The sequence below is a fragment of the Ovis canadensis genome, chromosome 15 (genome assembly GCF_042477335.2).
Source record: "Ovis canadensis isolate MfBH-ARS-UI-01 breed Bighorn chromosome 15, ARS-UI_OviCan_v2, whole genome shotgun sequence".
Taxonomy (NCBI): Eukaryota; Metazoa; Chordata; class Mammalia; order Artiodactyla; family Bovidae; genus Ovis; species Ovis canadensis.
Window position 1 is genome coordinate 43,203,803 of NC_091259.1, and position 243,698 is coordinate 43,447,500.

Below are 243,698 nucleotides of genomic sequence, written 5' to 3' on the forward strand. Positions count from 1 at the left end.
CATGTAAAAAAGATACAAAAATGTCAGATAATCTTCCCTGAAAACACAGTGTTCTCTAAAGTCCCCTTCCTTCTTTTAGAAGGCACACTCAGTTCTGGAGCAGAAGCTAGGAAACTAGCCTGAGACAATTGGTTTTCCCTTCCCCTTTTAATCCCTTGAGAGAGAGCTGCCAATTCTAGAAATTCCTCCTTTGATCAGAAGATAAAGCAGAACAATGCTGTAGCACTAAGCGGATTCCTAAGGGACGTTTTTCAAGGGTGTGTAAAGCCTGCCTGAAAGTGTGTATACAAGGAGGGAGAAGGGGAGTTGGTGGAAATGGAGGGGTGGGTAGACTAGAGATGATAGTCATAGAGAGAAGGAATAATCATACAGTTGCTTCTAGACTCCATAGAGGAGCAACTCCAGTCAGTCTTATTTCTTGGGAGGCATAGGCATGTATATTACAATGATTAAAGGGCTTCATCTAATTAACATCCTTCCTCAAAAAAAAAAAAAGAAAGAAAGAAAGAAAAAAATCAGATTTATTTTTCACAGTTTGTTGGAGGTGACTTTTTTGTTCTTGTTTGTACTGTGAATTGCAAACTAGTCTATCACATTAAGATTGTGAATCTCTGGAAGGAGATCTGTTTAAAAGATAAAAATACTATGGATTAGAGCTAGGACTAAGTTTGAATCATACCGCCAGCTTCACCGTCTGTAAAACAGGGGTAATTTTCCTATCTGTTTAACATGGTCACGTAATTTTTTTTTTAAAGTAACACTTGAAGACTAAATATTTTATGAGCATAAGCTCATTCAATTCTCATGAGGAAGGTATTATTATGGAGATTGTATGTAAAGATATTTTGTGATGTAGAAAAGAGCCGTCTGGTTCTGAGTTATCATTGAGCCACCTTCTCACCTGGCTGTTGTGAGGATTAAATGTGATGCGAAAGCACTTTAAACACTCCACGTGATGGGCGGACTACTAATTACACACCCCGCAGCACCTGATCCACTGTGAGGAAACGGTAGACGCTGGTTGGAGTGAACTATTTTATATCTTCCCAGTTCCTTTCAATCCTCCAATCACAAGCTAATCTCCGCAGGCCTGGGGCCAAAATCACGAATCTGGGAGCTGCAGTCTGCATGGAGGCGAGCGCAGAGTCCCAGAAGAGTGCACGGGAACAGCAAAGTAGTTCCGTGGTTGGGGGGCACTTTGGACGCTGGGCTTGAGAGGTCGCCGACTGGGGTCCCCGGAGTCCCTCTCTTCTGGTCCGGGGCTGCACAGAGAGAGGTCCCAAGCCGGCTGGGCACTATACCCCGGGAGCGGGACCCATCCGCAGTCACCCGAGTTAGAGCCTCACGCGACCCACCCAAGCCCCGCCCACTACCTCAGGTAGGCCCTCCGCACCAGCCAATCTGAAAGAAGCCTGGGTGCGGAAGGCGGGGCTTTCCCGACCGGAAGTGACGTCTATGCTTGGCTGGCCGCGGAGTCGGCCGAAGCTCTCGGCAGCGGCTGAGGCGACTGAGTGGAAAATGGCTCGGATTTTTGCGGCTGTGGCGCCTTGGGTTGTGGTGGAGGCAGAGGCTCAGACAGCGTGAGGTGAGGAACAGTAGGTGCGGCGGGGGCCGGAACCGGGGACCCTGCTCTCTAAAGGCGCTGAAGGGCCCCTGGGTCTTGGATGGGAGAGTCTCTTGCCGCGGCCCCAAGTCCCCCGGGTGTCCGCTTCTGACCCTCCATCCCGTACTCTTGGCGCTGCCCCAGTCCGACTCACCTCTCCCTGGGCCTTGCTTCCATCCCGGCCGTTGCCAGCTTCCCCTCCGAAGGTGCCCGCATCCCACCAGGACCCTCTTGTCGGGGGTGGTGGGTTGGGGGCTCCTGGGAGTTAGTATTGTCCGAAAGGGCAAGGGGAAGCCACCCCCTTGTTCTCGGGACCGGGCTGGAGCCGCGGTGGCGGGTCCTATTCTCTGGTCGAATTGTTGAATTGTGCCGAGTGCGTGTGTTGCACTTCTCAGTTGTGAACCGTCCGCCGCCCCCTCCCCGCTTCTTTTCGCCTCCTTGTCCCATCTCCGGCTTTGGGGGCTACAGATCCTTTTTCTTCTCCACCCACCCCACCTCCCCGGTTACTTTTTTTTTTTTTTTTTTTGCCGCGAATCCACTTGCTTCAGGAAGACAGTATTATTTCTTTGTGTATTTAGCGCATCATCTTTCTGGGAGGGCGGTCAGATTAAAAATATTTGCCTCTTCCTGAGTGACGGAGGAACAATAAATAATTGAAGGGAAAAAGCGCATGCTTATTTTCCTCGTTAGATGGTTTGGCTTTAAAAACGAGATTCTACAGCTTTGGAGTTTTTTTGGGGGGCGGGTGGAGCAGGCATTGAGGAGGGAAATGAGAAAGGAGAAAAATAAGTAAGGAGTAAAGTCTGGAGATAAGGAACGTGGAAGAGGGAGCCTGTGCTAGTTCTGTTAGTCTGATGGAAGTTCAGGTTGTAATTATATTTTTATTTTGAACAGTGGGTGTTGAATTGAGTGTAAAGAAGACCTTTGTCTTTAAACAAGATTATTTATTAAAGCAGTACCCCAAAATCTTTGCAGGTGGGTGTCAGGCAGAAAGATGCGGTTGGAAAAATTGTGTAACATTGGAGCAGCAAAGCCACAGATTAGAAGAGATTCAGAAAAAAGAAAGCTATTCTTAGAAGAGTGGTGGAGACTTATTATGAAAAGGAGGAAGGCTGTAGGGAGATCCAGGAACACTGATTCCAGGCTAGACTTTGTACCTTTGCCTCCTTGGCTTGTGGTTAAGTTTCCACATAGGACGCCTCTCAGCAGCTCAGCCAGGGCTAGGGCTGATGCTCTTATTCAGGGGAGCAAATTAGACCGAAGTGCTTTAGTTGAGGTCTGTACTGTTGAAGATAACTGCTTGTTTAATATTATGATAGTCTTTAAGTACTGAAAAGCATTTTGACTGGATTATTTAACTCAAACCTATTTCAAGAGTGATTTTACATAGGTACAAAGCACATATAGAGCTTGCCTAATTTTGCCCAAATTAATAGATTACAAACCAGTTTTTTCTTATGAAAGTCTGTTGTGATTATGTTTGTATGCATGTCACTTGCAGTTTTTCTTGGCAAGCAATATATGTACATTGTTTTCATCCATCGGTTTTACAGTTTTTTTCTGTTTCATGGGATATAAAAGTTGGCATGCTTGCATTTAGGAATTCTAGAAACTATAACTTTATGTAATAATTAGTTGTATATTAAGCATATGATTCATTGTTTCTTCTCCTGTAAATGATTCTAAAATTTTCAATTAATTGAAGATTGCTACATCAGTTCCCATGTCCAGGAATAGTTCTTTAATCTAGCCCAGTGTTTTTGCACTTAGTAAGCACATTCAGTAAATGAACTTATACCTAACCAAGAATGTTGAATTTCCCAAGAGTTCAGAGTTCTTATCAGAGCATCTGACCAAATTTTTCAGAGCAACAGGGCGAAGCAATTTTTTTATGCTGTGTAACTTGTGTTTCTTTGATAGTATAAATTACCCATTTTATTGTATTTGCCATATTCGAAAAATAATTTAAGGCATGTAAATTATAAAGGTGAATGTTTCAGTACAGTTCATTTACTTGATTTGTTGTACCTGACTAAGGCTAAAAGTCCATCCTATGGAAGATCTTGTTGTATCCAGAGGGCCTACAGGGTGCCTGGTACAGCAGTGGTTCCAGAAATAGAAAAATGAATGAGATAGTCAGTGCAGTTCAGTTCAGTTGTCACAAAGCCACTAGGACCTTCAGTTCCCTTTAGTCGCTCAGTCATGGCCTCCTCTTTGTGACACTATGAATCGCAGCACGCCAGGCCTCCCTGTCCATCACCGACTCCCGGAGTTCACTCAAACTCATGTCCGTCGAGTCCGTGATGCCATCCAGCCATCTCATCCTCTGTCATCCCCTTTTCCTCCTGTCCCCAATCCCTCCCAGCATCAGAGTCTTTTCCAAAGAGTCAGCTCTTCGCATGAGGTGGCCAAAGTACTGGAGTTTCAGCTTTAGCATCATTCCTTCCAAAGAACACCCAGGACTGATCTCCTTTAGAATGGACTGGTTGGATCTCCTTGCAGTCCTCAATAAGTTCTCTAGTCCATCTGGGGAGACAAACACAAATTATAACAGGATGGTTATAATGGCATGTAAGGATGGTGGATCCAAAATACTAAGAATGATGTGATCACCTGGCCTGAGAGATGGAGAGAGAATGAGTGCATCTGATGAGGATGGAGGTGCTCAAATTGAGTCTTAAGGGATGAATTCTTTTTATTAATGAGGGAAAGTTAGACTTTATCAGCTTCCAGACCCTGCTGAGATACTACCAAGCTGTTTAATACCTCTGGTATCTTGTTTCTTTCATGTGAGAGTTGGACTACGTCTAAATCACTGCTATTTAGTAGAAATATTAAATGAGAGCCACATATGTAAGATATTTTACATTTTCTTGGTTAATCTTTGAAATCTGGTGTTTATTTTACACTTAGAACACATCTTACTTTGGACTAACTACTTGTCAAGCTCTCACTAGCTGTTGTGTTTATTGTTTAATTGATGAGTCTTGCCCCAGACTCTTTTGGGATCCCATGGACTGTAGCCCGCCAGACTCCTCTGTCCATGGGATTTCCCAGGCAAGAATACTGGAGTGGGTTGCCATTTCCTTTCCCAGGGGATCGTCCCTACTCAGGGATTGAACCTGCGTCTCCTGCATTGGCAGGTGGATTCTTTACCACTGAGCCATCTAGGAAGCCCTGTTTGTGTTTAGCGTATACCATACTGGACAATACAGTTCAAGAGTATGAAAATTCTGCTTTTCTGTCTTGGATTCTTGCTTGAAAAGGAAAAACAACTCCTATAAGAATTGTATAAATGTAGTCTTTATAATTTCTACTCCTTTTGATAGTATTCATACATGCCTTTAGATTGGAATTACACTTGAAAATGATTTGCTGTAGGATATCGTTCTGGTTGTTCATAGAGTTTTTGTTGGGACTGTTTTCCCTGAGTCTGGTGCAGTCACATTTTGAAATATCTTTTTTTTTTGTGCTTTTATGTATACTTTGTATCTCTCTTGGTCTCTGTAGTCTGTTCTTTATAACAAGTGATGCATTCAAAACACAATGAGAGACTGTACCTGGACTTTTTAGGCAGTTACAATGGAGATTTGTACAATTTTAAACAACTTTTTGGATTTCTTAAAAACATTTAAAAAATGTTTTTATTTGTTTATATTTGGCTGTACTGGGTCTTTGTTGCTGTACCGGCTTTTCTCTATTTGCGGCAAGTGGGAGCTACTCTGTAGTGTCGATGCAGGGGCTCCTCATCGCGGTGGCCTCTTGTTGCTAAGCATGGGCTCTCGGGTACATAGGCTTCCGTAGTTGCAGCACATGGGCTCAGTAGTTGCAGCCCTGGGGTCTAGAGCATAGGCTCAATAGCGGCGCACGGGCATAGTTGCCGCGGCATGTGGAGTCTAACTGGACCAGGGATTGAACCTGTGTCTCCTACATTGGCAGGCAGATTCTTTACCACTAAGCAGCCACCAGGGAAGCCCAGAATTTCTTAAATTTTAAAATTCAGCTATTTAGGTACAAAAGTGAATGGGGTATTTAAACACTCTTGATTTTAATAGATTTGAAGGCAATTAATTGTCTAGCAGAGTATTTATCTTTTCCCCTTGAGAATGAATTAATATACTATAAAATTGACAACCCTATTGTTAAACACATAGCTTTCATTAGTCTTATAATTCAAAAGTTAGATTATTGATGAATAAATGATGTACAACGCTGATTCATTTAATTTGTTGTGCATTGAGTTTGGTTTTAAAAAAAACGTAGGCTTATTTTAGTCATGATAACTATGACTAACAATGATAAAGTAAATAACGTCCTTACATTTGTGTTGATTGATGATTATAGAGCCTGTAATTCTCCCCCTCCACCAGCCTTATTCTCTGTGAAGTAAATAGGGCAGTTTTTTTTTTTTTTTCATTTTCTTGAAGAGGAAAATGAGACCCAGTGAAGCTGTGACTTGTCTTGGATGATACATTACAGATACTGCTTGAACATAGCAGTCTTACAATGGTAAGCCTAGAGTTCTCTTCACTGCATCTCTTCTATGGTGCTCGAGTGTTTAGATACATAGCCCTTAACAGATTTCGGAGTGTATTGATGGGTAATTCCTGCCTTGAAGCAGAAAGTAGTTTAGTTATTAAAAAATTATTGATGGGAAAGAAGAATGTAAGGGATGGTATTGTTGTTTAGTCGCTAAGTCGTACCCAACTCTTTTGCAGCCCTATGGACTGCAGTCTCCCAGACTCCTTTGTCCATGGGATTTCCCAGGCAAGAATACTGGAGTGGGTTACCACTATGGTTTAGTTACACTTAAAATTGGGCTTCCCTTGCAGAGTCTGACTGCAATGCAGGAGAACTGGGTTTGATCCTGGGTTGGGAAGATTCCCCTGGAGAAGGAAATGGCAACCCACTCCAATATTCTTGCCTGGAGAATCCCATGAACAGAGGAGCCTGGCTGGCTTCAGTCTGTGGCATCACAAGTCGGATGTGACTGAGCAACTAAGCACACACACACTCTTTAAATAGATGAGAGTTAACTAGGCAAGAGTTTTTATTTTGAGCAAAGAATTTAGATTTTAAACTATTATTGTAGGAAGAAAGTGATGAAGTGTCAAGGACAGAGCTATTTCAGTGTTCAGGGAACAACTTGGGGAAAACTTGGATAAGAGAAGAAATTTAGCTTTAAGGAAGGATTTGCATGGCTCATTTAAAAAGATAAAAACAATACAGGTGAAGTAGGAGATGAGAATAAATAGACATCTGCAATAAATATGTAGAGGCCAGTGGTCAGAATTTTTATATTATTTGGAAGATTCAGGAAATCTTAGCACGTGCTCTAAACTTGTTGTGGCTTGAGTAGTGTGGAAGACATGGCTAAGAGTATGGAAAGTGAGGTTGTTGACTAATGAGCAGCAGAGTAATTTGACTTCCTATTGTGAAATCAATCAGTAGGGATTTGATAAGAATTTTACTATGAGAAAAGAATAGGCAGTGTTCATAAAGGAGAATTGGTTTAAAAATTTGCAGTATGAGAAATTCTAATTTCTAACAGGTAATTTTTAGAAGTATTTTCCTATAAAAAAAACTGAAATTGACAATTTACTTTCAGAAAATGCTCAGAGAAACAGGAAGATGTTAAGTATTGTTCAAGTTCTATTGTGGAGTGAGAGGAAAAAGCAGACAGTCTTTCTAGATAAAAGGGTGGGGAAAATGAGAAGAGACAATAGAAGGAAGTCAAAGATAAGGGATACTTACCTTCTGGTGAGGTGGGGAAAGAACTTGGATGTTGATGGGAGAGGTACATCCCATGGGGCTTCCCTTGTATCTCAGTTGATATGGAGTCTGAATGCAGTGCAGAAGACTTGAGTTCCATCCCTGGGTTGCGAAGATTCCCTGGAGAGGGAAATGGCAACCCACTCTGGTATTCTTGCCTGGAGAATCCCATGGACAGAGGAGCCTGGCAGGCTACAGTCTACGGGATCGCAGGAGTCGGACATGACTGCGCGACTAAGCACAAAGCATGAATACCTGTCTAATTAGGGAATGGGAGAATACTTTTCCAAATGTTTTATGTGCAGTTTTGGAATGCAAAGCAGGTATACACCCCACCCCAGCCCCCATAAACTCTGAAGGAGTTACCTGTGATCAAAACCATAGGGCTGTGAGAAGCCATAACCAGATTGATTTATTAAATCACTTTATATGTGTTCATAATGTAATTTATAACTGTTCTGACTTTTCTTTTTTGTTTAGTGTGTACATGGATTGAGCAAAGCACACTTTGGCTTGAGAATGTAGCCTGTTTTCATCTGACTAGATTTATCAGACTAGAATTTTGCCTATATTAAAATACATGACATGAGATTGTAGCTGTTCAGGTTTTTTTTTTTAAAGATATGTTACTAATTTATAATTTACTTATAGTAAAATGCATCTGTTTTGGGTGTACAACGCTATAAATTATAGGAAATAGTGACAGTATGTAACTGCCTCTACCACAATTAAAATGTGAAATAATTGCATCACTTTAGAAAATGTCCTTATGCCCTTTGTAAATTGGTCCCTCCCACTCACCCTCCAGTCTCTGGCAGCAACTGATTTTTCTTTTTCATTTCTATAGTTTTGCATTCCAAGAATGGCATATAAAATTGACATCATCCTAAACCTATAGCCTTCTGAATCTGGCTTCTTTCACTTAGCATGTTTTGAGATTCAGTATACCCTTTCAACAAAAAGCCAAATTTTTATAACAGTTTTATACTACAGAAAAATTGTTAAGATAGTACAGAGAATCCCAACAAACTCTGGACCTGGTTTCCCCTATTACTTTTTATGTATGTAAACTATATTTGCTAACTGTCAAGAACAAGATTCTAGAATTAAGTTTTTTGTGTGGAAGATGTGTGAAGGTTTCTGTCAAGGTAACTAACAACTTTTTATTGTAAAGTATATATACCAATATTTGTCAATTAACCATTTTTAAGTGTATATTTCAGTGACATATTTACGATGTTAATGCAGCCATCACCACTTTCTATTTCCAAAGTTTATCATCACCCCAAACAGATACTCTGTACCGTTAAGCAGTAACTACCCGGTCCCTTTCTTCCTGCTGCTGCTGCCGCTAAGTCACTTCATTCGTGTCTGACGCTGTGCGACCCCATAGATGGCAGCCCACCAGGCTCCCCTGTCCCTGGGATTCTCCAGGCAAGAACACTGGAGTGGGTTGCCATTTCCTTCTCCAGTGCATGAAAGTGAAAAGTGAAAGTGAAGTCGCTCAGTCGTGTCCGACCCTCAGCGACCCCATGGACTGCAGCCTTCCAGGCTCCTCCGTCCATGGGATTTGCCAGGCAAGAGTACTGGAGTGGGTTGCTGTTGCCTTCTCCACCCCTTCTTCCTAGCTCCTGGTAATTGCTAATCTACTTTTCTGTCTCTTTGACTTTACTTCATTGCCAGGATATGGAGGCAACCTCAACTGCCAGTCAACAGATGAATGGATAAAGATCCTCTGTGTGTGTGTATGTGTGTGTGTACACACACCATGGAATACTACTTGGACTTAAGGAAATTTTGCCATTTGTAACACCATGGATAGACTTGGCAGATATTATGTTAAGTGAAATAAATCAGATAGAGAAAGACACATATCACTTAAATGTAGAATCTAAAAATACAACAAACTATTGAATACAACAAAAAAAGAAACAGACTCAGGTACAGACAACAAATAAGTGGTGAAGGGTAACATGAGGGTAGAGGATTGAGTGGTACAGACTATTATGTATAAACTAAGCTATGAGGATGTATTGCATGATACAGGGAATATAGCCAATATTCTGTAATAACTATAAGTAGAGTATAACCTTTAAAAACTGTGGTGGTCCAGTGGTTTGGACTTTGTATTGTCACTGCTGAGGGCTCGGGTTCAGTCCCTGGTCAGGGAACTAAGATCCTACAGACCACACGGATTTTGGGGCCAAAAAAGTTAGGAAAAAAACAAATTGTGAATCACTGTATTATATACCTGTAACTTATGTAATATCATACATCAACTATACTTCAATTTTTTAAAAAAGTGTTAAAATGTGGCTGCAACATTTTATGTTCCTTTTGGCAAAGTGTGAGGGATTCAGTTTCTCTATATCCTTGTCAATGCTTCTTTTCCTTTATTTCTTTATTCATATTGAACGATAGTTGATTTACAATCTTGTGTTAACTTCAGGTGTATGTGGTTATCTTCCCTGGTGGCTCAGCGGTAAAGAGTCCGCCTGCCAACACAGGAGATGTGGATTTGATCCCTGGTTGGGGAACATCCCCTGGAGAAGGAAATGGCTACCCACTCCAGTATTCTTGCCTGGGAAAATCTCATAAACAGAGAATCCTGGTGGGCTGCAGTCCATGGGGTTGCAAAGAGTCAAACATGACTTAGCGACTAAGTAACAATGTACAGTTATACACACACACACACATGTATATTCTTCAGGTTCTCTTCCCTTATAGGTTATTAAAAAATATTGAGTGTAGTTCTCTGTGCTATATAAGTAGGTCTTGGTTGATTATCTATCCTTTTTAAAAATTATAGTCATTCTAGTAGGTGTGAAATGGTATCTCATTGTGGTTTTGATTTGCATTTGGGTAAACTCCAGGAGTTGGTGATGGACAGAGAGGCCTGGCGTGCTGCGATTCATGGGGTCGCAAAGAGTCAGACACGACTGAGCAACTGAACTGAATGAGTAGTGATGTTGAGCATCTTTTCATGTGCTTATTGGCAATAAGCAGCCTTTTTTTTTTTTTTGAATCTTAACCACTGGACCACCAGGGAAGTTCCCAAGCTACCTTTGAGGTAGCTGAACTAAGCTAAGCTACCTTCGTTCTAATATTTGAACAGATGTAATGTATTTTTTAAATGCCTGTTATATACATTATATATGTATATAATATTATTGTATGTATATTATTTTATTTGATCCTGACAACACTGTATCTGTGTTTTACATGTGAGAAAATGAAGAAAAGGGCAGATTAAGTAAATTATGTAGGAATACACAGTTAATAAGAAGGAGGTATGATATTTGAGCTTGGGTCTACTAAAAAAAAATGCTAATTCATTTTTTCTTCTTCGTTATCACTTTTGTTTTATGAAACTAGTAATTTTCATGCATTTGATGTCATGTGAAAACAAGTTTTTGTTAGCCATAGAAATTGACAGTTTGGGAGAAAAATTTCAGAAGTATTCATGTCATTTTCATTATTATTATTCCTTATTTGGGGGTTCTCAGTTGTATTTTTTCCTGCCTTAAACCATGTTGGAAATGGAAGCATATACCATAACAACACAAAAAGCTATACCATAACAACACAAAAAGCTTACTGTTATTTGCCATGTTGGAATTGGGGTAATGTCAGAGTATATTTAATGACTCATGTTAAATGAATGAACAGTAAAGTAGTCCAGAGTTCACTAATTATCTTCACAAAGCAGTACTGCTGTTGGGATTCTGGGTTAGATTGAAAACTGCTTTGTCAATAAAATGTCTTTGTACAGGACCTCTTGCTATTAACGGTATTTCCCTCTCTGTCCCCCTCCCAAACACATACAGTGACACACATATGCAGATACAGAAAGTTGCTCTGGGTGAATGCTCTGATTGTGAATCTCTTATGTGTAGAATGCTGCTAAGGGCTGAAGGTGATATAATGACTGCTAGTGCTTATTAGACTCCAGTGTAGCTGTTGCTTTTTGTCAAAATGGAAGAATTAAGCCCTTTATTAGTTGCTTATAATCTTAGGGCAAAGCATAATTGTAAGTGTGGTATAGAGGTTAAAGAATACAAGATCCAGGCTAAGCTGTACATCTTTAAACTTGTGGAGAACCTTGGGAAGACTGTTGGCTTTTCCCCATGACTTCACTGTTTTCTTATGTCCAGGTTATGGCTCCAGTTCCATCTTTTCCCTCATTCCACTACTAAAAATATTATCCCCTATCTAAAGCACTCTCTATCACACTACTTTTTCCCCCCACTTTATTTACTATCTAAACTTATTTTCATTTGTTTAAAAGAAGCCACTTATTTCCAGTGCCGGTTCAGTTGTTTGTTAATTGGTTTCCGTTTTTATTTTTCTTACATCTGTTTTTTGCAGAGCAAATAGAGATCTTTGAACAGTGCAAATCAGATCACATGAATGTCTCTGCATAAAACACACCTTCAGTTTCTTAATGTAATAATTGAGTATACTGGTTTTCCCCTCCTTGGAGGTATATTAAGTTTAACTATAAAAGTTCATATTGGCAGATGGAAATGTTAGGTTTTTTTTGTTTGTTTTAGAGAAGATTTTTAGGTGGAGAGGAATTGAGTTTGATGGTTTAACTTATTCTTAATTTTTATCAAAAAACATTTCACTAAAAATCTACAGAGTAAAATTAAGTTAGGTTGAAATGAAGAAGTTCGATTGTTGCATACCCTAAACCTAGAAGTATAACTCTACACATTTAACATATCTAAATTTGGAGAAAAATGATTAAACTGTACAGGGGAAATTATTATTGAAACCTCCCTGGTTTCTTTAGGAACAGGCTCTGTAGGTAACTATATTGAGTTGACCTAAACACCACCAATGTTAATAAAAACTGAAGCCATTTCTTTCAAGTAGTTTAATCTACATTACTCTGCAACCCCATTAGGTTAATTCTCTGGTATGTTTTTATCCTATTTGGGCGCCATTCAACTTAAATTTGACTGATGACCTGCTTCACTTATAGAAAGTTCTTGGTCATTTTCTCTTCAAATATTTGTTCTGTTCAGTCTCTCCTTGCCTGAGACTCCAATTACATGTGAAGTGAAAGTTGCTCAGTTATGTCCAACTCTTTGCGACTCCATGGACTGTAGTCTGCCAGGCTCACCTGTCCATGGAATTATCCAGGCAAGAATACTGGAGAAGAGAACTGGGTAGCCATTCCCTTCTCCAGGGGATCTTCCCAACCCAAGGATCGACCCCAGGTCTCCTGCATAGCAGGGGGATTCTTTACCGTCTGAGCTACCAGGAAAACCTAAGAATACTGGAGTGGATAGCCGTTCCTGTCTCCAGGGGATCTTCCCAACCCAAGGATTGAACCCAGGTCTCCTGCATTGCAGGGGGATTCTTTACTGTCTGAGCTACCAGGAAAACCTAAGAATACTGGAGTGGTTAGCCGTTCCTGTCTCCAGGGGATCTTCCCAACCCAGGGATTGAACCCAGGTCTCCTGCATTGCAGGCAGATTCTTTACTAGCTGAGGTACTAGGGAAGCCCCCAATTACATGTATGTTAGGGCTTCCCTGGTGGTTCAGAGGTTAAAGCATCCGCCTGGACTGCAGGAGACCCGGGTTCGATCCTTGGGTCGGGAAGATCCCCTGGAGAAGGAAATGGCAACCCACTCCGGTACTCTTCCCTGGAGAATCCCATGGAGGGAGGAGCCTGGTAGGCTACAGTCCATGGGGTCGCAAAGAGTCGGTATGTTAGACCATTTGAAATTGTACGGTAGAATTCAGGCATGCTATTTTACTTCTCCTCTTTTTTTCTCTTTTAGTTGGAATATTTTCTATTGATTTGTCTTTGAGTTTACCAGTCTTCTGTGTTGTTGCTGCTGCTGCTGCTGCTAAGTCGCTTCAGTTGTGTCTGACTCTGTGCGACCCTATAGATGGCCTCCTACCAGGCTCCCCCGTCCCTGGGATTCTCCAGGCAAGAACGCTGGAGTGGGTTGCCATTTCCTTCTCCAATGCATAAGAGTGAAAAGTGAAAGTGAAGTCGCTCAGTCGTGTCCGACTCTTAGCAACCTCATGGAGTGCAGCCTACCAGGCTCCTCCATCTTTGTTGTTAAGTCCATGTAATTCTTCATTTCTGATACATTTTTCTTTCCTAATATATTTTTTGGGTTCTTCCTTTTTTTTTTTAGAAAAAATGATTTGTATTATTCCACTGAAATTCTCCCCTGCTTTGTGTGTATCATCTACCTTTTCTGCTAAATTTAGCATTTTCATCCAGATTACTTTAAAAGTTCCCATTTGACAATTTCAACATTTGGGCCTATCTGTGTCTGCTTATTTTTGTGTGTGTGTGTGTGTGTCTGCTTATTTTGACTGCCTCTTCCATGGGCTACATTTTCTTGTTTGTCTTGTAATCTTTGATTATATGCCAGACAGCTTATCTAAATTTGGATCCTGAAATTTATTACTTACTTAATATTTACCTTCAAAATACTCTTTATTCTGTCAGGCCACTAAATTGATAGTCTGATTTAAAAGTCAGAGGGGTCTGTGCTTTGTTGCAGCTTTTAATTTGATTTGGTTCACCACTGCATTGAAATAGTTTGGGGCAGAATCATAACTTTGTCTTGAGTAGCATTTGAGATCTGAGCATTGACTTGATTTCAGAGATTGGTTTTGTAGCCTTGCTGCCAGCTAATTAGGTTGCTGGGAGTCTCTGTTTTCTAGTCCTGCTTTCTGTGTTTCATTGGATCTCTGCTTTGTTTCCATTATCCCAGCTTCTGGAGGGTAGCTGTCTTAGAGTATGTCAAAGTCTGGGATGCCTTGGAGGGCTTTTTCTTAGCTCTCTGCCATGTCCAGAGCCATCGGTAGCTGGAAACTTGGAGAGCTCTGATGGGTTTCTCCCTGCTCACCTACCTAGTCCTTTTTGGCAAGTGGCTGCCTTGTACCTCAAGGAGGCCCACACACCTCACCAGGGGATCTCTTTTACCTTTTCTGTCCTGCTCCCAGCTTTCAGTGCGCTACCTATGCATTTAGTAAAGCCCCATGGGAAAGAGTTGATGAGTGGGTATAGGCTTGTTCCATGTCTGGGGTTTCTTGTAATTCTTTATCTAGTACTATAGACCACTCTGCCTCTCCTCTATCACGCCTCTGAATTCTAACCTGTCATGCCAGCCTCCATGTGATTGTTACAAGTCTGGCTTATTTCACTTCAATCCTGTCTACAGGTAATTCCTTCTCTTCCTGCTGTGTTAGGGTTGAGAGTAGCTGATGGGCCTGATTTGAAGGGTTTATCACTTTCTGGAATTTAATTCATTTGGTTGTTTAATGTTCTCTACTCTGATGTCTTAAAGCTATTTTTTTTAAAGCATTTTTGGCTTGTTTTTCATTGTTGGGGTGAGAGTGACAGTCTCTTGCCACTTTGTGTATTCTATTAGAGAAAATTGATATTACATATTTATGATATTCATTCTAAAATAGTAAAGCTTGAAATATCTAAAACCCTACCAAGGTTTAGATGAAAGTGAAAGTGTTAGTCGCTCATCACGTCTGACTCTTTATGACCCCATGAACTGTGTAGCCACCAGGCTCCTCTGTCCATGGGATTCTCCAGGCAAGAATACTGGGTTGGGTTGCCGCAGGCAGGTTCTCTACCATCTGAGTCCACTTTCTATCACTGGCTCTTCCCAGTCCTCCATTTTTAGGTATTCACTTAGTAATTCCTTACCTCTGTCACCTCAGTCTGCTAAGGTAACTCTTCCTTTGCGAGTCAGACCCATGCATCTGTCTTCTGATTCTCTTATTCATCTGCACCCAGTGTCTGAGCTAGTATTAATATTTATCTTCTATCTCTTGTGCCTTTCAGTCTTTGTGCCCTGAATCCTCTTCAACCTACCAGATGTTGAAATCGCTTCCCAGTTTCAACAGCCATTCCTGACACGTCCTCCTATCTACCTAGTTCCCTTTACTGTCAAAGAATATGCCCTTTTTACGTGTAATTCCTTACTTTTTCAGTTTTCATACCTGTGTAAATCACTGATGAGAGTCTGAGAGTGGGAAATGAGTGACTGCTAATGGGTAAGAGTTACACTTGGGGGTGATGAGAATGTTCTGAAGTCTGATAGTGGTGATGGTCACACAACTCTGAATATATCAGAAATAACTGTATGCTTTAAGTGGATGAATTTTATAAGTCAGTTACATATCAGTAAAGTTATTAAGATAATCCCACATGAGGTCTTAAATCTAGAGTTTTTCCAGTCCTCATCCTGTATTGGTCTCTGTAGCTTCTCCATTTTAGGACATCCTGTTCCTTTATTTTTCTGTTACCAGTCTTTACACCTATCTGTTATTTTCTTTTTTTTTTTTTTATGTTAATTTTTATTTTTTATTTTTATTTTTTTTCTTTCAATTTTAGTTTTTTATTTTTTAAATTTTAAAATGTTTAATTCTTACATGCCTATCTGTTATTTTCTTTGGACCTTTTGTTTTCTGTTTAAGTATTTGTGGCCCTCATGATTTCTCTTTTTCTCTTTTCACCCTGTACATTATCTCTGTGCAGTCTCAATTACTTTCATGACTTCAGGCCTTTAGTTTTACATAGATAACAACTAAAGGTCATCTCTGAAGCTCTGTTGAGCCCAAGGCCAGTATTTTAAGGCGGCAAGCAGACATGAACGGTATATCCCACATGTACTTAAAATAATAATGTGTTTCAGTCTGTCTAAAAAGCATGTGGCTCTGAAGAACAGTTCTGAAAATGTGTACACATGATTTTCTTCCCTCAGAGAAAGAAATTCATGGTTGTTATTTGGCACATTTGAGATGATTTCTAAGTACTTTAAATGAAAACAAATGCAACAAGAGTGTATATAAAATGTTTGTTTTGAGTATATTTTTGTGTACTCTTGAGTATGTTAACAGAATACTGAAGACACTTCCCAGTGAAGAACTGCTTCCTGCTTGTTCCAAGACTGTTCTAGGTGCCTAGGGATACTAATGTGAATCCAGCAGTTAAATTCCAGCTTCATGAAATTTGGAGTCTAGTGGGGAAACATAGATAATAAAATAAGTAAAATATGCAGTATATTGGATGGTACTATGTGCTAAGAAAAAAATAAGTAAACTGCATAGGCAGTTGAGTTAGAGAACATTGTGATTATAACTAGGTTATCAAGGAAGACTTTAATCATATGTTACCTTCTCGATGGAAGACTTGAAGGAGGTGAAGAAGGAGCCATTCAGCTCTCCAGGGGAAAACAGTCCAGTCAGAGGAAGCAAAAGAGCAAACGCTCTGAGTAAGAGGCTTATGTATTTGAGGAACGAGGGGACCAGTGTGACAGTAGCAGAGAGGTGAGTTTTAGGAGAGAAGAAACAGGGTAACTAAATTTTAGAGTGCCTAGTGGACTTTTACAAAGATTTTACCTTTTCTCTGAGTGAGATAGGAACAACTGCAAGTTCTCAGCATAGGGGTGAGATGACCTTTTTCAGTATCATTCTGGGTGCTGTGTTGAGAATAGTGTGAAGGGGTAGGATCGAAGGGTGATGGAGACAGATTGGGAGGCTGTTTCTCTAATGCAGGCAAGAGATGATGGTTGGTCTAGGATGGTAGCAAGAATACAATGAAGAAATGCCTAAATTCAGAAATACTTGAAAGTAGAGCCTCTAAGATTTTATACACATATCCATAACTATTTCATAGAGCCACCACCAAACATTGCTGCCTTCCTGACATGCTATAATTGAATTAAGATTTTGTAGTTTAATTCAAATAAGAAGCAAAATAAATATACTGGACGTGCATACAATGGTGAGGGTATACAGTCATCCCTCTCACTGATAGGAATATCTTACTGTGTGTTTTTAAATGCAGTTAATATTTTTTAAATGAATTGATCACATTATGTGTGCAGTGCCTATGAAGTGATTCACAGGTGGTGAAAATTTGAGAAACCATATTTTACAGTTTGTTGTTTTCTTTTATGCCTTAACACTTTCCCCATATCCCTTAATGACTTAGAGCAGTATCATTAATTTAGCCTAATAGATTGGCAAATGAAAAAGGATAGTATAGCTGTTACTTGTATTTTTTGTTTTTATGGCATCACTAAAAAGGTGAACTTCTTGTGTTCACATAATTTGCTGTGTGGGGGTAAGGAAAAAACTCACATGCAATTCATAATGCAGATGTTCTTTATTTTTCACATACCATGTATAATATAGAAAAGAAAGTTCAGTATTTTAAATATGTGGGAAGTGGATTCCTTTTTATTGTGAAATAATGGAAAAAAATTCACAAATCGTCTATGATTGTTTAACAAATAGTAATTGTAAAACAAACTTGTGTAACCAGTTGTGACTTTACAGACTAAACTACTGCTGGTATTCTGGAAGTCCCCAGTGTTCTCCCTTATAAATCTCTCCGTCCCTCCATGAGTAGCCACTATTCTAACTTTTGATAATATCTTCCTTTTCTTTGAGGTTACGCTGTTAGGTAAGCATTCTTAAACACTAGACAGTATAGTTTTTCATGTTTTTGAACTTTATATGGATGAAATTTTTGTGTTTTTGTCTCTCCCTTTGCCTCCTTGGTGGCTCAGATGGTAAACAATCAGGCCTGCAGTGCAGGAGACCTGGGTTCAATCCCTGGGTTGGGAAGATCGCCTTTAGAGGGGAATGGCAATGCACTCACTCCAGCATTCTTGCCTGGGATATCCCATGAACAGAGGAGCCTGGTGGGCTCAAAGAGTTAAGAGATGACTGAGCGATTAACACTTTCACTTTCACTTTGTTTAACATTATGTTTCTAAGTTTTATCTTTTTTTTTTTAAGAGTTTGTTCTGAGGTCAGCTATACTGTCACTCTCACAGAACTCCTTCCCTCACACTTTTTATAGACTCTTGTGACATTGGCTACACTTGCCTTGGGTTTAATTCTATTGCTTCTTGAAGATAGGGACTGTATTTCTCATGTGCCTCTTCATATTATATCCGTTGCACCTTGTACAATGCCTAGCAATGGTGGTGGTGAAGTCGCTAATCCTGTCTGACTCTTGCAATCCCATGAATTGTAGCCCACCAGGCTCTTCTCTTACTGGGATGTTCCAGGCTAGAGTACTGGAGTGGATTGCCATTTCCTTTTCAAGGGAATCTTCCCTACCCAGGGATCGAACCCAGATCTCCTACATTGCAGGTAACGTCCTGCTTTACAGGCAGATTTTTACCAACTGATTCTGAGCCACCACAGAAGCCCTTACCCATTTTTTTACCGTTCTAATTCATTCTTTGGCACTGATGTACAGAATGCCGTTGAATGAGTTACAATATAAAGAAAAGTAAATATTTGGTCTTTGTCCCTAGTTCCTGTCATGCAACTCCTAAAACTCTTGGAATCTCCAGATGATTTTCTTTTGTATACTAAAAGATGACTATTGTCTGGGATCCCTGGATAGTTTCTGAATGAGGGCTAGTTGCCAGGAAGACCAAGGTGTGACTGCTGGGTTGGAACTTCCAGCTTCACCCCCTGACCTCTGGGGAAAGGACTCTCCACAGCTGGAAACTGAACTAATCAATGGCCAGTGATTTAATCAACCATGCCTATGTAATAAAATCTCTGTAAAAGCTCTATACAGTCAGCAAAAACAAGACCAGAAGCTGACTGTGGCTCAGATCATGAACTCTTTATTGCAAAATTCAGACTTAAATTGAAGAAAGTAGGGGGAAACACTAGACCATTCAGGTATGACCTAAATCAAATCCCTTACAGTTATACAGTGGAAGTGACAAATAGATTCAAGGGATTAGATCTGATCGAGTGCCTGAAGAACTATGGATGGAAATTCATGACATTGTACAGGAGGCAGTGATCAAGACTATCCCCAAGAAAAATAAATGCACAAAGGCAAAATGGTTGACTAAAGAGGCCTTACAAATAGCTGAGAAAAGAAGAGAAGCTAAAGGAAAAGGAGAAAAAGAAAGAAATACCCATCTGAATGCAGAGTTCCAAAGAATAGCAAGGAGAGATAAGAAAGCCTTCCTAAATGATCAGTACAAAGAATTAGAGGAAAACCATAGACTAGGAAAGATTAGAGATCTCTTCAGGAAAATTAGAGATACCAAGGGAACACTTCATGCAAAGATGGGCACAATAAAGGACAGAAATGGTATGGACCTAACAGAAGCAGAAGGTATTAAGAAGAGGTGGCAAGAATACACAGAACTATACAAAAAAGATCTTTATGACCTAGATAACCATGATGGTGTGATCACTTACCCAGAGCCAGGCACCTGGAGTTCAAAGTCAAGTGGGCCTTAGGAGGCATCACTATTACTAAAGCTAGTGGAGGTGATAGAATTCCAGCTGAGCTGTTTCAAATCTTAAAAGGTAGTGCTATGAAAGTGCTGCACTCAACATGCTAGCAACTTTGGAAAATTCAGCAGTGGCCACAGGACTGGAAAAGGTCAGTTTTCATTCCAATCCCAAAGAAAGGCAATGCCAAAGAATGTACCACACAATTGCACTCATCTCACATACTAGCAAAGTAATGCTCAAAATTCTCCAAGCCAGGCTTCAACAGTATGTGAACCATGAACTTCCAGATATTCAAGCTGGTTTTAGAAAAGGCAGAGGAATCAGAGATCAAATTGCCAACATCCTTTGAATCATTGAAAAAGCAAGAGAGTTCCAGAGAAACATCTTCTTCTGCTTTATTGACTATGTCAAAGCCTTTGACTGTGTGGATCACAACAAACTGTGGAAAATTCTTAAAGAGATGGGAATACCAGACCACCTTACCTGCCTCCTGAGAAATCTGTATCCAAGTCAAGAAGCAACAGTTAGAACCAGACATGGAACAGCAGACAGGTTCCAAATTGGGAAAGGAGTACATCAAGGCTGTATATTTAACTTATATGCAGAGTTCATCATGCAAAATGCTGGGCTGGATGAAGCACAAGCTGAAATCAAGATTGCTGGGAGAAATATCAATAACCTCAGATATGCAGATGACACCACCCTTATGGCAGAAAGTGAAGAGGAACTAAAGAGCCTCTTGATGAAAGTGAGAAGAGGAGAGTGAAAAAGCTGGCTTAAAACTCAACATTCAAAAAACTAAGATCACGGCATCCAGTCCCATCACTTCATGGCAAATAGATGGGGAAACAATGGAAACAGTGAGAGACTGTTTTCTTGGGCTCCAAAATAACTGCAGATGGTGACTGCAGCCATGAAATTAACAGATGCTTGCTCCTTTGAGGAAAAGCTATGACAAACCTAGACAGCATATTAAAAAGCAGAGACATTACTTTGCTGACAAAGGTCCGTCTAGTCAAAGCTCTGGTTTTTCCAATAGTCATGTATGGATGTGAGCGTTGGACTGTGAAGAAAGCTGAGAGCAGAAGAATTGATGCTTTTGAATGGTGGTGTTGGAGAAGACTCCTGAGAGTCCCTTGGACTCTTGGGCTGCAAGGAGATCCAACCAGTCCATTCTAAAGGAAATCAGTCCTGAATATTCATTGAAAGGACTGATGCTGAAGCTGAAACGCTAATACTTTGGCCACCTCATGCAAAGAACTGACTCATTGGAAAAGACCCTGATGCTGGGAAAGATTGAATACAGGAGGAAAAGGGGATGACAGAGAATCAGATGTTGGATGGCATCACCGACTCGATGGCCATGAATTTGAGCAAGCTCTGGGATTTGGTGACGGACAGGGAAGCCTGGTGTGTTGCAGTCCATGGGGTCGAGGGGAGTTAGACACGACTGAGTGACTTGCACTGAACTAAGAAGCTCTTAAAATGATGGGGTTCAGGGAACTTCCAGGTTAATGAGCACACTGAGGTGCTCAGGGCATGGTACCTCCAGAGAAGCCATGGAACCTTCAAGCACTTCCCTACCCCCAACTTTGTCGTATACGTTTCTTCCATTGGCTGTTCCTGAATAGTTTACTCTGTAATAAACTGGTAATGGTAATAAGTAAGCTGTTTTCCTGTGTTCTGTGAACCTTACTAGCAATTTATCAAACCTGAGGTGGGATCCTGGGAACCCCTGATTTGAACCTAGGCTGAACAATAATGTGGGTAACCTCGGAATCCAGTACTTGAAACTGACTTCTGCAGTGAGATCAATCATTGTGGAACTACTGTGCCTGTAAACCTGTGGATTCTGACATTAACTCTGGTAGGTGGTGTCTGAACTGAATTGTAGAACAGCTGGTTGGTGTTTGGAGAGTTGGAGAACTCTTCAGAGTGGGGAAAAAACCCCCACATATTTGGTGTTCAGAGTGATGTGAGTAGAAACAGACCATGAACGTATTCTCTTTCATCCATGTTTGGATTGGTGAAAATTAGGGTGGTTATTTTCCTGTTTGGGGCTATTATGGACCGTGTTCTTTTAAAGTTCTTATGCATATATTTTGTGCACATATGTGTGAGTTACTCTAAAATATATACACTGGAATGTAATTGCTGGGCCTTAGAGTAAGAGTATCTTCAACTTTTCTATATGATCCATGTTTTGTTAAACAACTGTACCAATTTACATTCATCCTAGCAAAGTGTCTGATTTCCCGTTGTTTCACATTCTTGTTATCACTTTAGTATTATAAGATTTAAACTTTTCCCCCAGGCTTATGTATGAGTCATGGTATCTTACTGAGGTTTTAATATGCATTTCCCTTTTTACTCCTGAGATCTAACCTTTTTTTCATGTATTTATTGGTTATTGGATTTCTTTTTCATGAAGTTTTTGTCTTTGCCTGTTTCTCTTTTAGATCATCTGTTTTTCTTTTTAATTTGTCAGTTATTTAATCCAGGATTTGAGTCCTTGGGTGCTCAGTCACTCAGTCATTGTGCTATTGTCTGCCACCCCATGGACTATATTTGGCCAGGCTCCTCTGTCCCTGGAATTTTCCAGGCAAGAATATTGGAGTGGGTTGCCATTTCCTATTCCATTGAATCCTTTGGTTGCATGTTAAAAATATTTTCCTTTCTGTGGCTTGTTTTTATCATTCTCTCTCTTTTTTTTTTGAAATACAGCTGATTTATAATGTTGTGTTAGTTTCAGGTGTACAGATCTCCTTGGTGTCTTGATGGATGAAAGTCCTGGATTTTACTATAGTCAAATTTATTACTTTTTTCCTTGTGGTTTGTTCTTTCTATATCTTACTTAAGAAATTTTTCCTTTCTCTGATTTTAAAAACTTTATAGTTTTTCCTTTCAAAGTTTGGTATTTGGCTTCCCTTGAGTTGATTTTTTGCTTAAGGAGTTCAGGAGGAGTCCATATCATTTTTCCTGCATTTCTTCTAGCACCATTTATTGAAAAGACATTTCTTTCTAGTGCTCTGAAATGCCATTTTTTTTTTTTTTAAATCAGGCATCTGTGTATGTGTGTCTGTTTCTGGGCTCTTAACATGATATTTAGATTTATCTCTTCCTGCATAAATACCATACTATCTTTAGTAAAATGAGCTTTGTAGTAAGTCTTTAATGGATAGCACAAGTCCTTTCACTTTGTTTTTTTTTTCAAGAAAGTCTTGGCTGTTTTTCACCCTTTTGGTTACTGTATAAATTTCAGAATCATCTTGTCAAATTTTATATTAACAGACTGCATTTTGATTGGGACTGCATTGAACCTGTAAATCTGTTTCAGAAGTGGCATCTTTATAAAATTGTCTTCAAATCTGTAAAGATGAGAAAATATCCGTTACATTGAAATAGTCAATATTTGTCAGTAAACTTTTATAATTTTCCCTACAACTTGTGAATTACATATATTATCAGTGGGTTTCCTGTGTGTGAACTTATTAGTATAAATACTGCTTTTTTCAAAATTGCCTTTTCTAGCCATTCCTTGTGGGTATATGGAAATATAATTAATTTCAATATCATTTCCAGCAACCTTGCTAAGCTCCGACATGTAATTCTGTTAGTTACCTGCATATTCTTTAGATTTGTTGATTTATCAGAAAACAGTATTTTGTTTCTTCCTCTTTGATCCTGTCGTGTTTCTTTTTCTTGCCTTTCTGTGCTGTCTCAGTTCAGTTCAGTTGTACATTAAGTTTTCACCTTTCTACTTTTCTAGCATCATTTAAAACAATAATTTTTGCTTTATCTGCTGTTATATGTATCTAACAAGTTTTGGTATGATGAATTGTTTTCCCCTCCCTGTGTTTGTTATCAGTTTGATACAAAATTAGGTTTAGTATAAAATTGCTATTACCTCAACATGAATAAGGGTAGGTGTCTTTTTTGTGACCAGCCTATTCAGACTTTTTGTCCATTTTCCTATAAGGTTGTTTTTCTTTATGGGCTTTATGTTATGAAAATAGTTCTTTCTATGCGATATAAGTAGCAAATATTTTCCCCCAGTTTGTTCTTTCATTGACATTCTTAATGGTTACGTTATTTTTATGTAACTGTTCAGCACCTAGAACAGTGCCTGGTGCATAACATACACCTAGTGAGTATTTATTGAAAAGATGAATAAATTCAGTGGTGCTTGAATGACAAATAAAAGTTATTTTTTAAATACGTATTTGAATATTCTCTCATGACTTCTAGGTTTTTGAATCATATTACTAACAGCACCCTGTCTTATGTTGATGTTATGTAGGAATTCGGTGTTGCTTCAGTCTTATGATTCTACATTTTAAGTTGTTTTTTTTTTTTTAAGATTTATTTATTTTTATTTATTTATTTTTTTGGCTGTTGTGGGTCTTTTTGCACCATGCAGGCTTTCTCTAGTTGTGGCAAGTGGAGGGCTGCTCTTCCTTGCTGTGTGTGAGCTTCTCATTGCAGTGGCTTCTCTTGCTGCAGAGCCTAGGTTCTAGGCACTCGTGCTTCAGCTGCTGAAGCATGTGGGCTCAGTAGTGGTGGCACACGGGCTTACTTGCTCCATGGTATGTGGGATCTTCCCGAATCAGGGATCAAACCAGTGTCCCTTGTGTTGCAAGGTTGATTCTTAACCACTGGACTACCAGGGGAGCCCCCTATGATTCTGTCTTTTTTTTAAACAGTTAAATATTTAATCTTTTTGTAATTTATCCTGTATGATCAGTTGTGAACATATTTCTCTATGAAGTGTTAAGTTTTCTAATTTTAAAAGGCTAATTGGAAATTATATACTTTAAAAATAGAAAAGTTGCAAAGGATGATAAGATAGTCCTTAGTAAAATATCCCATTTGTATTTTTCATATTGATTATCTATTGAAATAATAATATTCTGCATATAATGGATTCAAGTTTATTAAAATTAATTTCATCTTTCTTTTAATTAATGTGGCAATAAAAATTTTAAATTCCATATGTGACTTGCATTCTATTTCTGTGGTACTCCAACCAACCATATCCCTGAACACTGTGTTGTGGTTTTTTTTTTTTTTTTTGGTCTTTGATAGATTTGTATAGTGCCTAGTACCAAAGTACTTGATTTTTTTTTAATTATGAGACTTCTTTCCCCCTCCATGAATCAATTAGATAGGAGAGTATTCTTTTTTTTCATACTATATATGTTATTGAAGTTCAGTTCACTTGCAGTGTTTCAGCAAGGTGATTTGGTTATACATATGCATATGTTTTTGAAATTATTTTTCATTATAGATGATTACAAGATAGTGACTATAGTTCCCTGTGCTATGCAGTAAATCACTGTTGCTTGTTGCATATGTATTTTTTTTTTTTAAGTTAGAAATCTAGAATTCTATTTATACGAAGTGAAGAGTCAAAATGTCAAATTTTTTAGTTAGGCAAAAATTTGCAAGTTTTCTGAGGTATATGTTATACATATTGTTTATATGTATGTATATAAAAGCTTTACTACACTTGATAAAGGCTTGAGAAAGAACATTTTAAAAAAGAGATGGAAAAATTGGAAAACATAAACTAAATGAAATGGGAGCACTGAACATGAAAAAGAAAAAGTGAAACTAGATAAAAGTAAAAGATCATCATATAGCCCAATTCTTTTTAAACATGGCTATTCATTAGAAAGATATCTGGAGTTTTGGAGAAAAAAAAAAGCGGTATCTGGGCATTTGTATTTTTCAAAAAATGCCAAGGTAATTCTGATACATCTGGATTTTAAAAAGTGATTACAGTTTTTTTCCATTAAATGGTAGTTTTGGTGATACAGAATTCTGTTATTTTTCTGTTGACCAACCATTATACAATGGTATTAAGTGAGTAATAGTTGCATACTCACAATAGTAAAAGATGTTTATCAGTTTTCACAATCAGAAGCCAGACAAAAAATAAAAAGGTAATTAAAATTGCAAGCCATAATGGGGGCTTGATTAACCTAACAATATAGAATAATTACATGCAATTTGGGGGGGGGGATCAAGCAGAGTGATGTGGTAAGTGGAGGTGCATGCATGCACATATTTTCATCCACCCAGCCAGTCTGTGTCCTTCGATTGGTGCATTTAATCCATTTACATTTAAGGTAATTATCAGTATGTATGCTCTTGTTAGGTGGTCTGGTATTCCCATCTCTTTCAGAATTTTCCACAGTTTATTGTGATCCACCCAGTCAAAGGCTTTGGCATAGTCAATAAAGCAGAAATAGATGTTTTTCTGGAACTCTCTTGCTTTTTCCATGATTCAAAGGATGTTGGCAATTTGATCTCTGGTTCCTCTGCCTTTTCTAAAACCAGCTTGAACATCAGGAAGTTCATGGTTCACGTACTGCTGAAGCCTGGCTTGGAGAATTTTGAGCATTACTTTACTAGCATGTGAGATGAGTGCAGTTGTGCGGTAGTTTGAGCATTCTTTGGCATTGCCTTTCTTTGGGATTGGAATGAAAACTGACCTTTTCCAGTCCTGTGGCCACTGCTGAGTTTTCCAAATTTGCTGGCATATTGAGTGCAGCACTTTCATAGCATCATCTTTCAGGATTTGAAATAGCTCTACTGGAATTCCATCACCTCCACTAGCTTTGTTTGTAGTGATGCTTCCTAAGGCCCACTTGACTTCACATTCCAGGATGTCTGGCTCTAGATGAGTGATCACACCATCGTGATTATCCGGGTCATGAAGATCCTTTTTGTACAGTTCTGTGGAAAATTCTGAAAGAGATGGGAATACCAGACCACCTAACCTGCCTCTTGAGAAATCTGTATGTGGGCCAGGAAGCAACAGTTAGAACTGGACATGGAACAACAGACTGGTTCCAAATAGGAAAAGGAGTACGTCAAGGCTGTATATTGTCACTCTGCTTATATGCAGAGTACATCATGAGAAATGCTGGACTGGAAGAAACACAAGCTGGAATCAAGATTGCCGGGAGAAATATCAATAACCTCAGAGATGCAGATAACACCACCCTTATGGCAGAAAGTGAGGAGGAACTAAAAAGCCTCTTGATGAAAGTAAAAGTGGAGAGTGAAAAAGTTGGCTTAAAGCTCAACATTCAGAAAACGAAGATCATGGCATCTGATCCCATCACTTCATGGGAAATAGATGGGGAAACAGTGGAAACAGTGTCAGACTTTATTTTTTTGGGCTCCAAAATCACTGCAGATGGTGATTGCACCCATGAAATTAAAAGACACTTACTCCTTGGAAGGAAAGTTATGACCAACCTAGATAGCATATTCAAAAGCAGACACATTACTTTGCCGACTAAGGTCCGCCTAGTCAGGTCAGTTCAGTTCAGTCGCTCAGTTGTGTCTGACTCTTTGCAACCCCATGAATCACAGCACGCCAGGCCTCCCTGTCCATCACCATCTCCCAGAGTTCACTCAGACTCACGTCCATTGAGTCCGTGATGCCATCCAGCCATCTCATCCTTGGTCGTCCCCTTCTCCTCCTGCCCCCAATCCTTCCCAGCATCAGAGTCTTTTCCAATGGTTTTTCCAGTAGTCATGTATGGATGTGAGAGTTGGACTGTGAAGAAGGCTGATTGCTGAAGAATTGATGCTTTTGAACCGTGGTGTTGGAGAAGACTCTTGAGAGTCCCTTGGACTGCAAGGAGATCCAAACCAGTCCATTCTAAAGGAGATCAACCCTGGGATTTCTCTGGAAGGAATGATGCTAAAGCTGAAACTCCAGTACTTTGGCCACCTCATGTGGAGTGTTGACTCATTGGAGAAGACTCTGATGCTGGGAGGGATTGGGGGCAGGAGGAGAAGGGGATGACCGAGGATATGAGATGGCTGGATGGCATCACTGACTCGATGGACGCCACTCAGTGAACTCCAGGAGTTGGTGATGGACAGGGAGGCCTGGCGTGCTGCGATTCATGGGGTCGCAAAGAGTCGGACACGACTGAGTGACTGAACTGAACTGATGCTCTTGTTACCATTTTTTCAACTGTTTGGGGTTTATTTTCTGTAGGTCTTTTCCTTGTCTTGTGTTTCCTACCTTGAGAAGTTCCTTTAGCATTGTAAAGCTGGTTTGGTAGTGCTGAATTCTCTTAACTTTTGCTTGTCTGGAAGGCTTTAATCAAATCTGAATGAGAGTCTTAACTGGGTAGAGTATTCTTGGTTGTAGGTTCTTCCTTTTCATTACTTTAAGTACATCATGCCATTCCCTTCTGGCTTGCAGTTTCTGATGAGAAATCACCTGAACGTTATGGGACTTCCCTTTTATGTTATTTGTCATTTTTCCCTTGTTGCCTTTAATGTTTTATCTTTGTCTTTAATTTTTGTCAGTTTGATTACTGTGTCTTGATGTGTTCCTCCTTGGGTTTACCCTGCCTGGGACTCTCTGTGCTTCCTGAACTTGGTTGACTTTCCTTTCTCATGTTAAGAAAATTTTCAGCTATTATCTCTTCAAATACTTTTTCAGGTCCTTTTTCTCTCTCTTCTCCTCTGGGACCCTTATAATGCAAATGTTGGTGTGTTTAATGTTGTCCCAGAGGTATCTTAGGCTGTCTTCATTTTTTTAAACTCTGTGTTTTCTATATTCTGTTCTGTGGCAGTGATTTCCACCATTCTGTCCTCCAGGTCATTTATATGTTCTTCCCCCGCTGTTATTCTGCTGTTGATTCCTTCTCGTGTATTATTCATCTCTGTTTGTTTGTTCTTTAGTTCTCGTAAGTCTTAGGTAAACATTTCTTGTGTCTTCTCCATTGTTTTCCCTAGACCCTGGGTCATCTTCACTGTCATTATTCTGAATTTTTTCTGAAAGTTTGCCTGTCTCCACTTCATTTAGTTGTTTTTCTGGGGTTTTATCTTGTCCCTTCATCTGGGAAATAACTTTTTATTTTTTTCATCCTGATTAACTTTCTGTAATGTTGTTTTTGTTCTAGCTGTAAGATAGTGGTTCTTGCTTCCTCTGTCTGCCCTCGATAGAGGAAACTAAGAGGCTGTGTAAGCTTCCTGATGGGAGGGACTGGCAGTGGGAAAAACTGAGTCTTGATCTGGTGGGCAAGGCCTTGCTCAGTATAGCTTTAATCAAATTATCTGCTGATGGGTGGGATTGCACTCCCTCCCTGTAAATTGTTTGGCCTAAGGTGACCCAACCCTGAGGTCTACTGGCCTCTGTGGTAGGGTTAATGGGGACCTCAAAGAGGGCTTCCCTGGTGACTCAGACAATAAAGAATCCGTCTGCAATGTGGGAGACCTAGATTCTGTCTGTAAGTTGGGAAGATCCCCTGGAGGACGGCGTGACAACCCACTCCAGTGTTTTTGCCTAGAGAATCCCCATGGACAGAGAAGTCTGGCGGGTTATAGTCCATGAAGTTGCAGAGAGTCAGACATGACTGAGCAATAATCATGGTGCATAAGACGGCTTGGGCCAGTGGGGCCTTCTAGGACTCCTGCTTTCAGTCCCTCATCCCTGTGGTGAGCCCCTGCCTCCCATGTCTCCACAGGAGACCCTTCAACACTAGCAGGTGGTTTTGGTTCAGTCTCCTGTGAGGTCATTGCTCCTTTCCTCTGGATCTTGGTACATGTCAGATTTTGTTTGGGCCTTCCAAGGCTGGAGGCTTTGTTTCCCCCTGTCCTGTGGAAGTCCTACAGTCAAATCTTGCTGGCCTTCAAGGTCAGATTCCCTGGGGATTCCCAGGTTAGGAAGCCTGATTTGGGGTCAGAACCTTCACAACAGTGGGAGAACTTGTTGGTATTATTGTTCTTCAGTTTGTGGGTCACCTCCCAGCGGGCATGGGATATGATTTTGCTGTGATTGTGTCCCTCCTGCTGTCTTGCTGTGGCTTCTTCTTTGTCTTTGGCCATGGGTTTTCTTTTTTTGGTGAGTTCTAGTGTCCTCCTGTCGATGGTTGTTCAACAGCTGGTTGTGAGTTTGGGGCTCTCACAGGAGGAGATGAGCACACGTTCTTCTACTCCGCCATCTTGAGCCAAAAGGAGGAGAGTATTCTTTTCTAATGCAGTTTGTTTTAAAGCACAGATGGAGTTCCTTTCTCCTATGTTTACTTTTCTATTGCCCTCTCTTTCCCTCCTAGTTTTCAAGATAATTTTTCTCCTACCATTTTTTTATTCTGAGCTCAACCGTGTGATTTTTCCATTTCAGCTGAATTATTAATAAATTAGTTCTTTTAGTCTGTTTTATTTGTTTGTTTCAGAGTTTAGTTTTTCTGATAAAAGATATGGTGTCTTAGGTTCTCTACTCGTTGATGCATTATGCATTCATTCAGCAACTGTAGCTTAAGTTTGAGAGTAGAGGGTAAATAAGATAGGAATTCAATGAATTATAACTTTGCTAGTCATCTGGTTATAATAAATTAGCTGATAAATTGATGCATCAGTTCAGTTCAGTTACTCAGTCGTGTTCTGTTCTTTGGAACCCCGTGGACTGTATAGCATGCCAGGCTTCTCTGTCCATCACCAGTTCCCAGAGCTTGCTCAAATTCATGTCCACTGAATCCGTGATATATGTTACAGCTAAAAAGCGATACTAACTACTTCATGATAGAATTAAAAGAAACAAAATTTATTAATGCAGACAGAAATATCCCTAGGATTGAGAAAGAAAATTGATATTTTTAAAGGATAAGATATGTCTGGACACTTACTGATTCCATATAACTGTTAACATAAAAACACCGTCTGAATTTGAGTCCTAATTTCACCACTTGCCTAGCTGCTATGGGCTTGGGCACATTATATTAATATAACATTTGTATGCTAGGGATAGTAGTAGCAGCTACTTAATAGAATTTGTGAAGGTTAAATTAGTTAATATATTGCTTAAAGCAGTGCTTGACATGTAGTATCTGTATATCTCCAATCACAGGTCTATGTATTTGTTGTTGTTTAGTCACTGAGTCGGACACGACTGAGCGACTTCACTTTCACTTTTCACTTTCATGCTTTGGAGAAGGAAATGGCAACCCACTCCAGTGTTCTTGCCTGGAGAATCCCAGGGATGGGGAGCCTGGTGGGCTTCCATCTATGGAGTCGCACAGGGTCGGACACTACTGAAGCGATTTAGCAGCAGCAGCAGCAGTCACTAAGTTATGTCCAACTGTTCTGTGATCCCATGAACTGTAGCCCGCCAGTCTCTTCTCTCCATGGAATTTCCCAGGCAAGAATACTGAGTTGGGTTGCAATTTCCTTCTCCAAAAGATCTTCCCAACCCAGGAATCAAACCTGTGTCTTCTGTGGCAGCAGGTGGATTCTTTACCACTGAGCCACCACGGTAATCTAGGTCTCTGGGTAGGTGGAGCTGTATAGATATTTTCTAGAATTAAAAAAAAAAATTTAACTGTAGTCTTCATAATTTTATTTTTAGTAGTGGCATAAATTCAATCCATGGAGGTACCATAACTTATTTGTCTTTGATATTCATTTTCATTTTCAAGGAGAGTATTTGTATTGTTGAATTCAAATCATTGTTTTTCCATTTTCTTATGTATTTTGAATTTTAAGATCAGAAAGCATTTAGATGGATAGCAGGACTGACTTGTTTTATTTTTGTCTGAGATTTAAATTTAAATTGTAAATGAGTGTCAGTAGAAGCCAACAGCTTTTAAATTAATTCCTTTGGGTCTGCGAATGGTTTCCAAAAGCTTAACTGAATAGTTTAATTGCCCTCTTTTAAAGAATTTCAAAGTAGCTACAGCCTTGTGATCTGCACTGAGTTACTTTATGTTGGGAAATTTTTGGCAGATGTTATACAGTCATCATTCAAAAACAAGTTACATTGTCTTTCCCAGCTTGAATTAGTGGAACATTAGCATTGAACTTTTCATTTTGAATGAGCATGTTGGAAATTATTTCCTGCTAAATGTTTGTCATCAAGTGAAGTTTTATTTTAAAAAATTAATGGAGCATATCAGTGCAGCAGCCTTAGAAAAATAGCTGAGGCTCAGGGTTACTCTTGGACAGCCTTTTAAGTTCCTTATTATCATTTGGGTATACATGCTTCGGAGAAGACAATGGCACCCCACTCCAGTACTCTTGCCTGGAAAATCCCATGGGTGGAGGAGCCTGGTAGGCTGCAGTCCATGAGGTCGCTAAGAGTCGGACACGACTGAGCGACTTCACTTTCACTTTTCACTTTCATGCATTGGAGAAGGAAATGGCAACCCACTCCAGTGTTCTTGCCTCGAGAATCCCAGGAATGGTGGGGCCTGATGACCTGCCATCTATGGGGTCGCACAGAGTCGGACACGACTGAAGTGACTTAGCAGCAGCAGCAGCAGCATACATGCTTAATAATCTTCTGGGAAACTAAAATATGTTATTTTTTTAAGACCAAAAACTTTAAAATATGATATTTAGCTGCTAACAGACAGCTGTTAATGACTACTTAGAGTTGTATTTACTTTCTGGGTTGGAACTAGGGATAGAGCAAGCAAATGAATTGATAATGTGAGAAAACATGACGTTCATTGTTAAAATATATTTTAAAGTATTAGTTTTTTACCTTTATCAGTAAATGAAAGATGACATTAATTTGAAATAATTGGAATAAGTGTGCAATCGATTGAATTAACTGTATCTCAAATGTACTTAAAATCCAGATTACCTCTTTGAGAACAAGTCCTATCATTAGCAAATAGGGTAGCCAGAAGAATACTTTAAATAACAAATCAGCATTATGTTTGTGGAAGATGAATTGAATTCCCTCGTAGCTCAGTCGGTAAAGAGTCTGCCTGCAGTGCAGGAGACCTGGGTTCCATCCCTGGGTCGGGAAGATCCCCTGGAGAAGGGAATGGCAACCCACTCCAGTATTCTTGCCTGGAAAATCCCATGGACAGAGGAGCCTGGTGGGCTATAGTCCATGGGGTCTCAAGAGTCGGACACGACTTAGTGACTAAACCAAACCAAACCAAATGTTTATCTTTCAAAATGTTTTGTTCTAATCCACCTAGCTTTGTGAAAAACAGGCAGTGTGTTGTGTTGGATAGCAGGTAGTTAAATTCGACTCATTTTTCTCATCATATATCCATATTTTTGTGCCATCTGAAATCCCTTCTTTAAGACTTTTTAATAGCTTTCATTCCTTCCTGTTAAAACACATGTTCATTGCATTACGTTCCATATTTATTAAGCAAAGTGCATTTAAATGTAGTGGGGAGGGAAAATAAGCAAACTAGGCCTCCTCACAAGCTTATTCTAATCTGTTTGGGTAGACATACAGGCTACAGATTCTGTGTTAAAAGATACTTTTGGTTATCATGGCAAAAAGTAATTTTAAACCAGCTTAAGCAAGGAGAGGGATTTATGGGCTTACATAAATGAAAGATTGACCTTGGACATGGGTTAGATCCAGATATTTAATGTAACATGTAGAATTTATCTCATTATCTTAGCTCTACTTTCTTGTGACTTGGATTCATTCTCAGGCAGTATCTCCTCAAGTGGTGGCAAAGATGGCCCAAACAGTGCCAGGCTTACATCCTGTCAGCTTAGCAACCTCAATGATAAGCTTCCTTTCCAAATAGTTCCAGAAATTCTGGCATTAAGTCTGGTTTGGCCACACTTGAATCTTTTGGAGTCGGGGTACCATGGGTTGGGGCTGAGGGATTGGGGGTGGAGTGAGGATGGTCTAGCTCAATTCAAAGTAGATGAAACAAAGACAAATAGTTTCCAAAAAGGAACTTACAAATTCTGCTACCAGAAGGAAGGATGCTGAGCAGGCAAGAGCAGCATAAAAAGTAAAAGATAAAAATTTTTAGTTGAGCTATAATAAAAAGATAAATTCTGATAGAAGGTGCTTAATAAAGCTTCAGATAGGAGACTGTTTTTTTTGTTTGTTTGTTTGTTATTCCTAGATAGTCCTTACTTTATTTTATTTTTAATTTTTATGTTTACTTTAGTTTACTTTACAATACTGTATTGGTTTTGCCATACATTGACATGAATCCACCACGGGTGTACATGTGATCCCAAACATGAATCCCCCTCCCACCTCCCTCCCCACAACATCCCTCTGGGTCATCCCTTTGCACCAGCCCCAAGCATGCTGTATCCTGCATCGGACATAGACTGGTGATTCGATTCTTACATGATAGTATACATGTTTCAATGCCATTCTCCCAAATCATCCCACCCTCTGCCTCCCTCTGAGTCCAAAAGTCCGCTAAACACATCTGTGTCATTTTTGCTGTCTTGCATACAGAGTCATCATTGCCATCTTTCTAAATTCCATATAGAGACTGTATTTTGAATTGGGCTCTGAAGGGCAAGTAGAATTTTTTTAAGGCAGAGTAAAGAAAGGACTTTCTAGGTCACTCATTGGAGAAGCTTGGCAGTGAAAGGAGAAAAAACGAAAGCTACTAGAGTGTAAAGGGAATGTTCAGATATTTGCCCCCTAAGTATGGAGAAAATTTGAACATTTTTATGGTAGAGGAGCAGAAGCAGGTAAAGGAGAAATTAACAGTGCAAAGAGGCAGTCATTGATAAAGAAGGGACATTCAGTCGGGTCAGGATATAAGTGGAGGGGGCCTCCTTAAAAAGGAAAAGGGATTGATTATTCTCTGAGGACATGTAAAGGAAAGTAGTAATGGTGACTACGGAAGTTAAAACAGAAATTTGTTATTAAATACGTAAGTGGCTTCAGTTTTGTTTTCTAAAAGTAAGAAAAGGTTTACCAGTTATCTATTGCTAGGTAACAGACCATTCCAAAATGATTTTGTGCTTTAGCAATTTGACTTGAACTCAGGCTGGGTAGTTTCTTCTGCTGGCCCTAGGTCACTCGTGGTTGTGGTCATCTCAGCTGTGGATGGATGGTCTGTGATGGTGGCTGCACGCACACACTTGTTGGTTGATGCTGGCTGTTACCTGGACCTCTCTTTGTGCTCTCTCATCCTCATGAGCATTCACATGGCAGTGGCTGCACTCGGAAGAAAGAGCTGAAGCCGTCAGCCTAGATGATAGACTTAGATATGAAAGACTTAGGATGGACTTAGAACTCCCACAGTGTCACTTCTTTCACATTCCGTTGGTCAAAGCAAGTCACAAGGCCAGCTCAGATCAAGTAAAGAAATGGACCCCGCCTCTTTATGGGAAGAGTAATAAAGTTGCATTGCAAAACAGATGTGTATATGGAATGGGAGGAATTTCTGCCTGTCCCTCCCCCAACACTTTATTGTGAAAATTTTCACAATAAATGAAGCCAAGTTGAAAGAATTTCAAAGTGAATATCCACATATCTACCCCCTATATTCTACTGTTAACATTTTACTATACCTGCTTTATTATATATTTATCCATCTATCATTCTTCTATCAGTTTATCTTATTTTTTGATGCATTTCAAAATAAATTGTAGATATTAGTTCTTTTCTCTTTAAGTACCTGCTGTGTGTATTTAGCGAGTCAATATTCAGCTTTTTCTTTTGATAAAAGACATTTACATACAATGAAGTGCACAGACGTTAAGTGTACGTCACACCTAGTTTTGTAGCCTGGCAGAGAAGGGGAAAATTTGGGATAGCTTTTCAGTGAAATGTCTCAAATTCAACTATAGTTGTATAGAAGAATTGCAAAAGATATCTTTCTTGAATACCTTTCTTCATATCCTTATTGCTAATAATTTATTCATTTAATATATCTCAACACTTAGGATTTGCATTTGTGTTACAATACTAAAATTTCTCCTTTATTTGAATTTACTTTGGACGGTTCTCTACCTCCTTTCACTAAACATTTATAAGGATATAAACAGGCGCTCTCTTGCTTTATAAATATTCAAACTATGTGTATCTCAAATCAGTGCGTACCTTTTCAGTCGTGTCCAACTCTTTGCAACCCCTGGGACTGAGCCCACCAAGCTCCTCTGTCCCTGGAATTTTCCAGACAAGAATACTGGAGTGGGTTGCCATTTCCTACTCCAGGGGATCTTCTCAACCCAAGGATTGAACCTGCGTCTCCTGCATTGGCAGGCGGATTCTTTACCACCAAGCTACCTTGAATACAACTGAGTGACTAAGCATTCATGCATGCATGAAAAAGTTTTAATAAACTAGTTTATGAATAGTTTAGCAGTTTGAAAAGGAGAAATTTTAGTAACTATTGATTTAACTTCAGATAATCAGAATAGAAGTGTGATCAGAACTATGTGGCAAATTCAGCTGTAATTTAACCTTTGAGTGGAGTATTAGAGCTTCTTACAACCTTAACACTTCGCTTATTATTCTAATCTATGTTACCGTGTACATTTAAAAAATTTCTAGAATATTATAAGCCCTTAGTTTTTCATATGATGATTTGATAAAATAATAGTTAATTTATTTACTAGGTGTTGAATACTTTTATTGCTAATTGGCTTTTGAGCCTTTTTACAAATAGCAAAAGATTGGAATCATTTTGACTTGCTCTTTGCATTCCAGTAAACCCTGTCAGAACTCTTGAAAATATGTGACTAGCACTTAAGCCATTTCATGCCAAGAATTCTGCCAGAAATGCAACTGGTTAATGACACTCATTGTGACAACGGAAGTGAAAGCTGGAGTTCATTTACTGTGTTAGCTTTCCTGATGGTCAGGGAATGGGGTAAAGTCATGTATGTTTAAACATCTCTCTTAACAGTGTATGAGATGTTTTAAAAGTGTTCCTTAACCCAGATTTTCTCCATTTCATTTCATTTCATTTCATGAAATGTAAATTCATTTCATTTCATGAAATTTCATTTCATGTAAATGGCGTGACATCTTAAATCATATGTGAAAGTGAAAGTCGCTCAGTCGTGTCCGACTCCTTGCGGCCCCATGGTCTATATAATCCATAGAATTCTCCAGGCCAGAATACTGGAGTGGGTAGCTGTTTTCTCCAAGGGATCTTCCCAACCCAGGCATTGAACCCAGGTCTCCTGCCTTGCAGGAGGATTCTTTACCAGCTGAACCACAAGGGAAGCCCTAAATCATACGTGCTGGGTTACAAACTAAACAAATTTGTGTTTTAAAAATCTAATGAAGTGTTATATTTATTTTTATGTACAGGTCTTGCTATTTTGGAAACTACAAGAGAAAACTAGATTGGGGAGGTTTGGATTTGTAAGTGGACATGGCTCAGATATCCAGCAACAATGGATTTAAGAAATGCTCATCTTCCCCTCCGGAATCAACAAGAACAAAAGATGTAGGCAAAGAAGAAGCATTACAGATGGAAGCAGAGGCTTTAGCAAAACTGCAAAAGGACAGGCAGGTGACTGATAATCAGAGAGGCTTTGAGTTGTCTAGCAGCACCGGACAAAAAGCACAGGTTTATAATAAACAAGATTATGATCTCATGGTGTTTCCTGAATCAGATACCCAAAAAAGAGCAGTAGATATTGATGTAGAAAAGCTTACCCAAGCTGAACTTGAGAAACTATTGCTGGATGACAGTTTTGAGTCTAGGAAAACACCTATATTGCCAGTTACTCCTGTTCTGAACCCTTCATTATCAGCACAACTGTATCTTAGACCTGCTATTCAGAGAGGACAGTGGCCACCTGGATTATCTGGACCTTCCAGTTACACTTTACCTTCTATTTATCAGTCAACTTACAGTACTAAACAGACTGCATTCCAAAATGGCTTCAACCCAAGAATGCCTACTTTTGCATCCACAGAACCTATATATTTAAGACTTCCAGGACAGTCTCCATATTTTTCATATCCTTTGACATCTGCCACACCCTTTCATCCACAAGGAAGCTTACCTATCTATCGCCCAGTTGTCAGTCCTGACATGGCAAAGCTGTTTGACAAAATAGCTAGCACGTCAGAATTTTTAAAAAATGGAAAAGCAAGGACTGATTTGGAGATAAATTCAAAAACTACAATCAGCAATCTGCAGGTATCTCCAAAGTCTGAAGACATCAGTAAATTTGATTGGTTAGACTTGGATCCTCTAAGTAAGCCTAAGGTGGACAATGTAGAGGTAGAGGACCATGAAGAGGAGAAAAATGTGCCAGATTTGCTAGCAGACGATCCTTGGGATGCTGTTCTTCTTGAGGAGAGATCACCAGCAAGTTGTCACCTTGACAGAAACGTGAATGGAAAATCTCTTTCTGGAGCAACAGTAACAAGAAGCCAGTCTTTAAATATTCGAACAACTCAGCCTACAAAAGTCCAGAGCCAAATATATCAGGTATAGTCTTTTCTTACAAACTTCTCAAACTTAGTATAACACAGAATTCATGTTTGTGTACATAATTTATTAGGTGAAAGAAATATTTTTTTGAGTTTTGTTTTCTTTTATTCTTAAGTACACTGTGCATCTTAGATTGTGTGATAAAGGATTAAATGTGTTTAGGCCAACTGAAAAATTATTTGCTATTGATATCTTTTTCTAGGATTGTGCGTTTTGAAAACCTAAGGATCTGGCTGTTGCTTATAGGTGTTTAAGATAATTTTTATCTGTCTCTCCCTCTCCATTCATTATATGTGGTCCTACTTTCTTTGCTTTAGCACCTTTATTTTTCAGAGTAGATGAGGAATTTTGGTTTTTAACTCCATTATAGAAATTCTAATGTATATTGTTTTATTGTTTTTAACCATGAAGGAATAGAAGAACAGGAGGGAGGAAGGGAGGTGAAAAAGGAAGAAAGGAAGGGAGGCCTCAGAGAGATGGGAGAAAAGCCATTTAAAGGACTCTCTTTAAACACTTATATTGATGCAAGTGAAGAATAGAACTATAATCTATATAGTATATTTGCTGAGTTCATATAGTCTTACTGTCTGGAAGAATTAGATAAGGGTGCATGGAGCAGAATGTCTTCTCTTACAGGAGGGGGCAGTAAGGTTTAGACTTTTCCTTTCCATATATAGTATACCACTGAAGATTTTTATTTTGCTTTTATATCATCTGTGGATTCTAGGAATGTTTAAGCTTCATTCTCACCTTAATATGAATCATATCATTCAGTTAATTAGATCAGCATTTAACTACCATTAAGGCAGTGAGAATCAACTAGGATTTCGGGAAGGAGAAGCAAATTTTGCATGATTTGGATGGGTTTATGTTGAATTGTTGATTTTTAAAAGCCATTTTAGATGTCTGGGGAGAAAACAGTAGATACTAAGGGTTACGAAAAAAGAATGAGGATGTTTTTGGATAACATGATCAGAATCCAGAAAAATCTTAACCAGTGCAGTGTTTTCCAAATACATTTTGACTGCAGCTCACACTGAGAAATATATGTTCTTAATTCTCTTCAGCTTTTCAATACTGCTTGCACATTTAGTAACATAATTTCTTAACACCTTTCAATTTAAAAGTCACAGGTGAATTTAACATTTTAAATTGGAATCATAAGTATAATATCAGACTATTTTTTCTTAATATTCTCTGTTGTCTTTTGTCTTGGTTTTTGTTTTTACAAAGCATCTGTCATTTCCTAAAACATTTGTAAGGAGAAGGGAAGACTAAGCCAAATCAAAAAATGTGGGGAAGGGAGCATATACCTAGGAGTGGAATTGCTGGCTAGTTTATGTTTAACTTTTTGAGAACCAGCAAACTGTTTTCCACAGTGGCTACATCATCCCCTTTCCAACCCCCACAGTATATGAGAGTTCTAGCTTCTTTACATCCTTGTCAACATTTGTTATTTTCCACTTTGGGGGTTTTAATCTTCCTAATGGATGGGAAATGTGAAGTGGCATCTTACTGTAATTTTACCAAGGGAAGATTTCACGCAAAGATGGGCTCGATAAAGGACAGAAATGGTATGGACCTAACAGAAGCAGAAGATATTAAGAAGAGGTGGCAAGAATACACAGAAGAACTGTACAAAAAAGAGCTTCATGACCCAGATAATCACGATGGTGTGATCACTCATCTAGAGCCAGACATCCTGGAATGTGAAGTCAAGTGGGCCTTAGGAAGCATCACTACGAACAAAGCTAGTGGAGGTGATGGAATTCCAGTTGAGCTGTTTCAAATCCTGAAAGATGATGCAGTGAAAGTGCTGCACTCAATATGCCAGCAAGTTTGGAAAACTCAGCAATGGCCACAGGACTGGAAAAGGTCAGTTTTCATTCTAATCCCAAAGAAAGGCAATGCCAAAGAATGCTCAAACTACCGCACAATTGCACTCATCTCACTGCTAGTAAAGTAATGCTCAAAATTCTCCAAGCCAGGCTTCAGCAATACATGAACCATGAACTTCCAGATGTTCAAGCTGGTTTTAGAAAAGGCAGAGGAACCAGAGATCAAATTTCCACCATCCGCTAGATCATGGAAAAAGCAAGAGAGTTCCAGAAAAACATCTATTTCTGCTTTATTGACTATGCCAAAGCCTTTGACTGGGTGGATCACAATAAACTGTGGAAAATTCTTCAAGAGATGGGAATACCAGACCACCTAACCTGCCTCTTGAGGAATCTGTATGCAGGCCAGGAAGCAACAGTTAGAACTGGACATGGAACAACAGACTGGTTCCAAATAGGAAAAGGAGTACGTCAAGGCTGTATATTGTCACCCTGCATATTTAACTTACATGCAGAGTACATCATGAGAAACACTGGACTGGAAGAAACACAAGCTGGAATCAAGATTGCCGGGAGAAATATCAATAACCTCAAATATGCAGATGACACCACCCTTATGGCAGAAAGTGAGGAGGAACTCAAAAGCCTCTTGATGAAAGTGAAAGTGGAGAGTGAAAAAGGTGGCTTAAAGCTCAACAGTCAGAAAACGAAGATCATGGCATCTGATCCCATCACTTCATGGGAAATAGACGGGGAAACAGTGGAAACAGTGTCAGACTTTATTTTTTTGGGCTCCAAAATCACTGCAGATGGTGATTGCAGCCATGAAATTAAAAGACGCTTGCTCCTTGGAAGGAAAGTTATGACCTAGATAGCATATTCAAAAGCAGAGACATTACTTTGCCAAGTAAGGTCCGCCTAGTCAAGGCTATGGTTTTTCCTGTGTTCATGTATGGATGTGAGAGTTGGACTGTGAAGAAGGCTGAGTGCAAATAATTGATGCTTTTGAACTGTAGTGTTGGAGAAGACTCTTGAGAGTCCCTTGAACTGCAAGGAGATCCAACCAATCCATTCTGAAGGAGATCAGCCCTGGGATTTCTTTGGAAAGAATGATGCTAAAGCTGAAACTCCAATACTTTGGCCATCTAATGCAAAGAATTGACTCATTGGAGAAGACTCTGATGCTGGGAGGGATTGGGGGCAGGAGGAGAAGGGGACGACAGAGGATGAGATGGCTGGATGGCATCACTGACTCAATGGACGTGAGTCTGAGTGAACTCCAGGAGTTGGTGATGGACAGGGAGGCCTGGCGTGCTGCGATTCATGGGGTCGCAAAGAGTTGGACACGACTGAGCGACTGAACTGAACTGCCTGATAACTAGTGATGTTGAGTATCTTTTCATACGCTTGTTTGCAGTTTCTTCATCTTTTTTGAAGAAATGTATGTTTAAATCATTTGTCCATTTAAAAAATCGGGTTAAAATAAATAAGTAAATAGAAATCGAGTTGTTCATAGCAGCTTTATTCAGAAGAGCCAGAAGGTGAGACAACCCAGTGTCCATCAGCTGATGAATGGGCAAGCAAAAATGTGTCTGTACAATGGAATATTATTCACCCAAACAAAGGAAACCACATAGATGAACCTTGAAAACATTGTGAATGAAAGAAGCCAGACACAAAAAAACATGTAGATTCAATTTATATGATATGTCCAGAAAACACAAATCCATAGAGGAAGAAAGCAGATTATTGTTTGCTGAGGGATTGAGAGAAAGAAGAAATGAGGAATGAGTAATGGGTACAGGGATTTGGGGGGCAAGTGATGAAAATGTTCTGAAATTAGAACATTGCAGTGTTCTTACCATAATAGTGGTGGTTTACACTCCGTTATGAATGTATTGAGAGCCAACAAATTGTACATTTTTAATTGGTTAATACGGCAGATTTTATGTTCTATGAATTTTCCTCAGGTTTTTTTTTTTTTAAAGAAAGACACTGGTTCCCCGATCCTCCTGTTGTGCTTAGGCCACATTCCTGCTTGATTCATATTTGGGTCAGTGTTCCAGCAGAGAGATCCCTCTCCAACTGTGGATCTCGTTTTTATGGACATAACCGTGATGGCATGTGTTTGACACCGTGTAGGCTGGATTAGGGATATCAGCTGTTTAGCTGCCTAGAACCTGGAGATCTCATGACCTGTGGGAAGCTGCAGGCTCTGCTATCAGGGATAGAGTCTCCTCTGGTCCTCTGTGGAGCTGAGTTTAGACTCAGGCCTCCCATTGGTGGAAGGCAGAACCCCTGTTAGTCCAGGCAACCCAGAGTGAGCATCCAGGTCATTTTCAAATAATGTTCCTGCTTCATGCATCACACTTCATATGTATGTGTTTGCACCTCTACAGTATATGCATTGTAGCCACAGAATAATAGATTATCTTGAATTTGATAAAATATTTATAAATGACTTTGGTTTATTTCTTTTTTACAATCACTGAGACAGTAGAGACTTCCTTAGAATCCTGTGAGATCAGAGCGATCATGCCTATTTCACTGTTGAGGAAACTGAAATGTAAAGAAGTTAAGTAATTATTAATTTTTTCATGTAATAACAACATTGTAATCAGTTAAATGAACTCATTTCAGAGATGTGTAAGATGATAACCATAGTCATCTAGTCTAACCAACTTCATTTCATGGATCCAGAAACTTAGATCCAGAGAATGACTTACCTCCAGTTAATGTCAGTATTTTCTTTTTCAGTTTCTTTGTGACTCAGAACCCATAGCATAGATTGACAGTGCTTTTGCTGCAAAGCATACCTTTCCCAGTTGCCATCTATGGTTTAGACTGGTCATTTCTGGTTCAACTGATGTTTTCTCCACCCTTTCAGGGCTGTGATACTCATTTATGTTCCTTTCATTTTCTCTCTGCATACATCTTTTCCTACTCATTTGTAATTTTTTTCACAGTATCATCTTGATATTTCCCAATTTGGGGTGCTTTCAGAAATCATCTTGCAGGACTGATGAGGACAGGTAGTTTTCTAAAGATAGGTTTCCCCCAGCAAGATCTGTGAGTTCAGATCACATGGGAGTGCAGAGAATTACTAGTCACTCAGACTCTAGGAATTAACTAGGTTTCTGGGCAAGTTTTAGCAGAAACATATTCTTAGATTCTTTAAAGTATAGGGGAAGGGATCAAGGAGTAAGCAGATTGGTTGTGAGAGGCATGAGTCAAAGCCAGGTAAGCAAAAATACCATGACTTGATCAGCTGATCAGTCAGAGATGGGAGGTAGATTATTACAGTTTATGTCAGAGCTTTACTAAATGACACAGTGTCTGAATTGAGGTGGCTTAGGCTTCTTAAGGAGAAGGCAATGGCAACCCACTCCAGTACTCTTGCCTGGAAAATCCCATGGACAGAGGAGCCTGGTAGGCTGTAGTCCATGGGGTCACGAAGAGTCTGACACTTACTGAGCAACTTCACTTTCACTTTTCACTTTCATGCGTTGGAGAAGGAAATGGCAACCCACTCCAGTGTTCTTGCCCGAAGAATCCCATGGATGGTGGAGCCTGGTGGGCTGCCATCTGTGGGGTCGCACAGAGTCAGACACGACTAAAGCGACTTAGCAGCAGCAGTGTCAGGCTTCTTAAAGGAGTCTGACTGTGGCATTGTGAGGTGTTCTATAATTGTTGATCATTCTGTTATGTTCTACTCTGTTAATACTTAACGTTTGACCACCACATTCTAAGAGGGACCAGTGAGAATGTGTCTTGAAAAGAAAAAATTACAATGTTCAGGATCTAGAAGCTGTGCTATTTAAGGAATTGTTGAAAAGATTGGGCATATTTTGCCTGAAGAAGAGAATATTAATTAGAGATAATTCACACTCTGAATCTGAGTTTCTTCATCTTTGATATAAACCTGGTTGGACTAGATGATTTCTGAGATCCTTTCAGGAATAATATTTCAAGTTTAGAAAGTTACCATGTAAAAGAGGAAGTTGAAACTTTTTGTCTTTTAAAGTTTTACATTTTGGACATATGTTCTCAAAACAGTTCAGGAAATAGACTATCTGAAAATCATGATATTCTTGTAAAAAAGATATAATAGTGATGTACTAAATTTTCCAATTTATTGTGTTACATTGTACAAACTAAATAGCTCTTTGTGCTAGATTTTAATAGATAAGTGGTAGCAGGTGCCGAAAGTTAAACTACCTTTTGTAGAAAGCTTAAAATTATACAAATCCTATTTGTTTATATTTTTTTCTGTGAATTGATAAATTCAGTTTAGTTTTAAAATTCATTGTTCCAAAAAGTAGAACAAGGACCAATGGGGAAGAAAACTCAAGGAAGCAGGTTATATAGTAAAATATCAATAACAAAATTTATAAATAGCCATTTATTTGGTAGTGGTTGCTCTCAGGGGGTCAGTGTATAGTTATTGGAGGTCTTCAATCAGAGGTTTAGTGTGAATTTGTTACAAATGCTATAAAAGGTGTTTTGTTAACTCTTTAAGAGTTCATCATTTTGTTTGTGTGCATGAAGATTAAGTTTGGTTTAATTTAGGCCAAAAGGGTAAACAGAATACTAATAGTAAGCTGGCTTTGGAAGTCCGTGGCACAAACATTGACATGGAACTTTTAATTTTCACACACCATTCATTTCTATTCAATAAAAATTTCCCTGAGATTCCTGTTTTTTTACTGTGAAATAAGATTACAGTGCCTGTTCTTTATAATTACTTTATGTACGTAAGTATTCATTTCCTGTAAGAATTTTATGCTTTGTGGTAAAAACTCTGAACGGTGTTTTTCTTCTCACTCAGCAGTCTTACTTCCTATTTCCTTCTAGTGTCTTTTGTTCATAATAATCTAAATACTTTAGTTCAAATTTTTGTTTCATAAAGGAAAAGACATAGTACTTAACACTGTCTTCTGGCAATTTAAATTTAAATCACATTTTTTAGTTAACAGCTGTAAATTTAGCTACTTTGAGTAGATTTCAAAGATTTTAGTAATGAATCAAATTATGTTCATAGAAATGGTTTTGCAAAGTTCTGTGGGTATTGACTAAAAATTGATTATATTAATATTATAAACATTTATATCCTAATTAGCACAATGTCTAACATTAATTTTGAAGATGATGTAAAGTTGAATAAAATGTGGTTTTCCATTGTCTAGTTGTATATAATACAGTATTTGGATAGATTACTGAAGTCTACAAACATTTAAAGAAATTCAGTTAAGGAAATAACCGACTTTGTTCTGAATGGCAGCTGATACATTTATACTTAATGCTTAAAATACGTTTATTGAAAACTTGGTGTTCCATCTAATTTTGGGGGTAAGATGGCATGAATCTGGAACTTGTTTAGATGTAAAGCTTTCCCTTATTCTTATAACTGCTTTATAAAGTATGTATTGGTAAGTTTTCGTGAATTATTTCAAACTTGTATCACTTTCCTTAAACCCTTAATTTACCTTTTCCATTACCTTTTAAGAAAATTGAATTATAGTTGATCTATAACACTGTTAATTCCAGATACACAATATAGTATAGTGATTTGGTATTTCTATACATTATAAAATGATCACCATAATAAGCCTAGTTACCATCTGTCACTAAATAAAGTTATTACAGTATTATCGATAGTATTCCTAATGCTGTCCATTCATCCTCATGACTCATTTAGTAACTAGAAGTTTGTACCTCTTAATTTCCTTCACCTGTCTCACTCCCTGTACCCCATCTGTTCTTTATCTATCTGTCTGTTTTATTGTATTCATTTGTTCATATGTTTTTATATTTCACCTATAAGTGAAATTATATGGTATTTTTCTGACTTATTTCACTTAGTATAATACCTTCTTGTCCACTCATATTGTCCCAAATGGCGAGATATATTTTATGGTTGAGTAACAGTCCATTGTGTGTGCGTGTATCCTGTGCCTTCTTTATCCATTCTTCTGTTAGTGGGCATTTCAGTTGCTTCCATATCTTGGCTGTTGTAAATAATGCTGAAATGAACATAGGGGTGCGTATAACTTATCAAATTACTGTTTTTGGGTTTCTTCGGAAAAATACCACAGAGTGGAATTGTTGAGTCATAGGGTAATTCTATTTTTAATTTTTTGAGGAACCTCTCTGGTAGCTCAGACTGTAAAGAGTCTGCCTGCCGTGCGAGAGACCCAGGTTTGATCCCTGTTTGGGGACGATCCCCTGGAGGAGGAAACAGCAACCCACTCCAGTATTCTTGCCTGGAAAATCCCATGAATGGAGGAGTCTGACAGGCTCTGTCCAGTTCATGGAGTTGCAAAGAGTTGGACATGACTGAGTGACTTCACTTTCCGTATTGTTTTCCATAGGGACTACCGATTCATATTCCTACCAATAGTCCAGTAGAGTGCCCTTTTCATCACCAACACTTGTTATTTGTTATTTTTTGACAATAGCCATTCTTACAGGTATGACACGATACCTCATTGTGGCTTTGATTTGCATTCCCCGATGATTAGCAATGTTGAGCATCTTTTCATGTGTCTATTGGCCACTGTATATCGCCTTTCAAAAAATGTTCATTTTTAAAATCAGGTTGTTTGTTTTTTGATAGAGTTGTATGAGTTCTTTGTATATTTTGAGTATTAGCCCCTTATTGGATGTATCATTTACAAATATCTTCTCCCATTCAGTAGACCACCTGTTCATTTTGTTGGTGTTTCCTTTGCTATACAAAAAATATTGCTAAGATTAATGTCAGAGAGCATACTGCCTGTTTTCTTCCTGGAATTTTATGGTTTCACGTCTTACATTTAAGTCTTTAATTCATTTTGAATTTATTTTTCTATATGGTATGAGAAAGTCCAGTTTGATTCTTTTTTTCCTGTAGCTGTCCAGTTTTCTCAGCACAATTTATTGAAGAGTCTATCTTTTCCCTATTGTATGTCCTTGCCTCCTTTGTCATGGATTAATTCACTGTGTAAGTGTGGGTTTATTTCTGGGCTGTCTTTTCTGGTCCATTAACTGATGTGTCTGTCTTTGTGCTAGTACCATACTGTTTTGGTTCCTGTAGCTTTGTTGGGTGGTTTGAAAGCAGGGAGCATGATACCTCCAGCTTTGTTCTTCTTTCTCAAAATTGTTTTGACTGTTGCAGGGTTTTTTGTGTTTCCATACACACTTTAGAATTGTTTGTTTTAGTTCTGTAAAGAATGCTGTTGTTTGTTTGTGGGATTTTTTTGGCTGCATGGCATATGGGATCTTAGTTCCCCAACCAGGGATTGAACCCATGCTCCCTGCAGTGGTAATGTGGAGTCTTAACCACAGGAGAAGTCCCACCATTGGTATTTTGGTAAGGATTGTGTTGAATCTATAGATTGCTTTGGGTAATAAGGTCATTTTAACAATATTAATTCTTCAGTCCATGAGCACAGTATATCTTTCCATTTGTGTTGTCTTCACTTTCCTTCATCAGTGTCTTACAGTTTTCTAAGTACAGGTCTTATACCTGTATCAGTTAAATTTGTTCATCAGTATTTTGTTATTTTTGATGCAGTTGTAAATGGGATTGTTTTATTAATTTCTCATTGTGTTAGTTTTTGTGTATAGAAATACAACAGACTTCTATATATTAATTTTATATCCTGCAAAATTCATTTGTATCCTACTGAAATCATTTATTAGTTCCAGTAGTTTTCTGATAACATCTTTAGGAATTGTTCATATCATGTCATCTGCAAACAGTGACAGTTTTACTTCTTCCTTTCCAAATTGGATTTCTTTTCTTTTTCTTGTCTGATTGTTGTGGCTAGGACTTCCAGTTACTTAGGTTTTTTTTCTTTTTTCTTTTTTTATATAGTGAGGTCAAGGTTATTCTTAGTATGCACTTGTCCACCTCAGATTTATTTGCCTCTTCTTTCTGGTTTGGAGGGAAGAGATAGAGTTTCCTTCTCTTTTCTCAAATGTAACTCATCTCTCTTTTCTTGTTCTTGTCTCCCCAAAGTATTTTTCCACCATTATTCTTTAAAGAGGAATTTGTACTTACTGTTTTTCCAGTTCCTCACCATCCTCTCTTGTTCCTATCATATTGCAGAAAGTTGTTCCTAGGAGTATGAATACTAATTTTCAGTACAGTGATCATACTTACTGTCCAGCCTTGTTGCCTCATTTGCAGCAATGTACCATATTTTTTTCTTGAAACTTCTTCCATTGCCCTGGTTAAATCTACTTCCTAGTTTTCTTCCTATAATCTGTGACTTCTTTTACTTGTCTAGCTTCTAAACATTGGTATTCCCCCAAGGTTTTGTTCTTGGCTGTCTTTAATATATCTTATTTGTTCTCTTTTAGTCTGTACTTTATTCTTGAGGCTCTGAGATAGATACAGAGTTTGAAAGCTACTAGTCCAGATTACTTGGCAGCCTTTATAATCACATGAGCTAATTTCTTATAATAAATCTCTCTTTCTCCATTCTTATGTGTATAAAGAGATGTCCCATCTTGATGCCCAGTAAGTATAATTGCTTATGTATCCCTCAGCCTCCTAAAGAAACTGTCTCCTATTGGTGGAAATTGAACCCAGAATCCTTTGGTTTGCCTTGGTGATCCTGATGGTTGCTGACAGTAATTAGCAGAGAGAAATTTCCTTGAAGAAAATTGCAGAAATTGTATGATTCTCAATTCAATATGTTTAACTCTGGAATATAAATTTGTAATAGAATATTTCTAGATGATTACCAAACATCCATATGGATTTCCAAACCCAGAATATTTACTAGAGAACTCAGTATCTTCCCCCACAAACCTTTCTTTGTTTCATATATTGGGTAATGACACTAGCCATTTTTCTTACTATCATTTGCCTCTTTCATTCATAGAAAAACACTTAAGGACAAAATGTGTGGATTACAAATAATGACCATTCTTAGATCTCATCCTTAAAGAACTCGAGTTAGAAGGGGAGACAAGATGTATGTATATAAGTGGAGTATGAAAGCCTTGAATGCTGCATAAAAGTTTGTGCAAGACCATTGAAGAAAAGAGATGATTGATGCTTAAGTTGTTTGCAGTTTGAGGAAGGAATTGGGAGCAAGAGTTGAGGGAGTAGGTGTGAAATTGAAAAAAAAATTTTTTGGTTTCAGACAGAGTGAAGAAAAACAAGAAAATGATGACATTGATGTACAGATGAAATCATTGGGAGCCCAGGTGTTTTTTACTTTGTGGACAGAACATTGAGTTAATTTTCCAGATCTATTATTACCTTAATGTATGACTAGATAATTGATTATTATAATCTGGTTTTGCCACTGTCAATTGAAACTCATAATCTGCTTGAAAGGAAGGAACTAATACATGAAAGGCACTGTAAAAATAATTTTTTGATTTAAAAAAAGCATCTGCTGCTGCTAAGTCGCTTCAGTCGTGTCCGACTCTGTGCGACCCCATAGACGGCAGCCCACCAGGCTCCCCTGTCCCTGGGATTCTCCAGGCAAGAACACTGGAGTGGGTTGCCATTTCCTTCTCCAATGCATGAAAGTGAAAAGTGAAAGTGAAGTCGCTCAGTCGTATCGGACTCTTAGCGACCCCATGGACTGCAGCAGGCTCCTCTGTCCATGGGATTTTACAGGCAGGAGTACTGGAGTGGGGTGCCATTGCCTTCTCTGAAAAAAAAAAGCATCTAGGAATGCCATTAAGGAGATTCAAAATCTTTTAATAGGTGGAATATGAAAAACAGAGATAAGAAAAGATAGTTATAGGTCAACAAAAATACATTAAAAAAATAGCATTGCTGTACTAAGGTCTCAATGCTGTCTTTCTCTCATTTTTTTGTTTAAAATATTTATTTATTTGGCTGTGCTGGGTCTAAGATGTGGCACTCGGGATCTCTAGTTGCAGCATGTGGGATCTAGCTCCCCAACCAGGCCCCCTGCATTGGGAACACAGAGTCTTAGCCACTGGGAAGTCCCTCTCTCCTGTTTTAGAGGGTTTTTATTTTTTAGGAGACTTTGTTGTGAGGTGATTAAGCTAGGTAGTGATTAAGGTAGGTTGCCTAGGTTGAAATATTAACATTTTTTCAGTCCTGTGACCTTGTTGCCTCTCTAACTTCTCTGTGCCTCATTTTTTAATGTGTAAAATGGGCATAATAGTCATGTTACACATCTACTAGAACTTTGTGAAAAATAAATAATACATACATATGTACATAAATGACTGAGTTTCTCACAGCAGAATGTGGCATGTAAGAAATGCTCAGTAATTGCTAGATATTTTTGTGTGTGGCATCTCACTGTATTTTAGGTATTATAATAATCATAAGACTTATTTTATAGAATATATTACTTATGAAAATTACTGCTATTTTAGGAAATCATTGAAGGAACTAGTGCCTTATAATTTTTCAGTGTTTTATGATCACTATGGCAAATTCACTGGTTATATGAAAGTAACTTTCAGCTTGTTTTTAGTGGGAACAAAACATTTAACAAATTAAACCAATGGTTAAGTGCCTTTTGAATTGGATATAAAGTTTTACAAAAATACGAAATTCAAATTAAATTTGATTCTTGTATTCAAGGAGCTTTCATATTAGGACAAATATAAAACAGGATGTAATGATATGGTATTTGGTTCAGACTAAGTACTTAGAAATGTTAGGAGGGAAGAAATGCTAAATTCTTATAGAAGACAGTGTAGATGAAGTGGCATTCCACTGGGCCTTAAAAAATTACTGGATCTTGGACTTGTGCTGTGCGGGAAAGTTAGGAGGAAGCTTTGAAGACAAACAGCAAGGATTTAGAGGCAAGAAAATTCAGTTTGTACTTTATAGGAACAGGATATGATTCAGGTTCACTTGGATATAATATTCATTTGGGAAGTTCTGGGAAATACAACTGGATTAGATTGTGGCAGACTTGGAGTGGCAAGCCTGAGGCTTTGTTTAGAAATGCATTTTTCTAACCTGCAGAAAATATTTATATATTTGTTCTCTAATCTTGTTTGTTATATCATCTCTTACATCTAAGTAGGATAGTATTTTGAATGTTAGAAAGAAAATTAAGTCTCTGTATAACAAAAAAATAAGACAATTTTCTTTAAAACAACAAACATTTATTTATTTATTTTTGGCCGTGCTGGGTCTTCGGTGCTCTTTGGGCTTTTCTCTAATTGCAGGGAGTAGGGGCTCCCCTCTAGTTGCAGTGCACAGACTTCTCATTGCAGTGGCTTCTCTGGAGCATGGGCTCTAGGGTGCGCGGGCTTCAGTAACTGTGGCCCCTGGGCTCTTGAGCACAGGCTCAGTAGTTGTGGTGCATGGGCTTATTTGTTCTCAGGCATGTGGGATCTTCCTGGACCAGGGATCAAGGCGGATTGTTTACTACTGAGCCACCAGGGAAGCCGGACATTTAAACCATAGTGTTTCTCCGTAATAGAGTATTAAACGTCTAGAAATATAAAAATCCATTTTAGAATAGTATGGTCTGTTTGCTATAATACTTTTTTTTGTAACACAAATTAACTTCTGTAACTGGTACCTATGGGATTGATGTCAGAATAATGGGGAGGTAGCATTTGTTTTAAAATCATCTCTCCCAGCATATTAATACTTCAAAGCAGTCAAGAACAAACTCTCTCATAGTTAAAGGGAAAGCCTTAGTAATTCAAGAAAATACTAGAAAAACACTGAAAGTTCCACAGAAGTAAAAAATGGTGGCTTCAAGAACAGTTCCACATTCCACAGGGTTAAGCATTCTGGTGAAGCAGTGAGTGTAGACAGAGAAGCTGTAAAGACATTTCTTTTTGCATTAAGAACTTTGGTGAAGAAGTCTACATTCTGGATTGTATTTTTAACTTCATTGAAATTCTGCTCTTCAGAATGCATATAACAAAGTAGGAAGCAGGAGCTCCTGGATTTAAAGAGGCCTCAAAGAGTAGAAGATCATAATTCTAGGTGCAAATTTAGTAGAGATATAACCGTGCTAGTATTTTTTTAAGGACTTCTTATTGTTTTAGGTAGGACTTTGATTACACTGACTTTGAGTAGTCTGCCTTTATTTTTATCCATGAACTCTGTTATTTGTTGTAGCAGCTTTTCTAGAACTCCAGGCTGGTCACTTCACCATGTATATATCATATTATAGCAGAAAAGGCTCTGCCATGTTTTAAAAGCAGTAAATTAATAAAGGAATTGTTGCCCTGAATTTTCAGTTTAATTATCTGACAAAGCCTTGTGTTCTATCGTTACTGAAATCCACCACAACTCTTGAAATTTATACATGGTGTTCTCCTTCACTCAATTTCAAGTTGAGAATGTTCCCATTCTAATTTTAAGGGAAATTTACATTTGAAATTTGTGCTAAGTCAAGTATTTTTATGTAGTAAGTCAAAACACCTCTAAATGGACTCTGCTGTTTGACTATGCTTGGGTAGTGAATTTTTGTCCTTAAACGTTTTTGATCAGAAATTTGATCATAGAAATTTTTGTCAGACGTAAATTTAACTTTTGAAACAGTCAGGATGTTTGTACAAGTTTATTAACATAGAAAATACCAACTCACTCATAAAACTCATTCTTTATTAGAGGAGTCTCAGTTTCTCTTCCTTTTCATAAGACAGAGTGTAGACCTTTAATTTCATTTAGCTCTTGACCTTCTGAAGTATTCATTTCTGAAAGATTTTGAATGGAAATGTATTTAGCATTCCATTCTTACTGACCAATACTAAGTACAGCCTATTTCTACTTTTGAACAAGTAAAACCAATGAACTTTTAAATAAGGCTTAGTTGGCATTGCTTTTATAGGGATAGAAATCCATACTTTAAATTTTGTTACTGATATGGTTTATTTAACCTCCATATTTTTTGTACATATTTTCATAAAAATGTGTTTGTGCTACATTGCTATTTAGTATTTTGTTTCAAATAAAACACTTTTTTTTTCATTACAGAAAGATCCAAATGGGACCAGTACTTTGCCAACTGAAAGTTCTCTTCTACAAGAAATTGAAGTACAGAGTGAGGAAGTAGCAGCTTTTTGTCAATCAATTACAAAGTAAGACATTTTTCTTTATAAATTAAAGGTTATTCTTATTAAATAAGTTTTAAAAATTTAACTTCAAAACCAGCTTAGTGCTAAAAATTCTAAAATTTTAAAATATTTTCTCTCTGTCGCTAAAACATCAAGACAGTTAATTGGTATGTTAACACAAACTACACTTGAACCTGTTAAGTTTCTGAGTATTTAGAAGGGAAAATTAAGGTCAGTCAGTAGACTTCTGATACTATATTGCTGAGGGAAAATATGGCTTAAATGTAGAAGTTTCTTTAGAATTAGAAAATGCCTTTTTTGTTGTTGTTGTTACAAGGAGACTTAATTTTGCTGTGAACTTTCTAGCATTCAAAATACTGTCCTATTTAGATGTAAAAGATGCTATAATAAGCAAGATTAGAGAAGCAAACTTATTTTCTGAAGGTTATAAAATTGCCTTTCTGAAATGTTCTTTTAATCTTAAATGTGTCCAGTGTTCTTAGTATATGAAGAAACTGAGACTTGGAGAAGTTACCTGCTAAAGTCCACGTTGCTCAGCTAGTCATAACAGAGCCAGGTCTCCATCCTCTGGTTCAGTGTGTTTTCTTTCCATTATATTACTATATTAGTCAGTGCAAGAAACCCACCTTAAACTAGCATAAATCGAGAAAGGTTATGTATTGATTCACAAACCCATATAGTAGAAAGGGGATGGGGCAGAGCTCAGTGACAGCAAGATCCAGGAATTCACACACTGTAGTTGATGCCTCCTCTCTTTGGACTTTGCTTCCTCCCTTTTCTCCCCCTGCCCTTTCACCATGCTTGTTTACTTCTATTACAGATGGGGTTTTGAAGCCACTGATAGCTTAGACTTGGTATTCCAGTGGTCTTGCTGGCAGAAAGGAAAGAGTCCTTTCCGCCAGCACCAGATATTAAAATCCCACAGAAGGAAAGAGTGGACAACAGACATTGCAGCCAACAGGGTGAGATCTGTTATCAGAAGAAGGAAAAGTAGATCACTCCTGGAAGATTTATTCTTTTTTTTTTTTTTTTAATTTATTTTGAATTGAAGTATAGCCAGTTAACAATGTTGTGATAGTTTCCAATGAACAGCAAAGGGACTCTGTCATATATATACATTCTCCCTCAAACTCCCCTCCCATCCAGGATGCCACATAACATTGAGCAGAGTTCCATGGGCTATACAGTAGGTCCTTGTTGGTCATCCATTTTAAATATAGCACTGTGTACATATCCATCCCAAAGTCTGTCCTGTCCTCTCCTTCCCTTCTGGCAACTGTAAGCTTGTTCTCAGTCTGTAAGTCTGTTTCTGTTTTGTACGTAAGTTCATTTGTATTGTTTCTTTTTACATTCCACATATAAGGGATGCCATATATTTCTCCTTTAACTTACTTCACTCAGAATGACACTCTCTGAGTCCATCCATGTTGCTGCAGATGGTGTTATTTCATTCTTATTAATGGCTGAGTAATACTCCATTGTATATATGTACCATATCTTCTTTAGCCATTCCTCTGATGGACATTTAGATTGCTTCTGAGTGATTTATTTTGAATCCAGTATTTTCCCATTGTGGTTTAAGCAAAGCAGAGTTTGGAGTTCCTAGATCATTTTTGAGTGTATTCATCATTTTTATTATAAGGGGCTTATTAATATTAAACTAGACTTTCTAGACTATTGGTAATGTTTGATTACAGTTCTGTCTTTCCTATGTATCACTTTCTAACCAACATTCTTTTTTCTTCAGAATACCTTAAGGGAGAAAGAAGAATATCAGTAGAGTCACTGTTTCTTTCCTGTGCAAAGGTTACTCTTAACTGGATTTTTTAAACTCACATTTTTCAGTAGACATTTAAAATAGACATTCGGTGACTTAGAATGCAAATTGCATGTATCAGAAATTACCTATGCCTTTATGCCACATATACATACCATTATGTGTGTGTGGTTAAGAATTTGGAAATAATCTTTTAATGGTTTGAAATTAATCTGATAAATGTTCATCCAGTTCCTTTAATTTTCTCTCCACACAAGCCCTATTAGACTGTGTTGAGTGACTATTGCATTTAAATTTTGCATGTTGAGAAATTAGGCTTTCTGTGATCTGCCTTTTTTTTCTGCGTTTGAATCTTATTGTTATTTACATAAACTCTGCCACTAAGCTGATCTTTTTTATTTACATGTATATGCACACACACAAACACAAATGGCTTATGAATATTAAAACCTCAGATGAATTAGAATGTTATTTCTGTTAGTTAGAGTGGGATTGTAACAAATATTTCACAGAAAAGGCAGAGGTGTTTTGAAGTTATGTTCTAGAAAATTCTCTATTCCCTCTTGACCTTGGAGATTAGAGTCAGATATCACTTGAAATTAATGGCACTTTCTATTTTTTCCAATATGCAAATTTTAAAAATGAGTATTTATGCTCTTAGTTAACTCCGTATTTTTTTGAAATCTCCTAAAATGATTACTTTGATTCAACTGTGATATTAGTGTGAAATTGTCACTATGGTATTTGTTTTTAGTTAAGCCTACTACAAATAGAATTTAGTGCCAGTTCTAGGCCTTGTTTTTTTTGCTCCTGTGAAATTAGGGAGTTGGATTAGTGATCTCCAGGATTCAGGACATTGCATTTTTAAAATTTTTATTTCTTGTTTTCTTGACTTTCACACTCATCATAACTGACGGAGCTTGCTGTGTCTACCAGTTACTTAGGTCTCCCGGGAAAGCACTGAGAAGAATGTTAGATACCCGTGGGAATTTTTGCTGCTTCATTTCTGGTCTTCTAGGACAAGATGAGTACTATTCTTTACACTTGCCATTCTGAGTAGCCTGTAGTTTCCTTTCTTCATTTATGGTTCCTATCTGATACTTACAATCTGAAAAGTGTTTTGAACCCGAGGAATCAAGGACTTTATCTCTGCGTTTAGTTTATTTTATTCTAAATAATGCTGACTCAACTTTCTTATAAAGTAATATCAATTTAATTGAAAACCCTCACTTTTATATTTACCTTTTAAAACCATCATTTTTATGTCTTCTGTCTTTCTGGTTTGGCTCTGTCTATATGTAACCTTAACTTGATAGCACATACTATGAAATAAACCATAAAGGATTTTGGTATTTGCATAAAGATAATTAATTTCCTGAGCTATAGAGCCACATTAAGCAAACAAAGCCATTGCTTTGGTGATGATAGGGAAACGGACCCTGAATATTCATTGGAAGGACTGATATTAAAGCTCCAATATGTTGACCACCTGATGCAAACAGCTGTTTCATTGGAAAAGACCCTGATGCTGGGAAAGATAAGGGCAGGAGGAGAAGGGGGCAGCAGAGGATGAGATGGTTGGATGGCATCACTGACTCAGTGGACATGAGTTTGAGTAAACTCCAGGAGATAGTGAAGAACAGGAAAGCCTGGTGTGCTGCAGTCCATGGGGTTGCAAAGAGTTGGACACAATTTAGCGACTGAACCAGGGAAATGGATGGTTTAAAGAAAATGAAAATTAGTATTAAAAAATGCTCTTTGTAGGTAATTACTTAAGAACATCAAACTACAATGTGTGGTTTAGAGTATTCATAAAATACTTTATCTAGTCTATTATATATAAAGTGAAAATTTACTCAGCAATTATCAGTTTACTAATTGATAATTAGTAATCTTCTTTTGTATATTTAAAAGTTCAGTTACAAACAGAACAAAAGAAGCCACAACTTGAAGCAGTCTGTTACCATCTTAGTTTTTTCTCAGTTCTTTTCTTTTTTCTAAGATTTCTTTGTTTATTTCTGGTCCTCATTGCTGCCTTGGGCTTTCTCTAGTTTCAGGTGGAGGCTACTCTTTGTTGCCGTGCGTGCGTAGACTTCTCATTGTAATGGCTTCTCTTGCTGTGGAGCACAGGCTCTAGCGCGTGCAGGCTTCAGGCTTCAACAGTTGGAGCACATGGGCTCTAGAGCACAGGCTCAGTAGTTGTGGCACATGAGCTTAGTTGCTCTGAGGCATGTGGGATATTCCCAGTTCAGGGATTAAACCCATGTCTTCTGCATTGGCAGGTGGATTCTTTACCTCTGGGCCACCAGGAAAGCCCCAAGTGCAACTTTTATCACTATAATTTTTGTTCAGTAAATTCTTGTTTTCTGAGTTATAAGGAATTTCTGATTTTTCTTTTATCATCCTTAATGGTTTCTGAAAATTGAAGGCTTCCTTGGATATAAAGTTGTTTTTTTTTTTTTTTTTTTTACCCTTTCATGTATAAGTTAGCGGGAGAAGGCAATGGCACCCCACTCCAGTACTCTTGCCTGGAAAATCCCATGGACAGAGGAGCCTGGTAGGCTCCAGTTCATAGGGTCGCTAAGAGTTGGACTCGACTGAGAGACTTCACTTTCACTTTTCACTTTCATGTTTTGGAGAAGGAAATGGCAACCCACTCCAGTGTTCTTGCCTGGAGAATCCCAGGGATGGCGGAGCCTGGTGGGCTGCTGTCTGTGGGGTTGCACAGAGTCGGACACGACTGAAGCGACTTAGCAGCATATTAGTTAGCTATGGATTTGCTGTGAGTATCTTATTTCATATTGTAGGAAATGAGAATACCAAATATGTGAGAAAAATCTTAGGCTAGATCCTATGAAGGTTTTGTCATGTTGCAGGGGCACGTGTTGCTTGACAACAAGCAAATATTTGAAGATAGCCTGTCCACATCTAAAGGTGCATTTCCAATATCAATTTAAGTTTATTACTTTGTTACCTTTTTTTCAATTATATTTCTTTTTAATATTGGATCCTTTGTGGCACTTAAGATGACAGTGCAGAAACCAGATTTATTTATTCACTCATTCATTCATTCAACAAGATTTTTATAGCACTGACCATGTACTAGACAGTATTCTGAATGTCCTTAAAAACTTAATTTACATAATTCTCACAACAAACCCATGAAGTTAGTATTATCCCCAGTTTATAGAAGAGGAAACTGAAGCAACAAGGTGATTTGTAACTTAAGATTACACAGCTAGTAAGTAGTAAAATCAGGATTTCAAGTTGGGTAGACTGACTATAGAAACTGTGCACGACTATAGAAGCTGTGCAACTTACACTTGTTGCCTCTTCAGAACCTTTCTTACTGTCAACTCAGACTATTTTAGTCTGTTCCAATCACTTGATTATTTTAATCTCTACATGGTAGTGAATAGATAAAACTTGCAGCATTCATTCCATTTACAGCCCTATGAAAAGATGTGAGGATTGGAACTTGTCCTCTAACTTCCAGAAGAAAGTCAGTTAAAGGAAGTCCACAAGTTTAAAGAGGCATCAAATCCTCCTTTGTCTTCAGATAGTAGAAGGGCTATCTGGAGATGAGCTGTACACCTGGCTCATATATTTAAACTATTTTGCTACTATTTTGCTACTGTGAATACCAAGAATACTTCACAGTCAATTTTTTGCCATTCCCTATTCACTTTGAGGGAATAAAGCCCTCATAGCACAGTAAAAACTGATTGCCTATGTTTTTCTATCATGCTAAACAACCAAAATCAATATGTAAGAGAAAGGACGTTAGAAGAAAAGATTTTTAAAGGACAGACAACAAATTTTCTATCCTTCTGGCAATTACAGTTTAGGGCTATCACCTGTATCATGGTTCATTAAAAATGTATCATTTTGTGAAATTACACTGCTTAACAAAAAATCAGAAACAGAAACTCATTTAATGTTGTGTATCCAGTGTGTGCTTGGTTAATGTTGATAGCATTATGTTGAAGTACTTAATCTCTTTTCTTGGATTCCTTTCATTTAAAAGGCAGTCAGGAGACCATTCATTGCATTTCTCCTGAGCTGCTCTAGAATTGGACAAAAACACAGAACTGAATGGCTGTAAGCATGCAAAGCCTTATTCAGGGCTCTCAAATGCAGCTTTCAAAAGAGAATTTAATTTCTTCTTTTTTGTGGCTAGATTGAAGACCAACTTTCCATATACCAATCACTGCACAAATCGGGGCTATTTGTTAAGTCCAGTCACAGTGCAGAGGAACATATGTGGAGAAAATGCTAGCGTGAAGGTCTCCATTGAAATTGAAGGATTTCAGCTACCAGTTACCTTTACATGTGATGGTAGGTTCATAGTTCCCAAACCATCTTGTTTTGCTCTTGTTAGAAAGAAAATGTTTAATATGTTAGTGTTACTCTTTTAATAAAGTGACTCTTTTGTCATTAGGTTTTTTTTTTTTTTTTAGTGTGTGTGGTGAAATACTTAATATGCATTAGTTATCCTTTTCCAGAAATTGGCATTCATATGGGTAGTTTTTTGGTATGGATTAGTGAGAAAGTTTACCTTTATAACTACATATTTCTTTGAAAAGTGTTGAGTATCTTGGTTAATGTGGCTCTTGGCCAAAACCTGAAAGCATTAGCTAGAAAGGTTAATTATGTTCTTATTCCTTATATTCTAAAAGAAGACTTTTTCTTTTTAAACATCCCTTAAATTTTGATTTAGGGGATCATTAAAGTATTCAGTAAGAATTAGTACTAAAATTGAAGGAAATAATGGTCCATAACTTCTTGATTGAAATAAGCATTGGTAAGCCTTGAGAGCAAGTGTTTTAATTTGTATCAAAGTTTTACTTGATATATCAAGATTTGATTCATTTTAAAAATATATCAAATGCCTATTGTTTGGCTCTATAAATGTACACTTTTATAATGTACATCTATGTTAAGAAATGTAACCACATTATGGTAGAAGTGCTTTGTGTGTTTAAATGATAACTGTTATGTGTTCAGAAATGTAGCTATTGTGTTAGATAGAGGTTTTATGGCCTTTTCTGTCAAGCTATTGATTTTCATGAATTTTGAATATAGTCATTGTCTTCTAAAATAAGAGCTCTAAGTATAGAAATAGGTTACTTGTAATGGTTTGTAATCTTGGTATCCAGCTATTGCAGAGTATGGTAATTAAATAATAGGTCCTACTTGCTACATTTTTATTCTTTATTGGAAATTTTACCAGGCAAATGTCAGCTGTTTAAAATGGTGATTCTTTTTCCTTATAATTTGGTTTAAATAATTGCTTGCTAGGTACTGCTAAATGTTATCCTCTTTGGAGGAGTCTGTAAAACAGAGGTGGCTTTCTTAGCTTAGATATGCCCTGTCTAATACAATAACGACTAGCCACATGTGGGATTACTTGAACTATGGCTAATATAAATTGAGGTGTTCTATAAATGTAAAATACACACTGGATTTCAAAGACTTGGTTTGAAAAGAGAATGTAAGATATCCTATTAGTAAATTTTAACTACCAGTTGCTATATATTGAAATGATATTTTAAATATATTAGTTTAAATAAAACATATTATTGAAATTAGCTTCTTCTGTTTCTTTTTACTTTCTTCAATGTGACTACTAGAAAATTTTTAATTATATATGTGACCTGCATTATATTTCTCTTATACAGTACTGTTTTAGACTGTGAGAAATAGTCTGAATAGGTATATACTTCAGAGTTAAATGAGTAAAATGAAAATAATGACTAACTCTTTTACAGTGAGTTCTACTGTAGAAATCATTATAATGCAAGCCCTTTGTTGGGTACACGATGACTTGAATCAAGTAGATGTTGGCAGCTATGTTCTGAAAGTTTGCGGTCAAGAGGAGGTGCTACAGAAGTAAGTTTTTTCATTTAATTACTGAGCAATATTTTTGGAAATTTCATTTTAATGGGTTAGATTAAAAAAATTTTCAAGTTAAATTTATAATCTAAAGCCACATTGGGTTCCAGTGATTTGATTTGTTGGGTCAATTAACTTATATTTAGATATGCATTATCTGACATGATCTTGCCCTTAAGAAGCTGATAGTCTTAGATGGGAAGAATGGTGGGTAATTGGTTGACAGATGAATTTAATTTTTTTTCTTTCTGCAGAGAGGCAATAGTTACTTCATTATGAACTCCATTTTCCTTTTGTGGCATGTAGTATTTCTTTAGCTACAATGTTTTGCTGTGGTTTCCCTTTAGCTGCCTGAAAATATCATTATATGAATCTTTTTCTGAACCTACCAGAAATTCTCTGTCCCTGTTTTTTTCCCTTCTTTGTCTTCATCTTCTTTCTTCTTTGCTTTAACTCTTCTCATGTAGAATTATTCCTCTATTTAAATGCTCTTATTTGATTTAAAAATCTTTATTTTGTCATCCTCTTCAATTTCTGATGCATAAACAATTTATATTTACTCTGTCTATTATTTCTGATTTGAGGAGAATAATGTTGATGAATAACTAATATATTTTAACAGTAATCATTGTCTTGGAAGTCATGAACATATTCAAAACTGTCGAAAATGGGACACAGAGATTAAACTACAACTTTTGACCTTCAGCGCAATGTGTCAAAATCTGGCCCGAACAGTAAGTGTATACTCTATACTGAATTGCATTTGGTTGAATCTGAATAACTTTGTTAATCAGCCAGTATGCAGTTTGTACCTTCTTCAAGAGATTTGGGTTTGACTGCAAGTGAGGAACTCTATATTAACTTCCTATGGAAGTCTTTATAGCAGATGGGGGGAATCTTTCAATCATGGAGGTTTAGGTAGCATAATACTCAGAGCTGGAGGCATGTGTGAAAATCAAAGTTTTATAAGAGTTTGACTTGTAATAGTTTTATACAAGTTGCACAATGAAAACATCAGCATCAGTCAAGGAGAACCGAGGAAAAAAGATTTTGAATGCTAAATATGGATTGGGGGGAGAAAAAGATACATATTGACATTTGCACCAAACTGAGGAAAATAGATTATTTTTCACCACATGAAAACTAATTCTCTGTTCTAAAAGTATAGTACTTTATTTTGAGGTTAAAGCAAAACAGAATATAAGAATTTAGGCCATTTTATTTCTTGATGAATTTTAATATGTAAAGAGAGATAATCTTCATTTGGTAGACTTTGGGGAAGAAAAATATCTGTCATTTCTGCTATCTCTTTTCTTTATTTTCCTCAGTTTTGCTCCTATGTTAGGTAGAGTTTATTTCACTTGGGTGAAAACTGTTTCACAAAATTCAGAACATTTTATCATATCATTAGTAACTTTTCTTTTCAGTTTCCTAAGGAGCGATGTTCTTCAGTACTTTGCATAGTAAGGGTTATGGTTGAAAAGACCAGAACCTCACTTATTGAGGGTGAGGTAGAAGGAAATTTGATTATCATTAGAAAATATAATGCAGAAATTTAGATGATCTCTTCTCATCTGGTTCCCACCTCACCTTCATTTGGCTGTCAGCCATCTTTAAAAGTGTTTTTAGCTCTCCATTCTCTCTCTGTAGAACAGAAGTGGTTTTCCTTTGAAAAAATTTACATATCAGAAACTAGACTTCAAAGTATTTATGTTTTTCCCACTTAAAAAACAGGCTTTTTAAAAGACAGTCACTTTTTTGAGTCAGTTATAAATATTTAAAGCCTCAGTTCTGAAAAATCACTTTCTTTTCAAGAGTTTATCATATGCTTAATCCTGTTTAACTTGGCAACAGAAAGACTAACTAATGGATTTCATTATTTGATAAATGTTTGTATGTGTTATTTAGGCGGAAGATGATGAAACACCTGTGGATTTAAACAAACACCTGCATCAAATAGAAAAACCTTATAAAGAAGTCATGACAAGGTGTGGCATCTAAAACATTAATTTCATATTTTCAAACTTTACTTTTGGATGTGAATGCATTTACTTTGGTAAATAAAACAATCATTCTTGTATATAGTATCTTTCAGCCACAATAACTGTTCTTCATTTTAGACATCCTGTTGAAGAACTTTTAGATTTGTATCACAATCAAGTGGAGTTGGCTCTTCAAATTGAAGTAAGTTCTAATTCATATTTTGGCATGATGGTTTAAAGATTCTTTTCTCTGTATTCTCTTAAATACTAGTGTTGAAATTGGATTAAATATTTTAGAAGGACTATTTAAACTATATTCTTGATGTTGCTATTTGAGAACTTGTTTTCTGATCCAACATATTAATAGAAATTTAGTACTTGGGTTACTTCAACTTTATTACTAAGAGGAACCTTCAGTTCAATTCAAAAAGCATTTATTGAATGCTTGCTAGATGCTGGGGTTAAGAAAATGAATGACCTGAGCCCCACCTACCAAGAACTTAAACAGACTTAAATAGAATTTCAGTATAGTAAATGTAGAATAGGGGTATGCATTGAGGTTTTTTGAGAGATCAAACAAGGGCACTTTTCCAGTCAACTTGAGAGTTCAAGGAAGAGGCCTCTAAGAAAGGATGTTGCCAAGTCTTAAATGGTGTGAGTTAGCTAGAAGATAGTTGGAAAGGGCATGTGAACAAAAGTATATAGGTGTGAAACATATGGGGAAGTATAAGCACTTATCTAATACAGAGTATGAAGTGAAGATTGAAGATGACATTGGAGATAGGTCAGTATAAAGTACCACCCTGTAATCCATACTATGTTTTACTTTATTCTCCAGATCAGGGGGCTGTGTACAGTCCACTTCCAATTCTTGTAAATAAAAATTTGGCGGGGCACAGCCACATCCATTTGTTTACATGTTTTCTATGACTGCATCTGTGCTCTAATACTCAATTTGAGTAGTTGGGACAGAGACCATATGCCCTGCAAAGCCCAAACAAGTTACTATTTTCATTTTATAGGAAATGTTTGCTGACCCCTTCTGTAATCATTTAAGGTGTTATTTAAGGTGTTTTAAGCTAAGGGTAGGAAGTGGAGTAGGGTAGAGTGGTTGACTTGTTTAATCTTGAACTTTGAAGTCCCTCTGCCTAAACAAAGTTAAATTTAGGGTTGCCAGGATTGGTCTCAGGGACACTGCTTCGGCAAGACTTTTTATAGGTCTAGGTAAAAGACAGGCTTCCCTGGTGGCTCAGTGGTAAAGAGTCCACCTGCCAATGCAGGAGATGTCGATTCAGTCCCTGGGTCAGGAAGATCCGCTGGAGAAGAAAATGGCAACCCACTCCAGTATTCTTGCTTGAGACATCCTATGGACAGAAGGGCCTGGTAGGCTGTAGTCCGTGGGGTCATGAAAGAGTCGGACATGACTTAGCGACTAAATAACAACAGCAGGTAATATATAATGAGTATGGTGACAGTAAAGAGAAGGGACTGATGAACGATATTTAGGAGATAAAATTGGTTAGATTTTGATAGATAATGAGATATAAGTGAAGAAGAAATAGTGTAGGATGACTTCCAGATTTCTAGCTACTAGTAAATATTTTTTATCAGTATATAATTATGTCAATTTATTTAATAGATATTTACTGAATTCTCTCTCAAGTCACTGTTGTAGGTGCTGAGCATATAACAGTGGACGAAAGAAACTGTAATCCTTGCCCTTTAGAGAATTTACATTTTAGTTAGAGGAAACAAAAGTTTAGTAATAAACTGGCAAGGTATATATCAGGTGGTAAGTGCTATTAGAGAAAAATAAATGGGGAGGGTAATGTTGCAGTTTCAAATAAGATAATCAGAGAAGGGCTCATTGAGAAAACGAATTTGAGTAAATTACCGGAGAAGAGAGGAAGAAGCTACCTGGTTATCTGGGGAAGGGGTATGTCTGGTATGTAGAAGGTCTGCCAGGCTAGACTAGAATGAGCAGAGGGGCAAGAGTAGAACCAAATCAGTGAGGAGAGAGAATGATGGCTTAGACCAGAGTGATAGTAGTAAAAGTGATGAAAAGTTAATGCTTGGAAGATTTACCAATAGATTGGATGTAGAACATGAGAGAGAGAAATGCGTAACTTCAGTATTTTCTACCTGGGCGTTTTGAGTGAGAGGTAGAAAACTGAGAGAGCAGGTTTATGGGGAAGATCTGAACTCAGTTTGGACACTGTGTTTGAGATGACTGTTATTCATCCAAATAGTGATATTGAATAGATAGATGGATATGAATCTGGAATTTAATGTAGGAGATCCAGGCTGGCGATAATAAACTGGGGAATCATCAGAATATAAATATTTTGCAGCCCTAAAACTGGATGCTGGGAGCGATTGGGGACAGGAGGAAAAGGGGACGACAGAGGATAAGATGGCTGGATGGTATCACCGACTTGATGGACGTGAGTTTAAGTGAACTGCGGGAGATGATGATGGACAGGGAGGCCTGGCGTGCTGTGATTCATGGCATCACAAAGAGTTGGACATGACTGAGCGACTGAACTGAACTGAAAACTGGATAAGATCACCAAGAAAACCATTGCAGGCAGAGCAAAAGAAGTTTAAGGACAGAGCCATGGGTGTATCTTCCATCTTAGAAGAAAACAAGAAGTCCACATTCCTCTGTAGCAGTCACCCAGCTTAGCAAACCTCTTGAAAGTTAATCTGTTTTTTCTCCTTACACTTCCTCTCTTCTCATTTTCTTGTGTACCCACTCCAATCAAGCTTTCATTCTCAACAGTTCTCTGAAACTGCACTTAAGATCATCAAGGGTTTCAAGGGTCACAGTTCCAGTAATGAGTTCCTAGTCTGTCTTTTTCTCTACTGTTCTATAGTATAGAATTGATTGTTTCTTCCTTCTTGAAATACTTGTATGGCTTCTGGGATATCACATTCTTGGTTCTCCTACTTCCAGTGTCTGCTCTGTTTTCACTCATACTTGTGGCTTTGTGATCTCCTTATCTTCCTGACCTCTAAACATTAGAATGCCTGGGGCTCTCAGTTCTAGGACCTCTTTTTTTCTCTGTATTTCCACTGTAGGTGATCTTTTTTAATCTGTAGGTGATCTTTTTAGGCTTCCCTAGTGGCTCAGACGGAAAGAATCCACCTCCGTTCTGTCAGTTCAGTCGCTCAGTTGTGTCTGACTCTTTGCCACACCATGAATCGCTGCATGCCAGGCCTCCCTGTCCATAACCAACTCCCGGAGTTTACCCAAACTCATGTCCATCGAGTTGGTGATGCCATCCATCCATCTCATCCTCTGTCGTCCCTTCTCCTCCTGCCCCCAATCCCTCCCAGCATCAGAGTCTTTTCCAATGAGTCAACTCTTTGCATGAGGTAGCCAAAGTATTGGAGTTTCAGCTTTAGCATCAGTCCTTCCAATGAACACCCAGAACTGATCTCCTTTAGGATGGACTGGTTGGACCTCTTTGCAGTCCAAGGGACTCTCAAGAGTCTTCTCCAACACCGCAGTTCAAAAGCATCAATTCTTCAGCACTTAGCTTTCTTCACAGTCCAACTCTCACATCCATACATGACTACTGGAAAAACCATAGTCTTGATGGACCTTTGTTGGCAAAGTAATGTCTCTGCTTTTGAATATGCTATCTAGGTTGGTCATAACTTTGCTTCCAAGGGGTAAGTGTCCTTTCATTTCGTCACTGCAATCACCATCTGCAGTGATTTTTGGAGCCCCCAAAAATAAAGTCTGACACTATTTCCACTGTTTCCCAGGAAGTGATGGGACTAGATGCCATGATCTTCATTTTCTGAATGTTGAGCTTTAAGCCACCTTTTTCACTCTCCACTTTCACTTTCATCAAGAGGCTTTTGAGTTCCTCTTCGCTTTCTGCCATAAGGGTGGTGTCATCTGCATCTCTGAGGTTATTGATATTTCTCCCAGCAATCTTGATTCCAGCTTGTGCTTCTTCCACCCCAGTGTTTCTCATGATGTAGCCTGTATACAAGTTAAATAAGCAGGGTGACAATATATAGCCTTGACGTACTCCTTTTTCTATTTGGAACCAGTCTGTTGTTCCATGTCCAATTCTAACTGTTGCTTCCTGACCTGCATACAGGTTTCTCAGGAGGCAGGTCAGGTGGTCTGGTATTCCCATCTCTTTCAGAATTTTCCCCAGTTTATTGTGATCCACACAGTCAAAGACTTTGGCATAGTCAATAAAGCAGAAATAGATGTTTTTCTGAAACTCTTGCTTTTTCAGTGATCTAGCGGATGTTAGCAATTTGATCTCTAGTTCCTCTGCCTTTTCTAAAACCAGCTTAAATATCTGGAAGTTCATGGTTCATGTATTACGGATGCCTGGCTTGGAGAATTTTGAGCATTACTTTACTAGCGTGTGAGATGAGTGCAATTGTGCAGTAGTTTGAGCATTCTTTGGTATTGCCTTTCTTTGGGATTGGAATGGAAACTGACCTTTTCCAGTCCTGTGGCCACTGCTGTGTTTTCCAGATTTGCTGGCATATTGAGTGCAGCACTTTCATAGCATCATCTTTCAGGATTACCCTAGGGGCTTCCCTAGTGGCTCAGTTGTAAAGAATCCACCTAGAATGCAGGAGACCTGGGCTTGATCCCTGGGTTGGGACGATCCCCTGGAGGAAGGACCGTCTACCCTCTCCAGTACTCTTGGCTGGAGAATCCCATGGACAGAGGGGCCTGGTGGGCTACAGTCCACGGGGTCGCAAAGAGTCGGACACGACTGAGCAACTAACACTTAAATACCCTACCTAGGTTGATCATCACTTCAGATTCAGATGTCTGATACTTAACTTTTTATATAAATGTCTAACATCTCAAGTTTAAGATGTATAAAACCATGTTTTTATGCTACCCTTTATATCTATTCATCAGTCTTCCCCTTCTTAATAAAATGGCCACTCTGTCCTTCCATTTGCTCAGGCCAAAACTTTGGAGTCATTTTTGATTTCCCAAGAAAAAGATATTTCACATCTTACATTTCTCTCAACTTTACCTCAGAAATACATTTAGAATGTGACAGTTCTCCACTACCAGAGCTATACTCCTAGTTAACCACAAGATTTAACAGCAATTGCCTGCTGGTCTTCCAACTTCTGCCTGTTCTTCTGTAGCCTGTCTTCAATAGGCAATCAAAATTATATTTTAAAAACAAACCACTAAATGCAGTGTGGTATCCTGGATTGTATCATGGAAGAGGAGAAATACATTTGGAAACATTGGTAAAATCTGAATAAAGTCTGTTGTTTAGGTAATAATAATGTAATGAGTGTTAATGTCTTTGTTTTGACAAATTTAACATGGTTATATAAGAAGTTACTTAACCAGTTTCCTTTAATGTTGAATGAGAACTTTCTCTACTATTCTTGTAAATCTAAAATTGTTCCAAAATAAAAAAATTATTTTTAAAAATGAATACAAGCACAGAAAGCAAATGTAAAATGAGAGAAAATCAAAACCAAAAAATGGTTGTTGGAAAAGATTAATCAAATTTATAAACCCTTAAGGATATTAAATCATGCCACTATTTTGTTTAATATGCTGTTTACCATCTCAGTGAAATTTAAATCTTTTTTTTTTATTTATTTATTTATTTTTTTTTTACATTTTGTACCTTATTTACTTTTTTTTTTTAATTTTAAAATCTTTAATTCTTACATGCATTCCCAAACATGAACCTCCCTCCCACCTCCCTCCCCATAACATCTTTCTGGGTCATCCCCATGCACCAGCCCCAAGCATGCTGCATCCTGCGTCAGACATAGACTGGCGATTCAATTCACATGATAGTATACATGTTAGAATGTCATTCTCCCAAATCATCCCACCCTCTCCCTCTCCCTCTGAGTCCAAAAGTCCGTTATACACATTTGTGTCTCTTTCCCTGTCTTGCATACAGGGTCGTCATTGCCATCTTCCTAAATTCCATATATATGTGTTAGTATACTGTATTGGTGTTTTTCTTTCTGGCTTACTTCACTCTGTATAATCGGCTCCAGTTTCATCCATCTCATCAGAACTGATTCAAATGAATTCTTTTTAACGGCTGAGTAATACTCCATTGTGTATATGTACCACAGCTTTCTTATCCATTCATCTGCTGATGGACATCTAGGTTGTTTCCATGTCCTGGCTATTATAAACAGTGCTGCGATGAACATTGGGGTACATAAAAATATGGAACGCTTCACGAATTTGCGTGTCATCCTTGCGCAGGGGCCATGCTAATCTACTCTGTATCGTTCCAATTTTAGTATATGTGCTGCCGAAGCGAGCACTGAAATTTAAATCTTAATTATGATTTCAAGGTGGCTCAGATGGTAAAGACCCAGGTTCGATCCCTGGGTTGGGAAGATCTTCTGGAGAAGGAAATGGCAACCCACTCCAGAATTCCTGCCTGGAGAATCCCAGGGACAGAGGAGCCTGGTAGGCTACAGTCCGTGGGGTCGCAAAGAGTTGGACGACTGAGTCACTTCACTTCACTTCACTTCACACATTCTGAGCTCTCTGATGGCTTCCTACCCCTTTCTTTAAATGTGTGTGTGTGTGTGTTTTCTTTTCCTTTTTCCTTTTTAGACTGGAGTGGGGTTGCCATTTCCTCCTCCAGGGGATCTTCCCAACCCAGGGATCAAACCTGCATCACCTGGAATACCCTAAAAAGTGTTTTTAAAAAAATATATTTTATTTATTTGGCAGCACCAGATCTTAGTTGTAGCATATTACATGTTTTTTAGTTGAGGCAGGCAGGATCTAGTTCCCTAGCAGGAAATGAACCTACACCCCATGCATCCCTGCTTTGGAGCCTGATGTCTTAGCCGCTGGACCACCGGGAAAGTCCCTTCTACCCCTTTTCTTCCTTTGTTCTAGTTGACCTGCAGGTATGCTTCCCAACTGGGACCTTTGTACTTGTTCCTTCTTCTTTTAATGCTTCTTTAATGCTTAACTTATTCTTTCAGTTCCTTAGGATCTGTGCTCTGATGTCTAATCAGAAAGCTCTTCACTCACCATCTAATTGGAAATAGCAACTCTCTATCATATCTATTCCCCATATTTTATATTGCTTTATTGAGATACAATTTATGGATCATAATATTTATCCATTTAATGTGTACAATTCAGTGATTATTTTAGCAGATGAATCAGTTCAGTTCAGTTCAGATGCTCAGTTGTGTCCGACTCTTTGCGACCCCACAAATTGCAGCACGCCAGGCCTCCCTGCATCACCAACTGCCAGAGTTCACTCAAACTCACGTCCATCGAGTCGGTGATGCCATTCAGCCATCTCATCCTCTGTCGTCTCCTTCTCCTCCTGCCCTCAATCCCTCCAAGCATCAGGGTCTTTTCCAATGAGTTAACTCTTCACATGAGGTGGCCAAATATTGGAGTTTCAGCTTTAGCATCAGTCCTTCCAATGAACACCCAGGACTGATCTCCTTTAGGATGGACTGGTTGGACTTCCTTGCAGTCCAAGGGACTCTTAAGATAGAGTTGTATAATTGTCATTACAGTGGAGTTTTAGAACATAAGTTTTCATGTGCTTCTTTCCACTCATTCTCCCATTCCCATCCTCAGCCCGAGACAACTGCTAATCTGGTTCCTATCTCAATAGATTTGCCTTTAATGGAGATTTCCTGTAAATGGAATCATACCCTGTGTAATCCTTTATATCTGATTTCTTTTATATATCATAGTGTTTTTTTTTAAATTGAAGGATAATTGCTTTATAATATTGTGTTAGTTTCTGCTGTACAACAGTGTGAATCAGCTGAAAGTATACATATCCTCTTCCTCATGAACCTCCTTCCCCTTTCCATCCTACCCATCTAGGTCATCATGGAGCACTGAGCCAAACTCCCTGTGTTAGACAGCAGCTTCCCACTAGCTAACTGTTTTATACCTACCATACTGTCTTAAGCTTTGTTTGTGTAATGTGTATCCATTGTTTTGTTTTGTTTTATTGCTGAATCCTTCTGTTGTTTGGCTATACCATGTTTTATTTATCTAGTCACCCAGTAACTGACATCTTTAACTGTACTTTTTGCTTTTATTTTTTAAAACTGTTTATTTAATTTTTGGTTGCTTTGCTTGGGCTTTCTCTAGTTTTGGTGAGTGGGGGCTACTCTCTAGTTCTGGTGCTTGGGCTTCTGATTGCAGTGGCCTCTCTTGTTTTGGGGTACAGGATCTAAGCACATGGGCTTCAGTAGCTGTGGCACGCTCGCTGGCTTAGTTGCTCTGCGGCATATGGAGTCTTCCTGGACCAGGCAGATGAACTCGTGTACCCTGCATTGGGAGGCAGATTCTTATCCACTGTACTACCAGGGAAGCCCCTATTTGCAGTTTTTGATTATTATGAATAATGCTGCTATAAACATTCATGTGTAAGTCTGTGTAGATGTATGTTTTAATTTCTCTTTAGGCAGGTTTATGGAAGGGATCAGGGAATTGCAAAAGTTTTGATTCCTCCTGGTCTTAGTTTTCTAGGGATAAGATGTTAATTTATTTCACTAAAATGAAGCTAAATATTTTGGGGTAAGGAATAATGGTTTAGCTTCATACTCTAAGGGAAATAGGAAATAAAGCTGACCAAGCGCTTGTAAAAGGAATGTTAAGTGGCATGCAGATGCCTGCTGAAATCTGAGATGATTTGATCTTTAGGATTGTGAGCTATTCTGTAGATATAGATGCTGCCTGGTAGAAAAAGTAGAGAGGTCTCTGAGCTCAGAGAGTAGATTTGGTCAGAATGAGAGTGTGTGGGCTGGAAGCAAAGGAGACTGTGATCAGAATATGATACTGTTGTTAAGATTCTGATAGGGCACACAGTTTGGGGGTTGAAAATGTTGTGAATTTGCCACATGGACAGTTAACTGAGGCGTCTTTTAGGGTATAGGATAGAAAGTCAGATAAATGTCCAGAGCAAAAATAAGGCAAATAGTAGAGGAAATAATCACATGCCAGTAGCAAGGCAGATCAGTCAGTCACGGGCTAAGTCATGCAACAGAAACTATAGTAGATTTTTGAACAGGGAAACTTAAAGAATTGTTAATTAATAAAAGGTAGTTAATTACTATAAGGAATAAAAGAGGGCTAAAGCAGGAGTTGCATATTAATGCCAAATCTGGCCATTAACCCAGTTTCGTAAATAAAGTTTTATTGGAACACAGCCATGCTCATTAATTTATATATTAGAAAGTGAAAGTGAAGTCGCTCAGTTGTGTCTGACTCTTTGCAACCCCATGGACTGTAGCCGACCAGGCTCCTCAGTCCATGGGATTTTCCAGGCAAGAATACTGGAGTGAGTTGCCATTTCCTTCTGCAGGAGATCTTCCCGACCCAGGGATTGAACCCAGGTCTCCCATATTGTAGGCAGATGTTTTACAGTCTGGGCCACCAGGGCCTCAATTTATATATTACCTATGTCTGTTTTCATGCAGAGTTGAATTGTGACAGACTATTTGGCCTACAAAACCTAAAACATTTGCTCTCAGGTCTTAAAATAGTGCCATCCTTGCTCTAAGAGGTCCAGAAGTAACAGGTGCCAGGTGCAAAGAAGCAGTCATCAAGTACAGGTTGAGGAACAGTGGATAGTGAAGGAACTTTGAGGATTTATGATAGAGCCTCTTCCCCAACCCCAGGCTGAAATTCAGCCTCTTTGCAGTGGGTATGGCTGTGTTGCCTATGGCAAAGAAACTTGTTAGTGCCTCACATGGGAAGAGCGTGGCCTGAGGGTGCAGCTGGAGCTGATCTTTGAGGACCACTGGGCTTCCATACTGAATTTTAAAACGGAGGACTGGAACCCTGATGAAAATATCTTCCTGCTGCTCTTGCCTTTGAGTGTCCTTTCACTGCTCTCTAGTCACAACACCTAACATTGTGCTGGCTGGCAAGGAGAATTGTTTATAAGGTCTAGTTCTAGAATTACAAAGTAGAGCAAAGGGTAGATTTGGAATTGGTGCACAATAAATTGATAACTGCCACATAAAAATGATGGAGAATAGTATAGGAGAATGACATGAGCCTCAGAGGTTTTTGCATGAAAGTGGAAGAATAAAAGAAAGTAGAAACACACGGAAGCCTTCTGGATCTGAGGACTGCAAGGTAATTAGGTATTTGAGAAAATGAGGCAGTTTCATTTAAGCATGCACACAAAGAGAACATTTAGTGTAGCCAAACCCCAAAGCTGGAAAATTTTAAATTTTTAAGGGATTGTACAGTACTGAGTTTCAGTCCTTTCTAGCAGTACTTGGCATTTAAGTTTGGCATAAATATTTTATGAATTAATTCATTATATAAAAATGTTTCTTAATGAGATGTACTCTAAAACGATGGGGTAGTGGAGAGGATTTTTAAATCATCCTCATCATGTAAATTATTTTATAATGTATTTGTACATGTATAATAGTACTTTTGATTCACGGTAAAATGGACTGTGGTTGAATAGTAAGGAAGGATTTTGCTTACAAGTGTTTTCATCAGATAAAACTTAGAAAGTGAATGTTGTATAGATTTAAATGTTGCTGAAAGTTGACTCACTTTTAGTAACTGTGATCTTTTAGTAACTTTTAGTAACTCTAATCTCATTAGAGATTGGGCACAAATTAATTGGTCTCTGTGTGGGGTGTTTTTTTTTTTTTTTTTTCTGGTCTCTGGTTTTTGATACCAAAATTTTGCAGGAGAGTGAGAACTGTTTTTAGTGTGGAAATTATTCCCAAATGAAAATTTAAAAGATGACTCAAGGTTTTTAATTATTTCAGTATTTGTTAGTAATTTATTGCTTTTGCTTCTGATTCTAATGAGAAATTAAAAGGGAATTGCATGTGAACAATTGTATCAGGCAAAGTGAAAATTAACCAGGCCTGCTTTTTCCTACTTCAAAGTAAAATATGTAATTGGCACTTCCCTGACAGTTCAGTGGTTAAGACTCAGTGCTTCCACTGCAGGGGTGTGGGATCCCTGGAGGGGGGAGGGGGTGAAAACAAAGTTAATTATGTAATTGAAAAGCTATCTTGTTTCTTTTCTTTTTCATCGTAAAAACGTAAAGGATACCTGTTCTTAGGCACATCTAAAATGTTTGCTTTTTCCCTCATCCCTAAAATTGATCCTCAAAATTCCACATACTTATATTTATTTTACTTTTTATTTTTAAAGAATCAGCACAGAGCAGTAGATCAAGTAATTAAAGCTGTAAGAAAAATTTGTGGTGCTTTAGATGGTGTGGAGACTCTTGCCATTACAGAATCGGTAAAGAAGCTAAAGAGAGCAGTAAATCTTCCAAGGAGTAGAAGTGCTGAAGTGAGTATTTTTTAGTAGTTAGCATTTTATCACATGCAAATGTGTACATAAGTGAGCATCTGTCATTTAAACTGGAAAATTTTTGCTTCTGCTAGACAAAATGTTACCATTTTAACTCTAGCTTTTACTTTTGAGCTGATTTGGTCACTTATTTGGTAAGGTGAGGGAATCTCCAAGAGGAGATGGACAGCCTTGAAGAACTTTGTGAGAGTTGACATTGAATAAATGGATATCCAGCTGAACTTTTTGTGTGTAGAGGAGAAACTCTGGCAAAAATGAGTTGGTCGAAGATTTTAAGGTAATACTGCCCTTGAAGGAGCTGAATATTAATAGCTAACATTTCTCCCTCTGGATGAAAATGTCCATGGTTGTCAATGGGGAAGTTCTGCTTTGGAGTAAACCTCCTTCCTATTGGAAAGACCCAGAAGTCTCAGTAATAGTGACTTAGATTGCCTCAGAAGCAACCAGATTAGGAGCCCTCACTTGATATCACACTGTTGCATTTAGTAAAAGTCCTCCGTGTGGTATTTTCCACGGGGATTTAATTAACTGTTCAGAGGGATGTTCATAGCTCTGATTGGAAGGATTAAAGAAGGATCACAAGACATGATAAATTTCAAGAAAGGAAAAGTTATGTTGATGGTATGTTCTTCAACAAATGTCTGGGAAATAGCTCAATCCATTTATTGTCTCAAAGACCCTATCCATATGGTATACAGAAATATGAGTCTCTCGTGTTTTGTTAGTTTGTTCTTATTATATGCTTGTCTTTTAGAAATTAAAAAAACACCTGGAATCATTTGGAGGCGATAAAATGCCATGGTCCTAATGCTGTCTGAGGCTTCTATTCATTATATTCATTTGCTGGGTAAATGAGCAGAGAATAGGAGACTAACTCAGTTCAAATAATTATAAGAGCTGTTTTTGAGACACTAAATGGTAATAAGTAGATTTCCAGTTTCTTTAAGGATATGCTTATGCTAATCGTAGAGCAAGTAATGAAAATGAAATACTGTATTAATATATTTACCACATTTGAGTTTCAAATATTAATTACCAAAAAATGGTTTGATGAGACAGATTTTGCTGAGTTTATTTTGCAGTACTTTTCATTTATTGCATGATTTTCTTGATATTGAAAGTATCTTTTTATTTGGTTTGGGGCATTCACTTTCTTTTTGCATTCTTTTTTATTGTTTTATTAATTCTTCAGACACTTGGGAAGTTTCTCCAGTGAAGGATTTCTTTGGTATAGAGTTTAATAAGTGTATTAAAATTAAAAGTAAACATTTTATATTCCATCATGAGTGATTTTCTGACTAATTTGTATGTGTGTAAGCAGGTGACTTCACTGTCTGGAGTAGGAGACATTAACAGGAGTTCAAGTAGGGGTATGTATTTAAGTTCCTTAAATTTTAGGAGTAATTGTTGCTTTTGCAGATAATTATATTAACAATTTCTTTAAATCTAGGCTCACTGAATCCTGAAAATCCTTTTCAAGTAAGCATGGACCAGTTAACTGCAGCAGTTTATGATCTTCTCAGACTCCATGCAAATTCTGGTAGAGGTTCTGTAGATTGTGCCCAAAGTAACAGGAGCATTAAGGAAGCATGGACTACAACAGAACAGCTCCAGTTTACAATTTTTGCTGCACATGGTATTTCAAGTAACTGGGTATCAAAGTAAGTAGCCATTTAGAAGAAGATATGTACCACTTTACCTGGAGGCTAATAAAACCTTGTAAAACATCAGCATCCACTGTTACCTTGGTCTTTAAATGGATACTCGATCCATCAAATACCTTCGTGTTTTTTCTAAGAATTACAGAGATGTTTGATGCTGTTAGTAAATATTACTATCACTCCCACTACATGCAGAAAAAGCAGGAAAATATGTTTAAACTAACAAGGGCAAATGTTAATAAATTAGTTGATTTATGACTGATGTTTCTGGCTTGCCTTTAGAACCAGGGTGGTGGGACTAGACGTTTTTAGCACATTTATTTTTTCTCTTTAGTAGTTTTTACAGTTTACTCTTGTTAGACTTTGAAGTCTACAAGGGCATATTTCTTTTGTTGAATTTTTAATATGCGTTTTTCTTTTGATTTTTTTTTTTTTTTTTTTTTTGGTCAATAACAAAAAGTTTGCCACCTCCAGCTTATCTGGAAATGACCAGTATAAACTGAAAAGTCCAAATTGAATATATTTAATGAAATAATTTTTATAATAGTTTAATGCTATAAAATAAAGCCAAGTTGTTGCTGTTGTTCAGTTGCTAAGTCATCTCTGACTCTTTTCGACCGCATAGACTGCAGCATGTTAGGCTTCCTATCCTTCAGTATCTCCTGGAGTTTTCTCAGATTCGTGTCCATTGAGTCAATGACACTATCTAACCATCTCATCCTCTGCCGCTCTCTTCTCCTTTTGCCTTCAATCTTTGCCAGCATCAGGGTTTTTTCCAGTGAGTCAGTTCTATGCACCCGGTAGCCAAAATATTGGAGCTTCAGCTTCAACATCAGTCCTTCCAATGAATATTCAGGGTTAATTTCCTTTAGGATTGACTGGTTTGATCTCCTTGCTGTCCAAGAGACCCTCAAGAATCTTCTCCAGCACCACAATTCAAAGGCATCAATTCTTCAGCACTCAGCCTTTATGGTCCAATTCTCACATCCATACATGACTACTACTGCTACTACTACCAGCCTAGTTATGAGATACCAAATGTAAATGCTGCTTTAGAACATAAACTGAACATTAGATACTATATAATATAATGACTTGAAAGTGGTATATTAATTCATTCAATAAATATTTACTGAACACCATCTGTGGGCAGTGTTCTTAGTACTAGGGACTCGGCAGTTAAAAAGGCAGCAGAAAATCTTTGCCCTCTTGGAACTTGCATTTTGATGGGTACTATTGCTGTCTTAAGGTATTTCATTCTTTTAAATAGTTACAAGGATAATATTATCCATATTCTTCATACAAAAAAATGTATATACACAAATTTAGGGACACTAATGAGAACAAATACTCAGCAGAAGACAATGCAGTGATAATTAAAATGAATGTTTTTTTCCCCCCGTGCTGTACAGCTTTTGGGATCTCAGTTCCCAGACCAGGGATTGAACCCAGGCAGTGGTAATGAAAGCCCGTATTTGAAACTACTAGGCCACCAGGGAACTCCCAATACAATGCTGATTTTAAAAGAGGTTGAAAAAAGCAATCAAATAGCTACGTGAACTAGTGAGATTAGATTTGAAATATATTTTGAATGATAAACAGATTGTATGAACAAAATGGATGAACAAAATGTTTAAGTAAGTTAGAATACTAGCAGTAAATTAGAATACTAGTAGAATACAGTTTTATTGAACCTGAAACTCCCTACAAGATTGCCTGACTGTATATTACCCAGCTCAGTAATTGTGGCAGTTAGGGACTAAATCATTGCTTTCCATGAAAGATTACAGTAGCATCTGTCCCCATGGATGGTGCTGCTGCAGCTAAGTCGCATCAGTTGTGTCCGACTCTGTGTGACCCCACAGATGGCAGCCCACCAGGCTCCTCTGTCCCTGGGATTCTCCAGGCAAGAATACTGGAGTGGGTTGCCATTTCCTTCTCATGGATGGAACCCTCCTAATCAGGAAGATCAGCTCAGTGCAGCTCAGGCCCATGCACCATTAATATGGTAAACTGACTCTACTTCAGTGGCTCACCAAAGGAAAATGGCACCTAGGGAACATAAATGCTTATATTGTTACCTCCTAGAATGAATATACCTAGAATATACCTAATGAGGAATTATTCAGTGTCATTTAACTAAAATTTAATGCTGGTAACTAACTGTTACCAAATGGAGATAAATTCTCCAGTTGGTATCAATATAGCTCCTTTAGACTGACACCTGGGAATACATGTTCCCTTTGTATTCCCTCTGCTCTGCCTCTGTTTTTGTAGGATTTGCAATAGTTAAATTTTAGATGTTTTTCCAAAAATTCACTGATATAGTAACCAAATTATTTTAGATAATAGTCACTTAGGGAAGAATGGCTAATGATATATATATATATATATATATATATATATATATATATGTATATATATATATTTGGTTAGTTAACTCATTTGTGTTGTCAAATAAAAATTAAATTAAACCCTTTTATTTTCTCAGTTATGAAAAATACTACTTGGTATGTTCCCTGACTTACAATGGAAAGGATCTTTTTAAACCTATTCAATCAAAGAAGGTTGGCACTTATAAGAACTTCTTCTATCTTATTAAATGGGATGAACTGTAAGTGAGATTTTGGCTTTTTATTCTTTCAGTATGTCCTGTTCTTTACCTTTTTCCATGTATGCTTCCAGCTTTCATTTTTAATTACAATTTCCATTAAGATTAATTAAATTCTTACTGATACCTTAAAGATTCTTCTAGATACAAATTTATAGAATGGACTGAAGGTCTCATTTAAAATCTGAAATACTCTTGAATATTCATATTGTTAAATTACAGAACCATGCCATCAATTCTTCCTAGCCTTTGTTGAGTTAAAGTCATGTGTAATTCTGGTGTTTTATAATATTGCTTTAGTTTAGTATTTATTCTGTAACAATGTATTTAGGAAGCCTAGTTCTTGGTTAACAGATTTTAAAAATTATCTTCAATCCATGTACAAGATGATATTTTGAACTTATTATTTTTAAAATATTATCTGTAAACTAAGGGAATGCTTTCATTATTTAGGCAAATAGGCAATTGCAAAACTTTATTCTGCATTTATTAAATAGTTTCCTATTTTTCTTTTTTTAATTACAAAAGTAGCACATGTTTGTGAAAATAGTCAAATAATAATAAAAATGCATATAGGGTGAAAAATGTCATTTTACTTCCAGCAGTTAACCATCTCATGACTCCTCGGAGTGACCACTCTTGACCTCATGTGTCCTTTCAGATCTTATTTAAAAAAGAAGCACCAGTAAACGTATATGTCTGTCTGTGCATGTATGTGCACACAGACATCTAGAGCCAGAAACACTTATGAACATTCATCTAGCTTTTCCTAAAAGAAATAAAGATGATGGTTATCTTGCCTAAAAATTGACATTGCAAGTCTTAAATAAAAGGATTAACAAATTTTTGAAGAGAGAAATGTTATATGTTTGAAATTTTAATGAAATTTAGTTAAGATTTTTTAGTATTTGTTAGCCAAGCTTGCTACTTACTTACATAAAGTTTACTCAGAATTAAAGATTATTTGAAGAATCAAATAAAATGCCTAAAATTGTCAGTTTCATTAAAGGGTTAGACTTCATATTCAATCTAATTTGTTTTTTCTATTAATACATTTCCCCCCCATAGAATCATTTTTCCCATCCAGATATCACAATTGCCGTTAGAATCACTTCTTCACCTTACTCTTTTTGGAATTTTAAATCAGAGCAGTGGAAGTTCTCCTGATTCTAATAAGCAGAGAAAAGGGCCAGAAGCTTTGGGCAAAGTTTCTTTGCCTCTTTTTGACTTTAAACGGTAAGTGTTACTGAGTTGTAATGGTGAGTTACTGTGAACACCCCTGCAGTATCAGTATTGGCTAGAGAATGGAACGGGGAAAACTGACATTCATGATGAGATAATGAGTTGTCACCATTTCCCAGTGTGATTAAAAGAGGTCATTTCAAAGATACAGAGAAAACCAAAATTGTTCTGCTGTCATTTGAACATATCTATATGGGTTTTCAAAGGATTGTTTGCTGCTCACTGTTCCAGAAGAAAAGCAGCAGCCAATTCATTCTTTTTTTTTTTTTCCAATTCATTCTGTAATTGTCATTTATGAAAAGCATTATATTATTGACATAATATTCATGGTCTTAGACATTCTTTGATTAAAACAACAAAACTCATTTTCCATCTTCTCATCCTTTCCCCATCCTCCTCCTTTTTGAGTGTACAGCTGCATATTATTCCCTTCTCTTTACCTGACTGATCTCCCCTTACTGTTATGGGCCCCTGGCCTTTAATCTTCAGAAGTCCCGCATGTATGCAAAACTTACTGATCCTTAGGGTAAAAGAAATTCCTTTTGAGCTTTGTGTCTACTAATAGCCTTTGGGATAGTATAATCTACCTGGCTTTTCAGCTGACTGTTTTGATTATGTTTTAAGTAATAATATGTTCCTTGAGACCATGAAGTGTCTTCTAAAATGAAAAGAATGAAAAGAATGAAAATGAAAAGAAAAGAAAAATCATTGACTAAGTTTGGGATGCTTGATATAGAACATGGTAACATTTTGGAGAGTGATAATGGACATTATCATATTAGAGTATCTAAGTTCTGTAATCAAGCTACTGTGTTTAATAATAATATTACTGTAATAAACACATAGCATGCACTCTGTGCAAGCTATTAGTCTGAATGCTGTGTACATAGCCTTATATACCTCAGAACAACCCTATGAAGGTAGGTATTATTATCCCTTTTTACAGGGGGGAAATCAAAGTGGTTTGCCCTTGGGCACTTAGTTAATAAATGGTAGAACCGAGTTTGAATCTAGGGAATCTGGCCTCAGGATCTGCATTCTCAACATTAACCTATATTGCTATTCTCAGATTTATTTGATACCATGATACTTGTTTTGATTTTAAGTCCATCTTTGAAACCATTTTGGGAAATGATTTAATAATTGATCTATTTAACTTATAAGAGCTGCTGGAAGATCCACTGGAGAAGGGATAGGCTATCCACTCCAGTTTTCTTGGGCTTCCCTGTGGCTCAGTTGGTAAAGAATCCGCCTGTAGTGCAGGAGGGAGACCTGGGTTTGATCCCAGGGTTGGGAAGATCCTCTGGAAAAAGGAAAGGCTACCCACTCCAGTATTCTGGCCTGGAGAGTTCCATGGACTCTATACTCCGTGGGGTCACAAAGAGTCGGACACAACTGAGTGACTTTCACTTTAACCTACAATAAAATGATTAAAAAATATTCTTTCCCCATGTACTTAAATATAGCATTTTTTCATATATATGTTTTTCTTTTGTCTCTCCCCCTATATTTGAGAAGGCCATATATGATTTTTTAATTATATACCTTTCATTGGGCTCCAGTTTTATTTGACACCTGACATAATTCTGAACTGACTAACTCTAGAGAAGAGCAGTTAAATAGATTGCTATTAATGATAAATATTTAGAACTCCTTGCTAAATACAGTCCATAACTACTCTAAAACAGAATATTGGCCACATAAAGGAGGGGGATTGTGTTCTCAATTGTCTTTAATAAATAATTGTCAGGTAATAGTTAATGTGAGAAAATTAAATGTAATTGTGTCTATCAATTTTTATAAATGAGTCAGTTTTGAAAACCTTCATGCACTTGAAAGCAACAAGAGTCTGCTCCATTCAAGGAGTATTATCACTTTTTGCCATTTTATTTGCTTATTAATAAGTGTTTTTATTGAATAAATGACCTTTCAAGATTCAAAAGAGTAAAGGGAAGGGCAGTTGACTTCAGTTAGACAATTAAATAGTTTGCATGTATCCAGTGCTCAGCGGTTTAAAAGAATGAACTGATGTCATTAAGCTTGAGAGTTTGCCAAGCTGTGTAGTCAATCTAGATAATGTTAGGATTTAACATTCAAAAAATGCTCAGAAATTAAGAAGGAAGATTACTTTATATATAAATACATAGAAACTGTGTTAATGATTTAGTTGTGCTCATGTGCTATAGTGTAATGACCAGAAATCTTGGTCTTCAAATTCTTTTAAAATTAATTATGTTTAAGCTACAACCTGCATACAGCCTGATGAAGTTGTTACAAGAGTCAAATGATTTACAGGCATTTCAGTCAACCTCAGCAATAAATGAGTTCTTAACTCATTTTTAAATAAATGGAATTAAGCGTTTAACCTGTTGTTCCTTTATAGTTGAATCTCAGGATTACCAAATAATTGATGTGAGAAGGTTCTTTGTAGAAAAATTTCAGCTAATAGATGTAGAAAGAATGACAGAATATCAGAATTTTGCAATTTCTGTTGTTATTCAGTCGCTCAGTTGTGTTCGACTCTCTTCGACCCTATGGACTGTAGCATGCCAGGCTTCCCTGTCCTTCGCCATCTCCTGGAGCTTGTTCAGACTCATGTCCATTGAGTCAGTGATGCCATCTAACCATCTCATACTCTGTCATCTCCTTCTCCTCCTGCCTTCAATCTTTGCCAGCATCAGAGTCTTTTCTAATTGAATTGGCTCTTCGCATGAGGTGGTCCAGAAGTATTGGAGCTTCAGCTTCAGAATTGGTCCTTCCAGTGAATATTCAGGGTTGATTTCCTTGCTGTCCAAGGGACTTTCAAGAGTCTTCTCCAACACTACAGTTTGAAGGCATCAATTCTTTGGAGCTCAGCCTTTATGGTCCAACTCTCGCATCCATACATGACTACTGGAAAAACCATAGCTTTGACTAGATGGACTTTTTGCCAGCAAAGTAATATCTCTGCTTTTTAGTACACTGTTTAGGTTTGTTATAGGTTTTCTTCCAAGGAGCAAGTGTCTTTTAAAAAATTTCATGGCTGCAGTAACCATCTGCAGTGATTCTGGAACCCAAGAAAATAAAGTCTGTCACTGTTTGCATTGTTTGCCCATCTTCTTGCCATAAAGTGAAGGGAGTGGATGCCATGATCTTAGTTTTTGAATGTTGAGTTTTAAGCCAGCTTTTTCACTCTCCTCTTTTGCCTTCATCAAGAGGCTCTTCAGTTCCTCTTCACTTTTTGCCATAAGGGTGGTGTCTGCATATCTGAGGTTGCAATCCCTACTGAAATAAAAGATTTAGGACAGGAAATCTCAGTCTTGGCACTGTTGACATTTTGAGCCAGATGATTGTTTGCTGTGGGAGAATGTCCTGTGCATTGTAGAATTTTTGGCAGCACCTTTGACTTCTGTCCACTAAATGCCAGTGGTACTCCCTAGTTGCCAACCAAAAAGTATCGAGACATTGCCAAATATCTAGTGGAGTCAAAAGCATTCTTGGTTGACACTGATTTAAGTCAGTTCAGTTCAGTCGCTCAGTCGTGTCCAACTCTCCACGACCCCATGAACCGTAGCACGCTAGGCCTCCCTGTCCATAACCAACTCCTGGAGTTCACCCAAACTCATGTCCATAGAGTCGGTGATACCATCCAGCCACCTCATCCTCTGTCGTCCCATTCTGCTTCTGCCCCCAATCGCTCCCAGCATCAGGGTCTTTTCCAATGAGTCAACTCTTTGCATGAAGTGGCCAAAGTATTGGAATTTCAGCTTCAGCATCAGTCCTTCCAAGGAACACCCAGGGCTGATTTCCTTCAGAATGGACTGGTTGGATCTCCTTGCAGTCCAAGGGACTCTCAAGAGTCTTCTCCAGCACCACAGTTCAAAAGCATCATTTCTTCAGCACTCAGCTTTCTTCACAGTCCAACTCTGACATCCACACATGACCACTGGAAAAACCATAGCCTTGACTAGACGGATCTTTGTTGGCAAAGTAATGTCTCTGCTTTTGAATATGCTATCTAGGTTGGTCATAACTTTCCTTCCAAGGAGTAAGCATCTTTTAATTTCATGGCTGCAGTCACCATCTGCAGTGCTTTTGGAGCCCAAATAAATAAAGTCTGACACTGTTTCCACTGTTTCCCCATCTATTTCCCATGAAGTGTTGGGACCGGATGCCATGATCTTCGTTTTCTGAATGTTGAACTTTAAGCCAACTTCTTCACTCTTTCACTTTCATCAAGAGGCTTTTGAGTTCCTCTTCACTTTCTGCCATAAGGGTGGTGTCATCTGCATATCTGAGGTTATTGATATTTCTCCCAGCAATCTTGATTCCAGCTTGTGCTTCTTCCAGCCCAGCATTTCTCATGATGTACTCTGCATGTAAGTTAAATAAGCAGGGTGACAATATACAGCCTTGACGTACTCCCTTTCCTATTTGGAACCAGTCTGTTGTTCCATGTCCAGTTCTAACTGTTGCTTCCTGACCTGCGTACAGGTTTCTCATGAGGTAGATCCGGTGTTCTGGTATTCCCATCTCTTTCAGAATTTTCCACAGTTTATTGTGATCCACACAGTCAAAGGCTTTGGCATAATCAAGAAAGCAGAAATAGATGTTTTTCTGAAACTCTCTTGCTTTTTTGATGATCCAGTGGATGTTGGCAATTTGATCTCTGGTTCTTCTGCCTTTTCTAAAAGCATCTTGAACATCTGGAAGTTCATGGTTCACTAAACCATGGCTTGCTGAAGCCTGGCTTGGAGAACTTTGAGCATTACTTCACTAGAGTGTAGGATGAGTGCAGTTGTGCAGTAGTTTGAGCATTCTTTGGCATTGCCTTTCTTGGGGATTGGAATGAAAACCTTTTCCAGTCCTGTGGCCACTGCTGAGTTTTCCAAATTTGCTGGCGTGTTGCATGCAGCACTTTCACAGCATCATCTTTCAGGATTTGAAATAGCTCAACTGGAATTCTATCACCTCCACTAGCTTTGTTTGTAGTGATGCTTTCTGAGGCCCACTTGACTTCACATTCCAGGATTTCTGGCTCTACAGGAGTGATCACACCATCGTGATTATCTGGGTCGTGAAGCTCTTTTTTGTACAGTTCTGTGTATTCTTGCCACCTCTTCTTAATATCTTCTGCTTCTGTTAGGTCCATACCATTTCTGTCCTTTATTGAGCCCATCTTTGCATGAAATGTTCCCTTGGTATCTCTAATTTTCTTGAAGAGATCTCTAGTCTTTCTCATTCTGTTCTTTTCCTCTATTTCTTTGCATTGATCAAGAGGAAGGCTTTCTTATCTCTCCTTGCTATTCTTTGGAACTCTGCATTCAAATGGGAATATCTTTCCTTTCCTGCTTTCCTTTTTGCTTCTCTTCTTTTCACAGCTATTTGTAAGGCCTCCTCAGACAGCCATTTTGCTTTTTTGCATTTCTTTTCCATGGTGATGGTCTTGATCCCTGTCTCCTGTACAATGTCATGAACCTCCATCCATAGTTCATCAGGCACTCTGTCTGTCAGATCTAGTCCCTTTAATCTATTTTTCACTTCCACTGTATAATCATAGGGGATTTGCTTTAGGTCATACCTGAATGATCTAGTGGTTTTCCCCACTTTCTTCAATTTAAGTCTGAATATGGCAATAAGGAGTTCATGATCTGAGCCACAGTCAGCTCCCAGCCTTGTTTTTGCTGACTGTATAGAGCTTCTCCATCTTTGGCTGCAGAGAATATAATCAGTCTGATTTTGGTGTTGATCATCTGGTGATGTCCATGTGTAGTCTTCTCTTGTGTTGTTGGAAGAGGAAGTTTGCTATGACCAGTGTGCTCTCTTGGCAAAACTCTATTAGCCTTTGCCCTGCTTCATTCCATATTCCAAGGCCAAATTTGCCTGTTACTCCAGGTGTTTCTTAACTTCCTACTTTTGGATTCCAGTCCCCTATAATGAAAAGGACATCTTTTGGGGATGTTAGTTCTAAAAGGTCTTGTAGGTCTTCGTAGAACCATTCAACTTCAGCTTCTTCAGCGTTACTGGTTGGGGCATAGGCTTGGATTACCGTGATATTGAATGGTTTGCCTTGGAAACGAACAATGATCATTCTGTCGTTTTTGAGATTGCATCCAAGTATTGCATTTTGGACTCTCTTATTGACCATGATGGCTTCTCCGTTTCTTATAAGGTATTACTGCCCGCAGTAGTAGATATAACGGTCATCTGAGTTAAATTCACCCATTTTAGTTTATTTTAGTTCGCTGATTCCTAGAATGTTGACGTTCACTCTTGCTATCTCCTGTTTGACCACTTCCAGTTTGTCTTGATTCATGGACCTGACATTCTAGGTTCCTATGCAGTATTGTTCTTTACAGCATCGGACCTTGCTTCTATCACCAGTCACATCCACAACTGGGTATTGTTTTTGCTTTGGCTCCATCCCTTCATTCTTTCTGGAGTTGTTTCTCCACTGATCTCCAGTAGTATATTGAGCACCTTCCAACCTGGGGAGTTCCTCTTTCATTATCCTATCATTTTGCCTTTTCATGCTGTTCATGGGGTTCTCAAGGCAAGAATACTGAAGTGGTTTGCCATTCCCTTCTCCAGTGGACCACATTCTGTCAGACCTCTCCACCATGATGCGTCTGTCTTCGGTGGCCCCACATGGCATGGCTTAGTTTCATTGAATCAGACAAGGCTGTGGTCTTTGTGATCAGATTGGCTAGTTTTCTGTGATTGTGGTTTCAGTGTGTCTGCCCTCTGATGCCCTCTCGCAACACCTACCATCTTACTTGAGTTTTTCTTACCTTGGACGTGGGGTATCTCTTCACGGCTGCTCCAGCAAAGCGCAGCCGCTGCTCCTTACCTTGGACGAGGGGTATCTCCTCACAGCCGCCCCTCCTGACCTTGAATGTGGAGTAGCTCCTCTCGGTCCTCCTGCACTGGTGCAGCCACTGCTCCTTAGATGTGGAGTTGCTCCTCTCGGCTGCCACCCCGACCTCGGACATGGGGTAGCTCCTCTCGGCCGCTGCCCCTGACCTTGGGCGTGGGGTAACTCCTCTCTGCTGTGCTTTTGCGCTGTCCGTCGCCTCATGATTTAAGTAATGATTTATTAATGCCTGTTTAGGAACCATTGTGATTAACTTTGCTGGAACTTTATAATAAATGGTTTAGACTGATAACACTTGAACAAATTTAATTATCTTAACATCACAGAAGGAGAGACACACCAAACAGTGCATGCTTTATTTGATGCATCAGGAACTAGGAGTATACAATTCCAGCTGTAAAACATTACGTATTCTTGCCATATTACTAACCTTGAATCAGCTCAGTTCTTTAGATCTAAATATTACAGAAAACATAGGAGATAAAGGGACATGCTAAAATGATAGCAGAGGAAGGCCGTCAGTAAAGGATACAGAGAAGTTTTCACAACAAAAGACTTGGATTATTTAACAAGTAACAGGATAAAAAGGAACAATGTATAGGTTAAAACAAGACTTGGTAAACTTTCTGTAAAGAGAACTAGACAGTAGTTGAGACTTTTGTAGGTCATGTAGTCTCTGTCGCAGCAACGAAAGCAGTGATAGGCAACATGTCAAAGAGTGAATGTGGCTTTGTTCTAATACAGGTTAACTTACAAAAGCACGTGACAGTCTGGAATTTGACCTTTGACTTAAAAGATACTTAAAAAGACATATCACCCAACAGACATGTTGCACCTGCTTGTATCCTAATTCAAACCAGCTATTAAAAAATTTTTTTAGAGGCAATCAGAGAAATTTGAATGCTGACTGTATAGCTGATCCCTTTTCTCAATGTATTAACTATTTGGCTGTCGTGCGTCTTCGCTGCTGTGCACAGGCTTCCTCTAGTTGTGGTGAGCAGGCGCTGCTCTTGTGGTACGTGGGCTTCTCATAGCAGTGGCTTCTGTTGCAGAGCACAGGCTCTAGTTGTGTGGGCTTCCGTAGTTGCTGAGCCTGGGCTTAGATGCCCCATAGCAAGTATAATCTTCCCAGAATAGGGATCAAACCCCTGTCCTCCCTGCATGGGCAGGCGGATTCTTAACCATTAGACCACCAGGGAAGTTCCTAGCTGATAACTTACAAATAGCTATTTTTAATTATTTTGTTGTGATTATGTTTAAATAACAGTATTTATCATTTAGAGACTCATAAAAGTATATACAAATAAAATAATATAATCAGAATTTGCCTTCAGATAATCTAGCTGAGGGTGAGGGTGGCTCTAGAATAGATAGAATATAATGTCGGAAGATCTTTTTTTGGCCACCCTACATAGTTTGCAGGGTATTGGTTCCCCCACCAGGGATTGAACCTGGTCCCCTGCGGTGGAAGCACAGTCTCCTAGCTGTCAGGGAATTCCTGTGCCAAAAATTTTAAAGCTGTTAACCTGCTAGAGAAAACATAAACTGGAGTCTAGTTTTGGAAAGGATATTTACTGTATGAATAAAATGAAAAAAATTTGATGAAGCTTATAGTTTCTTCCTTTTATATATCATGTTATTTTTCAGAAATTTCATCTGTGGAAAGATATATCAATATTTTTATTGGTGAATATTTCTAATTTCAGTAGATTATAAATTGGTAGTTTAGGGCAAGTGTCAGCGTACTCCAGCTCACTGCCTGTTTTTTGTTTTGTTAGAACACAGCACACAGTTTTAAAATGTATTATTCATGGCTTCTTTTGGCCCTGTAATAGGAGAGTTGAGTCTGACAGAGATTATATAGCCCAGCTGCTACTGCTGCTAAGTCGCTTCAGTCGTGTCCAACTCTGTGCGACCCCATAGACGGCAGCCCATCAGGATCCCGGTCCCTGGGATTCTCCAGGCCAAGAATACTGGAGTGGTTGCCATTTCCTTCTCCACAGAAGACCCCAAATATTTGCTGTCTGGCCTGTTATAGAAAAAGGTTGCTGACCCTTGGTCACGAACAGATTAAACTTCTCATCTCGAACAATCAGTACTTTGACACAAAGTAGATACTAGTTTCTTTGACATGTGTTTTTATTCTTATGGTAGAATTCAAGGAGTGGTTATGAAATCCAAACCACCACCTTGAGATATGTTTCTCTGTAGATGATGTTCAAACACTGTCCTATTTATAGAAGTTGTTTTGGGGACAGGTGACTCTGAGACTTTACCCATCTTTTCTTCTGTCCCAAGCCCCATTTCATCTTCCCTTCTTTTGTTCTAACTTCCATACTTCAGTACATTTACCTAAAGTGAAAATACACCATAGACAGTGACTCCTTCTAATATGTTCTTTCTATATACAGGATACTTAATAAATATTTGATTATTAACATTTTTAATACATTACCATGTGTTGTGAGTTTTTAATTAATTATTAAAATGAAAACCACAGTATTCTTCTGTTTATATTCATGAAGGTTTTTAACATGTGGAACTAAGCTTCTGTATCTTTGGACTTCATCACATACAAATCTTATTCCCGGAACAGTCCCAAAAAAAGGATATGTGATGGAAAGAATAGTATTACAGGTAATGATATTTCTGACACATGGAGACGTTTAAGTTTGAATTTCTTCATAAAGAATATATGTATACCATGGTCTCAGTTGTTACTAAAGAAGTCTAATTGATCTTGTTTAGATCTTAGGGTCTGTATTTAAGTGTTAATAAGCCATTTCCTATTTCTGAGAAATAGTAAAAGATGCACTTATACCAGTCCCACAAATATATGTGCTATTGAGAAGTACTGATAATGGTAATCACTCTTAATAAAAGGACAGAAGCATTAATTTAATATTTGATATTTTCACCCTATTTGCTAAGACAAATCAAAAATGAGTAAATGTAGCAAATATGTGGACTTTTCAGCTGTAATTTGATCAATTTCTATTGATTTTTAAGGTTGATTTTCCTTCTCCTACATTTGATATCATTTATACTGCTCCTCAAGTGGACAGAAGCATTATACAACAACATAACTTAGAAGCTTTGGAAAATGATGTGAAGGGGAGACTTCTTGGTATTCTTCACAGAGACTCATCACTTGGGTATGCTCCTTTAATTCTCTTGCCTGATTGTCTCTTACAATGTAAAGTTCAAGTTAATGGTTTATTAAATGTCCTGATTTAGTTCATGATTTAGCAGTGTTCCTGATATGGAAAGTTTTCTTTTTCTGTTTTTAGTTGTATAAAAAGACTGTATAACTGCATAAAATTTAGAAATTTGTATAAGTCAAACTTTCTGTGTAATCAAATGCAAATAACAGATTGGGGACTATAACCTATTTCCTTAATATATGAAGAATCTTTTTATGTAAGTAGAAAAACCGACAACACAGTGGTAGACAAAGAATATGACTAGGTTTTTCTTTGGAAAAGAAATACAACCCTTTTAAATGTCTGAAAAAAATGTTCAGCCTCTCAGTAATCAAAGAGTTTTAAATTAATTCAAGCTACCATTTCACATGTCAGATTGTTGAAAATTAAAATGTCTCATTATATGAGGTGTTGATAGAATATAGAAAAATAGGAATTAAACTGTTGGCAGAACTCTTAAAAGCTTTGGGAGAGCAATTTGGCAAAGTCTATTAAGGTCACAGTGTCCATAATCTGTGACCTAACAATTCCACTTCCAGATATAGTATTATTTTAAAGAAAACCCTTTTATATTTGCTTGTGGAGACAAGAATATTTCTTGCAGTATTTATTTGGGTTGTTGTAAAATGGATATACACGTTCATTAATGGGTTAAATTATGGTACATTTATCTAACATCACTATGTAACTATTAAGAATGAAGTTATGGCTGTTATTAATATATAAGATATTAAATGAAGAAAGCAAGTAGGATAGTATGTATAGTGTGTTCAGTTCAGTTCAGTCACTCAGTTGTGTCGAACTCTTTGCAACGCCATGGACTGCAGCACGCCAGGCATCCCTGTTCATCACCAAATCCTGGAGTCCACCCAAACTCATGTCCATTGAGTCAGTGATGCCATCCACCATCTCATTCCTCTGTCGTCCCCTTCTCCTCCTGCCTTCAGTCTTTCCCAGCATCAGGGTCTTTTTCAGTGAGTCAGTTCTTCTCATCAGGTGGCCATAGTATTGGAGTTTCAGCTTTAGCATCAGTCCTTCCGATGAATACTCAGGACTGCTCTCCTTTAGGATGGACTGGTTGGATCTCCTTGCAGTCCAAGGGACTCTCAAGAGTCTTCTCCAACAACACAGTTCAAAAGCATCAATTCTCGGTGCTCAGCTTTCTTTGTAGTCCAACTCTCACATCCATACATGACTATTGGAAAAACCATAACTTTGACTAGACGGACTTTGGTTGGCAAAGTAATGTCTCTGCTTTTGAATATGCTGTCTAGGTTGGTCATAACTTTCCTTCCAAGGAGTAGCATCTTTTAATTTCATGTTATCATTAACATAAAGGAAAGAGAATTTGATATCTACACCTTTGTATATGCTTCTATAAAAATAGACTAACTCTGAAAGAATATACTAGGTGAGGCAGTTGCCACTGGGAGAGGAACTGGAAGGAGAGAAACCTAATTGTGTGCCTTTTTGCAATATTTTAATTTTTTTCTTCATATTCCACAGGTAATGAATACATTTTAGTTCACTGCATGGATTATAAACACAAAGGTAGATAGATGGGTAGTGAAATAGTGAAATATTTCACATAAACATTTGTCATTAAGAGTCAATTGGAATCTCCAAAACAGATTTTTATTTTGAATATTCCTCAAATGAGCTCTGTATTCATTGTCTAAAATTTTGTAGTAGTATTTGATTTTGACATGACTTTTCATCTTACTTGTATAAAATGATAAAATCCTTGCTTTTAGAGTAGGTTCTCCTTATTCAACTCTAATTTCTAGTGCCTGGCATCTGGTTAGAGCTCAATAAATTTTATTATGCCGAATTATCCTTCAGTTTCTTAACTAAGACTCTTCTCTCAAAGTAGAATGATTTCTTTCTATCCCCCAAATTAGGGTAGATTAGTGGTGTTTGATGAACATTCTGTTTTTCTATCCCAAATTAGTATTAATGATTCTACCAAGAAGTGGCTGTCGTAAAAGGAATGCATTTCTCCTTTGTATTTTTAATCACTGAGATTATAACTGTCATTATGGTATCACTGAGAAGTAATTTAATTGTATTATGTATTTAGACTTTCTAAAGAAGATAAAGCCTTTTTGTGGGAGAAACGTTATTATTGCCTCAAACACCCAAATTGTCTTCCTAAAGTACTTTCAAGTGCCCCAAACTGGAAATGGGTTAATCTTGCCAAAACTTATTCATTGCTTCAGCAGTGGCCTCCATTGCATCCACTGACTGCCTTGGAGCTGCTTGATTCAAAGTAAGTTAACTGTGGTTGAATTTATTTTTTCTGTTTTATTGTTGTCAATTTTTCTGGCAAGATATTATTTACAGGATTAGTTCCCTTTGTTTTAATGTGGAAGCAGTGTAATATAAATGTGTAAATGCATATTTCTATACACATCTGTGTTCAGGTTATTAAAAAGGGATGTCATATCATTGAAAACTAATCTAGAGAAGTTGTAAATTTTGAATAATTTGTTTTATGATATGGGTCAGAATTTATTTTCATGATCTTAAAGTTTTCTAAACAGTCACAAAATTGGATTTGTCTATAGGACAATATGATTTTTTCCTAAGAAAAAAGATGAAATACATTGCTTTTCAATAGCTATTTGAGCTTTCTTTGTCAGGAATGAATTGAGATTGTGTCTTCAGGGAAAACAGGTTCATTAGAAATCATCGTCAAATCTTGATTTTGTGGTATGCTTCTAGATTTGCTGATCAGGAAGTGAGGTCCCTGGCTGTGACCTGGATTGAGGCTATTAGCGATGATGAGCTTACAGATCTTCTTCCACAGTTTGTGCAGGTAAGTTTTTTACTAGGTTATCTACCCTTCTTATGCTCTCTCCAGTTTTTATGAGTAGGGAGGGATCTTGCTAAGGGATCTCATTTCTGTTTTGATTAAAAGTATTGAATACTTTTGTTCAGTGGGGATGTTAAAGTGCGTTGCATTTGAATTTAGTGTGAAATTTTTTCTACTATTGTCAGCTGCCTTGCTTGAATACTATATATATATATATATATGTACCTAGAGACTTGAGGTTTTCTTTCCTTTTTTTTTTTTAAATTGGCCACTTAAACATAGCTAATAATGTTAATCCCAAGTCAGTGTACTTTTCTGCCTGATTTCATTAATTTCACCTAAATTAATTAATGTTTCATTTTTCATTAGTATCATCTTTCCTCAACAAGAGTAATCCTTGATTTATATAGTTTATATTTTGATAATTTTATCCTAACAATGTAGTATGGGTTTGACAACTACTGATTCTTATTTTTCTTTGCATGTAGGCTTTGAAATATGAAATTTACTTGAATAGTTCATTAGTGCACTTCCTTCTGTCCAGAGCGTTGGGAAATATACAGATAGCACACCATTTATATTGGTAAGATTTAAATTTTCTTAAGTACTTTATTTCTGTTCCTATTATTTGTGCAAATGACACTCAAAAAGTCTAAACAGTATGCTCAGACTATTTGCTGTTGATACCAGATGTTTTATTGAAGTGACTATTGTAAAGAAGCTAAGTTTTTATGTATTTAGAAATAACACCAGAAGTAACAGAACCCTCTATTGCAGAATTACTTGGCATGTTAGATCTCTGTAATATTGAAAGAGTTTTTCTTGCTTGTATAGCTTAAAATTAATTCCTAGATACCCCAAATTAAACTTTTTAAGCTGATTTTTGAGAGACATTAATCTAGGTCTTGAAAGTGGCTGACATAAATATTTTGCTGTATTAGGCTCCTCAAGGATGCTCTGCATGATGCACAGTTTGGTGCCCGATATGAACATGTTTTGGGTGCTCTCCTCTCAGTAGGAGGAAAAGGACTCAGAGAAGAACTTTTGAAGCAAACAAAGCTTGTACAGCTTTTAGGAGGAGTAGCAGAAAAAGTAAGACAGGCTAGTGGATCAGCCAGACAGGTATGTACCCACAGAGAGAACATAAATGTTTTGATGTTAAAGACTCTTCGCAGTGCTGACAAGTTAAGCTTTTATTCTTTTTCAGTAGACATCCAGCAGAACTTACCTATGCTGTCTTAAGCAGATTAATTCAAAGGTTGCTTAAAATCTATTGGAAAAGATTTTAAATCCTAACTCAGTTCCCTTTCATTTCCATGCTTATTAAGTTCTTTCCGATCAAAATTGTTCTTTTGAGTTTGTTTCGTATTGTTTTGCTTTCTCACTTTTTTGTGATTGTAAAAGTAATAAAAATGTATGAATTGATGCTACTGTTGAAGAAGTTCAAATGGATAAGCTTACAAGCTTACAGAGTAAAAAATTAGGACGTTTCCAGTTTGGGTTTTTCCCTGTGGGTATCTTCTTCATAGTTTATATCCTGCTTGGTCATTTTATATGGCTTTACACATATATACACTTAAGTGTATATACAAGTTTTTGGAGTTAAAGAATTATAATTATAGAAACATATATATATATACATATGGGGTTGTTTGTTGTTTTTTTTTTTAGCTAAAATTCACTATTTTAACCAAAGTGTACAGTTCATTGATTGTTAGTACATTTATAGTGTATTGCAATTACCACCACTATCTATTCCAGAATATTTTCATCACAACAGAAAGAGAGCCTATATATACCACAAACCCCCTCACTCCTTATTCCCTTCTCCTCCCAGGTCCTGTTAAGAGCTAATATGTTTTCTATCTCTATGGATTTACCTATTTTGGACATTTCATATAAATGTAATCATGCAGCATGTGGCCTTTTGTGTCTAATTTCTTAGCCTAATGTTTTAAAGATTCATTTATATTCTGGCAGGTGTATTTAATAGTGTTCCATTGGGTAAATAATAGCACATTTTCTTTATCCATTCATCTATTGATGGACATCAAACTTGTTTCTATTATGTGACTATTGCTGAATAGTGCCGCCGTGAATATTTGTGTGTAAGTTCTTTGTTTGAACATCTGTTTTCACTTTGCCTAGAATTACTATATCATATAGTAATTCTATGTTTTTTGAGGAACCACTGAACTGTTTCCTAAAGTAGCTTCACCATTTTATAATTCTGGTATAATACTTGTAAGGTATGAGGGTTCAGTGGTAAAGAATCCGCCTGCTAATGTAGGAGATTCAGGAGACATACGGGTTCAGTCCCTGGGTCGGGAAGATCCCGTGGAGAAGGAAATGGCTACCTACTTCAGTATTCTCCCCTGGAAAACACCGTGGACAGAAGAGCCTGGCAGGCTACAGTCCATGGCTTCCCAAAGAGTCGAACATGACTTAGTGACAATAACAAAAAAACAAATGAGGGTTTCATTTTCTCCATATCCTCACCACAATTTATTTTTAGTTTTTTTAAACTATAGTCATCCTAGTGGATGTGTAGTGGTATCTCATGGTAGTTTTGATTTGCATTTGTCTAATGACTAATGATTTGGAGCTTATTTTCATTTGTTTATTGGCCATTTGTATTTCTTCTGTGGAGAAATTTCTAAGTCCTTTTTAATTGATTTGTCTTTTTATTGTTGAATTGTTAGAGTTCTTTATGTATTCTGGACACTATCAGATACACTGTTTGTAAATATTTTCTCCCATTTTGTGTATTTTTATTTCCTTCGTAATGTACTTTGATGCACAGAAGATTTTAATTTTATGAAATCTAATTTTTTTTTCCTTTTGTTGCTTGTTCTTTTACTATCCTGTCTAAGAATTCATTGTCAAATCCAAGGTCACAATGATGTACACTTAGGTTTTCTAGGAGTTTTATAGGTTCACTTTTAAAAAGTCTTTGATCCATTTTGAGGTTATTTTTGTTGTTATTTGTTTGCTTTGTTCTATGAGCTAAGAGTCCCAACTTCATTCTTTTACGTGTGGTTATCCAGGTGTTGCTACACCATCTGCTAAAGGAACTGTTCTTTCCTATTGAATAAACTCAGCACCATAGTTGAGAATCTGTTGACCATAGTTGTATGGGTTTATTTCTGGACTCTCAGTTCTGTTCCATTGATCTATATCTCTGTCTTCACACTGTACTTTTTTCATTACATAGCTTTGTAGCAGGTTTTGAAATCAGAAAGTGTGAGTCCTCCAACTTTTTGTTTTTCAAGATTGTTTGGCTGTTTGGAAGTCCCTTATAATACTATATGAATTTTAGTATCAGCCTTCCCATTTCTGCAAAAAGAGCAGTTGGAGTTTTGATAAAGATTGTGTTGAATTTGTAGATCAATATTTGGGAAATATCACAATCTTAGTAATTAATAAGTCTTTTAGTTCATGAATGTGGGATATCTTTGATCTTTAATTTCTTTTAGCAATAATGCTTTTTTAATTTGTAAATTGCTTTTTTTTTTTGACTTGGAGAATTCATGTCAGTACATATAATTACACTTTTTGTTTCTTAATGAGAACATAGTATTACAAGGTATGGTAGCATAAATTATGAACCATTACATCTATGCAGGTTGTTTATACATTTTTCTTTTCCTGAACAGTTCTGTGATGAACTTGAATGTGTAAGTGTTTGCCCTTTTGCTAGTATTCCTTTATAGGATAATCCTACAGATGAAATAATTCAGTCAAGAGCTAATTCATTTTCAGTTATAATAGTTTATATTAAATTACAATATCAAAAACAAAAATTAACCAGTGAAGACTCCACTCCCCACCAATAGATTATGAAAGTATCTATTTCTGACCCTGTTCCCAGCACTGGATGTTATCTTAAATTTTTCATGTTAGATAAAAATTGGTATCTCGTTATTATTTAATCTCTATTTGTTTATTTGACTGTTAGTATTAACAAATATGTTAAATATGAGCATATGTACTTCCCCCTTATGTTTATAGTCTTTGCTGTAAATTTTATTTTTATAGTAAAATTAACTTTCTTTAGCAACAGCTGTTTTTGACCACATGACAGTTGGGCATTTAAAAAATTGGGTCCACATCATGCTTTTGTTGTCTGAAAAATAGGTCTTCATTTTCATTATGTACTTAAAATATCAATTTCTTTAACTAGGTTGTCCTCCAAAGGAGTATGGAACGAGTGCAGTCCTTTTTTCTAAAAAGTAAATGCCGTCTTCCTCTCAATCCAAGTCTTGTGGCAAAAGAATTAAATATTAAGGTGACATAAAATACTTTAGTTCATATTACATTTTCAAATATTGTGTAATAAAAAGGCAGGTGGGCAGCTATGCTTAAGGCAAATGCAGTACATAGGTTGGTTATAAGTGCATAGGTTGGTTATAAGTACTTCTGGATGTGTGTTTATGTAAGATCTGTTTTTATCTCAGTATATGCTTATCTAATTACCATTCCTGAACAAAAAAGGAGAATGAAATTATTTATTGACTTGAAATAAATTATTTTTGCTATGGTATAATAGTTGCATATGTTATAATTCCAATGGTAAAACTCATCAGTCACAGGTAGGCAGTTTTTTACCTTCCTTGTGAATGGCCATGTGGACTCTTCAAAGGTTTATAACACTTTTTAGAGTCATTAAAAAGTAGTTGTAATATCAAAATTGAGTAATTGTATTTTTAATTGGGCTAATAATAATACAAATAATGGATTTTTCTCTAACATGAGTTCAGCAAAAGCAACCAGTTAATTCATCCATTAGAGTCTGTTATTTTGAAAGTCTCAGATTTAATTTTTTTAAAGTTGACATATGGCTACTCTTCATTGGACTATAACAGGGGGTGACTGGGTTGTATGTATGTCACTGAAGGTGGGGGTAGTGGGGATTACATTTTCCCTTTGGATTTTGTTTGTTGTTTTTTTAAAATTACTCTCACAGTCTTAAATTAGTTTTTTAACCAGTTTAATTTTAAATTTGATGTCTGCTAATGAGTTTGTTCAGTTTATTTTCATTTCCGTATTATCATTTTAATGCTTAACGTATTGTATTTGTAGTCATGTTCCTTCTTCAGTTCTAATGCTGTGCCCTTGAAAGTCACAATGGTGAATGCTGATCCAATGGGGGAAGAAATTAATGTCATGTTTAAGGTGAGCAGAATAAGGTGACTTTGTTTGTTTGTAATTTAAAAATTCTTTTCTCAAATTCCTTTTTGAGAATTGGAAAAGTAATTTTATTTAGTGTTTAATGAAATTGAATAGCTGTGAAAAATTATTACTGCTATAAACTGTCTCCAAATGGATTTGGGAACAAGTGCAACTCTGGGCTAGAGCTGCTGCATATGGCCATCTTATGCTAGTTAAGTATATCACAGCTCCAGGTAGTGCCCTTCACCCAGAGTATGATGTAAATGGTACACCTTAGAGATGTGCAGAGTGAAATGGCAAAACTATGAACTGGCACTGTTTTTGAAAACATGTAACTTACCTGTGGAAACCTGTTACCAATCAGAGCTTCCAGGTGCGTGGTAAAGGGGCACCAGTAAAGAATCTTCCTGCCAGTGCAGGAGACTTAAGAGACATGGTTCGATCCCTGGGTCAGGAAGATCCCCTAGAGAAGGAAATGGCAACCCACTCAGTATTCTTGACTGGAAAATTCAGTGGACAGAGGAGCCTGGCAGGCTACAGTCCACTGGATCGCAAAGAGTCAGACACAACTGAGCATGCACACACATGCATTAGCAATCAAAGTTTTCTCTGTTGCAGTCACAGTTAGTATTATTTTTAGGAAAGAATGTAGAGATTTAGTTAATTCAATGAGTTTGATTAGTCAACCACCTTTGATATATATAGCAAGTTCCCATATACTCAGATCTGGTTTTGGACTCCATTTTATTTTACTGATGTCTTTGCCTTTTCCTAAAACAGTCTCATCTTTTTGAATACAGTAATTTTGTATGTTGTAATTTTTTTAAGGCAAATTAACTCTTTTTTTCCCCCCATAATTTTCTTGGCTCATCTCAAAAATGTATTTATCATTAATGTGTTTTTAAACTTATTTTATCCAATTTAAGAAGAAAATGAAAACTTGATGTAATTCCAGTTGGAATTCATTTTTGGAGAGCTAACTTTTTTTTAAAGTAAACTGATCATTGTAGATTCATAGTTCACTTTAAGAAATTACACAGAAATCCTGCATACCCTCTACACAATGATATTATCTTATACAATATTACAGTTAGGATGTTGACATCGATACAGTCAAGATATGAAATATTTTGATCATCAAAAAGATCCCCCATATTGCCCCTTTAAAAAATTGAATATAATACTTATACTGTAAAACCCAGTCTTTTAAAGTGTACAGATCAGGAAATTGAGACATAAAGAAGTTAAGTAACTTTCTCTGGGATGCTGCAGAAGAATAAAAAGATGGTTCAGTTCATTTTATTCTTTACTCTTTTCTCTATTCCCTTCTCCCTACTCCTCCCCCCTTTTTTATATGTAATCTATTAAGGCTTTTGGAAATATACAAGTTTCATTTTGCTTCCTTGATTTCAAGGTTGGTGAAGATCTTCGGCAAGATATGTTAGCTTTGCAAATGATAAAGATTATGGACAAGATCTGGCTTAAAGAAGGACTAGATCTGAGGATGGTAATTTTCAAATGTCTCTCAACTGGCAGAGATCGAGGTAAATCTGTTAGATGTAGTCTTTTTTTTTTCCCTTGGATAATGCTCAGAGTGTTCATGCTCACATGGTCCTGATGCTGGTCTGTGATCTCAACCATATCACTTTGCTTTCTCAGGTTAGAATGTATAGTCTTTATCTTATCAAAAGGAAATCAGGTCAGAGACTTCCCTCATGGTCCACTGGTTAAGACTCTGCCTTTCCTCTACAAAGGGGCACAGGTTCGATCCCTGGTCAGAATAATTCCTCAAAAAGGGGGCAATCAAGTAAATTTTAAGAATTCTTGCTGATATTCTATAATAACCCAATGAGTAGCCCTGATCTTGCAAGATAGTACGTCTTGTAAAATAGAAGTCACTTTATCAAGAGAGATTCCTTAATATGAGTCTGTCATTTGCTTGGATTAGTTTTTCTGTCACCATACTTATTTCATATAGTTGAGCTCTTTTCTCTTATGGAATTCTGTGTAATTTTGTAGGCAATGAACTTCCTCCTTTTTATGTTGTTTCTAACACAAGGCTTACCTTGTGCCTTGCCTTGTGCTAAAGCTTTGCATTATCTTTGTGTTATCTTTGTGTTTGCATTATCTTTGTGTTATCTTTCTGTGTCCTTATTTTTCAAATGAAGAAACCACGTTCACATGGTTAAAAACTGAAGTTTTTAACAAGCACCTCAGCCTAAAATAATCAGTGTATAGTAATCCTCCCTTCTCCAGGTTCTGCAGTTGTCTTTAATACTTACCAGACATTGCGTCTTCTCTGCTAGATTCATTTTAAGTTCCCTTAGAGGATAATTGTACTTTGTATCATTATGAACTTTTATCCACTGTTTTGTACATAGTAGTTTGTATGTGTATGTGTTTGATAAAGAAATTAGAAATTTGTATGTATATTAAAAATTTGATTAATCATACTCATAAAATCGGGATGCAGATATTCATTGAAAGAGCATGTCACTGTGAACTATAAATCAGATGATGTAATTAAGCAACATAAAAGATTCAAATGAATTCACTCTGCCATGTGTGACTAGACTACTGGGATTATAACCTGGCCCTGAATGCTTTCTTTTGAATGCCTTCTTTTGGAATGGCCTGGAAACCTTAGCCTAGTCCTTTCTTCAGAGCAGGTCTCTGTATCTGTATCTTTATTCTATATACACATATAGTAAAATATCCATATAGCCTGTAATAGAATAAATTGGAATCCTAGTTTTCACCCACACCTCTTGGCAGCCTGGCCCCAGAATATAACCATTTACATAGGTTTCTGAGACTACTTTTTTTTTATTTTTAAATTTTTTTTGCCATATCGCACAGCATGCAGGAATCTTAGTTCCCTGACTAGCGATTGAACTTGTGACCCCAGCAGTGAAACTCTGAGTCCTAACTCAGAGAATTCTCTAACTCAGGGAATTCTCTTTCTGAGACTATTTTGTGTATGTTCCAACATACATAATAGTCTTTTTTTTAAACACAAAAGGTACAGTTCTCTATGTGGATTTGTGTTTCAAGACATATATTTTTGAGATTTTTCTACATAAGTACAGCATTTACATTTCAGTAAGGAAGAGAAAACATGTACCTGAGACTCAGACACATCACAAAGACCATCTTAATCTGTTCTTCCCTTTGAAAGGGCTTCCTATACTCTGAAACACTCTTACATTGCCCAGATACATGCTATAGAGAAGCTTCTTTTGTGCTGAAATGGGACAGCATATATCTTATAAGTAGCTTTATTAGTGGAATCAGTTTTACCTAGTTTGTAATTAAAATTGTTACTCTTTGTGGGGGTAGCACATGGATATACAGATATAAAGTCTCAAATAGTCAAATTCAGTTTTATATCTTGGGTACTTTTGAAAATAAAATTGATTTTTATATTGATAATTTTGATTGTTCACACTTCCTAGTATGGGCTGCCAGAGTTGATTTTTTTTAAATGATTATTCTTAACTGGTATCTTATGTCAAACATCAAAAGCTGTGCATTTGCAGGGATACATTTTCACATGTCTTAATGTTTTGTTGCTAAAGGCATGGTGGAGCTAGTTCCTGCTTCAGATACCCTCAGGAAAATCCAAGTGGAATATGGTGTGACTGGATCCTTTAAAGATAAACCGCTTGCTGAGTGGCTGAGGAAATACAACCCTTCTGAAGAGGAATATGAAAAGGTAATTAACTAGTCTCCATATTCTCAACTGCTTTCATTTTCCAGCTCTTGTGACTAGTCATTCAGTTTTAAGTTGTGAAAACAGCATTTTTCTCCAAGTAAAGAAAAGAATAAAAAACAGAATGCTTTTAATGGCAAGGATCTGAGTGAAACCAATACTAAATTACAAAAAAAGATAAAAATTCCAAACATATATTTAGAGGCCAGCAAAACCAGAGGTATTTTTATAACACAGACTGTTGTATTTCATGAAAATATGTTAATAGAAGATTGTGAAGAAGAAATAGAAGATTCAAGCTCTCTGAGCTTGAATTCAGGTCCCAAGTCACTGACAAACTATAAGAATCGGTTGACTTAACCTCTTGTGCATCAGTGATCTTTGCTATAAAACAGTATAGTATATATTATGACTGTAAAAAATAATGTATAAGATAATTGTGAAAATTAAATGAATTAATATATGTAAAGCACTACATAAAATAAATTCTATAATTGATATTCTTCCTGTAGGAGGCATCAAGTTTTTGTTTATTATACTTTTGAATTACATAATAGGAAAGGGAAATCTCTTAGCACATAAGGCTTCTAACAATCCTAAATTGATCTAAGAAAGACTCAAGAACACTTTTAATGGTGATACAGTTTTAATGGTGATGCATGTTTGTGTGTATATGTCATATTGAATTTATTTAAAATCTTATAACAAAAGAATGATGTAAATACTATTTACACTAATGTAAATAGTATGAGTGTGTATGTAGAGAGAGACTAGTGCAATGCCTGGTTTGTGATAAGTGCTGTGTAAACATATGCTCTTACCATCACCATTATCATCACTAATAATGTCTACAGAGTTATGGAATAAAATTAATCCCTTGAGCATGTAGTGCCTTATGATTTTCACTCAGAAATGTGGTGTCTTGAGAATAAATGCATGTGCTTTTAACTCAACATTAATAAAATGAAGATCATGATATCTGGTCCCATCACTTCATGGCAAATAGAAGGGAAAAAAGTGGAAGCAGTGACAGATTTTATTTTCTTGGGCTCCAAAATCACTCAGATGGTGATTGCAACCAGCAAATTAAAAGATGCTTGCTCCTTGGAAGGAAAGCTATGACAAACCTTGGCAGCATACTAAAAAGCTTTTTAATCACTTTTAATCACATCACTTTTCCCACCAATGTTCATATACTCAAAGCTACAGTTTTTCCAGTAACTATGTATAGATTTGAGAGTTGGACTATAAAGAAGTCTGAGCACCAAAGAATTGATGCTTTCAAATTGTGAAGCTAGAGAAGATTCTTGAAAATCCCTTGGACTGCACAGAGATCAAACCAGTCAATCCTAAAAGAAATCAATCCTGAATATTCATTGGAAGGGCTGATGCTGAAGCTGAAGCTGCAGTACTTTGGCCACCTGATGTGAAGAGTCAACTCATTGGAAAAGACCCTGATGCTGGAAAAGGCTGGAGGCAAAAGGAGAAGGGGGCAGTGGAGGATGGAATGGTTAGATTAGTATCACTGACCCAATGGATATGAATTTTAGCAAACTCTGGCAGATGGTGAGGACAAAGGAGTGGGGTGTGCTGCATTCTGTGAGGTCGCAAAGTGAGTGAACAACATGTGCTTTACATTAAAATGTGCATTGTATACAATTGTATCCTTCTACGTGAACTTCCTGACGTTCAAGCTGGTTTTAGAAAAGGCAGAGGAACCAGAGATCAAATTGCCAACATCCGCTGGATCATGGAAAAAGCAAGAGAATTCCAGAAAAACATCTATTTCTGCTTTATTGACTATGCCAAAGCCTTTGACTGTGTGGATCACAATAAACTGGGGAAAATTCTGAGAGAGATGGGAGTACCAGACCACCTAACCTGCCTCTTGAGAAATATGTATGCAGGCCAGGAAGCAACAGTTAGAACTGGACATGGAACAACAGACTACTTCCAAATAGGAAAAGGAGTACGTCAAGGCTGTATACTGTCACCCTGCTTATTTAACTTCTATGCAGAGTACATCATGAGAAATGCTGGGCTAGAAGAAACACAAGCTGGAATCAAGATTGCTGGGAGAAATACCAATAACGTCAGATATGCAGATGACACCACCCTTATGGCAGAAAGTGAAGAGGAACTCAAAAGCCTCTTGATGAAAGTGAAAGAGGAGAGTAAAAATGTTGGCTTAAAGCTCAACATTCAGAAAACGAAGACCATGGCATCTAGTCCCATCACTCCATGGGAAATAGATGGGGAAACAGTGGAAACAGTGGCAGACTTTATTTTTGGGGGCTCCAAAAGCACTGCAGATGGTGACTGCAGCCATGAAATTAAAAGACGCTTACTCCTTGGAAGGAAAGTTAAGACCAACCTAGACAGCATATTCAAAAGCAGAGACATTACTTTGTCGACTAAGGTCCGTCTAGTCAAGGCTATGGTTTTTCCAGTAGTCATGTATGGATATGAGAGTTGGACTGTGCAGAAGGCTGAGCGCCGAAGAATTGATGCTTTTGAACTGTGGTGTTGGAGAAGACTCTTGAGAGTCCCTTGGACTGCAAGGAGATCCAACCAGTCGATTCTGAAGGAGATCAGCCCTGGGGTTTCTTTGGAAGGAATAATGCTAAAGCTGAAACTCCAGTACTTTGGCCACCTCATGCAAAGAGCTGACTCATTGGAAAAGACTTTGATGCTGGGAGAGATTGGGAGCAGGAGGAGAAGGAGACGACAGAGAATGAGATGGCTGGATGGCATCACCGATTCGATGGACTTGAGTCTGAGTGAACTCCGGGAGTTGGTGATAAACAGGGAGGCCTGGCGTGCTGCAATTCATGGGGTCGCAAAGAGTCAGACACGACTGAGCGGCTGAACTGACTGACTGACTGATGTGATATTATATTATTAATTTAATCCCTAGGACAGGCGGGGCTAACATGAAAGTTCTTCCAGCTTTGAGAAACTTGATGATGACACATAGTCACTAAATGGATGACAAAGCACATTCATTATATTATTAGATGTTTAAAGATACAAGTTTACTTTCTTTACACGTCATTCCTACACGCCAAAAAAGGAAAAAAAAAAATCCTTTATTTAGATTAATCTTTGTTCCAGTGTTAAACAGCTTGTGGTAAGGAGCAGAGCCTGTGAAGAGCAGGGTTCCAGAAACGTGATGCTTAAAAGATGTTCCAAGGCACGTTATACCCTAAGTAGAGACTGGCAGAATCTCTACCTGCTGTGAAACAAAAGCTAGACAGAAGGGGCAATTACTCTTAGAAGGGTGTTTACTTTTGAAAAACTGGTATCTGTTACCATAACCCAGTTTACAAACTATTGAGAAAGTAGAATAGAATTGTGTTTTCAATGAGTGATAAATTACTTTAATCTTTGTAACCCTGCCTCCTTTAAAAGTAATCTTTTTCCTAAGATAATTTTATTTTCCCTTTATTTTTCCTTCCTAAGATAATTTTATCTTTCCTAAGATAATTTATCTTTATTATAGGCTTCTGAGAATTTTATCTATTCTTGTGCTGGATGCTGTGTAGCCACCTATGTTTTAGGCATCTGTGATCGACACAATGACAATATAATGCTTCGAAGCACAGGACACATGTTTCATATTGACTTTGGAAAGTTTTTGGGCCACGCCCAGATGTTTGGTAGCTTCAAAAGGTACTACTATTGTTATTATTGCTAAAGAAAATAGAGGCACTTCCTATTTCACAAATTAATGTCCCAAACTATTATCATATAAAATAAGCTATAAGGATATATTGTATAACATACAAAATATAGCCAATAGTTTATAATTATAAATGGAGAATCTTTAAAAATTGTGAATCACTTTATTCTATACCTGTAACATAATATTTTATATCAACTAAACTTCAGTTTTAAAAAAATTTTCTTGCTGTTCTTTGCCTTGTTGCTCCCTTTCAGCATAACTAGGGATGAAAAAGGCTTTAAAAGATGAGTTTACCATGTAATAGAGAAGAATGTATATGTGTGTGTAACCTTTGTTGAATGAATTAAGGTCTATTTTGTCTTATCTAGTTAGGGTACCTATTAGAAATGTTCCCAATTGTATAATGGCAACAAATAGAAAAGTTTTCTCTATATTCATTTGTATATACTGTTTGATCTCTGGTTGTGTGTAGACTGATAATCACCTTGGAAAATATCATATATAAATTCTACCCAAATAATGAGATTATATGATGGTTTTCCTTGAAATGTGAATTTTTTAGAATTATGTAAATTCAGAATTTCCTGATATTAAGTAACCCAGTTAGAAATTGCTATGGCTTAGGTAACTTTAGTTCAATAACCATGTAATAGCAATAGCACTTATTTGCATATCTTCTGTAAATAATACTTCGTATATACTTTCTTTTCTTTTCTTTTCTTTTTTTTTTTTTTTTGTACTTTTAAAATAGGGATCGGGCTCCTTTTGTGCTGACCTCTGACATGGCATATGTCATTAATGGGGGTGAAAAACCCACAATTCGTTTCCAGTTGTTTGTGGACCTCTGCTGTCAAGCCTACAACTTGATAAGAAAGCAAACAAACCTCTTTCTTAACCTCCTTTCACTGGTAACTCTGTTATTTACAAGCATTTAATTAATTTATATTAATTCTTCTATGTTTCAGTATCTAAAGATAGATATTATGTGATTTTTGGAATAAAATTTATTCTGGTTTTAAATGTCAGGTATATTATTACTGAAATATTTTAAAATGTTGCCATGTGAAATATGCCAGACACCATTTATATGTCCATGCAATAAAAAAAAGGACCCTCAAGTGGATACCCTGGGGATAAGCGGGAATAGTATCTGAAAGGGACCCTGCGAGTGTCATATGGGATGCTGGTGAATATTTTTTGTCGTTACCTGTATATGTTCAGATTTTGGATATTCATTAAGCTGTGCTCTTAAGATTTATTTGTTTTTTTTTTGATGTATATTGAGAACAAGCCAAAAAAAGTCCTATGATTATTGTGACTGAAATTGATATAGAAACGGAAGACTACACAGAAGGTTTGGATTTCACAGTTTTTATTCCATAAACTGTGACTTCCAACAGTTGACCTCCTTGGCCAAGATTTTTCTTATTTCTGAGAGATTTTAGGTACCTAAAATACCAACAAACTCCTCAAAACTCTGAGTCGTTTATTTGCTTTTTGTCTGATTACTTGGTCAGCTTTTAGGGAGTGGTGCGGAACAGACTTGTAAAAAATTTGAGTCACAAGCCCTTTTTCCTTTCTATAGATGATTCCTTCAGGGTTACCAGAACTTACAAGTATTCAGGATTTGAAATATGTTAGAGATGCACTTCAGCCCCAAACTACAGATGCAGAAGCTACAATCTTCTTTACTAGGTAAGGTATATTTAAATATATTAGAGAAGACACACCCTGTTTAGCTTTGATTTGTTTTCCTTAGTTTAAACAAATGCTATATATCAAAATTCTGACTTAACAAGAAAAAATTGTGATTCACAGTATTAGCTGTGGTTTATCAAGTAGTAGGTTTATCAAAAGCTTGTTTCAAAAGTTTATTTACTGAATAAATGTGAAGGATTGGCAATAGCACTTTAAAAAATACATTTGTTTTGGAAATTGCCAGGTGGTCCCATGGTTAGGACTCAGTGCTTTCACTGAGTCACCCAGTGGTGACCTGGGTTCAATCCCTGTTCAAGGAACTAAGATTTTGCAAGACATACAGTGTGCCCCACCCCCCAAATTATTTATCTCAAAATATGATCTTATATTTGGAATATATATGATTTTAATTGTAAACATTCCATTTATGAACAGTTTTTGCAAAACATTTTCTACAGTGCCAGATAAAAGGATTTTTCCTAAAATGATATCTATACCACTATATTTTTTAAGATTCTGCCATAACAATTTTCATGGATACCGTAAGTGCTTAAAACAGTGAACTCTGGGACACTGCTGTTAAATTGTTAATACATGATGTAGTGCTTGAAACACATATTCCAGTGACTGGCATTTGAACTTGTGATTATTACTTTTAAAGAAAATCTTCCTGTAGGCAAATATGTTCTACACGTCTGGTGACCAGGTTGGTCACAGACTGGTGGTGCCACCTCATTAGATGCCACAGAAGGGAGGAAGGAGCACATAGGCTCATGTTCTTTTCTTTGCTTTTTATCTTGCCTTATTCCTCTCAGTGGAGAAGAAGTAGATTACACTGGTCTCATGAGTCTGGGCTGAGTTGAATTGAAGGAAGCTGACTTTCGTATAGCCTTCCAGACTAATGCTGATAATTTAGATATTGATGAGGTTTGTTTTGTTTATTGAGACTTGTTGGCTCCCCTGGGCCAAACTGTGAAGCAGACATGTTAAGCTTAGTCAGTTGGCCTGCCATACCAATATACCATATACCATAGAGAGGGGACTTAAACAAAGGAAATGAATCTTCTCATCGTTCTGGAGGCTGGGAAGTCCAAGATCAAGATGCTAGCCAGTTTGCTTCCTGCTGAGGATTCAAACTTGAAGACGACTGACTGCCTTCTCACTGTTTCCTCGCATGGAGGAGGGAGAAGAGAAAGGAGGAAGAAAGTCATTATAATAAGGACACTGTCTCCATAAAGGCCCTATGGAGTTGGGGCTTTAGCATATGAATTTTAGAGGACACAAACATTCACTCCATAACAAGGACAAACTCTTTTGTGTGAATTTCCCTCACACAAGAGAGTTTCTTTTGACAGTTTCCTCTTTGTGTATTGCTTTATTCTGTTTTCCTTTGCTTGTCTAAAATGATTTATTCAGGCTTGCCTTCCAAATTTATCCCCACCAAACTCTGCATCTTGTCAAAACTTCTTTTTCCAACTGAGAGAAATGATAACTTTCTGAAGAAGGAATAAGATACCAGATTCTACTAGTTGGACTATTTGATAGAATGGGGTTTTGGAATTTTGGATTACTTTGTTGCTTCCTTGTATGTCTGGTTAGTTACTGCCTTCCATATTTATTAAAGTGAATAAAATGAACCATCTTTTGGCATTATACCAACCATCTTCTATCCCTAATAGCTATTAAAATTAGTATTGGACCCCACAGAGCTTAAGAAATCCAAGCATCATTTATTAGAGACAGTGGGATGGGATGGAACTTTCCTGTGCTAAAATATTTTTGTTGGGTGAGATATATTATAACAGGTTTTTGGCCTGTGGGGCAAAGGGAATCCTGACAAAGTGAGAATGTACTTACTATTTTTAAAAGGAATGGAATTGTTTATTTTAAATAAATTAGAATGTTTTCTCAGTGTGTTAACACATTTTATTTTGTAGACTGATTGAATCAAGTTTGGGAAGCATTGCCACAAAGTTTAACTTCTTCATTCATAACCTTGCTCAGTTGCGTTTTTCTGGTCTTCCTTCCAATGATGAGCCGATCCTTTCATTTTCACCCAAAACATACTCCTTTAGACAAGATGGTCGAATCAAGGAAGTTTCTGTTTTCACTTACCATAAGAAATACAACCCAGATAAACATTACGTAAGTTTGTTTGGTATCAGTAGAGACTCATGCATGTAGTCTTGTTCTCTTCTTCCTTCACTGACTCTGCTAAAGTTCAAGCATTTGTTCTTTTCGTACTTCTTTCTTCCATGGATGGTCCAAAACCCCTAAATGTACTTGGAGCATCCCTAAACTGTTTTTCGGTGTTTATTTCTTGGTAAATTTGCTCCAAAGCCGTGAGGGACCAATGTTACTCTTCTTTTTAGAGACAAGACTGAAAGGGTGATGCTGTTTTACTTTTCTCCTTATGTTCAATTTGTTCTTAATTTCAAAGGTTAAGCTTGCGCAGTGTAACAAAGTCAACCAGTATAGAAGTATATAAATTAAAAATCTAAGTTCTCATTCTACTCTCTAGGGACGAAGTATTATAAAATATGCACAGAAAGTTTGTTTTTTGAACAAAACAATCTTTCAGTGTGCTTTTTTCCCCCTTCAATAGTATAATATTACTATCTTTTTGCTATTATTTTTGTGCCTTTAAATTTTTGACAAATTGATAGAGTTTAGAAAGTGACTTCACTAGTATTTTGATTTTCAGCTGTTATTAGTAAAGTTTTATATGTTCACAGAATATTTTAGGATACCATTTAATTGAATAATCCATTGTTTCCCCCTATGATTTATAAATACCTTCTTTAAATATACTGAGTTTATATCCCTGAATTTATTTCTGGTCTTCTGTAGATATAAATGACTTTGTGCACCAGTATTTTACTCTGTAAAGTATGTTATAATGCAGTTTAAATATCCAGTAAAACAGGTTTTTCCCATCACCCTGTCACACTATGTTTTGCCTTCTCCTTTGCTCTCCTTAATGAATTTACTTGCTAATATTTTCATTGAAAATGCATTGCCCTTATAAGTTTGGAAAGTACATTTATTTAATCCGAGAAATAGAATGCCTTTCATGTTCCAATTCTTATCTTAGACAATAGTTAAAGATACTCTTAGAAGGTAATTAAATACGTTGATTTTTATATTTGTTATTTCCTATTGTGACATACATATTACAAAGTGAAGAGCCCTTGGTACATATAATGATCAAGCTGAAAATTTTCTATCAAGAAAGGTTATATTATAAATTTAACATGTTTGCAATGTGATTTCCTTTCAGATTTATGTAGTCCGAATTTTGAGGGATGGACAGCTTGAGCCATCATTTGTGTTCCGAACATTTGATGAGTTTCAGGAACTCCACAATAAGCTCAGTATTATTTTTCCACTTTGGAAGTTACCAGGGTATGTTTTAATTCTTGTTCATTAATGTTGTTTTAATAAGAAACAGTTTCTTTATTACCAAGTACAGGTCAAAAGCTTTGTGTTAAGTTAGTGTAAAATGGACTATGTATGACTATGGACTGTGTGTGACTAATTTTCCTTGGTATTCCAAGAGCCTAATATGTACTAGACATAAACAAGGAACTAAGTTTTTCTTGAATGAATAAATGATCACAATCTTAATATATGGGATTTTCTAGCTTTCTAAATCACTGCAGGAATAATTATTGTGGTCATACTGAGCTTCTCTGAAAAATAAGAAATTGAGACACTGCAGTAATCAAAATGATGGTGTTTAGGTTTGTTTTTGATGCCCTTTGGAAACCTTCAGTTTTTAATGCAGGTAATGACCAGTAAATTCCTGTGTTGAATTACTCACATTCTTCTCAGACTAGATTTCAAAATTAAGGAGGCAGAAAAGTGGGTATGAGTTTATTTCCATGTGCAGTCTCGTTTTTCTGTTGCCACCAAAATTAGCAGTTAAGATGATTTGAGCTCTGTGGCATTTTACTGGTATCTACAATAGCTGTGATTATTGAATAACGGTTGTTTTGGAGGATAAGATCTGCATACTTGTGAATGGTTAATCTTGAGAAGAAATAAGTAGGAAATAAGCAATAAGTATAGTGTATTAACAAAACCAACATTCCTTTTGTACCAAGGTCATAAAAGGATGATGTATACTTGAACTGTGTCATCTCCAGTACTTGGAAAAGAAATCAAAAAATTATAGTGAATTAAGGCTCCACTTTCTATTTCACTGTATAAAAGAGTATTTCTGAGTATTGATTCTATAAATACTCCCAAATGAAATTACTTAAATCCCACTTCTTTTTTCTGTCTTTTGTAGCTTTCCTAATAAAATGGTTCTAGGGCGAACACACGTAAAAGACGTAGCAGCCAAGAGAAAAATTGAATTAAACAATTATTTACAGAGTTTGATGAGTGCTTCAACGGATGTAGCAGAGGTGACTATCCTAACTGAAAAATAATAACATACTTTTTTGCGTGGTACACAATATTTAAATTAATGAATCTTTCTTCTCTTCCACTTTAGTGTGACCTTGTCTGTACCTTCTTCCACCCTTTACTTCGGGATGAGAAAGCTGAAGGAATAGCTAGGTCTGCTGGTGAGATTATTTTTTTCTTTATTGATAATTCACGGCTCCCCTATGACCTGCAAGCCTGTAACTGCTCTGTGGATGTGGTGGAGTGACAGTGGGGTTACTGTCTATAACCAGTGAGAATGAGATTTTCTCCAACATGTGAGGATCCTGGAATTAAAGCAAAAATTTTTGTTGCAGCTTGAACCACTGCAGTCAACATCACATAAAAATGAACATCTTTGTATTTTCAGATGTAGGTTCCTTCAGTCCTGCTCAAGGCCAAATAGGAGGAGCAGTGAAATTATCTATCTCTTACCGAAATGGTACTCTTTTCATCATGGTGATGCACATCAAAGATCTTGTGAGTGATTACAAATAATGATGATTGTGGAGGAAACCTATTCTGTGGTAGGAAGCAGTACTGTTAAGGGAATGCATTTCTTTACAGGTTACTGAAGATGGGGCTGACCCAAATCCATATGTCAAAACATACCTACTTCCAGATACCCACAAAACATCCAAACGTAAAACCAAAATTTCACGAAAAACTAGGAATCCAACATTCAATGAAATGGTAAGTTAAAAATCTATTAAAATCTGCTAACTCTTAGTCAACTACTGTTTGAGCATAAACACCACATTATTTATGTATGTTAACACTGTATCTACATAAAAATTTCCAGATAGGGATTTGAAAGCAAAATAATACTGAATTTTCATCAAGGATATAAATTTATGAAAACCATGGAATACCCTTTCAGTAGTTTAAAAGCATATAAAATGTTTGGTGAAGACAGTTGGTATTATTCTCACAAAGTAGTATTGTCTTTTTCTAGTTAGTGTTATATACTTTCACGAAACTGAAGTGTGGTCAGTTTTTCAGTTTTCTTAGTCAAACAGAGAGGACTTGATTAAGGAGATAATACCCAGAAGTTATGGTAAAGCGTTCTTGAAAAAATATTTGCGCTGAATGCAGTGTTTGAAAGACAGTAGCTTTACAGCACTCCAGATTTGCTATAAACTGCATTTATAGTTAGCAAGTTTGCACTGAATGATGGATAATCAGAAATTATCACCTCATGGTATATAAAATCCAGAAAAAAAGGCAATCTCCTTTTGGAGATTGTAATCGCTCACTTTTTATAAAATTATTACAATTACTTTTTCCCAACTTGCTTCCTTCTACTCTTTTTCTTCCATTCTCTTCCTTCTATTTCTCTTTTAAAGATGATCTATTAAATCATCTTAAGGCAGGCTGCTTTGTAATTTCCCTTCCCCATACCTCCATTTCAGAAAAACCATGTTTTTAATTTTTAGCCAATAGTAATTTTCTGCTTTGTGCATTTGAATGTCAGACACTGGGAGGAATGACAATACGATCCAAGACTCCTGAAATACAACGTGTGTATCTAAAGTATAAGACAAATTCTACCAGATGTGTCATAATCAGTGTTATTAATTGAAGTCACTCTAATAATCTTTCTTATGTTTTTACATAAAATAATCCTAAAAACCAGACAGATAATTTGTAATCTGCTGTTTCTTTTTGTCTTTGCTATAGCTTGTGTATAGTGGATATAGCAAAGAATCCCTAAGACAGAGAGAACTTCAGCTAAGTGTACTAAGTGCAGAATCTCTGCGGGAGAACTTTTTCTTGGGTGGAATAACCCTGCCGTTGAAAGATTTCAACTTGAGCAAAGAGACGGTTAAATGGTATCAACTAACTGCAGCAACCTGTTTGTAAGTTAGTGAATTTCTGAGCTTTGGAAGCAAGAACAGTTATATAAACATGTGTACACACACATGTGAACTTTGTATATTTTTATACTTGGACAGAAATTATACAGTAAATGTACTTGCTGCATTTCAGCACATCTGGTGGACCAACAGTCACTTAACTAACTTTTATGAATTTGTTGACATCATTGCTATTTTAAAGTCATTGTATAGAATGCTGTAAATCTTAAACTTAATATATAATAAGTTCTAAAAAAGACTGAGTTGGTGAAGGAGTTAATCCTTTCTTGAGTAATTGAGTCATAGCTTTAGTGTGGTCTGATACTATTTTGTCAGTTCAGCCATCTGTTTTGTATTGTTTCTTACACAGACACAGCACGTTTGTTTTCCTCTTTTGCACCTTTGACAGCCTTGACCACTGTGGATGTTTATAACACCAAAGGAGAGGAAAGGTGCAGGATGTTACCATAAAATGCAGCTGCTATTCATAGGGCCGAAAAGCAAAGCACAAATAATAAATAGTTAAGAACTACTAAATAGTTTATAGAGTAGGGAAAATAACACTGCTTTTTATTATTCATGTCTTTCAAGCCTTTTTCAGAATAAGTGCCAGTCACTGAAGTTGTAAATAATGGTGCCTTAACTTCATATGCTTCTCTGGTACTTCATTCTGAGTTTTTTCCTGACTTGATAAATAGCTCAGTAGTTTTCACTCACTTTTTACTAATATAAAAAGTTATGTACACTTACTAATGTTTTTCCCACAGATAGATAATTTTCTATACTTAAGATGTATAACTTATTTAAACATCAGCCATTTAATACATGTTTTTATTGCCCAGTAACTGAATGAGATTCATCAACATAACTGTACACTAAATTCCATCATTCCATTATAATCCTACTTTTATTCCCAGGAGTGTGAACTGAAATTTGGTAATTTCACCCCTATGTATCTATACTCCACTCTCTCATTAAACAAGAGAAAATGTGTGCACCCAGATGTCCATTCCTGTTCTGTAGAAGAACTCCACAAGTAGGGCAGACTCTTCACAAGAGGCCCAGGACAAGAACTCTGGCACAGTTTGTCTGATTTACTCAACATATGTAAACATTTTACATTCGCATGAATTACTTTCCTTAATATAATATTTAGAATCATTAGGGACATGATTCAAATCATTCAATAGTAACCATTAAGAATAGGCTTCATTTTTATTAGTTATTCATTCAATTTCACACATAAATTGTTTAGTTTGGATAAAAAGGTATATATAATATTAATTCTCATGGCTAGAATAGGAATTCAGACACTTTTCAGTAGTAAGAGATTGTAGCAATCTAGTTGCTGTGAGATAACTGATAAAATATGCAATGAAAAATACCAAGAAAGGAAGGACAATCTCTGATTCAGTTGCCCAGAACAGAATTTTTATAAACTGTGCAGATATTTAATGTAAATGGTGATACCTTCAGAGCAGACATAGAAGAGCTGAGACGTATCAGTGGGACAGGTTAAAAAGAAAACTTGAATTTTTGGTGCCTAACACTAATGGTCCATTTGTAGGATACCCCATATATGAATGTCTTTTTTTATATTAAAATGTGTTGTCTATTTAATAAGTTAATTAAAATGCAGATCAGAGCACCACCATTTATTTGCTTTTCCCATATACAGTTAACATTTCCTTAAAGTGTGTAAGTAGCTTTGCAGATGTAAAAAAGTACTAGATATCTTCACTGTTTTTAAGACCTAATTCCATTCCATGAATTGTCACTTAGCCACTGTTTAAAAAAAAAAAAAAAGTACTGTCTTGGTAAAAGGTCACTGTTACTTGGACTCAGTGTATACTGCCTAGTTGCAGTCTTGTTATGGCAGTGTCTTTTACAAATAGTAGAGCTAGAGAGTGGGATGTCACTTTTCAATTATAAGAAATATGGATTCTTATCCAAAAGTGTATATTATATACTCTGTATAGTTAACCAGAGTTCAAACAAGTGGTAATGTTTCTCTTAATTTAACTCATTATGTGCCTTCTTTGGTCATTAAAAAACACATATATTAAATGTATTTTACGTATAAGTTATTTCTTTGTGAACGCTAATCGTCAGCCCTTACCAAAAAATAAATTGACAGAGGCGCCTCTTTGCACTACTTACTATCAATAAACTTTAAATTGGTTGTTTTTTGAAACACTTTTTTAAAGCTTGCATTAAAGTAAATCTGAAACAAATGTTTAAACAAACTAGCTAAGACACTAATTTTTATGTATAATCACAGTGTTTCACACTGTGTTTCACATCTTTATTGAGTAAAAATAGTTATGCTACATGTAAGATTGTGTGTAAAGAATAATGGAGCTAAAAATACATTTTGTAATGATCATAGTATAACTGAAGCAGAATTTTTTCCCCTTGCAGTGTTTTGGAATTTGAAAATAATGGTTTCTCAAAGAACCTATTATTTTCTGTACTGAGGAATCCAAGACTTGCACTGATGTTTTTATTACTGCCTTTATAAGAATCTATAGGTATCTCAATGTTAAGGCATGTATGATCTTTGATAAAATATTCTTTTATCTTTTCAAATTAATGTTGTATGAAACTTTCAATATTTTGCCTTAAATTGGTTGACTGTTTTTTCTATGATTCACGTGGCATTTAAAAAAGAAGACATTCAATTTGATACTTAAGATTTAAGATCACAAATGGATAAAGCCCCACTACCATAGTCCATGGATTTACTTACATGCTGTTTGACTAGCAGTGCAAATAGGAATATATATGGCAATTAGTCTCATCTATAAGAACCAAATAATTTAATTATATTAAGGTAGTGAATAAAGATGTATAATATTTTTATTAATACCTTAAATATATTCAGTAGATTGAATGTGACTTCATAACTGTACTATGATTGTATTAAAATATTTCTGGAACAAAGGAACTGTGCTGTCATTTTCCTCATCAATATGTTAACACTTTTGGTTTCAAACTTTGATAATGAGCTCACTGTTGCTCTCTTTGCATCTCACCCAGTTTATTAGCTTCAGGTAATCCTGAATTTACGAACTAGCCTGTGATTTGCCTTTAAAAGTGTCCAGAGAGTGTCTGACATATAAGTGTGGTTCTTGGAAGGTCTGGATTGCCACTTTGTTAGCGTTTCATCACCATTTCGTTAAAGTGAAATGCTTCTATTAGTATGGTCCCTGCCTTTGGTAGTTTATTTAAATACTAAAGAGTATAGTAACAGCCATGCTGTAGATACATCTTCAGAACAGAGAATGTAGTTCTTAATACCATACCTCCATCCTGGAATGATACCAGTGAGGTTGTGGTTCTCTAATTCTAGAGGTAACATGTAAAAGAGCCAGAGACCATGAAAGAGCAGTAACTTAATTACAGCCAGTTTATTTTTTGAAACACTTTGTCATGCAAATTTTAGACATACAAAGTTAGACAACAGTTTAATGAACTCCATGAATGAATCCCATCACAGTCCTTCCACAGTTATTACCTTAGGGATAATCTTGTTTGGTCTGTATTAATGAGTGGACACCTTTTTATATTTTTCTCTGTAGGATTCTTAAATATATGGATCAGTAACTTTCTTCAGTTCTGAATAATTTATTTTGAAATCTTTTCCAATTCACTACTTCTCTCTTCAACTGTTTAACCCTCATCCATTGAGATTTTAATTTTGGATATTATATTTTTCACATCCGTTTGGGTTTCTTTTTGTTTTAATCACAAACCAAAAGACAAAGGACTTCCAGGATCAATGAGGAAAGAGTAATTTTTTTTTTTTCAACAAACGGTGTGAACAACTAGATAACCATGTGCAAAAAAATAAGGTAGGACTCTTGGAACATAAAATTTAATTCAGAGTGGATCAGAAACTTAAACATATCTGAAGTTAAAAATCCTAGAAGAAAACACAGGGGTACCTCTTTGTAGCCTAGAATTAGACAGGTTTTCTTAAAGTATGTCACAAAAAAGGACAGGCAACAAAAGAAAAACAGATAAATTTGGTTTCATCAAAATTAAATACCTATATGCATAATAAAGTAAAAGGACAACTCACAGAATGGGAGAGAATATTCACAGATCATGTATCTTACAAGGACCTGGCATCTTGAATACATAAAGCACTCTTAAAATTCAAGAGAAAGCAAAGAATTTTTGAATAGACTTTTCTTTGGCCAAATATCACAGGAAGAGATGCTCCAGTCAGTTGGGCTTCCCTGGTGGCTCAGATGGTAAAGAATCCGCCTGCAATGTAGGAGGCCCGGGTTCGATCCCTGGGTTGGGAAGATCCCCTGGAGAAGGGAATGGGAACCCACTCCAGTATTCTTGTCTGGGAAATTCCATGAACAGAGGAGCCTGGCGGGCTATAGTCCATGGGGTTGCAAAGAGTCAGACATGACTGAGTAACTGACTTTCACTTCATCTCAGTCTCTAGGGAAATACAAAACAGGCATGTGAAAAAATGTTCAACATCACTAATAGTTCAGTTCAGTTGAGTCCGACTCATTGGAACCTCACGAACCGCAGCACGCCAGGCCTCCCTGTCCATCACTAACTCCCGGAGTCCACCCAAACTCATGTCCATTGATTCTGTGATGCCATCCAACTGTCTCATCCTCTGTTGTCCCCTATTCTCACCCTCAATCTTTTCCAGCACGAGGGTCTTTTCAAATGAGTCAGCTCTTTACATGAGGTGGCCTAAGTATTGGAGTTTCAGCTTCAACATCAGTCCTTCCAATGAACACCCAGGACTGATCTCCTTTAGGATGGACTGGTTGGATCTCCTTGCAGTCCAAGGGACTCGCAAGAGTCTGCTCCAACACCACAGTTCAAAAGCACCAATTCTTTGGCGCTCAGCTTTCTTCACAGTCCAACTCTCACATCCATACATGACTACTGGAAAAACTATAGCCTTGACTAGATGGACATTTGTTGACAAAGTAATGTCTGCTTTTTAATATGCTGTCTAGGCTGGTCACAACTTTCCTTCCAAGGAGCAAGTGTCTTTTAATTTATGGCTGCAATCACCATCTGCAGTGATTTTGGAGCCCACCCAAATAAAGTCAGCCACTGTTTCCACTGTTTCCCCATCTACTTGCCATGAAGTGATGGGACCAGAAGCCATGATTTTAGTTTTCTGAATGTTGAGCTTTAAACCAACTTTTTCACTCTCCTCTTTTCCTTTCATCAAGAGGCTCTTTAGTTCTTCTTCACTTTCTGCCGGTTATTGATGTTTCTCCTGGCAGTCTTGATTCCAGCTTGTGCTTCTTCCAGCCCAGCATTTCTCATGATGTACTCTGCATATAAGTTAAATAAGCAGGGTGACAATATACAGCTTTGATGTAATCCTTTTCCTATTTGGAACCAGTCTTTTCCATGTCTAGTTCTAACTGTTGCTTCCTGACCTGCATACAGGTTTCTCAGGAGGCAGGTCAGGTGGTCTGGTATTCCCATCTCTCTCAGAATTTTCCACAGTTTATTGTGGTCCACACAGTCAAAGGCTTTGGCATAGTCAATAAAGCAGAAATAGATGTTTTTCTGGAACTGTTTGCTTTTTCGATGATCCAGCGGATGTTGGCAATTTGATCTCTGGTTCCTCTGCCTTTTCTAAAACCAGCTTGAACGTCTGGAATTTCACGGTTCACATATTGCTGAAGCCTGGCTTGGAGAATTTTGAGCATTACTTTAATAGCATGTGAGATGAGTGCAATTGTGCGGTAGTTTGAGCATTCTTTGGCATTGCCTTTCTTTGGGATTGGAATGAAAACTGACTAATAATTAGAGAAATGAAAATCAAAACTACACTGAGGTTATCGCCTCACACTGGTCAGAATCAGTTCAGTTCAGTCGCTCAGTTGGGTCCAACTCTTTGTGACTCCATGAATCGTAGCTCGTCAGTCCTCCCTGTCCATCACCAACTCCCGGAGTTTACCCAAACTCATGTCCATCGAGTCAGCGATGCCATCCAGCCGTCTCATCCTCTGTCATTACCTTCTCCTCCTGCCCCAAATCCCTCCCAGCATCAGAGTCTTTTCCAATGAGTCAACTCTTCACATCAGGTGGCCAAAGTATTGGAGTTTCAGCTTTAGCATCAGTCCTTCTAGTGAACACCCAGAACTGATCTCCTTTAGGATGGACTGGTTGGGTCTCCTTGCAGTCCAAAGGATTCTCAAGAGTCTTCTCCAACACCACAGTTCAAAAGCATCAATTCTTCGGTGCTCAGCCTTCTTCACAGTCCAACTCTCACATCCATACATGACCACTGGAAAAACCATAGCCTTGACTAGACGGACCTTTGTTGGCAAAGTAATGTCTCTGCTTTTTAATACAGCCATCATGAAAAGCCTACAAATAAATGCTGGAGAGGATATGGAGAAAAGGGATCCTTCCTACACTGTTAATGGGAATGTAAATTTTTGCAGCCATTACAAAAAACAGTATGGAGTTTCCTTAAACTAAAAAAAAAAAATCACCATATGATCCAGCAGCCCCACCCCCGGGCATATATCCAGAGAAGACAAAGGTTTTAATTTGAAAAGTACATGAACCCCAACGTTCACTGTTGTTGTTCAGTCTCTAAGTCACGTCCAACTCTTTGAGACCCCATGGACTGCAGCATGCCAGGTTTCCCTGCCCTTCACTATCTCACGGAGTTCGCTCAAACTCATGTTCATTGAATTGGTGATGCCATCCAATCATCTTGTTCTCTGTCACCAACTTCTCCTCCTGTCCTCAATCTTTCCCAGTATCAAGGTCATTTCCAATGAGTCCATTCTTCTCATCAGGTGACCTAAGTCCCAGAGCTTCAGCTTCAGCATCAGTGCTTTCTATGAATATTCATCATTGATTTCCTTTTGGATGGACTGGTTTGACCTTGCAGTCCAAGGGACTCTCAAGATTCTTCTGCAGCACCACAATCAAAAAGCATCAGTTCTTCACCACAATTAAAGAAGCTCAGCCTTCTTAATGGTCCCACTCTCGTATCTGTCCAGGACTACTGGAAAAACTAGCTTTGACTATATGAGTCTTTGTCAGCAAAGTGATGTCTTTACTTTTCAATACACTGTCTAGGTTTGTCAGAGCCTTTCTTCCAAGGAGCAAGCGTCTTTTAAATTACCTGGCTGCAGCCACTGTTTGCAGTGATTTTGGAGCCCAAGAAAATAAAATCTGTCACTGTTTCCACTGTTTCCCCATCTATTTGCCATGAAGTGATAGAACTGGATGCCATGATCTTAGTTTTTTAATGTTGAGTTTTAAACCAGCTTTTTCACTCTCCTTTTTCACTCTAGTTCCTCCTAGCTTTCTGCACTAGAGTGGTATTATCTGCATATCTGAGGTTATTGATATGTCTCCAGGCAATCATTCATTCAGCCCTGCATTTCACATGATAAACTCTGCATATAAGTTAAATAAACAGTGACAATATACACCCTTGATGTATTCCTTTCCCAATTTTGAACCAGTCCATTGTTAACGTCCAGTTCTAACTGTTGCTTCTTGACCTGCATACAGGTTTCTCAAGAGACAGGTAAGGTGGTCTGGTATTCCCATCTCTTTAAGAATTTTCCTGTTGTGATCCACACAGTCAAAAACTTTAGCATAGTCAATGAAGCAGAAGTAAATGTTTTTCTGGAATTCCTTTGCTTTTTCTATGATCCAACAGAAGTTGGGATGTTGGCAATTTGATCTCTGGTTCCTCTGCCTTTTCTAAATCCAGCTTGTACATCTGAAAGGTCTCAGTTCCTTTACTGCTAATGCCTAGCTTGAAATATTTTGAGCATTACCTTGGTAGCACATGAAATGAGCACAATTGTATGGTAGTTTGAACATTCTTTGGCATTGCCTTTCTTTGGGATTGGAATGAAAACTGACCTTTTCCAGAGTGGTACTATTTACAGTAGTCAAGACATGGACACAACCTAAGTGTCCATCAACAGATGAATGGATAAAGAAGATGCTGTGTACATCCTAGCTCAGTTGTGTTCCACCTTGCAATCCAGTGGACTATAGCCTGCCAGATTCCTCTGTACATGGAAGTCTCCAGGCAAGAATACTGGAGTGGGTAGTCATTCTCTTCTCCAAGGGGTCTTCCTAACCCCGGGATCGAATTCATGTCTCCCACATTGCAGGCTGAATCTTTTTACCGCTTGAGCCACCAGGGAAGCCCCAGTGTGTATTACTCAGCCATTAAAAGAATGAAATAATGACATTTCAGCAACACGAATGGACCTAAAGATTATAGACAGATAAATACTACATTACTTTGCTACAAAGGTCCGTCTAGTCAAAGCTATGGTTTTTCCAGTAGTCATGTATGGATGTGAGAGTTGCGCCGAAGAACTGTGGTGTTGGAGAAGACTCTTGAGAGTCCCTTGGATCAGTCCTGAACATTCATTGGGTGGACTGATGCTGAAGCTGAAGCTTCAATAATTTAGCCACCTGATGTGAAGAACAGACTCATTTGAAAAGACCCTGATGCTGGGAAAGGCGGGAGAAGGGGCTGACAGAGGTTAAGATAGTTGGACGGCATCACCAACTCAATGGACGTGAGTTCGAATAAATTCCCAGAGATGGTGATGGACAGGGAAGCCTGGTGTGCTCCAGTCCTTGGGGTCGCAAAGATTCTGACACGACTGAACGACTGAATTGATTTATATATGGAATCTAAAAAATAGTACAAAGGAACTTACTTACAAAACTGACTAACATATAAAACAAACTTTGGTTACCAACAGGGAAAGCAGAGGACGGATTATGTACGAGTTTTTTTAAAAATGTAAAACGACTGTGAAATGACAGAGGTCAGGACCAGACAGCTTGTAGTCATGCACCCCTCCCCTGAAAGATTACAACTAGAGATAAGAAATGTTACCAGTTGGCTACAGGCAGCCCTTATCATCATGCTATTGTAAGCTTGTTTTTTCAATTTTGGCCATGCTCTGCAGGCTTGGTGGATCTTGGTTCCCTGACCAGGTATCCAACTGAGGCCTTAGGCAGTGAGGGCAAGTATCATAACCACTAGCCGGCCAGGGAATTCCCCCTTGTGAATATTTTAAGGGCAGGGACAGACTTGAGATAACTAGAGTCAAGACAAGCCTGGGCGCAGCTGACTGGATGAGCAATAGTGTATGGATGAACTCTGCCGCCCAAACTCGCTGGTCACGGGACGCAGATAACCACTTTGCCCAAGGCCGGGGAACCCTTGAAACTCTATGTGCTCCAAGCGCACTCCCAGTCCAGCAGCAAAATCCACAGTATCCTGGGTAAGCAGTGTCTCCAGAGACTCATCTGGATTCAACTGCCCAAACCGGAGGCGGATCCTTTTTTCCGCTCCGGCCTAGTGCCTTCGCAAACACCGATGCCTGCCGGGAAGTGTAGTCCACGTCCAAGTGCATTCTGGGACATGTAGTCACGCAGACGCCCGGAACCGCGCAGCGAAGCTCCGCCTCCTGCAGGAGCGGAAGCCAGGACGTGTGAGGTCACTTCCTGCGTGGAGGGTGGCTTCCTGCGGCTTTCCCACCCTCTCTCTCCTTTTGCTACCACACCGCCGCCATCATGGGTCGCATGCACGCTCCCGGGTGAGCTAGGGTTTATGAGCGGGTTGCAAGGCTGAGTCTAGAGGTGGAGGGAAGGAAGGAGCGTAGGCAGCGGGTCGAGGGGATAAGGTTTGGGGTTGCTGTGGCGGGGCTCCCTTCCTCACCCCGGTACTGCTTTTCTCTCCAGGAAGGGCCTGTCCCAGTCGGCTCTGCCCTACCGCCGCAGCGTCCCCACCGTAAGTACCGTGCGGGTACCGAGGAGAGGCCGTAGGCGGGGGGGTGGGGGTGGGGGTTTGCCATCGGTTCCTCGTAGGATGGGGACCACGTGTGCATGAGCGCAGTTTTGAGGGTGGAGAGGGCCGCTGCGCTTCGGTTCCATCCCGGATTTCTCGTCTTAAGGCCGCTTTCTCTCCCGCGAACAGTGGCTGAAGCTCACTTCTGACGACGTGAAGGAGCAGATCTACAAACTGGCCAAGAAGGGCCTGACTCCCTCACAGATCGGTGAGTGAGTCTGTTTAATGTAGCCTTTTCAGCCTGACCTCGTGTAACGTGCTGAAAACAGTGGGGCTAAATGTCTCACATGTGGTTTGAAAATTTTTTGCTCGTTTTCCTGACTTTACCGTTGACTGAGGCCTAGCCCTCCTTTGCTAAACTCTCAAGCTCTTATTTGGGAGGTGGTAAAATAATTAAAATGCGCTCCAAAGTTTAATGAGTATTTTCTTTGGGCTGGGCACTCTCTTAGGTGCGTGGTTATAAGCTCTTTCCATTTTATGACATGAGTTAATTCTGACAACCATAGTTTCAAATAAACAGTAGACGTTTTCCTGAAGTTGGGGGAACTGAGGCACGTTGCAGCTATATAAACAAGCCTCAGAACACAGCTGTTAGTGGAGACGCTGGGACTGGCTGCTCTGAGTGCTCATTGCTTTCTCACAGGTGTGGGTTGAACCTCAGCTGTGTGTGACTTTGTGCAAATGGCTTCATTCTGCAAATGTTTGCCGGCTGTGTGATCCCGGATCCTAAGAATACAGTCATTGTAAAAAAGCACCATAGCCTTCTGTTGAGTGTATGGTCTAGTGGAGATGTTATACATAATCAGAGGTGTGTGTATATATATATAGAGGAAGAGACTGCCGGGTAGTCAGATGGTGCTGTTTTGACGACTCCTTGATTTTTGGTGGCCTGTGGTCTAGCAAGCTCACTATGATGATGGTCTTCCAACATTCGCAGTTTCCACCAGAAAGGGTTTCCTTAGTGTTGGGTAAACCTTCCTTGGATGTCTGAGTGAGCTTCGCTTGTGCATTCTGTCGTTGGTGTTTGATGTATAAAAAGTAAGCTGTGTTTTACAGATGGGAAACTTGGAAAGTGACTTGATCTCAGTCTTGACATCACATGCTCCAGTTTGTATGTATGGTGTGGGAATTTATATTACTCCCTTTCCAGGTGTGATCCTGAGAGACTCTCATGGTGTTGCACAAGTACGTTTTGTGACAGGCAACAAAATCTTGAGAATTCTTAAGTCCAAAGGACTTGCTCCTGATCTCCCTGAGGATCTCTATCATTTAATTAAGAAAGCTGTTGCTGTTCGAAAGCATCTTGAGAGGAACAGAAAGGTAAGAGGATGAATTTGTACTAAATTCATATCAGTAAAATATAGTGCCTATGATTTGAATTATCCAAGGGGCACAAACAAATCACAGTGTTTGCTTTGAAATAAAAGTTTCACCAGAAGAGATTTCAGGGGTGGGGGTTAATTCCCTAAATTCCCTTAAGGACCTAATCTAGCCACACAAACCCTAGGCTCTGGTTCTGTTAACAACACTAAGCAATTTTTCATTGAAGTGCATGGTGTCTATACATTCTTCTGTTAAAATGATGTTTAGTTTTAAGTGGTCTTCCTGAATTCTGTCAATTTTATTTTTAGGATAAAGATGCTAAATTCCGTCTGATTCTGATTGAGAGCCGTATTCACCGGTTGGCTCGATACTATAAGACCAAACGAGTCCTACCCCCCAATTGGAAATAGTAAGTTATCAACCCTTTTTGTTGACAAAAATAGGAGTTGGCCAAGAATTAAATAGAGTAGTAATTATAGTAAAAGGACTGATCATAAGTGTTTTAGATTGAGCCTATATGGTCTTTCAGTTCTTAATTATAGCAAGAAAACAGTCATAGACAGGTAGAGCGGTTGTGTTTTGTTGATACAAAGGTTGGTACTTCGGTAGACTCGTATAGAGCACAAACATGCTCTTTAAATCACTTTCAGATTGTGGGCAAAATTTAAGTTCTTCTGCTCCCAGGTGCTTATGTTGTTTTAATTTTTGAATAGACAGCTCACTATTATTAATATCCTAGCATTCACAGTTTCCACCAGAAAAGTTTTTCCTTATGCTGGCCAGTTCTTGGAGGCCTAAGTGACCATCTTCATATTATGGTTGATCACAGTGAACTGATTTCAGGAACTGATCTGTTTGGTGCATTTTATATGTTGGAGATTTATTTTAACTGTTAGGAAATAGCTGTTTTCAGAGATTGTGTGAATATGGAGGACTTTTTTTTTTTTTAACAGATTATGTATAAATATAGAGGACTTTTTACTAACCCAGCTCTCCCCCCCCACCCCTTTTTTTTTCTTTCAGCGAGTCATCCACAGCCTCTGCCCTGGTTGCATAAATGTGTGTATTGTACTAAAGCAATAAAATCATTGTTTAACAGAACCATGTTTTGTCACTTTTTTGGTCCAAAAATTTGTCTGTTTGTGTATTTATCTCTTTAATGTGGACATATGTTCCAGCATTAGAATTGTGTGATTCCACAGGGAGCAATGAGATAGCATCTATCCATCGCATCCCTTCACTGCTCAAGGTTGAGCAGCTTGTAACTGTGATTGGTGGGTACTGGAAGAAACTAGGAAGTGGTAACATCATTTTGACAAACATCTCTAAGTAATTTGGATACATTTGATGTAGATCTTTCATGTTATCTACAGTGTAGTGTCAAAAATAGATGTGAAAGTGCCTGTGGAGGGGAGGGCATCTCTAGTATGGAGGGACCTTGGAAGTAGTAATATTTGATCCCAGTCTTATGGGTGATGCTCAAACATAAGGGCTTCAGGGAACAGGAAGAACCATGAGATGAGCTCAGCTCCATGAAGCTGGCAACTTTTGGATGGGTTATGATAAAAATTACTTAGTTGGGTGTTGTCAGAATATTTAATTCTTAAAACATAGAGTCGCTCAGTCATGTCTGTCTGTTTGCAACACCATGGACCATAGTCCATGGAATTCTCCAGGCCAGAATACTGGAGTGGGTAGCCTTTCCCTTCTCCAAGGGATCTTCACAACCTGGGGATCAAATCCAGGTCTTCCCCATTGCAGGCAGATCCTTTACCAGCTGAACCACAAGGGAAGCCCTTTGAGTCCGAAAATTCAAGCCATATGTATGTACCACTTTTTGGGTGTTTATCACTTAATAAATGTTTAATTCTTTAAGCTTTAACCAAAGCAGTAATCAAAATTGTGTTCAAAATCACATGGTCATGCAAAGCCCTTTGTTTTTAAGAGACTAGTATCATAAGTAGCATTGATGTCTTGTGGGATGCTGGGCTCGGGGGGTAGAGACACCCACTTCGCCTTGTTCTTCAGAACACTGCACGTACTTGCCTACCAGCTCTGTTGGTTGCAAACTGACTCAGCCCCACATTCTAGTGGGGAGAATAGAGGAATCACAAATAGGGGGAAATGTGTGGAAATTCTACTCAATTCTTTTTAAATTTATTTTTAATTGAAGGATAAATGCTGTACAGTATCGTGTTGGTTTCTGCCAAACCCAATTCAAGCCCTACTGTTAGATGTAATTTTCTAATCCCTGTGCTGCTGTGTTTATGTCTCAAAAGTGGCTAACTGTCATAAACCAAGAAATAACGTAAGGCAAGCTTATCCAAGAGTAACAGCAAGGTTAGCAGCAAGATCTTTGCGAACTCTAGGTAAGGTAGGCAAAGTTGGGTATTGATGGCTCTGGGCTAAAAACTGGTGGTATGTGGAGCATTTGATGTATCAAAGCATCTCTAGGTTTTCTTTTAATTACATGAAGTATTTACATATTTATGATCTTGCCATCAAGCCAGCAGTTTACTGCAAATATTAAACAGGACTGTGTTCATAGGAAATAGTTGGGGAAAGAGTGGAAGCAGTGTCAGACTTCATTTTGGGGGGCTCCAAAATCACTGCAGATGGTGACTGCAGCCGTGAAATTAAAAGACGCTTACTCCTTGGAAGGAAAGTTATGACCAACCTAGATAGTATATTCAAAAGCAGAGACATTACTTTGACAAGAAAGGTCCGTCTAGTCAAGGCTATGGTTTTTCCAGTAGTCATATATGGATGTGAGAGTTGGACTGTGAAGAAAGCTGAGCACCGAAGAATTGATGCTTTTGAACTGTGGTGTTGGAGAAGACTCTTGAGAGTCCCTTGGACTGCAGGGAGATCAGTCCTGGGTGTTCATTGGAAGGACTGATGCTAAAGCTGAAACTCCAGTACTTTGGGCACCTCATGAGAAGAGTTGACTCATTGGAAAAGACTCTGATGCTGGGAGGGATTGGGGGCAGGAGGAGAAGGGGACAACAGAGGATGAGATGGCTGGATAGCATCACCGACTCAATGGACATGGGTTTGGGTGAACTCCGGGAGTTGGTGATGGACAGGGAGGCCTGGCGTGCTGCAATTCATGGGGTTGCAAAGAGACACAACTGAATGACTGAACTGAACTGTGTTGGGAGGTATTTTAATTCCTTCAAGATAATGTAAAAAACCACCTGCAGTCTTTTTGACTGGGCAGAAAGTTCAAATTTGGCTTTCAGAAACAGTCCTGCTACTTGCGGCCATGTGGTTTGGGAGGTCCAATTTCATGAATCTTATGAAAAGTTACTGTGAGGATCACATGAGTTTTTAATAAGTGGCAGTTATGCAGGGCTTCTCTTGATGGCTCAGATGGTAAAGAATCCACCTGCTATGCAGGACACCTGGTTTCCATCCATAGGTCGTGAAAATCCCCTGGAGAAGGGTATGGCAACCCACTCCAGTATTCTTGCCTAGAGAATCTCCATGGACACAGGAGCCTAGTGGTCTACAGTCCATGGGGTCGCAGAGTCAGACACAGCTGAGCAACTAAGCAGTTAAGTCATGCAGAGAAAACCCTAAGTCTCTCCAAATCACTGCGTGTTATTGAGACACTTTGCACATGGACATCGCATCATGCTGCAAATATCATCCCATAATCTTTTTACTTGTTCTGTCCTGGTTCTTATTCCATAGAAGATGTTATGTATAGAAGATGTTATGTACTCTAATTTGCCTTGTAGTTACCTTGAGATACTCCCAGATGTTACTCTTTTCTGTTACAAATATTTCCCCCAATTTATTCTCTGCCTTTTGATTTGTGTTTATGGTATTTTTGCTATAGAAGCTTTAAGACAGACTGTCTCTGACGTTTTCCCCTAATGATCGTTTTGTTTTTTAAGTGGACTAGTCTGTTTAAATATGTTTTTTTTTTTTCTGTTTCACCCTTCTGTTAAATACAGTATTGTCTGTCTTCATCTGTCTTCCTGACTTAGACACTTGTTCTTTCTTTTCAAAGGTTCCCATATGCTTTTCCTTTGTAGTATCTATTTTGACAGAGTTGGAATCAGCATATGGATATAACTCCAGATCTACCCATACATGAGCTCCTAGGATTTTAAGGTTTCCTTCAACAACTGTTCTCTTCATTTAAAAATCATCTTTTTTCAAGTGATAGATGTTGATCTTATTTTTTAGCTGAAGTTATCCATATATCTGGTTTTAAAAGTCATATACCATTTTATTGGACTTCACTATAAACAGCCCCTTCCACTTTGCAGTATAATGCCTAGGACAACCCCTTTCAGTTTTCCTGACATGTAATGCGCTGTCTGATTTCTAAACATTGTTTTTAAAAATTGAGGTGAAATTGACATCATAAAATACATCATTTAAAAGTGAACAGTTGTGTGGCACCTAGTACATTCTGCAACCATCACCCTTACCTAGTTCCGAAACATTTTCATCATCCGAAAATCACTATACTCAAAAAGCACTCTATTCTCTCCCTGCAGCTCCTGGCAACCACCAGGCTGCTCTCTCTTCATAAGGGTTTACCTGTTCTGGATATTTCCTATAAATGGAATCATATAATGTATGACCTGTAATGTCTAATTTTCACTTAGTATGGTATTTTTGGAGCTCATTCACATTGCAGCATGTTATCTAGGTTATTAATTTTATGGCTGAATAATATCCCACTGAATAATAAGATGTATATACCATAATTTATGTGTTCATCAGATGATGGATATTTGGATTGCTTCCACCTTTTGGCTATTTCAAGTAGTGCTGTTATGAACATTCATGTACATGTACTTGTTTTCAATTCTTTTGGATATACATGGAATTGCTGTAACATTTTTCTTTTTTTTTGGTGTTAGTTGCGGCATGTGGGATCTAGTTCCTGGCGAGGGGTTGACCCTCCCTTGCCCCATTGGAAGTACAGAGGCTTAGCCAATGGACCACTAGGGAAGTCCCAGTCACATTCTTATACTATGATTTCTTTTCCTTTTTTCTTGGCCATGCCACATTGCTTGTAGGATCTAAGTTCCCTGACAAAGGACTGAACCTAGACCTCAATAGCAAAAGCCCGGAATCCTTATCACTAGGCCACCAGGGAACTCCATTATGATTTCTTGATTTTTAGTTTCTACCTTTTCATCTGGAATTCTCATAATTAGATAATGTTTTATATAATATGTATAATTTATACTTAAAATGTTAGTAATTACCTTGTTCTTCCATCTGCTTAGCATTCTGTGTTCCTGTCTCAATTCATCCCCAGATGTTGAACCATAGTTTAAATTTCAGTATGTTCAATCAGATTTGTTTTTGTGTTTTGATGATGTCCTTTCCAGGACACTCATCCTCTAGCTCCAGCTAGATTACTCTTGAGACCTGTAGTTCTGGAGTCTCCTTTGCTGTCAGTAGGAGATTCTTTCTGCCTCCCGTGTCAAGAGTCCCCAGTTTCGTATCATGTATCTTCCTCTTTTCTCGGTTTATTCCTTTTTGGTGAAACATCGTCTGGTAGCTCTTGAAGAAGGCTCAATCCTTGGACCTCATTTCTTTGTTTATGCCAGCTCCAAGGAAATTCCATCTAGTCTGTGGCTTTAAAAGCTTTCATTGATGTTTAGTCACTGAGTTTTGTCCAGCTCTTGTGACCCCCATGGACTGTAGCCTGCCATGGGAATCCATGGGATTTTCCAGGCAAGAATACTGGAGTGGGTTGTCAGTTTTTTCTCCAGGAGATCTTCCTGACCCAGGGATCAAACCTGTGTCCTGCATTGCAGTGCCGAGCCGTGCCCAGTTGCGTTCGACGCTTAGTGACCACGTGGACAGCAGCCCGTGTTGCAGGTGGGTAAGCCACGAGGGGAGCCCATCTTTGCTGTTCCTACACTAAAATTCCTACTTCCAGCACAGACCTTCTCTGAAAGCCAGTCTTAGATATACAACCACCAATTCAGCATTCCTAGTCAGATTTCTAATAAACATCAGCCTTTATCCCAAACTGAACTCGATTTGTGCAGCTCAAACCTGCTCTCTTCCAAGACATATCTATCTTTACAAATAGCAGCTTGATTCATCCTCAGACCCAAATCCTAAATCATCCTTGCCTTTTTTTCTCTTATACCACATACCCACTTGGTCACCAAATCCTCTTGACTTGATCTTAATAATATATCCCCCAGTTTGATCACTTATAACCTCTACTACAAACACCACAATCTGAGTTACCTTCTCTAACCCTTACTATTGTGAAAGCCCTTTCCTAACTGTTCTCCCACTTGTGACCCCCACCAAAGTCTTTACTATTGATACACCCAGCATGTAGAGTGGTCTTTGTCCCACATACTCAAAAGTCTCCATTGGTTTCCCATTTTCAGAATAAAATTTAAAGTTTCCTTATCTTGCTCTACAAGGCTTCCCTGGTGGCTCAAAGGTTAAAGCATCTGCCTGCAATGCGGGAGACCTGGGTTTGATCCCTGGGTTGGGAAGACCCCTGGAGAAGGAAATGGCAACCCACTCCAGTATTCTTGCCTTGAGAATCCCATGGACGGAGGAGCCTGGTGGGCTACAGTCCACAGGATCGCAAAGAGTCGGACACGACTGAGCAACTTCACTTTCACTTATCTTGCTCTACAAGGGAGTGTTAGGATCCTGGCAGAAAAACAGGTGGATATCACACTCAAATTGTGGGATTTGGAGAGTGTATTAAAGGAACTCTTCCCAGAGGTGTGAGGGGTTTAGGGAAGCCACCAGGCTCACTGCGTGCCATTCCTTGGAGCTGGCAGCCCTGGAGAGGTATTAGGCACCCACCCCCGCCACCCCCCACTTCCAGCCTGAAGTGCACAGGGCAACTCCAAGCTGCTGAAGGTCATCTGACAAGTGGGATTCTCGGTAAAAGACGGCCGCCCTCTGAGTTCTTGCAGGTGCCTCCCATTGGCCAAATCTCACAGGAAGCCAGAGGTCAAGGGAGCTTGTTGATTGGGCCATAAACAGCTTCCCAGGGAGCAGAGAAGAGTGGAGAGTGGGTAGGGGGGAAAAAAGGAAAGCAGCCAACACAAGGGGCGCTGTGATCTGGCCTCTACTCGTCTCCTGCCACTCTTCCCAGTCACACAGGCCTCCTTCCACACTTGCCCAGGCCGTTGCCCTTGTTCATCTGCCTGGAAGGCTCTTCCCCCAGACATCAGCATGGCTCTCTCCTTTGTTGAGGTCTCTGTTTAACTGTAACCTCAACCAGAGAGGCCCTATCTAACAGAGCTCCCTGCCACCCCAGCAGTGCACCCCCGAGTCCCTGTTCCCCAGAGTGCTGATTACTACCTGACGTGCTGTGTAATATTTTCAGATTATGAGAAAGCCCCAATAGAGCAAGGACCTTGTTTGTTCACTGCTATATCCCTAGAATTGAGAATAATGTCTGGCACATAGTAGGTTCTCAAACATTGGTTAAATGAGTGTATGCAAGGGATGAAAAAAACTTTTGAGATCTTGGAAAAGGTTTTTCTACTCTCATTGTTGAATGATGGTATTTGGGAATAGACTCTTAACTGGAAATAAGCTTTAGCACTGCTTATTGTTTTTAGCTAAAAACAAAAACTGTTTTTAAGTCAGATGTCATTCTTTTCCCCATGCTTTTGTTATAACCCTTGTTGATAGAGGCCAGAAACAGCTTCCTAGGCAGCAGAGCAGAGTGGAGGGGGTGTGGGAGGACAGAAGGAAAGTAGCCAACACCACTTTCTTTTCTTGACCTGATTTTTTTTTAGGATCATCTCTTTATTGCTTAGCGTTCTGAGATTTGCAATAATGCCTTGGTTTAATCTTTTTTTACTTGTTCTGCACAGTACTCAGTGAGCTATTTGTTTCAAAATTTTCTTGCAGTTCTGGGAAATATTCTTGAATTATTCCTTTAATATTTCTTCCACACTGTTTTCTATGTTCTCTTTCTAGAACTCATTATTTGCACATTAGATTTCTGGACTGATCCTCTAAATTTTTTATCTCTTACCAACTGTTGACCGTTGCTTTTCCTACTTTCTGAGAGGTTTCAGCTTTATCTTTCAATCTTACTAAGTTTTTCCGTTTCTACCTTTATACTTTTAATTTCCCAGAGCCAGTGGTACATTGGTAAATACTGTTACATGTATGTTGGGCTGTGTGTGTGTGTGTGTGTGTGTATATATATATATATAATATTACATTTATGTATGTGGGTAAATGTTTAACTCTCAGGGTGATGTGGAAGAGAAAACCTGATCTATAGCATTAACCAACTCTGGGATGTAGAATCTCCCACTATGGCTGACTCCAGGCTACCAGTGGGATGTCAGTGTGGAGCTGGGAAACGTTGCTTAGTAGTATACCAACTATATATATTTTGCCTATATAAAAACAATAAACATAAATGACTTTTCCATAGATGATAATAAAACAATATAAACTAATTGATGTAAACTAACTGGGAAGTGATGAGCTCTGAGTATTTCTTACGTTTGTTTGAATATAATTTATCTTTCAGTTTATATAATTTAATTTTTGATAATGCCCTGTGCCTGTTTTGCAAAATTTCTCAAAAAGTAACAATTGGTTCTTGAGAGGTCTTTTGAGCCAGATCCAGCTCACCACTGCTCAGAGCTCATCTTTGTTCCCTGAACTTTCTTTTTATAGAAGTTTCAGAGATACATCTTCTTATCTCTGAATACACTAACAATAATCTTAACCTTTTGTCCCTCTATATTGTCTGTTTTCTCTGAGCTCATTTTTTGTTTGCTTATCTTTTATATTAGAGGTTTTACTCAAATGTTTAGTAACCCTTGTACGGATCTGAATTGTTGATGCCCACTATGCAGTACAGTATATTGTTGTTCAGTCACTAAGTTGTGTCTGACTCTCTTGCGACCCCATGGATTGCAGCATGCCAGGCTTCCCTGTCCTTCACTATCTCCTGGAGTTTGCTCAAACACCCGTGCATTGAGTCGGTCAGGCTGTCCAACCATCCCATCCTCTGTCACCTCCTTCTTCTGCCCTCAGTCTGCCCCAGCATCAGGGTCTTTCCCATTGAGATGTATCCAAATGCAGTTACTCTTCTGACCACAAGGGGCGTGTGTGCTGGCAAAACTAACTACCTATACCTGCAGCTACTCATAATTTAAAAGCATTCTCACATTTGCTGTTTGATTTTCACAACTTCCCAAAAAGTTTATTCTAGACTTCTTTGGGAAAAGGTTTGGCATAAATTCATTTAGTTAAGAAAATTACCATTTTAAAGATGAGGAAGTTGGGGCTCAAAAAAGGTAACTCAAACTAAGGCCCTTTGGATGTTTGGTCCTTATCACTACACCTCCATGCCTCTTATCCATTTTCTCATTTTTTTTAAAAAGAGAAGTGCAAATAATAAAGACCTGTGTTCCATATTTGAAAATTTTTAACAGTAACATTTTTGCTAATTCCTAATATATGACAATATATCCATGAGAGAAATCAAAATTTTAAATCTCTAGAAGTCTGTGAATTTAAGTACTTTTTAATATTGTTTCCGTCTTTATTATTATTATTGCCACACTGTGTGGTTTGCAGGATCTTGTTTCCCAACCAGGGATTGAATCTGTGCCCTCAGCAGTGAAAGTACAGATTCCTAACCCCACTGGACCACAAGAAATTCCCTCCCTCTCATTTTCTCACCTGTGAGTAAAAATTAGTGTTCTCTTAAACTAAGGATAAGCGTGGCCTTTTAGCTCTAAACTGGTGCTGGTCCCAGTTCCCAGCCTCACCTGCACTCACACTCCTTCGTGCACTACTACCTGTTGCCGTGACGTGTGTAACAGAAGATTCAGAATGATAAACCTCCAAATCAAGATAGTGATTCCTCCAGGGGGAAGGAGGTGGACAAGATTGGGCAGGGCTGCACAGAGTGTTTCAACTGTGTCTGTCATATTTATTTCATAAACTGGGTGATAGGTACAAAGGGTTTTGTTATATTCTATGTTTTGTATGTCCAACATAATTCATTTTAAAAGTTTATGAGGTCTAAAGTAACAAACACAGTTTATTCACTCCACAAATATTTATTGAGCATTTTTGTGACAAGCCTTCTCCTAGGTAGTGGTGAACAGCAATTTAGGGTCTCAATTCACTATTCATTCAACATATATGTGCTATGCCAAATGTTAGTAAGATGACTCACACCTGATCCTGCACCTTCAAAGACTTTTAGACTAGCGTGAGGTAGGGCACATTAGTTACTATGCAAGCAAACCTCGCAAGGTTGAAGTTAGTTTCAGAACAGAGGTGCAGTGGTAAAGAAAAATCAGAGAATTTGGGAGGGCTTCACAGCGAAGACGGCAAGTAAACTGGATCTCGAAAGAGCCGCTGAGAAAGTGGAGAGGAGTGCACTCGAGGCAAAGAGCCTCCTCTGCAGAGGGAACAGCTGCGCAAAGCGTGGAGGTGGGAATGTGTGCGCTGCGAGGGTCCAGTGAGTATTCTGGTTTGGCTGATGAACTCAGAGGTAGGGAGAAAAAAGGCTGGGAAAAGAGCTGGCCACGCTGCTGGACTATTCTGTGGGAGACATGGAGGTATTTGCTGTTGGTGAGGCCAGGAAGGCTGGGGAGTGGTGGGGTGCTCATACAGCCTGGGTGGGTGCAAACAGGACTTGGAGAAACAGCAGCAGGTGGGAGATCAGAGGACTGGGGTCCACACGACCTCCTGTTTCATTTGGGCTGGGATCTCCTTCAGTTTCTGCTTGAACTCTTCCAAGGACGGGAAGCTCACCACTCAAAAGAAGTTCAGAGGTTACCGCTGGGTAGCAGTTCCCCACGGGTCTACTGGGCCTCACAGGGAGCTCCACTTCACAGGCCATGGTGCAGGGAAGGAGAGAAGCTGGAAAGCACAGAGCATGCTGTCACTTCAAGGTGACTGTCCTCTCTGCTGCTGGCAGTCAGCGTGCCTGAGGTGGGTGCTGGGCTGGGGGAGCTGAGCAGGGAGAGTCTGCCTCGGGGCTCTGCTCTTCTCACTCAGGCCTGGCCAGCGGGCTGTGGGTTGGCACTTCTGGGTTGCCTTTGTGGTGTCCCAGGGGGATGCCACGATGCTGGGCCTGGAATTCAGGGAGGACAGGGAGACCCTCTAGTGCTGGATGTGTGGGATGCTCCTGTGTCACCTGTGGTGACAGCCAGCCTCCACTCTTCCAGTCCAGGGAAGGCACTTTGGACTGATCGGGATCCTTTCAGCCGGGGCCATCAGCGCCAGCCCTCACACCCTGCCAGCACGGCTTTTGGCTCAAAGACTGGGACAAGAGTGGTCCTCATGGAAGACTGAGTACCCTACGCTCTCTCAGATAGAAACCCACCCCATCCCCGACTCCTGCGTGTTCCCAATTGCCCCAGATCTCTCTAGCTCACCTGTTGCAGTGTCTGAAATCTCATAATTGGAGTAGCATATGCATCTCCAGGTGTCTCAGTAATGAATCCCGCTGCCAACATAGGAGATGCCAGAGACATGGGTTCAATCCCTGGGTCAGAAAGATCCCCTAGAGAAGGAAATGGCAATCCACTCCAGTAATCTTGCCTGGAAGATTCCATCGACAGAAGAGCCTGGTGGACTACAGTCTGTGGGGACAAAGAGCCTGACATGACTGAGCACGCATGCACACATACATCTCCTAGAGGGTCTAATGCGTTATTTGAGAGTCAACACGAATAGTTATTTATTAACAAATTCACAAAGAGTCAAAGAGCCTGACTGCTTCTGTAACTCTAAAGCCCTACACTAAAACAAAGAAAACAAACTAAAGTGCTATTATTTATGCAAATTACCCCAAGTGCTAACCACCTCTTAACTTAGGATCGAGCCTTTCGATCACACTTTTGCCTCCATAGTCTCACTGGATCCTTACGGGAACCCTGTACCTCACAAATTATTAAACTTCTCTTTGCCTCGGTTTCTTCTTGTAAAATGGAGACGAAGTCCCATGCGCAAGGTCACATGGCCAACATGAGGCCACCCACCAAGACTGGACACTAGATTTTAGAAAGAAAGTCTCATTTCTTCCTGTTTTTTCTAAGCAGCTTGAGGCGTGACACACTCAGCATTGCAGAAGGATTACTGTCTGGGCAGGACAGGTCTCTGACCTTTGAAAACAAGATAAGGAGTGGTTGGAACTGGGAACGGAAGTCGGGGTCCCCTAATGTGTATGGCAGGAGCGTCCCTGAGGAAGCTGCACTGGAACCTGGGGCTCTGGTCAGTTAGCCCTTTAGGTGATGAGACTCGGGTCCCCTGCACTGCAGGGGGACGAGCGAGGGACGGGGAGTCTGCACACAGCAGAGCCGGGATGGAACCCAGGTTGCTGGTGCCTGAGCCCGGCCTTCTCCATCTCTGCACCGTCCCCCACACTGCTGTGTGAACTCCGGCAAGTCTCACTGCCTGGCTGATCCTTAGAGAAAAGGAGGTTGGACCAGCTAGGTTCCAAGCCCTGTCCCTGGCAGTGCCATGCTAACGCAGGTGAAACTCTTCAAGCAGGAAGAGTTGACACTAAAGCAGGTGAAACTCTTCAAGTCTCCAGCACCTTCGAAGAGACGCCCTGGGGCAGGGAGGATGTGTTTCCAGTCTTGACTGAATTGCTTTTTCTTACGTCATAACAGATTCCTTTCTGGTCCTGCACCTGCCTGAAGGTTGGAAAATCAGCTGTATCTGTGAGTCATCTCCTGGGCTCTGCCCAACATGCCCTTTTATTTCTTCATTTAGCAGCATCTTCGAGATGCTAACAACGGCCCTGGCACGTCTCTTCTCTCATCCATCCGTCCATCATTCCAGTCAACAAATATTTACTGAACCGTGTGTCAACTGCTATGTTAAGCTTTGAGATGTAACAGTGAGCATAACCAATATGGTTCCTGCTCTCATGGAGCCTACAGGGTTTTGGAGGGGAGAGAGATTAAAGAATCACCATACAAATGCAGGTGCCAATGGTAACAAGCGCTACAGAGGAGCTGGGCCCGGTGTTGTAAGAACTGAGGGTGGTGGTGAAAGTGAAAGTCGCTCAGTCGTGTCCGACTCTTTGCAACCCCATGGACTGTACAGTCCATGGAATTCTCCAGGCCAGAATATGGGACTGCATAGTCTTTCCCTTCTCCAGGGGATCTTCCCAACCCAGGGGTCAAACCCAGATCTCCCCCATTTCAAGTGGATTCTTTACCAGTGAAGCCACAAGGGAAGCCCGAGGATGGTGGTGGGATGGGGGAATTTCACCAAAGAGGACAGAGAAGGTTTCCTTGAGGAAGTGGCTCTTGAGCTGTTATTTGACGTAAGGGGGACTGAAGAGGGGGGATTGTAGTGGGCATTCTAGGCACAGGAAATAGCCTTTATAAAGGCCTTTTGGCAGAGAGAGCCCAGTGAGTCGGGGAGGGAAGGACGGAGGCAGGGGCCATATTCACAGGACTTCATAGGCCTTTGAAAAGAATTGTCTGGGCTTCCCAGGTGACTCAGTGGTAAACGCAGAAGACACAGGAGACATGGGTTGGATCCCTGGGTTGAGATGATCCCCTGGAGGAGGGCATGCAACCCACTCCAGTATTCTTGCCTGGAGAGTCCCAAGGACAGAGGAGCCTGGCAGGCTACTGTCCATGGGTCACAAAAAGCCAAACATGTCTTAGCACAAACACATGCCACTTATCTGACCAGAAAAGCAGCATGATGCTCATATGCAAGACTGTAAAATGCAGCATAGACACGGAAGTAAACACGCGATGAATAGACAGATAGGCTTCCAAGTGGTGCAGTGGTAAAGAGCCTGCCTGCCAATGCAGGAGACGCCAGAGATGCGGCTTCAACCCCTGGATTAGGAAGATCCCCTGCAGTAGGAAACAGCAACTTGCTCCAGAATTCTTGCCTGGAAATTTCCATGGACAGAGGAGCTGCGAGGTGGCGGGGGCGAGGGGGAGGGTGGCTACAGTCCATGGGGCCACAAAGAGTCATGCACATCTTTTCTGTAGAGCAGCAAGGATAAAGGGTTTTAATCAGGGTAAGTACTGTCATCAACTTTACATTTTTAAGGTATTCTGGCTGCCCACTGGGTGAAGAATGGATGAAGGGGAATGGAAGGGGAAGTGGACCTAGTGAATTTGAGAGACCAGAGAGGAGGCCAGAGTCTGAAGCAGAGATGACTGTGGCTTGGACTAAGGTGTCAGTATAGAAAGGGAGAAGAGTAGAGAAGTTGGAGAAATATCTAGACAGCAAACCTGTCAAGACTTGGGGTTGGGTTGGATGTTGGGAGTGAAAGAGACAGAGGTGTGAAAGATGACTGCCAATCTCTGGCATGGGCAGGAGGAGCGGTGGAGGTCTAGTCAAGAAGACAGGGAACTCTGGGTGGGCACAGGTGTGAACAGCACACTATGAGTTCAGTTTTGGAGAGGCTGAGTTTGAACTGTCTATAATCTATCCAACTAGGTCAAATAATAGTAACACTGAGCACTTAAATGTGTGAGGCATTTCATGAAAGACATTATATTATCTCATTTAACTCTTTTTTAAAAAAATATGTATTTTTTGGCTGTGCTAGCTCTTCTTAACTGCATGGGCTTTCTCTAGTTGCCATGCACAGGCTGCTCACTACGGTGGCCTCTCTCGTTGCGGAGCGCAGGCTCAGTACTTGTGGTGCATGGACTTAGTTGCCCTGCAGCATGTGGGATCTTCCTGGACCAGGGGTGGAACCTATGTCCCCAACATTGGAAGGCTGATTCTTATCCACTGGACCACCAGAGAAGTCCTATCTCATTTAATTCTGGTGGTCACTCTATTAATAGAGAGTATCAGCATCTCAATTTTCCAAAAGACACCAGGGCACAGAAAGAGAAAGCAGGCAGGTAGTTGGACATACAGGTCTGAAGCTCAGAAGAAAGCTCTGGACTAGAGACGTACAGTCTTCAGGGAAACTGAAGCCACAGTCAAGTGAAACTGCCCAAGGAAAGACAAGTTCAGCTTCTCTCCCATCTTACCTCCACCCATGTCTAGCTGCTCTCTGCTCAGGTCCACAGCCCCGTGCTGGGTAGGGGAGACCCACACTCTTCATTCTCCGCTCCAGAGCTGGGGTCTAGTCACCCTCCCATCAATCTGCCAGGACTGTGATTTGCTTCTAAATAATAGAATCCAAAAGGAGCGACAGTTCAGAACTTCTGAAGCTAGGGCAGAAAAAGTCTTGTTACCTGGGACAGCTCAGGTTCGGGGTAAGATGGTTGACCCTGAGACCTCCAGGAGGTGCCCTGGAATCCAGCCACACTGGAGGCCTGGACACCAGCCAGCACTACCGGGCACCTGGGTGAGGGTGTCTCCACGTGACTCCTGGCCCAGCCCTGAAGTCTCCTGTAGCCACCCAACCTTCTCAGCCTGAGCCAGTCCTGCCATAGCCTATCTGAATGCCTTTTTAAATATTTATTATTGGCTGCATTTCAACAGTACGTCAACTGTGAATTTCCAGGTGTTCAAGCTGGATTTAGAAAAGGCAGAGAAACCAGAGATCAAACTGCCAACATCCGTTGGATCATCGAAAAAGCAAGAGAGTTCCAGAAAAACATCTATTTCTGCTTTATTGACTATGCTGAAGCCTTTGACTGTGTGGATGACAACAAACTGAAAATTCTTAAAGAGATGGGAATACCAGACCACCTGAACTGCCTCTTGAGAAATCTGTATGCAGGTCAGGAAGCAACAGTTAGAACTGGACATGGAACAACAGACTGGTTCCAAATAGGGAAAGGAGTACGTCAAGGCTGTATATTGTCACTCTGTTTATTTAACTTCTATGCAGAGTACATCATGAAAAATGCTGGGTTGGATGAAGAACAAACTGTAATCAAGATTGCCAGGAGAAATATCAATAACCTCAGATATGCAGATGACACCACCCTTATGGCAGAAAGTGAAGAACTAAAGAACCTCTTGGTGAAAGTGAAAAGAGGACAGTGAAAAAGTTGGCTTAAAACTCAACATTCAAAATACTAAGATCATGGCATCCGGTCTTATCACTTCATGGCAAATAGATGGGGAAACAATGGAAACAGTGGGAAACTTTATTTTGGGGGGTTCCCAAATCACTGCAGATGGTGACTGCAGCCATGAAATTAAAAGACACTTGCTCCTTGGAAGAAAAGCTATGACCAACCTAGACAGCATATTAAAAAGCAGAGACATTACCTTGCCAACAAAGGTCCATCTAGTCAAAGCTATGGTTTTTCCAGTAGTCATGTATGGATATGAGAGTTGGACTACAAAGAAAGCTGAACTCCAAAGAATTGATGCTTATGAACTATGGTGTTGGAGAAGACTGTTGAGAACCCCTTGGACTGCAAGGAGATCCGACCAGACCATCCTAAAGGTAATCAGTCCTGAATATTCATTGGAAGGACTGATGTTGAAGCTGAAACTCCAATACTCTGGCCACCTGATGCAAAGAGCTGACTCATTTGAAAAGATCCTGATGCTGGGAAAGATTGAGGGCAGGAGAAGGGGACGACAGACGATGAGATGATAGGATGGCATCTCCGACTCAATGGACATGAGTTTGAGTAAACTCCAGGAGTTGGTGATGGACAGGGAGGCCTGGTGTGCTGCAGTCCCTGGGGTCGCAAAGAGTCAGACACGACTCAGTGACTGAGCTGAACTGACTCGCTGCTCTGGGTCTTACTTGCGGCAGGCAGGATCTTCATTGTGGCGCAGGATTCTCTAGTCGAGGCGCCCAGGCTCAGTAGTTGTGTTGCTTAGTTTTAGTTGCCTCTTCGCAGGTGGGATCTTAGATCCCTGACCAGGGATAGAACCCGTGTTCCCTGCATCGGAAGGCGGATTCTTAACTACTGGACCACCAGGGGAGTCCCCTATCTGAATTCTTGGCTGCAGAATCCTTAGAATAATTCAGTGATTGTTTTAAGGTACTAAGTATTGGGATAATGTGTTTCACGGCAAAAATAACAGGCGGGAACATTTTACTGAGGATGGGGAGGCCAAGTTTCTACAGCTTCCTGGCTGGTAGAGGGACAGGACAGCGGGTTCCTGGCCATTCTACACTTACCACGACTCCCAGTACTCCATCTCACCCTGAACTGGAGTCACGTGCGGATGGGTCTGTCTGTCTGTCCTATATGACTGGCTGTGGCCCTGCCCAGGGAAGACGGCAGGACCTTCCAGTTGCCTTGAGTCTTCAGTGTCCAGCACAGAACCTGACATGAGGGAATCAGTAAGTGCTTGCCTGGTACCTGCAGCCCACAGTTGGTCTGATGTTTATTTCACCAGGAGCGGGGATCTCGAACTTTGTCCTTGTTCACCAGGAGCAGGGATCTCAAAATTCTTCCAAGGACATGGGATGCTAGACGGAAGCTCTTCCTGGCCACCTCACACAGAGACGTGGCATTGTGCTGAAGGCAGTTTTTCTAAAAGCATTTTTGTGGACACAACATTTTGATTGAAACAATGACCTGATCAAAAATGAGTATTCCACAGTTGCTGTTTTTTTTTTCTTTTCCTATAGTGTTGGTGATTTTTTTGCTTCCTAAGGCAATTTTCAACTGTGTGATAATTTTAAAGCATTTTTGTCCATTTTCAGAACTTTTTCAGGGTTTTTTTTAACCTAATTGTAATTTGCTTTAGCCTACCTTACTGCTTTTCAATATTTAAAATAGTTGGAAGTTGTAACTGTCTAAAGGTATCACTGATGAGGGGACTGCTTGGGCCTATGGACTCAGAATCACAGAGGAAGAAAGCTAGAGGAGGCCCTTTACTGGGATGCTTGGTTTGTGGATTCTTTACTGTCTGGGTCACTGCTTTGTGTATGGATGAAGCTCTGAGAAGGGGGTTGTTCAGGGTCACACAGCTGCTGGCCTAGTGCCCCTTTCCCCTGTGTTCCTGTTCCATGTGTGAGCATAAATGGTCTCTAGGTGGGATTATGTGAGTTGTTTAAATCTTTCTTTTGCATGTTTTAAATTTTCTGATGTTTGTGTAAGAGCATGAATTGCTTTGGGTGCAAGATAAAAATGAAATGAGTGCAACTGTACAGTAGTTTGAGCATTCTTTGGCATTGCCTTTCATTGGGATTGGAATGAAAACTGATCTTTTCCAGCCCTGTGGCCAGTACTGAGTTTTCCAAATTTGTGCTCATTTTACATGCTAGCAAGGTAATGCTCAAAATCCTTTAAGCTAGGCTTCAACAGTATGTGAACCGAGAACATCCAAATGTACAAGCTGGATTTAGAAAAGGCAGAACCAGAGATCAAATTGCCAACATCTGTTGGATCATAGAAGAACCAAGGAAATTCCAGAAAAACATCTGCTTCATTGACTAACTAAAGCCTTTGATAGTGTGTAACACAATAAACTGTGGAAAATTCTTAAAGAGATGGCAATACCAAACCACCTTACCTGTCTCCTGAGAAACCTGTATGTTGGTCAAGAAGCAACAGTGAGAACCAGACATGGAACAATGGACTGGTTCCAAATTGGGAAGGGAGTAACGTCAGACTGTATATTGTCACCCTGCTTATTTAACTTGTATGAAGAGTACATCATGTGAAATGCCAGGATGGATGAAGCTCAAGCTGGAATCATAATTACTGAGAGAAATATCAATAACCTAAGATATCCAGATTACACCGGCTGGATGGCATCACTCAATGGACGTGAGTCTGAGTGAACTCCGGGAGTTGGTGATGGACAGGGAGGCCTGGCGTGCTGCAATTCATGGGGTCACAAAGAGTCAGACACGACTGAGCGACTGAACTGAACTGAACTGAATGGAAGAAAGTGAAGAGGAACTAAAGAGCCTGTTGATGAAGGTGAAAGAGGAGAGTGAAAAAGCTGGCTTAAAGCTCAACATTCAAAAAACTAAGATCATGGCATCCAAGCCCATCTCTTCATGGCAAATAGATGGGGAAAAAATGGAAACAGTAATAGACTTTAATGCTTTGGGCTCAAAAATCACTGCAGATGGTGACTGTAGCCATGAAATTAAAAGACAACCTAGACAACATATTAAAAAGCACATATATCCCTTTGCTGACAAAGATCTGTATAGTCAAAGCTATGGTTTTTGCAATAGTCATGACTGGATGTGAGAGTTGGGTCATAAAGAAGGCTGAACACTGAAGAATTGATGCTTTTGAACTATAGTGTTGGAGAAGACTCTTGAGAGTCCCTTGGACATCAAGGACATCAAACCAGTCAATCTTAAAATAAATCAACCCTGAATATTCATTATAAGGACTGAAGCTGAAGCTCCTGATGTGGCCACCTGATGTGAAGAGCCGACTCACTGGAAAAGCCCCTGATGCTGAAAGACTGAAGGCAGGAGGAGAAGGGGTGACAGACGATGAGATGGTTGGATGGCATCACTGACTCAATGGACATGAGTTTGAACAAACGCTGGGAGAGAGTGAAGGACAGGGAAGCCTGGCGTGCTGCAGTCCTTGGGCTTGCAAAGAGTCAGACACAACTAAGCTACTGAACAGTACAACAACACAATGCAAGATTAAAAAACAACACAACGCAAGATTAAAAAACAACAACACAGTAAAAGAACACACACACACGCATGCACGCGCACATGCATGCACACACACACACTCACACACAGAGTATCACTGCCCACACAGATCCCAGCCTTGAGCCACAGGGTCCAGGGAAAGCCAGTATGTTGTGAGTACACAGATCTCTTGGACCTGCCTGCCCAAGTGAGCCCCAGTTCCCAGAGATTTCATGGGACCATGAGTCCCAGGGAGTCCCACCAGAGGGCAGCAGGGAGCTGGCTGAGGCTCTAGTGAGTCCCTCCGCTGAGAATGTCCCTGAGGGTTCAGAGGCTCCATGGAGAAGAATTTAGGTCAGATTCTGAAGGAATAGAGTGGGAAACCTGCTTTAGGCTTGAGTGGAGGGATGGCCTGTATAGAGCTAGGGAGGCAGAGAATTAACAGGTCAGAATTGCCAGATGTGAAGATGGGGACTAGACGCTCCATGCAGGCAAGGAGGGATGGTGTTTGTTTTATGCAATCACCTACAGTAGTAAGTACCCTTAGACCTGTGCCTGGCATATACTATGTACTGATCAAATGCACAGATGAAGATACTGTTGGGTAGGACAAGAGAAGAAAGGGAAATGGTAGTAAATGTTTGAGTTGAAGACAGAAAGGAAGTTTTACTTATTGAGCATCTTCCATTTGTTGGGCCATATACTAATAATAAGCTCTTTAGGGACTTCCCTAGTGGTCCAGTGGCTAAGACTCCATGCTCCCAATACAGGGGGTCCAGGTTTGATCATTGGTTAGGGAACTAGATTCCAAATGCTGCAACTAAAAGATTTCACATGCCGCAACTAAAACCCGGTGCAGCCAAATAAATAAAATATTTTTTTAAAAAGCTTATGGCTTAGTGATATGTTATTTCAGCAGAACTGTCTTATATATAGTCCTTCCCTGGGACCAGTCAAGAGAAAGAAACTGTGAAAGTGTTAGTTGCTCAGTCTTGTCTGACTCTTTGCAGTCCTACAGATTGTAGGTAGCCCAGAAGGCTCCTCTGTCCATGGAATTCTCAAGGCAAGAATACTGGGGTGGGTTGCCATTTACTTCTCCAGGGGATCTTCCAGACCCAGGGATCAAATGTGGGTCTCCTGCATAGAAGGCAGATTCTTTACTGTCTGAACCACCAGGGAAGCCTCTGGACAAAAGCTCTTATCATGGGTGGTGGTGATTTGTCCTGATAATTAGGTTGTAAAGGCCCTTGGACAGATGTAGAGAGGTGTGCTGGTGGAGTCTAGGCCAGGCCATGTTACTAGCCACACGGTCTTAGGAGACCCAGTTGCTCTCTGTGGGCCTCTGTATCCTCCTCTCAAAATGAGGATTAAAAACTGTTGCCCTGCCTACCTCCTAGAGATGCTATGATCAGAAAAGGCGAGAAAGCACACAAGACTGCTGTGTTTTAAATTCCATCCAGTTCAAATATTTGTAATTGTACTCAGCCAAAGAGCATGTAACTTAAAAAAAAAACATTACTTTGTTTTTATAAACTGAGAAATTTGCCATGACTAAGGAGATTGGCTGGGAAAAATTCACATCTTGTTTTGATCAATTACAGGAGGTATTGATCCAGAATGGAACTGGCACCATGTATTTACGCTGAATTCAAATGTTAGCTTATAGAAAGTCTTTTCTTAATTATATAAAATGAAAAATTTGGAAAAGAATTCTTTAGGGCCTGATAGCTTGGTAGTGCGGAGAAGGCAATGGCACACCACTCCAGTACTCTTGCCTGGAAAATCCCATGGATGGAGGAGCCTGGTAGGCTGCAGTCCATGGGGTCGCGAAGAGTCAGACACCACTGAGCGACTTCACTTTCACTTTTCACTTTCATGCATTGGAGAAGGAAACGGCAACCCACTCCAGTGTTCTTGCCTGGAGAATCCCAGGGACGGGGGAGCCTGGTGGGCTGCCGTCTATGGGGTCGCACAGAGTCAGACACGACTGAAGCGACTTAGCAGCAGCAGCAGCAGCTTGGTAGTGGTGCTTGATAGTCAGTAGTGGTGCTTATTAATCTTGGGTGTACATTAGAATCACCTGGGGAGTTTTAGGGCCATACCAATGCACCAAAACCAATTATTTATATACATATATATATTTAATGACTGATTTATTTATTTTTGGCTGCACCGGGGGCTTTTTCTGGTTGTGGCATGCAGGGGCTACTCTAGTTATGCTACCTGGATTTCTTGTTGTGATGCCTTTTCTTGTTGAAGAACACAGGCTCTAGGGCATGTGGGCTCAGTAGTTGAGGCATATGGACTTAGTTGCCCTATGGCATGTGGAATCTTCCCAGACCAGGGGTCAAACCCATGTGCCTGCATTGACAGGGACAATTAGCCACTGGACCACCAGGGAAGTCCAATACCAATTACATTGCTTGCGGCAGGGCACAGGGATTTTTGCTGAAGTTCCCAGGTAATTCTAACAGGCAGTAAGGTCCATAGGTACATGAAAGCATCATACGAGAAAGCTAAAATGGGAGAGTGGCTAAGGTATAGAGTTTGAAGACCCTGAGCTCACCTCTTCTCTTGGGCACAGCAAAATTACAACTATTTGCAGGGCACTGTTGATGAGAAAGACCTGAGATCTAGCAGAAATGGTCTTCTACAACTCAAGATGTAAAGAAGGAACCACAACAAGATAGCTAGGAGGGGCGGAGTCACAGGAAAGTCAAGACCCCCAGGTGGGCGACCCTCAAATAGGAGGATAGCTACAATTGCAGAGGTTTCCTCAAGGAGTGAGAGGCCTGAGCCCTGCATCGGGCTCCTCAACCTGGGAGTCTTGCACCAGGAAGACAAGACACTGGGACATTTGGCTCTGAAGGCCAGCAGGGCTTGCTTTCGGAAGAGCCAGAGAGCTGTAGGAAAGACACTCCACTCTCAAAGGGTGTACAAAATCACACTAAGTCTAACAGACAAGCAACAGCTAACAGTTTAGAACCATGAAACTAGCTCTATAAGAAATGTTAAAAAGGACTTCTCTAAGCAGAAAAGGTCACTACTACATATATGAAAAGGAAAGAAATCTCATTGGTAAAGGCAAATGTCCAGTGAAGATGCTTTGACTATGCCGACAGAGGTCCATATGGTCAAAGCATCTTCACTGGACATTTGCCTTTACCAATGAGATTTTTTCTTTTCATTATTATTATTATTTTTTTTTTGGTACATAAATCAGAATAAAGCTAGAGGAAGGTTGAAAGACAAAAGCAATAAAATCACTTATGTCTGCAATAAGTAGTTAAGGGATAAACAAAACAAAAAGATATAAAAAGTGATGTCAAAAACAGTAAATGTGGGGACTGTGTGGAAGAGTAAAAATGCGGGTTGTTAAAACACATTGAAATTTGAAATCAGCAATTTAAAATAGTAACATACATATAAAGATTGCTATATATAAACCTCATGTTAACCACAAACCCAAAATCTACAACAGATACACATAGAAAAGAAAGGAATCCAAACTTAACACTAAAGATAATCTTCAAATCAGAGGGGAAGAGAGCAAAAGAAGAAGAAAGGCACAGAAGAGCTACAAAAACATCCCTCAAATGAACAAAATGGCAATAAGTACATACCACTTCTGGGTATTTATCCAAAGGAAATGAACGCACGAAATGGAAAAGATACGTTGACCCTTGTGTTCACTGTGGCGTAATTTACACTAGTCAAGATATGGAAGCAGCTTGAGTGCTCACCACTGGATGAATGGATGGAGATGTGGTGTGTATAAATACAATGGCATATTACTCAGCCACAAAGAGGAATGAAATCTTGCCTTTGCTGATGATATGGATGGATCTAGGGGGTATTATGTTAAATGAAGTATGTCAGACAGGGAAAGACAAATCCTGTATGATTGCACTTACATGTTGAATCTAAAAAACAAATGAACAAAGACAACAAAACAGAAACAGCTATAGAAGACAAAAAAGTGGTTGCCAGAGGGAAGGGGACCCCGGTAGAGGAGAGAGAAGTAAGGGAGATTAGGAGGCACAAATCTGCAGTTGCAAAATAACTGAGCCCGGCCTGAAATGTGCAGCGTGGGGAAAATAGTCAATAATTATGTAATACTTTTGTATGGTGACAGACGGTAACTAGACTTACTATGGTGATCATTTTGAAACGTATAGAAATATTGAATCACCATATTCTATAACAGGAACTCACATAGTGTTTTCGGTCAATTATACTTCAAAAACAAACAAATGACTCATAGAAAAGAGATTAGATTTGTGTTTACCAGAGGCGGGCGGTAGGAGGAAGGGGAATTCCATGAAGGCCCTCAGAAGATACAAACTTCCATTTATAAGATAAATAAGGGGATATAATATACAACATAATAAATACATACAATAGTGTTATATGAAACTTAAGAGAGTAAAATCTAAAAGTTCTCATCACAAGGAAAAATACTTTTTTGTATTTTTAAAATTTTATGTATGAGATGAATGCTTATTAAATGTATTGTAATCACCTCATGATATGTCTAAGTCAAATCATTATGCTGTATACCTTAAACTTATACAGTGATGTATGTCATAATTGAGATATAATTATCTCAATAAAACTGGAAAAAACAAGAAGACAGCTAGGAAGACACTGTCTAATTGAAATATAATGTGGGCCACAAAATGCTAACTTGAACTTTTGTAATAACCACTATTTTAATAATATATTTTATATAACCAACATATCCAAAATATTATTACTTCAACATGTAACATTATAAATAAGAATGAGGATATAAATAACTAAGAACTAAGTAATAACTATAGTTATAACTAATAACTAAGTTATTATAAATAACTAAGAACTAAAGAGCCTCTTGATGAAAGTGAAAGAGGAGAGTGAAAAAGTTGGCTAAAAGCTCAACATTCAGAAAACTAAGATCATGGCATCCAGTCCCATCACTTCATGGTAAATAGATGGGGAAACAGTTGAAACAGTGGCTGACTTTATTTTTTTGGGCTCCCAAATCACTGCAGATGGTGATTGTAGCCATGAAATTAAAAGATGCTTACTCCTTGGAAGGAAAGTTATGACCAACCTAGACAGCATATTAAAAAGTAGAGACATTACTTTGTCAACAAAGTTCTGTCTAGTCAAAGCTGTGGTTTTTCCAGTGGTCGTGTACGGATGTGAGAGTTGGATTATAAAGAAAGCTGAGCACCAAAGAATTGATGCTTTTGAACTGTGGTGTTGGAGAAGACTCTTGAGAATCCCTTGGATTGCAAGGAGATCCAACCAGTCCATCCTAAAGGAGATCAGTCCTGGGTGTTCATTGGAAGGACTGATGTTGAAGCTGAAACTCCAATACTTTGGCCACCTGATGTGAAGAGCTGACTCATTGGAAAAGACCCCAATACTGAAAGATGGAAGGCAGGAGAAGGGGACAACAGAGGATGAAATGGTTGGATGGCATCACCGACTCAATGGACCTGGGTTTGGGTGAACTCCAGAAGTTGGTGATGGACAGGGAGGCCTGGCATGCTGCTGTTCATGGGGTCGCAGAGAGTTGGACACAACTGAGTGGGTGAACTAAACTGAACTGACTGAAGAATGAGGTATTTTACATTTTTTATACTAAGTCTTCAGAATCTGCTGTGTATTTTATTCTTTTAAAAATATTTATTTATTTGGCTGAACCGAGTCTTAATTGCAGCATGTGGGATCTTGTTCCCTGACCAGGGATCAAACCCAGGGCCCTGCATTGGCAGCATGGAGTCTTATTAGCCACTGGACTCCCAGGGAAGTCCCTATTTTATTCTTCAGAGCACATATCAATTGAGACAATGCAGGCTAGCTACAATTCAAGTGGCCAATGGCTATTGTTTGAGGTACTACAGAGCTAGAATATATAATCATTTTTCCTAATAATTTATTGGATTATGTTACTAGTAATTGCTAGAATTTCTAAATCTTATAAAAACAATTAGAATACATGTATTGCTTTTATTGTTGTTTTTACACTTACAAGTATAAATCTAAAACAAAGTTGTTATAACACTATCAGTAAAGCTTGTGGTTTTCATCATATAGGTTTTATGGATAGGTAAATATAGGTTTTATATTTACATACCTTTACAGATATGTTTTGCATATATTTTTTCTTTTGCATATATATTTTCTTTCATTTCTAAATTGTTCATATTTTTGCTACTATTATAATGGGGGAAAGAGTTCAACTGCTTATTAAACTATTAATTTTGTGATATTAGCTTGGACCTGAGTTCCTTCTTAATTTTAAGTGTTTGAGGTTCTCCATGTTTTAAGACATTATGCCCTATTGCCTGCAAATGAAGATAATTTTATTTCCTTCCCAATACTTAAATCTTTTATTTCTGTTTCAGGTCTGACTATATTGGCAAGAACTTCTAAAACAACATTAATAATAGCATCACTATAGGTATGCTTGTTCTTTTTAAAAAAATGTTTATTTTAATGAGAATATCTTTAAATGTTTCATTGTTAAAGAATGTGTATGCCAGGACTCATACATACACGGTGGTCCCTGGTGGTCCGTGCTTAGGACTCTATACTTCCACTGGTGGGTGGGGAACTAAGTGTGGCCAAAAAGAAAAAAAAAAATGTGTGAGTTTGAGAGAAATACTCTCAAAAGAAACATTTGGTTATTTGTAATTTTCTAACACATTTCTTAAATTTTTTATTTTGAGATAATTATAGATTGCAAACAGAAGTTTGCAAAGACAGTAAAGAAGTCTGTATTTACCCTCCATCCAAGTTTACCAATGTTTACATCTTACGTAACTGTGGGACAATATCAAAATTAGAAAATCCACGTTGGCACATTGGACAATAATGTGTGCATTATTCTATAGTCTATAGAATACAGACGATTTCATTCTGTTGTCATTTTACTTTATTGCCACTTACTTTTTAAACTGAAGGGTATTTGCTTTATAGAATTTTGTGGTTTTCTGTCATACATCAAGAATCAGCCATAGTTACACCCATATCCTCTCCCTCCCGAACCTTCCTTCCTTCTCTCTCCACATCCCACCCTTCTAGATTGTCACAGAGCCCCAAAATACATAGCCAGTGGGGATTTGCTGTTGTCATTTTATCGATTTGTGTAACCACCATTGCAATCAAGATACAAACCATTTCGTCACTACAAAGATCTCCTTCATGCCACTCCTTTATCCACATCTGTCCCCTTCCCATCACCATCCCTCACCTCTGGCAACCACTGATCAGTTCTCCATCTCTGTAAGTTTAAAAATTTGAGAACGTTATGGGATCGGACAATGTGATCTTTTCAGATTGGCTTTTTTTTTCACTCACAATAATGCCTTGAGATCTATTCAAATCGTCATGTATCAACAGTTTGTTCCTGCTTCTTACTAAGTGTATTCCATGGTACAGATGTACCACAGCTTTTAAAACAATTCAACTACTACTGGACAATTTGTCTGTTTCCAGTTTGGTTTGTTGTTCAGTCACCCAGTGGTGTCCAACTCTTTGCGACTACCTGGACTGCTGCATGCCAGGCCTCCCTGTCCTTCACCCGCTCCCAGGGCTTGTTCAAACTCATGTCCGTTGAGTCAGTGATGCTATCGAATCATCTTGTCCTCTGTCGTCCCTTTCTCCTGCCTTGAATCTTTCCCAGCATCAGGGTCTTTTCCAATGAGTTAGCTCTTCGCATCAGGTGGCCAAAGTATTGGAGCTTCAGCTTCAGCATCAGTCCTTCCAATGAATATTCAGGATTGATTTCCTTTAGGATTGACTGGTTTGATAACTTTGCAGTCCAAGGGACTCTCCAGTTTGGGGCTATTACCAAAAGTTGCTATGAACAATCACATACAAGTTTTCATGTGGACATGTTTCGTTTTTTCTGGGATATTCAGGAGTGAGAATGCTGGAACATACGGTAAGTGAATGTAAAGTTTTTTGAGAAACTGCCAAACTGTCTTCTAGGATGGCTATACCATTTCACATTCCCACTAGCAATTTGTGAGAGAGACAGTTTCTCTGCACACTCACCAGCATTTGATATTGTCACTATTTTTCATTTAGATTCTAACATAATTTTTAAAATAAGTGATGGTTTTCTCAAATACATCTTCTGATATTTATTGAGTTATTTATACATACATAATTCCATTGTATCTCTTATTGGATCTCTTGGTAAAGTGCATGATTTTATCCATAAATATACAGATATATTTTTCCCTCTCAACAATGCTACTTTTTGGGGGAGTAAGGGAGAAAAAGCAGGGTACCACTGGAGTTTACAAAGAGTATGACACTAGTCATATAGGATGGGAAGGCCCCCAAGATTCTTTTTTTTTACTGATTTCTATAATCTAATGAAAATATGACATATATAAGTGCCTATTACATTTGTTGTTCAGTTGCTAAGCTGTGTCTCTGTGACCCCATGAACTGCAGCATGCCAGGCTTAACACATAGTATTCAATATACGTCAACTGCCTTTTCTAGCAGAATTCTCCATAGGCTATGCTGTACCTGGACATAACCATCTTTCTCCTTTCAGGGAGTGAAGGTCACCTAGAAAACTAGGCAACTGAAAGTGCAGCCCAGTTTGGGCAATGCAGTTGGCTGGCTGACTCAGTGCATGGTCTGTCTCCTCATCTTCCCCACTCCACTGGGTCAGGGAGGGGCTAAGAGTACAGTTTCCCCAGTGTTTGTGCAGGGGCCTAGCCAGCCTGTCACAGCAGATTCATGTGGAGGGCTGTGGGCTGCAACGCTCTAATGCACAGTCCCCTCTTTCTGATGATGATAATTGTACAAAAAAAAAAAAAAGCAGACGTGCATGCTGGCTTCGCCAGCTGTCTTCAGGATCTCAGTAGCCTTGCTGTGCTCAGCATTCTGGAAATCCACATCATTCACAGCTAGAACTTGGTCCCCTTCCTGAAGTCCTGCGCAGTGTGCATCAGAGTCAAGAATCACCTTGGAGATGAAAATGTCTTGCTGGGAGGCCCTTCCTACTCAGATGTGAAATCCCAACTGAGCCCAGGGGGCTTTTTCAGTGTGACCATTTGGGGCAGAAATTGGGGCAACTCATTGTAGTCTGTGTGGTATACTCTCTCACGAGGAGGAATCCATGCAGGAAAACCACTAGGTAGTCATCAGAAGGAATCTGGCTGTTTATCTCCAACAAGACTCCACGAGCAGGCCTCAGCCACTTCAGGGTTGGCTCACTGCCAATTCTACATATAGGTTTTCTTTCTTTATTTTTTAAAAGCTATTTATTTACTTATTTTTGGCTACACGGTTTGTGGGATCTTAATTCCCTGACCAGGGATTGAACCTGTAGAAGCATTGAGTCTTAACCACTGGACCATCAGGGAAGTCCCTATAAATAGGTTTTAATTGGTAAAAAAATCAAAAAGGCCCTGGAGAAGGAAATGGCAACCCACTCCAGTATTCTTGCCTGGGAAATCCCGGGGATCCTGGTGGGCCGCAGTCCCTGGGGTCAAAAAAAAAAAAAAAAGAAATCAAAAAGGAACACAGGAAAAAGTAAATCTCTTCCTATTGCTGTCACTAAAACAATCACTTTAATCTTTTTCTTGTGTTTTCATCTAGGGACTGTAACTTATATATATGTATATAATGTATATATACATATATATATATTCCAGTTTTATAACATTGTGTAAGTTTAACAAGTAAATAGATGGGGAAAGAGTAGAAACAGTGTCAGACTTTATTTTTGGGGGCTCCAAAATCACTGTTGATGGTGATTGCAGCCATGAAATTAAAAGATGCTTACTCCTTGGAAGGAAAGTTAGGACCAACCTAGATGGCATATTCAAAAGCAGAGACATTACTTTGCCAACAAAGGTCCGTCTAGTCAAGGCTATGGTTTTTCCAGTAGTCATGTATGGATGTGAGAGTTGGACTGTAAAGAAAGCTGAGCACCGAAGAATTGATGCTTTTGAACTGTGTTGTTGGAGAAGACTCTTGAGAGTCCCATGGACTGCAAGGAGATCCAACCAGTCCATTCTAAAGGAGATCAACCCTGGGATTTCTTTGGAAGGAATGATGCTAAAGCTGAAACTCCAGTACTTTGGCCACCTCATGCGAAGAGTTGACTCATTGGAAAAGACTCTGATGCTGTGAAGGATTGGGCACAGGAGGAAAAGGGGACAACAGAGGATGAGATGGCTGGATGGCATCACCGACTCAATGGACGTGAGTTTGAGTGAACTCTGGGAGTTTGTGATGGACAGGGAGGCCTGGCGTGCTGTAATTCATGGGGTCGCAAACAGTCGGACACAACTGAGCAACTGAACTGAACTGAAGTTTAACAAGTACAATGTGCTGATCTGATACACTTATATATTGTGAAATGATTACCACAGTTCAGTTGGTTAATACCTCCATCACCTTTCATATTTACCAATTCTTTTTTGTGGTGAGAATATTTGAACTCTAGTCTCTTAGCAACTTTCAAGTATATAACCCAGTACTGTTAACTCTAATCACCTTGCTGTATATTAGATCCCCAGAACTAATTCATCTTATATAATAACTGGATTAATTGTATCCTTTGACCAACATCTCCCCAATTCCCCCACCTTCCAGCCCCTTGCAACCACCATTCTACTGTTTCTATGAGTTTGGCTTTTTTAGATTCTATATATAAGTGATATTATGCCACATTTGTTTTCTCTGTATGACATTTCACTTATATAATACCTTCAAGATCTAACCGTGTTGTCACAAATGGCAGAATTTTCTTCTTTTTCATGACTAAAATTTTAAAATATATACATCTCATCCATAGATGGGCAGTTTGGGTTGTTTGCATATCTTGATTGGAGAAGGAAATGGCAACCCACTCCAGTGTTCTTGCCTGGAGAATCCCAGGGACGGGGGAGCCTGGTGGGCTGCCGTCTATGGGGTCGCATAGAGTCGGACATGACTGAAGCAACTTTGCAGCATATCTTGATTATTGTGAATAATACTGCAAGGAACATCAGAGTGCAGGTATCTCTTTGAGATCCTGATTTCATTTCCTTCGATTATATACCAGAAGTGGGATTGCTGGATCATAAGATGATTCTAAGGAATCACCATACTGTTTTCCACAGTGACTACAAATTTAAATTCCCACCAGTGCACAAAAGTTTCCTTTTCTCCACATCCTCACTAACACTTGTTATTTCTTGTTTTCTTGATGCTAGCCATCCTAACAGATGTGAGGTGTTATGTCATTGTGGTGTTGATTTACATTTCCCTGATAATTAGTGATGTTGACCATCTCGGCCACTTGTGTATCTTCTTTGTCCACGGAGTTCTCCAAGCAAGAATACTGTAGTTGGTAGCCATTCCTTTCTCCAGGGGATCTTCCCAACTCAGGGATTGAACCTGGGTCTTCTGCATTGCAGGCAGATTCTTTACAGTCTGAGCCACCAGGGAAGCCCATATCTTCTTTGGAAAATGTCTACTCAGTTCTTCTGCCTAGTTTTAATTTCTTTTGGCTATCGAGTTACAGGAGCTCCTTAGAGATTTTGGATATTAACATTTTATCACATATATGATTTGCGAATATTTTCTTCCATTCTGTAGGCTGCCTTTTCACGAAATTGTTTCTTTGCAGAAGCTTTTAGTTTGATGTATTCTTGTTTATTTTTGCTGTTGTTGCATATGTATTTGGTGTCATCTAAAAAGTCATTGCCAAATCCAGTGTCAAGGAGCGTCTTTCTTATGTTCTCTTCTAGTTTTATGATTTCAGGTCTTATGATTAAGTCTTTAATCCATTTAGTTCATTTTTGTGAGTGGTTTATGACAGGGGTCCAATTTCTTTCTTCTGGGGTGACTGTCCAGTTTTCCCATTTCCTGAAGAGACTGTCCTTTACTCACTGAGTCTTCTTGACTCCCTTGTCAAATATTAGTTGACAGTTTATGTGAGGGTTTATTTCTGGGCTCTCAACTCTGTTCCATTGTTTTTTGTGTCATTTTAATGGCAGTGCCATACTGTTTTGATCACTGTAGCTTTGTAGGATAGTTGGAAATCAGACTGTGTGATCCATCCAGCATTGTTCTTCTTTCACAGGCTTACTTCAGCTACTCAGGGTCTTTTGTGGTACCATATGAATTTTTGGATTTTTTTTTCTGTTTCTGTGAAAAATGCTATTGGAATTTTGATAGGGATTGCATTGAATCTATATATGGCTTTGAGTACTGTGGACATTTTAACAGTATTAATTCTTCTGATCCATGACCAGGATATCTGTCCATTTATTTGTGTGTTCAGTTTTCTTTTGTCAAAATCTTATAGTTTCCAGTGCACAGATCTCTCACAACACTGGTTAAATTTATTCCTATGTATTTTATTGCTTTTGATGTTACTGTGACTAGAAGTATTTTATTTCTTTTTCAGACATTTTATTGTTAGTATATAGAATTGCACTGATTTTTAAAATTTTATTGTAGTTGATTTATTTGATTTACAATGTTGTATTAATTTCTGCTATATAACAAAGTGACTCACTCATATACACACAAATATATATACATATGCTTTTTCACATTCTTTTCCATTATGGTTTATCACAGGATATTGAATATAGCTCCTTATACCATATAGAAGGACCTTGTTGTTTATCAATCCTATACATAATAGTTTGCACCTACTAATCCCAGATTCCCAATCCTTTCTTCTACCCTGCTCTGGGAAACTGCATCTATCCTCTGTGTCTATGAGTCTGTTTCTATGTGTTGTATTCATTTGTGTTGTATTTTAGGTTCCACATATAAGTGATATCATGTGGTATTTGTCTTTCTCTTTTTGACTTACTTTGTTGAATATGTTTTATTTTTTGACCCAGCTGCACAGCTTGTGGGATCTTAGTTTCCTGACCAGGGATTGAACCTGAGCCCTCAACAGTTAGAGTGTAGAGCCCTAATCACTGGACCTCCAGGGAATTTCCACCAGGCATTGTTTTTTAATTTTTTCAAACTTTTTTTTGATGTGGACCATTTTTAAAGTCTTTGTTGAATTTGTTACAATATTGCTTCTTCTTTTTTCTTTTTTAATGTTTTGGGTTTTTGGACACCAGATATATGGGATATTAGCTTCCAGACCAGGGATTGAACCTGTACCCCGTGCATTGCAAGACTAAGTCTTAACCACTGGACTGCCAGGGAATTTCCTTTTTTTTTTTTTCAAGCTTTCTGCCCCTGTCTCCTGGAACTACAATAATTCACACATTATTTCTTCTGATAGTACCCCATAGATGAAGTGGGCTTTCTTTACTCTTTCTCATTCTTTTTGTTTTTGTTCTCCTCTGACTGGATAATTTCAAAATTCCTATTTTTTCTTTTTTTCAATTCTTCTAAGAAAATTCCTATTTTCTAGCTCACAGATTCTTTCCTGTATTTGATCCATTCTGCAGTTGATGTTCTCTGTTGAAATTTTTTTTTTATTTCATTGTATTCTTTAGCTATAGAATTTCTTTGTGGTTCTTTCTTTGCTTTTTTTTTTTTAAGTTTCTGGTACAACATTATAATTTGATTGCTATTACACTATAAAGTGATTACCTTTTAAGTTATTTTTCTTATTTCTATCTGGTTAAACTTCTCATTTTATTCATGTATTGTTTTCCTGATTTCACTGAATTGTCCTTCTGAGTTTTCTTGTAGCTCATTGAGTTTCCTTAAAACAGAGATATTTAGAATTATTTATTGGGTAAATTGCATATCTCTATGTTTTTGACATTGGTCACTAGAGGATTATTATGATTCGTTGGTGGTATCATGTTTCACTGATTTTTCATGTTCCTTGAAGTTTTGATTGCAGTCTTTGCATTTGAAAGACCATCTCCCTTCTCTAGTTTTTACTAACTGCTCTTTTCAATGCATCCAAATTTGTATTTTTTTTCTCCAGTGGTGTTTTGGAACTTCACACCAAACCTGAACGTCCATGAAGATCCTCTTGTCTGTGGGTGATTTTCTAAGACAGTGTTTTCCATGACTCCTGGACTGTGTCTGAAAGGGGCTACAGTTGGTTCATAGGCCCCTCAAGGGTCCACAGCTGGGATCAAGATATTATTGACTGAACTATATGTAGGTAAGACTCCTCTTGGGTTCCTTGGCATATGACGCTGGGTCCCACAGCTCCCATAAAAGCACTCCTTTCTGTGGATGGATGTCATATTGTTGTTGAAGGTGGGAGACAAATAATCAGCCATGATGTTCCCTATATGTTAATAGTAACATATCACATACACAGTTCTGCATTTTGCATTTCACTTAACATCTCAGAGACTGTTCTGTACCAGTACATAGAGATCTATCTCATTCTTTTAAATAGCTGTATAGCATCCTATTTTAGGAGTATGGCATAATTCAACTCACTTAAAAAACTGGGGTGTAATTGACATACAACATTGTATTAGTTCCAGGTGTACAGTATAAGATTCAATATTTGTATATATTGTAAAAGATCACCACAATATATCTAGTTAACATCTGTCACCATACAAACCCATTTTGGGGGGGATAGACACTTAGGTTGTTTTTGGTCTTTTGTAACTATTGAATACTCTATTCCAGTGAATACGCTATTACACATGTCTTTATGCCCCTGTGTGAGCATTAACGTAGGATAAATTTCTAGTAGTGGAATTGCTAGGGCAAAGATACGTGCATTAAAAAAAGATGCATTTAAATTAGAATAGCTGTTGCCAAATTGCCTTCCTTCAAAAAGACAACCATTTTATAGTCCCACCAACAATAAACAAGAATGTCTTTCTTTACAATGTGCACTTTTGTCAATCTGATACTAAATAATCTTACCTTACTTTAAACCTGCATTTTACTTCTCCTATGAGGTGGTTGAATATTTTTTCATTTGTTTAAAAGTATTTTCTGTGAACTGAGTGTTCATGTTCTTTGCCCATTTAATGCATTCTTTTAAATTAATGTTTAACAACAAAGACACTGCTTTCCCCTTGTGATTTGCTCGAGTCTCCTCAAAGGCAGGAGGCCCTGAGACAGGTGTTCAAGGTCCTCCGCTATCACACAACTCCCTCTTTTTATCTCATATGGGCCTCCGTCCCCAACACTACTGTCTGTTTCCAAGGAAGGATACCTTTATGCTTTCCCCTCCCACAATCCCATGTTTGCTCTCCCATCTCTTCTCAGTCAGCGGCGCTCTCTTCTCAGTCAAATCTGACCAGTCAGTCCTTCAGGGTCCAGCTGAATTCCACCTAACTGGGATGCCTTTCTCTCTCTCTTTTTTGCCACTGTGCATGGCTTGTGGGATCTTAGTTCCCTGACCAAGGATCAAATTTGAGCCCGCAGCAGTGAAAGCATGGAGTCCTAACCACTGGACCACCAGGGAATTCCCTCTTTTTTAAAAAAATATTTTTTACTAGAGTACAGTTGATTTACAATGTTGTGTTAGCTTCTACTGTATAGCAAAGTGAGTTAGTCATGCACATACACATTCTCTTCAGATTCTTTCCCCATATAGGTCATTACAGAGTACTGACTAGAGTTCCCTGTGCTATAATGTAGGTTTTCATTGCCTGCTGAGTCACTTCAATTGTGTGCAACCCTTTTCAACCCCATGGACTGTAGCCCTCCAGGCTCCTCTGTCTGTGGGATTCTCCAGGCAAAAATACTGGAGTGGGTTGCCATGCTCTCCTCCAGGGGATCTTCCTGACTCAGGGATCTTATGTCTCTTATGTCACCTGCATTGGCAGGCAAGTTCTTTACCACTAGCACGACCAAGGTTCTTATTAGTGGGGCTCCTTTCTGAATCTAGCCTACAGTTTCACTTTCAGATGAGTTTCATCCCACCAATTACAGCCTTCCCGGAGCCCATCTTCCTCTCTGTCCACTCTCTGTGTAGGGCAGTCAGGATGGAGTGTGTTTCATGCACTCAACCTGCATTTATTGTACACATCAGTCAGGCACTATTCCAGGAACTGGGGATATGGCAGTGAGTGAGACAGGACAAGCACCTGCTCTTATCCAGCTGACATTTTACTGGTGGGTGTGTTCGATCATATACAACAAACAGGCAATAAACAAATAAGAATGTCAACTAAGGGCACAGAAGTAAAGGAATAGACAGTAAGGGGAGGGAAAGGGTCTCCTTTAGACAGGTAAGGGGAGAGAACACTCATGAGATGAGATGAGAGCAAAGACCTGAACATGAGAAGGTGTAGGCCACAAAAAGCAGCTTCCAGAGCCCCCCACTAGAGGCCCTGCCTGGGGGGTGGGTGGGGTCTGTGCTTCTAAAGATGGATGAGAACAAGCATGGCTTTCAGTACCTATCACTTGACGAGAACTGAAGGTAGAGACCCGTAATCTCCGCATCTTCAGGGTTCCGTGTTTGGTGTGTCTGGGGAAGGAAGACCCGTACCTTCCTGCTTCATCTGCCTGCTGCAAACTTGGGAAAATGAAATCATGCCTGACCTGGGATTAGCAGAGCACGTATAGGTGCCAGGGTCCATCTAAGCACTTCACACCACTGCTATTTGATCTACCATCCTAAACCATGTGGTATTTACTGCTAACTTTTTACAATGGAAGAAACCGGGGCTCGGAATATGGGAGTAACCTGTTGAGGTTTAGACAAGAAGTACAGTTCCTGCAGAGTTGTGTCGCGGGGGTCCGGTGGGCTTCACTGGGGCATTCGGGGAGTTTGCCTGTCTCGGGAGTTTGCCCGCCTTGCCCCGAAGGTGGCCCCCGCCCTGCTGCGGCCTCAGGGGCCAAGGGGCACGCGGCGGGCTGGGGGCGGGGAAGGCGCGGGGACAAAGGCCGCGCTACCGCGCCGCGGAGGGCGGGTGCGCCGGCGAAGTCCCGCCGCGGTGCCGGGACCTGGCGAGCCCGGGCGCTGGCCGCTCGCCCGCGCCGCTAAGAACCAGCGCCTCAATGGATCGCCCGGGGGCGCAGCCCGGGCCCGCGCAGGCCGAGCCCGCCGGGCCGCCGCCCGCGCTACCCCCGCCCCCGCCCCCTCCTCCTCTCCCCGCGGCGGCTCCGCGCGCGGCGAACATGGCGGCGGCGGCGGTCGGGCGGGACACTTTACCTGAGCACTGGTCCTACGGCGTGTGCCGGGACGGCCGCGTCTTCTTCATCAAGTGCGGCGCGGGAAAGCCAGGGCGCGGGCCGGGGCGCGGGCGGGCGGGGGTGCGGGCCGGGCGGGCGCCCCCGGAGCGGCGGCGGCGCTAACAGGTGCACCTCTCCCTCCCCGCAGTGATCAGCTCCGCTACACGACCTGGCTGCACCCGCGCACCGGGGAGCCCGTCAACTCCGGCCACATGATCCGCTCAGGTGGGCGCGGGGCGGGAGGAGTGGGGGCACTTGGAGGGGGGGCGTGCGCTTGGGTGGCCCAAGTTTGATCGGACTTTTCTCGCGTTTCCGCAGACCTGCCCCGTGGCTGGGAGGAGGGCTTCACGGAGGAGGGCGCCAGCTACTTCATCGAGTGAGTGTTGGGGGCCCCGCGCCCGCACCTGTGCCTCGAGGGTCCGAACGGGTTTCCGAAGCGCCCCCGCTCCCTCCCCCCGCGCGGGTCCCGGCGGGTTGGCGCGCACTGAGCCGTACTCGTGTGAGGTTTTTTTTGTGCCTGATTTGTGTGGCGGGCTCCAGCGGGGAGGCAGGGTGGAGGCCGTATCTACACAGGGGAATTCCGGAGTAGGGCCCGATGCGGGCGCTGGGGGCTTCAAACTGCGCCCTGGACACCGCGACTGGGCGTGATTCGGGCGCTGTTGAGATGAGATGGACACACCCCCTCACTGGGGTCTCCGGCTGCAAGGAACCTGGCGCGCGCCGGGGTTGGGGAGAGCAGAAGTAGGAGTTCTGATCCGGGTCCAGCAGCTGGGGTTCGGGAGGGAGGAAGAGAGACGGACGGTGTCTCGTCTGGGGGAATTTTATCTGCGGGGGCGCGATCTCTTGTATGGTTGGTGGAGAGTCGGAACCACACTCCGCACAGCTCCAAAGCAGGGGCCTGCGGGGCAGAGAGAGGGTGGGGAGGGGAACGGTCGGCCAATTACGTTCCTCGAAGACTATGTATGTCTTCAGCTAGTGCTCTACCAGGACTTTCACTCCTGCTTTTGGTAGTCAATCAGCTTTTCCGCAAAAGCTTGGGAGCGCCAGTCGACAGGTCCCCTAGACCTAGGGGAATGAAATCGAGGCCCAGGGAGTTCAGGAGGCCTTCCGACGCTCACTAGTATAGTCTTTACTTTCTCACTCTGAGTGTGGACCTGGGTTTCAGCGTTTTTTTGCAGCCTCCTGCCTGCTCGCCGGAGATCAGAAACTGCTCTTGATCCTTTGCCCCAGTGCCTGGCACAGAGTAGGTACTCGGTAAATGTTTGCTCACGGAATGAATAAACTAGCCAAAGGATGGACGCGGGCGTATGTTAAGGGACGACTGTGAGTCAGAATTCCTTTCTTCACCAACTGAAACATTGCTAGTCAGTAGTGGAGCAATATATTTGAAACGCGAATGGTCTAAAATATCCCAGAGCCTCCCTCCCCGTTTTTGGGCTCTGGCAGGTGGTTGAAATTCTGTTGGATGAGATTTTTCGTAACGACCAATAGCTGTTTTGCTGTTCTACCTCACATTTGTGTTTGAGAGACAAGTTGGGGAGCTGGCTGGTGTCAACTTGAAAAATAGTCACAACCTAAAAATTGAGAGTTAGGTTTATTCGGTGGAAATTTTTAGGTCTTAAGCCTGGGAGGCAGCATGTCAAGTAACCCTGAGAGAACTGCTCAGGAGGTGAGGGGAGGAGCCAGTTTTGCAACAAAGGGCAGGTTGTCTGAACATCAAAAGATTATTGTTAATTGAAGAAAACCATATATCCCAAGTTAAGGAATTTAGTGTCTTCTGTGTATGGGAAGATACAAGAGTCTGGACTCAAAAAAAAAAAAAAAAGAGTCTGGACTCAATGAAATCATTTTTTTCCTATGCACCTCAGCTAGGATCCTGGTTTTCACATCCTGAGCTTCCTTTCCTCCCGGGCTTATGGTAGGGAGTGGTTGTAGTCTGAGGGCTGCTAGATGGCAGGTATTCTCCTTCCTGAGTTTCCTTAGGGCTGCAATCGCTGATAACTGTGACATCCTTGTTTCCTGATATGGCAGGAAATATTCTGTTTCTCACTGGGGCCTCAGATTTCTTGGTCAGTGGGCTTCTCTGGCTCATAACTGCATTTATTGATGTTATGAGATTTCTCCTGTGTACCACACATTGTTCTAGGCATTGCGGCCAGGAAAGTGAATGAGGCAGACACTGGTCGGGTACTCAGGGAGTTTGCAACTGAGTAGGGGAGGGGAGGAAGCAGAAAAACAAGTAAAAAGACAAACAAGAGTAATGTCAGATAGCGGTAACTAGCATCCAGAAAATTAAAGTAAGATGATGTGGTACGTAACTGGGCGGTTTGATTGGAGGTTAGTGTAGGAGTTCTGAATAGGTGACATTCAAGGTATAATTTGAATGACCAGAAAGAGCCATCTTTGTGTTGATGAGCTGGTAAAGCATTTCTAGAAGAGAGAAGCTGCCGGTGAAAGGGCTTTAAGGCACAAAAGAGCTTCAAGTTCAAGGAGCAGAAAGGCCAGTGTGGCTGGAAGGAAGTGAAGGAAGTGAAGTAGCTCAGTCGTGTCCGACTCTTTGCGACCCCATGGACTATAGCCTACCAGGCTCCTCCCTCCATGGGATTCTCCAGGCAAGAATACTGGAGTGGGTTGCCATTTCCTTCTTCAGGGGATCTTCTTGACCTAGGAAGTGTGGCTGGAGTGTGGTGCAGTAAGGGAGAAAGTGGCAGGAGAAGAGGCTGCAGGATCTTAGCTCCCCAACCAGGGGTGGATCCTGGGTCCAGGCAGCCGCTGGACGGCCAGGGAGTTATCTGATTTACATTTTCAGAATGATCGCTCTGCCTGCTCTAGTGTGGGCTGTAGGTGGCCAAGTGCAGGGACAGCGGTGGGAGGCTATTGCTGTAGTCCAGGCAGGAGTTAATAAAGGCCTGACTGAGGACGGTCACTGGAGATGGAGAGAAATAGTCTTGGTGACTGGGTTGCAGTCTGTGAGAGAAAGACAAGGGTCAGGGATCACTCCCAAGGGCTTGGGCACCTGAGTGGATGGTGCTCATGTCCCTGAGATAGGAAGGCTGGGAGCAGGCTTGAGGGGTGGGGGAGAGCATGAGATCTTGTTTTGCCATGTTACATTTTGATGTGACTCTATCAGTTAGTCACATGTGTGAATCTGGGCCCGGGAGAGAGAGAGGACTGGAAATATACATTTGGGCATCATAAGGTTATTCAAGGCCTAGATTAGATGGAATCACTCAGAAAAAGAGTTTAGAGAAAAGATCACCTAAGCCTTGGGAGAGAGTAGCATTTAGAAATTGGCAAAAGAGAAGGACTGAAAAGGTAGGAGAAAGCCCAGGAGAACGAGGGGTCCCATAAGCCTAAAGGACAAATCCTGAGTGGAATAAGCAGAAAAGAATACATGGGATGAGGAAAAAGTATAGGTGAATCTTTCAGGTGGTTTTGATGCAAAGTGGAGTTGAGGAACTGAGAACTGGAGAGGATGTGCATTTGGGGGGTGCATTGTCGTACAGGGAGATTACAGAGCATGTTTTGTTTGGATGGGAACTATCCAGTAGAGAAGGAGAAGGAGATGATGCAAGAAAGAGATGGGACAGTTACTGGAGCAGTGTTTCAGCAATAGTGGGAGGGAAGGCATCCAGGACTTCCGTCTCATTGGTCTTAGACAGGAACCAGGCCTTTCAGCCATTTGCAGAAAGGAAGGGGCTGAGTGCTAGAGCTGATATAAGGAGGTTGATAGGGTCGGTGAGAGGAGAGGTAGGTATTCCTGTCTGATAGGTTCTGTCTTTTCCATGAGGTATTAGACAAAGTCTTGGGCTGGGGAACTTGAAGAGTGTGTAGGACTCCATAGTCACAGCCTCCCAACCTTCCAGTCTTTTGCTAACTCTTCTCCAGTAACTGGTATCTAGTCCCTGGTGATCATCTTACAGCAAACCCTGACTCCCTACCTGGCTCTCTAACTCCTAGGGCCTTGACTGAGTCCTCCCAGGCCCAGGGGAAAGCAGTATGTGAAAGTGTCCCTGCGCTCAGAGGTGATTTATGTGGGGAAGCTGAGACCCTATGGCAGCCGATTATATTTCCTACCTACCCTGACAATTTCTTGAGAGACTTAAGGGCTTGCGAGTTACTGTTCCCCTTTTCACCGCATAACAGTATTCTTTCAGTCTGCTTCCTTGGATTTGCTGTGAGCATTTCTGAGTGGTGTCTTTTTATGGATCCTCTTCCAATAGGGCTCAGTTAGAGGGACAAAGCACTTGTGCAGCTGCTTGTGTTTTCCCTACTGGATCCTCAGACTGGAGAGTCATGTGAATTTTTTAGGATGCATCGGTAGATTTGGCAGATGTTTGAATACTTCCCAGAGAAAAATTTCTTGAAGCAGAAAACCTTGAGCTAAGGCAGGTGGATTTTAGTTTGATTTCTGCACTTTTGGTTCGTTTTGGGGTTAACTTGGGACAGAAACAAGGACCCTACTCTTGGTTCTCCCAGTTCTAGACTCCATGATGCTGGTATTCCCTAGGAAGACTTCCTGTAATCCAACGCTTCTTTACTTTCTCTTAGCCAGAGACCAAGTTGTGATGTAATTGGGATAGTAGTGTCATTAATAGTAATAGCAATGGTAGTAGTAGCAATTATGTAATGCTGCTGCTGCTAAGTCACTTCAGTCGTGTCTGACTCTGTGTGACCCCATAGATGGCAGCCCACCAGGATCCTCCATCCCTGGGATTCTCCAGGCAAGAACACTGGAGTGGGTTGCTGTTTCCTCCTCCAATGCATGCATGCATGCTAAGTCGCTTCAGTCGCGGCCAGCTCTGTGTGACCCTATGGACAGCAGCCCACCAGGCTCCTCTGTCCGCAGGATTCTCTAGGCAAGAATACTGGAGTGGGGTGCCATTTCCTTCTCCAGCGATTATGTAATAGCTTCATCTTTTTGAGTCCTTGAAAAATCCCAGAAACTGTTTTTGTAACTACTATCTGATTCAATTCTCACAACAACTTAATGAAGTAGGAACTGTTACTAGTTCCATTGTACCAACGAGGAATCTTGTATAATCCTGGGTATTCAGGCAGAAAAGGGCAGTTGACGTTCTTCAGGACCTTTTCTCTTTTGAAATGTCATTTACTTATTTTGGGCTGTGCTGGGTATTCGCTGGTGCTGCAGAGTGGTCTTTTCTCTGGTTTCGGGGACCAGGGGCTTTCCTTCGTGGCGGCTTCTCCTGTTGCAGAGCACGGGCTCTAGGGCGTGTGGGCTCCGTAGCTGCGGCTTGCAGACTCTAGAGCACATGGTTCCAGTTGCTGCGCGGCATGTGGGATCTTCCTGGACCAGGGATTGAACCTGTGTCTCTTGTATTGGCAGGCAGATTCTTTACCACTGAGCCACCAGGGAAGCCCCATCCAGTACCTTTTCTTATTGATCCTTCTAACAGGCCCTAGAAGCAGCAAATCATGGATTATCCTGTTTTACAGATGATGAAATTCAAGTTCATGAAAGTTCAGTTATTTGGCTAAAGTGTTAGAGCTGGGAGGTCTTCATGGTCACTGTGGTGGTGGTGGTGGTGGCTTCTACCCCAGATCACCAGTGGGAGCTCGTGTTGATACTTAAAGCAGCCGTGTGTCATGTGTCATCACTCTGAGTCAGGCTGCCCAGGGCTCACGTGGCCACACCCTTTCATTGTTTTACTGGGGACTGAGGTGCCTTGAATGGGCAGCAGCCCTTGGTATCCTGTGCTGACTGGTGGTGGTGCTGCATGTCTCTGATGAGTAAGAAATGGAAGACATTATTATTTTTTTTTTCTGCACTATATGGTTATTGGGAATCTTAGTTTCCCAACCAGAGATGGAACCCATGTGCCCGGCAGTGGCAGTGCGGAGTCCTAACCACTGGTCCACCAGGGAATTCCCCATTAACTATTACTTGGTGAAAACAATTTGACAGACACACCCTTTTCAAACATGAAACCCATGAGGGTAAAGCTCTAGAAGAGGCTTTGGGAGCTGGAATATTACAGTGGGCTGGTCTTCAGGGTTTCATGGAACACTGTGTTGGGTTCTCCCTATAGCAGCCTTTGAGTAGATCTTAAGTTGACAAGCAGGATGAATGGCACAGAGGAGGGGTCCTGGCTCCTCTGAGACTTTCGTGCCCAGCACAGCACTGGGCAGAGTAGGCATTGGTATTTATTGAAGTAGGTCAGGGGTATAAGGGAACTGGGCAAGTTGAAGGAACAAAGCAGTTGGAAACCACACGTGTCAAGGCTGATGCCTGGACCTCAGGCTTCTTGGATGTTGTTGCTTGCTGTCAAGAACAGCACTCAGTGCGGGAACCTGGCGTCCTTTAGCTTCTTTGCCTTATAACCTCACGCCATGTGTCTGGGGAGCGAGACGTCTGTTGGTCTTTGGACCAGGCCTCCCATCCTCCCTGGTTACCAGGCTTTCATGTCTGCCGTAACTTGGCTTCAGGGTCCTTGTGGGAAACGGATGATTCTACAAGGTCTCTTCTAGCTTGAAGGCCCTCAGTTTTAGCTTTCGAGCCTTCCAGGGCTGTCCTGTGTGCTGTGTAGGTGCCATTCTCCTTGTGGGTGCCCATTGGATTAAGGCCAGTTTCTCCTCCCAGCCCTTAGGACTGCAGCAGATCCCAGAGCAGGACTGGAAACCTGATTCGCAGTACCCTGTGCAAAATCAGAGTGTTTTAAAAGCCACGCAAAAAAGTGTCATTAAAGGTATTAAAGTATAAAGATCCTTTCTTTGCTTCTGCAGGCTTTCCCTCTACTTGTCATGGCATTTCTACTTGCTATTGATATTTAATGTCATTCTAAGTTTAGAAAAATAAAAAATTTAAATTCTTGGTGTAAATCTTGTGGTTCCTCTCTGTATTGTGGAATATAAAGTTTTCAGTGCAAACATTAGGTCTTTGACCTCACAGGCTGAATCGCCACTATCATGCCCCACTCCTAGATACCACAGGGCAAGAGTGCTGGTGCTCAGAGCCCCTGGACAGGAGTGAGGAGCAGCAGTGCTGGGCCCAGCTGTGTGCTCTGAGGCGGCTGGGAGTGGACACGTAAAGAACCCATCGCATGGAGGCAGGGAGTGAACCAAGGCGTGAACCAAGGCTTCAGGCCTCCTGCAGAAGGATTACTCCTCTAGAATAATGCTGAATATCTAGAGTGTGTGATTTTATTCTACACACACAGTCTGAAATTAAAGGGAGAGAGGAGGAATTGGGGAGTGCAGGTTGAACCAGGGGTGACAGGACGTCCAGGTGGGGACCCCAGTCGGCTATAGGCACTAGGTATAGAAGCCTGTGAGTACAGGATGGCCCAGGAAACTGCCCTCTTGAAGTTTAATTAAGCCATCAGCCAAGGAGAGTCTTCCAGGGCACCCCTAGGAAGAAATCTGTCCTGTCTGCCACGTATTCCTCCCCAGACAAATGTTGAACTTCATGGTGGTGAAATTTGTCTTGTACCATGCCAGCCTATTCATTCAGGTATTTGTCATCTTTCTCATTGAGGTATTGCTGGGAACAGCAATCCCAGCCATTCTTTATTTCAAACCAGAAAACAGCAGTTCCACAAAGAATGACTGGGAAATTAGCAGCTTACATCTATTTAGAAGGGAAATTCTGAAACCTCTTGTTGAAGGTTAAGAAAAGGTTCTCCCAGCTTGCAAGCCTTGGCGTAATCCCACACTTTATGTTTCATTTCCTGGTTGCTTTATCAAGGGTGAAAACTGGCTCATAGATTGAAATGTTAGGTTCTGTGTGAAAGGAACAAGAGCGTTGTTGTGTAGAGAGCTGGGGAAGGATTAAGAGCCGTGATTTGTGCCACGGTCTCAGAACCAACCCAGAAAAGATCTGGCAAAACCTCTTTAAGACAAATGGTGGCAAGTGGCTTTTTAAGGCTCTTATTTTCAGAGAAAGGACGGGTGGATGATTTGCGGTGCAGTGTGTGTGTGAAGAGGGTGGGTGTAGATCTCATTCTCTTGATATTTATGGGAGTAAATTTTGGGCTTCCTAAATGGAGGACTTTGGGAAAAGGAGCTTATTTAAGAAAGCAGTTCATGATGTGAACTGTTTGGTGATTTAGTGAGGTGCTTACTCTGGTTTTCTGTGTCTTCAGAAAAGAGCATGGGTTTGAGTCTTTTTGCTCCATGTAAAAGAACAGCATCTCTCCATACTGGCAAGGTGTCTTAAGTAAATATTGGCAGAGGAAAAAACGTGGGAAAATATGGTTTTGTTTGTCTGTTGTTTTTAAATGAGTATCAAAACATTTACTTCCAAAACACTGAGAAGTGTTTTGGGTTAATGATTTATTGCTTATGGAGTGCTTCATGAATATTATCAGGTTGGAGGCTCACAATTATGGCATTTTTAAGTGCAGAGATGTGAGCTCAGAGGGATACAGTGAGTTCCTAAAGTCAAGTGCTGTATTAACTCAGCCTTTTCAGGGTTCTTAGAAGCTGGTGGGCATATTGTCTCAGCCCAGGGCTTCTCAGACCTTCAACCACAGCTCTAATGTCAGAAGCGTGCCTGCTAAGTTGCTTCAATCGTGTTTGACTCTTTGTGACTATATGGACCAGCTCGTCAGGCTCCTCTGTCCATGGGATTCTCCAGGCAAGAATACTGGAGTGGGTTGCCATTTCTTCTTCCAAGGGATCTTCCTGACCCAGGGACCGAATATCTCTCATGTCTCCTGCATTGGCAGGCAGGTTCTTTACCACTGGTGCCGCCTAGGAAGCCCAATGGCAGAAGGGTGAAGGCCACCTCTCTTGGGAGACCGGGTGGTGGATAACATCCTCCAAATGACTCTGTCCAGAAACTCAAATAGACTTGATTCTCAATTTAAGTTATTAAAACAATCCCCTCCCTCATCTTCCATTAAGATCAGCTCTTTGTCAGGATGCATCGTGTTTGGTGTATGGCTCTGCGTTTTCCTAAACATGAACTTGTTCCTGCCGGCCTCCATAAAGACATCAGCAGCTTTTGGGACTTCAGGTCCTCTTTTGGCTGGACTGAGTTGTGCCAGGACACCTTCCTCTCTTGAATCCGGTCTCCTCACAGTCACTGGTACGCTGGCCTGGCATCAGGGTCGGTTTTTCTTTTTATTTATTTATTTTTAACTGAAGGATATTTGTTTTATAGTAATGCATTGGTTTATACCAAGCATCAAACTTTTCTTGAAGCAGAGCACAGGTGGGCAACTTTATCGTGCAGAAAAATGCGTGGTGGTTGTTAGGTGGTGGTAGCCTGTGTAAGGAGGCAGTGACTTAGTGCGTGGGCTCTGGAATCTGAGTCGTCAGATTCTGGGTCCTCCATGTACAGCTCCCTAACCCTGGCAGGTTACTACTCCCCGTAAGCCTCATTTCCTTGCCAGTAAAATGGGGATAAATGTGAGAAGTATGTGAAGTAATTGATAAAAGGGGTTTAGCAACAGCCTGACTCGTAGTAAGTGCCAATAGATGTGAGCTTCTCTTCCAGGTTTCCACTCAGCTATCAGGTGAGGTAGAGACATATGTGATTTCTGAGTCCTTATCATATTCAGCTGCTGCTGCCGGAGTCTGTTGCCCTTGAACTGGGATTGCCTGGCTTGGAAACCAGTGATAGGACTCAGCTCAGGAATTGGTTTAGACTAATAAAAACTGTATAACCATCATGGTTACTAAAAAGATGTGCTTGCTTCGGCAGCACATATACCAAAATTAAAATGATACAGAGAAGGTTAGCATGGCCCCTGCACAAGGATGACACACAAATTCGTGAAGTGTTCCACTCATGAAGCAAATCTCTTTTAAAAATTACTTGCTTACAATAAAATACAACTTGAAAGTAAGGAAAAAAAGATGTCCTTAAAGTATTCGCTTTAACGTGTTTGACAAAAAAACTCAAAAATATCCATCTGTGTATTCAGGGGAGTAGAATACACTATTGAGAGCAGATGGGGCAAAATGTTAACAGCGGGTAAGTCAGGGTGGGGGTATATGGACATTCTTTGTACTAGACTTGCAAATTTTCAGTAGGTTTGAGATTTTTTTCGAATAAAAAGTTAATTAAAAAACAACACTACATAACCTTGTCCAACAACAGCTATGCTGTCCCGAGGCCACGGGTACCTCGTCCAGGCTGTAGGGACCCAGGGACCAAGAGCCCTGGGTAATGAGGTGTGAAGACGGCTCCTGGTTTGTCTCCCTCCTGGACATTTAGAGGGCTGCACAGATGTCCGATCCTTAATCTGGGCGGCCGCCTGGTTATCAGCTCTGACTGCTGAAGGACAGACATTGACTGGTGCTGCCTGGGCCACAGATGTCGACAGTAATCATCTCAATGGTGCTTGATTGTTGAAAACACATTCCTTTTCGAAGCAGGTATTTTTTATTATTTTATTGTCCTCACTTTACAGATCAGACAAGCATCTGAGGCACATGGTGGGAAAAGGGTTAAAAGATCTTTTCAAAGCCAGAGCGTTGGTGGGGGAGCTGGGACTTGAACCAGGGTCCTTTTGGCTACGAATATGTGTACTGTTTCTACCGAGGTTCGAGGTGTCTTCTGGCTCCCATCACCTCTCACTCTGTCCCAAATTCTCTCTTTTCAGTCTGTGCCCCAAAACTCCTCCCCTGTACCTTCGCTTCCTTGAGGACCCTGAGGCAGAAGTCTCCTGAGGCAGAAGTCTCCTTGGGCCTCCCTTGGAAAGTCCCCCACAGGATACAAGAGTGATGGGCCGGGTAGATCGTTCCCAGGCAGGGCAGTGGGTTGGGTCCCTGGTCCTCTGGGGGAGTAGGTCCCCTGACCTCCCTGCAGATGTCAGCTGATCGCAGCTTAGGGGCTGATGAGCCTCTTAAGCCTGCTTAGAGCCCGGCTGTCTCTTTCAGCTTCTGCCAGAAGAGCATTTCCAACGTCACAGCCAGGGTTCTCAGGGTTTTTCAGGGGCTTTTCCTGCCAAGGCAGAGCCCTCAGCCTTGTGAGGTCTGACAGCTGAAAGTTAGATACAGGCTCTTCCAGGGGCTGCTGGCTACCTCCTGTGCTTCCCTGGAACACTGCAGTGAGGGATGGGGATGGGGAGAAGGTGGGAAGGTGGGCAGCGTGCTAGGGGTATGGAGCGGGCAGAGATCCCATTTCAGCCCTAGGCCTGGGCCCCTGGTTGCATGGCTCCTGTGTTCTCACCCCTTGGATGAAATGAAAGATAAGACTCTCCTTCCCCGGAGGCGTGGAAGCAGAGCAATGTTGTACGTTAATGTAGTAACCTCTGCAATAAGCCTGTCCTCTCCAAACCGAGTTCAGAGCATGTCCACAGAGAGCACCTTCCTGGGGGAGCATTTAACCAGAGGCTGGCTGGCTTTTGACCCAGGATTCATCTAGAGTCTGATGAACGTCCACTGTACGCCAGTCTCCACACTAGGTGATGTGGAGAGAGATGGAGGTCCTTGTCTCCGCCCTCCAGCACCGCCCAGTCCAAGAGAGGAGAGGGACACTGGGTAGTTTCAGTGTGGGTGATAAGGCTGGCGGCCTGTGAAGGGAGCCCTCGGAAGCGTCAGAGGGTGAGTGGGAAGGCCAGACCACCGTAGAGCAGAGCAGAGGGCAGCCTGAGGCTGGAGAGCCCCCTGGAGGGAAGGCGAAGGGGCTGGGGCTGAGGGTGTGTGTGCCTGTCTGCGCCCCTAGGAGGCTGGCACTGAGGTTGGTAGGAACTGGGCCTGGATACCACCTTTCACCAGTAGCTGGGCTTTAGGAGAGTGACATAATTGTGACATAATTGGGGGTTTTGCCTTGGGATTCCCCCAACTTCTGTATCTGAGGGGTGGTGCTGTGGGGGAGTTACAGAACGCAAGTTCTGGGGTCCGAGTGCCTGGGTTGTAGTCTTGGCGCTACTGCCCGCTTGAGCAGGTCACCTAAAGCTCTCTGTGTCTTCAGATGTCTTTTCACCTGTAAAATGGGGACGATGCCTGTCCTGCTGTCTTAAACGGTGTCTGGCAGATCGTGAATGCTGTGTAACCAGCATTCCTGCTCCTCCCGTAAAGGGAGCCTCCTCCTATGGTATAAATGCTGCACAGTCAGCAGATAGATCTTGTCCCTTTGGGGAAAATCTCCTGAGATCAGGCTAACAGGAGGGAGAATTGTGCTTTCTTATCTGTAAAAGAAAGGGCACTAAATGGCTGTTGCTAAATATCAAGAAATAATTCCTCGAAGCTCTGTGTGGCTGTGTCCAACCTGAGAGAAGATGAACAGGTTTCTTGTTTGACACATTTTCCAAATGGACAGTTTTGATTTCCTCCCCATCCACCACCACCGCCACGGAGAGGGCTCCCAGGTGTTGGCATTAGTGTTTGCACTGCCTGGTTGGGCATCTAAACTCTTTGTTTCAGAAGCGGTAACCCTGGTATCTGTATTAGAGTACTTGATGAGGGAGCAGGGAGGGTCGACCCGAAGTAGAAGCTGAGGCATAACTTCTAGGGAGTAGACTGGGAATCCGCGTCATTATAAGCTCTGTGGGTGCTTATAGACCCTGGAAATGAAAACATCTCAGAGCTTCAGCTTCCCCATCTGTGCAATGATGGGCGCACTCCGTTCCTTCCGAGTGTTACTTGCGAATGAAATGTGATGGCCTAGCTGAGCCTCCTAGCGTGCTGTTTGGCACATAATGGGCCTGTAGGCCTTGTGAGCCTTTTCATTTAGAGATGACATCCATCAGGATTCATTCGATGGAGCTGTGAGAAAGGCCTTGAGCGAGTCAGTGGACACAGCTCTCCATAATGCCCAGCCTGTGACCCTGCTTAGATCCTGGAGGGCCAGGCTCCCTGGGGCCTCTGGTTTCCTCTGTGGAGTTTGGGAGTTCTCTCTGCTCCCCACTGCTCAGATGATGCTGCTGGTGGCTGTTGGCAGCATTGGCAGGGTGGCTGGTCTTTTGGGGTGACCATTGAGTGGGGACTGTGTCTATCTGGTGGACAGGCTAGCCATTCTACATCTCAGAACCCTACAGTCACTCAGAGATACTCCTGAGGGAGGAGCAGAGGGGCAGAGTGGCGGATGGGTGGTTGTGAGTGATTGACATTGCCAGCCAGAGCAGGCAAGCAGGCTGCAGTTAAGTTGAGAAATGAGGATGCTTCCTCTGTGTGGGAGAAGAAATGTGTCCCGGCAGACAGTTGTTTTGATGAGTCCTAGAGGAGTCTGGCGTTACAGTCTTTCCTGAGCTGGTCCTGGGGAAGATGGGGCGGGGGCAGGACTGTGACTCAGCGCCGTGAATGGCTCACCAACTCCCCCGGGACAGTGTCAGGCACTGAGTCAGTGTTCAACCAAATCAGAGTGGCTTTGTAGACTTGACGTTTGGCTTGACCCTCTCGACGCTGGCAGGCACACAAGGAGAGAGGGTTGACTGGAATTAGGGGTAAATTGGGGTTGTAAACTGAAGGGGTGAGGAGGGATGCAAAGTCAGGGTCCCAGGGAGGGCAAATGATTCCCTCCCCTGCCCATGAAAGCATTTGGAAAGGTTTCTTTTCTCAACACATTCTAACCTGGGGAGTTTTAAAAAATAGACACATGAATGCTGTGAAGCTAAATATCCGTAATCACTGTACCCATTAATCCTTTTCTAAACAGAATTGGCAGTACCTGAAATTACATCCGCTTGCTGAGGCTTTGAATAATTGCATTTCTTTTTTAGCGCTGGTGTGTAGGTGGGAGCTGGGGAGAGCTTCACTGGCCTCTGCTTCTACTCTCTCCAGCCCTCTTCACCTGACAATGCATGCATGTGTTGGTGGGTTTGGCACTATATGGTTTCTAAAACTCTGGCTGGGGGGATAGTAATTCTATGGGGGAGGGCTTTGGGGGAGGGCTTCCTAGTCTCTGAACAGGTAGATATTTAAATTAAAACCCAAAGCACACTCTTTCTATTTCAAAAACCCCATGTATTTTGAAATGAGGAGCACAGTGATTTCAGATGCAATACTTGTGTCATGCAGTGTTCTTGCTGGGCTTTTTGAAGCTGCTCCTTGGGGCAGGGAAGACCTGGTTGATGCAGGATTGCCTCCTTGAGTTCATAGAAAGGTTTGAGAATTTTTTTCTTTCAGGCCTTTGTTGGATTTTTCTTGGTTTGGAGGTACAGTAAGCTGAATGCTGGGGCAGGAAGACTGTCACGCTGAGAAGCCAGCTGCTTTTGTTGAGTTCTTATTTACTTTTTGTTTTATAAATGTTTATCTAGTGCACACTGTGTGTGCTGGATGGCATCACTGACTCCATGGACATGGGTTTGAGCAAACCCTGGGAGATGGTGAAGGACAGGGAAGCCTGGCGTGCTGCAGTCCATGGGGTCGCAAAGAGTTGGACACGACTGAGCAACTGAATGACAATGTGCACTGCTCTAGGGACTTAACAGACATGAGCTCATAGTCCTCGTACCAGCCCCGTGAGGCAGGTCCTATTTCTATCCTCATTTTATAGACAAGGCGGGTTTCAGCACGCACAGCACGGGTGTTAGGTGGCAGGGGTGGGATCAGCCCCAGCTGTCCTTCACTGGGGTCCTCACCATCCTTTTGTATCTGTTTGGCCTGTCTCCACTGTGCTCCACGGTGGGTTGGGTCTGGGAGAGGAAACAGATCCTTTAAACCAAAAGCCTTTGCTTTGGACTTGCCTTCTTTTAGGGATGGACACTTCCCTCCCCTAGTCCCACCCAAAGTGGAAAGAAGATTTTGAAAGTCAACTCCTTCATTGTGAAAAGGTTTGGCCTTTGGAGGAGAGTGAAAACCTCACATCTAGTTCGTTCCCGCAGCCTGCGGGTTATTGCTTGGGTCCCTGTCCTGGGACATTCCTGGTGGGAGGAAATGGAGACAGCCTGTGGACTGAAGCAGGGAGGTGACTGGCTTTCCTTTTTCCATAGTTGCCTCAGGGTTTCACGAGGGAGGTGGTGATGGAAGCCCTGGCCACCTTGGGGAGTGAGCAGAAATGTCCTTGACTCTTCCCAGTTGGTAAAGAATCTGCCTGCAATGCAGGAGACCCCGGTTTGATTCTTGGGTCAGGAAGATCCGCTGGAGAAGGGAAAGGCTCCCCACTCCAGTATTCTGGCCTGGAGAATTCCACAGACTGTATAGTCCATGGGGTTGCAAAGAGTCGGACACAGCTGAGTGACTTTCACTTCACTTCAGAAGCAGAGGGGCAGGGGAATCTGTGTGGGTTCTGACCGATCCACAACCCGCCAGTGCTTGTGTGATGGCCTGGTAATTCAGCTATTTCCTGCAGACTGATACTGCACCCCACCCCTACCCCTCCAAACCTTTCTGGAGCTGGTTGTGGCCCAGGCCCATTCCCCTCCTGGCCCTGGTTGTATCTGCCTGGGGAGCAAGTGGGGTCGACAGAGGAACCCCCTCCCTGAGTGTTGAGTGCTTCCATCTGGGCTCAGCTCTCACACACGGTTCAGCTGTTCCCCTCCGGACTTCAGATAGGGCAGCCCTGGGGTTGTGGGTGACCGTCCAGGCAGCGCGACTTTGTAGCCCCGTCATTTTATTTAACCTCTAAATAAAATGGGGTGATGCTGGCATCTGCCTCCTGGGAGTTTTGCACTGGTCACTTGAGAATAATACATGTTGTTACTCAGTCCCCAGCACACTGTATATTTCGGTAAATTTTAACAAGTATTTCCAAAGAATTTGTCTTTTTTTCTGTAATGGCTGTGCTGGTCCAAGTGCATGAGCGATTCCTTGACTTACATCCTGCAAGGACTCTTGTCTTCTGATCCACACAGAGGGGACCTGTGGATACTGCCTGGCTCAGATTCTCAGTCGTGGGCATTTTCTAATAGAGGGCATTGAATGTGCATTTTGCCCAAACAGTTAAAAATGACCAACTCTACTTGCTGATTTTAACCATTTGTTGTTGTTTAGTTGCTAAATTGTGTCTGACTCTTTTGCAGTCCCATGAACCTGTCAGGCTCCTCTGTCCATGGGATTTCTCAGGCAAGAATACTGGAGCAGGTTGCTATTTCCTTCTCCAGGGGATCTTCCTGACCCAGGGATTGAACCCACGTCTCTTGCTTGGCAGGCAGATGATTCTTTACCACTGAGCTACGTGGGAAAGCTACACTCTAATTATGACTTTGGCTTATGGATTTAGGCAGTTTGGATATAGTTGCAGCAGAGATTGTTTCTGACCAGACTGTGGCTTGCTTCCCATGGGGAAAGGGAAAAATAGCTCCAGTGATAATGAAGAAATGGAGAGGGGAGGCAAGATTCAGTTTAGCATTTCTGTGTCTATTTGTGCTATGTGTCTGGCACCATACTGTTTGTATTCTGGGGGATATCAGGGAGCTCAGGGAGCTGGCAAAGTAAGATGTCCACACAGATTCAGGCTATAGGATGGTCAGGTGGTGTGTGATGAAGTGTCAGCTGAGTGGTGTGGGAGCGGCATGGAGAGGAGCATCCAGGGGAAAGCAGTTCAGTGGTGGACATGTCAGGGAAGGCTGAGGAATCTTATTTGCTGGATTGAGTGAGGACTGGAGGAGGAGCGGGTGCCTCCAGCAGGGGAGCCAGCTTCCACTGTTCAAGGAGATCCTTTCATTTAGCAGACCTTTACTGAGCTCTCAGTGTGCCAAGCCCTGGCCTGGAGGCTGGGGATATCAACATGGGTAAAGCAGAAAAGAGAAAACAGCCTTGAGAGGCAGAAAGGCCCAGTGATTGGGAGCATGGTCCAGCACAAGACTGCCTGGATTTGAACCCCAGCCCTCCCATTTACTAGCTTGTGGATCCTGAGCAAATTATCTAATATGGAGCCTCAGTTTCTTCCTCTGTAAAATGGGGATACTAGTAATTGTGGTGGGGATTAAATGAATTAAGATTAGTCAGAATAGTCTTGAATGTATGAAGTACTCTGGAGTGTTGGCTATTATTATCACTAGAATATGGGCTCCATGTGGGTAGGCATTTTGTCTGTTGTGCTCACTAGCTGTATCACTGGCTCTCAGCAGGTATCTGGTATACCGGAAGATCGTAGGCATTAGTTGAGGAATCAGAGCGCCACTGGCGTCCTCAGGGAGCCTGAAATCCTGTTCTCTGGTGGGGCACAGACGTGTCAACACCTGGGGGAGAGTCTGCAAGTGACTGGGTAAGGGAAGCATGTGGACTGGAGAGGCACAGAGAGGGGTGGCCAGGGAAGGCTTGCTGTGGGAATGGGGGAGCCTGAGCTGGACCTTGAAGAACAAGCAGGGAATTTCTAGGTGATAACAGAGTTTGGATGTTCAGGGAAGAGAAAACAGAGTGGGTAGAGCTAGCTAAGAGCATGACATGTTCAAGGACATCAAGAGAGGAAGGAGGCTGCTTTGAGGAGTTGGGGCTTCATCCTGAGGATGGCATGGATCTGGGCTTAAGAAGGGGTGGAAGGCCTCCCCCCCACCCCCATGGTTGTGGGGGAGGAAGGTGGGATATCCTGGGTGTGCTGGTCATTCTCGCAGACTCCAGCTCAGGAGTCCAAAGAGGTGAGGCTGGAGGAAGCGTGTTGAAGCCTGTGAGACATCCTAGCCATCACCTGGCAGATGAGGAGGAGAGGCTGGGAAACCCACACCACTGCCTGGCAGCGCTCTTGCCTTAAAATAGAAGGAGATGGAGATAAAGAGTGAGAGGTGGTGTGAGTGTCCAAGGGGTGACCTAGTTAAAACCCGAGCCCCTGGAAGTGCAAGAACCACTCTCACCTTCATTCACACACCAGGGCCTTCCAAGGGGCAGCTGCCAAGGGTGGCCTTACCGTCCTTATCTTGTCCCTCCTCAGCCCTGGCCTTGTGCAGTCCTGTCGCTGGGGACCTCGGCCCCACCCCTCTGACAGAGGAAGTTTGTTTCCAGGCCCGTGTGCTGCTGGTTGAGGGTATGGGAACTGAGAGTAAGAGAAATACGGGAGTGAAACATGGGTGAATGGATTCAGGTTAATGAAACCTGTGCATTTAGTAACTCCAAGTGAAGAAGACTTGGAGGAAAACCTCTTTACATTTAGGCTTTTGTTGCCCACAGTGTATCATAATTCCTCATAGACTCAATTATCTGACACACAGTAACACCCTTAGACTCCCTGGTTCCTCTTCCCCCCAGCTTCCAAAATCCCGCCCAGAGATTGCAGAAAAGAGGAAAAAATGGAGAAGGCTTTTACTTTTCTTTGCCTCTTTCTTCGTCGGTCCATCCTGATTTCTCTGAGGCCTTCGGGACTTATTTCCGTGCCTAGTAATTTATGTGCTGAAGGTCCTTGCATAGGACTTTTAAACTTTAACAGAGACTGTGGCTGTGATGGAAATCGTGTGGAGCTGCTGTTTGCAGGAATGTGAGCTGAAACCATCTCTCCGTGGCCCCGGGCAGTGTTTTTTGGGTCTGCGATCTTCAGTCAGGAGGGCACCCCAGGACCACCACTTGCTCAGCACCTACTGTGTGCTCCCTGGCCCCTCACCCAAACGGCCCTGGGAGGCTGGCATCGTCCACAGGGAGAACCTTCAGCGCTGAGAGAGCGTGAGGCTCGGCAGGTGACCCAGGGTGCTGACTCTTTCTGGTGAACTGGAGCCTGAGGCCACATTTAAAATTGCTGGGAACGCTGAGCCTGTAGGAGTGCCTCACAGCTGGTTGACAGCCATTGAGGTGCTTTTCTGTGATCAACACTTTTTATGGATTATTTGCTTTGATCCTCACAGTAGCCCTAAATGATGTCATTTTCCTCCATTTTATAGATGAGAACACAGAGGACCAGGGAGGCTCTAAGTCCAAGGTTATACAGCTGGAATGGCTGGTGGGTTATGATTCTAAGCCAGCTTTTGCAGAGCATGGTACCTATAATTCACTGAAACCTCACAAGAACGACCCCCACCCGCCCCTGACAGGGTGGTGTATTATGATTCTCATTTATGCATGTGGAACTAAGATCCAGAGGTAAATGATTTACCCAGAGTCACATAGCGGAGGTGGGGTGGGGTTGAGGGGTGGTGGTAGGAGCTGGTCTTGGACCTAAACCCCAAGTGCCTCAGTGGGCTTCCTTGACTTCTCCTTCCACCTTGAAAAGCCAGGAGCAGTTTGCATTTGAGTCACCCAGCCCTTCAGAGGCTGGGGGTGGAATGGGGTGCAGTCTGAAGGGAGGTGGGAGTAGTGGTGAGTCCTGCTGGGAGAGGCCCCTCCCGGCCAGGACAGCGTCCCCAGCTCCCGCGGCACTCACACAGGGTCACGCGGCTTCCTGCCTGAAGCCCTGCACTAATGTACTTCCCATTCTTGTTGCCCAGGCTGGGGCTCAGTAGACCAAATTCAGTTTGTCTTTTGGTCTTCCCAGTACAAGCTGCTGGTAAAACCCAGGACTACTTGGCAATATACACACGTTTCCAGGGAACTTTTAAAAATGGAATGGCTCTACTTTGAAATATGTCAAGAATCAGACCGTTCCCAGGCCTCTTACCATCCTGGTTCTCACCACTGTCGCCTGTTGCCTGGACTGTCGCGTTGCCCTCCAGCTGGTCCCCGTGTCTCTCTCCCCCTCCCCTGCTATGGTGTGCTGTGCTCAGTTGCTCAGTTGTATCTGCGACCCCATAGTCTGTAGCCTGCCAGGCTCCTCTGTCTATGGAGTTCTCCAGGCAAGAACACTGGAGTGGGTTGCCATTTCCTAGCCAGAGATTGTTCTTCAGTGGAAGCTGGATCAGCTGAAACCACCTAAGGGCTCCCATCTCACGCAGGGACTCCAGAACCCTCACAGTAGGAGGCCCTGTGCCGCCTGCTCCTCACCCCCACGTCACCTCTCTTCCTTCTGTTCTCCCTGATGCTGTGCTCCAGCCTTGCTGTTCCTTAAACATGAGAGCACAGCCGCCACAGGGCCTTCACACTCACTGTTTCCTCTTTCAGGAATGTTTTCCTTCATATATCCCCATGGCCTACTGCTCCCAAATTGTCTTCAGGTCTTGCCAGGTGTCACCCTTCATGGTGGCTTTTCTTGAGTCCTCTCCTCCAGCATAATCTATTTCCTTAACCCTACTTTAATTAAAAAAAAAAAAAGGAATTCTCAACATCATATGGATATATTACAATTTTAATCTGTTGTCTCCCACTAGAATTTAATGTCCGTGATGACACAGAATAGTGCCTACTTTGTTCAAGGTTGTACCTCTAGTGCCTAGAATAGTGGTTGGATCAAGTAGGTGTTCAGAAAAATTTTTTTAGCTTGTTTGAGGTATGATTGGGGGCTTCCCAGGTGGTGCTAGCGGTGAAGAACCTGCCTGCCAATGCAGGAGATGTAAGAGACACAGGTTTGATCCCTGTTTTGGGAAGATTCCCTGGAAAAGGAAATGGCAACCCACTCTGGTATTCTGGCCTGGAAAATCCCATGGACAGAGGAGCCTGGTGGGCTACAGTCCTTGGGGTCGCAAAGAGTTGGACACAACTATGCACAAGATATGATTGACAAGTAACAATTATATATATTAATGCCAAAGAATGTTCAAACTACCACACAATTGCACTCATCTCACATGCTAGTAAAGTAATGCTCAAAATTCTCCAAGCCAGGCTTCAGCAATACGTGAACTCTGAACTTCCAGATGTTCAAGCTGGTTATAGAAAAGGCAGAGGAACCAGAGATCAAATTGCCAACATCTGCTGGATCATCGAAAAAGCAAGAGAGTTCCAGAAAAACATCTATTTCTGCTTTATTGACTATGTCAAAGCCTCTGACTGTGTGGATCACAATAAACTGTGGAAAATTCTTCAAGAGATGGGAATACCATACCACCTGACCTGCCTCTTGAGAAACCTGTATGCAGGTCAGGAAGCAACAGTTAGAACTGGACATGGAACAACAGACTGGTTCCAAATAGGAAAAGGAGTACGTCAAGGCTGTATATTGTCACCCTGCTTATTCAACTTATATGCAGGGTACATCATGAGAAATGCTGGGCTGTAAGAAGCACAAGCTGGAATCAAGATTGCCAGGAGAAATATCAATAACCTCAGATATGCAGATGACACCACCCTTATGGCAGAAAGTAAAGAGGAACTCGAAAGCCTCTTGATGAACATGAAAGAGGAGAGTGAAAAAGTTGGCTTAAAGCTCAACATTCAGAAAACGAAGACCATGGCATCTAGTCCCATCACTCCATGGGAAATAGATGGGGAAACAATGGAAACAGTGGCAGACTTTATTTTTGGGGGCTCCAAAATCACTGCAGATGGTGACTGCAGCCATGAAATTAAAAGACACCCCTTGGAAGGAAAGTTATGAGCAACCTACATAGCATATTCAAAAGCAGAGACATTACTTTGCCAACAAAGGTCTATCTAGTCAAGGCTATGGTTTTTCCAGTGGTCATGTATGGATGTGAGAGTTGGACTGTGAAGAAAGCTGAGCACAGAAGAATTGATGCTTTTGAACTGTGGTGTTGGAGAAGGCTCTTGAGAGTTCCTTGGACTGCAAGGAGATCCAACCAGTACATTCTAAAAGAGATCAGCCCTGGGATTTCTTTGGAAGGACTGATGCTAAAGCTGAAATTCCAGTACTTTGGCCACCTCGTGCGAAGAGTTGATTCATTGGAAAAGACTCTGATGCTGGGAGGGATTGGGGGCAGGAGGAGAAGGGGACGACAGAGGATGAGATGGCTGGATGGCATCACCGACTCAATAGACTTGAGTTTGAGTGAACTCCGGGAGTTGGTGATGGACAGGGAGGCCTGGCCTGCTGCAGTTCATGGGATCACAAAGAGTCGGACACGACTGAGCGACTGAACTGACTGACTGAAGATGTACTACTTGGTGTTTTTATATATATACACATTGTGAAATGGTCACCACAGTCAAGCTAGTTAACAGATGCACCACTTCACATGGTTCCTTTTTCTGTGTGTGTGGTGAAAGAAAATAATTGTTGAATGAGTTTGTTCAATAGCTCAGTGAACTCTGTAATAGCCTTTCCTTGGTGCTGTACCTGAGAAGCCCATCCGCTACTGAGTGACGTCTCCCTGCTTGGCCCCAGGAAGCACAGGCCTCGGGTGCTCTGCCTCGGGTGTCCCTAGCGTCTCCTTTCTAGTGTGGGGATGGCATGGTGCCCCTCTATTTCTATGTTGGCTTCCAGTCACCCCTTGTGGAGAATTACCTGAAAATGGACATTTTCTCTCATGCCTGTCCACGTTGACCACAGGGGATTAAAATGGGTGGGCTTACCAGCTAACCACCAGTGGTATTTGCATAACCATTGAGTTCTCAAAGCCATACAAATACTTGAAGTGGCTGGAGGAGATGGCGTCCATCTCTTTAGGTTCTCTCTGCAGAACTGGAGCTGAGCCATGTCTGGGGCAGCAGTGTGATTCAGGGCCCAGTAAATAATAGACTGGAAGGAAAGAAGCCGAGTTTGAGTGAACAAACATCTGTAGTGTGATGCACATGGCCGAAATGCTTATTTCACTCTTAACCATACTCTCACTTTGAGGTTGATGATTGTGCCCCTGTGATGCGATGGGGAAATTAAGGCTCAGAGGTGATGTAATCAAGGCTCCCACTGACTCTAGAGGCTTGGAAATAACTAGACAAGGCTCTAAAAGGGAACTCACAGCAGGCTGTAGAGAATTGTTAGTATTTGGGTCGCAGGGGCCGTGTGGCATCAAGCAGTGACGCCGATGGGGAGATAGAAGTGCTGTCTCTCAAATGTGGCTTGGATGGTTTTGAGATAGCCTGTTGAATATGAACAGATTTTCCCCACCCCTCCCCGTTACTAATTACTTGAGAATAGGAAGAAGATAGTTTTAATAAAGCCCTGGCTATCTGGGGGTGGAGAAACCCTGGCACCAACCTTCCCCCACATAGGACCTATGCATCTCAGGGACCATCCCCAAAAATGCTCATGTAAGTACATTCAGCTCAGCCTGGCTCCAGGACCTCACCAGTCTTGGAGATTTCATGATTGGGGAAGTTCAGTTCAGTTCAGTTCAGTGATTGGGGAAGGCAGACCTTTATTACATCATGGGTAGGGGAGGAACCCGAGGAGAGAATGGGGCTGTGAAATGGGCTTCCCTGTTCTAGGGGGGCTGGGTAGTGCTGGCATGATTCAGAACCTCAAAGCCCTTATGAAATGAATCCTTCTTACTACCTAGTCCCTGGTGATGGGATTGGGGCCTGTCTTCTTGATATCAGTTTAATTAATTTCTTCTAATTTGTTTATCAGCATTCATTAGTTCCTACTCTTTACCAGGTGGTACCATACCAGATTCTGTGGCTACAAAGACAAGGATGTTGTCAAGGAATTTTCCATCCAGCGCAGGGAGACAGACAGACCAAAGATGATATTTAGCGTGGAGAGGCTGTGGGACAAAGAAAACAGGGCGAGGCTGGAGCGTGATGCCTCAGGCCACAAAGCTTTGATTCTTACCCCAACCCTGTCAGATACTTGACCTTGGGCAAGCTCTCATTCTGGGCTAGGTGGTTCCATACCCTATCTTATTTATTCCTAAGATCAGCCTGCCGAGGTAAAAATGTTCTCCCGTTTTGTAGAAATTTGGAGAGGGTGAGTAAGTTGTCTGAGTCACTAGATAAATAAGTGGCCAGATCAGGATTCCAGCCCAGGTCTCACTCCAAAGTTCCTGCACATTCTGTTGTATCCAGATGATGAAAATGAGTTTCATCCATGACCCAGCACAGCCAGGGCCCTCTGGAAGGTATAGCACTGGGCAGAGGGGTTGAGTGACCGTGGACTCCATAGGAGTCAAAGGGATGATGTGACCAGCCAAAATGCTAATTTTGTTATAGCCTGCATGGATGGATGTGTGGTGCTTATGACATGGGAGCAGGCGGTGCTTTTCTGCTCAGGGGAGATCACACATGGAGTATTGGGGTCCCTTTTGGGATCACCCTTATAAGAGGGATGTGACGAGGTGAAGCCTTTCCGAGGGGGTGGCTGTGATGGGCACAGCAAACCTTGTATCCTGAAGAACATCTGCAGGAACCAGGAACATCTGCAGTGTTTCATGTGAGCAAGAGGGGGCCCCCAGGGAAACGAGGGCTGGCTGCAAATATTTGAAGGACTGTCCTGCAGAAGAGTCTTATTCTCTGGGAAAGCTACAGAAAGAAAGGCTTGGCTCCAGGTTTTCAACAGAACCTTCTAACATATCTCGGGACGTAGTGAGATACTGTCGCCAGAGGTGATGGAGCGTGGGTGGGAGCAGTGGAGAGTGTGGAGTGAATGCTGTCCGCCGTTCCTCTGCTCCAGCGCCCCCGACTGTGGCTGTGTCTCTGCTATTCTGGGTGTGGGTCCTGGGAGGTGGTACAGAAGGGAAGGGTTTAGCTTTTCTCTTTCCCAAACCCAGGTCTCCTCAGCAGACTCCAGGGTTACAGGTACCTCCAGGGCTGGAGGGGCAAGCACAGGGTTAGAATCGGAATTAGAGGACCGAGGTTTGAGCCTTGGCTCGGCCCCCTACAGCTGTGTGACCTTGGATAGTGCATTTGTTCTCTCTGTAAAGAGGGTCATGTCAGCCCCTCACCTGTTGGCCTTTCATCAGGTAGTAAGTGACAAAATGCTTTGTCAAGGAGAGAGGGTTCAAATTCTGGTTGGTAACGGGTGCAGCTCTGACCACTAGGAGCATAATCAGCTTCAAGGGGCTTGAGCGTCGTGTGACTAGGAAACCGCCCAGTGGTGGTAGAGGACCTGTTAGGTGCCAGTGTTTTGGAGAACTGGCTCCAGGTTTGTGCACAGTCCTCTGAAATGCTTTGTGACAAAGTGAATTTCCCATCACTAGTGATAAGCAGGAGAGTCCTCTGCCTTCAAGGGCCCATGAGTAAAGAGTCAGAAGGAGAGACTGGGACAGGTATTGAGAAGAGAGGGATCCAGGAACCCTTCATGGAGGAAGTGACATTTTGAGTAGGACCTAGACAAAGATTTCATTATGCGGGGAAGGTGGCAAAGGCCTGGGGGAGTCAAGGGTGCGTGTAGGGCACAGGTGACATGAGGGAGAGACGTGGATGCTGGGATGGGCAGGGAGTCCTTATTGGGTGGGGTGTTGCGCCCAGCTGGAGGACTCTTCTGTCCCTGGCAGTAGAGCGCAGAGCTGTCTGGTGGGTGAAGGAAGCAGATTGACTGCAGTTTGACAGAACGTGGGTCAGGGAGGGGCAGTGTGAGAAATTTGGGGGAGGCTGTCATACATTCCCTTCATTCCTCAGGGGAAGGTGAGGCCCACATGGGAAGAGGCTTTACTGCAGGTTTAGGGTGAGCTGACGTTAGAGCCAACGCCTGACACCTCGCCCAGGTTTTCACCTTGCCCCATGCATGAGTCGGCATGGGGCAGAGATTCCATTTTTTCTGGTTCTGCCTCTCAGCAGGCTTTTCCTCTTAAGGCAAAAGAGGAGAGAGCCGAGTTGTATTTACCAAAGGGGCTGGTTGGGCAGGTCTTCTTGCTGAGACCCATGTCTTAGGCCAAGGTCAGCTGCACTGGCTCCTGGTGGGTGGAGTCAGGCCTTGGCCAGCCCCCAGCTAAAGGGCTTTTGGTCGGGAATGACCACTACTGGCAGGAACTGAGGTTTTATAAGGCATTGCCCCTGAGAACAGTGGGCTGGAAAGATTACAGCGCACACATTCTTTCTCAGGAGATTAGGGGCATGGGAGATTATGGGATACGCAGGAGGCTGTAGGAGGGCTGTAAATTTCCCATTTGGGGCAATTAATCTGATGGATGGTATAACAGCTCTCCACTTCCTCTCTCCCTCCCTGGACTGGGCTGGGTAGTCAGGCTGGCTGGAGAATGTCCCGAGAATGCTCTCCCTGGATTCCTGCCCTGCCTAGTTGGGCCCCTGGTTGAAACCTTCCCTGGGGGCAGAGTCGGGGCCTGTCCTTTTCCTGCCTCCCCTTTGGAACAAGGAAAAGCACATAGTAGGTGCTTTACAAAGTACTATGCAGAGCTGCTACCTACTTGATTGGAGCCTGGCTGTTAGGGGCTGGTTGGATTGGGGCTATGGGTGTGGAAGCTGAGCCCCAGGCTAAGATCACCTGCCCAAGGTCACTCAGGTCATTGGTGGTAACTGGGGCTCCAGCCAGGTTTCTCCACTCCTGGGCCTAGGCGTCTTCCTTCGAGTTCCGTGTTCAAAGTGAAAGTGAAATAGATGGTGGGCTTTTTTTCTGGTTTCTCTGCTCTGACTTCCTCCTTGCTCCTGGCCAGTCACAGGGTCCCTGGTGTGGTGATTGTGTACAAGGTGTGACATGGTCCTGCTCCCATCTCCCCAAGCAGTTTTGCAGCATTCCTGGGCTGCCCTTCTCTCACATGCTGACTGTGTTTTGTGGCTCATTTTGGCCGTCTGCCTCCCCGGCATGGTCTGACACCTGTGGTTGGTGCAGGTTCCTGCACAGTGCCTTGCTCCTGTGCCTCCTGAGGGCCCTGCCGTGAACCAGCTTGAACTCAGGCTAGTGTACTTGGTCCGACTGGTTGTCCTGTTCTCTCTCCAGGGGCCCAAAGACCTCATACTATGTCATGCCTTCAGATCAGGGTCTTCCAAGGGGTTCTCAGCTTGGGGCTTCTCTCTATGTGGTCTGCATCCTATCCGATCACAGCGATCACTTTGGCCTGAACACAACCCAACCGCACCATAGTGCTTCTAGCACTTTCTTCCTTCTGTGCCTTTGCTGTTGCAGTTCCTAATGCATCCTTAAGACATTCTCTTAGGAAGTCTCCCCTGACCCCCTTTCACTAAGGCTTTGTGACATCCTTTTATTGGTGCTTTCATTCATTTATTCAACAAGTATGTTGTGAGAAGCTGCTGTGGGCCTGCAGTGTTGTGAAGGCTGGGGGGCACAGCCGTGAATGAAGCAAAATTGTCTGTGCTCGTGGAACCTACACCCAAGCATCTTTTCCTGCCGCCTTTCACCTTAGTTTACGCTAAGGTTTCTCTCTCTCCACGTTAGCCTGTGAACCTATGAGTGGGGCAGAGGCATCTGCACTGAGAAGCTCAGACTAGACTAAGGAACATGTAGACCCAGGATATTTCTGGTGTAGGATGCCCAGACTCTTCTTTTGGTCAAAGAAGATGCCACCACAGAGTTAGGAGGATGTCAGATAGGACTTTTAAAAAAGTTTTATCTTATTGAAGTATCATTGATTTATAATGTGTTAGTTTCTGGTATACAGCAGAGTGATTGAGTTGTGTGTGGATTCTTGTTCACTATGATTTATCACAGGATATTAAATGTAGTTCCCTGTGCTATACAGTAGGACCTTGTTGTTTATCTATCCTATATTTAATAGTCTGCATCTGCTAATCCCAAGCTCCCACTCCATTCCTCCCCAACTCTTTCTCCCCCTTGGCAACTACAAGTCTTATCTGTTCTGTTTCTTTTGTATGTCTGTGAGTCTGTTTCTATTTCATAGGTGAGTTCATTGTATTATAATTTAGATTCCACATATAAGTGATATCATATGGTATGTCTTTCTCTGTTTGATTTTAGTATGTTAACCTCTAGGTCCACCCATATTGCTGTAAGTGAAATTATTTAATTCTTTTATATGGCTGAGTAGTGTTCCGTTGCGTGTGTATATATACATACACCACATCGTCTATTCCACACATCTGTTGATAGATATTTAGGTTTCCTTCAGACAGGACTGGTCTTTAATCTCATATTGTCCCTTACTATCTATTTGACCTTAGACAAGTGAGTCAACTTTTCTGAGCTTCTGTTTCCACATATGTAATAAGGGGTTAGTGAGAACACCTATCTCATAGGGGCTTTCATTCATTCATAAGTGTCTCTCCTCCCTGTCTCCACCCCCCAAATCTCAGACCTTTATGGAAAAGTCTTGGCACCCTGATGTGGTCTCTGATGTAGTTTATCCACTCATCCATACGTAGATCCCTTTAGCGGTAATGCTGATCAAATTGCTTTTGATGAATTCCTTTGGCTAACAGGAGAGCTTGCTTCCTAACAAGGCAGGCCCTCCTGTAATTGTCACATCTTCATTGTTAGAAAGTTTCCTTCTAGGTTGAGTTGAAATCTTGTAGGCTCTGACTTCCCTCATTGCTTTTAATCCTGAAGTATGGGGAGTTAGTTATGTTTTCTCCAACCCCTTTTATCCCCTAGCCCTCCCAGTTAGAAAAAAGTTGACTAGTGTCCCAGGAGGCTCTTTGTAGTTCTTGCTTTGTTACTCAGAGTGATCAGCCAGCTGGGAAGGTCAAGGAGAGGTTTGTAGAGTACAGGATGCGGGGGTGGGGTCCTCAGGGTGAGGAGTCAGCCAGATGAGAAAGGGGAGAAAAGCTTTGAGGCAAAAGGTAAGACAGTGTCTTCTAATAATACGTAGAGTCCAGGAACTCCAGGTTCACAGGAATAGTGGGTGGGGGTGGTGTGTATGTGTGGTGTGTGTGTGTGTGTGGTGTGTGCGTGGTGTGTGTGTGGTGTGTGCGTGGTGTGTGTGTGGTGTGTGCGTGTGTGCGTGGTGTGTGTGTGTGTGGTGTGTGTGGTGTATGTGTGGTGTGTGTGCGGTGTGTGTGCGTGTGTGGTGTGTGCGTGTGTGATGTGTGTGTGGTGTGTGCATGTGTGTGGTGTGTGCGTGTGTGGTGTGTGCGTGTGTGTGCGTGTGTGCGTGTGTGTGTGTGTGTGTGTGTGTGTAGGGGGAACCATGAGAGAGGTGGAGCTGGAAAGGTAAGCCAAAGCATGAAGGAACACCTATGACCTGCCAAGGGTCATGAACCTGAGGTCAGAGGGCTGCCTAGGAGAATGGGTTTTAAAAATGGGTTTGTTGGGGGGCCTAGGTAGCACAGGTTTCACATTCTCCTAGAATCAACGAATAGATTTCTGAGCACCTCAAACTCTCCTTCTTGCTCTGTTCTGGAGTTACTGATTAAACCTGTCCTTGGGACCTCTGTTGAGCAGAGCAGGGGTAAGTCAGCATCTTGACTGTGCCAGTCACCCTTGATACCGTGTTTCTGAGCTCAGCGCACTGGGTGAGCCTGGCTCCCGGCCCCGGCCTCTGAGCACCCCTTCCCTGATTGGGGTGGAGGCTGGACGCGGTAACCATGGCCGGCGGCCGGCCTCAGCTTGCCTCTGCCCCAGAGCTGGCTGGACACACAGCCCCGTCTCTGCCCTGCAGGATTTCTCTTTATGCAGGGGGCCTGCATGAGTAATGCCTGGACTCTGAGCCCTTGGCCAAACACTCCAGATTCTTTGGGCATAAGGATTTTTTGAAGGGGCCTGGGGCCCTCGCAGGGCTGTTTATGCCCCACGCCAATAGCTGTTTGTGTCTGATTTTTATATATTCCCAAAGGTACTTTCCGAGCTTCCTGGGGGAGGCTTGTTTCTCCCAGCCTGGCCGGCTCACTAGGAACCTTCTGGCAGACACGCCTCGCACTGCCGGCATATGGAGTGTCCTCCTACCACCGTCTGTCCTTCCCCAGGGTCTTGGATGCTGAAGGGCCGAGGGTGGAGTGGGGCTTTTTGTTTTGGTTTTAAATAGGGGCGACGTGGGTAAACAGAGCGGCGTTTCTGGTGCTGTCTGAGGGCCAGGACCCCGCATTCCGGCTCCATGACGACAGCCTGTTCCGTTGCTGCGTGCTGGGCTGTGGGCAGCAGCGGCTTAGACGGGAACAATGGGGGCTCTGTTGCGTCGCTGCTGCTGAGCTGGGGCAGAATACATTTTAATTGAACACTTTCTACCCTGAAATCTAGGGGATCTGGTGGCCCACTCCTCCTCATTCCTTCATTTTCTCTTTGCTGCCCAAGAGCCAACTTATCGCAGCTCCTTTTCCCCCCTCTAATATTACCAGCCTCTTAGGGGAAAATGGTGTTTTCGGCCTGGGATGTGGTTTGCATTTGGCTGACTTGGTGATGGTGAGAGAGGAGTGTGGGGTGAGGGGCTGGAGGTGGCTGGGAGAAGTCCCTGTAACCCAGCTGGAGTGTCATCACAGGTGCTATGTCTAAAGAGCTCATCTTGCCTTCAGATGGGGCTGCCTGGGACTTAGGAGGACTGGCTATAAAGTCAGGCCAGCTGGGTTGGAATCCCAGTGGTAACATTTCCCACTTGGTGCCTCAGATTCCCCATTTGCAAAATGGGGATAAGACTAGTGTCTAACCCATAGGCTTGCCATGATAATTAAAAGAATTTGACATATATAAAATGCTAAAGGTAATTCCTGGCATATAATAAACACCCCCAGAATGTATTTGTTATTATGTCATTTTAATGTTATGTCCTGATCATCATCAATGTTTCATTTACCCTTCAAGACTTCACCTGAGACTACAAGATGAACAGAGCAACATTCTTTCTAAAACGCAAATTTGATTTTGTCACTCCTTGGCTTAGAAAACTTGAGTTCCCATTGATCTTTCTGCACAGGAGAAAGGAAATTTTATGTATTGGAAACCTACTGTGTGTTAAGACCTGGGCACTGGGTGCACTTCTGCTCATTTAGATTAAGTCCCAAGTCTGTAAGACCCTTCATCAGCTGGCTCTATCTTGCTTGTCTTTTCCCCTCTACCCGCCTATACCAAGCCAAAGAAAAACATAACTCTACCCCAGAGGACAGTTTTCTTCCCTGCACTGACTTTATCCTCCATGCCTTTGTGCATGTACTGCCTTCCACCAGGAAACACCCTGTGAGTGGTAGCTCTGGGCCTGGGGGAATAGAGCGCACAGGGGAGAGTTTGGGAATTCCCTAACCACCGTACCCCGAGGACCCAGGCTGTGTTTTTCTGTTTGGAGTCTTTCTGTTTCTAGGCTCGACACTGGACTGATTTCTTTTGGGGTGACCGGAGTGGAAGAGGTACAGTGGATCAGGGAGGCTTCAGCATGGGTTCCTTGCCATGCCCAGCACTTCCTGCCTTGCTCCAGGCTGTCCCCGGCAGGACCCCTTGCTTTCCAGCCACTGACTAAGCTTGTTGATGTGGCATCTCCTTGTGGTGGCAGATGGGTACTTTACAAGGTAGCCTCACACCATGCTGAGACCCCATGCATACAACCTGCTTATGGATAGACTTGCCTGCCCGTGAATGGGACACTTGATATCCAAATGAGAATCATCTGTAGACAAAAAAACTGCTCTGATTTGAGATTATCTACATAACCAGTCTCTGGTCAAGAAAGGGAGAATGAATTTTTTTTTCCATCTTGATGAATTTATTAGGGCCAAGTTCTCAGAGACTGAGTATTTTCTGAAAACAATGAAAATGATGAAAGGCCTTAGAAAGAGAAAAGAATGGAAGATTTAGTTTCAGGGAGCTATGGCAATGCATGGTTTGTGTCCCCTGAGTTCTCTGTTGGACTCAGTAGTCAGGGGAGCTGGGGCTTTATCCCAGTTCTGTCATGTGATCTTGTGACCTTGAGCCACGTTGGGCCTCCACTTTCCTATCTCTAAAATGGGAACTGTGGTGTTGGAGAAGACTCTTGAGAGCCCCTTGGACTGCAAGAAGATCCAACCAGTTCATTCTAAAAGAGATCAGTCCTGGGTGTTCATTGGAAGGACTGATGTTAAAGCTGAAGCTCCAATATTTTGTCCACCTCATGCGAAGAGTTGACTCATTGGAAAAGACCCTGATGCTGGGAGGGATTGGGGGCAGGGGGAGAAGGGGACCACAGAGGATGAGATGGCTGGATGGCATCGCCGACTCGATGGACATGAGTTTGGGTACACTCCGGGAATTGGTAATGAACAGGGAGGCCTGGCGTGCTACAATTCATGAGGTTGCAAAGAGTCAGACATGACTGAGTGACTGAACTGAACTGAATTGAAAATGGGAATAACCATGTAGAATTGTTGTCAGGAATTAAAGATCACTTGTTCTCGTTTTTATTCATTTAACCAACCAGCCTTTGCTAGAGCTCCTATGTCCCAGAGCCAGGCGTCTAAGGATGGACAGAATATAGTCTCTTTCCTCCTGGAGCCCAGGGATGGAGGTGAAGGGGGAAGGATGTGCGAGTGGATGGACTTCAAGAACATGGTAATCAGGCCAGTGCTTTGCTAGAATCACAACAGAAGGTATATTGGTACTCAACTCTTGGGAAGTCAGGGGAGGCTCCCCAGGTAACACTTGAGTGGGGCAGAGATAAGAAAGGTAGGGCTACAAGGCAGGGTCACCAGGTAGATGCAGACACACCTTGGCATTATAGAAAGGTGCTGAGGGGTGGAGGTGTGGCTGTGGGCATGTGGAGGAGAGGCCACCCTGTGGACCAGGCTGGAGGTGAGCTCAGCTTTGCCCTGAAGGTACTGGCCTGGGGGCAGAGTGACTTGAGGCAGTGGAGCACAGAATCTGGTCAGCAGTTTACAAGTCTCCTTCTGATGTCCATGGGTGGGGGGAGTCTTAGCCAATGGCAGGGAGACCTGCTAGGGGACTCCTGGGATGGTCTAAGTGAGAGATGATGCAGACCTGAACAGGGCACAGAGGAAGACACCAAGGTTTGCGTGTGTACACGTGTGCATGTTTATATGTTCTTGCAAAGGTTAAAACCCTCTATATGCACATAGGATAGTTTTTTTTAAACGAGATAATCAAAACAACAGACACCCAGCAAAGAGTTCATACTATGGCTCTATCCTTCCAGGATAAGAAGACAAAACTGCAGAGGTTCATGTTCCAGGATATTCATTGCAACCTTGTATGAAACACTAGGAGATTGAAAGCAATCTGTCTATCAATTGGGAACCAGATAACTAAATTATGGAGCCATGCAATCCCAAAATGAGGCTGCAGGTTCTTTTTTTCTGAAACAGCAGATACATAACATATATCCAAAAGGAAGAATGTAAGAACATAGGCACAACATTCAGCTTGCTACCCTTTTGCCATTTTTCTCCATGACTTGAATGCTTGTCAAGGTTGGGTTTGCTTTTTTTCCCTGTGTGTGACTTTCTGTCTTATGTTACTTGATAACTGTTTTCTGTCTGGGTCTCTGTGAATAAGGACCATGCTTGTTTCTCTCAAGCAACAGGAGTAGGTGGCGGCTAATTACTCAGAATTTAATTGAGGGATATAAACAAAGGGCCTGTTATCACCATTAAGTGATATTAAGCTGTAGGCTGATTCTCCTTCTCTGTTACAAACAGAAACAGTATCTGGCCCATAAAGAAGCTTTAAAACTAAAGTTGTGTTAACAAAGACCTCTTCCAGAGACCTCCCTGCTTTAGTGGGGTGGGGGTGGGGGTTGTGGGAGTAAATTCAGGCTTTGTTTCCTCTGTCTTCCGGAGCCAATTGGAGGTGAGGGGGGGATGAGGTGTGCCTGCTGTCCAACCGGTTTTCATGCAGAACATCTGAGCCAGTGTGTTTTTGTTGGGGGTGGCAGAGGGGGAGGGGAAAATTTTGCATTACGTCTACCGGGCGCTAGCACATTATGTTACCTTGTTTCATCCAGGAAATATTCTCCCTCATTTTGCAGACAAGGCTACCAAGGCTCAGAGGAGTTGAGTAACTTGCTGAGATTGCCCAGCTAGAAACTGACAGAACTAGGATTTGACCACAGGTCTATCTGCCCTTGACCCCTTGTGCTTTGCCTTCAGTTCAGTTCAGTTCAGTCGCTCAGTTGTGTCCGACTCTTTGCGACCCCATGAATTGCAGCAGGCCAGGCCTCCCTGTCCATCACCAACTCCTGGAGTTCACTCAGACTCACGTCCATCGCATCCTCTGTCGTCCCCTTCACCTCCTGCCCCCAATCCCTCCCAGCATCAGACTCTTTTCCAATGAGTCAACTCTTCGCATGAGGTGGCCAAAGTATTGGAGTTTCAGCTTTAGCATCATTCCTTCCAAAGAAATCCCAGGACTGATCTCCTTTAGAATGGACTGGTTGGATCTCCTTGCAGTCCAAGGGACTCTCAAGAGTCTTCTCCAACACCACAGTTCAAAAGCATCAATTCTTTGGTGCTCAGCTTTCTTTACAGTCCAACTCTCACATCCATACATGACCACTGGAAAAACCATAGCCTTGACTAGATGGACCTTTGTTGGCAAAGTAATGTCTCTGCTTTTGAATATGCTATCTAGGTTGGTCATAACTTTCCTTCCCAGGAGTAAGCGTCTTAATTTCATGGCTGCAGTCACCATCTGCAGTGATTTTGGAGTCCAAAAAAATAAAGTCTGCCACTGTTTCCACTGTTTCCCCATCTATTTGCCATGAAGTGTTGGGACCAGATGCCATGATCTTCGTTTTCTGACTGTTGAGCTTTAAGCCAACTTTTTCACTCTCCTCTTTCACTTTCATCAAGAGGCTTTTTAGTTCCTCTTCACTTTCTGCCATAAGGGTGGTGTCATCTGCATATCTGAGGTTATTGATATTTCTCCTGGCAATCTTGATTCCAGCTTGTGCTTCTTCCAGAACAGCATTTCTCATGATGTGCTCTGCATATAAGTTAAATAAGCAGGGTGACAATATACAGCCTTGACGTACTCCTTTTCCTATATGGAACCAGTCTGTTTTTCCATGTCCAGTTCTAACTGTTGCTTCCTGACCTGCATATAGGTTTCTTAAGAGGTTTCTGGTTTCTTATAGGTTTCTGGTATTCCCATCTCTTGAAGAATTTTCCACAGTTTATTGTGATTGACACAGTCAAAGGCTATGGCATAGTCAATAAAGCAGAAATAGATGTTTTTCTGGAACTCTCTTGTTTTTTCCATGATCCAGTGGATGTTGGCAATTTGATCTCTGGTTCCTCTGCCTTTTCTAAAAGCAGCTTGAACATCTGGAAGTTCACAGTTCACGTATTGCTGAAGCCTGGCTTGGAGAATTTTGAGCATTACTTTACTAGTGTGTGAGATGAGTGCAATTGTGCAGTAGTTTGAGCATTCTTTGGCAGTGCCTTTCTTTGAGATTGGAATGAAAACTGACCTTTTCCAGTCCTGTGGCCACTGCTGAGTTTTCCAAATTTGCTGGCATATTGAGTGCAACACTTTCACAGCATCATCTTACAGGATTTGAAATAGCTCAACTGGAATTCCATCCCCTCCACTAGCTTTGTTTGTAGTGATAATTTCTAAGGCCCACTTGACTTCACATTCCAGGATGTCTGGCTCTAGATGAGTGATCACACCATCATGATTATCTGGGTCATGAAGATCTTTTTTGTACAGTTCTTCTGTGTACTCTTTCCACCTCTTCTTAATACCTTCTGCTTCTGTTAGGTCCATACTATTTCTGTCCTTTATCGAGCCCATCTTTGCATGAAGTGTTCCCTTGGCATCTCTAATTGTCTTGAAGAGATCACTAGTCTTTCCCATTCTGTTGTTTTCCTCTATTTCTTTGCATTGATCGCTGAAGAAGGCTTTCTTATCTCTTCTTGCTATTCTTTGGAACTCTGCATTCAGATGCTTATATCTATCCTTTTCTCCTTTGCTTTTCACTTCTCTGCTTTTCACAGCTATTTGTAAGGCAGCAAGGGGTGGTGAGGGATAAATAGGAGCACAGAAAACAAGAGGTGGAGGAAGTCTGAAAAGGAGCAGCCGCAGGACTGAGTGGGCTTGGAGAGAGTGGGAGGCCTGAGCAATGGTGTGAAGATGGTAGGTCTGAGCTGAAGTGGAGGTTTCTTGGAGGTGAGGAGTCGGTGGGAGCTTGGTTGGGAAGCATGGAGGGTGGTGGGTTGGAAGGCTTAGATGCTGGACTGAGGAGCATTGCCTGATCCTTTGGGTGATAGGGAGCCACTGAAGGCTCTTGAGGTTCTAGGGTGATACACCTAGCCCTGCTGTGAAATGTGGGGTGATGGAGGCAGGGAGGAGGAGCTGCCTGTCTCTCTAGAATGTTACCTGCCGGCAAGAGCAGTGGTGGAGGGGTGGGGGGTCCCCAGCTGGGGTAGACTGGGGCTGTCAGGTCTGCTTTGACATGGGTGTGTGATGGTCCCAACAGAAGACAGAAACAGATATCTGTGTGCACTCTGGTCCAGGGGGTGGGAGGGTGTGTGGCCACACCTTGCCAGGTGCTCAGCTTGGCATGAGTGTGTACATTAATTCAACAATTATTTATTAAATGTCTGCCATGTCACTTAAGCTAGGCAGATGATAGTGAGCAAAACAGACCTGATCCACTCCTTGGGTCTGACTTTGAAAGTATATGTCATGTGAGAAAAAAAAAAATGATAGGGAAAAAAAAACCTGAGCTACTCTGAGAAAACAGTTTGCCCTTTGGCCTGGTTGTTCCACTAGCATGAAAACATTGCTTCTCACTGCAGAAATGAGATCTTATAGAGGAAGTTTCTGGCCAGAGCTTGCCCAGAGGGATGGGGTTTTAGCCTTCAGCTCTCCTTTCTTAGAGGTGAGTTGAGCAGTGGGGCCTCCCAGAAATTGGGGGAATTCCTCGGTGCTGAACAGCACATTCCTGTCTGTCCTTCTTCCCAGCATTCCTGCCCAAGCCATGCTGGCCCTTCTCTGGCTGAGCCAGTCTTTCCAGGCTGCTTTCTGCCCTTGGGTGGGAAGAGGAGGTGGAGGAGAAGAAGAGGATAGGATGAACATTCGAAGTGGAACAAGAAAAATATTTCAAACAGGGCAAGCTCCAGGGAAACAGCCTCCCTTCCTCTGTGGGCCAGTGAAGCCCCAGATCAGAAGTTCAGAGGCTTCGGCTGGGCTCAGATTTTCCCCATTTGCCACGGTTCAGTAGCTCATTTCCAGGGCTTATTTCTGAAGGCCTAGGTGGTGGAGGCCAAGATGTCATTCACTGCAGAAGGCCAAATACCTTGCCAAAATTCCAGAGGCTTTCCCTTGAGCCTTGGGGCTCTGGCCAAACAGATCCCTGTGGTTGCAGCCTCAGGTCCTTCCTAAGTACCTGTGTCCCGCCCCCAGTGGGAAAGACCCCGGGGCCCAAGGGGGCAGGTAGCAGAGCAGCCCCTGCCTGAGGTGGGGTGGGCCGGCCTGCAAGCAGCTGTGTTCACCTGTGAGTGAAGACCCACCCGACATATTTTGCTAGTGGGAGAAGGACACAGTTTTAGTTAGAAGCTTTAATGGTGGCAAAATTGGAGCTTTACTCCAAGTATTTAAAAAATTACTTTTTGTGCTTTAAAGTTATCCATTGTTCACTTGTGGAAGTTTAGACAATGCATTTGAGCAACAGGAAGAGGATAAAAATTCCTTGTAAACCTATCTATTTTTATCTATATGTGTCTGATGGGCAGCCGTCTGTGGGGTCACACAGAGTAGGACATGACTGAACCGACTTAGCAGCAGCAGTCTATGTATATGTGTGTGTGTGTTAAGAAAACTGGGATAATGCTATAAACTATTTTGCATTTTTTACTTAATGATATATTCTATATCATTAATTAACATTTACCTCACCAGTTTTAATGGCTATGTAGTATTTCCTTTTGATGCTTTTGGACTGTGGCGTTGCAGAAGACTCTTGAGAGTCCCTTGGACTGCAAGGAGATCCAACCAGTCCATCCTAAAGGAGAGCAGTCCTGAATATTCTTTGGAAGGATCGATACTGAAGCTGAAACTCCAATACTTTGGCCACCTGATGTGAAGAACTGACTCATTAGAAAAGACCCTGATGCTGGGAAAGGTTGAAGGCAGGAGGAGAAGGGGACGACAGAGGATGAGATGGCTGGATGGCATCACCGACTCAATGGACGTGAGTTTGAGTAAGCTCCAGGACTTGGTGATGGACAGGGAAGCCTGGTGTGCTGCAGTCCATGGGGTCGCAAAGAGTCAGACATGACTAAGCGACTGAACTGAATTGCACTGAGTATTTCCTTACACAGTGGCATTGTGATTTACCAACTAGTAAATGTATGAGACTTTGGGGGGATTGTTTTCTATAAGGGAGTGTCATTCCTTATGGTAGCTGGTTATAAAATAAATACACAAATTAGAGTTTCTGAGGCTGGGTCCCTGGCGTTATTCTCTGTAAGCCCCCAGTGGTTTTAATGTACAGCCGGGGTTGAGAACCATGTGGTGAGACCATGGACACCTACGCTGGTTCTCTTACCCCAGGATTCGGTGCAGTGCAGGGCACCGAGGGGAGGCGCACAGAGAAACTTCTCCCTTCGCCTCCATGCTGCCGCCCGCGAGCCTGAGGCTGACACAAAGGTGGCCGATCGGAGGGCTTCCTGCCGTGGCCTCTGCTGAATCTGCAAGTTGGTGACCCTTTCACTAGAATTCTGGCCCCCACATCTCCTCTTTACCTTGTGTGGGGATGGTTGCTAGTTTTAAACCTTGCAGTTGACAGCTTCATGTGACTGAAGCCCTCAGCCACCCAGGGGGTCAGAGGGGCTGATGAGGACCGGAATAGAGCAGATTGGGGCCTGCTAAGTGTCTGGAGGGATCAGAGGGAGACCATGATATTCTCTGCACATCCCTGGTGCCTTTTAGGTCATGGGGTGCCTTTAGACATGGGGTCACCCAGTCCTCCCAACCAGCTATAGGGCAGATGGCCCAGGCAGTCTTATTCCTGTTTTATAGTTGTGAAAACGGAGGTTCCAAGAGGGTCTTTGATCCAAAGGAGTGAGTCAGAGTTGAAACCTCTTTCTTTTGACTATCAGTTTGCTTTTTTTTAAAATTTTGGTAGAACCATCTGGGTCTGTAGATTTGCTAAAGACCTTGGGTTTATGCCTCTTTGGGAAACCAGTTTATAGCACAGTGTATGGTTACTGGCCAGAAGTTTTCTAGTTTTTCAAGCATTTATGAAAATTAGCTGCTGAGTAACAGCATATGTGTTTTGGTATGTTACTATCCATTCATCAGAGTGTTTGGAAAACAAGAAGGAAGCAATTTTAAAATGTAGCCATAACAGCATTTTTTTCCCCTGGTTTCCAGAGAAACATTTTCAACAGCCTAAGATAGTTGACAGAACTTGCATTTCTGACTGGAACCTGAGTGGCGGTAGTAACAGTAGCTGTGGTGGTAATAATGGCTTACGTTTATTGAGTGTACACCACACTCTGACACTTGGAACACCTAAGCTCAAAGGGTTAGTGAGGAGATAACTTTTTCTAGTTCAGAAAGCAAACCAAGAAAAAACTTACCACCCCTTGGTCATATTAGCTATACTGCCATACAGTGAACTGCCCTTCATCTATTTAAAATGGTGCTATAAAATATTAACCAGTGATATGGAAAGTATTCCCTGTGCCTGCACAGATAAAAAGAAAATTATGAAACAGGCTGGCGTCTGGAGGCTCTCAGTGAATGTTTCAATCCACGTGCGCACACAAACCACTACCGTTACCCACCTCATGTTCCTGGATAGGAAACTGACTTGCCTGAAGGCCACACAGAATTTTGGATCTGGGTCTTTTATAAGAATCCAGTGTGTTTGTCATCATCCTCAGATGCTTCTGTTATTTAAAAAACAGAGTAGGATATTCTGTAATCAAGCGTTGATTGCTATGTTTAGAGCAAGAAAGACAAGTGAAGCAGAGAGACCTGTTTGACAATCCTTTTACTTTATTCTATAGTTCTTTATAGTTAGTAAAGTACTTTAAAGCTTATATAACTTTTCCCTGGGTTTAAAAAGAATATGTATTTAGATAAACAAGGATTTACTATATAGTACAGGGAATGATCCAATATTTTATAATAACCTATAATGGAAAATAATTGAGAAAAAAGAATATATGTATAATATATATATATGTTTAACTGAATCACTTTACCTATCTATACCTGAAACTAACACAATATTGTAAGTCAACTATACTTCAACAACAACAACAAAATCAGAAATACATGTTTATTATAGAATTAGGAAGGTAAAGAAATGCCCAGAGAAGGAAAAGTATATTTCTAATTCCTGAGGGATAATGATTGTTAATATTTTTTCTTCCTCTCTTCTCATTACAGAAATATTATAAATTTTGTGAACTTGGGATCACGCTGTACCCATGGTTTCCATTCCTGCTTTCACTAATCTGTTGCAGACCCTTCTCCCTGTCAGTGATTGGTGATTTCCAGTGCTGTCCAGTGTCTAGCTTTTACGAGTGATTCTGAATTGTTGGACACTAGGTGGTTACTTATTTTTCTCTTTATTGTTAATAATAACTGCTATAAATACCCTTGTCTTTACAAACATCTGATTGTGTCCTCAGGATAAATTCTTAGAAGGGTCATTTGTGGGTCCTAGGATATCTGCCTCTGGTAATGCACTCTTCATTTACATTTTCTCCTTTGACCCCTAAAATAGCACCCTGAAGCTGGTCTGGGAGGCACTATTATCCCCATTGTACACATTGGAAGTTGAGGTTTTTAAAAGTTGCAATTTGCTCAAGATAAGAAACTACTTTGGAATGATAAAGGGAACTGCTTTAATTCAGTGAGACTGAAGGAATAAAGTAGGACACAAGTTCAGATTTGTCAGTTTATTGTATTAATCAGACTTCCTAGCAATTTTACTTTCCATAACTTCAACCGATGTTTTGGGTCTGCCCTCTGGCCCAGCAGAGCAAGTCTTCTTCCTTTCAGTATTTGAAGAGGCCCCTATGTGGCTCTAAGCTTTCCCTTTTCCAGATCGTCCTTGTTCTTTTTTTTTTTTTTTCAATTTATTTATTTATTTTAATTGGAGGACAGTCACCTCACAACACTGATTTTCCACTAGCCTACTGTCTTTGATGGCTCTCTGGGCATATTCCACTTCATCAGTGTGTGTGTTAGTCAGCTCATCAGGTTGGAAGTGACAGAAGCCCAACTCAAACCAGCTTAAACAGACAAGGAAATATACTGGCTCCAATAATTGGAAACTTCAAGGGTAGATCTGACCTGGCTGAGGCATTGTAACCCCAGTGCTCAGAGGGCATTTTGATAGCTTTGTTCTCTCTCCTTTCAATTCTGCTAACTCCCTTGTCAGAGAGAGAGTCCCTCTTTCAGGGTCTATAGATCACTTCTTAGAGAAGATTCTGGTTGTCCTTGCTTGGATCAGGGGCGCCCCCCTGGGAGTGGTGCATGCTGGTTGACTGTTATAACACAGCAGGATGAGGAGATATGGCTTTCCCTAATGAAGGGGTGCATGTCAGCAATGCAAGCCTATTGTTTTGTGGTATGTAGAATTGAACTGTGTGCCAGCTGGTGTCTGGCCAGTTCAGAGGAGAGTGGGATTATCATCTTTCTTTTGCTTGACACTATACTTCTATTAATGTAGCCTGAAGTCAAAATAGTTTCCTTTTTACTATGTAATCATATTACTGGGTCATCAAAGATTACTGCTCTGCTTGTCTCTCCCCTCTTGTGCTACCTATGCTGGGAGATTTTGGACTCAATATTAGGTCTTGAAGCTTATCCTTGTAGATTTCCTGTGGCTGTGTATGGCCCAGAGGATCAGCCTGTTAAGATCTTTTAACCCCAACTCCGTCATGGGTCACAGGGGTCTCCCTCCCAGCTCAGTGCTGTGTCAGGTGACAGACATTTGGTGGGGTGGGGTGGGGTTGGGGGAGGGGAAGAGATGAGGGAATGAGATAGCACTAGGCAATTACTTGCATTAAAAGGGCCAGAATCTTCTGCCTTCTCCTCTCTGCCCCAGACCTCTAGAGTTTCCTTTGCCTGGCCCATACAGTCAGTCTTGCTGGTTCATAGTGTGTCAGAGGTCACCAGAAAGGGCATCAGGCATCTGCTTTTCTACTGAGACCCCCAAATGAACTTAAGTTGAAGTAGGAAGGAAAGAAGACTGAGAGCCAAAGAACAGATGCTTTTGAACTGTGGTGCTGGAGGAGAGTCTTGAGAGTCGCTTGCACTGCAAGAAGTTCAAGCCAGTCAATCCTAAAAGAAATCAGCCCTGAATATTCATTTGGAAGGACTAATGCCGAAGCAAGACTTTGGCCACCTGATGTGAAGAGCCAACTCATTTAAGGCAGGAGGATCTGCCTGTTAAGATCTTTTAACCCCACTTCCATCATGGGTCACAGTGGTCTCCCTCCCAGCTCAGTAGTCTGTACAGTCAAGTGTAGATATTTGGAGGGGTGGGGAAGAGATTTAAAGATTTAAGGCAGGAGGAGAAGGGGACGACAGAGGATGAGATGGTTGGATGGCGTCACGATGCAGTGGACGTGAAGTTGGGGAAACCCTGGGAGATGGTGAGGGACAGAGAAGCCTGGCGTGCTGTAGTCCATGGGGTCGCAGAGTCAGATAGTCAGATAGACTGAGCAAGTGAACAACAGCAACAGAGGAAGGCTCTCGATTAGATGTCAATCACCTCTTGTCATGGTGAGTAGGGAAGGCATTCTGCAGACAGTGGTAAGTCCGTTTCCAGAGGCTGTCAGGCGGTAGCAGGTTCCTGAGAGGTCTGCGGGGCTGTGGGGGTGGTCAGCAGGGCGCTGGAAGTTCCTCTGAGCCTTGTTGGGTTTACAGGTCCAGCATGCCAGCCTCTGCATGTGGGCATTATTGGTAGCTAGGGGGTGGCATGGGTGTGCCGGGTGGCTTTTGGCCTCTATTGCTCAATTGAAAACTCCAAACTATGTTGCTCAGCTGCAAAAACAGTTTTCTTCCCTTGCTAGGGAGAAACACAAAGCGGCCCTTGACAGAGGATGGGTGGGCGTGCAGTGGTTCTGGCAGTGTGTCACACTCATCCGAAGCAGCACAGGGCGAACCACCCCAATCCGGATGGCCTGGCAGAAGCAGAGCTGGACGGCAGCATAAGAGGAGCCCTGGGGAGCAGAGGGCATGGTGGGGGCTGGAGGGGTGCTTGCCTGGGAAGGCCCTGAGACCACAGATGACGTGGGAGGAGGCCTGATCTAGGCTCTGGCTCGCCTGTGAGCTGGGCAGGAATGAGACCAGAGACTGGCCTTTCCCATGTGGCCCAGTGGGCCTGATGGAGCCTCACATGTGCTGAGTTTGTGTGTCTTTGTGTCCAGGTCTGAGTCTGGGACAGTTTCCCCAGTGGTTGTCCAGGAGGACAAGGAGGCAAATCTGTCTGCTGATGAGCGTTAGGGGTGCCTGAGGCCTGCTCACCTCAGGGTGGGACTGCCAGACCACTCAATACTTTGGTGGCTTGTCTTTTGACATCCAGGTGAATTCCTGTGGGTCGAGCCCAGTAGTTCTGTTTCCTCTGCTTGCACCAGATTCCCCCTGGACTGGTTATTTTGGCTTGGCCTGAATGGGATTGTGTCTGCTTGTTCTCTGTCTTGGCCTCGCTTTCCCCCTCCCTTTCTTTCTCTCCTTCCTTATCTGCATCACTTCTTTCCCCTTTTCCCGCATGCCCTGAGCCCCCATTTTACCCCAAGGGAGGTTGGGACTAGGTTAGTCTTAGACAGGGAACAATGTCTTCCTATTTAGATGAGCCCCGCTTCCTGCGCAATTGGTCCAAAGAATGATCTAGAGTCCAATGCTGTGATTGACTGCTGAGGGGGAGGCACTGAGGCAGCAGGCTGGCAGTGGCGAGTCTGTGTGTCTAATGCAGATGCCTAGTTTACTGGGACCTGGAGGGCACAAGACACGTGCTTGTCTGGATCTCGTTCTGGACTCCTGGCCTGTCACAGCCGAATAGCCTAGTTTGGAGAACACTTGTACATTGGAGAAGGGGATCTAGTGGAGGGAGCCGGAGCAGAGGTGATAGCAGGCTGGCCACTCCTCTCCTGGCAGGAGGGGATTTGTGTTCACAGTATGGATTCTGGAGGGTGGGCCCCGGGCATGGAGGGCTGCCTTGCATTAAGCAGAGCTGTTTCTCTCTCCCCCTTCCCCAGCTGGATAGAGTCATGGCATCAATATCTCCAGTGCTTGTCCTTGATCAGCACTGTCCAGACTTCTGGCACCCAGCCAAGGGTCAGCTTGAATTGTCCAGATTTCCCCTTATCTCTGCCATGGGAGAATAGAAGCCAGCCTGGGGAAATCTGGGGGAGGAAGCGGGGGTGCTACCTGAGGTCTGCCCTGATGAAATGCGCTCTAGGCTATTCTGGGGGTTGCTGGAGAAATTAGATTTTAATAGGAATGTTCTTTTCTAAACTTTAACTAACAAAGCCATAGAGGGGTTTGCAGTTAATAATGTACCTGGTGAGTTGTTGAGCTGAAGTTTAACAGCTGATTTAAAAAACAAGGTTGGGAATTTAAAAAAATAAGACATCGAGAACATGCATGTCCTGGAATGATCTCGGTGTTTCGGTTGGAATAAGTGGTTTTGTGCAGACTGGGAGGGTTTCAATGGCCCTCTTATCATTGGTGACCTTTCCAGGAGGCCCTGATGCCAGGCTCCCTGTCCCTGAAAAGTAACCTACTGTGCTGCCCATCAATAGATGAACCAGGAGGCCATCTCACCACCGTGTAAAGCCTCCGAGCTGGGACAACTCTGCCTCTGGTGGAATAACCCAGGGAACGTGGCTGGGCAGGAAAGGGAATCACCATGTGGGCAGATGCTCCAGGCACACCACTGTGATAAAATCCTCATGGCTGAACAGGGGTGGGGCTGACCCAAGAGATAAAGAAGGGAGTCCAGTGTCTGAGATGACAAAGTCCTTCTGAGGAGTTTGCTTTGGAAAAGAGAAGAGGTTTTAAAAAAAAATCTCTGAATGGAAAATTTAGGGAAGCTGAAACAAAGGCTCCTCTTGGATTCTGAGTGGTGTGTGTTACCACAGGAGATGGTACCTTTTGTTAGAGGTCCTGGATCGCAGGCCCTCCCTAGCTCAAGCTTCTGATTTTACAGTCACACCCTGGCTAGTGACTCCGGGTGTCCCTGTGCCCTGCTTTCTCTCTCTGGTGCCCTGGTGGGCTTGTGGTTAACAGCGTGGCCCATAGAAATGAGCTCAGAGAGTGGACTCTGCCTGGCTCGTTCCTATCTCCCTCAAGGAGCCCGACCCAGTGGTCGCTCAATGGATGTTTGTGGAGTGCGTGGGGTGGTTGTGTAAAGCTGTGCACACACATGCACACACACACACGCTGCCTCCGCCCTCTCCCTCTTTGTCCTCACTCGTCCAGCTCCAGGCTCTTTCTTTTGCCTCTTGTGTATCCTCATTCTTACTTGTTTTATTAGGAGACCCATTATATATGCCAGGCAGGCATTGTACAGTGCTTTATGTCAGCTGTCTCACTGATTCCCCATAGATACCTTATGAAGCTGATGATAGTATTATGTTGCCATTTTACAGATGAGAAAGTCAAGGTTAAGATAGGTGAACTTGGTGATACCTCTATATCTCCTGTGTTGGCAGGTGGATTCTTTACCACTGAGCCAGCAGGGAAGCATATACCCATATGAATTGAAAGCAGGGATTTAAATAGATATTCGTACCCTAGTGTTCATTGCAGCATTATTTACAGTAACCAAAAGATAGAAGTAACCCAAGTATCTGTCTAAACCAATGACTGGATTAATAAAATGTGATACACACACACACACACACACACATACACACACACACACACACACTGGAATATACTTCAGCCATAAGAAGAAATGAAATAATGATATATGCTACAATGTGGGAGATCCTTGAAGACACCGTGCTGCCAGACACATCATGCTGCTGTCCATTTGTTCAGACAGAAATGGACAAATATTGTATGACTCCACTTATACAGGGTACCTAGGATACTACTTGCCTGGAAAATCCCTTGGACAGAGGAGCCTGGTGGGCTGCAGTCCATGGGGTCGCAAGGAGTCGGACACAACTGAAGCGACTTAGCAGCAGCAGCAGCAGCAGGATACTACTACTACTAAGTCACTTCAGTCGTGTCTGACTCTGTGCGACCCCATAGACGGCAGCCCACCAGGCTCCCCCGTCCCTGGGATTCTCCAGGCAAGAATACTGGAGTGGGTTGCCATTTCCTTCTCCAATGCGTGAAAGTGAAAAGTGAAAGTGAAGTCTCTCAGTCGTGTCTAACTCTTCGCGACCCCATGGACTGCAGCCCACCAGGCTCCTCTGTCCATGGGATTTTCCAGGCAAGAGTACTGGAGTGGGGTGCCACTGCCTTCTCTGGTACCTAGGATAGATACATACAAATACACAGAAGCAGAAAGCTGAGAGGTTACCAGGAGTTAGTGGAGGGGTAATGGGAAGTTATTACTAACAAAAGATTATAACAATTTTGATTGGGGTGATGAAAATGTTTCAGGAATAAATAATGGTGATGGTTATGCAACACTGTAAATATAATAAGAAAAAAAAACTTTAAGAGGAAGCAAGGAAAGGAGAGAGACAGGCAGTTGATTCCCTTGTCTAAATGTGTTACAACTGCTAATCAGATGCAAGGCTGTCCCTTTCTCTGTGGGCCCCTGTGCCCGGCCTTATGGGACACCTGCTCGAATGGGACACCTGTGGCTGTGCCCTGGCCATTCTGTCTAGCTGTACAGATAGATCTCCAGCCCCCAGGGGAATGGTCATCAAGATTTAGGCCATGAAGCAGGGCCATTTGTCCCCCGTCTTTGCCCAGTCACCTGATGAAGCTCTGGTGCCACAGCCCAGCACCCTGCGATCCAGGACACACCTTGCTGGGTGTTCCATTGTCAGAGCTCTCAGATTTTCAGAAGCAGGTAATGGTTTTTCTCTGCGGGCTGGAATCATGAAGTAGGACAGACAGGTTTCTTTGGAGTTAAATTTAGGGCTTAGAACCCAGGGGTGGCTGAGAAAAGCTGTATTTAACGACTACCCCACCCCTCAAGAAAGAAAAACAATGTCCTAAATTAAGCAAGGTACATGGAATCTGAAGATACCTCAACCAAACTGGAGCACGTACCTCTTAAAATAAAAGATGCTGAAAGCTGGAAAATACCAAATACGACTGCTTGATCAGGTGCTTGCCTCTCTGCTTTTCTATTTTTGCCACCCCCATCCCAGCTCTGCAGCTGCACGGGGACAACGTCACCCAGAGGACTGGACCGTGTACAAGGCCTTGTCTCTCATGATGCATAGTCCCTGGGGTGGGCAGTGGAGGCTGCCTGTTCTGCAGGTGGGGATGTGGAAACAAAGAGGGGCCTTGGCAACTGCCCCCGCGTCACAGGGGCTGCCCCTGCTCCTCATTAGCCCCTCCCAGAATGTCCCTTTAGCCCTTGGTTCTTCTGGAGGGGAAGCGGCTGCCTTTAACTCAGAAACACCCTTGGTGCCACCTTGTTCCCATGGCTCCAGCGGCCAAGTGCCACATCTTGGGCACTTGATTTTTTGTTGGTCCTGGGCACTGGGCAGACCTGGTGCATGAGACATTCGTACGAAAACAGGTTCAAGGGCCGTATTGAGGTGCCTGTTCCCACAGGGAGAACTTGAGTTTGCAGGCCTTACAGTTGTTTTAGGAAGTGAGTATGTACATGGAGACAATAACATAATAAACAGTGAAAGATATTGGGCACTTAGTGTATTTCAGACCTGTCTCCAGGGATCTTTATGCAGACAACCTCACCACCCCCATGAGGTGGCTATTATGATCACGTCCAGTTCGATGAGAAATCTTAGGCTAAAGACCACACAGCCAGCAAGAGGTAAAGATGGGGTTTGAACCCATGCAGTCTGTCTCTAGGGCCTGTGCACCTTGCTACGTGTAAGCCATCGTTTGTGTCAGAGCCACAGGGGCACCTCCTCACCTGGGACACAGGGTCAGGACTCGGGGCATTGCTGCTCCTGCCATAGCCTCCCGTTTCGGGAAAAAGGACAGAGTACAAGTTGCCCCACTCTCCCCTGTTTGCTCCGCTGCTGGAGTGGGGTGATGTCAGCCTGACTTAGGCATGCAGCCTCCTGCTTTCTGGAGTTTACATTGGGTTGAGCCCACCACAGACATATTTATCAGATATGTGCCAGACCCTGTGTCTGGTGCTTTACTCATAGTCTCTCACAACAGTCCTGGTAACAGTTAGGTACTACTGCTCCCATTTACAGGTCAGAAAGCTGAGGCTCAGGGAGGTGAATGACTTGCCCAGGTTAAATAGCTAATGCATGGCAGAACCTCAGTTTGATTTCCAGGACCATCTGATTTTAAAAATCTGTGACCACCCTCTTCCAGGAGGGTGCGGTGGCGCTGCCATAACTGTCCACGCTCGTGGCTTTGCAAAAAGCTTGGCTCTGGCTTTGAAGATGCCAGGGTAGGTCTGAGGGCCAAGGTTGAAACAGCACATGCCCTTTCTGGGAAAGATAGTGGGGATAGAGGTGGGGGTGGAGGGTCCTCTCGCCTCCCCCAGGTATCCTGCAGATCCTGCCCTGGGGAGGCTAACAGCTAGGATGCCCCCTTTGGATGTCGCCAGGGGTGGGTGCGGGGCTCAGGGCCTCTTTTCTGGGCCACTTCTCCGGTTGCCTACAGGGCTGTAACTATAAACTCCCTGGATGGCACTTTTGGCTGCTGGCTTGGAAGCCGAGGCAGGGTCAGAGCTTTTGAGGGGCCAGGACAGGTGTGAGAAGCAGGTGCTCTTCTGCCTCTGAGACTCGTCCTCCCATGAGCTGCAGAGCCTGGCATCAGAGGTGGAAGGAGCTGGGGTCCTCCCTGCAGCCTTGTCTGGCTGAGCTTCTGAGATTCTGTCATCTCTTGAGGAGCCTCGGGCATCCTGGTGAGTGTCGGAAACCAGCCTGGGGCGTGGGTGGTTTGGAGACCTTGCTGAGGAAAAACTTTGCTGGGTGACCTGATTTTTCTAAAACTTGATGGCTTTGTGTTTGGAGTTTGGAAAAAGCTGTAGTCAGGAAGCGGGGAGGAATATGATTCAAAAAGTCAGGCTCTCCAGCCTGAGACCCATCTCCCCACAAAGGCATAGCCTGCAGTAAGCTTCCTACAGGGGTGCAGAGAGGGGTGCTGGCTGGGTCTGTTCTGGGCAGGACAGACTGAGACCTGGGCGGTGGGACTGACGGGGTGCAAGGAACCCGAAGTTTGAGGACAAGGTTGGGTTCAGAGAGTTGACAGATGGCTGGAGTGAGAGCTCCTTTCCTGGCCTGGGCAGCCCTCTATAAGCCTCAGTGTCCCCGTCTGTGTGTTGGGGGTGAAGTCCCCTGGAGCATCGGAGGCCTCAGCCTCGGGGTGCAGCTGTTACACAGTTGTTGTTATTTATTATTTAGCACCTCTCCTGTGGCTGAGCTGGGGCCTGTGAGTAGAGTACCACCTGGGCTGCGGGAACGCTTTCTCCTCCTGACCCTACGATTGCCTGATTGTAGTTAGCACCTACTGCTCACCTGGACTGCATCAGGCTTCACATGGGTTAGTCCTGGAGGCCGAGGAACCTTCCTGGAATGTCCAGGGACGCTCTGTCCCTTCTTGTGGGCTCCTGCAGCACTTGTTTCTGCAGTGGGGGTGTGCATGTTCCCCTCTCCTTGCCTCCTCCTGTTCTTCCCCCTCTCCGGGGACTGGCTGATCATCTTGCTCCTGGTGCCTGGCTCCTGGGTTTCAGCAAACATTTCAGTAAACAGGCAAAGGAGGGCTTGTGTGTGGAATCTAGATCTGCAGTGGACTCTCCTCTCTTTCCTCTTTGCTGCTCAGCTCAGGCCCTGGATGCAAATGCCTTCTGCTCTGGGTGCTCCTTGGTGGTTGTGCGAGCTTTCTCCTAGGGCTTGAGGCTGTGATGGCTGCAGGAGTGGGGTTAGAGGGGCTGCCAGTGGCTGCATTCTGGACAAAAGGGAAACAAGACTCAGCGTCCAGGAGTGAAGGTCCCATGGGTACTGAAAGGATGTGTGGCCCAAGGTGGACAGAGGAGTCAGTTTACAGCAGGGGTTGTGGGTCAGCAGAGCCATTCAGGGGGATGGAAGTTGGGGGAGAGGGTGTGTGTACGTGCCTGATCTGGGCAGGAGAGTATGAGCCTGGGACACGGGGTGCTCAGGAACCAGGACACTCATCTTCTTGTCATCGATTGGTCTCTTGCGGGCAGTAGGTTTTAGCTCTGAAACTGCGCTGTGTCGCCTGGGTGAGCCCTGTGTGGAGGTTCAGGCCTCTCTGGTTTCCAAGTTTCCCTCCACCCAGGAGCCACGTTCTATGGGAGAGCCAGAGCCAGGAACCGCACACTGATAAGAAGTATTTTCATTCTTGGGGGCGTTAATTAACACAGATTAGATTTCAATTGAGTGGGCCTTTTGTTGCAGGAGCCTTTCTAGTCCAGGTAGTTTCAATGCTGCTGCGGTTTCACTGAACCTCTTCAGATTCATTACTTTGGTCTGTTACCACCCCAGGTATTCAGCCCTGATGTTATTACTTATGGGCCCACTGGGTCCAGTTTTTCAAACTTGATTTAACTACTGGCCTGGCATCTCTCTCAGATATCACCCTTGTAGGGTGCTGAGCCTGGAAAAAAAGATAGCCCAAGCGTGTAGCCACATTATCTTGGCTCTCTGAATTTTATTAAACATTTACAAACATGTTTTCTTCGGTTTCCTGAGGTAATCTGGCACAAGCTAGATGGGCTTCGGATGTTCTTTCCAGTTGTCATGCTTATGAGTAATTCCATCAGTTTTCACTGGATGGAGAGGGACTGGAAAGGCATCTGACAGTGGTGGAAGGGAAGCCAGGCTGAAAGCAGGAAAGGAAGGCCGGCGCCTGGCGGCAGGTCACTGCGTGTAAAGACAGGGAGCTTCTCGGCTCAGGCAGGGGTTTGGGGGCCCCATCCCTTTCCCTCCATCCCCCAGCCTTGACTCGTCCTTTCTTCAGTGGACGCTGCTTGTTCTTTTCTGGGCAAGAGGCTTCATGATTCTTTTTCTTTTCACTGTTTTTTTCTCTGGTTATTTCTGCTGCGTGATTAAGGATTTAGCAAATAAGAAAATGTTACCCTGTTCCTGCCGCTCCAAGATAATGACACTTAAGTTCTTACTGTTCCTTCTAGATTTGGGGAGACATTTAGAAATATTTATTGATGTCTACACTCTTCATATGTAAGTCTATACATCTTGCAGGGTAGTTATTTCTTTTTATTGTTATAGAAACAATGCATATTTGATTGCAGAAAATCTGGAAAATACAGAGGAAAAGCACAGAGGGGAAAAATAGAAATTGCGCTAATTATTTTTCCATCCAGAGAACCACTCTTTGTGACTGTTTGCATGTATACACTATCAGTCTTTCTTTTCTCAAGCATGTACACACATTATCTCACACCACAGATTGGGGTCATGTATATACAGACATCCTTTCTTTTCCCTTTTGGCTTAAAAATATCCCATGAATGTATGTTATGACATGATGTTTTGCTTTGAGACATGATTTTTAAAAATAATTTGTTTTTGTGAAGCTTATGTGATAAAAAATTAGCTATTTTAAAGTGGGCAATTCAGTAGTATTTAGTATGTTCATAATGTTGTACTATCTAGTTTCAAAATATTTCCATCCTCTGAAGTAAAATTCCTTACCATTAAGCAGTTTGTCCCCATTTCCTCCAGCCTCTAGCAATCAACCAGTCTGCATTCTGTCTCTACAGACTTATCTGTTCCGGATATTTCATATAAACGGAATCATAAGTGAGACATGAGTTTTAATGGCTGCATAGTATGCTTGTATGGATCTGTTTGAACAGGCCGTGGATCTTCAGCGTAAGAGGTTATCACCTCTGTCATATGCTGCTGCTGCTGCTGCTGCTGCTGCTGCTAAGTCGCTTCAGTCGTGTCCGACTCTGTGCAACCCCAGAGACGGCAGCCCACCAGGCTTCCCCGTCCCTGGGATTCTCCAGGCAAGAACACTGGAGTGGGTTGCCATTTCCTTCTCCAATGCGTGAAAGTGAAAAGTGAAAGTGAAGTCGCTCAGTCGTGTCCGACCGTCAGCAACCCCATGGACTGCAGCCCACCAGGCTCCTCCGTCCATGGGATTTTCCAGGCAGGAGCACTGGAGTGGGGTGCCATTGCCTTCTCCATAGGAATATACTATAATTTGCCTAGCCTCTAACTTTTTTGGGGGGCACTCTGGGTCTTTGTTGTGCTGCGGGCAGTGCACTTGCTTAGTTGTCCGGTGGCATGTGGGATCTCAGTTCCCTGACCAGGGATTGAACCCTGGTCCCCTGCATTGGAAGGTGGATTCTTAACCACTGGATCACCTGGGAAGACCCTAAACCCGTGTATTTGGCCACCAAAGTTGTTTGCATTTTTAAGATGCCTACAAGTACATTGCCTCCCAGGTGGCGCTGGTGGTAAAGAACCTGTCTGTCAGTGCAGGAGACCTAAGAGAAGAGGGTTCAGTCCCTGTGTTGGGAAGATCCCTTGGAGGAGGAAATGGCAACCACCTCCAGTATTCTTACCTGGAGAATCCCATGGACAGTTTATAGGTCTCACAGAGCTGAACATGACTAAAGTGACTCAGCATGCACAAGTAATAATGTGTTGAACATCTTTGTACCTAAACCTTTTTTTAAAATTTTAAATTAGCAAGGACACACATACTTGAATATCCTATATAATCTAGTTTGCAATAAACTTTTTTTTTTTTTGTCTCCTTGAATGAAAGACTCCAACTTCTAACCTTTGGGCTCCCTGTTACTTTTTTGACAGTTTTATCTCTGACATCAAAGCTATTCCTTGGCAAAGGTGACTAATGCTACTTTCAACCATGCATGGTGATAATACCTCACATTACACAGAGGTACCCCTTAAGAAGGTAGCATTTAACCTGCCACTTCAGTTTGGACCCTCTGGGCTGTTTTTGCTGAATCTTTCTGCTCTTCATGGGCAGCATACTTTTTGGCAGAGACTGGTTAAACTGCTTTAGATGGAGTTAACAGGGCTGGCTAGTGTTTGTGGAACTTGTAGCTGCCAGAGACCTCAGGTAAAAGCTTTGCTGTTTGTTGCTTCCTGTCTCTCATCCAGGTCCAGGAAGTGCCAGAGTAAGACTGGCTGTGAGATGCCCTGTGTAGACAGATTGTGGATTACTGTTCAGCCAGGAGCAGAGTTCCCAGAGAGACTTCAGATCTGCGGTGACATCCAAGTCTGGCGGGATGCCCCTTTATCCCTGTCACAGGCCTGAGTTAGACGATATTACAGTAGGAGCTACCTTTGACTCCTGGGGCACTGTGATCATGGAGTCATTGAAGGGCTGTTGCCTGGTTCTGTGAGGGGAGAGAGAGTGCAAGAACCTGCACACCACAGAATGAGCTGATGGGAGAAGCACTGAGGTGAGGTCTAAGCTTCGCTATGCTGTTAGTTGTGTGACGCTGGGCAAGACTCTACCCTCTAGGAAGCAGGCTGGCTATACTTATAGGTGCTGACTTGTTCTGGACATTGGTGCCTCCCTTCAGAGTTGCACTTGCTGGACTGTCCTTGATGATTCTTCCCTCTAAGCCTAGCACACAGTGCCTGGAGCACAGTGAGCCTCAGTGTGCACAGGTGTGGGCGCACGTGTGCACACACACACACACACACACTCTTTCCTCTGAGCTGCTCCTTTATGATGATAGAATGTAGCTGTTTGCCTAAGTGTATACATTGTCTTCTCTATTGGTCTGTAAACATCTGACTTATTCAATCAATTCAGACATTAACTGAACGCCTACTGTGTGCCAGGCACTATCCTAGATATCAGGAAATCAAAGATAAGTAAATCATGGTCCCTAAGATGCCCCAGTCCAGTGGGGATGGGCAGATAAATAAACCGTGATGTGATGAGCATCCTCATATGGATTTGTATGGAATGCAACAGGAACACAGATGGGAGGGCAGTCCATTCCCTGGACAGGTTCACTAGGAAGCAACATTGACATGGGCCTCAAAGAATAGGTAGGATATCGCCACATGGATGGGTAGGAAAAAGGCATTCTGGGAAAAACCTTTCATTCCATCTATTTGTTCAGCAAGTCTCTCCTCCTGGCCTGCCGCAGTTCAGGCACCTTGGTTTGTTAGGAGTTTAGATTCTTTTTTATGTTCTCTAGGGTGCCTAGCATAGTGCTTTGTATAACAGTTGTTTAGGAAATATTTGAGAAATTAAAATCTATCTGATAGATAAGAGAAGTAAAAATTACTCTGACGTTTGCAGAAACTGAATTTCAAATGAAAGTATGTATATGGAAATAAAACATGAGACAACTTTAAGGTGTATACTTAATATTTACCTCTCTTATTAGCTGTTTCTATTTTATTCTCTTCCTAAGAAATTTATCTGGAGAATTCCTGTAACCTTTCAAGTAACTATCTGTTAAGTCACTTCAGTTGTGTCCGATTCTGTGCAACCCCATAGACGGCAGCCCGCCAGGCTCCCCCGTCCCTGGGATTCTCCAGGCAAGAACACTGGAGTGGGGTTGCCATTTCCTTCTCCAGTGCATGAAAGTGAAAAGTGAAAGTGCAAGTAACTATAGCATCCTGTAATTATTAGTTTTTTATTCTGTGCTCTGATAGTGCTGGAGAAGAGAACATTTATGGTGATGTTTTTATTTCATGATTATTTTGTTATTGTTAAACAAAACATATAGGGCCAGAAACCCTACAAATCCCTTTTAACTTGTGAAGATCCCTTGTCTTTGTGTTAAGTTTGCTTCTTACCTACTGAAGCCCTGAACATCCTTCTGTCTCCTTCATTCAGTTTACTTCCTGTGGGTCTGAGGGGTCACTTTCTGAACTTTATGTAAGCTTATGTGTAGTGAGTCAACCTTCTGATTGTGATAAAGGCCAAATTATTCTTTTATGGACCTTTGTGATTTGTCACATTCTTGTCTTTCCAGTTTCTTGAGGAGGAAGGGAAAGAAAAGCATAAACGCCCTCTCTATAGGCTTTGCATTTTCCTGCAGAGTAGGTAATAGACTTTTCAGTTGTTTGAACAACAAAAGTAAAATAAACACAAACTAGAAAAACATCATCCAGGTAAATGTGTCTTTAGGAGGTAGCTGAAGTTGTAGCCCTTAAATGCAGTACTATTTAGTCAAACGTTAAAAGTTAAGCAGTGAGGAGCTCTGACCTAAACTGTAGGTGTAGGTTCTTCTGTCTATTTTGGTGCAAAAATTGGTAGAGCATAAAATGAAATCTTGTATTTCAGTCATGTGACCAAAGGTCTTAGTTTATTACCATTCTGAAGAGCCCTGGTCCTCACTATACGGTCTAGCTTATTTAACTTTTAAGTTGGGATGGTGTATATAATTGCTGTTACTCTTTTTTCTTTTTTTTCAACTTTAGGGTGTCTTGTAGATTACAGTCACTCCAGACCTCACAAGAACTTGCTGATAACTTTCTTTGATTCATATATTCTTCTATGCATTTAGTCATTTAACCAATGCAAGGTATTTGGTTGGTTATTATGAAGAAGACCAAGGTTTAAGAGTAGTCTATGAGAATGTATAATCTAGTGGGATCTAATAGTATCATCTCCATGCCTCTGCATAAGCTGTTCCCCTCTGCCTGGAGTGCCCTTTCCTTGTCCCCTGTTGTACATGTGGCAACTTAATCCTTAGCCTTCAAGCTTCCCTGTCTTGTTTAAGGACAGTGGACCCCCAACCTGGGGCTGTAGATTCTTTGAGGGGAACCTCAGAATTATTGCAGCAGGTCAGCACATTCAAATGGATGCTAAACATTATCTGCAGGCTTAGTAAACCATGTCATTTGTTAAAAATATTATTTTTCAAAGGTACATAGATGCCTTATGAAAGGTGAAATTAAAATATCTGAATTTAAGTACCTTACTGAATTCATAGATCCTCTATGTCCTTTTGTATTTTTTACAGTCAAAAATAAAAGGTATAACTCTTATGGGCTTCCCCGATGGCCCCGTGGGTAAAGAATCCACCTGCCATGCAGGGGACACAGGAGATGCAGCTTCAATCCTTGGGTCAGGAAGATTCCCTGGAGGAAGAAAAGGCAACCCCCTCCAGTATTCTTGCCTGAAAAGTCCCATGGACAGAGGAACCTGGTGGGCTATAGGCCATGGGGTGGCAAAGAGTCGGACATGACTGACCAGCTAAGCACACGTGATAACTGTTATAATCGAGGTCTATGAATTTTTTTAAGTTAAAAATCATTATTCTTATTTGTCTTAGGGTTATGCTTAGTTGCAAATCATAGAATACCTGACATAACAGAGACTTACTTAAAGAAGTTTATTTATATTTCATCCAAAAGTCTGGAGATAGTCATCTCAGTTAGACTGGTCTCTAAAAGTCTTGTGGGCCCCAAGAACTCGAACCTTGCTCTGCTTTGCTCGGCCATCGCTAGTACATGGCTTTCATCTCAAAGCTCAAGATGGCTGCTTGAACTCCAGCCATTCCGTCTGTACTCCAGACAACAGGCGGTAGGATCACCTCCCTACCCACCCCAGCCCAAACACACACGAGTTGTGTCTTTAGGAACATAAGGGGAAAGCTTTTTACCAGGAATAAGTAGATCCCTGAAACCTTCCCAGAGTGGGCATCTCTTCCCATTACTGGTGTAGGAACTCTTTCTCCATTCCTATGCAGGCTACTCTGCCTTAACCTGAGATCTCACCCTGGTAGTCAGGGCCATGCCCACTGGTTCTCCATAGCTCACCTCACAAAAGCTAAGGCATGGCCTACAGGAAAAGAGGAAGCCCTTCTCAGCCTTTGGAAAATCATTCTTAGCTCTCTGCTCTCCCTCCCTTTTCCGTGGTCCTCCTCTGCTTCCACTCACTCACTCACTCTAGGACTTTGCCGTCTGATTTTCACCCTCCGCTCTTTAAGATCTGCTTGGCTTCCTACTCACCAAGTCCAAAGGCCATTGTTGTCAGCCTAAATCCCCCTACTTTTTAGAGAGTTTGACTTTAATGACCAGAATCTCTTTCTCAAAACCTCGCCTTGCTGATCATTCAGGATGCTCACCTTCCCTTACCCTCTGTCTTCTGTTTGGTTGCTTTCTCTCCTCTGAATTTCTGTGGCTCATGATCTCCATACTTTGATGGCATTTGCTACTTTCTGTCTTATGCTTTGGTTTTCTTTGGTAATTTATGTTTCTCTTTTAACTCTTTGCTACACTCTCAGGGCAAGATCTGATCCTTAATTCCTTTTCACTCCCCTAGTTGCTGAGGACAAGCATCCAGTGGGCAGTCAGACAATGAAATGAATGTATAATTTTGGGGGGATTTGTTGTAAGTTAACTACCCAGTAATATTTCTCAAAGTGTTTTCCGTAGACCGTCTTCTGTGTATAATGCGGTATCTGTTTAAAATCCAGGCTTTGCGGCCCTATTCAGATTTATGGAACCAGACTCCCTGGGATTATGGTTCTGCAGCCTGCATTTTTAATGCCTTCCCAGGTGAATTTATTCACACTGAAATCCGAGAACTCCTGGTTTTTGGACAGTGAGCCAATCTTAAATGAATCTCAGCCACTAAGCATGAAATGTCTCCTAGACTCCCCACAGGTGGAATCAGGGCTTGGTTGGAAGGCATGGCTTTGAAATGTGGTGAGTGGGAGGGGAGTACAAAGGAGGTGAGGGGGTTACACTGAACCAGATGGACAGATAAGGCTTGCTGAGTAGAGATGAGGAGAAGGGAAAGAGAAGAGGGCTTGGGGGGCTTTCTGAGAGGAGGAACCAGCATGAGCAAGGCATGGAGGTGAGAAATCCAGAGTATGGGAATGACGGGGGTTGGCTTGTTGGATACATGTGCAGGGAAGCACACAAGAAAGTCAGGTCATAAGGGCTTGAACGCCATACTGAGGAAGTGATTCCTGCCCTGAAGACAATGCTGAGGAAGCGAGAGTGTGGGCATCTGTGTCCGGTCGCCTGCAGGGCCTCCTCTTCTCCCTGTGTGCCGAGGATATCCCTGGGGGCTGTGGAGCGAGGCAGAGGTGGGGAAGGAAGAGAGAGGCTGTGGGAAACCTAGACGTCATGATCAAGTCCTGAAACACTTCATCCATGTTTAACGTCAAAGTGTATCTCCTGGCTTCAGGTTCCTATGTGGTTTTTTTTTCAGTTGTCTCCACCTCCTGTGAACTTGCTAGAGACTGGTGTGTGTGTGTGTGTGTGTGTGTGTCCCCTTCATCCCACCTCACAGCTCACCTGGGGGGTTGTGTGTGTGTCCCTTTCATCCCACCTCACAGCTCACTTGGGTGTGTGTGTGTGTGTGTGTGTGTCCCCTTCATCCCACCTCACAGCTCACCTGGGGGCGTGTGTGTGTGTGTCCCCTTCATCCCACCTCACAGCTCACCTAGGGGTGTGTGTGTGTGTGTGTGTGTGTGTCCCCTTCATCCCACCTCACAGCTCCCTTGGGGGTGTGTGTGTGTGTGTGTCCCCTTCATCCCACCTCACAGCTCACTTGGGAGTGTGTGTGTGTCCCCTTCATCCCACATCACAGCTCACTTGGGAGTGTGTGTGTGTCCCCTTCATCCCACCTCACAGCTCACCTGGACATCTGTGTGTGTGTGGACCGTATATATATATATTCGTGCAGCTGCGTTTTTACTATTCTCCTTTTTCTCGCTGCTATGACTGCTGTCACCTTCCCGGTGTGAGGGAAATAGAGGGCGAGGCTCTGCGATACATTCAGATGTGTTTTTACAGTCCACTACTTGAGAAAACAATCTCTTCTTCAGTGGTCACAGCAGTTTACAAACGCCACAGCTCCCCAGGTCCTGTGGGGCCCTGGCATCTGTGTTAGTTACAAGCTCCAAGGGAAGCGTGTTGATGCTGATGTAGTTGCATTTTGGAACCTCCAGCCCAGATAACCCAGTCACTTTGCCCTTTTACCAAGGGATTAAGGGCCTTTGAATTCCTCAGCTGGGATGGGTTTTTTAACTTGAGAATGACTCCTTCTTCCTCTACTTTGATCAGCAGAGAGGAAAATACCTCACAGAGCAGAGAGGTGGCTGAGGGACTATCCCCCAGGTCTCCTCTGCGTGGTGGGTGTGTGATGCCAGAGCCCGAGTCTAATAACGCTCATTAAGACCCGCAGCAAGTTGGGACCTGTCAGTAATGAGTACTCTCTGCTGTTTTCTACAGAAATTTCACTTCACAACCTGATTTGCCTTCAAATACCCTGATTTGCCATTCTAATGAGGCACTGAAGTCGGGCTTTGTGGGCAGGTTTGTGGCGCCCTCTGTGCATCTTGATGCTGTGAACCTCTTGGGAGATACTTGAAGTGAAATTTCTTTGAACACATCTAAAAAGTCCACACACACAAACAAAAATCTCAGTTATTCCTAAGCCTTAAAAATGTTCAGTGCTCAGTTTCATAGTTCCTGTCCGGCCTCACTTTCAGGTTGGTGTGATCCTGCCTTGTGGTATGAAGTTAAGGAAGGAGGGTTTCACACTTCAAGAGGCAGAGGGGGGACTGGTCTTAGGGTTTTTACTCCGGCAGGCGTCCAGGCCTCTGCAGGCTGTTAGCCAGTGGCTCGACCGTTTGGGAGCAAACCTGGGAGCCGGAGCCTCAGACCCACTGGGCTGTGGCTTGGGTAGGTGCTGGTTCCCTCTGGGTCTCTAGCAGGAGCGAGTGGCTGACGCTCCCCGAGAGTGGGTGGCACCACAGACGGCGCCTGCTGCCCTCGTGAGGCGGACTCTGGAAAGGGAGCAACTTCCCAAGGTGGAGGCTCTGGCTGCCCTGTGAGTGAGGAGACCAAGGAAACCACAGGGGTGGGGGCGATCCGCCTGGTTCTTGTCTGTGGTTCAGTCATGAGCAGACTGGGATGGGCCTTAAGGATGTTCCCTCAGAAACAAACCAGATATACCTGTGACCTAAATGATAGCGCGAAGCAGCAATGTCCTTTGAGCCAGAGAGAGAAAGTAGAGGCTTTGTAGGACTTTTCTTCCTGATCACATACGTACTGGGCCCATGGTCTAGCCTTTTCCTAGGCCCAGATCCTTGATTCCTTTGAAACTACCTTTAATATGACCTTTGCTGCATTCCAGTGCCAAGCCTTCTTCCCTTCAGATCTTCTATATGTAAAGCCAACTCCACCCTCCTCCATACCCCTCCCCATATCCTCATCAGTCCCTCACCTCCAGAGAGTGCCAGATACTCTTGCATCAAAACTTCTTTCCTGTCCCCCTGCTTAGAAACCATATGGAGCTTCTATTTATTCAGCTGATAGAGTCCGATGTACTCGATCTTCTTCTTCTCCTTTCAGGTTTGTATCTATCCATCTATCCTACACTCATCAAGTACTGCAGGGCTTTGTGAAGTTCAAGGATACAGCGATACCTATGACAGAAAGAGGTGTAATCCTTAAGCAACTCTCAGGTTGTTGGAGAAGGCAGACAACAGTCGAGTAAAGTTTGGTGAGCTGTGGGATAACAGAGGAGCAACACCTGTGTAAAAGTGAGCTGAATCTGTTAATGGTCCCCCAGTGTTTGTAAGGTCAGAACACACCAGATGCTGGGAAGAAGCCTAGCGAGTTTTCATATTAGGAGGAATAATGATAATGCAGCTTTTGCATTATACAGACCGAAACTAAGCTTGATTAAAAGTATTAACGCTTTTGAGCCTCAGCTTCCTCATCCATAAATTGAGTAAGGCATAATAGCAGCACCAATCTCACAGGATTGTTGTTAAGGTGTAAATGAGATAATGTGTGTTTGTGGAACATAGTAACTGTTCAATAAATATTGGCTGTTGTGATTATTATCTGCATCAGAAAATGCAAAGAAAAACATCTCCAACAATTTGCTCAGCATGAATCCAACAAGTCTTATAAACCTATCTGTTGTAACACACCTCAGCACAAGTGAAAGGAGTAACTCCAACAATTCAGTTAATCAGTAAAAGAAATCTGCGTAAAGACTAACACCTTGTTTTCTCAAGTATGGTGGGTTTTTTTTTTTGTTTGTTTTTTAAGAGAGGCATTTTAATACTTGTAAGGTGATTTGGTAGAGTCATACCCAAAGATAGGCAACAGAATCGCCTGGGAAAGGTTTCTAAAATACCAACTCTGGAATTTTGCCTTTCTCCTCTCCCCTAGACTGCTCCAGGATATCTGGACAGGGCCTGGAAGTCTGTGTTTTAAATAAGTGCCTCCAGGCGCTTCTGATCTGGGGCTCCGTTAGGGAACCCAAGGCAGAACCAGGACTCTGAGGCCAGCCCTGGGCTTAGCTTCTCTTGGTGCTCTGTCTAACCTGGGTGACTTCCTGTCCCTCCGGCTCTGGGAGTCCCCGGGTTGTCCGGCATGGGCACCTATGAGATGATGAGTGACAGTGCTTTTCTGTGGGCTCAGTAAAAGTAAGGGATTATCACTCCTATTTATTCATTATAACAATCCCCCTTTCTCTAATGATTGAATCAGAGTTACCACTGCAACATAGCTTTTAAGCCTGCAGTTGATTTTGATAGGATTTAATGGTAAGTAACAAGAACCTGTGCTCTGGCCTGAGAACAAATTCTTTGCTGTTAAAAAGCCTCTGATTCTGAGCTTTAGTCTGTCTGTGGAGGGAAGACCATGCCAGGCATTTATGATTGAGAGTTGAAAGCTTGAGGTCTGTGCTATCCTAAAAAGGTAGCCACTAGCCACATGTGCCTGCTTATAACAATAATATTGTTCTTCAATTGTTCAGTCATATCCTACTCTTTGCGACCCCATGGATGTAGCCTGCCAGGCTTCCCTGTCCTTTATCATCTCCCAGAGTTTGCTCAAACTCCATGTCCATTGAGTTGGTGATGCCATCTAACCATCGCATCCTCTTGCTCCCTTCTCCTCTTGCCTTCAGTTTTTCCCAGCATCAGGGGATTTTCCAGTGAGTTGACCCTTCGCATCAGGTGGCCAAAGTATTGAAACTTCAGCTTCAGCATCAATCCTTCCAATGAATATTCAGGACTGATTTCCTTTAGGATTGACTGGTTTGATCTCCTTGCAGTCCAAGGGACTCTCAGGAGTCTTCTCCAGCAACACAGTTCAAAGGCATCAATTCTTCGGCCCTCAGCCTTTTTTATTGTCCAGTTCTCACATCCGAAAATGACTACTGGAAAAAAATAGGTTTTACTATATGGACCGATGTTCACAAAGTAATATCTCTGCTTTTTAATAAGCTGTCTAGGTTTGTCATTGTTTTTCTTCCAAGGAGCAAGGGTCTTTTAATTTCATGGCTACAGTCGCCATCTGCAGTGATTTTGGAGCCCAAGTAAATAAAGTCTGTCACTGTTTCCATTCTTTCCCCATCTATTTGCCATGAAGTGATGGGACCAGATGCCATGATCTTAGTTTTTTGAATGTTGAGTTTTAAGCCAGCTTTTTCACTCTCCTCTTTCACCTTCATCAAGAGGCTCTTTAATTCCTCTTTGCTTTCTGCCATAAGGGTGGTGTCATCTGCATATCTGAGGTTATTGATATCTCTCCCCACAGTCTTGATTCTAGCTTGTGCTTCATCCAGCCCTGTGTTTCACATAATGTACTCTGCATATAAGTTAAATAAGCAGAGTGATGATATATAGCCTTGCATACTCCTTTCCCAATTTGGAACCAGTCTGTTGTTCCATGTCTGGTTCTAACTGTTGTTTCTTGACCTGCTTATAAGTTTTGAAGGAAGCAGGTAAAGTGGTCTGGTATTCCCATATCTTTAAGAATTTTCTAGTTTATTGTGGAAAATAATATTATCATTATTTAAAGCTTTAGTATAGTCAACGAAGCAGAAGTAGATGTTTTTCTAGAATTCTCTAGCTTTTTCTATGATCCAGTGGATGTTTGCAATTTAATCTCTAGTTCCTCTGCCTTTTCTAAATCTAGCTTGTACATCTGGAAGTTCCTGGCTCACATACTATTGAAGCCTAGCTTGAAGGATTTTGAGCATTACTTTGCTAGTGAGGGAGATGAGTGAAACTGTGCAGTAGTTTGAACATTCTTTAGCATTAGCTTCTTTGGGTCCTTTTCCAGTCCTGTGGCCACTGTCAAGTTTCCCAAATTTGCTGGCATATTGAGTGCAGCACTTTAACAGCATCATCTTTTAGGACTTAAAATAGCTCAGCTGGAACTCCATCACCTCCACTAGCTTGTTCATAGTGATGCTTCCTAAGGCCCACTTGACTTCACACTCCAGGATGTCTGGCTGTAGGTTAGTGATCACACCATCTTGGTTATCCAGGTCATTAAGATATTTTTTGTATAGTTGTTCTGTGTATTCTTGCCACCTCTTATTAATATCTTCTGCTTCTGTTAGGTCCACACCGTTTCTGTCCTTTATTGTGCTATTTAGGACTAGAACTACTCCTAGTGTGGAGTTATACTATGGGTTTGAAATACATAACAGGTTTAGATGACTTAATCCTTAAAAAAAAAAAAGTGAAATGTCAATAACTTTTATAGTGATTATGTGTTTAAAATGATATAGTATTTTGGATATATTTAGTTGCTGCTGCTGCTGCTAAGTCACTTCAGTTGTGTCCGACTCTGTGTGACCCCATAGACGGCAGCCCACCAGGCTCCCCCGTCCCTGGGATTCTCCAGGCAAGAACACTGGAGTGGGTTGCCATTTCCTTCTCCAATGCATGAAAGTGGAAAGTGAAAGTGAAGTCGCTCAGTCATGTCCGACTCTTCGTGACCCCATGGACTGCAGCCTACCAGGCTCCTCCATCCATGGGATTTTCCAGGCAAGAGTACTGGAGTGGGGTGCCATCGCCTTCTCCTATATATTTAGTTAAGACTTATTATTATTAAAATTAATTGTACCGATTTCTTTTTACCCCCCTTTTTTATTGGAGTATAGTTGCTTTACAATGTTGTATTAGTTTCTGCTGTGCAGCAAAGTGAATTAGCCATATGCATACACATATCCCCTCTTCCTTGGATTTCCTTCCCGTTTAGGTTACTGCAGAGCCCTGAGTAGAGTTCGGTGTGCTATTGAGTCTGTGCTCATTAGTTATCTGTTTTATACATAGTAGTGCGTATATGTCAATCCCAGTCTCCCAGTCCGTCCTAGCCTCCTCTTTTTCCCTTTTTAATGTGACTGCTAGAAAGTTTAAAATTGCATATGTGGCTTACATTATATTTCATCTGACAGTGCAGCTTTAGGTTTGAAGTCAGTCTTGTGGGCCAGTTCAAAAAGTTTATGATATTTACCTTGCAGATTCAAAAGAAGGGTTTTATATTTGAGATGAACATCCAGAAGAGTTATTCTGAATCATTTAACTTGACCTTGAATGTTTGCAGTATTGTTTATTATCACTGGTGCTTTGTTTTGAAGTGGGAATTTAATGAAATTTGATCTGAAGTGCAAGTGCGACTTATCTATTATTTTAAAAGAAAATCTTCTATCATCTCTAGGTAGGGCAAGAAGGAAGCCTAAGTGAGAAATTGCTTTGCTCAGATTGGATTTTTACTGCAGAGCTGCCAAGCCCAGAAGACAGCAGTTTATAGTAAACACTGCAGTTTGTTTTTTAACTGTAGACATGGGATGAAGCGAAATAGCAATGGAAGCACGGCTTACCCTTTTTCCTAATCGTTTTTGACCTCTCTCTAGGCCTCTGCCTTCTCTCTCTTCCCTTGATGTTGTTTGGTGATTACAGTGTGTGAGGCCCAGTCAGGCGCTCACAGAGTGAGGTTAAGAAAGGCAGATTTAGCTACCAAGCAGTGGCCAAGCTGGAGTAGCATTGGTCCCCGAATTTTTCCTTAAATGGCATCATTCCTGGGAATTCAGACCATTTTCTTCATCAACAAAGTGGAAGTGCTAAAAGTTCTTGTGTCTATCTCATGGTGGGATTATGAGAAATTAAAAGGCAGGATGTCCAGCATATACAAATGGTTGATAGTAAAAGCCCAGAAGTTTCCCCTTCTGTCGATAGTTTTTGTGGCAAATAGTCTCACTTCTGTAGGCCTCGGATCTTTCTCCTGTTGAAAACTAAGGGAATAGAATAATTCAATATAGTTAAAGGGACCCAAAGTCTGACCCCAGATTGAATTCGCATTCTGCTACTGCTAACTGTGTGACCTTGGGAAACCTACTTGACCTCTCTATGCCTCAACTTCCTTATCTGTAAAATGAGGATAATAGAACCTATTGTGAGGTTAATTGAATTAACACCTGGAAGGGCCTTTGAACAGTGCCTGGAAGACAGTAAATACTGTGTGAACATTGGATTCATTCAGTCAACAATATTTTTTCAGTACCTCTCATGTGTCAGGGGCAGTTATAAGCTCCAGGAAGAACAGTGAACAAAGCAATAAAACTCGCTTTGAGAGAGTGCTTTTAGTAGAGGAATTTAAGGTATATTAATTATAATCAAAGTGTGTCATTGTCTTAGGGGCCTGCATGCACAGTACTGCTTTATTTTATTTATTGGGTTTTGACAATATAAGATCCAATTTTTTTAAAAAATGTTCTAACTGCTAAATAAAATAAAACAAGGCAAATACAAATCCTTGGGTTTCATTCCTAGCTTACCTACTTCTTCACTGTGTGACCTTGGGCAAGTTTTATTAACTCTCTAAGGCTTCGTTTCCTCATGTATAAAAAAGTTAATGAATAATATCTTGCACAAAGGAGAGTATGAGCATTAAATGTTACATCAAATGAGATAATGCCTGTAAAGCTCTTAGCACGTTTGACCCGTAGTAAGTGTTCTAGAAACGTTAGCTGTTACTGCCATTGCTTCTAGTTCTGGAGATTTTGGAAGTCAGTGGTTCTAAATTAAAAGTTTCCCCAGGCTGCTATAAGGGAAAGTTGAAGCATGTTCTCCTGTGCTGCCCCTCTCCCTGGGGAATGTGGTTCAGAAGTGCCCCAGAAACCTTTTCTTTTTATTCTAGAGAAAAATAGAGATCCGGAATTTCCGTAGAGGCGCCCAAAGATGGAGCAGGTTGCCTGGAGAGGTAGGAGTCCCTCATCATTGGGGGTGTCCAAGCTAGACAGTCAGTTGGCAGGGTTGTTTTAAAGGGGTTACCCTTGGGCTTGTTGTTTTGAAGACTGCTTCCGGCTCTGAGGTGACAGAGCGTTTGTTTGGTAATCAGCATTGGGTCCAGCTAGGTAAGGTATCTCTGATGAGAGGTACCCAATCGTCCCATCAGCTTGGGATACCTGTTTCTTTCTTTTTTTTTTTTAAATTTTTATTTTTACTTTATTTTACTTTACAATACTGTATTGGTTTTGCCATACATTGACATGAATCCACCACGGGTGTACATGCGTTCCCAAACATGAACCCCCCTCCCACCTCCCTCTCCATAACATCTCTCTGGGTCATCACCATGCACCAGCCCCAAGCATGCTGTATCCTGCGTCGGACATAGACTGGTGATTTGATTCTTACATGATAGTATACATGTTACAATGCCATTCTCCCAAATCATCCCACCCTCTCCCTCTCCCTCTGAGTCCAAAAGTCCGTTATACACATCTGTGTCTTTTTTGCTGTCTTGCATACAGGGTCGTCATTGCCATCTTTCTAAATTCCATATATATGTGTTAGTATACTGTATTGGTGTTTTTCTTTCTGGCTTACTTCGCTCTGTATAATCGGCTCCAGTTTCATCCATCTCATCAGAACTGATTCAAATGTATTCTTTTTAACGGCTGAGTAATACTCCATTGTGTATATGTACCACCGCTTTCTTATCCAATCATCTGCTGATGGACATCTAGGTTGTTTCCATGTCCTGGCTATTATAAACAGTGCTGCGATGAACATTGGGGTACATGTGTCTCTTTCAATTCTGGTTTCCTCAGTGTGTATGCCCAGAAGTGGGATTGCTGGGTCATAAGGTAGTTCTATTTGCAATTTTTTAAGGAATCTCCACACTGTTCTCCAAAGTGGCTGTACTAGTTTGCATTCCCACCAACAGTGTAGGAGGGTTCCCTTTTCTCCACACCCTCTCCAGCATTTATTGCTTGCAGATTTTTGGATCGCAGCCATTCTGACTGGTGTGAAGTGGTACCTCATTGTGGTTTTGATTTGCATTTCTCTGATAATGAGTGATGTTGAGCATCTTTTCATGTGTTTGTTAGCCATCCGTATGTCTTCTTTGGAGAAATGTCTATTTAGTTCTTTGGCCCATTTTTTGATTGGGTCGTTTATTTTTCTGGAATTGAGCTGCAGAAGTTGCTTGTATATTTTTGAGATTAGTTGTCAGTTGCTTCATTTGCTATTATTTTCTCCCATTCAGAAGGCTGTCTTTTCACCTTGCTTATATTTTCCTTTGTTGTGCAGAAGCTTTTAATTTTAATTAGATCCCATTTGTTTATTTTTGCTTTTATTTCCAGTATTCTGGGAGGTGGATCATAGAGGATCCTGCTGTGATTTATGTCAGAGAGTGTTTTGCCTATGTTCTCCTCTAGGAGTTTTATAGTTTCTGGTCTTACATGTAGATCTTTAATCCATTTCGAGTTTATTTTTGTGTGCGGTGTTAGAAAGTGTTCTAGTTTCATTGTTTTACAAGTGGTTGACCAGTTTTCCCAGCACCGCTTGTTAAAGAGATTGTCTTTACTCCATTGTATATTCTTGCCTCCTTTGTCAAAGATAAGGTGTCCATGTGTGTGTGAATTTATCTCTGGGCTTTTTATTTTGTTCCATTGATCTATATTTCTGTCTTTGTGCCAGGGGGTACCTGTTTCTAAAGGGCAGCTGTGACTTCGGGAGACTCCCTTCCCACTCCCCCCAGCCAGGAGGAGCACTTGGCCTGATAGTGCTGCCAAGGCTTCTTCTTCTGAGTATAGATACTTCTTGGACACGGGTGCTAGGCTTGAGCCCGAGAGAGGCATGTCACTCCCTGACCACACTGTATCCAGAGAGTAGGGGTGCCTGAGTCTCGGTGCCACGGCCCTCCTTTCCCTCCCTTTTCTGGGGATGGAGTAGACTGACACGACCTCAGAGACGAGTGGTTAGTGGAGGAGCTTACCTGTGTCTGGCCCACTAGGCCAGCTCTAGCGGAGCCACAGCCAGCTTTTAATTTTGGTCTCAATTATTCTTCCATTTTGTTTGCTACCTTGGACTTGCCTACAGGAAGTGAAAAAGCAAAGGCACTGTGTTTTCTGGGTTCATTTGCTCTTTTCTTCTTTTTAAAATGATAAGCAGTTTATTTGCTTTAACAGAACCATTTCCTGAGTGTCTGCTGGCACAAAGCACCTGCTAGCCACTGTTTTTCCATTCCTTCAAAGTGCCTACTGTGTGCCAGGCACAGTGCTGGAGCATGGAGATAGGGAGCTGAGAAAAGACACAAGTGGTCCTTCTCTTGGAAGTTACAGTCCAGCAGGGGAAGATGGGCAGTGATCTAAGATTCTGATTGTGAAGGGGAGACAACTGCCCTACCTCTCAGCTGTCTGAATGTCTTCCCTACCCTCCTTGTCCCGCCGCCAGTGGCCCTGGCTTTGATTTGGCAAGCTCAGCACATTGTCTGAGCTCTTGGCTTTCTGACTTCCTTCCTGTGACGATGCTGGATCTCATCAGATCCTGGGTGTCAGTGAAACGCTACTGGTCTTTGTCGCCTCACCCTGGTCAGTTACCTCTGCACAGGCAGCTCAGGGAAATCCATACCCTTCACCCCTACATGTCCCCTGTGCCAGAGAAGCCTGTCACCCTCCGTAATCTTTGCACCAGACCTGGAATCCCCTGGCTTGTAATAGAAGGAAAGCTGGGAGGACGGACAAGAGTGACATGCGGTGTGTGTTGCCAAGGCAGCTGGCCTGGGGGAACATGAGGAGATACAAAAGGAAGAACCAGTGTCTTTGAATGAGCTGCTTTATGAGAATGACTTTTTTAAAAGAGACTTTATTTTTTTAGAGCAGTTTTAGATTCACAGCAAAACTGAGCAGAAGGTACAGAGATTTCCCACATACCCCCTACCCCCACATATGCACCAGCCTCCCCCGTTATCAGCATTCCCCACCTGAGTGGTACAGTTCTTATAGTTGATGAAGCTGCACTATCATTATGACCAAAAGCCCATAGTTTGCATTAGGGCTTACTCTTGGGACTGTATGTTCTGTGGGTCTGGACAAATGTTTAACGACTTTCAGAATGTATCTGCAGTGTTTTACATCCACATTTTTTTTTGTGAATCCTCTATGCAGCGTTTCTTAAACTTCAGACATCCCGAATTTCAGGCATTCCTGTTTCACCTCTGCATTTTTGCAGTAGACACATAAAATTGACTTAAAACAAACATCAAACAAGTGAATTTTAAAATATAGTTTTATATTCACTTTTTATTAAACTTCATAGCTCTTATCTACATTATTTGTAACTATTGTTTTTATAGCATTTATATTTTTATAAATGTTCTTGCCACACTGCCATCTCAGGTACCCTCAAGTATTTGCTCCATTCTTAAGGAGATGCTGCCTAGGAGGTTCATGAATAATGGCCTTTCAGAGGTTTTCAAATCCCTTAAAACTGGCCAAAATTGTATTTATGTCTTTTTTCTTTGGGGAAAACAGTTCAGGTTTTCATCATGCGAAAGGGCCAGGACCAAAGAAGAACCACTATTTGCAGTTCTTGGAATTATGTCTAATTTTCATTTACAAAGATTTCATCTTCCCAGGAAGAGAAATCGTTTTCTTAAAAAAAAAATAGAGTTTTTATTCATAAAACATCCTGTTTTTTTTTAATGAAGTGCAGATAAACTGCAAATTGAAAAATGGTAATGGCCTTTCCCACATTCCCTCCTCATCTCTATCCTGTTTTCAGCCTTCAATGTGTGAACATTAATTCATCACAGGACGAGAGTAACTGCTTTCTGATCCAAAAATCGTGACACATGATCTGATAAAGAATCTGTGTGTATGTATCATGTCTTCCAGAGGTATAAAAGGAAAATTCCAGTTATACACTTAATGAAATGCCTTTATTAAACAGAAAATTGTAAAAAAAAAATTTTTTTTTAAGGGAGGGGAATATCCAGGAACATCCAGAATATAGGCTCACTGAAAATATAGGTCATTGAATGTTTCAGAGGAAAATAAGCAAAAGGAAAGCTGCACGTTAGGACAGAAATATAATGTGATAAAATGTCTCTGCAAAAAAGCACCATCGTGCTAGATCACACAAACCACAAGGAATGCAATGCTTGTATAAAAGTGGACCAAGCCACATGTCTTTCTCTGCCTCTGGGGTAACACACCAGGCGGGGACACAAAGGGCACTCTGTTAATTCTTTCCAGCTCAGGCCATTAGCCTTAGAAAGAGTAATAATGTCTCTATGTGTGTCCTGTCACCTTTCGCCAAGGATTCATGAACAATGTGGCTTAGTGGTAAAATAAAGAACCTGCCTGACAATCAATGCAAGAGATTCGGATTTGATCCCTGGGTGGGAAACATCCCCTGGAGTCAGAAATGGCAACCCACTCCATTATTCTTGTCTGGAAAATTCCATGGACAGAGGAGACTGGCAGGGTACAGATCATGGAGTCATAAAGAGTCAGACAGGACTGAGTATGCAAGCAGGTTAGGAGCGATAGATACATTGATAAAACAAATAAGAGTTTGAAATCCAGACTGGGGAAAATACAAGTAAGAAGAAGAAAACAAACCAAGGGGGAGGGGTAGAATATAACTATGCATGCGTTAAGGGTCTTCATTATTGCTGAGCTTTACATTTGACTTGGTGCTTCCTGACAGTCAAAACCAAACTGGAACAAAGTAGGTTTTCAGGATTTTACTGTTAGAGACGAAATATACTGTAGTCATTAAGAGGAAGCTGAGTGCCTCCTGGTTTGTTCCTTTGAGTTTCGTATGTTGGGCCCACTGAGGGTATGAACAGTGTCCTCTAGGTTTCTTCTTTGTCTTAAGTCCTCATCAGCTGGCAGCCCCTCAGACTGTGTTGATTCTCTCAGTTCAGGTGGCCACGTTACAGATGGCCACAGACCTCTCCTTTGTGGTACTTACCATAGAAGAACATTTACATCTACTCGTGAGCTTATTTTGACAGTTTGCCTTCTCCACTAGATTTTAAGTGGCCATGTTGCCGGGCCATGTTGCCTTCAGTGTTTGGCATAATCCTGGCACACTGTGAGCTCTCAGTAAATACTCGTCTGAACAAATGAATAAGGCAGAAGCAGGCTGGGATTTTATGTGATTCTTGTAGCACTCTCACAGAAAACCAAGGTTCTTTCAAAGGCACAAGCTATCTCTTGTCCAGAGAGCTTGACCACCTTGTCCAGTAGCTCTCAGAATGTCTCCAAGTTCATTTCACTCCACCATATCCTTCAGAAATTACTCCTAACACCTCTAGGGCACTGTGCGCTGCTCTAAGTCCAATCCCTAGTAGGCACCTGGTGCATGTTGATGCTTGCCCTCCCAGATGAGGGAAACTGAGGCTCAGGGGAGGGAGAGGGCTTGGCCAAGGTCACATAGCTGGTAAGAGTGTGTAGGGCTGTCTGACGGCACCCAGGGAAGTCTGAGTGCATGCTGTTTCCTTTCTGCCTGCTGTGCTGAGCCCGAGCCACAAGTGCCTGTGTGAGTTATGGGTTCTTATCTCTTGGCAATTAGAGCAGCACAGCACGGTATTTCTGGCACAGGCCATTGCTGCTCTCTGACAGCTGTTACATTCCAGTCTCTCTTGAGCTGGGGAAAGAAAGCCCACACCTGGGGCTGGCCACGGCAGTCTCAGAACTCATTCGTCCTGGCTTTTGCACACAGAGAATGTGTTTATTGGTCTTGTCACGCTGTCTCCTGAACTGCAGGCGCATTAAAGTTGAATATTATTTTCATAAAAGTCACTAAGGGAGAAAGAGAAAAGAGGCACAATTTGGTTGTTTCGGGGAATAATTGGATTTGCCCAGTGATGGGAGAGTGGAGGTGGGAAGTGACAATGTGCCGGGACATACATGTGATGGTATGTTTGATGCCAGATTTGTCAGGCATGTGCTTTTAATTACTTTGTACCTGTTGTCATTTTTTTACTAGAGACCTATTTTTTTAGATTGGGGTTTATTATTATATTAAACTTTGTCTACTCCTTAAGACTGGCAAATGGGAGATTCTCATGGCTCAGTGTTGCCACCTACTGGGTACTGTGTGGAGTATCAGTCTTCAGAAAGAGGACAATAAAACATTTCAAGTTGCAACAAGGCATAATTTGATCTGTCTGTTCTTCCACAAGCTTGCAAGTCCTCAGGGTGAGCCTTGTAAGCGTCTGTCATTACTGTGTACTTTCGAGTGTCAACATACTGGTTCCATTGACTTCCGGTGATTTAAAAAAGTATCGCTTTTCCTTTGCTTCTTTGAGGATGAACCGCCTTAAAATCATTTGCTGCCTGCACATAGGGATCTGAATAATTGCTATATTCAGGTTTATGTTAGAGAATGTTCCCGAAGAAGGCACTTAAGGGGATCCTTGTAAACGTGACGAGGCTTTTGGTTCCATCTTTGACCCAATAGTCTCAATAAGGGTTTTGGCTCCTGTCAGTGATTTAGAAAACCTAATAATTTTTATGTCTGCAAAGTTGTCTTCCCAGGCTCTTGGCTATTTCGTATCCTGAAGCTTGTTTCTGCATTTATAAGAACACAAGAGAATAGCAGTGGGCATCGACATGCCTGTACCTCTCTCCACCAGAAAAGGACTCACAGATTCCAGCCTTGTTTGTCCTTTGATTTAGACTGAGTCTTATTCTGATTTCCTTCAGTGGCTTTGACAAGTCTTATTTGCAAGATGAAGCAGCACAGTTGTTGAACTAGCATCCTCTTCCTAGTTTGAACGGTAAGAGCCACAAAATCATCCGTACATATAAAGGACATAAGATTTCACCCATTTTCCCTATAAATTATTGTTTAGGCAATTAGGGACAAGAAAATGTAAAAAATGTAAGTGCCAGTTACGACCAGACTCATGTCTTTTTTCAACAAGAGATAAAATTTTTAAGTGTTTTACATATTAATTCGGGCATTTGTTCCCCCAACCTCCATTAATATTCATGATAAACAACCTTTATTGATTATATAAATCTGAAAGCTTAGTATCCAAGTATGTGTGTGCCCTCAGTCGTGTCTGACTCTTTGTGACTCTATGGATTGTAGCCCACTAGGCTCCTTTGTCCACGGGAAATTCCAGGCAAGAATACTGGAGTGCATTGTATTTCCTGCTCCAGGGATCCTCTCGACCCAGAGATTGAACCCGTGTCTCCTGGATCTCCTGCATTGCAGGCGGATTCTTTACTGTCTGAGCCTCCAGAGAAGTGGGGAAACCCTAACTATGTTTCTGTTCATCTATTGCTTTATCCTATTACACAGTGGATTCAAAGCAGCTTATGGGAAAGACATAAAATATGAATGAAAAATAAAACAATCAGCACCAACAAGAGTATAAATTATTCTAGGAGATTAAGCCCGAGGAGACAGGAGAATGCGGACAGCCTGGCACTGTTTCTGTTAAGCTAAAAAGCCACTTCATTTTACATGTTGATGTAGCCATTTTTTTTAAAAGCTGCTTGGAGGCTGCTTTCAGTTTTGGAAAGCTCTGTGTAAACATGGGCAGCTTCGTGTTCCTGACATTTCAGCTGAACTTTTAAAATTGCCTTTTTTTTTTTTTTTTTACCTTCCAACCTCTACCTGACTTCCAGCACATACCCACTTCCTCTGAGCCAAGGTGGTGTCAGTACTGAAAGTATTTTATCAAATGAGGTTGCTGTATTTCTGGAAATGGTGTAGCTGGGAGGTCAGCTGGCCATTTGGGAAGCCTGAATGTGGGAGGCTTATTTTGGAAACCCTTTCATTATTATCACACTCTGGCCCTTGTGAGCAGTTCCAAGACTTGCACCGGATGGGCTTCGATGATAAGAGGACTGAGAAAAAAGGAGTATTGAAGTGGAAGAGGGGGCAGAAGTCCTTTTCTCACAAGCCGGCAGCATGCCTGATAAACTTCCTTTCACGGCTCTTGAGTCCAACCTCTCCTCTAGGACCTCCAGCCTTGGTGTTGCCTTCTGGGGATCAGGCATGCTGGGGGTCATCTTGAGAGAATTCAGCCCAGTAGGCTCCCAGGAAGCTGGTCCGGGGTGGGGTTGGGGTACAGACTTGCCCGGACCACAGAGGGCAGCTTGTGCAGGGTGCTTTCAGCCTCAGAGCAGCGTGAGATGCCGCTCTGCCCTGGCTTGTTACAACCAACCAGAGGTCCGTAGCTGGAACAGCGCCTCTTCCACAAAGCCAGGAGTTACGTGATGATGAAACCCCTCTGATTATATCTCCAGCTCTGACCTTCCCTTTAAGCTGAGGCTTCCACAGCTCACTGCTTTCAGGACTTGTCCACTCAGAAATCTAATAGATGCCTCAGACCAACAAGTCTAAAACTGAGTTCTTAGTTGATTTTAATGCCCTCCTTTCCTTTGATTTTTTTTTTTTTCCTTCCCCAGGCTTAATCATCTCAGGAAACTGCACTGGCATCCACTCTGTTGCTCAAATCAAAAACTGGGGAGTCTTTTTTGCCTGTCTCTTTCCTACACCCCTGTCATAAACCCCATCAGAGAGTGCCCTTGGCTCTACTACCAAGACATTTTGCACAGCTGCATCCCCTCAGCATTTTCACTGTTGCATTCTTGGTCAGCCTTCACCCTCTCTTGCCTGTTCTCCTGTGGTAGTCTCTTTAGCTAGTGTTGCTATTTCTCCCTACCTCTTTTCAATAAGAGAGGCACTGCAGTCAGACCATCTGGGTTCGCATACCGGATCCTCCACTTAATGTGATGAGCAAATTACCTAATCTCTCTGTGCTTGGGTTTGGAATCTGTAAAACTGGGATAATAGTTCTCATAGAAAAAGTTTTCATGAGGATTAAAAGAGATCATACATGTAATGTTCTTAGGACAGTTCTGAGCACATAGTTAAGCACTAAAGAAATGTTAGGGTTTTATTGTCCCCAGACCCCCACTCATTCTCCAAATAGCAGCTACAGAAGTCCTTTTAAAAGGCAACTTAGACCATGTGTCTTCCGTCACAATCTTTTAAACCCTTCTGTGTCTTCTTACTGCATTTGGAAGAGAATATAATCTTCTACCACGTATTACATGGCCTCCATAACCTTCACTATCTGACTCCCCAGTTTCCTCCTTTACCATCCATCCTACTGGTCACTGAGCTCTAGCTTCACTGTCCTTCCTTTGCAGGAAGGCATTTATTTTGCTCCCACTTTGCTGAAAGTGTTTCTTTACCAGATCTTAGTTTAAATGTTGCATCTGAGGCCTTTCCTGATACATACTCTGAACCACCATTTCGCTCTGTCATGTCACTGCTTTGTTTCTTGTCGGGCACAACTGAGCGACTTCACTTTCACTTTTCACTTTCCTGCATCGGAGAAGGAAATGGCAACCCACTCCAGTTTTCTTGCCTGGAGAATCCCAGGGACAGAGGAGGCTGGTGGGCTGCCGTCTATGGGGTCGCACAGAGTCGGACATGACTGATGCGACTTAGCAGCAGCAGCAGCAGCAGCAGCAGACATCAGTCTCTGATATTATTTACTTGTTTGTTATCTGTATTTTGTCCCTCTGTCTCTTTTGTCACTACTGTATCTCCTGTGTGAACAGTGCCTGATTATAAATGTTGTTGGCATGAACTGCAGCTCGCTAGGCTCCTCTGCCCTCCTCTTTCTCCTGGAGTTTGCTCAAATCATGTCCATTGAGTCGGTGACAGTATCTAACCATCTCATCCTCTGCCACCCTCTTCTCCTTTTGCCTTCAGTCTTTCCCAGCATCATGATCTTTTCCAGTTAGTCGTCTTTTTGCATCAGTTGTCCAACATATTGGAGCTTCAGCAACAGTCCTTCCAATGAATATTCGGGGTTAATTTCTTTACGGTTGACTGGTTTGATCTCCTTGCAGTCCAAGGGACATTCAGGAGTCTTCTCCAGTACCACAATTTGAAAGCATCAGTTGGGTGCTCAGCCTTTTTTATGGTCCAGGTCTCACATCTGTACATGACTACTGGAAAAACCATAGCTTTGACGATATAGACCTTTGTTGGCAAGGTGATGTCTCTGCTTTTTAATATGCTATTTAGGTTTGTCATTGCTTTCCTTCCAAGGAGCAAACATCTTTAATTTCATGGCTAGAGTCAGCATCCACAGTGATTTTGGAACCCAAGAAAATGAGGTCTGTCACTGCTTCCACTTTTCCCCCTTCTATTTGCTATGAAGTGATGGGACTAGATGCTATGATCTTAGTTTTTTGAATGTTGAGTTTTAAGCCAGCTCTTTTACTCTCCTCTTTCACTCTCCTCAAGAAGCTCTTTAGTTCCTCTTCACTTTCTGCCATTAGAGGTCCTAATAAATGTTTATCTATTGATCAAGTAATGGAAACTGCCATAATTGTTTAATACTTACTATATTCCACACACTTTCACAGTTCTGTTACTTATTCCTCATAACATTATTAAGGGGGTAGATACCTTAAAACCCATTTTACAGTTGAGCAAATAGAATGGCTGAGAGAAGAAAAAACTTATCTAGGGCCAACAAGCTGGCAAGTGGGTAAGCCAAGATAATTTAACTTATATCTGGCTGAGTCCATGCAGTGTTTCTGTGATAAAACTAGTGAATTCATGGGGCTTGTACCTGGTGTATGAATGCAAAGTGAGTCTGGGCAAGTATCAAGATTTCATTATCCTCATCCTTTTTAAAAGATAACAGTTTTAGAGCCTTTCCTATGTGCTGGTTCCTATTTTCTTTTTTCCTGGTGTTTTTCATCATGCCCTAGATTTGTTGCAATTTTGTTGAGGTTTCAGGAGATGTAGCAATTGGATTCATTCAGCTTAGATTATGAATTGATTCAAGTCCAGTAGGGTGATGCCTGCTAGGAGGTTAGGAGAGATGGGTGTGTTAGGTCCTCATGGCCTTGTAGCTTCAAATTTTTCAAAGTGTGGGCTCCAGACCACAAAGAGCCAAATCAGCTTGGGTTGTTTGCTAATATGGGATTCTTGGGCTCACCCTAGAATGAGTGGCATGAGATTCTCTAGGGGTGGACCCCTGGAATGTGCTTTTTTACAGTCAGCTGAGGTTATTTTGATTGAAATGGATGTATGACGATTACTAGTTGTAGATATGTTCTAGCTAATTAGGTGTTTTGTGATTTGATTTTGTTCTTGACTTAAAAAAAAATTATAGAGCTACATATTTATTAATTTTTGATTTTTATCAAAACTTATTTGCATGGTTTTTAGCCACTGACCATGGAGCGAGTAGGCTTTTCTCCCATTCTTAATGACTCTCAAGCTCTAAGTCCCAGGCCCAAGCTGGCCGCCTTGGTCATGTGCTCAGTGTGTCCTGCTTAGGGGAACAGGGAGCCTCACTTCAGTCCCTGTGCTGTTGCTTGGCTGTGTGTGTGTGTTGGCGGGGCATGGGCGGGGTCGAGGCTGGTCTGTTCTCCAGGGTGCTAGGTAGTTGTGCAAGAGCAGACCTTCTCATACATTTGATACCATTAAAATTACTTTCAAAAATCAAGTTTGTTCTTATTACCTCCTTTCCAAAAACAATTCTGGACATACCAAAACCCCTAGATCCGGCGGTCTGTGCTTCCCTCCTCTCTGTTTCCTCTCTAAACAAGGTCACATGTTGTAATAGATGCCATAACAGTAAAATTAGCTTTATTAGACTCTAGGTGGACTTAAAATGTAACCTAATGGCAGCTCTGGCTGGCTGGGAAGTCATGCGCTTCATTTTGAGCAGAGAATGCACTTGGTTACTGTGCCTGGTAGGGGACTTAATGATTATTGAATTAAAGTGGCCAAATAATACAAGCATCCTTCATCTTTAGATGCTGCCCTGATGGTTTCTAGCTATTGTGTTTTGAGAAACCTGTGCCTCCAGCTTGGATTTTTAATCCCACCTGCCTTCTGTCCATGACTTAAGAGTTCCTGAGTTACACCACAGGATAAAGTCAACACAGCTGTATTTCCCACCTCACCTCCCTCATCTGGTTTGTGAGCACTCTGTGTTCTCAGAAAGCTTGAAATATGAGGAAAATTGCAGTTTACCACCCTTGTGCCAAAGAACTAACAACTAAGCAGCTCCTTCTCCTCCCCAAAGTTCTAGACATACCTTCATTAAACAATAATGTGCTATATTGAGGTACAACTCACTTTGTTCACTTTGTCCTAATACTTTTATAAAGAAAACATAAAAGTGTTAGTTGCTCAGTCATGTCCAGCTCTTTGCAACCCCATGGACTATAGCCCACCAGGCTCCTCTGTCCATGGAATTTTCCAGGCAAGAATACTGGAGTGGGTAACCATTCCCTTCTCTAGGCGGTCTTCCCGACCCAGGGATTGAACTTGGGTTTCCTCCTGCGTTGCAGGCAGGTTCTTTACCGTCTGAGCCACCAGGGATGTTCATCCCTTTAAAGAAAAGTAGAGCCTTTATTAGGCTGTTTAACAGCAAGGAAACTGAGGCACAGATCGTTCATCTAGTTACTGGCTCAGCTTGGTCTGATTTATGGCCTGTGGCACCATCAGATATGGAAAAAGCAGGCTGAAGAGTTTTTGGTCCTCAGGACCAAGGGTATATGCTTTATATGTTCTCAGCTTATTGAGAACCTAGAATATTTGGTAGTGAGTTTTAGGGGTAGGAGATCCATTAGCGAATGGTTGTGGCTGCTTCATTTTGGACCCTTTAATCTAAGCTTTAAGCATTATTATAAGCACAGCCCAGGAGGTAAATGTAAAAATAATTTTCTTGCCAGTTTTTCCTGCATGGTATCCTAGCGACGATGCACTGTCTGTCCTTGGGTGCTGGGGCACCAACTGGGGCAGTATCAGAGCTTGCAGGGAGAAGGAATATGAAAAGCCTGGTCAGAGACACCCCTTGTAAAGTCAAGGCATAGTTTCTTTTTATCTTTTGGAGGATTTTTAATCCCTTTATTTTTAAGCAGTACTTTATTTTCTGATTTTCTCGGTAATATATCTTTATTGTCAGACCACTTGGAAAACACAGAAAATCCCAAGGAACGAGATAAAAGCTCTAATTCCAGTATTGTTAACATTTTGGTAATTGCCCTTTTTTTTTGTTTGTTTCTTTATTTGGCTGTGCTGGGTCTTAGTTGTGGCGCACAGGATCTGTAGTTGTGGCATGCAGGATCTAGCTCCCTGACCAGGGGTTGAACCTGGGCTCCCTGCATTGGGAGCACCAAGTCTTAGCCACTGGACTGCTAGGGAAGTCCTGGTAAATATACTTCTGGTAGTTTTTTCCTCTGAACTCTAATACAGTGCTTGGGTTCTTAACTTCTCATTTAAGGGGAAAAAAAAAAATCTCATGAAGTGGTTACCCTAAGCCACGTGGACAGTAATTTTTATGCACTCTAAAGTTGGGAAACCATTGAACTAGAATCAAAGAAAGAACAACAGAAAAATCTATATGAAAAGTCTGGGGGAAAAACCATTCTACCTTTAAGATTACTATCAAATCCTTGATGATAAGTGGATGGCAGTAGAGAATTGAAATGTATTCTTACCTGCCTGTAAGATTTATTCTGTTCTAATATTAAGTTTCTTTAACTTTCATATGGGTTAGTAGATTTACTTGTGAGGCTGACATGCGATAGAGCCATCACATTTTGGTCTAAGAGGTGGGTTTGAATCATCCAGTAAGAAAAATGAGCATAGTACCATTCGACCATAGGTACTTACCACCCCCCTCAAACCTACACACACACATACACACACACACACACGCATGCATGCACGCACACACAACTGGGATCATTTACCTTGTAATCATCATCTCATTTTATTCAATAGTAAATATTCTGTATATCAGTTTTAAAGTTGCATATATTCAATTACAAAGATATACCACAGCTTATTAACCAATCATTTGCTGTTATAAATCTGTGTTCATTTATAATTATGTCTTGAGGATAAATTCTTAAGATGGGGAATTGATGTTTCAAAGGATATGTATACTTTTACGGCTTTAAAATCATATAGCTAATTTGTCCCCAGGAACATTATGTGTTTCTTTCAAATTGTCTATTTCCCAGCATCACTGAAAATTATTATTCAAAAGAGTCTTTCACAGCATGCCTTTTGGATGACCCATGGCTTCTGTTCATTGCCTGGCCAATTTATCCTGGAAAGAATAAAAGAAATGAGTCTAGAGATGATAAATGCTTGAGGCCAGGTTCATGTTGAAGGAATGGGGACAGATGACAGGAAAAGGGTGAGCTTGGAGACCATTTCTTTACTCCTGCTTCCAAGTTATCTACAGCAGAGATCTTTCAGTGGTGAATACTTAAAGGGCATGTAGAGCTTAAAAGCACATTCAATGATAATTTTTTAATTTGGAAAATGATTTGATGTCATCATAGACACTACAGAATAGGAATGACATTTGTATGTTTATCCAAAAAGGAGTACAGGCTTAAAAAAAAATGTAGAAATGCTGTTCTAATCTAAGCCCTCATTTGAGATAAAGAAACTGAAACCAGAGAGTGGAAGGCATTTCTTTAGAGGCAGAGCCATACAGTAAATTGATGATGGAGTTGGTTCCCAACTACCTGTTCAGAGCTCAGTGATGGCGTGGACCAGCCTAGCTCCGGGGAGATGAGAAAGCAGACAACGGGCCTCTTTGGACGGTGGGCCAGGCTCTCCTCTAGGGCCTGTGAGCTGCCTCTTGCCCCTCCTGAACAAAGGCCTAGGTGTCTTGGATATGGCAGTTCACCTCTGCTTGACTCTCCCCACCTGTCAATGGGAGCTGGTCTACACTTGAATAACCAGGGTTTTTGCCTGAACTTCCCCTCCCCTGGATAACTTGCGTTCATGCCTCAGCAATTCAAATGTCACTTCTTCAGGGAAGCCTTTCCTGACTGCTAAGATAGTTTAGGGTCCCTGTGTGCAATCTTATAGCACCTCTTACCTTTAATACCCTGTCACAGTTATAATTACCTTGCTTTGTTTTTAATCTCTCTCTCCTGGACTAGACTATCTGCTTTATGAGTGTAGGACTCTATGAGTGTAGGAATATTGTTTATCTTCTGTTGCTCCTGGCATATACTAAGCCTTAATAAATGCTTGAATGTTTGACTATTTGGATGGATGCTAATTAGTGAATTAGAAATGTGTGTGGGCTGCTGGGTGGTGCTGTCTCTGATTGCCTGCAGAACCAGGAGAGCTGTTCCTTATGGCCAAGGGCATTGGGAGAAGTGAGAGGGAAAGGAGACCCAGTTGAGGCTGCTGGTGTGGCGACAAGCTGGAGGGTATGGTCTGCATCCCTGGGTGCGCCATAGCGGCCTCCTGGGTGGAGGGGTCAGCAACCACATCCAACCAAGCATTCATTCCTGGCCTGGCAGAATCAACCCGGCAATTTAGTAGAGGTGATTAGAGAGGAGCCTCCTTGAGTCATTCTGGGGAAGAGAATTCAAGGTCAGGACTCTCCTTGGCGGGGAAAGGACAGCAACCCAGGTCACCTGCGACCCGGTCTTCACAGTCGATGGGCGCTTGCAGCAGCGGCTGTAAGGTCTGCTGGTGGCTGGCTGGGCGCCAGAGCAGCGCTGCTGGTCGGCGGCAGGTCCTGCCCCCTCCGCCGGTTTCCCTCCCCCTCCTCCGCCTCCCAGCCCACTCCCGCTTGCAGCATCCTCTGCAAGGAGAGGAATGTGCCGCGCTCTGACGCGCGGTGCTGGCCGAGCGGTGGCACCCCGGGGCGCGCTCTGGACCTCCGGGGTCTGCTGTCTGGCGCTGCGCCACGTGCTTTGATCGGCGCTGATGTCAAGTGGGTGTGGGCTCTCAGGGAAAGCCGGCAGAGGACCAGGAGGGCGCGAGATGCGCCGCGGGCGCGCTGAGGGCCCAGCGCGCTCTGCCGCTCAGCGCCGCTGACCAGTGACCGGCCCCGGCTCGCGGACCGGGCTCATGGAGCCGCGGCGCTGCCCGGCCGGGGACGCGTGCCCCGCCGCCCTTGGGGGCTGGCGGGGGCCGCCGCGGGGGGCCTGCAGGTGTGTCCGCGCGCGCGCCGGAACTTTCGGGGGGCTGCGGGCCGTTTCGGGGCGGGCAGGGCGCAGGGTGCGCAGGCTGCTTTTAGGGGTGCTTTGTGTCTGGGCGCTGGCGTGACGGGAGCCGGTGGGTCCCCGGCCGGCCATCCGCGTGGGAGCCGCAGCTCGCCGCCGGAGTTTCAAGGAGAGAATTCATTGAGCCGGCGACCGGCTTTGGGTTACTCATCGGGAAGGGCGCCGAGGAGCAGCCTTGTTGTTTTGAGAATTGGTCTCCAAGTACAGCCTGCATTCATGGTAACAGGATTATCTCTCAGCAGACAGCGCGGCTTCCCGAGATCGGCTGTGGCTGGGGGCACCGGTCGTTCGGGGTGCGGGGGAGGGGAGGTGGGCAAAAGCTACCCGGCCACCCACTCCGCCCCCACGCCTTCCCTCCGAGAGCCGGCTTAGGACGAGGCGAGAGGTCAGCCTCTCGCCGCCGTTGACAGGTCTAGTTTCAGACACACCTTCCCGGAGGAATGCGGAGGCTTTGTTCCAGGGCCCGTCCCAGCCCCGAGCCCAGAAGCCCGCGGGCACGGGGCCGGGACTCCAGGGCCATTACTCATCTTTTCTGGCAACGCCGGCGAGCTCCCGGGTAGGCAAGTTAATTATTAACGCGTCTAGGCTGGAGGGAGGGAATCTGGAAATGAGATTGGTGGGCTGCAGGTTCCCCCGCCCCCGCCTATTTGGCGCTGGCCATCAAGGTTGAAGCCCAGGGTATTGCAGCCTGTTTCCTGAGAAGGATGCTGGCCTTCCCCCAGTGACCGGCACTCCCGCGAAAGGGCTTCCCTTTCTCCCCATTTGTGGGACAGCCGCCACCTTCCCCCCGGAGGGCACAAAGGGAGCAACTCTTGTTTTTTTATCTACTTTGGAACCGGCCCGTACCTCTCCTCCTTTGCCTTCTCTGAACAACCTCATTCCCCACCCCCTGCCTCAGGGAGCTTCCAGGCCCAGGTGCCTGCGACCCGAGCCCGCAGCCGGCCGTCTGAAGCGTCGGGTGAAGCGCCGCCCTGCCCCACCTCAGTGCGTGCACACCTCCGCCCCGCTCAACAAGTGCCCTGGGGTGTGTTTTCCGGCCCCGGCTCCGTAGGACTGTGGGCGGAGGCAAAAGTGTGCGCCGGGAGGTCACCTGACCCGCCTCTCCCGGTTCCCTCCGCTCGCCGGGGAAGGAGGAGGTCCAGGTGGGGAAGAGCCGAGGGCGGAGCTCCTTGCTCGCGTTTCAGTTTCCCTCCTGGCAGGCTGGGAGCAGGTGGATTCGAAGGCGGGTAGTCTCCCCAGGTGTGCTCTGAGTGCTGCTGCATGGGAGTGAGAGGGCTCAGGGCTGAATGGAGGGCGGCGGATGGGGCTGGGCTTGGCGGATGGGGCTGGCTGGAGGCCCGAGACTTTGCCTCGGCTGGGGCTTGAGGGAATTGTCACATTCAGCCCTCCTGGAGGCACTGTGCCTTAGAGACCCGGTTCACTGCTGTCTTTGTCAGTTTAGGTAGAGGACTCAGCCACCTAAGCTGAGGGTTGGCAGATGTATGATGAGAAGATGAGCACCTCTTGGAAGTTGACACTCTTGAGGGTGGAAGAGGGGGCTGGGCTTATGCCGGGGAGGAGTGCAGGGAGGGGGGTTTTAGCTCTGACTGTGGGCTTCCCAGGTGGTGCTAGTGGTAAAGAACCTGCCTGCCAGTGCAGGAGACATGAGTTCAATCTCTGGGTCGGGAAGATCCCCTAGGAGAGGGCATGGCAATCCACTCCAGTATTCTTGCCTGGAGAATCCTCGTGGACAGAGGAGCCTGGAGGGCTACTGTCCATAGGGTCGCACAGAGTCGGACATGACTGAAGCAGCTTCACACACACGCACATAGGCTGTGCGTTGTATCAGGTTCTGTAAGAGAGGCTGTTGTTGTGCCCCACATCCGT

The 243,698-nt window shown here is 41.6% G+C and overlaps 3 protein-coding genes, 1 long non-coding RNA gene and 3 other non-coding genes across 10 annotated transcripts in view; 5 read left to right on the forward strand and 2 right to left on the reverse strand.

Annotated features, from left to right (window-relative positions):
* Positions 1-1,438: 1,438 nt before the first annotated feature.
* PIK3C2A (phosphatidylinositol-4-phosphate 3-kinase catalytic subunit type 2 alpha) lies at positions 1,439-115,583 on the forward strand. Of its 2 annotated transcripts, none has more exons than XR_011445942.1 (33): positions 1,439-1,585; positions 36,690-37,824; positions 52,603-52,706; positions 58,661-58,818; positions 60,252-60,372; positions 60,998-61,109; positions 62,284-62,363; positions 62,496-62,559; positions 73,537-73,680; positions 75,023-75,071; positions 75,152-75,362; positions 77,854-77,976; positions 79,042-79,209; positions 88,594-88,705; positions 89,078-89,223; positions 91,352-91,540; positions 91,996-92,089; positions 92,575-92,669; positions 93,028-93,208; positions 96,270-96,374; positions 97,169-97,261; positions 98,673-98,802; positions 100,837-100,973; positions 104,473-104,642; positions 105,407-105,563; positions 106,241-106,350; positions 108,291-108,498; positions 109,634-109,758; positions 110,648-110,765; positions 110,855-110,919; positions 111,155-111,264; positions 111,352-111,477; positions 112,465-115,583. XR_011445942.1 is itself a non-coding variant. In XM_069554235.1 (33 exons), exons 2-33 carry the CDS (start codon positions 36,754-36,756, stop codon positions 112,645-112,647), a joined length of 5,067 nt encoding a protein of 1,688 aa, XP_069410336.1. In that variant the 5' UTR covers positions 1,439-1,585; positions 36,690-36,753; the 3' UTR covers positions 112,648-115,583. The 2 variants fall into 2 exon arrangements, 1 of the variants encoding a protein (XP_069410336.1); XM_069554235.1 differs by having other exon boundaries at positions 110,855-110,927.
* On the reverse strand, positions 68,563-68,669 carry LOC138421413 (U6 spliceosomal RNA). The gene has a single exon (XR_011249494.1). It is a non-coding gene; the product is annotated as a U6 spliceosomal RNA (small nuclear RNA).
* A 6,513-nt stretch (positions 115,584-122,096) lies between the features above and the next one.
* Positions 122,097-124,920, forward strand: RPS13 (ribosomal protein S13). The gene is made up of 6 exons (XM_069554249.1): positions 122,097-122,245; positions 122,391-122,439; positions 122,626-122,704; positions 123,647-123,816; positions 124,128-124,228; positions 124,843-124,920. The coding sequence occupies exons 1-6, from the start codon at positions 122,223-122,225 to the stop codon at positions 124,874-124,876; spliced, it is 456 nt and encodes a 151-aa protein (XP_069410350.1). The 5' UTR covers positions 122,097-122,222; the 3' UTR covers positions 124,877-124,920.
* Positions 123,402-123,491, forward strand: LOC138421403 (small nucleolar RNA SNORD14). The gene has a single exon (XR_011249484.1). It is a non-coding gene; the product is annotated as a small nucleolar RNA SNORD14 (small nucleolar RNA).
* Positions 124,921-133,863: 8,943 nt separating the features above from the next.
* LOC138420813 (uncharacterized) lies at positions 133,864-160,940 on the reverse strand. Its single transcript, XR_011249320.1, has 3 exons — positions 160,392-160,940; positions 135,213-135,419; positions 133,864-134,694 (listed from the first exon to the last, which is right to left on the reverse strand). It is a non-coding gene; the product is annotated as an uncharacterized lncRNA (long non-coding RNA).
* PLEKHA7 (pleckstrin homology domain containing A7) overlaps positions 160,108-243,698 on the forward strand; it is a 220,434-nt gene continuing 136,843 nt past the window's right edge. For all 3 annotated transcript variants that reach the window (XM_069554252.1, XM_069554253.1, XM_069554254.1), the window contains exons 1-3: positions 160,108-160,443; positions 160,560-160,636; positions 160,730-160,787. In XM_069554252.1, coding sequence (XP_069410353.1) covers positions 160,238-160,443; positions 160,560-160,636; positions 160,730-160,787 — 341 coding nt within the window. In that variant the 5' untranslated portion in view covers positions 160,108-160,237. The remainder of the gene's footprint in view (positions 160,444-160,559; positions 160,637-160,729; positions 160,788-243,698) is intronic.
* Positions 170,063-170,169, forward strand: LOC138421422 (U6 spliceosomal RNA). The gene has a single exon (XR_011249501.1). It is a non-coding gene; the product is annotated as a U6 spliceosomal RNA (small nuclear RNA).

Bases quoted from the DNA above. Each gene is read 5' to 3' on its own strand.
- PIK3C2A (XM_069554235.1), top strand. From the start codon at position 36,754: ATGGCTCAGATATCCAGCAACAATGGATTTAAGAAATGCTCATCTTCC. The intron at 92,090-92,574 runs GTAAGTTTTTTA...CTTTGCATGTAG, and splicing joins TTCTTCCACAGTTTGTGCAG to GCTTTGAAATATGAAATTTA. The intron at 110,766-110,854 runs GTGACTATCCTA...CTTCCACTTTAG, and splicing joins CTTCAACGGATGTAGCAGAG to TGTGACCTTGTCTGTACCTT.
- RPS13 (XM_069554249.1), top strand. From the start codon at position 122,223: ATGGGTCGCATGCACGCTCCCGG. The intron at 122,440-122,625 runs GTAAGTACCGTG...TCCCGCGAACAG, and splicing joins ACCGCCGCAGCGTCCCCACC to TGGCTGAAGCTCACTTCTGA. The intron at 122,705-123,646 runs GTGAGTGAGTCT...CTCCCTTTCCAG, and splicing joins CCTGACTCCCTCACAGATCG to GTGTGATCCTGAGAGACTCT.